The sequence below is a fragment of the Trichosurus vulpecula genome, chromosome 6, assembly GCF_011100635.1.
Source record: "Trichosurus vulpecula isolate mTriVul1 chromosome 6, mTriVul1.pri, whole genome shotgun sequence".
Taxonomy (NCBI): Eukaryota; Metazoa; Chordata; class Mammalia; order Diprotodontia; family Phalangeridae; genus Trichosurus; species Trichosurus vulpecula.
In genome coordinates this window covers 184648057-184936414 of record NC_050578.1, presented here as the reverse complement: position 1 = coordinate 184936414, position 288358 = coordinate 184648057, and the positions used below count along the sequence as shown (strand labels likewise).

The 288358-nt window shown below is 40.3% G+C and overlaps 2 protein-coding genes across 3 annotated transcripts; one reads left to right on the top strand and one right to left on the bottom strand.

Annotated features, from left to right (window-relative positions):
- Positions 1–90052: 90052 nt before the first annotated feature.
- On the top strand, positions 90053–92536 carry SOD3 (superoxide dismutase 3). Its single transcript, XM_036763529.1, has 2 exons — positions 90053–90157; positions 91582–92536. The coding sequence occupies exon 2, from the start codon at positions 91598–91600 to the stop codon at positions 92336–92338; it is 741 nt and encodes a 246-aa protein (XP_036619424.1). The 5' UTR covers positions 90053–90157; positions 91582–91597; the 3' UTR covers positions 92339–92536.
- Positions 92537–95706: 3170 nt separating this feature from the next.
- On the bottom strand, positions 95707–239524 carry CCDC149 (coiled-coil domain containing 149). Of its 2 annotated transcripts, XM_036764635.1 has the most exons (13): positions 239455–239524; positions 182903–183064; positions 181880–181918; positions 164080–164187; positions 151152–151268; positions 150119–150291; positions 147727–147799; positions 144279–144378; positions 138263–138407; positions 125885–125961; positions 124467–124499; positions 108888–109004; positions 95707–100545 (listed from the first exon to the last, which is right to left on the bottom strand). In XM_036764635.1, exons 1-13 carry the CDS (start codon positions 239512–239514, stop codon positions 100097–100099), a joined length of 1653 nt encoding a protein of 550 aa, XP_036620530.1. In that variant the 5' UTR covers positions 239515–239524; the 3' UTR covers positions 95707–100096. The 2 variants fall into 2 exon arrangements, with proteins under 2 accessions (XP_036620530.1, XP_036620531.1); XM_036764636.1 differs by lacking the exon at positions 124467–124499.
- Between the last annotated feature and the right edge of the window lie 48834 nt (positions 239525–288358).

Below are 288358 nucleotides of genomic sequence, written 5' to 3'. Positions count from 1 at the left end.
AGGATGGGGTATCTTGTTTGAGGAACAGCAAGGAGGCTGGATCAATGAGTACATGGGGGCAAGGGTGATGGGGAGTGTAAAGTGAAAGAAGGAAGGAAGTATAGGGAAGGGGTCGCTAGGTTATAAAGGACTTTTTAAGAAGGAGGATTTTATATTTGGTTCTGGATGTGATAGGGATCTGTAAGAGTAGAGGACTGAGATGCCCAGACCTGAACTTTGGAAAAATCACTTTGGTGGCTGAGTGAAAAATGGATTGGAGTGAGGATAGACATGTAGAAGGCAGACAAATTAGCAGGCTGTTATTGCAATGGTGCAGGCATAAGGAGATAAGAGTCTGCACCAGGGTGGTGGCCATGTCAGAGGAGAGAAGAGGGTATTTTCAAGAGATTTTACAAAGATGACATCAATAGGACTTGGCAACAAATTGGATATAGGTCATGAGAGACAGTAAGAAATCAAGGATGACACTTAGGTTGTGAGCCTAGGGGATAAGGGAGATGGTGTTTTCCCTCTCCTACCTGTGGACCAAAAGGGTATATTCCTGTATTTATAGGGGTTGTAGGTAGAAGATTTTTTGGCCATTTATTTTGTTTCATTGTTTAATGAAATGTTCCTTATTTTGAACTAGTGTGTGCTTTGGTTAATATGGTTAAAGAAACATAGGTAAAGACTCAAACGCTTTGAACTAGGGGTATCTTTTGAGGGTCCATTATTGAGTTGGGGCCAAGGCTAATATTCCTCATAAGTGTTTTCTCCTTTAGGCTAAAGATCCCTAGTTCTTTCAACTAATCATTACATGGCATGGTCTTGAGACCATTCACCGGACTGGTTACCTTTTTCTGGTTGCTCTCCAGATTATCAATGTTAATTTAAAAATATCATAATAGTAATAATGAAACAGCAATGATTAACATGTGATAACAATGCTTTTCTTCAGCCTTTTGAATAGAAAAGTGCTACAAAATAGTTAATTTGTCAATGTGACACACATATTATTTTTTTTAGATCCTATAACCAACAAAATGGCAGAATCATTGCTTTCTACAAGCCTCCAAAAACCTCAAAAGAAAGGAATTATGCTCCATATATAAAGTAATTACAGATGATTTCGCAAGACAAGAAGAAGGAGCCCTTGTCAAGGTAAAATCCCTCTGATTAATTTCAGAGCCCTTTAATACTTACTCAGCATTGTTAACCTCAACAAGGGTAGCGAGGTGGTACAGAGGATAGTGTGCCAGGCCTGAAGTCAGGAAGACTCATCTTCCTGAATTCAGATCTGGCTTCAGATACTTCTTAGCTGTGTGACCGTGGGCAAGTCATTTAACCCTGTTTGCCTCAGTTCCTCATCTGTAAAATGAGTTAGAGAAGAAAATGGCAGACCACTCCAGGATCTTTGCCAAGAAAAACCCAAATGAGATCACAACGAATCAGACATGGCTGAAATGACTGAACAACAACCTCAACCGAGTTCATGTTACTTCAAGTATAAAGCACGAGCAAACTGGCAGGTATAGGACTCAAGGTCCAGCTGTAGGGATTCCCCATGAGAGTGACTGAGGCAACAGACCCTTCTTCTACTCAGCTACATGAAGGAAAAGGAGTAGGATTGGGCTTAAAATAGAGAGCCATAGGGTTAGGGGTAGGGCTTAAAACATACCATAAGCCATAGGCTAGGGGGAAAGAAGGTCCTGAGCTTCACAGACAGGGAATTGTAAATCTAGATGGAGCCAGTCATCTCCCCTTAGAGGTTCTTCAGGGCAGGGATCTGGACCAGCTGATCCTTTTATCCTCAAATTTGAGGAAGTCATCCATCAGCTCAGCCTCAGGAGACTCTAGACAGCCCCAGTAGATGATGGGTATACAAAGAAAAAAATAGTCTCGTCCCCCAAGGAGCTTACATTATATTATATGTAAGCAGATTTTTAAAAATACAAGATAATTTGTGAATGGAGAACACCAGCAAATGGGGGGGGCAGGGAAAGGAAAGGCTTTAGGTAGGATATATCAGCTGAAATAATTCTTGAGAAAGATAAGGTTTCTAAGAAGCAATTGGGAAAATGGATCACATTTCAGGAATGAGGGATGAGCTGTGCAAAGGTTTGGAGGTGGGAGATACACTTCTGTTTGAGAAGCAGTGAGTAGGCTAGTTAAGCTAGAGTGTAGGGTTCATGAAGGGAAGTAATATGAAATAAGCCTAGAGAGGTAGGCTTGAGTAAGGGTTTTAACTACAAGCGCTGTAAAGGGTCTTAAATACAGCTTGCAGGGTATGTATCTTATCCTCGAGGTAACCGGGAGCCACTTAAGATTCTTTCAAAATAAAGTGACATAGTTAGATCTGTGCTTTAGAAAGAGGATTTTGGGACCTGAGTGGAAGATGGATTAGATGGATGAGAGACTAGAAGCTGGGAACTATTCCAAGGAGGTAAAAGTCTAGTCAATTAGCGCCTGACCCTATGGTGGCAGCTGTATGAATAGAAGGAAGGAGATGAATGTGAGGAATATCGCGGAAGTAAAACGATCAACACTTGGCAAATGGAGATGAAGAAGGGGAGCATGGCTGAAATTACCTTATGACTGATGACAGTAGCCACCTAACAGGTCTCCCTGCTTTGAGTCTGTCCCTCATTTCAATATATCCTACACCTTGCTGCCAGCCTAGTCCCACTTTGAACATGCCCCTCTCCTACTCAGAAACTCTTATTCACTAGAGTATCAAATTCCAAAATTCCAATTCAGCTTGGAACTCAAGACCCTCTATGACATGGCCCCTTCCTATATCTTCAAAATTATTTTCCCCCATTCACCTACAGAAATCTTTTCAACCAATCAAGTAGTTTCCCCCACCCCCCTTTCTTTTTGCTGGAAAGGAAATGCCCTTCCTTCTTCCTTCCTACTTATCTAAACCTTGTTCTCATACTCAACCTCCCCAAATAGCTCAAAAACTCCCCAAAGCGGGTTTCAAGTCTTCATAAAATCAAAGACTCTCAGGATTGGAAGAGTCATCCAGTTCCACCCAAACCCACTAATAATCCCCTTCACAACATCCTTTTGTTTAAAGACCTTAACTGGGGGGAGGCACTTCCTCCAGGAGCAGCCCCTTCCATTTGAGCACAGTTCTGATCGTTATGATAATTTCCCTCACACAGAACTGAAATCTGTCTCTATAAATAACAATAATAATAACTCTCATGTATAAAGGCTTTAACGTCTGCTCATCACTTGGAGTCTGGTCCCCTGAGACCGAGCAACAGAATTCTAATCTGTCTTTCACATGACAGCCCTCCAAATATTTTAAGACAGGCAAAAGCCAAGCAGCAATTCTAGCACCTAATGGTGATCAGTAAATGTTTATTTAGGATAACATCAAAGGTAACTAACAGAACAACAAATGTGCATCTATGATAAGTGACAAATGATGGGGACAATCATTAGGACTGGACTTCAGACAGGGGAAAGTTTCCCCCTGGTCAGAGATGGTCAAAGAAGGCTTCGAAGAGGAGGTGAATGAGATCAGAATTTTAATCTATACCAGGTATAGAGCAAATACTCACAACTTGCTAGTTATCCTTCCCTGTGTGTACTAAACTTCCTTTGACTACAGAGAGGTCCTGATGACAAGGAGACACATGCAGTGAGAGCAAAGCACAGAGAAGTTCTGGATTTTGACTCAGGTAAGATGATGACAGTTAGGTTTGAGCTTTGAATTCTAATCCATCAATCAATGTCAACAAATATTAACTAAGTGCCTGTTATGTGCCTTGAATCATGCACTGGGGATACCAAGACAAAATAAGCTACACCCTGTGCTCAGGGAGCATATAGTCCAAAAGAGAACCAAATGCTTAAATGCACTATTAATGGGGGGGGGAATATCAGGAAAGGCCTCCTGTAGAATATGGTGTTTAAGCTTAGTTTTGAAGGGAACAGGTAATTCTAAGAGGTAGGAGGTAGTACATTCCACATATGAAGTAAAGAGTCTAACTTGATTGAATCATAGAATATAGAATATCACAGCTGATAAGGACCTCAGAGGGCATCTAGTCTAGCTCCTTCATTTGAAAATTGAAGAAAGTCAGTCCAGAGAAAGGAAGGCCCAAGGTTACATATGAGTTATGTTGTCTGGGTTTGTCTAGTTAGAAAACACACATGCGCTCAAAACACCCTTCCATTTAGTATTCTCCATCTGAAAATTACCTTTTGCTTCATTTACTCAATCATTTCCCCTCAAACCAATGGAATAAGCTCATTCAGTATTTTCAGAAAGACAAAACAAAGCAAAACACACTAAAACGTACTCAGGGCTCAGAGAATCAGGGCAAAAAGTGAAAGAGCAAAGATGAGACCCCAAAACTCCCACAGGGCCTATGAGAGGCCTGGAGAACTATGGCTGAATCTCTTGAGTCTTTGTCCATCTGGGCAGAACTCATAAAAAATAGAGGAGAAGGGAAGAGGGAGGGACAAGCAGTTGATTGACAGCCTAATGAGGTTTAATAACATTGCTCCACAGCACTTCCTGTCTATGATAATACAAACACATCTTGGGAATTTTGGGAAGGCCACATTCATTTCCAAATATCATCATCAAAGTGAACCAATATTTGGGAGAAGGTAAATGTGATTTTTCAGTCATTAAATGTCCTATGGGACCCAACTGAAGCATCATTTCTCTACAGCACATCTAAAGGGGCAAATGAAAACAGCAACTTGTCAATCATGGAAATCATATACTTTTTCTTTCCTTGACTTAAATGCTGAAACTGAATTTCTTAGCAAGGTATTGATAATTGAAATGAAAATAATATAGTAAAAATACTATTTTAACCGATCAATCATGGCACCATCAAGTACCATCCAGTGACAAGACTTATTTCAAAAATATGAGGTTAATACAAGTTGGAAAACAATGATTTTCCCCATTGAGGTATTATCCATTTTCCCCAAGACCACACGGGCCAGACCTAAATGAAGCGGGCCTTACTTTTCACTGTTAGAGCATTTCTTTGTCGCGGCGAATTGCATAACACGTTAGTAACAACTTATTCTTTGTGATAATAATGGAGGTCAGTCTGAGATTCCATTTTGCTGCTTAGATTCCTTGGAAGCACTCCTGTCCCAGGAACCAGGAAGGAGCTCTTAGCAAGGTTCTAAGTGCTTAAAAGTGGAATAGGTAATTCAGTAGATGGTGCTCTTCCTCTGAGCCAGGACTAAAGTACCAAGAGCAGAAACCAGCCTGTTGGAAGAGGTGACTGTCTTTTGATAAAGACCAAGAAAGTTAAATGTTTTTTGTTTTTTTTTTTAACCATATGCAAGATGTCAACAACACTGAGTTAAAACTTCTAGTAAGAAGTAAAACAATGGATTAATGCTGAGCTTTATCTGTTTCTACCAGTAATGCTTTTCAGAGTTCTCGAGGAATTTGTTCTCCTCAGGGATTGAGCTTGAATTTCCTCTTTAAGTGTTTTTTTTCTCTAACTTGGAACCTTTCTTCCTTATAGACCTGATCTTCTCACGCTACTCCAAACTCCAAGCCCCATAGAGGCATGGTGTAGAGGAAAGAGTCTTAAATATGAAGTCTAAGGATTTGGATTCAAATCCTGACTCTGATGCTTACTACCAGTATGATCTCGTAAGCAAGTCTTCCCTCTCTGGGGCTCAATTTCTTCATTTTCAAGATGAAAGATTAGAACTAGATGATCTCTAGGTTTCCTTCCAGCTTTTAATCCCACAAAGTCTATTTCTTTGGGTTAGGAAGAATCCAAAGGCTCTCTACCTTGGGATTGAGTTAAATAATTTCTTCTTCTTGAAAATGTTGATGGAAAATGTTTGTCACAGATTTAGAGCTAGAAGGGACCTTGTAAATTATGTCATCTGGTCCAAACCTCTCATTTTATAGTTGAGAGAACTAAAGCCCAGAGAACTTAAACAGTTTGTCTAAGGTTATACAAGCAATTGTTGGCAGAGCAGGGATTTGAACCCAGGGCCTTTGACTTCAAATACTTTCCAGGGTACCATACTTCCTCCTTTTAACTAAGTCTCCATGCCTGAAATGTTCTCTCTTTACACCTCAAGCTCCTTGGACCTCTAGTTTCCTTTATGACTTAGCTTGGTGCCATCTTCTGCATATGGCTTTTCCTGGTGTTAGTATCTTTCTTCTTCCTGCACCCTCACCAACATTCCCTTGTACCTGATTGTCTGTATTCCACATATATGTGATATATGTGCATGTTATCTCCCCTGTTAGAATGGAAGCTCCTCGAGGGCAGGGGATGTTTTCTCTTTGTGTTTGTATTCCCAACATTTAGTGCAGTGCCTGACACATAGGTGCTTAAAAAATGCTTGATCGGTTAATCAATTGGAAAAGCATATGAGCTGGTCAGGTAGTAAGAATGAGAAAAAGGAGATAGCCAATGCAAATGGCACATTGTTGGCTTTGAGACAGTAAGAGCAAAAGAGGAAGACCAACAGAGCTTTGGGTAGACCCTCCATGGAGGAATCATGAGAAAACAAGCACAAGAATTATGTAGGAGAGAAAGAAGGTATGGGGTAGCTGAGGGAACTCCCATTGCAGTGAAATCTTAGATATTTCAAAGTATCAAGGAAATCTTTTCCTTTGTTCAACATTTAATAGCTATTAAGCACTTATATGAGGTCCAGTGTGTTAGGGACCATAGAGGAATATGAAGAAATTATAGCCCCTGGTTTCAAGGAGCTAACAAGATGATGCCATCCAAAGGCTAGAACTTAGTCCAGGGGTACTATGACTTCGGATATCTGAATGAAGGTTCCTGACTAGAGAGTCTGTATTTTGAGGGCTAGTAAGGTTGGATCTGTCTGAGGACTTGCCAACCTGATCAAAAAATCTTTACACTGAAAATTGAGGGGAAAGTTTTCAGATAAATTTGAAAATAGGAATGACCGAAAGAAGGCCACTAGTGAAGTAGGTGTCTGTTGATTCACAGGAGAAAATACTTGCAAAGAGGTAGGGCAAAATAGTCTCAAATAGCTATAGTCTCAAATATTACAGTGAATGGAAGATCAACAGTAAATAGAATCAAATTAAACAATATTTGTAAGGTGCCTTGCAAACTTTGAAGTTTTATACAAATGCTAACTCTTTTCCTCCTCCTCTTCTGCTTCCTCTTCTTCCTCCTCCTTCTTCTCCTAGGTCAGATGTTTCCTACACTAGATCCCTATAAACATGATAATTGTTGTCAGGAACTTAGGAGATACAGCTTCTTAGTTGTGTGGAAGCTCTGATGTTTAGAGTCAGAAGGAAAAATTCATTTTATCAAGATAGAGGGAAAAGGTAATGTGACATTTATGTCATGCTTTCATTCTTTTTTTTCTCTTTTTTAATTTTTTTTTTGTTTAGTATATTTAGTTTTCAGCATTGATTTTCACAAGAGTTTGAATTACAAATTTTCTCCCCATTTCTACCCTCCCCCCCACTCCAAGATGGCGTATATTCTGGTTGCCCTGTTCCCCAGTCAGCCCTCCCTTCTGTCACCCCACTCCCCTCCCATCCCCTTTTCCCTTCCTTTCTTGTAAGGCAAGATAAATTTCTACGCCCCATTGCCTGTGTATCTTATTTTCTAGTTGCATGCAAAAACTTTTTTTTTTGTTTTTGAACATCTGTTTTTAAAACTTTAAGTTCCAAATTCTCTCCCCTCTTCCCTTCCCACCCACCCTCCCTAAGAAGTCAAGCAATTCAACATAGGCCACATGCGTATCATTATGTATAACCCTTCCACAACACTCATGTTGTGAAAGACTAACTATATTTTGCTCCTTCCCAACCCATCCCCTTTTATTGAATTTTCTCCCTTGGCCCTGTCCCCTTTCGAAAGTGTTTGTTTTTGATTACCTCCACCCCCATCTGCCCTCCCTTCTATCATCCCTGCCCTTTTTACCTTCTTCCTCCTTTTTTCCTGTGGGGTAAGATACCCAATTGAATATGTATGGTATTCCCTCCTCAGGTCAAATCCAATGAGAGCAAGATTCACTTATTCCCCCTTACCTGACTTCTCTTCTCTACCTACAGAAGTGCTTTTTCTTGCCACTTTTATGCGAGATAATTTACCCCATTCTATCTCTCCCTATCTCCCTCTCTCAATATATTCCTCTCTCATCCCTTAATTTGATTATATTTCTTTTAGATATCTTCCCTTCATCTTCAACTCACCCTGTGCCTGCTCTCTCTCTCTCTCTCTCTCTCTCTCTCTATATATATATATATATACACATACATACATATATATATACATATATATACACATACATACATACATACATATATATACACATACATACATACATATATATACACATACATACATACATATATATACACATACATACATACATATATACACATACATATATATACACATACATACATACATACATACATACATACATACATACATATATATATATATACACATACATATATACATACCTACCGTGCTTTCATTCTTACAGAACAGCTTGGGTCTCCATTTTCTTCTTCTGTCAAAAATGTCCAGTGGGTAACTTCTGGGGACTCATCTCACCTGCGCTGATTCTGTTCATAAAAAAATATGAGCCGTTGGTGTTCTCTGCGTGTCCCAATTACATTTCCTTGCTCTGTTCGGGAACTGCTCAGCGAGTCGACAAGCGCTCATTTTGCTGGTTAATTAAAAGAGTGTAAATGTCACTTTTCCAAGCTTTGGCATTTGACTTGGGCCCTGACTGTGTGCTATAAATTGTAAAGTCATCTTGTCATACACAGATGTGTCACTTCATCAGATGACAGTATGGTGTAGTGATAAGTGGCTTGGCAGTCAGAAAACTGGATTCTGCCAGTTACTGGCTACATGACTTTGGCCAAGTCACATAACCTCTCCCAGCTACGGAGTGTCTTCATCATAATTGATGTTCCTAAGGCACAAATCAGTGTCACCCTCTTATTCAATAAACTCCAGTCGTTGTCTGTTGTCTCTAGGATCAAATATAAAATACTTTTTTTGGCAGTCAAAGCCCTTCATAACTTGATCTTCAATTACCTTACAGCCTTCTTATGCCTTGTTCCTCCTCACATGGTCTATTGACCCAGTGACACTGGCTTCCTTGCCACTCTTCCCACAAGACACTCTATATCCCAACTCTGTGTATGTTCACTGGCTGTGCCTCATCCCTGGAATTCTTTCCCTCCTCATCTCTGCCTACTGGCTTCCCTGGCTTCCTTGAAGTCTCAACTACAATCCCACCTTCTCCAAGTAATCTTTCCCACCCCCCCTTAATGCCAGTTCCTTCTTTGTTGCTTAATCCCAATTTGGTCTGCGTATAGTTTATTTGTACATAGTTGTCTTCTCTGTTAGATTGGGAGCTCCTTGAGGACAGAGATTGTCTTTTGCCTCTCTCTCTATCCTCTGCCCTTAGCGCAGTGCCTATTCACTACCCCATGCTGCTTTTGGTTCTTGCCCAAAGCAGGGGCTTAATTTTGCTGAGCTGAATTGATTGGGACTGGCTATCAACAAATGCAGAATGGGTTATTCACCTACCCAGCTGTGTTTCTTTCAGCTGCTATGATGATGTTCTAGATGTAGCTCTCTCTGACACAGTTCTTATTCACAGACCTCATTACAGATCTGGCCCTGGCTTCTTGTAACAATGCTAGCACAACACAATACTATGCAAAGGTCAGCAAAGACTTTCCTATCACATGCTGTATATTCTTTTCTTCTCCTTCCCTATATACAGTAGGCTCAGAGCCACATGGTTCTACTGTATTAAGGAAACCCGTACCTCAGTACCTTTTTTTTTTGCTGTATTCATTTATTTCAGATATTATATCAATGCCATTTGAGCCACTATGGTTAGATGGCGTCAGCATTTCCCATTTAGGCTCCTACTTTCAGGGGATCATAATTTGATCACAACATTTGTTCCGGGGCGCAACTTGCCAAACAAAGGTCTCAGCTCAAAAGCATCTTCCACCCACTTAAAAACAGCAGCCACAACAATGCGCTCCTTATGTGACCAATTTAAAATGATGTAAGTCTACAGAATTCTGAGACTCTTGGATTCCTGGAGGCTGGCAGTAGAGTGTTTTCTGCAAAGGGAGCAGGATTCATTTCTTCAGGTCAGAGAGAGTTCATCCTCCTCGATTACAGCCTGATGAGAACAGCTACACCAATTCACAACCTGGCAGTTATTCCTCCCTGTGTGTACTAAGCTTCCCTTGATTACAGAAGGATCCTGATGACAAGGACCCCCGCCTGTAATTCCAGCTGTTCAGCTCCACCTCTGGTCAGAAGAAGGATGCCTCTCTTTGCTCCCAATCAGAGGATAAAGGAAGGAGAAGGAGAAAAGGTGTCAAATCTGGCTTCCGCTGCATTCCAAGAACCAGAACCACTAGGTTTGGGACGGAGTGGGGAGTTATGAATGGGAAGTTAGACCTGGGTAGATGTTTCCTTTGGATGTAGAGAGTAGCTGTGTCCTCCCCTTAAAGCCAGATTTCCTCTTTCAGAACCACAGGTCCAACCCCCAACTGAAAAAGTATCTCCTCTGTAACGGACCCCACAAGAGGTCATCTAGCTTTTTCTGGACAGCCTCTGGTGGGGGACAATCAGCTCCACTCTGGTATAGTTCTAATTATTGGGAAGCTTTTCCTTACTCTAAATGCACTTCCTAAGATTTTTCACCCAAGGTTCCTAGTTTTGCCCTCTGGCTATAAGCAAAACAGCCTAATCTTTTTTTCCTGGGACAATCCTTCAAATATTGGAAGGACAGCTAACAACTTAGCCCATCGGGTGTCTCTTTTGAGTTTTTTCTTTTATTTTTAATTTATGAAATAACGTAAGCATTTCCTTAACACAGTAGAATAAAAAAAAGATTATTACACTTTTGACTGGTTGCAGTGGGGGGAATGAGTTGGGTTCTTCCATGCACAGAACTCCTTGCTATGTATGACAGTTAGCTAAAAGTCTTTAGGTTTTGCTCCCAATAGACATCATCAAGTGAACGGGGACATGCAAAACCAACACACTTGGGATCGCTATCCCAAGCACATGGACTATATTCCTTTTTTCCCTTTACCTCTGGAAGAATTCTGTTCATGAAGTTTATTTCTAAGGGTTCTTTCTGAGAAATTTGAGCTACTCAGCTTTCAACTTGTTCCCTGTTAGTATCATTGTTGAATCAAGACATCCCCAGATATTCTAATGGCAAGGCTCTGACTTCCATATCCTATGCCAGATGCCCAAACCATGCACCCCTGAGTCCCCATGATGGGCTGTGGCCAAATCATTGTTAATTATAGAGTCATTACTTTTAGGATAAAATATAAAACCCTCAACCCGGCATTTTGAAAACCCTCTACAACTGGTTTGCAACTCTTTTCCCAGTCTTATTTCACATTAAATCAATGAAGGAAAATTCATTAAGCACCTACTATGTGCCAGGTACTGTGCTAAGTGCTGGAGAATTAAAGACAAAAATTAAATACCCCCTATGTTCTTGTCCTGAACTATTCATTTGAGTCAAACTGGACTGTTAACTGTTCTCCACATATGATACTTAATCTCCTATGCCTTTGTATAGATCACTCCTTGCGGCTGGAATTCCTTAGCCTCTTTACCTGTAATTATCACTCTAGGTGACTCCCAGTAAGGAAACTCCCTCAATCAACGCAGATGGGCACCTACACTGCAACCCAAGTCTTAAAGAGTTGCCTAGAGCTCTGAAAAGTTTAGTGACTTCTGAGGGTTACATGACCAGTATGTGTCAGAGGTGGGACCTGAACCCATGACTTCTTGACTCTGAGGCCAACCTTTTTCCCACTATGGTACATTGCCTATATGTGGATGTATCATTTCTCTGCTTCTGAATTCAGTAGGAATCATCCTCTAAAAAATAGGTCAAATCTCCCAGCAGGGAATTATGTAACTATTCTTTCCCTCTGGGAGGGTGAGTGGAAGCATGAAGAATTGGTATCATAAAAGCTAAAATGGACCTCAAGGGGGTCATCCAGCTTAGTCCTTTGCCCTCAGATAGATGAACGCCTGAGTTAACCAAAACAGGGATTTATCAATCTTATTTTAAAGATTTCTGGGGATAAAGATGTCAAAAACTCCTTTGTACCACATTCAAGCATTAGTCTAAGTGCCATAATAGAAGGAACCTTAGATCTGATGTCATAAAACCTGAGTTTGAATCCTGGCTCTGCTTTTTTACTGCTCTGGGGGTTCCCTATTGCCTGCCCAAAGAGAACAAAATGTTTTCTTTGGCATTCAAAGCCCTGTATAACCTACCCCTCTCTCACCTTTCCATTCTTCTTATGCCTTACTCTCTAATATGTACTGTTCCATCCAGTGACACTGGTCCCCAGCTATTCCACAAACAAGAAATTCTATCTCTCAGCTCTGGGCATTTTCTCTGGCTGTCCCTCATGTCCCTTATCCCTCCTCTGCTATGCTTACTGACTTCCTGGGCTTCCTTTAAGTCCTGACTAAATTCCCATCTTTTATTGGAAGCCTTCTCCAACCCCCCCTTAATTCTAGTGCCTTCTCTGTTCATTATTTTCTATTTATCTTGCATATAACTTGCTTTGTATATATTTCTTATCATGTTGTCTCCACCATTAGATTGAAAGTTCTTGAGAAAAGAGACTGTGCTTTGTTTCATTTTGGATCCCCAGAACTTAGCACATAGTAGGTGATTAATAAATGTTTACTGATTGAGTGACTTGTCTGATCTGGGGCAAGTCATTTGAAGTCACTGGGTCTCAAGCCTTTCCTCTATAAAATGAGGGAGCTAGATCAAATGACCTCAAAGGTCTATTTCTATGACTACAATCACCCCCAAGCTAAAGTTCTTCCTTATCTCTAAGCAAACTCTCTTTTGTTATTATCTAAGGTATGATATAATAAATATTTATTAAGTACCTACTATGTGTCAGGCATGTGAGCTAACTACTGGGGATACAAATAAGTATTTATTTGGGTAAATAAAATTTGGGCCAAGGGAATAAGTAAAATTTTGGATTACTTTGCTACCAACTTGTTCCCTGTTTGCGGTGGTCCCTGCCCTCAAGGAGTTTACAATCTAATGGGGGATGATAATACACAATCATATCACAATATTATTTGCTCAAGGTCACACATCTAGAAGCAGCTGAACCCTGACCTCCTGATGCCAAACTTTGCTATTATATTAGGAAGCCTCTATTACATTGAGACCTAGGGATGGGCTCAGCCAGAAGTTTTAAAAACACAACCAAGTTGTTCTCTCTGGCCAATACCCAAAAGGAAGAATCTGGAGTAAATCTAAGATGAAAACCATCCTTTCCTGGACAAATTCAAAGAAACATGGGAGGACTTTTATGAATTGATGCAGAGTAGAGAGAGCAAAACCAGAAGAACAATCTATATCACAACAACAGTATTGTTTTTTTCAATGACATTGAAAGATTTAATAACACTGACCATTTCCATGACCACCCACAGCTCCAGAGACTGATGATGAAGCATATTACCATTGAGAAAGCATTGACGGACTCAAAGTGCAGAATAAGACATACATTAATGTACATGGCAAATGTGTGCACTTTTAGCTTGACCATGTTTATTTGTTATAATGATTATGCTTTTTTGTTTGTTTGTTTAGGGAGATTAGGTGAGCTAGCAATAGTGTTTCTCCTTCCTCCAAAACAAGAGAAGAAAGAAAAGGTCACTGAAGCAGTTTTTAAAATATACAGAACAGAAGGAAGTTCAGAAAGAAATATGATCAGGACAACGTTGAAAGTAACATGTTGAGTTTTTCAAACCAAGCTGTGCATAATAGAGATTAATGATTGCACATATAATTCTCTTTTTCAGTTCTACTTTGTAGATGGAAATGTTCAGTGGAGGGGGCAATATTTGTTAGTTTACAGGCTTTTTTTTTAAAGGAAAGCATTCTTTTCTTTCTTGTGATGTTCTGTCCATAAACAACCAGCTAAGTGAATATTAGTCCAGTTACTGACTTTCTCTACAAAAATGGTCAAGATTCAACTCCAAAAGACTCACGATGGAAAATGCTATCCACATCCAGAAAAAGAACTATGAAGTCTGAATGCAGATGGAAGCATACTATTTGCTCTCTTTTTTTGTTTGTTTGTTTCTTCTTTCTCGTGGTTCCTGCCATTCGTTCTAATTCTTCTTTAGAACATGACTAATGTGAAAATATGTTTAGTATAAATGTATCTGTAGAGCCCATATCAGATTACATGCCATCTTGCAGTGGGGGGGCTGTGGTGGAGAAAATTTGGAACTCAAAATCTTATGGAAGTGAATGTGGAAAACTAAAAACAAATAAAATTTTAAAAAATGGTCAAGATGACCTGTAAGAAATGTACTTACAAATCTGAAAACAATACAAGGATCTTAAAATATGGACCAAATTGAGCTATCCTCTGGTCTCTTTCCTGAGCTTTCCTATTTCTATACTTTTATTCATGGCTGAATTGGCTTCTTCCTTGTCGTCTCCTTGATGTTCCTCCCTCATTTCCCTTGTGTCACCTCCTCTGTGAAGCTTTCCTTGATTCCTCACCTCCCTCTCAATTTTTTCATAGCACTTCATCTAAGTTCCTCTTATGTATTTATCTTCTCTCTCTTGAATTACAGTTGTTAGATGGTAAGCTCCTGAAATCTGGTTTATAACCTCAACTTCTGGGTTTATTCAAGTTAGGTTCAATGTTATGTTATGAACCTCTCCCAAATCATCCTTTGACTCATTTTAGACTTAGGATTTAAACTGGGAACATCAGAATTTAGCTTGTGTTTAAGCCTACGCAGATATAGGTAAAAGGACCTCAGCTCTGAGGCAAACTCTCATGCCAACTATATATACAGGATAGAGGCCAAACTTTTCTTCTCTTTATAGAAGATGCAAAACATGAAGAACTCATTCCTGAGCCCATAGTCAACATAATTCTCATTCCACTGGGCAAGGTCTGCTATATTTCTCTTTGTGTCTCCAGTATATAGCACAATGCCTTGCATATAACAGGCGTATAATATTGTAACTGAATGAAAGAATGACATGTCTTTTCAAGCACAAGCATTGTGTGTATGTATGTATGTATGTGTGCATGTGTGTGTGTGTGTCTGTGTGTGTGTGTGTCTGTGTGTGTGTGTGTCTGTGTGTGTGTGTGTTTAGGGAGGCCATATCTCTCAGTAGAGAGACTTACGGTGGTTTTCTAAGTGAGTTAGCATCAGCTCCTTCCTTTGAATTGCTGGGTCAGGATACTTGTCATTTTGCAGCTATGGAAAATGCACACAGGGATTGAAATGCCCAGTTCATGCAACATTGCTCAAAGGATTTGAGGATTCCATTTTGGCACAAATCCTTTAATTAAAGTGAATTCCTTCAGGCCCGTTTCACCCAGACCCAATCTGCAATGTCCCCATTGACCTGGGGAATGCTGACTAATTGACAAGTTGGCAGTGCAACCACTTCTTCAAAGACGCTAAGATATCTTTGGTAAGACAAACATGCCCCAGAATACCATATGGCCTTATTTTTGTGGTAACTTTTCAAATTTATCTGCAAATATCTCCTGAAGCTACTGAAGGCTGGCTGCCTTCAGTTCAGTAGTTGCTGCCACTGGTCACCATTCATCTCCAAGGCAAGAAACCCTTCAGCAAGGAGGTATTTGGGAAAGCTCAAGAGGGTTTCTGGGTAATTTGGCAAGAGAAGTGGCAGTCTCCATCAAGCCCCAAGGCAGCCCAAAGAACTGGATATCAGAGAGCCCAGGCTTTCAAAAAATGTTTCCTGGTTGACTTCATGGGAATTCAGCAATAGGCAATTCTATCTGGGAAGCACACAGGTCTAGGTTCCTCTTATCAGAAGAAGAAGCTCAAGCGGTGACTAACGTCAGAATACTCAGGCAGGCTGAAGTCGAGAGAGTTATTACTCTCTACATCACTTAATAGTGATTCTTAGTAGGACTCCTTTGTAACTCTTCAGTTAGATACAAAGGGCCAACATTCCAGAGAAGGATAATGCCTAGCAATAGGAGGCCAAAGTATCAGTTCCCTTTATCTTTTTAGGGGGTAGGCATTGAAGATGGGGAGTGGTATTGACCTGAGATTTCATCATCATAGGGAACTCCTGATGTGGAAACTCCTTCCAGTCATTCAGATTAGCAACTCTTCTCTAACTTAGAACCCTACAGATCAGCCTGGGAACCTGAAAGAATAAGGGACTCCCCCATGGTTCCATAGCCAGTGCATCAGAGACAGGACTTCCCAACTCCAAAGGAGGTCCATTTCTTTATGCCATACTGCCTCCCTCCCTTTATCAGAAGCCTGAAAAAAACCCCAGTGAAATGGCTTCCAAAACTTTAGTAGGAATAGCTCTGAATGTGGGGTCAGAAGACCTGGGTTCTTCTGCGAGTCTTTGGCCAGGTCAACACTTTGGTGCCTGTTTCTTCATCTATAATATAAGAAGGCAAGACTAGATGATCTCTAAGGTTTCTTCTAGCTGTAAATCCTCATATCTCACAGAAATGCAATATTTCATTCATGTCCGGTGTAAATTGTATGGGGATGGTAGGAAGGGAAATGATCCTAGCAGAAACATAGACAACAGAGACCGCCTCCTGAAGGGACAGCTTCTGATAGAGCCTTCAGAGAAGGCAGAAAATTTCCCCTCCATACGGAAAACTGAGTGATGTGCAAGCTTCCGGGATAATTGTCCCAATCTGGTGACCCAGCACTCCATTAAAACACTGGGGTCAGCTCCCAGCAGCACTAATGAGTAACACTGACAGCAGAGAAATCCAACAAGGAGGAGAGGCACACTCTGGGGTAAAGAGCATAGACCTGGGATCAGGTTACTCAGGCTCTAGCTGCAGCCAGATTACCAGCTAGTTGTAGCTTTAGGAAAGTCACTGTCTTTGAGCTTCATTTTCCTCATCTGTAAAATGGGAATAATCCCTACCTATCTAGTTCACAGGGTTGTTGGGAGGATCAAGTGTGATGGTCCTTAATGTCCTTTCTAGCCCAGAGATTCTGGGATAATGGACATGTTAAAACAATGTACAAGTCGTTTTCATCTTTTGCTGCTTATATAAAACCTATTTTTATGTTAATGACCTGTTCTCCTGAGTGATTGAAGGAAAGCTGAGGGCCCTTTTTGGAAAGTAAAATGAGCCAAATACTGATGTTCCCAGGGTTTCTCTGGTTCAGGGCACAAACCAGAGAAATTTATATGAATGAACCCCAAAAATTGCACCCCAGGTTTTATGCTGGACTTATTCTAATGTTTTAAAGATCTGTGTAGGAACTCTCTCCCCCAGCATAGATCACAACCTCCTATGACTAGTAGATGGGCTTAGTGATTTGCTATGGCTAAAAAAAATTATTATCCTGCAGCCAGCCTGGTGATGAGCCTTTCCAAAGTCAGCTTAGCTGGACCTGGGAACAACAGGCAGCCTGTACTTTCTAGATGTGTGACCTAACTTCTTGATGCCTTAGTCTGAGACTTCATCTTTAAAATAATAATAATACTTAATTTTTTTTAAAAGGAACTCATGATAAAAGTGAGCTGAATTCAAAGCCTTTTCTAACATGCCTCAAACCTGTCAGAGGTTACACTCAGCTGCCCTACTGTTGATCCTCTCCATACCCTCTGAGGAGGACTTTGGGGAAGGAGACACAGAACCATTGAATAGAAAAGTTTAAAGCACTATGAAAATTTTAAGAAAAGAAAGGAAAAGAATGAGAAGAGCAGAGGTAAAGAAATTTGTTCAAGGCAACAGAGATAGGAAGGAGTAGAGGGTGGGATTAGAACATGGCGTCTCTGACTCCAGATCTGGTGCTTTCGTCACTTTGCAATGTCTTTGGATACTGTCCTTTCTCTTCCTGTGAGAGGGGTTGATGATCACTGACAAGTACCTACCACTTTCCCCACTTGAAGTTGATAACACCGTATTATCATAAGCGCCATTTTATAAAGGAAGAAACAGTAAGGGGAGGTGACTTGTTCATAGTCACACAACCAAGAAACACGGAGCCAAGATTTGAAGGCAGTCCCTTTGGAAGTCTTCCTCAACCTCTCTTCATTCTCATGCCTTCCTTCTGTTCATTTTTTCCTATTTATCTTGCATATAGCTTACTGTGTATGTATTTGTTTGCATAATGTCTCCCCTATTAGATTATAAGCTCTTTGAGGGTGAGGACTGTCTTTTGCCTCTTTTTATATCCCCAGTGCTTAGTACAGTGCCTGGCAAATAGTAGGCTGTTAATGAATATTGATTGATTTTGCTCTAAAGCCAGGGCTCTTTGCACTACATAGGCAAGTTGATGTCCTTGTAATTATTTTTACGACTTTCCAAGGAGATGTGAAGTACTCAGAGAGACAAGTGAAGCATCACTTTCCTGTGCAGTGAACACTGAGAAAGAGGGATTGAGTGGAGGGTTTTTTTTTTTTCTTTCCCCAGGTGACACTGCTTTGGTTAGATGCTGAGCAGGTGCACCTGCAGCTTTCAAAATAAACAAGGAGGTAAGAAAATGCAGAAGGATGTGGAGTCGGGCCAGACTTTTAGAAGTGCTTTTCAAAGACAGAAACACTCCTGCTAATGATAGCTATGAGTGATGACACTCATAGCAACTGTTCATTGAACCCAGGGTTCTAGAGCTAGAAGGGAACTTAAAGGTAGTTTAGTGTCAAATTCAAATAGAAATGCATCCCTGCAGGCCTCATGTTGACTTAGAAAACCACAAACTAACAATATCTATGTTGCATTGTATTTTTACTTATTTGGTTCAACATTTCCCAATTACATTTTAATCTGTCTCCTTAGCAGTCTTTGGATTTGCCACCTCTCCTTCCCAAAGAGGGGCGGGAGGTCTAGAGGGTAGAAGTGACTTGTCTATATCAGACTGATTGAAAAGCTCCAGTCTAGGATTCAAACTGAGGACTCTATCCTCTCTATAACACAGAGATGCTGCTCAGAGCCCAGCTCTAAATTCAGTGGGATGATTTAGAATATGTCTGCTTGCTATACAAAAATCTGACTGAGAAAGAAGAGGCAATAGTTTAAAATGACCAGGATAGCATTTTTCCTTTTCTTGTTTTGGGATCCTGTCACCAAACCAAACAGTAAAAGTCCTTCTCAGTTCTCAGAAGGCAACCCCAATTGTTAATTAAAAGGCTAATTGATCTTTATTATTGCTAGCATGATAGCTTTAGGTAAAGTTTACAGTTAAGTTGTATTTTTCATATGTCCTTTGTACACTACATAGGATATTGGGGCTCCTTTCATGATCAATGCCTGCAGTAGCCTATTTTAGAAAACTTGAAACATAATCTTACCATTTTAAAATGACTATAAGCTGGAAAGAAAGCAGGTCTCCATGTAATGAGAAGTGACTGAACAAACTGTAATGTAGTAACATAATGGAACACAACTGGGCCACAAGAAGCAAAGAATATCAAAAATTCAGAGAAAAAACAGGAAAACTTATATGAACTCAACCATTCAACAAACATTTATTATTATGTCTTAATTATCAAGTGTCTACTATGCCAGGCACTGTGCCAAGCACTGGAGGATACAAAGAAAAGCAAAAGACATGCCCTGTTTTCAGGGGAGACAATATAAAAACAACAATACACAAACAAGCTATATATGGGATAAACTGGAAATAATAAACAGAGAAAAGGAACTAGAACTAAAGTGCATCAGGAAAGGTTTCCTATAAAGATGGAGTTTTAGTTGGTACCAGGGAAGCCAAGAGTCACAGATAAGAAAAGAGAGCATTCCAGGAACAGGTTATATAGTCAATGAAAATGCTCAGTTAGGAGATAGCAGTGTCTTTTCTTTCTTTCTCTTTTTTCTTTGTAGGGGGAAGGCAGGGCAATTGGGGTTAAGTGACTTGCCCAAGGTCACACAGCTAGTAAGTGTGTCAAGTGTCTGAGGCCAGATTTGAACTCAGGTCCTCCTGACTCCAGGGCCAGTGGTCTACTCACTGCACCACCTAGCTGTCCCATAGAGGTGTCTTTTTTAAGGACTAGAGAGGAGGCCAGTGTCACTGGATCTCAGATGATGTGGATGGGAGTTAGGTATAAGAAGACGAGAAGGAAAGGAAACATGAAACACCTACTATGAGCCAGGCACTGTGCTAAGCACTTTACCAATATTATCTCATTGGATCCTTACAACAAACCTTGAAAGTAGGTGCTTATGTTATCCCATTTTACAGTTGAGGAAACTGAGGCAAACAGAAGTTGTGACCTGACCAGCATCATGCAGCTAGTGAGTGTCTGAGAGTGGGTTTCTGGTCAGGTCTTCCGGACTCCAGGCCCAGTGCTCTACCCACTTAGCTTGCTCCTGACTGGAAAAGTAAGAAGGGACCAGGTTAGGAAGGACTTTTGAATGATAACCAGGAACTGATACAGAGTCAAGTGGGGCTGAGCCAGGAGAACAATGTGTATAATGAACAAAAGCCTCAGTTAGAACGAAGATGAATTCTGAATGTATCTGATTGTCGATCTTAGCCCCAAACAAAAGATGACACAGTATGCCTTTTGGTAGAGAGACAGGGCACTTCAGCTAAAGAACGTTGCTGTGTACTATTGGGCGTGGTCATCAGATAGATAGATGGAGCATTTATTAAGAGCTTACTCTGTGTCAGGCACTATGCTGAGCACTGGGGTTATAAATGCAAGCTAGACAATCCCTGCCTTCAGAGGATGAGCTCACATTATACTGGGAGAAAGCAATGCAAGGGAAGCTGGGCTGGAACATGGTGTGGAAGATAGCCAGGTACCTGATAAAATAAGGTGAAAACTCAGTTATCAGAGCAGGAGGGGGTGGAGGTAGAAAAAAGGGTGTGGAGATGTCTGGGAAGTCATTGGGTCGACTGTTTTTGCTTATATATTTTTCTTTCTAACAAAAGAGGGCTTATTGTATAGTGGGGAGGCATATCTGGAAACAACTGGAATATAAAAAGAAAAAACTATAGACAGTTCTTGTTAAATATTTGCATTTATGACAGTGTTGGTCTTTTTTGTGATTTATTTGATGTCAACTGTTTGGTCAGGAGAACAACCAATTATAACACTTTTCTTATGGGAAAATGTGATTCATTTTTCAATGATCAACACCATTTCTAGGGACACAGAAATGGCCAAGAGCCTTGGGCAATATTTTTGTAGAACTAATATTTTGTTCCTTTATGAACCCCCGTTTTCTAATCCAGGTATGTTAGGGAACGAGAGCCCATTTGTTTAATGTATTGTTATTTGGGTGGACATAGGATGTTGTTCTGGATGAGAGGAAAGAAATTCAGCCTCACTTTCAGAATCATTCTTCAAAAGTACAAAAATCATTGTCAGGCAGAAGTTCACAGCCAAGTTCAATTTGTAGGACAGAGAGACAAAAGCGTGTCCTTTCTGTTTGGGTTCAGGTTTGGAGATATTTGGGAAGTGAAGTGGTACATGGGAGAGAGAAATGATAAATGATCTTGAAGTCTGTGCCTTTCTTCTGCATGCTAGACAGCCCCCAGGAACATAAGTAAATGTTCAGGAAGATAAAAAGAGAGAAAGTTTGGGAGCTGGTGCCACCTGTCTCTATGCTGTCTCTGGGTATCCATCTATTTCACCTGTCATATTTACCCAAATATGTAAAACCAAAGAGAAATTAGCTCTCCATCTTCCTCTGATATCAGTTTGGAGAAACCATTAGAGCTTATGTGTTTAGTTTCTCTCTTCTTTTGAAAATGGCCAGCACCAGTTCAAAAGCCTTTCTGAAAACCACAACTCCAAACCAAGTGCGGTCTGGTAGACTTCTCAAGCTGCCTGAGGCTTGTGGGAAGCAGGTGAGATACAAGATACAGCAATCACTTTGCAGCCACCTTTTACAGAACTGCTGGCAGATTTCTTCAGCTGGCTTAATCCTTTCCTCCCTTTAGCACACATTTTCTGTGAAAGCGAATGACATAATTAAGCTTCCTCCATCCTCTAATCCCTGCTTGCACAGTGTCCAGACAGATGTTTCCTTATGTCCTGTAGCTGCCCACTTCTTTCTGTCTGGCTCCTGAGAGTGAGGTAAGTTGTGGGTAGCAGATTTCTAAATGGAGCCTTTAAGCCGTAAGGCGTCCATTGAAAATCCGTTCTATGTGAGACTGCACCTGGCACTCCTGCTGAGACCTGTGCTGAGCCCCAGAAGGCACAGGACATTCTGGGAGGGGGCCACTCTGACTCAAGAAACACCCCTGCAGAGAAATATACTCCTTCACTGCTGCCTTGACCAAGAATAGAATTTGTGCCTGAGAGATTTCCCAGAGTAATGCTCTCTCCTTCAAGAGAGAGCACACAGCCAAATTGCCATCATATTCCACCAGTTAATCATCTGATAACAAAGGCAGGAGATCTGAACCAATCCCTCTTGCTTGAACGGAGAGGTCAAAAACATAATGGAGACCCATTTGTTTGAATCCAGTGAGCTGCCACTAATTAGCCATGGGTTAATCTGGCTAAATGCAGCATCTGGAAGATAGGAACCGCGGATTTTCAAAATCTAAGGGGAAAAAAAAAGACCTGTGGGTTGGTGCAACAGATACAAATAGAGGTCTAAAATTTTTCTAGACGTGCAAAATATTCTTCAGCCCCTTCCATACCTTCCAGTGATAGAGTCAGAATTAATCATAGAATATTATATCTGCAAAGGACTTTCAAGGTCATCTAGTCCTGCCCCTTAACCTTACAAATGGAGAAGCTAAGGCCCATCCATATACTGATAGCCAGGACCAGTAAATGAAAGACATCAAGAATTATTAGTTCGTCCTTTCCTTCTTTTCCCCCCTCTCTCTTTCTCCCCCACTTTAGTCTCTGAGGTCTGGTCCAACTTTCTTAAGTTCCCTGGGTCTGTGCCTACTTGAACCATTGTAGTAATTTTGTAGTGAAGGTAAGGAACTCAAGCAGATTCCACAGGATGGGCTATTTCTCCTGGACCTCAGTCTCCCCACCAGTAAAACAAGTGAGTTGTATTAGATGATCTCTGAGGTCCTTTCCATCTCCAAAACTCTATGGCTCCTTGTGACTGGCCTTGCATCAACCAAGAAAAGCTGGACCATTAGGAAGCTGCAGCATTCTTAAGTGCATGAGATCAGAAAAATGAATGAACTCTAAAAGATGCAAAGAAAACAGTTATTTTGGAAAAGGGATGGCTAAAAATGAGAGATCAAAGAAAGTTGCAAGAGGATAAGCCTATAAAAGCCCAATATACCATCAGGGATAGGGATGGGATTTATGAATTAAAAACAACAATGTTGAATTTGGGTCACCGATGCTTAGAGCTAGAAGGGACTTTGGACACTATCTTACCCAAGTCCTTCCTTTTCGATGACATAACCAAGGTCTGGAGAGGTTAAGCCACTTCCCTATATTCATGCAGCAAGTTCATAGCAGAATCTGCTATAGACCTAGTCCAGGATTTTCCCCACTATGGCATAGCTCTGTGGCAAGCTATACACAGTGGGAGAAAGGAGGGAATAAGCATTTATATAGTTCCTGCTATGTGCTAGGTCCTGTGCTAAGCACTTTACAAATATTAACTCATATGATTCTTACAATAACCTTATGAGGTGGGTGATGGTTTTGTTGTTGTTAAGCCGTTTCCATCATGTCTGGCTCTTTGTGACCCTATTTGCGGTTTTCTTGGTAAAAATACTAGAATGGTTTTGCTATTTCCTTGTCCAGCTCATTTTACAGATGAGGAAACTAAGGTAAACAGGGTTAAGTGACTTGCCCAGGGTCACACAGATAGGGTCTGAGGTCAGATTTGAATTCAGGTCCTCTTGACTTCAGGGCTGGTGCTTTATTCACTGGGCTACTTAGTTATTCATCAGTATCCATAGGTCAAATATTCACCATCCAAATTTTCTTTCTCTTCTCTTCTACTCCAAATACTACCTCTGCTACTACTCTAGCTTCATCTCTCATTAACTGTGAAGACCCCCAGGGTTCTGGAGTGTGGGCTGGAGCCAGGCACAACACTCAAAGTCATAAGTACCCCTGGCTCCTCTTTCATACTAATCTACACCAGTAATCCCTCTCATTCCCATAGCTTTAATGACCACTTCCATATTGATGACCCCTAAACCTATACCACCAGCTCTAACCACTCACACTAGCTCTTAGTCAAATGGAAGTTCCTGGAGGGCAAGTACTGTTTCATTTTTGTCTTTGTATGTATGAAGTAGACACGATAAATATTTGTTGAATTAAGCTGAGTTCCAAACCTATATTTCACACTGCCTCTAACTGGACGTCTCATGAGCGACTCAAGCTCACTGTATCTAAAACTTATATTTCCACCTAAACTCGATACTCCTGACTTCATTATTTCTATCCAGGACCACTAGTCCCCCTACTTTTTCCTCTCTTCATATTATATCAGTTACAAAGACCTTGTTTGCCACCTCTGTGGTATCTCTCACATACATTCCCCCTATTTTTACACTCATTCCACAACAGCCCTTCATTACCACCCACTTGGATTATTGCACTAGCTTCTTATAGTCGTTCTCTGACCCTTCTCCAATCATTATACTAGCAGAATAATGTTTTTTAATGCATCAAGCTAGCCATGTTACTCTTCTGTGACTGCATAATATAAATTCCTCATCTCTGCCTCCTAGCTTCCAACTAAAATCCCACCTTCTATTCAAAGTCTTTCCCAACTTCATTTAATTCTAGTGCCTTCCCACTGTTAATTGTTTATGGTATATAGCCTGTTTGTTCATGGTTGTTTTCAATGGGGCAATTAGGTGATGCAGTGGATAGAGTGCCAGGCCTGGAATCATGAAGACCTGAGTTCAAATCTGACTTCAGACACTTATTAGCTGTGTGACCCTAGTCAACTCTTTTAACCTTGTCTGCCTCATTTCCTCATCTATAAAAAGAACTGCAGAAGGAAATGGCAAACCACTCCAGTATCTTTGCCAAGAAAATCCCAAATGGGGTCACAAAGAGCCAGACACAATTGAAAAGACTGGACAACCAGAAAATATCTATCAATATTTACCATATTAAAAATTAAAATTATGAAATTATAAATTACAAGTAAATTATATTTCATTACAAAATCTGTATTATAAAATAAATTATAAAATATGTATTAAGCTATTATAAAATTCTAAATTATTGTAAATTATGAATATGGTAAATTATAAAATATGTATTAATTTATTAAAATAATGACGAACCTATTTACATATTTAGATGACATTTTAAATTTAAAAAAACCTATATTTTCCAAGACACAAAAACTTAATGAGAAGAGTGCCACTGTTTTACATATCTTTGCAAATCTCTTTATGTCTGGCTAAATAGACACCTAGATTCTCATATCTGCTTCTGCATTCAATCTGTCACAATCTGTTGTTTTGATTGAAGTATACGAAGGAGATCTGGACTACACAGATATGTAGTTGGAAAATGGAAGAGTATTCTAGTATACAAATAATGTCTTAATATTATTGTGGAAATAGATTTGACCTTGGGGACCCCTTGCAAGCTTCTCAGGACACCCAGGGGTTTGAGGGCCAAACTTTGAAAACCACTCATATCTAGTCCATTTTTCTTATTTTACAGTTGAAGAGAATGAAGGCCAGAAGCATGAACCCTAAGTTACTCTACTTAGAGGAAGACAAAACCCCCAGATCTTTGACTTTCAGTTATATTTTAAATTGTATCTGGGGTAGAGTAATTTGATCTGGTAAAAGAGGCAGATGTTTTTGTTTCTGGTTCATTTGTATAAATATAATGGGTTGTCACCTTTTCTTTGCCTCAAAAATAAAATGCAAACTTGCTTAGCCTGGCATTTAAAGCTCTCATCAATCTGGCCCCTCCTATCTTTCCAGTCTTATTTTAGACTACCTGCATTCCTGAACTCTGCATTCTAGCCAACCTTACCTATCATGCTGTTCATCAAATCTGACATTCTGTATCTTCTCTCTGTGTCTTTGTGTAGTTTGTCCAGCCTGGATGTTCCTTTTTACTTTTGCATCTTTGAATCAATGTCTAGTTTTCCTTTAGGTTTAGCTCAGGTGACAGCATCAACATGATACTTTCCTGATTCCCTGAGTCATCAGTGCTCTCTTCCTCCTCAAGTTATCTCGTGTTTACTTCTCTATGCCCATATTGCATCATTCCAGCAGAAAATAAGCCTCTTGAAGACAGGTCGTATTTCGTTTTCAAATGGCAGCTCTCCTAGTACAGTGCTGTGCACATAGTAGGGGCTTCATAAAGGTTTATTCAATTGCTTTCCATTCACAAATCTATACCCATTTTTATACTTTTCCCTATGAAGACTCACTGATGTTTGAGTATTTTCCGTAACACGAAGGAAAACTTTGAGTAAAGCCAAATGAAATCAATTTAATTGCCCTAGGTTAATGAGAATTAGGTTTTTAGTGCTCTCTCTTACTCTGTGTAGCCTTGTCTTTGCCTGTCATAAACCCCAGGGAAGGGGCCTGAGAAGGTTTACCTGGCATAGTGTACTAGGGGACATATAATCATGATCTCTGTTTCACCCCCTTCTTTCCCTGAATCCAAATAGAATAGTTTGTGCCTAGAGTTTTCCCTCTTACTTTCCATGGATGTGGCATTCTATGAAAGCCAGGCATACTGGGCTTAAAGTTAAAAGATCTGGGGTCAGGTATTATCTTTATCTCTTACTAGTCATGTGGCCATGGACATTTTACTCCATTTCCTTATCTGTAACATGAAATGCATACTTCACCCAGAGGTAGTTATAAGAAAACAACAACAAAACTGTGCAGCAGTAATAGCTGATATTCACATAGCATTTTAAAATTTAAAATTGCTTTATTTATGTATATAAAAATATATGTATTGTTCTTGCTGTTCAGTTGTTTATCAGTAGTGTCCAACCCTTTGTGACTCCCATTTGGGGTTTTCTTGGCAGAGATAGTAGAGTGGTTTGCAATTTCCTTCTCCAGCTCATTTTACAGATGGAGCTGAGGCAAGTAGGGTGAAGTGACTTGTCCAGTGTTACATAGTTTGCAAGTGTCTGAGGTCACATTTGAACTCATGAAGATGACTTCCTGACTCCAGGCCCAGCATTTTATCCACTATGGCGCCACCTACTGGCTGCTAAAATGTACGTGTACGTACATATATTTATAAGTATATATGTATATATTTACACATGTGTATGTATACACATGTGTATATAATCTCATTTAGGCTTCCCAACAGTCCTCCAAATTAGGCATCACTGGTATTATCCTTATTCTATAGATGGGGAGCCTGAGGCCTAACAAGTTAAATAACATGCTTGTCCTTGTATAACTAGTAAATATCAGAGATGAAATTTGAACCCAAATCTACCTGACTTCAAGTCACTTTAGCTACTCCATTTGCAACTCAATTTGTAAACCATTTAGGACTGTGAATTCTTATGAAGGAGAGCTTTGTGTAGCTTTAGGCATACTTCTCAGGGCACAGTAATGACCCTTCCATCACATTATTTTAACTGAGCATTTGGATGGAAATTTAGGGTCATAGGATCATGAATCTAGAAGTGGAAGGGACCACAAGAGCCATCAGGACCAAAATGAGGAGCCTGGAGTTCTGGGAAACTGACTTGCCAAAGGTCATGCAAATCTTAAGATTCAGAAGTGGGATTTGAACCCATATCTTCTGACTCCAGTGGTGCTCAAGGTTGTGCCTACTTCATTCTTCAGTTTAGTAACATCTGTTCATATCACTTATGGCTTCTTATTTTAGTCACTTGGTCAACTATATTTAGTGCCTACTATGTGCCAGGCACAGCTCTGGGGATACAAAGAAAGGCAAAAACAAAAATATCCAAATAAACAAAAACAAAACCAGGCTCTGCTCTCAAAGAGCTCATAGCATAATGTGTGCAAATCAATCAAGGAACAATCACTACAAGAGGAAACAAATCTCAAAGAAATTGCAGGAGGAAAACCCCACAAGCATCTCTCCACCCCAACAAAGATGATATTAAGTTGATCTTGGACACAGCTAATGGCTACTTTGCCAGAATTGAAAAAGTCCGAAAGATTGACATGACTTATAGGCAGTAATACTTCATTTAAAGAAGCTCTGTAGACATGTTTATGTTTTATCCTGTATCATCCTCAAAGGACTCCTGGGTCAATTGTCTATAGCTGGAACATTGTGTATACTTGATTTGCACAGAAACAAGGACCTCTTCCAAGAAGCTATTATGTTTTTCCAATCAATAAGACTTGATTTTATGGGTGTTTAAAATCACACTAGCAAGACTCATGAGTACAATGGGTAGGTGTTGTACAAAGTCCAGCACAGAGTTCTGCCAATTTCCATCATCCTTGTAAACTGAAACACCCTAAAATATTGCCCTTGAGGTCTTTCTGGGCCTTTGCCAACCTTGTCCATTGGAAACCTGAAATAAAAAGAAGTCTCTTCCAAGGAGTTTAGGGCATTTTTTAAAATAAGAGCTCTGCTTGCCTGGAAACTTCCTAGAATATCCCCCCTGATCTCCCCAAAATACATCTAATGGTTCATCTGTGCAGTCGTCCTGTATTTGTGCACCTAAGGATCATAGGATTTTCAGTGGAAAGGAACCTTAATGATCATCTGGTCCAACTCTATCATCATTTTACAAGTGAAGAAACAGGTCTAGAGATAAGTGAATTCTTTAAAATCACATAGTAGTTGAGCTAGGCTTTGACCTCAGGTCTTTTGACTTCATATCCAGTGATGACCTTCTTCCAAGCTAGATGTTGATAACTTCCTTTTTCAGGCTCCCAATGTTGTCCCTCTTCTATCATTCAACAACTGCTAAAATCACGTCTTTCCTGAAACTTTCCTGTTCAAGAGATTCCTACTTTTCCTCCATGAGTGCATCTTGAATCTGAGGCAGGATGTATGGTGGGAAGAGTGCTAGAAGTGGAGTCAGAAATGAATGAATTCATGAAAAAGCATTGGTTAAGTGCTTACTGTATTCCAGGCAATAGGCTGACTTCTAGGGATATGAAAACAAGCTAGCAACATTCTCTGTCTCCCCTCTCAAGGAACTTAAATTCTAATAGAGAAAGACAATACAAAAAGGACAATTAGAGGAGAAAATTGGGACAGGAGGGTACCATATTAGCAAAGCAATTTGGGTTAGGGGTGGATGAGAAGGGCCAGGGACCTTGAGTTCCAGTTGGAAGAAAGGCTAGAGTGCAGGTGACATGGATTAGAGATAGGAAATAATATAATGGGAGGGATCAGCTACTACAGATGGTGAAGGTTCACCATTCAGAGCTGCGAGACCCACACATGGCAGTTTAAGTTCTGGTGGGAAGAAGAGGAGGCCAGAGTCCAGAAGGCATGGCTTGGAGATGACCTAGGTTCAAATCCTACCCACATCACTTTTAGATGTGTGACCATGGGCAAATGACTTAACCTCTCTGAGTTAGGTTTCTATAAAATGGAGGCAATAACATCTCTAGGACCTCCTTCACAGGGTTGTGGTGAGGTTCAAACGAGACAAAGTATTTCTGATGCTTTGCAAACCGTAATATACTATATACTTGTTAGCTACTATTGTTATTTATTATATACACATTGAAAATCAAGATCAAGGTTGGGCTGAAGACTTGGTAAGGATCCTGACTGAATTATTGTAAAGTCAGATTGTAGAATATTCTTTAAGAGAAATGGCTTTTTATTAGACTTCAGTGTCCTAAGAATCTGTCAATTTGACAGTGAGGGTCCTATCTCTTTCAGTGCAGATAAGATACCACTCCACTGTTACTCCAATCCTACCGAGCTGGATTAGCCAACTCTGTAGCCAAACAAGGCAACCTCGTGATGAGTCTCTCTGAATTTAGGTGGGCTGGCCTTCACAAAACAGACCTACAGACTATTCCGAGCCAATATCAGAAGCCTTTCTAACTTGGTAAGACCTGTTTGTACTCCACAAGCGTAGTATTTGGTAACCCAAGGCCACCTCTTTACCACAACAGAGTATACAATTGTGTTGTTATATTTCAGTTGTTTTTCAATTGCATCCAACTCTTTGTGACCCCATTTGGGGTTTTCTTGACAAAGATATTAGAATGGTTTGCCATTTCCTTCTCCAGCTCATTTTACAGATGAGGAAACTAAGGCAAACAGAGTTAAGTGACTTGCCCAGGGTCACCCAGCTAGTAAGTGCATGAGGGCCAGGCCCTGTGTTCTATCCACTGCATCACCTAGTTGCCCCAGCATATTTTTATTTATAGTTATATATCATATTTTATTTATATTTTTAGTAGCACCAAGTATGTAAATTGGGCGATGCTGAAAGTGCCACTTAACAGTGAGAAAAAGGTTTTTTATTTCTTAAGTACGCTAAACATTTTCCTAACGTAATTTTTTTAAAAAAATGACTAATAACTTGTTCAGCTAGTGCTTCTTTCTTCCCAGATAATATGAAGGGAAATTTCAGTTCAGCCTACGTCTGAATGATCCCCAATCCAGAATTAATGGGATCTGAATTAGATTTTACTGCGTACATTTAAGACTATGTTTTCATTGAAGATTTTTATATTTTCTGTCTTTCTATATTGTTTATGATAGATTTTTTCCCTCAGATTATAAACCAAGAAGAGATATGGGACCATAATATAGAATTTTTTGATATGTCACCCAGCCCAAGGCCACCTGTAATCAGACACTTAAATCTTTTAGCAAAGAAATGATTGAATGAAAAAAATTCTTATTAAGTGCTTACTATGGACCAAGTACTATGCCAAACACTGGATAATGAAGACAGGTAACACTGTAGCTAACTGGCCAATGTATTCATGTAGACATAAATATAGCAAGTGGCTGGCTCATATAATTATGGTATTATTAGTAATATAGTTATTAGCGTAAGCACTGAAGATACCTCACATTCATATAGTACTTTATGATTTTACACTCAAGGCTGAGAGATTGAACAACTCATTCAAGGTGAGAGATAGAGATTATAGAAGATTCCAGGCCTTCTGATTGTACTGTATCATCTTTCTCTTTTCCTATAATACTTAATCATATTCTATGGATAGAGTGATATACCTGGAGTCGGGAAGACCAGAGGGAAAATCTGGCCTAAAGTACCCGCTATGTGACCTCAGGCAAATCTTTTAACCTCTGTTTGCCTTTGTTGTGAGGACCCAATGAAATAATAGTTGTAAAGCACTTAGAGCAGTGCCTGTAGGTGCTGTAAATCTTTAAGGTAGGTGCTATGTAAATGTTTATTCCCTTCCCTTACCACTTCCACCCATTCTCCGCTCTGTAAAATAAAGAGATTGAATTGTGAGATGTCTAAGGTTTCTTACAGCTCTGAAAGTCTGTGTCTGAAGGATTGTAACTGACAAAATGGGAGCTTTCTGGACTTTTGAGGGGAGAAGGAAAAATGGCCCAGTTCGCTGTCCATCTCCTCAGTGGCCATCAAGGGATTTGCCTAGTTTTCTTTGGGGAAGCCACCTGGTCCTAAACATGAGGACAAAGTATCATCTATTCTGGCTTCTTGAAGGAGAATGCGTAATGTGTCTCCTAGGTATTTCACAGTAATATCATCTTCACATTACAGCAAAAGGAACTGAGTCACAAAGTTGAGATATGCAAAAGTCAATGAACATTTTATTAAGTTCCTACTATGTGCCAGGGGCAAAAGAAACACATATAAAAATGAAATTGTCCCTGCCTTTCAGAAGCTCATCTTCTGTGGGACAGAGACCACATACACATTTAAGTACATAAAAATAATACAAGGTTCTGGGTTTTTTGGGGGGGGAAGGAAGGGAGACACTAATCTCTGGGGGAGATCAGAAAAGATCTCATGTTGGAGGTAGTCTTTGAACTGAGCTTTGAAGGAAATTAGGGATTCTAAGGTGGTGGAGGTGAGATAACAGAGCCTTCCAGGCATGAGACAGTCTCTGCGAAGGCACTGAGAAAAAGAGATAAAGATCATCCATGAGGAATCGTAAAAAGGCCAGTTTGATTGAACCATAGAGTCTCTGAACGGGGGAATGAGACATAATAAGGCTCAAGAGGTAGGTCGTAGCCAGGTTGTGAAGGGCTTTAAATGCCAAAATTAGGGATTTGCATTTGATCTCAAAAGTAATAAGGAACTATTAGAGGTTTTTGAACCAGAGATTGACATAGATCCTATGTTTTAAGACTATCCCTTTGGCAGGGGTATGGAGGAGGGACTGGAATGGGGTGATATTTGAGGGAGGAAAGGAAAGGGAAGAGATAATTTAGATAAATTAAGGGAATTAGATAAAATAAGGGAAGATTGGAAGGACTGGGAAGGGAATATATGCACATATGCATATGTGTATATATGTGTATATATGTGATGTGTACACACACACACACACACACACACACACATAGCACCTACTAAGTCCTGGGCATTGTACTAAATGCTTTTTATAAATATTATTAATTTGATCATCACAACAACTCTGTGAGGTAGGTGCTATTATTATCTTCATTTTACAGTTACATTTTACAGAAACCGAGGCAAACAGAGATTAAGTGCTTTGCCCAGGGTTACACAGCTAGTGTTTGAGGCTGGATTTGAACTCAGGTCTTCCTCATCTCCAGAGAGATCAAATCACAGGCTATTGTAATAGCCCAAGTGAATAGAGAGGAGACAGATGCCAGAGATTTGGAGGCAGAATTGAGAAGACACGGCAACTGATTGAATATGAAAGGTGAGGGGTATGAGGAGTAAAGGATGACTCTAAAGTTATAAATCCACCCAACTGGAAGGATAGTGGTGGCCTCAACGTAAAAGGGAAATTCAGAAGAATGATATAAAGGAAGATAATGAATTTTATTTTGGATGTGTTGAATTCAAGATGCCTACCAAACTTTCAGTTACAAATATCTAATCAGCAACTGTTGATTCAGGACTAGAGTTAAGATGAGAGATCAGGGATGGATATCTAGACCTCAGAGTTATCTGGGAAGATATAATACTATGTTTGTTTGATAATTGAACCCATGGGAGCTGTTGAGGTCACCACATGAGAAAGAAGAGAAGAGATCCAAGGATAGCGCACTGGGATATACCTATAGTTAGGGAATGGGACACAGATGGTAAGCCATCAAAGGCATTAAGGAGTGGTTAGACTAGTAAAATTACTCAAAGGAGGAAAGAGGAAGAAAGGCCTTCTGTCAGTTTGCCATACATTAAGCTCACTAAACAATATACCCTCATATAAAATGCCTTTAAACAAGCAACATGCTATCATATTCTCTCCTTCCCTCCTTCTCTCTCTCTCTCTCTCTCTCTCTCTCTCTCTCTCTCTCTCTCTCTCTCTCTCTCTCTCTCTCCCTCCCTCCCTCCTTTTCCCTCCCTCCCTCTGTATCTATCTTACTCAGGGTGCTTAGATCTCGTGGAAAGTATATATTATTTCTTTTTGGACAGGTCTTATGATTTCACAGTGTGAGGAACTCCTGGTGCAAAAATCCTTTTCACTAGTGCACATTGGCAGTTCTGCAATTTAGTATCTAAAAGAGTTTCCTGGCACACAGAGTTTCATCAAATTGCTCATGGTCACAAAGCTAGAAAGTATCAAAATCAAGACTTGAACCTAGGATCTTCCTGTCTCTAAGACTAGCCCTTTCTTAGGGTTGTTAAATACACACACAAACATATATACATGCACACATACATATATTGACACATTTTGTTGTTATTCAGTCGTTTCAGTTGTGTCTGACTCTTCATGACTCCACTTGGGGTTTTCTTAGCAAAGATGATAGAGTGGTTTGTCATTTCCTTCTCCAGCTCATTTTATAGATGAGGAAACTGAGGCAAACTGGATTAAGTAACTTGCCCAGGCAAGCTAGGAAGTGTCTGAGATTGGATTTGAACTCAGGTCTTCCTGGCTGTATCCTCTATTCCACCTAGCTGCCCTTGACACATATATCCTTTGTGCATGCGCACGTGCGCATGCGTGTATGTGTGTGTGTATCACCTTCACCCTATGGTATTTATAGATTATAGGATCTAGTGTCTGGAACTGATATTGCCAATGTGACATATAGGAATAATCACTTTGAAGAGAATGATCAGCTGTCCTGTCCCCATTTAGAACAGGAAGAGGAAACCAATCTAAACTGCAGCTTGAGGTAAGATTCGGAATAAATGATCATAATCATAGCTCACATCTATACAAGGGCCTGGTACATAGTAAAGTCTTAACAAATGCTTGTTGCCTGACTTGCCTTGCAGTGACCTCATGAGGTAGGTAATACAAATTAGGCAGGGGGTGAAGCAATGGAGTTAGGCAAAGTTGAGCTCCAATCCTGCCTCAGATGCTTCTTAGCCATGTGGGCAAATCATCCAATCTCTGTGAACCTAAGGTTTTGTCATCTATGAAATGGGGATATTGATAATATCTACTTTACAGAGGTATTGAGAGAACCAAATGAAATAACATATGTAAAGCATTTCATAAACTTTAAATGGTATATAAATGTTAATTATTATCACTACTGTTATTATCCCCATAGTATAGATTAATACATTAAGACTCAGAGATGTTTGCTTCTGAGTCACATAGCTCTTTTCACTAAACCATATAGCCTTTCATGCTACTGAGGACATATGTGGTCTCCGGGTGGTGAATGACTGATGGAACTACAATTAGGATAGCACAAGATTTAGTACCTATCATTTTAAAGGACTGGAGTCTAGAACCAAGAAGAATTCATCCAGAAAAAAAAATTGGATAATCCCACAACAAAAAAAATGGATCTTCAATGAAATAGAGCATTTTCAAATATTTCAAATTTAAAAAAACAAAATAAAGATGAAAAAGAACTGTGGAATACAAATGCAGAAGTTGAGAGAAAAATAAAAAGTAAATACTAGTTTAAGCAATAAGAAGAGATTTTATAAGGATGAGCCATTGGAATCTAATGGAGGGGGAGGTGTTAAAAGAGTTCTTTCAGAATTCTAAAATCAGAGGGGGTCATACAGGTAGTCAATTGGGAAAGAAGACCTATAAATCATTTTGTTATGTTTTGAAGATGCTGCCAAAAAAGAAAGAAAGAAAAGGGTGGTTTGGAAGGCTATGTTAGGGGAAAATGGGACAAAACATGGGGGAACTTGTTGATACATCATCTGGATGTCTAAGTAGAACTAATACATTGTATCAGGAGGGCCGAGTTTATAATCTCAAAGAGGATCATAAACATGTCTGAAAGGTTCGGAACCGCCGGATATAAGAAACTCTCAAAGTAGAAGGCAGAAGAATCAAAACATTTATTTAGGCTCCACAGTAACCAACCCATGAACCAGAAGCCCCATTTTGATATGTTGATCAAAATCTTCCAGGCCCAATAAGTACGCCCTGCAAGAGTAACCAGGAGGCTACAGAGAAGCATGATTGCGTAAAGCAAAATCATGCTTCCCCCTCGATGGTAATAAGATTACCCACTGGCCTGAAGTCTTTGTTCAGCTTCCTCCCGTAGATCAGCTCTGCTACTGGCAGCTCCTGCCTCAGCTGTGTCTGTGTCTGTAACTGAAGCTGCAACTGTAACTGACGATGTAACTGTCGCTGTAACTGACGATGTAACTGTCGCTGGCTCCAACCGAAAAAGGAAAGAAGAAGAATCTTCAAGCTGTCCTCTCCCCTCTTATAGGGTTTTTTGACATCATCAAGCTCCGCCCTAATGACCAGGGCCGATTGGTTCCTGAGTTGGCCCCTCCCCCTAGCATAGCCGCCAACACCTCCCCTCAGCCAGCCCCATGACTCCTCACACAGGAAGCTGTCTGCTTCCCGGCATGCTCCCCGGGCCTCCTGCCCCGGAAGAGCAAGCCACAGTGTCCAGAGGCTCAATGAGGTAAGCTGAGTCATTCAAAGAAAACAAAGGCCATTCTGGTTACACTCCACCCCTTGTTATAGGATACATAATCTAATCAGCCATGTATCCTAGAACATACATTGTGATCCAATTACAAAGGAAACTAAAACATATCATTCATTATAAAGCAAAACATATCATTCAGTGACATTCCCAAACATTGGTTAACGATTCAAATGTGATCCACCCCTAGGTCCCAGCAAGATAATCTCTTCAATCAATCATCCCCAAAATAATTATTAATAATTCAAATGTCCACCCCTAAATCCTTGTATCCATTACATAGGATCAATAATATCATAACAATAAAACAACACAGCAAGGATAACACAAAATAAGTAAACAGAACACTATCATCATTTCCACCCCCCTTGAACGATTGGGGCTCAAAATCTTGGGGTGAGGGGTGAAGGTCTCATTTTCCATAGCTTCTTCATGCTGAAATTGGATGTAGAGATGGCCCTGCCCCCAAAAAGTCCCATTCCAGAAGTCATTTCTTTAACAAGCTGGCAGGAATTCCAAGAATGCTACATGCTTAGGCAGTCACCGGAAAGTGCAGGGTGCTTAAGCCTGAAGGAAACAAAACTAGCAACAAGGTTAGCCAAAACAAAGGACAAAAAGAATAGTCTGTGAATCTATTATTATAACCTATTCACGGTAAAATATATGGTTCAGGGGTACGATTTGGTAATTATTTTCCCCTGAATAAACAACTGTTACAGTGTTGTCCTTCCCATGGGCTATAACTTCTGCAGCCTTTGGAATATCATCTGGCTTCCGTTTTACCCATACCTTAGCTCCTGACTTTATTCTATCAATGGAGCAAGACCCTTTTGCCCCTCTAGTAGTTATTTTGGGAGGAGGGTTAGTTTTCACAAAGGGTATTTTTTCACAGGGGATAATAATGACTTGAACCATCCTATCATTTCTACAAAATTGTACAGGTTTTTTACCCATATTCTGGAGTGTCACAACAATTTCTTTTTGATAATTAGAATCTATCACTCCAGCCAATACATGTATTCCTTGAGCCGCTAATCCTGGTTTAGGTAATATCCGTCCAAGATGATTCTTGGGGATTCTCATACATACTCCGGTAGGGGTTTTTCTTATCTCTTTCCTATTTAACCTAAAATTCTCTATACAATGTAAATCATATCCTGCTGAACCAGGTGTTCCTGGACTTGGTAGTGGGACATCTTCCCTCACAGTCCAAAATTCAATGTTTTGGATCTCACATGTTTGCTGTTCTCTGATCTGCAGATTTGGGGTCATCATTCTGGCTAGAGGTGTACTCCCCCCTAAGGGTCTATTATTCAAATTACGTAAGGCAATAGACAAATTATCCTTCCAATGTCGATATGAATTATTTGAGCTTAATTTTCTCAGCTGTTCTTTCAACAATCCATTCATTCTTTCAATTAGCCCAGATGCTTGTGGGTAATATGGAATATGATATATCCATTCTATATTATTCAACACACAATATCTTTTCACTTCTTTGCCCTTGAAATGTGACCCATTGTCACTTTGAATCTGCATTGGGGTTCCATAATATAAACTTACAATATCTAAAGTTTTACAGGTGTTTTTCTGAGTTGCGTCTTTATAAGGACAAGCCACTAGTACACCTGAATAGGTGTCAACACATGTACATACATATTTACATCCTTTATCCTGGGGTAGTGGGCCAATATAATCTATCTGCCAAATTTGGGCTGGAACTTTTCCCCTTGCTATTTCTCCAGTAACTATCCTAGGAAGAGTTTGTTCTTTTTCTAATTGGCATATACAACACTCCTCTGTTATTTGTTTTAACAACGCATGAGAAATACTGATACCTCGATCCTGTGCCCATCGATGGGTGGCCTGGACCCGTAAATGGCCAGCAGTCTGGTGGACCCATCTTGCTAAGGCTGGGTCATCAGTTGGAGTCGGAGTAGGGACAATACATTCAGTAGCAATCTTTGCTAGTCGATCCGCATGTGCATTGTACTCACGTTCTGGTGTGGTCAGGGTTGCATGAGCATCAACATGAAAAACTGACAGATCTGTAACCAAAGACATGTCCCATATATTTTCCCATAACTCTTTACCCCAAACTTGTTTGCCATGAATCTCCCAATTCTGATTCCTCCATATAGGCATCCACGTAGCTAATCCATTAGCTACCGCCCACGAGTCAGTAAATATATGACACTGTCCTCCTTTCTCTGCTCTGATGGCCTGATGCACTGCCATCAGTTCAGCATATTGGCTACTTCCACCTATCCCAGAACTTCCAGAGTTCTCCTTGTACAGGGGTTATAGGCTACTGCTTTCCAATGTCTCTTCTGTCCTAAATATTTTGCTGTCCCATCAGTAAACCAAGCATGTTTCTTCTGTTCTTCATTTAGTCCGTCATATCCATTATTCCATTTCACTAAGGATGGTACCATCTGTTGCTTAGATTCAAGGGGCTTTTCATTGCTCTCAGTATCAATGTTCGCCACAGATTCATGTAGAGCAGAAACTCCATTTTTGCCTGCTCTGGACCTATTCTGAATATACCACTTCCATTTGATTATGCTTGCCTCTTGTGCATGTCCAATTCTGTGAGAAGCTGGGGTACTCATTACCCAAGTCATAATTGGAATTCCAGGCCTTAATACCACTTCATGACCCAGAGTTAGTTGCTCAGTTTCTACTAAAGCCCAATATGCAGCTAACAGCTGCTTCTCAAAAGGTGTATATTGCACTCCAGATGAGGGCAGTTTCCTTGACCAAAAGCCTAAAGGTACACTTCGGCTTTGTTGTTTTTGCCACAGACTCCAATTTGCATAGTCATCTTGTACAGTCACTTGTAACTCCACTGGCCCATTTTGCATAGGCCATAAGTCTAGAGCTAATTGAATAGCAGCCTTTGCTTCCTCAAAAGCTCTACTTTGTTCAAGTCCCCAGTCAAATTCATATTTCTTTCTGGTGACTTTATACAAGGGTTTTAAAATCTGTCCCAAATGTGGGATGTGGTGTCTCCAATAACCAAACAGCCCTATGAACTTTTGGGCCTCTTTCTTATTGGTAGGGGTGGGAAAATCCTGGATTTTTTGTCGAGCTTGTGGGAGAATTTCTCGCAGTCCTCTATTCCACTGTATCCCCAAGAATTTTACAGTTTGAGCTGGCCCTTGAACCTTTGCGGGGTTGATTTCCCATCCTTTGCTTTTCATATGGTCAATTAATAATGCTAAACTCTCCTCCACCTCCTTTATATTCTTTCCCTGTATCATGATGTCATCTATGTAATGTGTAAGCTGTACACCAGGTAACTTTAATTCATCCAAATGTTCAGCTACAATCCTGTGGCAAATAGTTGGGCTATGAATATATCCTTGCGGCAGGCGTGTAAATGTATACTGTCGGCCTTGCCAAGTAAAAGCAAACTGATTCCATTGCTTGGGGTCTATTGGGATTGTAAAGAAGGCATTGGCCAAATCAATAACTGCATACCAAGTCCCTTCATGTTTTTGTATTCTCTCTATTAAAGTAACCGTGTCTGGGACAGCAGCATACAAGGGAGGAGTCACTTTGTTCAGCTGTCTATAATCTACTGTCATCCTCCATGTTCCATCTGACTTTCGGACTGGCCAGACAGGGTTGTTCCATTGAGTAGTTGTAGGGACTAACACTCCTGCCTCAACACATTCTCTTATAGTGTTGGCAATTTCATCTTGCCCACCTGGCACACGATATTGCCTCAAAGTAATTACTTCAGAAGGTTCGGGCAAAGTGATTGGATCCATCTTGATTTTCCCCACTAAGACTGCATTAATGCCTATTTTCCTCACAGCAAATTGGTATTTCCCTTCAGATAAATTTAAGGTCATACCCTTCAAAATGTCTATTCCAATGATGTATTCAGGAATAGGCACAATAACCACACTATATTCTTTCTTGGGCAACTGTCCAATTTTCATCATCAATTTAACTTGTCTGGCTGATATTTCAGTCCCTCCTAGTCCTGTAATGGTAATAGGAGTTCCATGGCTGAACTTGTCTGGATTTCCATAAATAAGGGTGGCCTCGGCCCCAGTATCTATTAATGCCTCAGTTACCGTACTTGACCCATTTTTCCAATATATGGTCAAGTTAATGTGAGGTCTACAATCCAGCCTGTGTATTTCCTTAATTTGGGCTGGGGCCTGGCCTGTTCCCTAGTATTCCCTTTCATGTGATTCACTTGGGTATGAAGGTTCAACATCTGTAGCATTTGCAGGAGCAGTTCTGATTTCCCTATCTCTCCTGTTATCAAGGCCTTTATCTCTGTACATTCTATATAATTCATTGGTTGGAATTCCATCTATCATTTCAAAACCTACTCCTGCTCTCAATAAAGCAGTAAACATTTCTTTCCTTGTTACTCTCCTTTGGCGCCAAGTTTGCTGGTTATTCACCCTTCTCTCTTGAGGAGATCTATCCCTTCCCCAGTCACCTAAGTCATATAACTGTAAAATCTTATTTATCACTGTTGTAAGACGGCTCCCTACTTCTCCAAGTAATAAATTCAAAATTAGTTGTTTATAAGCAGGGGGAGCTGTCCTAATTATTAAATTCCTATGAGGCAGTTCCATTGAATCATTGTAATATTTGTCTGCAGTTCCTGTCATAATGGCAGTCTTCATTACCTCCTCCTTTAGTCTCATGATACAATCTCTAAGTGAATACCAGGGTCTGTGCTCAGTGGGCCACATAGAATCAGTAGCATATCTCTTATTGTATCCCACAGCGGCTAATGCCAACAGAGTAGTCCTGCTATCACCATCTCCTTGCTGATGATGTTCCCTAAAAGCTTGTTGAACTAGAGGATCATGGCTGATACCTATGAATCTCATGCAGTCTGTCCCATCTACTGATATTCCACCGGCCCCTTGATCACTGAGTCTTACCATCCAAGATATCAATGGTTCTCCTATTCTTTGGCTGAATCTACTCAAAATATCTGTGACCTCTTGCGGTGAGAAATCTTCCTGAATTTCCCTTGTAACTGAATCTTCACCTCGGGTTTCTGTCTTCCTCCTTTGTATGGGTCGAGCCCTTGTCTGATCATTTAACCATCTCCTGTTCTCTGTGTGAGGCACATCCTGAACCCCAGTAGTGTTTTGTGCCTCAGCCCCTAACATTGTCTCATTCTCTCCCCACTCACTTCCTCTGCCACCATGGCTAGGACGAAGCAGGCAGTCAGGCTCTTTCTGGGCTGGGTTGAAATGCACTCTGGGCTTTTTTGGTCTCCTGTTGCTCTTAGCCACATTAATAGAAAAGTTCTCATTTGAGTCAGTTTGGTCTTCTGCTATCTGAGATTCCCCTTCTTCCTGTGGGGTAGGAGTGCCCCCATGTCTTTCACTTAATCTCAATCTTTCGTATACTAGCCGGTAGGCTGATAACACTATCCAGCTTTGCCTAGATAGTGATGCCCCTGACTGAATCCCAACTTCTCGTAAACACTTTTCCAAATCCCTAGGATCTCCTCTCCGTAGCCTTGGTTCCCAGTTTTCACAGGGTCCAGCTTTTTTAGCCAATTCTTTTGCTAGGGAGGAATAAAATGGATCCTCCCATCCTGGGATATTCATCTCTTCCTCTGAAATTGTTCTGCTTCTAAATAGAGATCTTATACCTAGCGATCCTGTTCGTGACGCCAAATGTATCAGGAGGGCCGAGTTTATAATCTCAAAGAGGATCATAAACATGTCTGAAAGGTTCGGAACCGCCGGATATAAGAAACTCTCAAAGTAGAAGGCAGAAGAATCAAAACATTTATTTAGGCTCCACAGTAACCAACCCATGAACCAGAAGCCCCATTTTGATATGTTGATCAAAATCTTCCAGGCCCAATAAGTACGCCCTGCAAGAGTAACCAGGAGGCTACAGAGAAGCATGATTGCGTAAAGCAAAATCATGCTTCCCCCTCGATGGTAATAAGATTACCCACTGGCCTGAAGTCTTTGTTCAGCTTCCTCCCGTAGATCAGCTCTGCTACTGGCAGCTCCTGCCTCAGCTGTGTCTGTGTCTGTAACTGAAGCTGCAACTGTAACTGACGATGTAACTGTCGCTGTAACTGACGATGTAACTGTCGCTGGCTCCAACCGAAAAAGGAAAGAAGAAGAATCTTCAAGCTGTCCTCTCCCCTCTTATAGGGTTTTTTGACATCATCAAGCTCCGCCCTAATGACCAGGGCCGATTGGTTCCTGAGTTGGCCCCTCCCCCTAGCATAGCCGCCAACACCTCCCCTCAGCCAGCCCCATGACTCCTCACACAGGAAGCTGTCTGCTTCCCGGCATGCTCCCCGGGCCTCCTGCCCCGGAAGAGCAAGCCACAGTGTCCAGAGGCTCAATGAGGTAAGCTGAGTCATTCAAAGAAAACAAAGGCCATTCTGGTTACATACATAAAAACACGGAAGGAGTAGGGAGAGAGGGTGTCACTTGGACTTTGCTTTCACCTAAACTGGTCTAATGTGGACAGAACACACACACACACACACACACACACACACACACACACACACAGAATTTGGCTTAGGAATACATTCTACTCAACAGGTCTACAAATAGGAACAAAGAAGAGGGAAAAGTAGAGTACAAGAGGGAGGGTAGATTTAAGGAAGGAGTAATCATAAGCAAAACAAACTCTCAGCTTGGATAGGAGATAATGAAGAGAAAGTTAGGAGGAAAAAATAAAAGTTAATAATTTGAAATAAACAGAAAGAGAGGAATATAGAGAAGAAAAAGTTTAATAGGATAGGATAAAGAGAAATAAACAGCTATTACAACTATTAACAGTTATACAGATGATATACCCACCCATAAAAATGGAAGAAGTTAGCAAAATGGATTAAGCAAAATCCAACAATATGTTGTTTATAAGAAACACACTTGAAACATAAGACTCACAGAGTCAAGAATGGGGAAGGGGCAAAATTAATTATACCTTAACACAAAAAACAGGGATAGCAATTAGAGAAGGCAGTAGCAAAAATAGACTTAATTAAAAGAAAAAAGAGGGTAATTCTTTTTTGGGAAATCTAACAGGTAATGAACTGATTTGAACACTTGACATATGTGTAGCAAATGGCATAGCTTCTAAATACTTGAAGGAAAAACTAAATGAATTATAAGGAGAAATAGACACTAAAACAATAATACTGGTGAAACTCAATTTATTCCGAGCAATCCTAGATAAATCTAACCAAAAAGAAAAAAGTTAAGGACATGAATTTTCTTCTAGAAAAATTAGATATGATAGACTTCTAGCAATTATTGAGTGGAAAAAAAATTATATATATATATATTTCTGAGATGTGTATGAAATCTTTACAAAAGCTTATCATGTCTTAGGACATTAAAACCTCACAAACCAATGAGGAAAAGAAGAAATATTATTCATATCTTTACTGACCACAATGTAATAAAAAAAATATAGGCCTGCTGGCAAAGAATACTATTAAAAATTAAATGGAGACTAACGAACTGGAAGAATAGGTGGATCAAAGAACAAATCACAGAAGTGATAATTTCATTGAAGACAATGATAACCATGAGACAACATACTAAAACATTGAGATGTAGCCAGTCACCTCTTAAGGAAAAATTTAGGTCTCTAAACAATATCTTTTAAATTTTGTTTAGAGATGTAAATTTTTACTAACAACAACAACAAAAAGAACAGATTAATTACTTGGGAATACAAGAGAAAATACTAGAAAACCAAGAAAATTTTAAAACCCAATTAAATACCAAACTAGGAATCTTAAAAATCAAAGGAGAGATGAACAAAATTGAAAACAAACAAACAAAAAACATTGACTCAATAAATAAAAACAGGACCAAGTATTGGGGGTGGGGGAAGCAATGAAGTAGGGAAATCATTAGCAATTTTTAAAAAATAAAACACCAGCAAAAAGACAACAGCCAAAAAAAAAAAAAAGCAACATGTCACAAAGATTATATACCATGATCAGATTGGAGTACTATCAGTATTGAAGGGTTGGCTTAATCTTAGGAAAGCTTAGGAAAACCAAATTTAGTTATCATCTTAATAACACAATCAACAAAAATCATATGATTATCTCAATAGATACAAAGCTTTTAATAAAATTGAACACCCATCTTAGTGCTAAAAATACTAAAGACAGCAATTAATGGACCTTTCCTTAAGATGATATATGTATGTATATATATGTGTGTGTATATATGTATGCTGATACATATATATGTGTATATATGTATATATGTGTGTGTATGTATATATATATATATACATACATATGTACCTATAACCAAGGGCTATCATTGTATATAATGGAGATAAACTAGAATCCTTTCCAATAGAATCTGGATGAAACAAGGACATCCATCATCACCACTGCTATTTGACACTATACTAGAAATTCTAGCAACAGCAATAAGATAAGAAAAAGAAATTTAGAAAATAAGCATAAGAAGAAACAAATTTATCACTTTTTGCAGATGATATGATGGTGTACCTAAGGAACCTGAAAGAGTTAACAAAATTAATTGAAACAATCCCTTCAGCAAACTTGCAACAGTTAAAATAAATCCACAAAAGTCATCAGCATTTCTACATGCTACCAGTAAAACCAACAAGGAAAAGGAAAAAAGAGAAATTCCATTTATAACTGCTATATGATGTAAAAAATAGTTGGGAGTCCACCTACAAATATATACACAAGAACTATATAAATAAAACTACAAACCACGGTTTATAAAAGTGTAGACTTCAATTATTGGAAAAATATTAATTGTTCATGAATAGGATGTCAATATAAAAATGACAGTGCTAGCTAAATTAATTTGCTTATTCAACACTATAGTAATCACTACACCAAAGGATTATTTGTAGAATTAGAAAAAACTATAACAAAATTCATATGCTGATTAAAAAAAAGGTCAAGAATCTCAAGGAAATAAGGAAAAGAAGTGAGGACAAAGGGGTCTAGCAGGGTCCAGATCTTAAACTATACAAAACAGTAATTCTCAAAACACTTTGGTACTGGTTAAGAAAACAGAGAAATCAGTCAGTAGAATTCAGTCCACAATATAAAGAAACAAACTTGACTAGTACTCTAGTATTTGATAAACACAAAGATCCAATATCTTACACCTTATAACACTAACAAATGGCCTCTGTTTCTTCATTTGTGAAAGAAGGCAGAAGAAAATTTGCCCTTCTTGCAGTACCTTACTGGGTTTTTTTTAAGGGTCAGATGAAACAATGCATGTGAAAATGTTTTGCAAACTGCTATACAAAGATATTCCCCCAAAAAACACAATACAGGATTTACTATCAGGACAGAGTTCATGGCTTCTTAACCCGGGGTCCATGGACCCTTAGAGGACCCAAAGAGTCTATGGATAGATTTCTGTGAACTGTAACTATAATTTCTATAAACTGTGAATTTCAGTGGGAAAATTAAATTTTTTATTTCAACAGAATTGGTTCCCTTTGTCTTATGTATTTTATTTTATGCATTTAAAAATATGATTCTGAGAAGGGGTCCATTGGTCTCACCAGACTGCTAAAAGGGTCCCTGGGACAAAAAAAGTTAAGAACCCTTGGTTTACAACCTATGCAACCATAGAAAAATCATTTCACTTCTCCAAGCCTTTTTTATTGTCTATAAAATGGGAATAACAGTACTTGAATTGAGGGTTTTCAGTTCTTAAAGAACTCAAAATTAGTACCCATGGGAGGAAGAACAGCAGAAAGAGGTGTGTGTGTGTATGTGTGTGTGTGCGTGTTAAGACATAAATAGGAAATTACAGAGAAGTAGAGTGAATAATGTCATCCAAGAAATGTATGAGAGAAAAGGAAGATGAGCTGGTCACATGTTGAGAAGTGCTGCTATCTTCACATTTCCAAGCAAGGAAGGTGCCCCAACACACTTGGAGGACTTCCTTGTAGAAAATCATGAATAAACCCTGCTCAGGATAAGAAGACATAGATGGATTGCAATCTGCATTAATGGAAGCAATGCTCACATCAATGAGATGATAGATCTAGTTAAGCACCTCAGGAAAGGGTGAGGAAAACATTTTGTTGACCTTAAAGAGTTATTGAAATGTGTGTTATTAGTAAGTAGGCTAGGTGGCTTAGGTGCTTAGGGTGTAGGAGTTGAAACCAGGGAGACCTGAGTTCAAATTCTGCCTTACACAACTATGAGCTGTGTGACCTTGGGCAAGCCTCTTAACCTCTCTTTGCCTCAGTTTCCTCCTCTACAAAAAGGGGATTATAAAGCTGCCTACCTTTCAGGGTTGTTGTGAGCATAAAATGAGATACATATTTGTAAAGAGACAAACCTTAAAGTCTTCTATAAATGCTAGCTATTAGGCTACCTTTCACTCATCATTGTCTGGGCTAGTTCAGATCTGGGTCTGCCTGAGTCCGACTGTGATAGAGATGACCTCTCAAGGTCCTGCGCTGTCCAAAGATTCCATAAGATCATAGGATGAGGGGGAAGCCTTAACTCTGGCTCCCCTGCCTGAGGCTGAGTTTTTATCATTGCCAGAGAACTGTTTAAGCACAGGCATCTACTTTTCTCACAAAGACAGGCTGGAGATTAAGGGGGGGATAGTGGCAATGATTTCATCTTAGTCTTTTCAGTTAAAATTACTTTTCACAAAATATCAAATCTTCTGTGAAGGTTATAATAGAGGACTTAGGTAAAGCTTAGTCCATTTATTAAGACATAGGATACCCAGCTCAGAGGGGAGGAACAGCCTGTGGTTTACTCAGATTTATGCCCAAGTTTGTCTAATCAATCAATCTGTAAACATTATGTAAATGTGTGTAAACCCAAACTTAGCTCAGCCTTTACATATGTATTGTTATGTAAATTTGTAAATTATCAATCTCGTTAATGCAAATATTAATATAAACTTGACATTAAACACAAGTTTACTCAGACTTGCTTGTTGAGGCCCAGGTGATTTACATTACTATCTAAACAACAGTGGTGTCCTTATGTTGTGCTTTGGAAAACGCCATGGATCCAAAATGGAAGTCAGCTAGTGAATAATATCCTGTCGTCTTTAAGTCTTTCATGGTGACCAGGTACATTGGTTTATAAGACTCATGAGACCACAGAACTACAAAAAAACCTTAAAAACCACCTAGTCTCCCCTCCTCTCTCATTTTACAGAAGAGGAAACAAAGGACTAGATAAGGGAAGTTACTTTTTCAAGGTTGCAAGGCTGATGATACAAAATCAGGTCTAGAACCCAATTCTCTTAATTTATAGACTAGTGGTTTTCCCAAATAACCAGATTACCATTTATTTTTCTCCTCCACAAAAGGCAAAATCTAAAGGGAAAAAAATTTACTCATACATTAAAACTATAGTCTAAGAACAAGGGTTGTACTCTTTTCATCTCTGTCTTGGTGTCTAATGCAATAATTTACCCATAGTCCTTTGGGACATCCATGATTATATTAGGATGGATGGGTAATCCACCTAATGGTGGAGATCACAGTCCCACCATGCCCTCTAAGCCTGTGCAATTCTTGTCCATGTTTTTTATAAATGCTCTGCAGAATACCTACTGGATATCCAGAGGTTTTTTCTCTTATTCTTTTAATATTTCATGATTACTTAGATGCAACTCAAACTGACCATCTCTTTTCTTTTATTCTTTTTACATGACTGGCTGACCTCTTTTTCTACTCATACATATTTTTGTACGTTTCATACCACTTTAGGCATGCGAACCATCTTTTGTAATGTGCTTCAGTCCACTTGTGCATAGTATACACCTTTCAGCTGTACTGTGGATTATTTGGAATTTTAATTCTTCTGAGACTATGGTGTTTGACCATTCTCAGACATATAGCACTAATGAGTGAATATTGGTGATAAAGGCTGAGATAACCTCTGTGTCAGAGACTCACCTAAATCAGAGTCTGGGGTCTCTTAATAGAACTCACTCCTCATATCAGTGCCCCAAAATGAATGATCTGAGAACTTGATTGTGTGACTCCCACAACAAGTCACTAACATGCCTTACGTGGGCTCATAAAGCTCAGAACAATTTTATTGAGAAGGCAGTGAAAACAGTACTCAAGATTTTGGCCACTTCCCCAACTTATACTTGTGCTCATTGGTTGGTTATTTAGATGGCTGACTACTCTTGGGGTACAAGGGTACAGCCATGTGGCACTAGTCTTCTCAAGGACCTCCACCAGTTTGTTTCCCATTAACAATCTAGCCAGTGGACTCAATTAGCCCTTAGATAAGGTATTTTCTCAAATGGCATAACAAGAATAGTTATAAAACATCCCTCCATGAACCTGGGTTGACTGAGATCTCCCACAAATATACCCAAGTTCTTTGGGGAAAGTGGATGCAAAGTTGAAGTACAGTGGCTGGCATCTTTATGGGGAATAGATATGGATAAAGCAACTCACAGCCAAAAAATTGCAGGCCCTTAGTATCTTTTCTCTCTTTGTAATCATCATGATCTTCACCATTGAGTATGGTTGTTTGGCTGGGCTTGCCAAGCCTGGTACTAATGCAGCTAGGTGGCACCATAGTGCACAGAATGCCGGGCCTAGGGAAAGGAAGACTTGAGTTCAAACGTTGCCCCAGATATTTACTAGCTGGGTGACCTTAGGCAAGTCACTTAACCCTTGTTTGCCTCAGTTTCCTCAACTATAAAATGGGGATAATAACGGCAGCCACCTCCCAGGATAGTTTTAAGGAACAAAAGACATAATTTTTGTAAAGATTTAGCACAGTGCCTGGAACATAAATGCTAGATATGATAATGATGATTTTCATACATGCGATGTCACTTTTGGACCTGTTGATACACCTCCTGGGCTGGTTCCAGGATGGTTCACTTGCAAACCTCAGCTTTGGCATTTCTCTGCTTTCGGAAGGAGCAGAAACCCTTCTCTTAGACTGTTCATCTCTTTAGTTCTGCTTTCTCAGGTCCTAACCAGACAATGGCCATTTGCCCAATAGTTAACAAAAAGCTCAGGGGTGCAGGTTTGTAAAGTATTAAGATTCTCCATTTGGTCTATAAGAGTAACAATAGCTAGCATTTATGTATTGCTTATCCTGACAATAATTCTGGAAGGTAGGTGCTATTATTATCATCCTTAGTTTACAAGTGAGGAGATTAAGTCAGGTAGAGCTTTAGTGCCTTATCCAGGGTCACGCAGTAGTTATGTGACCAAAGCCATATTTGAGCTAAGGTCTTTCTGACTCCAAGTCTAGCTATTTAGGTCTATGCAAATGAAAAACTAGGGAAAAGGCATAGAGACGAAGTATGACACAGGTGCAAATTTATTGTCTTTGGTGTCTTTTTCCGAAGCAAATGATCTACCTAAAGCTTCATACCCACGAATAGATCCAGAATGATACATTCACATCTGAAAGTGGCTCACCTACACAGGATACAAATTCATTCTGAGGGAAATATATGTCCTTACATCTCATTATCTTTGTAACTTGTTCCTTTTAGCCTGCAAATTTGCTGGTCAGAAAGAGGAACCCCGTGGTATCATATCCACCAACCAGCAAACCTCCCCCAGATACATGGATGTTTTCAGTGATTTACAGTATATAAACGTAGGTTTGGTTCATATGGACTATTTGTGCCTAACTTGTGGTAGAACCTTCTGAGCTCATATTGGTCTGATCAGCCACAGTCGGACACACTGTACATTGACCCCAACGTAGTGACGTCAGTTTGAATGAAAGACAACAACCAACCAGGTTTTGATTCCAGCAGAGAGGTCACGGCTTGCTCTGGGTGGGTGGGTGGGGGTGGTGCATCCCTCCATGATACCCCATCATTGCTTGTTTCTGACAGTTCTTACTTATAGCTAATTGGTTATTGGTCCGCTGTTGTCATCCATAGTTCTGCTTTCCACATCTCTCCTCAGGTGCTGCTGGGCCTGCTTGTTGTCTTTCAAAGTTCTCATCCTCTGGCATATGGCATTCATTCTCTTTATCAAGGGACCACCTCTCTAGCAACTGGCCTATAAGAAGGAGAACAAAGATATGTTTTAGCCATACATATACCTCTGGACCAGACTGGCTTCTATTATTCCTAAAACTCTTTTTGCACATTGGTCCCTGTAGTTCCAAGTCTCACACACATAAAAGATTCCTAGCTGTATGTCAGTTCACGTAGGTTTAAGACTTCCCTTTCTCCTCCAATACCTGTGTGATATGTCTCCTGCTTGTGCTAGAGTCTCCTAGATTGGATTCAGGGACTCAGGGAGAGTGCCTCATTCTCTACCCAGCTGTCTCTTTGCCTCCTTCCCCTGGGCCATTCAAATTATGTTAGTCAAACTACCTTCATGAAACATATAGAATATTGAAGGAAGGAGGAATCAGCTCCTCCTGGCTCTGCCTGCATGCTGGGGGGAAAAGATATTTGTAATTTCTACAATAAAGAAATGGGATTCTGCAGTAGCCATTTAGAGTCACTGAAATCACTGATCGTTTTTCCAAATGCAATCCAGTCCTATTTCCTTCTCCTGCATAATTCTGGGCCCAGCTCATTGTCCATCTGTATATATCGATATACATATTGATGGACTAATTTGATAAGCTGCCCATTTAGCTCCTGTCATGGTCTGGGCTGTATGTGGTTTTCATTGATTTTGTTTTCCCAGTATGGATGGTTAGACCAGTTTGTTATATGCCGCTATGGTTTTCATTTAAAAGCCTTTATAGCATTCCTGAACTTGATGCAGTTACTAATAATGCAAATAACTGACATTTATAAAGCATCTTACATTTATAAAGCACCTTTCAGAATCACAGAATCTTGGAAGGTACTGTCTAGTCCAACCCACACCTGAATTTGTCCTGTAAAATTCCTAGCAATAAGTACCTAGCCTTTTCTCAGATTCTATACAATTCAATTCAACAAGCAATTATTAAGTACCGACTATTTACCAGGCACTATGCTAGTGGTGGAGGATACGAAGACAAAAATTGAAAGACCTTTGGTGGGGAACAGCCCACTCCCTCCAGAGTTAGCTCTTTTCCCTTTTGGATAGCTCTGATGATTGTAATAGGGCAGCTAGGCAGCACAATGGATAGAGTGCTGGGCCTACAGAAAGGGAGACTCATCTTCCTGAGTTTAAATCTGGCCTCAGACACTTATGACCCACAGGGTGTTCCCAAAGTCTGGACACAGGCAAAATGCATATTTTCAAGAAATGAATGAAATTTTCAACCACATTTTATTTAATTGGAATATTAACAAATAACATCTTCAATACGATATCCATCATTTGTAATGCAAAGGTTGATGTGCTTTGCAAGATTCATGGGAACTCGATGCAGTAACTTCACATTTCCTATGTGTCCAGACTTTAGGAACACCCTGTTTGTGACCCTGGGTAAGTCACTTAACCCAGTTTGCCTCAGTTTCCTCATCTGTCGAATGAGCTAGAGAAGGAAATGGCAAACCACTCCAGTTTCTCTGCCAAGAAAACCCCAAATGGGATCACAAAGAATGAGACATAATTGAATAGCAACAATAAAAGTAGTTATAATGTTCTTCCTTACACCAAACCTAAAATCTTTGTTAAATCTGACTCTCTGACTTTTATTTTGTTCCATTATCAAAAAGGAACCAGCAGGAAAGTGGCCTGAGTCAGGCCTAGCCAAAAACAAAGCTGGAGGATACATGACTTGACTATAGTTCATTTGAAAAAAAGATCTGGGATTCTTAGCAACCTGCAAGCTCAGCATGAGCCAATAGTTCATTTTGGCAACCAGAAAAGCTAATGAAGTCTTAGGCTGCATTATGAGACCCATAGTGGCCACCCATTACTTCTGGTTCAATTTTCTGGGTCACTAGGAAGAAGAAGTAAGTTGTTTTTTTTTTTCCACATGACAGACCTTCAAATCCTTGAAGTCAGCTGTCATGCCATCCTTCTCTCCTTACTGATCAAGCATCCTCAGTCTCTTCAAATAGATTCTCATAGGTCATCATCTCAAGTCCCCTCATTCGCATGGTCACCCTCCTCTGGATGTGTTCTGTGTCCTCCCTAAAATGCAGTAGTCAGAACTGAACAAAGTACACTAGATGTGGCTTTACCAGGGCAGATCCTTGACACTAGGTTTCTCATACTGTAGCCTTTGACTTCATTACCTTTTCTGGTTGCCATGTTGAACTTGACATATATTGAAATTGACATATATTGAACTTGCAGGTGGTTAAAGACCTCTCCTCCCTCCCCACCTCATCCCCGCCCCCATCTTGTCTGGCCATGTGTTCATCAGCCTTGCTCTTAGTTGGTTCTGACTCAAGCCAGTCCCCTGACAGCTCAGGTTTGATTTTGAAACAAAATGAGACATATAGAAGTCATTCAACAGTTAACAAAGAGATTTACTTAGCCAAAGCAGGAGATTATTTAACAAGGAAAGACACTGAGCATACCTCAAGTTGATTCAGCTAAAAGAATCTCCACTGTTTGAGTGGCCCATTGTGATCCACCAGCCGAGCATCAGAGTATCCCTAAAACTTTTTGCGGCTGTTTTATACTCAGGAGTGATATCAACGGCCTGAGTCTTTTGTCCCCAGAGCCAATCAGGTCTCAAGGATGATTTCAATACCTTTTAAGGAAAAATTAGCCTAACCTGCATGCAGGGAGGGTTTAGGATATTACTCCTACCAGAAGCCTGTACTTATGAAGTCGATTGGGGGATATGTAAATATAAAACTTAACATTTATCCCTAACAAATCTCATCTTATTAGACAAGGTCCATCCTTCTAACTAGTCAAGATGTTTTTAGATTCCTCTTATGACATTCACTGTTAGCTCTCCCTCCTTCTTTTGAGTCATCCATAAATCTGAGAAGCATGCCAACCATGGCTTTATCCTAGTCATTTAAAAAATGTTAAACCGCTTTTACAATCCCCTACCCCTCCACCCCCCCCCCCCCACCCCACCATGAGGTTTATGGGGCAAGTGTTGTACAAATAAAGAAACAGACTGAGAGTGACTTCTCATGGTCATACACCTAATAAGTTCCAGATTAGGGGATCCAATCAATACTCACTGATTTAATGTCCAAGTCTCTTTACTCTAAATCACATTATCTCTCTTCTACAAATAGGAATATTTGAAGAAGCTTGACATGAATAAAGAAATCTGTTGTTTGGGCTTTATTTAGGGCATAGGTTCTTAACTCTTTTTGTCTTGACCCTTCTTAGCAGACTAGTAAAGGTTATTGACCCCTTCTCAGGATAATGTTTTTAAATACATAAAATCAAATATATAGGATTAAAAAGGAAATTCATTATATATGTATATGTATGTGTGTATATATACACATATATGTACACATGCATGTACACACACATATATAATGTATACATAGCCAACTATACATACACATGCACACATATACACAAGTACATACATAAATACACACACACACACACACACAAGTTCACTGGCCTTAAGAACCCCTGATTTAAGGAACCTTTCTTGTCGCTGTCCAACACTTTTAGCAGTCTCTCTTCCTCTTTAATTGAGGATGGTTCAGAAGTATTAATTAGCCAGCAGAAGAACCAGGATTATTCCTCCTTGGCTTTTGAATGGGAGGACCCAGCCTCCTTACTTCATGTTAGTACTTGGCAGATTTTTTAATAAATTCATTTCAACAGTCTCAGTTGCCACACCCTTGGGATTTTACTGTACAAGTGGGAGTTGCCTTTTCTGATGAGAGCCTTTGGGACTAAATTTTGTTTTACTCAAATACTTCTTTAAAAAAAAACTCAACAATAAAAAAATAGAAACATTCAAATCTTCTATTCTCTGTACCTCTCAGGCGTGTGGTAGCAAAGAGTCGTCTGAGTAGGACTTTCATGGACATCGAATGGTGAGCTGAGTAGATATGTAATAAACATTTGATGAGTTGGATGGAATTAATTCAGACTCTCTTAATTTGGAATTTAAGCTAAATTGGATGGAGACTAGGAAGAAATGAGCAAACCCTTTCCTCAGAAGTAATGCAAATTGTATAGACAAGATTATTGGAATAACCTTTAAAATACTTGAGAACAGTCTTTTCAGGCAAGCACTTTAGAAGTAACCACTTGCACATAAACAGCACAGAAAAAGGGATAATGCTCAACTGTGGTGGAGGTGAAAACTACAACAGACTTGGGGACAGTGGTTGTGTTTGTGTTGTCTCAACGTCATTGTCCTTGACTTCCCCGCCCTGTCTTCCCCATAATTCCCAAGACCACGTCCCAGAAGATGGACTGTAGGCTATGGGGAGAGAGCTCTGTGTTAATTATGACCCTGTTAATTACAAGTATTACAAATAATTATGACAATTCATTAAAGTAAGTCTCATAACAACTTTTACTAGGCAGCACTTTCAAGGTCATAAGCCAATGGGGATAATTCAGAAGTGCTAATTAACTTGCAAAAAGGTCAAGATAAATGGGGCAGCCACCTAGCTGGGCTAGCACTGGGCTTGAAATCAGGAAGACTCATCTCCCTGGGCTCAAATCTGGCCTCAGATACTTACTAGCTATGTGACCTTGGACAAGTCACTTAACCCTGTTTGCCTCAGTTTTCTCATCTGTAAAATGAGCTGGAGAAGGAAATGGCAAACCAGAATCTAGTATCTTTGCTGAGAAAACCCCAAATGGGGTCATGAAGGGTCAGACACAAGAGAACAAAAACAATATAAATCAGTAGGTTTTGGGGTCAGAGGATTTGAGTTCAAATCCTATCTATGTATCTTACCACCTATGTGATCTTGGGTAAGTTATTACCTCTCTGGTCTTCTCTTTCCCTATCTGAATGTAATTGGGGTGGATTGGTAAATGGCAGCTCCAAATTATCTTCAGGATCAAAAAGAAAATCCTGTTTGGCACTCAAAGCCTTTTATAACATGCCTCCAACCTTCACTTTGCTGATCTTCTTACATGTCACTTCCTCATTCCAACCCCCTCCAAGTACTCAGTGATCAATTAACACTTTCATGCTAGTTATTCCTCCAACAAGGACCTCTTACCTCCCAACTCCAGACTTTTAATGGCTATGACCTTGTCCCTCCTCATCTCTGCCTCCTGGCTTTCCTGGCTTCCTTCAAGTCTCAGCCAAAATCCTACCTTTTCCAGGAAGCCTTTTCCAACCCCTCTTAATTCGCATGCCTTCTTTCTGTTGATTAACTCCAATTTATTCCATGTGTAGCTTGTTTGTTTGTAGTTGTTTGCAAGTTGTCTCCCCCATTGGACTGTGAGCTCTTTGAAAGCAGGGACTGTCTTTTGCCTGTTTTTTTTTCATCCCCAGTGCTTAGCACAGTGCCAAGCACATAGTTCTTGTTTAATAAATATTTAAGTCAGTCTGACTACATATAATCCCCAAATAGAATCCGGATTACTTAAGGTCAGGAATTGTTTCCTTTTTTATTTGTATCCTCAGCACCAGAAAAGAACAGTGCTTAGTACACAGTAGGCACTTAATAAATGCTTATGATTGGTGTTGATTCCTTTAATCCTGCCCCCCTTAAACAGGTCCTTCTTATAAAAATTGGCAATCACTGACTTAGACTAGTGGTTCTGAGAAGCCACACAAAGGATAAGAAGGTTCTGAAAAGACATAAGATAATGTGGTAACCTAATTAAGGAAGAAAAGAAACAAGCATTTATTAAGTGTCTACTGTGTGCCAAGAACTGCGCTAACTTTATAAATATTATCTCATTGGATCCTCACAACAACCCTGGGAAATAGGCAGGTATGACCTCCCTTTTACAGTTGAAGAAACTAAGGCAGATTGAGGTTAAATAATTTGGTCAGAGTCACACAGCTAGAAGGGGCTAACTGAACACAGATCTCCCCGATTTAAGGCCAAGCTCTGAATCCCTTAACTATCTAGCTGTAATAATTCACTTTATATAACATTTTAAAGTTTGCAAAGTACTTTTCTCAACAACCCCCCTGTAAGGTAAGTGGTACCAGTATTATTACCCCTGTTTTACAGATGAGGAAATAACTTTGAGAGAATAATTAATTTGCCTATGATATTATCATTTAGCTAGAGCTTGAGGTAGAATTCAAACCCAGGTCTTGAGTCTAAATCCAGTATTTTACTCATCATGCAACTCTCATGCCTGCTCTCACAATACTCTGCCCACAGTAATGTGATATCTAACTAACCAAGCTTCCTAATTCTACTCTTCCCCCCTCTCTAGTCAATTCTTCATTCATCTGCAAGATCAGTCTCTATCTCGCACAATCTGGTCATGCCATTCTTTTACTTAAAATTTGTCAGTGGCTCCCTGCTGCCTACTTGATAAAGTCTAACATCCTTTAGCCTGGCACTCATTGACCTTCACAATATGTCACCATCCTATGCTTCCAGGCTTACTTCACACTACTCCCATCAACATGCTGTAGTGAAATGGACTTGCCCTGTCCTGTGCATGAGGGGCGTACAGGAAAGACTGCTGGACTTGGATTCAAGAGAACCAGGTTAGAATACTGTGTGATAATGGTCAAATTTCTTCACCTTTCAGAGCCTCACTTTCCTTATACATAAAATGGGGATGATAATACTTGTGCTTCCTACTTCACAGGGTATTGAAAAGCAAGTACTTTGTAACACTTCAAGCATTATAAAAATAACATTATACCCCTTAGTCTTTCACCTCTGAGAGGTGAGCCTTTGCCCATGCTGTTTCCAGTGCACAAAATACCCTACCCTATTCCTACCTTTTGAAATATTTTCCAGTCCTTTAAGACTCTTCTTGATCCACACAGGTCACATACTGTTGCAACAATTTGGCTAGCAGCTGCTGTGAGGGTGAAAAACCAACACAAGCCCAACAACGAGAATGCTGCAAGCCCAGATTCTTTTGATCTGCTTTACTAAGGAAAGCAACATCAAGGGGTTAACAATCTTACTTCAATCTAGCATACAAATATCATTCACTCAGCTCAGAGGGAAAAGCCAGTACCCTGAGCTTCAGAGCAAATACAAACAGAGCAAATAAACACAAATCAACAGACAGATTTCTGTCTGACAAAATCACAATATACAATTACCAGAGAAGCATCAACATCAAAGCCGGGGAGCTCATAATGAGGGCTGACCTAGAGTCACGCACTGGTCCTACTGAGGCTCAGACCTCCAAAAGAGAAAGCCAACCTCTGTGTTTATAGATCTTGTTCAGGGTCAAAGGTGAGTCATCGCCCACGTGACCTAAAATCGTCACAAAAATGAGACTTAAAACCCATATAGTCTAAAAGCCTTTGTTGTCACAAACATGTCACTCAAACCCATATTAAATTAGACTTTCCCTTGAGGCAAGGAGGTCACCAAGGACTCCTAATTTAATCAAGGAAACAAAAGCCAAATTCTTCAAGTGCACTTGGTTGAATATGTGCTAAGAGCCCATCTTGATTCCCGATACACATACTGACTTCGAAAATGACATATTAACATTATCTATGTTCTATTGTATTTTTGTTTATTTTATTAAATATTTTCCAATCATAAAAAAGACTTCTCAAATGAGCCTATGAAATTTTTCTTTCTTTCCTTCCCATCTCACCCTAGTCAGTAATTCTCTTCCTCCCCTTTCAACCTCTAACAGCACTTTGTTTATGCTTCTCAATGTAATTATTGTGTATTATTTTGTATTTATAGTCATTTGTGTATTTATCAGAGCTAAGTTGGCATGCTATCTTTCCTGTACCTTCCTTAGTGCCTGGCACAGTTGCTTAATTAATTTTTTTAAAGCTGAAACTAAGGAGAGAATGAAGAGCTGGATACCTGGATATCATATAACCTAGGGCTCTGAATTGGGGTCCCCCTGTTCCCTATAAGGTATCTCCCCCACAAAGAACACTCTGCCCCAAGGTCAATGGATTCTGCTTACATACTCAAAGTAGATGCCAGATGGAATGGCCTGGGCTTCAGGACCATCTGGCTCTGCTGATGCCCAGTCCTCCCCTAAGGAAGATAGTCAGGGAACTGTATTTCACTCAGGAACCCTTAAGGCATAGGGCTCTTTTCCATTCTTTTTCTATTTTGCAAAGGCAGATTCCAACAGGACTGGCCTTGTGTGTAGAAGGCCATCAAGTGGTGATTTTAAGAGCCTTAGGAAGAACCACTGACTCTGAAACACCTCCCCTTACTGTCCACAGAAACTTGAAATGCCCTAATGGGGGACAAGGCTATTTATTCTGCAAGGAGATAGCAAACTGTAAGTGTAGTTTTTAAATGAGTAGACAAGAGGGGGAAGAGAAAAGGAGAGATCGGGCACATGAAATAATTGGGGAGAGGGTGTTCATGACAGAGGAGGGAGGGAAAAGAAAAAGAAAGGAGAGGCTGAGGGTGATGAAGGTAAACATAACCTACTTCACAATTTTGCTGGGGGTATCCCTTCTTACTCGGTTCATAGAGTTACAGGGTGAAGGAAGCAGGCAATAGGACACCTTAGAAGGGAAGATGCCTTAGGCTGATCAGTAGAGGGAAAGGGAAGAGCTATCTCAGTTAGGGGTTCATAATTTGGGGGTCTATGGATAGTTTTCAGGGTGTCCATGAACTTGAATAGGAAAAAATTCATCTTTATTTTTACTAACATTTAACTGGAATCTGGCATTTCCTTAAATTATTTAAAAATATTATTTTGAGAAGGGGGCCATAGGTTTCACCAGATTGCAAAAGTGGGCCATGACACACACACAAAAATTAAAAGCCCTTTTCTCGAGGAAGAGAAAAAAATAGTTCACAGATGAGTCCATTAGAACAACAATCTCTCACATTTATATAGCGCTTTCGTGTTTACAAAACAACTTCTTTTGTAGTAATTATGTGAGGTAGGCAATGCAAATATCTTTTTTGCCATTTTATAGGTAAGACTGTGGAGGCTCAGAGAGGGGCAGTCAAGTCACAGTTATTAAGTGTCAGAAGGAGGACTAAATCCTGGGTCTTCTGACTACAAGACCAGTTTTCCCACCACATCAGGCTGCCTAATAACACCTAGATAATTGCTGATATTTCCTGTCAGCAGCATCTCAAAATGCTTAGGAAATCAAGGTTTGGGAGCCCCCAGCACCCCATTCTCCCACTCATCTCTTCACAAAAATGCTGCGGAACCTTCCACCTTGACAGTCACCAGAGACAAACAGAAAGGACCTCGGCTTAATGTCTCATTGGAAGGATATTATGCTGTGTTGGCCTCATCATTCAAAGCAGGAAAGGCCTTTGTCATGGTCAAATGGCTTTAATGTGTTTTGAATGCTACATAAATTCAAACTTGATGGCTCATTTATTTGTTGGATTGAAGTTTTATACAATAAACTAAGCCTTGGTATTTACTAATAACTTGTGCGTTGCCCTTTGTTTGTTTAAAAGGGCCAGCAGGCAGGAAAGTTGAGTGGGTCCCTGGGAGGCCAATGTGGTGTTTAGATTCTGGTGATTTCAGGGACATCTTCTGAATGGGTCAGATGGGTAATAAGTATATTTAGAGGAGGGGGCATGTGTGTGGTGCGGGGGTGGGGGGAGGAGGAGGGAGGTTTTCAGAAAGTTTGCTTTGTTCTAAACCTCATTTCGCATATTAACACCATAACCACTTAGAGATGCTGCATAGCTCAGTGAACTAGGAATCTGGAATTTTGAATGATATTGCTGGCTTGGCTAACGACTTGTATGATAACCTTGGACAAATTGTTTGTCCTACTTGTGTCTTACTGTCTTTGTCTCTAAAGAGAACGTAGACCAAACTTCTACCTGTCCTTCAAGGCTCAGCTCGAATCCCACTGCCTTCTGGAAGCCCTCCCTTACCACCTGGTCCACAGTGGTCTCCGCCCCCCAGTAGTGTTTAATATCTATACCATGTTTTGGGGGAGGCATTTCTTATTGCTTGGCATTTTCAATTATCTCCCCACCCAAACCGTCAGCTCTCCCAGGGAAGGAAGGCAAGTCACTTAAACTCTCTTAGCCTCAGTTCCCTATCTGTGTAAAAGAGGGAAGTAGATGCTATTATTACCCCCACCCCCCTTTACAGTCATGACAACGGAGACACAGAAAGGTCATTCGACATACCCAGCATCACCTAGCTAGCTAAACTCAGGTCTTCCTAACGCTAGGACCAGCACTTTATCCAGTGCTGCTTGGACCACAGACAAACCCTTTGTGTGTCCTTGCCTTGTAGACTTCCTGTATTCTGTAATCTGACTACCACAGCCCCTCCACCTGGTTAAAAATCTGGTTGGTTCTTTCAGCCCCAGCATCCTGCCTTGACTACATTTTTTGCTCTCTCCTGGTTACAGAGATGCTTTCAGATTTTCTAATATGACAATCATAGGGCTAACTAGGAGAAGTCTTAACCACAATCACTCTGGTTGGACAAGGAAGTAATATTTACTTAACGTATGCTACTACCATACTAGCATAATATTATGCTAGATTGATGGTTGTGTATAGACAAGATTCCCGTATCAAACTAAGTCTCATTCAGTGATTAAGTAAGAACCGGGGAAAAAATTTATGATAGAAGACCAACATCTGCTTCTATCATATCATTATTCATACACAAACGTATATGTGTGTGTGTGTGTATACAAACATACATATATGTGTGTGTGTATTTCCTATAGAAGACCCGAGTTCAAATCTGCCCTTTGACTCTTGTGACCTTGGACAAGTTACTTAACCTCTGTCTGTCTCGGTTTCCTCAACCATAAAATGGAGGTAGTAACAGCACCTACCTTGCAGAGTTGTTCTGTGAGAATCAAAAGGGGTAATACTTGTAAAAAGCACTTAACACAGTGCCTGGCCATTGTAGGTGCTGTAGAAATGCCTATTTCTTCCCTCCCCCTTCCCTCCTAGGAAGCAGCAAAGCTTGAGGTGTCTGAGATATCTAATGGTACTAGAGGGTCAGTAACTATACTTGTCACTAACTACAAAGGGGATCCAAATTTAATCCACTGCATCTGGAGGATTGTCTGAGTTAGGACTAAGAATAAGAATAGCTATTGTTATAAAGCATTTGTTAAGTACCTACTATGTGCCAGGCACTGTGTTAAGGGTTAGTCATTCAAAGGAAGTCCCTGTCCCTGTCCACATTCTCATGGGAGAGACAACATGCAAATAACTATACAGAGTAGATGGGAGGTAATCTCAGAGGTGGGGAGGCAGTGTGTGTGTGTGTGTGTGTGTGTGTGTGTGTGTGTGTGTGTGTGTGTGTGGTTGCTGGAGAAAAACAGGGAGGGGGAGCAGGTGACCAGGAAAGGCCATTTTAAGAAGGTAGGATTTGAGCTGAATCTTGAGGGAATCCAGGGAAACTGAGGCATGATTAGGAGGGAGAGTATTCTAGGTATTCTAGTGCTGGAAGAACAGCCAGTAAATAGTTGCAAAGATATGGAGTGTTATGTGTGAGGAACAGCAAGTAGGCCTGAACCCAAATCGTAGGAAATTTTGTCTAAAAAAATGGAATTTCCCCCAAACTCCTAATGAATAAGCATCCACAAAATCAGAAAGGTCAACTCATCTTACTGCTATCTTCTTCTCCTTTTTGTCCCTTAAAGTAGGCAGGCCTTAGAGGACCCTTCATCCTATTTTAAAATTCCAGCTTAGCTTTTCTTCATTATGATTTGTCAGCTAGGACAGAAGAGAGACTTTTTTCAATGCATTTGTTTCTAATAAAATTACAAAACAAAAAAATGGAGACAGATATGAAATATGAAGGATGATGAGAAAACCTGCCATCACACACAGGAAAAAAAAAAGACTTAATTTCTTTCCACTTTTTTTCCCCCAGGGAACATTTTTCTGAAAAGCAGGAAATTTTGTATCATGAAACATGCTTTTAGAATGATGAATAAAGTGTTCAAGATTAAGTGTTCAAATAATGCTGCCCGGCCTTTCCTTCCCCAAAATGATTTCTAAAAATGATGCACTGGGAAGATACTTTTATGTAAAATTGCCTATAGGATTCACTGCTTTCCCAGGAATCAGAAAGTGCACATTTGTCGTATTCCTTACCAAATGGCCCTGATAAAAACCAATTGATTCTGAGACTTTAAGTACAGAAAAAAGGAGCATGAAAGACTTCACTAGGAAATAGGAAGAATTTCGTTGTTATCCAAGTTCCATTACAGTATATCTGTTGAAGCCAAGACAAATATGTCATGATAACATGGCTACTGGATTTGATTGTGTTACAAAGCTAGCAGCAAATTTGAAAAGATACTTTCAAACTTTGCAGAATCCAGAACATAGATGTTTGGTTCAGGAATAGTCTAGAATTCTGTCAAGCATATAGGGCAATGGAGAGAGTTTGGGGTTTCTAGTATGAAGACCTTGTTTTGACTTCTGACCCTGCTTGGTACTTTACTACCTGCATGAACTTGTTTGGGCAAATCACTTCTTGTCTCTGGATCTCAGTTTCCTCATCTGATATTAAAGTCCCTCCTTCTTCTAAATCCTAAGACCTATAATCATATAATCTAGATCAATTCTGCAAAAAGGTGGCAAGGACTTTTTCAAATTATTTTTTTCAATTAACAAGCATTTATTTTCTTGCCTTCACTCTTCTTCTCTATATCTCTCCCTCCACTCTGCACCCCCTCATATTGAGAAAGAAAACATGTCAAAATCCTGTGGTGAGGCCTTCATATAACCAGGCTCCCCTAACTTCTGGCCCTACTCTATCTTTTCCAGTATGTGAAATAAATTTGCATTTGGACATTTAATCATTCAAGAAATCAGCTAAGATGTGAAAAGGGTAGCCACCCAAGTTCTAGTCCAATGTCTCATCCTCTGTGGCATGGAGGTGATGTGGCGCTCTCAGAGGTTATGCCAATGGGCGCACGCACTCTAAAAAGCCCTACCAAGCTGGGAAGCCTTCAAATGTCTGATTGAAGACAAGCCACACTAAAGCTAGAGTGACCTATCTCAGGAGAACTGGCAGCCAGGGAATGACTTTTTCTTGTTGTGTTGTTCATGACTCACAAGGACTGTGTACATAGTGAACTGGGCACTAGACTAGGTGTCAGGAAAACCCAAGTTAGAGTCCTGCTGTCCCAGACCCAACACTATACAAGTCATCTCTCAGAGGTTGTCTCTGGGGCCCAGGTTCTTCATCTATAAAATCAGGATAATAATATCTATGGGATCTATCTCATAGGGATCTATATCAAAGGGATGTTCTGATGAAGCCCAAATAAGAATATATGTTAAGGAGCTGATCAACATGCATAGTGCAGGATTTGGTGACTGTATATAAAAGTATTTTACAAACTTGAACATGTATAAATGTCAGCTATCCATCTATCAATCATCAGAGCCAAGTAGCTAGTGTACAGAGTATAGGGCATGAAATCAGGAAGTTCTGGGTTCAAATCCCACTTCTGGCTAGAGTTAAAAGACCCTAGGCAAGCCATTTAATCTTAGTGTACCTCTGGCAATTCTTTCTAGAACTTCTCTTCATCTATGACTAGGGATGAGTTGGCAGAGTGGCTCCCTTCCCTCTGCTTTCATTGCCCTGATAACTTGTAACTTACTTGATAACTTACTGCAAGGTAAACTTGAGACTGTTTCGAGTGGTGAACATGTTATATGCTCCAGTAGAATGTGAGTTCCTTGAGTTTAAGGACTAACACACTTTTTAATTTTTTTTCCCTAGAGCCTAGCACAGTATCTGGCATATAGAGGGTTTTTAATCGATATTGATTGACAGTAGCTGGAGATGGAAAGGAATGGTGGTTTGGAACAGAGGGGAGTTGGCTGATAGGTGGAAGTATGGGCAGCACATAGAGGGTGTTTAATAAACATTGATTGATTAAATGATGGTAGCTAGGGATTGGAAAGAGTAGTGGTTTGCAATAGAGGGGTGTTGGCTTCTAGTTAGAAAGAAGAGAAGCACAGGCAGGCAATGGTGGCAATGGGTTGGAGATACAGCAATTGGTTGCTAGGCAATACCAGAAGCATTTGTTGATTCAGGACAAGGGAAGGGAATAGAGAAGGTTCATGGGACATTTCCTTAGTTGTACAACCAGGATGACCAAGAGTTCAAGGCACCTGGCCATTGCTACCACATTAGCATTATGGAGCAATCTGAGGTATATGTGTGTGGGAACAGGACAGACTACTCAAGTAAAAGATGGTGCAATACTATGAAAACACAGTTTTCCTATCCAATTTATGAAACCGAGATCCCTGGTTGAATAAAGTATTGTATATCTAAGAAGGCCACAAAGACGAGGAATGAGGGTCACGAGGCGTTAATGAAACTGATGCTATTCTGCATGAAAAAATAACTTAATTGAAGTCCAAAGATATGAAGAGAAATCTTAAGAAAAATGATGTGCTTTGTGCAACCTCTGCTGAGCAGAGAACAAGGGGACTGAAACACAATGGATGGTTATGCCACTGGAAGGGGCCAGGTTATGGTATTTCTTTTTCTGGAGGACTTAGGAAACAGGACACATTCTCATTTGGCTAGAGCTTTTGGGAACAGTCCTTCCAGAAAGCATCAAAGTGGACTAGGGAAAGGAATGGCCCCATTTATAGGATTTAACTACTTGCCAAATATAAATGTAAGTCATAGAAATTAAGAGCTAGAAGAGAATTTTGAGATCAACTAACCCTATAATTGGGCAGCTAGGTGGCCCAGTGGATAGAGCGCTGGGCTTGAGGTCAGTAAGACTCATCTTTGTGAATTCAAGTCCAGCCTCAGACACTAGCTGTGTGACCTTGGGCAAGTCACTTAACCCTGTTTGCCTCAGTCTCCTCATCTGTCAAATGAGCTGGAGAAGGAAATGGCAAACCACTCCAGTGTCTTTGCCAAGAAAACCCCAAATGGGGTCACAAAGAGTCAGATGCGACTGAAATGACCGAACAACAAAAAATCCCATAATTTCATTTTATAGGTGATGTGTACAAATATACGCAGAAATCTACATACAAACACTTGGAATTTGGGTTGAAATTCTGGGCTAGACTTTTGACCTCCCCGGGCCTCAGATTCTTCATCTTGCCAAATGAGGGGGTCAGACTAGAAGGCCTCCGAGGTCCCTTCTAGCTCTATGAGTCAACGTAATCTTTCAGTTCTGATTTTATATCCCCAGAATCTGGCATAGTGCTTGGCACGTAGCATGTACTTAATAAATGCTTGCTTGACCCGAATGTTACTATGCATACATACACCGCTCCCCCCCATACACACATACATATACAAATAGTATCTCCTTGCATCAATGCCATTTGGTATACTGATTTTTGTTTTATTGTTGGAGGGAGGAAAGGTCTTATGTGGGAGCTGGTCTTCTAGATGAGCCTTGAATGGAGCTAGATTCCAAGAAAGCCAAGGTGAAGAGGGAGGGAGCATAGACGTCAAGGGGAACAGCTTGGACAAATGCATAGTGGGCAAGATGGAGAAGGAAGATGGATGAGGGTCAGGGAGTAGAACAGTTTGTGTGGAACGCAGCATGAGTCATTGGTCTTGGAAGATCATTGGGAACCTGATTGTAAAGGGTTTTAAACGCCAATGAGAAGAGTTTGCGTTTTTCCTAGAGGTGCCACAAGAGATTCTTGAGCAGGGGAGTGACAGGGTCACACCTGCTCTTTAGTAATATCATACTATTAGCTTTTTGAAAGATGGGTTAGAAATAGGAGAGACTGTATGTAGGAACACCAATCAGTACACTTTTTCAGTAGCTCTGGAGGAGATGATACAGGTGTAAAATAGAACAGGGGAGCAAAGAAGATGGATGCAAAAGATTGAAGAAAATAAATGGCTAAGCAACAAATTCAGTTCCTTTAGATACTTGGCAAAGGCAACAAGGACTGAGTTGGGTGCTCCTTGAGTTTCCCACCTGCCCCTTGAGTGCCCATCCTAGGTTAGATTTGAGTTACCCTTCCTTTGCCTGCCTCTCTATGGCCCAGCCGAGTAGATGTGCTCAGCTTTCTCTTTGAGTCAAAGAGCTTTTCAGATCCTTTTATTGGTGTTCTTCCAGAAGAACTTTTAAGACCCTGACTCGGTTCTCACCCTAAGGTTGGGACTCAGTGGCCTAGGGAAAAGATTGCTCTTATTTTTGCTGTTTTGTTTTTCCTTGAAAGCTAAAAAAAATCCACATGGCCTCCAGCTTGTGGGTTGACTCCTAGAGCTAAAAGACAGTTTTCAAGCCTTGGAATATGATTTATCCAGATCTTTACCTGCACATTGCGAAGGTACGTATATGTGCAGATGAAGGCTGATAAATGGCCTTCTGCACCCATCCCATCCCTTGCAGAGAATTTTTGCAAGTAAAGGCATACTCAGCTTGGTGTCATGAATTGGTTTGACAAAAAACAAAACAAAACAGTCAAAAACATACGCAATAGGCAAGATAATTTTACAGGGAGCAATTAGTTAGCTTCATAAAGCACTGTTGGTAAATTTGTATCACAAGCCATAGGATAACGGTTAGGAGACTGATGCTCAAGGGGGTTAAAGCCAATGGCATTAGGCCATCAAGGGCAAACTGATTGTTGCAGACCAACTAATTTATGGCTTAAGTGATTGACTATGACAACAGAGCAGACCAAGGATATTAAGGACCAGGAGCTAAGAGATCCAGAGTCTGGTCCTAATTCTAGTGTTTACTGACTAGTGGGAGCCAGGGGCAATAGAAAGAGTCACATATCAAGACTCAAAGGATCCAGATTTGAATCCCCACTCTGTCCCTTACTTTTGTGGTCTTGACAAACCACATAACCTCAATGGAATTCAGGTTTTTTTTTATCTGTAAAATGAAGGTTTGGTTATATTGTAGTCAAGACATTGCAAGATGACATTGGTCAAGGTAATGTTTTGTGGGGTATGCCTGGTCTTGGGAAGAGGTAGTCAATGCTAGAATCTTAGAACTGAAAGAAATCACCTAATGCAAAAGCTTTTTTTTTTAAACACATGATAGATTTAGAGCTAGAAGAGACATAGTCCAACACTTCTATATTACAGATAGGGAAAAGGAGGCCCAGAATGGTGAAGTCAAGTCAACAAGCTTTTATTAAGTGCTCACTATGTTGCCAGGCATGATGCTAACCACTGGGGTTACAAAAAAGGGCAAAAAAAAAAATCCACGCTCTCAAGGAGCTAGACCTTCTCTGCAGAATTGTATCCAGTTCTGGGCACTATGGCTTAAAAAGGTCATTGATAAGCCAGACAATGTTCAGAGAAAGGCAGCTAGGAGGAAGGGCTTTGAGTCTCTGTCATATAAGTATTGGTTAAAGGGACAGTTTAGCTTGGAGAAATAATAAGACTCAATGGCGACAGGGTAGCTGTCCTCTAGGCTCTGAGGTCTGTCAAGTGGCAGAGTATTTAGACTTATGCGGCTTGACCCCAGATGGCAGAGTCAGGAGCTTTGGGTGGAAGTTGGAAAGAGGCAAATTTAGGTTTGATATTAGGAAAACTACCGGACAGAGCTTTCTAAAAATAGAATGAGCTGCTTTAGAGGCAGTAGGCTCCTCCCTCCTTGGACGTCTTCAAAGAGAGAATAGACAATCCCTTGCTAGGTACTATAGTGGGGATTCTGTTTGGGTATGGATGGCCACCACGGTCCTTTCCAACTCCCAAATATCATACATATAGTACAATACCATATACAGAGTATGTGGCAGAGTCAGCATTCGAATCCAGGTCTTCAAAGCCTGGATCCCCTCAACATGCTCCCTTCAAGTGGTAATTAGGAAAGAACCTGAATCTCTTGATCTTGTACGTAGTGCTTGAGTCCAAGGCCCTCCAAATAGTCCACGGTTAGAATTCAAGTGATATTGAGCTTGGATGGGGGAAAAATGCATCTTTATTTCCATTAACCTCTAACTGCTAATGGAAATTAACATTTCCTTCAATGATTTAAAAACATTATTCTGAGATGGAGTTCATAGATTTTACCAGATTGCCTAAGGGGACCAGGAGGATAAAAATTGTGTACGAACCCCTGCCCCGTACCATGCTCAGCTCTTTTCTTTCCATTCATTCTGGCATAGTAGCAGCTGCAAAACTGTCAGGGAGGACCTACCTGGGGAACAAGATGGCCTGTTGGGGGAAGATGTCCAGAACAGGGAGTGGAGTGAGGGCTGCTACTCACTCTTTTCTTTTTCTTATTAGAGGAGGGAGGCAAGGCAATCCGGGTTAAGTGACTTGCCCAAGATCACACAGTGTCTGAGGCTGGATTTGAACTCAGGTCCTCCTGACTCCAGGGCGGGTGCCCTATTCACCATCTAGTTGCCTCTAAACTAGTCACTCTTCCTGTGGATAGATCCACAGGCAGTAGCAATATCTCCCATCGCACTTTGTACAAGGTGAATTCTACAGAGTTTCTAGATAAAATGTTAATTTATTTTTATCTCTCTGTCTTATAGTTATGATTATGCTTCTGAATGTGACTGTACACTATTTTATTCACAGGTGGGAAAATAGAACTATTCAACTATGACAAAAATGTTCAACCCCCAACCCCAACCAACACACCCTCCCCCGTTCCAATTCAGCAGGGCTGATTCAAGTTCTGGCTGTTTCATGGCCATTCCTACCTTAGCAGCCAGCTGTTTCCAGCAGGTTAAAAGCAGTGCCAGCACCATCCCAGCAAATCAAAGCATCACGTATGACAACAGTAAGAAAAATAGAATTAACTCCTCACATCCCCCACATTGGGCCTCTTAGATGCCAGGACTCCTCACTGGGCAGAATAGATCTGGCTTGCCTGGGACCTAGGAGATGGAAGGCAGGATACTGTGATTTCTAATCCTCTGTCATTGGCTCACTGTGTAAAGGCTTTTAAGCTCCATTCAAGGCCTCAGTGACCTTATGTGTTACCTGAGATCAAACACCTGATGAAAATTACACCTCTGAAGCACTCAGAGCCTAATTGGCCAGTCCCCCAGAAAAATCTGGTTCTCACAGTTACCTTTCAAGTAACTGATGGAAGATACTGAATTCTATTGCTGGTGGAAAGGAAAAGCTCAGAAGTAATTCTACAAAGAGACTGGCTCCCCAAATGAACAAGGCATGAGTTAATATCACCAGTAATTCTCTCCATCACTCTGCAGAAGGCTGGATAGAGACCCTCTCTTTCCAGGAGACATGGGGCATTCTTTCAAGAGGCCAGAAGAAAAATTGGATTTCTTAGAGTGTGTTCATGGCCACTTTTAGATCAGAATTTTTCAGATCTTCTCTAGCAAATCTCCTAGCAGAATTATTAATATTCCCTCCTGCTGACAGAAATTTGATAATCCTTGAATAAAAACACCCAAACCATAGAAGACTGCACAAAAAACACTATATGGCCTCATAATCCTCAGTCTTAATAAAATCTGCTGCCTTTCAGAATAAAACCTGCAAGTGAAAAATAGATCAGGGAAAGCATTAAGGAGCTGCAGATAGAATTTGTCTGCAACCAAACAAGGGCAGTTGAAATTCAAATAAGCCACAGAATTCATCTCCTCATTCCCTCATGGTGAGGTTTTCAAATCGCGAAGTAGGGAAGGTTTCCTCTCTTCTGCCCCACATGACTGTTAAATGTTTTCCCCTTCCTGCTCTGTGACTGATTTCTCTTCCTATTCTCTCACACAAGTACTTCCTCCTTGGTCAATATAATAATAATACGTATTTACATAAATAGCTCAGGATTATAAAGCACTTTAACCATATGTTACCTAGAAGAGATGGTTGAAGAAGCAGTTGGGTGGCCTAGTAGATATAGTGCTGGTCTGGGCATCAGGAAGACCTGAATTTGAGTTCTACCTCAGATGCTTACTAGGTGTGTAACCTTGGACAAATCTCTTAACCTCTTTAAGCCTCAATTTCCTCGTCTGTAAGATGGGGACAATCATAGCACCTGAGTTCAAATTTTGCTTCAGGCACCTGTTAGCAGCTAGGACAGGGATGGGGAACCTCCCACATGGGACCACAAGGTGGAAGGTTCCTCACCTTTGAGCTAGGAGCTGCAGGGTCAGGCTGGAGTCAGGAAGACTCATTTTCCTGAGTTCAAATCTGGCCTCAGACACTTCCTAGCTGTGTGGCCCTGAGCAAATCACTTATCCCTGTTTGACTCAGTTTCCTCATTTGTAAAATGAGCTGGAGAAGGAAATGGCAAACTACTATCTAGTATCTTTGCCAAGAAAATCCCAAATGGGGTCACAAAAAGGCAGACATGACTAAAAACATATTAGCTGTATGACCTTGGCAAGTCACTTAACCTCTCTGTGCCTCAGTTTCCTCATCTGTAAAATAATGACTGTAAAAGCACCTACCACACAGGGTTGTTGTGAGGATATTTTGTATTCCTTTTGTGTGTGTTCTGAATACACTTATATGTGTCTGTGTTGTCTTCCCCATTCGAATGTAAGATCCTTGAGGGCAGTGACTATTTCATTTTTGTCTTTGTATCCTCAGCGTCAACACAGTGCTTGGAACTTAGCAATCTATTAATAAATGCTTGTTGATTGATTGAAAACTGTCTCTTAAAAACCCAGTTGTTGTTAACTGGGACCAGAACTCCTCAGCTATCCCATTTCTACATGATATGGTAAAACGAGCCCTGGATTTGAAGTCAAAGGAGTTGGTTTACCATCTTGGCCTTGCATCTTGTAAAAAAAAATTACTTAAAGTTAAAATTTATTTTTTTCAATTAACAAAAATCTGCCTTCTCTCCCTTCCACCTCTTTCCAGCCCACCCTCACAAATAGATCATGGGGAAGCATCAAGCAGCTGTAGATAGATCCTCATTCCTTTGGTATGAGAGGCCCATTCTCACCCCACCGAGAAAGAAAAAACTCCTGTTACTATTGCATTCATCTTGTAGTCAGGCAAACAAATTCTCACATTGGTCATGTCCCCAAAAACACGTCTCAGTTTGTGTTCTCATCCCAACCCCCCACTGTCAGCAAGCAGGTATATGCCACTTTCTAACTGGGTGACCTCAAGAAATTCAATTTATTTCTGTGGCCCTCAGTTTCTTCATCTGTGAAACAGGGAATTAGAATAGATGAGCTCAGAGGTTCCTTCTACCTCTAAATCCTATGACCTTCCTAACCCACGGAGGCGAGCCCTCTGACTAGGATTGTGTCTCAGTGAAATCCCAAAAACAGATTCACAATTTCCCACAAAGTGATTCTAATTTTGTTTCTGAAGAGCTAACTGTGCTAGTTACTTGGGACATTAATTGTCCACATTAAACTTCAAGTTGACAAATATGTATTGAGAATCACTACTGTACAAGAAACAGAGAAAAATGAGATAATATTCCTGCCCTCTGTTTCAACAATCCAGCTAGCAGCTACTGTGGCTGTGTAAAACCAACAACAACCAGCACGCAGAATGCTGCAAGCCCAGGTTCTTTTGATCTGCTTTACTAAGGAAAGCAATGCTAAGGGGTTAACAATCTTACTTTAATCTAGCACACAAATACCATTCACTTAGTTCAGGGGAAAAAGCCAGCACCCTGAACTTCAGAGCAAATACAAACAAATTACAAACATACATTTATGAACAGACCAAATATAATTCATAGTTACCAAGGAACCATCAACATCTGAGTTCAGTCAGGAGCTCAACAAGGTTGGCTCAGAGTGACGTGCCACTCCTGGTGCGGCTCAGAGCGCCGAAAAAAAGAAAGCCAACCCCTGGTTTTATATATCTTGTTTAGGGTCAAAAGTGAGTCACACATGCAACTCACCCATGTTACCTAAAATCGTCACAAAAATGAGACTTAAATCCACATGGTCTAAAAAGCCTCTGATGTCACAAACATGTCACTCAAACCCATGTAAATTAGGCTTTCCCTTGAGGCAAGGAGGTCATCAAAGCCTCCTAATTTGCTCAAGGAAACAAAGGCCAAACTCTTCAAGGGGACTTGGTTGAATAAGTGCTAAGAGCCCATCTTGATTCCCAATACACCCTCATGGAGTTTACAATGTTGCAAAAGAACCCTGCAGTAGATTATTCAATACCTTTCTCAAAGGATCATGACATACTTTACAATCTTATTTTTAAATTTCTTAATATTATTTTGAAGTAGGTAGGAACATCATATTATTATTATTTCTATTTCATAAATGGGCAAGTCAGAACACAGAAGTTAAGTGACTCATGTAAAGTCATAGAGTAATTCCGCAATGAACCACAAATAGCTTCCAAGTCAGGGTTCTAGCCCAGTATTTCCAAATTATGGAAGTAAGTTAAAAACCTCCTATTTTGTAAAAGTAAAACTAGACCTATTAAGGAGTATTTCTCTGGTCTAAAAAGCCCTTTCCAGACTTCTGGGGAAAGTCCCTTGGAAAAGTGGGTGACAGGTTGAGAATAAAAAGGCCTTTCTTTGAGAAAGGAATATTTAATCCTTTCTCCAGGAAAAGCTCTATTTATTTCCTTTAGAAGTAAGGGAGGTAATCCAGGAGGGAATGGGATTGTTACTTAACTGTTCTCAAATTTTGCATATTCTAGACTTTTGCATATTGTGATTTTTCTTTTTGGGGATTCCTATAAATATTACCTAACATTATCTTAAGGTAGAAAGTAATTTTGGAGACCATGAGAAACTACTCTAATTTGGCCCTCTTTAAACTAGAAATATTTAGCTAATAGGTTAACAATGAATTAAATATTGTTTCTAGAAAACGAGCTAATATACAGAGTACAGTATTTCTCCCCTCCCCTCCAGTAATGTGGACTGCAACAGAAAAGCATAATCACTTACAGAAATACAAATAGAAAACCCAGACAATCCCTGCTGTCATGGAGCTCACTGTCTAACTGGGAGAGATGATATATAAAGGAAGACTTCTGTTCATGCTTAGTTTCTATCATGGCAGATAGAAAGGCTAGGTAATATTTAGGTTTCTGACAAGGAAAGTAAAGGGCCCGAACCCCTTGGAGAGTAATGGTAGAGCAGATGATCCCTGACAAGAAATAAGTTGGTTTAAGAGTCAAAGTGGAGGGGGACTTGGATACTTCCAGCAGAGGTGTGCATATGGAAATCAGGATCCTGCTCTCTAAGCATCCTTCACTTGATGGAAACTGGCAATGGGGCCATGGGAGTTGAGCTGGGGAAGGGAAAGGTCTAAACTCTATGACCTTCTTAATCCATGGAGGTGAGCCCTCTACCTAGGATCATATCTCTGTGAAATCCCAAAAGCAGATTCACCTATCTCCTCTTTGTCATAAGCTATCACCCAAGACTTGACTATTCTGGAGATTAATTTGACATATTCTCAGTGGCCTGTAGAATAATCTGCTCTTTTGTATGCTCCAGGCAGTGAGAAGGTTTCCCACCCCACGGTCTTCTGCCTAGTTATCGGCTTCTTATGTGGAGGTTGTCCAGCCCTGACACCCCTGGCTTAGATTATTTTCTCCATCTTTAATGCATACTGTTAGTGCAAGATGTTGCAACACAGAGTGAAAAGAAGAGAAACAAGCAGTGAAAACTACAAAAGAAAAGAAAGAATTGACTAAGTGGAATCTTCTAAACAACAAAATTTTAACCTGAAGATTGCTCCAGCTGAATAACAGCTCTACAAAGCACATACAAATCCCACACAAATAATGTATGATTTGGAGCCAACATGTTATCATGGGAAGGGCACTGGACTTGGAATATTAGCTACATGACTTTAGGCGACTTATTTAACCTCTCTGAACCTCAGTCTCCTCATCGGTAAAATTGACATAATCATAACTGTGAAACAGTAGTATATGATCGCTAGAAGGATGACCTTAAAGTCAGGAAGGCCTGGGTTAAAGCCTTGCCTCTAGGGACAGCTAGGTGGCACCAGTGGATAGAGCACCAGCCCTGAAATCAGGAGGACTTGAGTTCAAATACAACTTAGACACTTAGTAGTATGACCCTGGGCAAGTCACTTACCCCCAATTGCCTCAAAAAAAGGCCTTATCTCTGACACATTTTAGCTGTGTGACCCTGGATAAATCATTTAACCTCTCAGTGTCTCCAGACAACTAAATTACTGATCTGCATTGGTGGAGGGAGTTTAAGGTCTGGACCAATACTTGAAATCTTTACTACCTGCCTCCCAGGGTTTTCGTGAGTAAGCATCGAATGAGACAATATGTGAGAAGTACTTTGTGGGGATGATGAGGGATTGCATTAATGTAAGGAAGTACCTGCCATGTGTATAATAGGATCAAGGATCATGGACCCATTTGGATCCATCTTCCTTCTAGTATTATATCTTGTTTCCCTTACTATACTCAAAGGCTCATGGGAACAACGGTGCCTCTTGTGTCTCTTACCATTGCCCCTCTTGTTTCTAGGATTTCGAGCTGGGAAGAAACTTAGGGATCACATGCTATGTCCACTTATTACTGGTAAGAACACAGAGGCCCGTAATAGCTAAGGGCTTTGCCTGTTGTCACCCAAGTGGTAGGTGATAAGTAGCAGAGCAAAGATTTGAAAACAGGTCGCTTAGCTTCAAATCTAGTTGCCTTTCTGCTATTCCTTATTAATAGGCCAATTACCTGCCCATTCTGAGTCTTAGATTCCTTAACCATTAAAATGAAGGGTTTAGAGTACATGATATATCAGGCCCCTTCCTTCCAGCTCTGAGTTCCAGGATCCCATGAACCAGTGCCTGACAAACTTTCTTTCTCCAGACTGTGTTTTGAGTTTGAGACTGTTGATTACCTCTTCCTGGGAAAAGTTTATTTTGGGGTAGAATGCATTGCCGCTTAGGACAGAGGCATAACATATGCAGAAGTTTAAAATAACCAGAGTAATGTGCATGCAACACAATTCCTTTGTTAATTAAAATGCTTGTAAAAAGCAATAAAAGCTCCCCCCACCCCCCACCCTTCTACCACCAGATTTTCAGCTTTCTTTGGCAAAGTCGCAGCTTTCTGATGATGGGGGATGAGCTGCCTTGGACAATGACAAATTAGCAGGGGCTGGTAATGGGCTCTGAGGATATGAAACCGCCTCTTCTATCAAAGCTACCAACTAAATCAGGAATATTAAAAATTAGACAAGAATTAAAACGGAACTAACCAAAGTCTCCCAAGTGTGGAAGTCATTCTCATCTGATTCTCCACGGGGGGAAACAAATGAGATTACGTGATTGTTGGAACTGCAGGGAACTAAAAGATGCTAAGGTCAGGGGAGGAATGTGGAACCTCTGGAATTTCAGGTGGCAAATAGGATTTAGAACCTTAGGTTTAATGAAGACAACAACCAAAAGGGAAAAAAAATCACATAATTAACACACACTGTTAACACTTCATTAGTCTCCTGGGGCGAAAGTTATGCTAAAAATAATCAAAACATTTGGATTAAATACCGTTAAAAGGCACTTACAGGTGGCCAAGGAAACTTCTTTGTCCATGGCAAAATTAGGCACTCTCTCTAGTTTTCCTTCATTATCCTTAGCACACTTTGCAAGACAGAATGGGTTGGTTCCCTGGGAGGGAGTCATTAAGGGCACACTTCAAATTATAGAATGGGAAAGGAGGTGTTACTCAGAGGTTCTCTCAGCCTAACTTTGCCTTCGAAGTCTCAAACAACACCTCTGTTTCCAAATCCAGACCTTCATTGGTTTTGAGAAAGAAGTAGCCAGCACATCACACTTATGAGATAGCACCAAGTTCCAGGCCCAAGTAAAATTATAAAATGATGTTCCCTCCATGGGGTCCAGCCCCAGGCAACCCATTTGAGTCTATCCTCCTGCTATCATTGCTTCACACCGTTACCTTTGTTGTTTTCAGAGGTTGACCAAAACAATGGTGTCTATCTCACGATTGCCTCTCTTGTTCTAGAATTTAGAGCTGAGAAGGAACTCAGAAATCATTTACCCTACAGTCTTATTTCTACTGGTAAAGCCACTGAGGCCCAGAGAGGTTAAAGGATTTGTCCAATATCACAAAGATGGTAATAAATAGCAGAGCTGGGATTTGAACCAAGGTCCTCTGATTCCTCCTAATCTAGTGTTCTTTCCATTAGATTATGCTAATGAGATACTAGGACAGAGTTCAAAGGCTTCCCCTGCTCTCATTGTGGAGCTCATATGCTCAGCTTCATTGTCTAATCAATCATTTATGGGCCACTTTTCTTATATGTAAAGATGGACATATTAATACTTGCCTTATCTACATCACAATGTTTTTCTAAAACTTAAATAATTACAATATCTCATTTATATAGGTATTCAAGGTTTACAAAGGCTTTCCTCACAACAACCTTGCATTATCTCACTTGACAAAGAAGCAAATTGAAGGCTTCTCACTAGCCTTAGATAGGCTGACTCCAGAAGGTCACCCAGCTAGTAAGGGCTTCAGCTGGGACTGGAATTCAAGACTTTTGACTACAAAGCCCAGCATTCTTTCACTTGCCACAGGTTACTTCTCTAACCAACCAACTAATAAGTATGTAATCATTTTCCAAAAATTTAAAAGTACTATGCAAATTTTAGATATTATTACTATTATTAATGTAGTACTCTCTCTAAGCCCACTCCCCCAGCTCACAACTCTCAAAGGGGCTACTGCTTCCTCCACTTCTAGGGAACTTTATGACTGTTCCCAAAACTATAGCTCATGAGCCCCAACTGATGTTCTTCATGTTAACAATCAGTCAGTAGACTCAGATCTTAGTGAAGGCATTTACTCAAATGGCACAGCAAAAACAGTAGTTACAAAGTATTTCCCCAAAGTAACTAGTGCTAACTCTCCAACAAAGACTCACATAGTCCACAGGAAAGAGTTGGCACATACTCAAAGTGCAATAATCGTAAGGCACATATGTAGGGAACATACATAGCTAAGATAACGCATAACTCGGAAACAAGAGGACTTTAATGTCCTTTTTCTAAAAGTCCTTATGAAGTTCACTGCAAAGTGGGCTTATGGATGAGTCACTGCTAGGCTGGTTTGGCTCCTTAAGGGGAATGGTATCTTGGTTGGAAGGGTCCATTCATTGTTGAACTGGGATAAATATCACTCAGTTGCTGAGCTGGCTCTTCAGCTGTTGTTGGACTGGTCTACACAGGTCACTCTACCATTCCACTGCTAGGTTGGTCTGGGCAGCCACTGGCTGTTCACAGGGTGCAGCGTCTCTACTAGATGGGTCAATCCATTGGACTTCCTGGGCTTACTCTTTGACAGGCAGCTGCAGTCTTTCTTACCTCTAGTCTCTGGTTTGGCTGAGTGTTATTGTGCTCTTTCTCACTGGAATAAAATAGTGCTCTTTTCAGCAAGGGCAGAAATCCTTAGCCTAGGATCATCAGAAGCCCCCTCTCTTTGACTCTTTCAGGATTGAGGGTCTGAGAATTATCATCTCCAGGTAGGAGGTGGGGAGTTGTCTAGTATCTACTGTTTTACAATTCTTGAAGCTTCAGAGAAGGGGTTCCCTCAGTAAGGGACCTCATCCTTAGTTATGGTGATCGATCAGTTGTATTTCCCAGATTTTTATTGAGGTTTTAAGCAGATTGCTGGCTGGGGACAAAGTAGTCTGTGACCTTAGTCAATTTTACTCATTGTATTTGCTGGCCGTTTTATATACAGTTGAGCTATTCAAGACCCCTGCCAAGGTATGCGATATTTCCTTTCCATCTGAAAGGGCTTCCCTTTTACATTTTAATGTTTCTGGGTTTTGCCCTTAGTTAGTTTTTGCGGAAGTCCAAATGGGGCATAACTTTACACTAAAAAAGTATTATGCTCAATGTGTCCCTGGAGATAGCACACTAGAATTGGAGGGGGAAGACTAGTTTTCAAATCCTGCCTTAGACAATTATAAGCTGTTTGACTGTGGGTAAGATAACTTCTCTGAACCTAATTTTTATCATCTGCAAAATGGGAATAATGATATTTGTACTGCTTACCTTACAAGGTTGTGGTGAGGAAAATGCTTTATAAACCTTAAACCACTATCTGAATATGAGTTATTATTACCACTGTTACTCTAGAAGTGAGAGTAGGATGCCAGGACAGCATGATATAGGACAGAGGTATCAAACTTGTTGCATGTACCCACAAGTACAGCCTGAACTAGATTAAAATGTAATCGGGAAATGCCTAACAAAATAAATAAAAATACAATATAACATAGATAATGCCAATTTGTGGTTTTCTATGACAATATGTGGCCAGCAGGGATTTGCTTCTATGAGTTTGATACTACTAGTGTAGCAGATTGAGTGCTGGACTTAGAGGGAAAGAAACCCAACATGGGTTCAAATTCCACCTCAGATACTTATTGTGTGATTCTGGGCAAGACTTTAAACTTTTCTGTACCACAGTTTCCTACTTGGTAAAAGAAGGGGTGAGGGAGCTGGACTAAATGGTCCTTCTAGCTCTGAATCTATGATCTTATGAATAACTAGGTGGTGTAGTAGATAGAGATCTGGACCTGGAGTCAGGAAGACCTGAGTTCAAATACAGCCTCAGATACTTATTAGCTATACCACCCTGGGCAATTCATTTAACCCACTTTTTTTGCCTCCACTTCTTCATTTGTAAAATGATCTGGAGAAGGAATTGGCAAACCATTCTAGTATCTTTGCCAAGAAAATGAGGTCATGCAGAGTCGGAAGTGACTGAAATGACTGAACAACAGCAAAACATGAACTCTATCCAAGATGCCATTAGAAAATACAAAGGTTTGGGTCCTTGTCTCACATTTCTAGCCTGCATTCTCTGCAAGTAAAGACACATGCTGATTGGTTCTTCTGTTCTGACTTATATCCTAACAGCAAACAATAAGAGATTCCACAGTTTTCCAAATGTTCTGATCTCTAGGACATACTTCACTAATCAAGCAAACAACTCTTTCCTTTCTCCTCCCATCCTCCCACTCTCCTCAGCAGAATTGCCTCCAACATACAAAATGCAGTCTCCAAAGCAAACCCCAAATTGGTTTAAATGCAAGGAAAAAGCCAGGATTTCCAGAATCCTTTTCAGGGCCCAGCTCGTTTTTCTGAGGTTGGCTTCCCTCGGCTAGAATGTTGAGGCATTTGAAGAATTTGAGGAAAATGCAGCCAGACTTAGAATAACACTGCAATCTGAAATCTCAGCTCGAGTGTCATGGGACACATATCTAGCTCAATGAAAATTAACTTCTCCCTAGAATAATGATTAGATAATGCTAAATGCGTTGTGGTGCTCAGTGGGCAGCATAGGCGGGCAACTGACAACTTGTTTGTAAGGTTTAAAAAAAATTCACATTATTTGTGTTAGATCTAATCTCAGTAGAAATTTGTTTTTTAAGAACCAATGAATATTGTATATTCACGGGATCATAGATTTAGTCGTGGAAGAGATATTATTCATTTTCCTGGCTTACTTCCTCCCGGCATATGACAGCCCTTCTCCCACCACTATGCTTTTGCCAGGGTTGTTTTCCCTTCACTCACCATGGCCCCCAAGGCTCTCTCTCCTCACCCCTCCCTCTTGAAATCCCTATAAAACCCACCTCTTGCACAAGGTCCTTCTGTGCGTAGTTAGAACTTCCTTCCGGTGGTATTTTGTATTTATTTAGCTGGTTGTTTCCTCACAAAAGAATTTGAATTCATTGACTGCAAGGGCCATTTCCTTTTCTTCTTGGTCAGCCTAGCGCTGAATAAGTGCTTAATGAACTTAATTGAATTATAAATGAGGAAACTCAGGCCCAGAGTAGTTGGTGACTTGCCCAAGGTCACAGAGGTCATGAATAGCAGAGCTAGGATTTTGAAAAGGTATTCTAACTCCAGATTCAGCATCCTTTCCACCATATCATACTGCCTTTCATAACAATTCCTCGTGTCTCTTTGGAAAAAAAGAAAGGAGACACGCATTTATTAATTACCCACTCTGTACTGGGACTAAGGGGTGGGGGACTTGTGGCCTCGAGGTCACATGTGGAATTCTAGATCCTTGGGTATGGCCTTTAGACTGAGTCTAAGTTTTACAGAAATTTTTATTTATTATTTTTTTATTTATCCCCTTTTATTAAGGGGATTTGTTCTGTGAAGTTTGGATTCAAAGGGCCGCACTTGATGGCCTAGAGGGCCACATGTGGCCTTGAGGCTGCAGGTTTCCCGCCCCTGTACTATGCTCAGTGCTTTATAAATATTATCACATTTGATCTTCACAACAGTCCTAGGAGGTAGAAGGTATTGTCCCCATTTTGCAATTTAGGAAACCAAGGCAGAGATTAAGTGACTAACCCAGGATCACACAGCTATTACGTGTCTGAGGCGGGCTTTGAACTCAGGGTTTTCCAAATTCCAAGCCCAGCACTTTATCCACTGCACCACGTAGTTGCCTTTTTGGATAACTCTGAGTGAGATGGTTGATCTGAATTTGGACTCAGAGTCATACAAAAACATGGAGCAGCAACCATTCTCTAATGTACTCTTTTCTTTCCTATAACATTACAAAGCTCTTATTGTGTTTAGGGCACTGAGCTGGGCTGTGGGGAAGATACAACATTTCGATTAGGCATGCTCATGGCTCACGAAATTTACAGCGGAGTAGCAAGGTTTCTCATCCAATGGATAGAGATACTAACTACAAAGCAAAATAATGCATTTGTGTGTTGAAGGCCATTCTGTTGAGAAGAGAGAGGAAAGAGCTGTCTGATTAGTAAAGAGTGCCCTAGAGATAAGAACTCTCGGACCACCATGGATCTCTTATGGTTTGCTGTTATGACCTAATGGAGGAACAGAGGGACCAAGAAACAATGTAGCCCAAGTGCTCGGCAGTTTGGAAACCACCCTGGCTTTAGTCGGAACTGGTTACTACCCTTGGGACCTTAGGGAAGAAGGCCTCAATTTCATGGGAAAGGAAGCATTTGAATAAAATGACTTTTAGGGTCTCTTCCATCTGTAAATCCCACTTGTTTCTACGAATAAAAGACAAAATACACAATGACCACAACTACTTAATACAACCAACTAAAAGCAACCCAACTTGCTAAGTCTTGACTGATGCTTAGGGAAGTTGAAAAAAATAAATGTTACTGTCTTTTTTCCCTTCTTGGTCTATTCCTGTGATATTAGTCATAATTTAGAGAAGTGAGGTCACACTCAAATAGAAATGGGGTAGCGGGGCACTAACCTTCTTCTAAAGGTTCCATTCAAAATCTCAGGAATAACAAGGTAGCGCTGGGGCCACCGATTTGTTGTCTGATTCTGGCTACATGACGCGCCCAATTTTTTTTTTAGTTATACGTACAAAGAAACATGATGTTTCTTTCACTCAAGTCACTGTTGCTAGTATGTTGCAACCAACTTAAATGCCGCGCCCCCCCCCCCCCCAATTACTTTATTGCTTTTTGAATTACTGATTTTGGCAGCAATAAATAATTTGATATCATTGAAAAAATTGCCAAGTATCTTAATTTATGTATTTAATAACTTTGTCATTTGTATTGTTCATATACTTAGCACACCTATTTTTAGAGTTTGTGCGTGTATATTCTTACCACCCTTTTGTTGTTGTTCAGTCATCTCAGTCATGTCACACTCTTCGTGACCCCGTTTGGGGTTTTCTTATCAAAGATCCTAGAGTGGTTTGCTATTTCCTTCTCCAGCTCATTTTACAGATGAGGAACTGAGGCAAACAGGGTTAAGTGGCTTGCTTAGGGTCACACAGCTCAGAAGCTAGTAAGCCAGATCTGAAGTCACAAAGATGAATATTCCTGACTCCAGGTGTGGCACTCTATCTATTGCACCACCTACTTGCCCTCTTACTACCCCAACTGGACTCTAAGCTCTACATGCAGTTAGAGTTGCAAATGCATTTTTTTTGCCTAGTGCAATGATTGCACACAGTAGGACCTCAGTATGACTTGTTGAATGAACGTATAGTGATGCCTCACATGTGCAAGCCTTAGTTATACAATAAGAGTCAAGCTCATTGAAGGAAGGGATAAATCAATCAATAAGCATTTATTCAATGCTTCCAGTGTGCCAGACTTCATACTATACACTGATGACACAAAGCAAAAGCAAGGCTAGTCCCTGCCCTCAAGGAGATTACATCCTACTGATGTCATATACTTCTTGTATCTTCTACAATGCCTAGTAGAGTGTTGCATACATACACAGTGTTTGATAAATCCTTGCTGCTTGTCTTATTTCTAGATAGTAAAGAAATGAATATTGAACTCTTGTCTGGGGGCATATCACCCTGAACAATTCATAAGACAGCTTGGCAAGAGAGTGAACTCTGCTGTCTCTCTGTACCCTCCAGTTCACCATTCCTTGCATATAATGGGTGCTTGATAAACATTTGTTGAGAGAATGCAGGGGAATATACTTTTAGATTACAAAAAAAGACTTTCTGAAAACACAGCACTAAAAGAAAAATTCCAAGTCCTGGAAGGACACAACTGTTGCCTCAGTTCAGTTACTGAGCTTACCTCTGTAAGGCTTTTGGGGGTAGTTGAGTTGAGGCCAGAGGACAGCCAACTAACAATTCTCCCAGTTAGAAGGGGAATCGGCCCCCTATTTGTGTGATAGCTAAAGTGTCTAAGGGGCCAGCTGTTCCAGGAACCACTGAGGAAGAGCTCCTTTCCTATGGGTTCCTGGAAAAATTGCTCTCTTAGGAGTTTTATCTCAAATTCTGCAGAGTTAGAACTCCATGGAGCAGCAGCAAATGACACAACATTCCATTCAGATTAGCCTGCTGGGAAGGGGGTTGAACTTTGGGCCTTTATTGAGCCTTCCAGGTCAGAACTGTGGCTGCAAACTTTCTTACTGTCTTAATATTTATATTCCAACCCAAAGAGTAGAAGCCATTCTCTTTCAAAGATGATATAACATGTTAGGTTCCAGAAAGTTTGCTTTATTATCTCCAGAACCCTATTTACATGCTTTCTGTATTATCTGTTTTCTCTAGCTGTGGTCAGGGATGCAGTTTCTTTTCCTTCCTTCCTTCCTTCCTTTCTCTCTCTCTCTCTCTCTCTCTCTCTCTCTCTCTCTCTCTCTCTCTCTCTCTCTCTCTCTCTCTCTCTTTCTCCCTCTCTCTCTCAACGTAAAAAGTAATGGCCCTTTTACTTTAAAAAAAGTCATTTTTCAATATATTCTTTTCCTTCTGCTATTGAACCCTCCTTTGTAACAAAGAAAAAGTTACATGTAATCAGCTAAAAAAAGCAACCAAGCCTGACAACATGTCAATGTGTGCAGCATTTCACATCCATAGACTCCCACCTCCCTATCTACAGGAAAGATGGGTGTCACAACTTCTACTTTCTGGATCCAAAATTGTTCATTATAATTAATCAGAGTTCAGCTGCCTCCTGTATTGTTTTGGTTCGCTTTATTGTAATCTATAGACATCACACACACACACACACACACACACACACACACACACACACACACATGTCCAGCCCATCAAGATTCTAGGCAGTAGAGAAGGGGCATCCCTTCTCTACGGCCATCAGCTTGAGCCCCCAACAGCTGTATTGAGGGACCTGTGATTAGCACTCCAGTTCCATTTAACTACATAACAACTAGTTGCTGTGACTGAAGGATATTTACATCAAAGATATAGCAAGAACAAACATAGGAATATGTTGCATTTATAACTTAAGGTCATACTCTCCTGTATACCACCTCAGGCTTGAGGTGGGGCAGGGTAGGTTCATCACATAATTCAGTCCATCAAATTCATGTCCATATTTGGCATACCTGTTGGACGAGTCCTTGTTCCTTCTCCAGCTAGGCTGGGGTCCTAAAGGTTATCACCATAGATCACTCCTTGTTCATTGAGGCGCCAATGTAACACTGACTCTAAAACCCAGTTTCTGGAATGCCACGACACATTTTAGGCCTTTCAAAATTCACAAAACTGGAACTTTAGCTCCTTTCACCTAGAACGGAAAAGAACAAGTGCAGAGGCCAAGGACCAAGGCCCATTCACCTGGCCTGACCCGAGAGGGGAAAAAGCCCCCAAGGCCTTTCCCATGATCTCCCACCAGATACTTTGAGCAAGAGTGACCAAGTTCCCCTAAGAGTGAATGAGACAAAAGAGACTGTGGCAGCTGCTTACTGGCCTGTTTGAATGGCTCCACAGACAAAGAGCATCTTCCTCAAAGTGCAGTTAACATATAGAGAACGTCTACATAAGTTCCATGGTTTCAATAATGACATTAATAACAATAAAATTAATAATAATAACATCTAGCATTTATAACGTGCTCTAAGGTTTGTGAATATTTTACAGATATGATCTCATCCTCACAACAACTCTGAAAGGTAGGAACTTTTATCGTTCCCACTTTACAAAAGAATACTGAACTTGAGAAAGTAGACCTGGGTTCTAGTTCTTCTGACTCTGCTTCGGCCATTTACTTGGTATGTGACAATGATCCCTGGCCTTTCTTGAGTCTCTTTCCTCACCTCTCAGAGGGTCTTCAGAAATATTTATAGAGAGGATTCTGGGAAGATGGCAGAGTAGGTCAGAAAATTCCAAGCTCTCAAGATTTTCCCCCACCGAAGAGATAAAATAGCACTTTGGGGTGAACAAAGTGGGAGGTAAAAATAAATAAGAACAGGGGCACAACAAGGGTCTTCCTGGGATAATTTGAGAAGATCAGAAGAAGAAATCCTAGGATGAGGTTTCGTCCCTATGAAGAGTAAACACCTCCAGGCTAGGGTCCGCTTTAACAACAAGTATCAAGCCTTGAGGTTAGTTGGTTTGAGAGGCTGCCTCCACCCCAGCCACAGGAACTTTTACCCCCAGGGATATTGAGCAGAGTTGGGCATCTGAGCCCTGGAAGATCAGGGGAACATCTGCTGACCAGGAATGCCAGACCCAGGTGTGCTGTGAAGAGCGTCGGGGGTGAGAAGGAACCAGCACATGCACAGTGAGTGCAGAAGCAGTGGAGCAGAAAGCCCCTGGCTGTAGGCACTTACAGGATATTGGAGGTTTGGCTTTGGTTCCAGGCTGGAGGGGAGAACTGAGACCTTGGGCAAGAAGCACCATTCCCCATACCCCAGGACTAGAGGTGATTACAAAAATTAAGCTATTACCACCAAAAATGCACAGGCAAAGGAAAAAGAATCCAACCATAGAAAGCTATCATGGGAATGGAGAAGACCAGGGTTCATCTTCAAAGGAGGATACTGAAGTAAAAAAAATTCCCAAAGAGTAATGAATGTCAAATGGTCACCTGCCCAAAAAGAATTCATAAAAGATCTTTAAAAAGACTTTAAATATCAAATGACAGAGATGGAGGAAAAACTAAATAAAAATAGTCCAAGAAAAACAAGAAGATTATGAAAGTCAATCAATTAGAAAAGGAAATATAGAATCTTAAGGAAGAAAATGACACCTTGAAAATTACAATTGGGCAAAGTGAAACCAGTGAAATTATAAGAGACCAAGAAATAATTAAACAAATACGAATAATGAAAAAATAGAAGAGAAAGTAAAACATCTTATAAGAAAAACAAGAGATTTGGAGAATAGATCAAGAAGAGAAAACAAAAGAATCAGACTAATTGAAAGTCATGATCAAAAAAAGAATCTTGATACAATAATAGAATAATTAAAGAAAATTGTTCTGAAGCATTAGAACAAAGTGGGGAAATAGAAATAGAAAAAAAATCTATTGATCACCACTTAAAAGAGATCTTAGGAGGAAAACTCATAGGAATATCATAGTCAAATTCCAAAATCTCCAGCTCAAGGATAAAATATTAAAAGCAACAAAAATAAAACAATTTAAATATGATGGGGCCACAATTAGAATCACTCAAGACCTAGCAGCAGAAACATTAAAGGACTGTAGGTCTTGGAACACTATATATGGAAGAGCAAAAGAACTGGGGCTCCGGCCAAAAATATCATACCCAGCAAAGTTAAGCATAATCATGAATGAAAAAAGCACATTTGATCAACTGTCAGACTTTCAAGACTTTGTTTAAAAAAAACTGAACTTAATAGAAGATTTGACATACAAAAGCCAAGAGAAATATAAGGCATATACCAAAAATTGATTATAAAGGATTCAATAAGGATGACCTTTTACTTTTTATATGTGTAAAATGTAAAATGTATGTCTAAGATTCTTAATAATTGCATAGCTCTTAAGAAAGATTGTGGTAAACTTGAGTATCATATGAATTTGAAAAGTAAAATTATTTAGGAACAGCTAAAAAGAGTAATTATTTTATACAAATGAGGTGCAAGAGGCAGAATCGATACAGAGGAATTAGATGGGGGAGGAGGGCTGGTAGTTCTGGTAACCTGCTTTCATCAGGAATGGATTTAAGAGGGAACAATACATATATATTTAGAAGAGTATAAAAGTCTTCTAAATTCAGAAGAAATAAAACAGTAGGGGCATAGGGAGGGGGGAGAGAACAAGGGAGGAATCTTTAGAGGGAAGGGTGAGGGAATAGGTAAAAGGGGGGTATAGAAGGGTGTTTAGATTTATGAGAATGGGAGAATAAAGGAGGGATCCTTGAAGGGGGGTAGATAAGTAATAGGAGGACAAGATAGGGGGTAGAAGTAAAGTAGAGGAGGCAGGAGGGATAGGAAATAAGAGATATACACAAACATAAAAACAAAGATCAGGAGTAAAATTTGTTTGGGAAAGTGTATGTCTATAGAGGTATGTATATATGTATATGTGTATGTATATATCTATAGATATAGAGAAACATATCCAAAGTTAATTGTAGCCTTCTGGGGTGTGGGGAAGGGAAAAAAGAACAAAGTAAGAAAGTGCACATCAGGGAACAAAAGAAAACTTAAAAGGAAGCAAAGAAAAGATGGACAATTCTCAACATAAAGTGTATTATTTATCATATGGGCTTTCTTGAAATGAAAATTTATTGTTATATATTTTGAATCTTCTCTTATGTTCTGCTATGCACATGACTTGCTTTTTTTCCTTTTTTACTTTGTATTTAAGTTCCAATATTTAAGTTTATGATATGTTTTTGTTTCTTTTCTCTATTCTGGATTTGAGTTTAAAATAAAATTTAAAAAAGAAATATTTATACTTTCTAATCCAAAAAGTTGTGATGAAGAACAAATATAACAATATATAGAAAATATTTTGTAAGTTACAAAGTGATAGAGCCATGTAAACTATTATTGTCCCAATATTATTATTATCATTATATTTTCATCATTATTATTATCCCTACTTTATAGAAAAGGGCTAAGAAACTAGGTAACTTTTCCAGCGCTAGTAAGTGCATGCAGCTTTCTGGGACTGCCTCCAGTCACATAGAATCTATCTGGGGCCATCCACATGGACATTGGCAAGGAAGAGAAGGGTTTGAACCACAGAGCTAGTCAAGTGGTTGTTGTATCTATTCTGTTCTCCTCTTTGGCCCACTTCCACGTTGCTAAGTAGCAATGCTGACCATGCCTCTTTGATGCTCCTCCTATTTGAACTCCACCTGAATCAAAGGTCAGGAGCAGGAAATGCAAGCAAGTATCCCCCTCCATCCCAGAGTCTGCTTACCATATCCTACTCTCCTTCCTCTTGCACATGTACGCTGGAGGTATTTTTTTGGGCCAGACTTTCTGATCATTTTAGGTAAGCAGAGGAATGGCTCTGATCCCTTCTAGTGTTTGGATTTAGAGGTGGTATTTTCTCTATACCATGAAATATCTGAGAGTCAGGCAAAGGGTTTTCAGACAGAAGATATGACCATGGTCACTGGCATTTATTTCTATAATACTAGAAGTTTAAAGCTCATCTACATTAACGCCAAGACCCAGAGAAGTGAACAGATTTGCTTGTAGTTACATGGCTAGTGAATATCAAGGTCAGAATTAGAACCCAGATCTGACTAGCATTTTTTGGGGAGAATATCTCTAGAAAGAAGAACTAGATCAGATCCCAAATTCAGGTGGACCTACCAGTCTCTTCTTACTACTCTGTAATACTGGGAGCAGGAAGGTTTCTACCATTTTGGCATGAGATAGAATCAGTGTGAAAAACAGGAATCAGGGAAGAATCCAACTTCAGCTTGTTTCTGAAGGATATTTTGGGCCCACCTGGTATGTGACTGTCTTCCTTGAGTTCACCACACACCAATTGCTTTTGCATCCTGCTTTCATCTATTATCCTCCCATGATTAACCAAGTGCAGCTGACCTGTGATGCTCCTGACATCATCTGTTATTTGATTATCATCTATAATCTTTTTATCTTTCCAATGGAAACTACCATGTATGTAGGCTCTGCCCAAATCTGTCCTCAGCGGTTACAACATACATAGAGAGAAGTTAGGTATGAGATCTGAAGCTATACAGAGTGTCTCAAATGTTTTAGAGCAGTTTAAATCTATTAAAATCACACTAAGACTTTGGGACACACTATTTCTATATCTGGTTTCCCTAAGGTAATATGTGTTTTCCTTGGTTTGCTTAGGAAATCCCTAGGATTTGCCAGGTAAGTATGTAATTTCCTCCTGCTCTCGTTCCCACCCTAATATGTCTCATTGCTATTAGACATTGGTTAGCCAGTAGAATGTTTTTTGTGCAATTTCAGATAGCCAAAGGGTTCTTTGAATCACGGAGCGAGAAAGTCCCTTAAGAGCCATTTCATTAACTTACTGGCAGAACTTGTCTTGGTGTTTTACAGTAAAGATGATGCTTCAGTCTTATAAAGGACAATTGTTCCATCAGGGATACTGATATGAAACCCATCTCCTGGGTTGAGAATGAGTGCCTTGAAAGACAAAGGTTCCACAAATTGTGGGCAGCACAAGGTGGTGGTAGAAAGGATACTGTATCCGGAGTCATGAGAGCACAGGATCATAGACAGAGACCTCAGGGCTAGTCCATTCCAACTCTTATATTTTATAAGTGAGAAACAGATGTCTAGGGAAGTAAGTGATCTGACCATGGTCACAAATAGTATGCAGGGCCTAAACCATTCAGTAAAGCTATACAGTTAATAATAGGTCATAATTTCACTGATCTGTAATATGAAAGAATTGGACTAAATCATTTCCCTAAGGTTCTTCTGGCTCCAAAATTTAATGACTGGTTTTCTGAACTATACGAAGAATGTGATATTGGGCATCATGTTTTTGTTCTGTGTTCTCACTTTTCTCATCTGTAAAATGGAGGAATAATATTTCATCTACATCAAAATGTTACAAAAGTGTTAGTAAGTGTAATTCCTTCATGTAACTGTCCTTCTTTTTCATTTTCACATTACCATGGGAATATCCAGCAGGAATGGTGAAAGGGTGCTATAGTCCCTACAAAATCATCTGAGGTATCCCTGAAATCAGCAAATATATATCACAAGCATCAAAAGAAACATGATTGGTTAAAATAATATGGGTGACTATCCAAACAGAGATGGTCCTCAAACCAAACACTCCAGAACAGAAAAGGAAGTCATTTATGTGGGGAATTGTGTAGTAGAAAGAACATGAGGTTTGGAGTCAGTGAACCTGGGCTCAAATCCAAGTATTGCTACCTATTATCTGTGTGACCTTGTACAATTCATTTCAACTCCTCATGTCTCTGTTTTCTCATCTATAAAACAGAAGGTTTGTACTACAGGTTATTTTCGGCTCAAAATCCCATAATCCCATGATGAAAAAGGGATTGGAGCAGGTTAGAAGAGAGGGGTTGAGGGTGCCTCCTCAATGGGAAAACAAGGTCCATTGTACTCCTGCCCTGTATCTTCCTTTTTAAAGCACCGCTAAAGCTTTTTTTTATTATCTCTCTAAAGTGATATGACCATTGCACCTGAAAAAATGTTACCTGCAGACCCTGAGATCCCTATTTCCACATTAGGAAGCAACATCTAGCAAAAAGAACTCAGCTACTAAAGGATCTAGAGGAAAGGAAAGGGCTTCTCAATGGAGTCTATTGTCTGCTTCTCAGAGCAGGATACTTCACTTCTGTATTTTTTTTTCCACTTTGCACTGAAGGTCAGGCTCCCCGGTGGCAGATATCCCAACCTGGGGCCGTGAGAAGGAAGATTTTTGGTAAACAGGCACTTAGCAAAGGGCTGGGGATAGGGGGTGGGGTTGCAGTTAGGGAGGGAGCCAAGGGGACCAATAAATGGAAACCAGCCAGGGGCAGATTTGAATTGCCTGCCCTTCATTAAACCAACCCAAACATACTTTTCCCAGCTCTGCCTCCTGACCACTCCCCTGGGCTGGTCATTCCTGAACTTTTATAAACAGCTTGTCTGTCCCCTGTGAGACTCAGTCTAGATCCCAGACACAAAGTTGTGAATCACCCTTCATTATTTTGGTACATAAGAGGAGAGAAAGGAACCCAAAAGAGCTGGAAAGAGAGTAAGTTATAGATAATTTGTGTTTCCTTAGACAGGACTTTATGAGAGAGATCTGTGCGGGGTGTGTGTGTGTGTGTGTGTGTGTGTGTGTGTGTGTAATGGAGAGGAATGTGGGAAGGAGGCATCTTTTTGATAAACAAGGTTGACTTAAGATAATTGCAGTCTAATTTCTGAAGTCATTGGGAAAGGGAGAAGGGAGGCAGCATGGTTCAATGGAAGTCAGAGAAATCAGGCTAAAATCCAAGCTCTGTCCCTTCTACCTGTGTGACCATTTAACCTTTTCTGGGACTCAGCTTTCCCATCTGTAAAATGAGAAGGTTGGACTATATATCTTCTAAGGTCTCTTATAGCTCTCGATCTATTAAGAGAAATAAAGAGATGAAAGAGAAGTGGTTTTGGACTTTGAATTGCAAGCTTCAGAGAATATTTAATTTCTCTTTAAAAGGGACTATTAATAATGTCCTACTTGAGAGTTCATAGCATAGGTTTAACGGACTATTAGAAATTGGGCTTTCACACTGTGAGAGTGTAGGAGATTGAGAAAGGGGAGGAGTTGGACTGTTTCTATTCTTTCTCCTCATTGTCAACAATAAACATCTCTTGAACCCCAGCCGCGGGGAAGACACCATGCAAGACTCTGTGAGATTCAATGTCGAAGTTTTTGTTCCAGCCCTTGAGGCACTTAGAGTCTAGTAAAGGGGTGAGCATTCGTCCTGATGTATACACAGAAGGGGAAAATCACGACACAAGGTGGTGTGTGGTCCTCAGCTCAGAACCCCCATCTGACTTAATGGGAGTCAACCAATTCAATGCAGAGATAACGTATTAAAGATTTCCTCTGAGCCAGGTACTGTGCTGGGAGCTGGGTGCTGGGGTTACAAGAGAGTCAAAACAGTTTCTGCCTTCAAGGAACTTAAATTTTATTTGGGGGGTAGGGGTAAAATGGAGGCACCAATGGAGAAGGGAGGGACAACATTAATAAAGATAAGAACAAAATATATCAGAAATAAACACAAACTCATAATGAGGCAAAGCACTAAAAACTGGGGAATCAGCAGACCCAAGAGACTCTAAGAGGTGGAGATGAGGAGTGAGAGCCTTTTAATTAGTTGGAACAGCCTGTGCAAAAACCCTGAGGTGTGAGAGATGGCATGTCATGTATGAACATCAAGGAGACCAGTTTGGCTGAAACCTAGGGGGTGTGTGTAGGGGAGGAATAATGTGTCACTCTGGACAGATAGGTTGGAGGAGGGCTATGAATATCTTTTAGTGACAAACGAAGGAGTTTGTATTTTACAGATTAGACTAGTTAAAGTCTAAGGTCCCTTCCGGTCTGATTTTCTATGGTTCTATGTAGCCATCTCCTCCCTCTCCATATGACTAGACCTCTCCCTTACCATTCTGTACTGGGGGATCTGCTTGCAGGTTCCCGGCCGTCCTCATGATGCTTTCAGCCCTGAGTGCCACCATCATCCTGGCCGCTTGTGTGTCCTGTGCTGCAGTGGAGCTAGATGGGGAGGAGTCCAACTTGACAAGGGCAGAGCAGATCAATGACATCCAGAAAAAAGTCAGCGACCTCTGGCACAAGCTCGTCTATGTGAAACCGGTCACCTCAGGCAATGATGAACGCACTATCTATGCCACCTGCCAGGTAAAGCCTTCTTCTACTTTGGAGGCCAATAAATCCCAAGTGACAGGGCAAGTCCTGTTTAAACAGCTCTATCCAGATGGGAAGATGAATATCTTCTTTGATCTGGCTGGGTTTCCAGTAGATACCAGGAATGCCTCTGCCAGGGCTATTCACATCCACAAGTTTGGGGATCTCAGCAATGGCTGTGATGGAACCTCCAGCCACTATAACCCCCATTCGGTAGACCACCCCCACCACCCAGGGGACTTTGGGAACTTCCCTGTAAAGGACGGCAAGATCAGAAAGTTCCGATCCAATTTTTCAGCTTCTCTCTTTGGGCCCTACTCTGTCCTGGGCAGGGCCATTGTAGTTCATGAGCAAGAGGATGACCTTGGCAAAGGTAACAACAAGGGTAGCCTGGAGCATGGCAATGCTGGGAAGCGCCTGGCCTGCTGTGTCATTGGCATCTGTGGGCCAGAGCTCTGGAACAAGGTCTTGGACAATGTCGAACAGAGAAAGAGGAGGAGAGAAAGTGAAGGCAAGACTGCCTGAAGCAAAGATTTCTGCAGGCCCTTGGTCCACATCCTGGTCAAGTTAATCATCTCTGGCAAACACCCCCAGGTGGTTAGAATGCTGGCATGAGGCTTGGTCTTTAGCTGTACTTGTAAGAAGTGCTCCCATGGAGCTGCTTCGCTTTGGGAGAAATTCTACTTTCTGTGTGTCATGCAATAAAGAAGCTTCAATACAATATTGCAACAGAGTTTGAGGGTTTTTTTAAAGTTGCGCCTAATCACCACTTTCATTGGGAAATGTTTTTTCTGATTTGTAAAATACAAACTACTTTGTATTTTACAGATTTAGACTAGATAACCTCTAGTTAAATAAATTTATTATCATAAATTAATTATGATAATTTCTAAGGTCCCTTCTAGTCTGATGACTTCCAAGGTCTCTTCCAGTTCTAAATCCTATTTCCTGGGGCAGTGAGGTAGCGCAGCAGATAGAACACCAGGCCTGGAGTCAGGAAGACTCATCTTCCTGAGTTCAAATCTGGCCTCAGACACTTACTAGCTGTGTGATCTTGGGCAAGTCACTTAACCCCATTGCCTCAAAAACAAATAAGCAAACAAATAAATCATATTTCCTGGGCCACAGAGCTTCCTCCAGTTGATTGGTTGTCCCCTCTGGCCTCTGTGTGGCAGAGCTGTGTTATCAGGCCCATTTCACAGATGGGTAAGCAAGAGGCACAGGGAGGTGAGCCAGCTACATTAGTTTAGAGTCACATGGGAAGCTACCAGCTAGGTGGGACAAGAAGGCTCTACGCAATGCCCAAGAAATAAAGAAAGGGGAATCAGAGACAAGAGATGATGTAGGTTATTATTCACAAGACAATGTTGCCTCTTACATCATGCAGAAATAAGCACAAATGTAAGAAACCTGAGACTTAAGTGTGTACTGATTTGAACTCGGGTTCTTTGCAGGGTTGCTTCCCTGTTGCAAGTTAGATTATATATGTAGAAGAGCTGTCATCTTGCCAGTGTCCTTTGTCTTTAATAAACAGAAATACCAATAATGACTATTATTGGGCAGGGACCATTTCTTGGGCAGGGACCATTCCTCCACTGCTTGGTTCCAGAGTGCTCCAGTTCCTACAGACTTGGGAACTGTGCGTCAAACTGAACTCCAGCCAGCACCCAGTCCTCAGTGGTTATTTTTACCTCTGACTTGAACTTAACTTGTTATTTTAAAACAGTTCATCAAACTCAAATGGCAGTGGGAGAGGAAGGATCTTTGCCATGAAATTAATTTCCTTCCATCAGACAGCTCCCACTGGCTTCAACTGGAACTAGACCTGACTCTCTTCGGTCCATGCATGCTATGGACCAAGTTGGCACTCAGAGAAAAACTAGATGCTTTTCAGTCTGGAGATATCAAGGATGGTATGACTAGTCCCCACCTTCACAATGGTGATAGGAAGCACCCCCATCATTCCTTCCCTTTTCCTGAATTATCAATTCAGCTTTATGTTTTCAAGAAGATTTTTAGTCTCAGAAATGATGACGATGATGATGGTGATGATGATGATGAAGGCTAGTGTTCCTAGAGAACTTTAAGGTTTACAAAATATTATCTCATTTTATCCTGACACCACCCTGGAAGGTTGGTGTTATCATTACTCCTCTTTTACAGGCAAGGAAACTGAGGCCAAGAGGAGCTGTGACTCGCCGAGGTTCACACAGCTAGTGACCCAGGCTGTATTGGAACTTGGATCTTCCTGCCCCCAGGCCCAGTGCTCTATCCAATGCAACATTTTGTATCTCTGTGGGGTCTAGTAATCCTGACTTCCAGGGCAACTTGGAGGCATTTATGCAGCAGGGGGGAAGGGGAAGAGATAAGCATTTATATAGTGCCTACTGTGTGCCAGGCACCAGTGCTAAGTGCTTATTACAAATATTATCTCATTTGATCCTCACAAAGCAACCCTGCAAGGTAGGATTATTATCCCCATTTTGTATTTGAGGAAATTGAGGGAAATGGAGGTTTTGTGACTTGCCCAGGGTTATACAGCTAGCGTCTGAGATTGGATTTGAACTTGGGTCTTCCTGTCACAGGCCCAGCATTCTTCCTGCTTAAAGTGAGACAGTCTGCCCCAGTTGGGTATAACTGTGTCAGGTTGGGGCACAGCCTCTCTCTCTGAGATTATGGTCCCAGCTCCTGTGGAGCTACTGAAGGATCCTGACCTCCTATCTCCCAAGGAAGGGGCAGGGATAAAATGTAGGGGGGCAGAGCAGTGGGGAAAAGCAGACCAGGGGAGCAGGAGGTGACATGATACCACACAGGGCCAGTGGAAGACAAAACACGGGGAAATTGGGGAACTTGTGTACCTTGCAAGTTTGGATGTGTTTGACCCCAAATCCTGCTTCCCTATTCTAGTTAGGGCTTTGTTTAATTCACAGACTTTTTCTGGAGATAGGAAGGGGAAGGACTGGGGAAAAGACTGTTTTATCTCCCCTTTTCATTGTTCCCAACTCTTTTTTTAACTCCCTGGGACCCCTAGATAAAGAATAGACACCGTAAGTACATACTCATTTCAGCTTTCTCCTTGGACCTAGGAAATGTTAGATAGCTGCTCCCTTTCCAATAGGAATAGTGGTGGTGGGATGTATATATGTGTGTGGGGGTGGGGGGATATGGGCAGGCAGCTGGGCTACGCTACTGAAAATGTCTGTGCACCACTAAGCCCGCCCATTAGATCCCATTTGGCCTTGGGAAGCTGTTTTTTTCTTCCTCTTTTCTCTCGGATGCATTTTGTTCATCTAAGGATGTTAGCCGTTTTGGCTTTGCAGCCAGCTTGCTAATCAGTTTGCCTATTTGACTCATAGGGTTTGCATTTTTCACTGGGACTTAAACACACTCTTGTTTTGATTTCTTTTTTGTAAAATTAGAAGCATTTGATGTAATGACTCTACCTAGACACAGCTGGTAAAGTGAGAATAATGTTCAAGTTTGCACAGTTTAAACACAATGTAGACAATAATTAGAAAAGCTATCTTTAGATGCTTAGAATAAGCTTTTCTCCGAATTGCAGTGAATTTTTCCTAGTGTGGCTTTTCAGTGCATATATACAGAAGTGCCTATATGCAGAAGAAAATAGGGAAAATCAGCTAGTGTTTTGGTCAACTTGAAAGGGGGAAAAAGACTTCAGGAAATAAACCATCTGATTTTAGATCTGAAGCATTTCGACTGAATGCATAAAATCTTTACATTCTCCATATTTTTCATGCCTACCATATGATCAAATAATTTTAGGTGACAGATTGCAACTGATAAATTGCTACAATATGCTGGAAGTAATGCTCAGTCTGTGGTGAGGGAGGAGAGGGAGAATGACGCACATAATAAAGACAATTAATCATCTATACCAGGAAAATTACCCCATTTTTATTCCAGGTAACAAAAAATATAGTTATGATGCATGGTGATTAGAGAATCCAATAAAGCAAAGTCTGCAAATAAATAGAACTTCTTTTCTTTAAATAAAACAAAACAGCAGCCGATAAAAAAAAGCCAATTGTTTTAAATTTAATAGGTTATCATTGGTCTCTGCTAAGATCCCAAAATATATCCTTGCATTCATACAGACTAGGGAAAGTCGAACTTTTCAGTATTCTGCAAACTGCCCTGTGCATCAAAAAACCCTCATTTAGGAAAGAAGTGATAAGAAAAATAAGGCAGCACATCTAAATCTATCATTTTAAATTGCTTTCATGCTGTACTAAGATTTTTTTCTTTTTTCTATTTTTTTTTTGGATCAGCTGTAACATTCCGAGAGGAGACCTCATTTTTTTCCTTCTCTCTCATTTCTAATTAGATTTACCACTGGACTCCCAAACCTCTCTCTCTGATCTTTGGAACTGTCTTTGTCCAGCAATTCTTTGCTTTATAACTTGGTAACAGGAATGAAAAGCACCTGGAAATCTGCATGTACCTAAAAGTGTTGTAAGTTTGAGGATTCTCAAGATGTTGCCTCTGCCTTTCGGGTGGATGTTGAGCTTTTTAAATGGAACTGTCTCATGTTCAAGGATGGAAAAGAGGGTAGGAAAAGCTGACTAGGCAGGGCTCAGACGCAAAGCAGAAATACATCTTGCTCAAACAGCTCTTTCTCTGGAGGGGAGGTCTGGTCCCCATCCTCACAACTGTAATACAAAGTTTAGCAATAAAATGCCAAATGTAGCCAGTCATTCCTTCCCTTTTCCTGACTTATCAATTCAGCATTATGTCTTCAAGATTTTTAGTCCCAGAGGTGACAGCGATGATGATGATGATGGTGATGATGGCTAGCATTCATAGAACACTTTAAGGTTCACAAAATATCATAAGAGATATCAGAGAAAGAGACATCGTTAAAATCGCAGCAAGGAAAAGAATAACACTTGCTGGAGAGACCATTCACTTATGAGAGCTAACTAGCTGGCTTTCGATTGGTATGGGAAAGAAAATGACTATCTCCCCAAAATGCACATACACAGCCATCATCTCTACTTCCTTAATGATAGTTGAAATTCTTTCAATAAAGGACAAAAGTTTTCCCCTCCACTTTTAGGGAACATTGTGCATTATATTCATACTAAAGTGTAAATGATTGCTATCCGATTCCCCCTCCTCCAGGACTTTGGAAAGTGGGGTGTTCATTGGACACCTGAAGAGCAGGAGAGAATGGAAAAATAAACGTCACTCCTTCACAATCTTGCCTAAGGCTAGCTCTGGGAAAAGGCACCTAATACTACTTGCCTGGGACTGAGCTGAATGCCACTGGGTGCCTCCTGGCTAGAGAAAGCCTCAGGGAATACTTGCTAGAGGCAGGAAAGAATTTGGTGGGGAAGGAAGGATGGCATGAGAATGGGTCTCAGGGGGTGAGAAAAGCACCCCCCCACACACACCTTTTAAAGGAAAGGATCTATTTTCTCAGGCCTTAATTAAAGAACCACAAACTCTCATATATACTTGCATGTAGAAATCAGTGCCTAAAGGCTGCCAGATGCTGGGCCGGTGCAGCAAAGGAGCAGTTTTTATTTTGAGAAACATCGGTTTCAGTTGCATCTCTCCATGCATGCCCTGTTCTGCAGTCTTCCTGGACAGTACTGGCAAGACAGGAAGAAATCCACACATGGCTGGGGCACTCTGACAGAAGAGGCATGTCAGAATGCAGCTGCATGGTAAGACCAACACAGTGACATTTTTCTTAAAAAAAAATCAATCAGTAGCCAGGAAACTTGCTATAATTTGACTTTTCAGTCAAAAGTAACACATAGGGCTGATCCAACAAAACAGTGTGGCATGGTTTTGGGACAAGGGTTAAAAGAGAAAAAAAAAAGCCCAAGTGTTGGCAAGTTTGAACCTTTCTCTTTACTGTCTAGGAACAAGAAAACCAAGTTGGGGATAGGTAAGGGAGATGGATACATAATATTGCCACGTCGATGCACCCAACGGCAGCATGGCCCCAGTGTAACACACAGCATCCTTCTTTAGCTTGTTCACCATGGGGGGCTTCTCAGACTTGGGATTCCTCTCGGCTTCCCTGACCGTGGCGCAGTGTGCTGTAGTAGATTATAAACTCTGCTTTCCAGGAGTTTATAAATGGATTGTAAAGATGTGCACCTGGCAGATTGTGTGTCAAAACTGGTGCTTGGGCTAAGAGAGATTTTTCTTTTTATTATTATTTTATTAAATTTGGCCCTGCTTTCCTTCAGTGCCTTTAAAGTGCTACTTGGGAGAGCTAAACATTTGCAGGCAGTTAAGGCCGGGTCCAGCAGGAAAATTACCTCTGTGGCTGTTGGCCCATGCAGGCTTTGCAGCTGCAGAGGCAAATTCCCTCCCCAGGAAGTTGTGTGGATGGGGGCCCAGTGGGGGAGGCAGAGGGGGTGCGTGTGTGCGTGTGTGTGTGCGTATGTGCGTGCGTGTGTGTGTGTGTGTGTGTGTGTGTGTACGGGGTAGCTCTCCTCTCCAGCATTACCTGATCGCTGGCTCTACAGGGGCTGGCAGGAACGAAGTCTGGGAGTCACTGAGCACACTCTTGTTGCATCTCTTTCCACTCTAACACCCTCACTGGGCTAGTGTCTTCTTAGTGACCAATTAGTATTTCTCCCAAAAAACCCCAACCAACCTAATCTCTCACGGGGTAGAGAAAAATGCCTGGGGCTTAACCCTATCTCTAGTGTCACTGGCCATAAATGTAGGGAGGGGAAGAATAAATAATAAAAGACCATCTCTGTAGTGCTTTAAGATTGGTATGGCACATATCTTATCCCAATAATTCTGTGAATTAGGCTGCATAAGCATTACCATGACTTGCGCATGTCACATATCTAAGGAAGTGGACCTGGGACCTGAAGTCAATCCTCTTTATCGCTCTGCAGAGGCAGAGACAGGAAGACAAGCTGAACACCACATCCACATATCCATGGATTTCACTGCTGACATCATAAACTTAATCTGCACATTCTCTTTTTAGGATGGTTAGGAGGAAGATTTAAAAAAAAAAGCACTTAGGGAGCCCTTTTGTTCATCCAAGCCTCTGAAGAGGTTTCTCAGGGGACTGACTCTGGCTTTCAGATGAGCTTTCAGCTTCCTGGGGGGAATGAACTGACCCCGGGACATGAGGAATTCCACTGTTTAAATATGTGGCCTGCTTCCCATACACTACAGCATAAGCAGATGCTATCTCTTTTCACCCAGGGGCTTCCTAGAGGGAATAAACTTTATCTGGGAGACGCCTCTTCTCTTCCCAAGGTTCAAGTTTCACAGCTGCATCAGCAGCTAACTGGATCCTAAGCCGAATCCTAGGATCATAGCTTTAGAGCTGGAAGGAACTTCAGAAGACGCTGCACTTGTCTGCCCCGCCATTTTATAGATAAGGAAAAGTTAAGTGATTTGTCCCAAGATCACACAGCTTTGCTCTTGTCTTTCCTCAACAAAGCAGATGAGCCAAAGAGGATAAGAATATACCACAGAAGCAGAATTTTGAAAGGTAAGAATCATTTTTCCTTCTGACACAACCTTTGACCTTACTTCCTTCTACTGTTTATTTCATGCTTCCCTCCTGGGCCTATAAATGCACTAACCAATGCCTAAGTTGGCATGCTTATTATTTACACAACATAAGCACCCAAAAAGAGTGGTATGAATTCAGAACAGGAAAACAAGCCCTCTAAGCCTCTGGAGGCCCCTCTCCACCCACCATTCCCATCTGTGACACATTGCTACAGGCGCCGTGCCAAGAGCATCCTTGTGGAGGAGACCCAACAAGGCCTTGACATGACAAAGTGTCACGGTGGGCCCTTTGGACCCATTATGCTCAATTATGTCTCTCTTCCCAACAGCCTTAATCATTACAAATACCGGGGACCTGATTAAAAAGCCCATTGGTTTCAAGCTCTTCCCATAATTTTGATCGACACCATTAAACGTTAATAGAAAAACATCTTATCTCTAATAAAACAAATGCCGACACAAAGATGGATGGGAAAAACCAGCCATATGGTGCACACTATTTTCAGTGCCTGCCCGTGTTCACAGCAGTACATCTTCAGTAGTAAGAGATGACGGTGAGAAGATTGAGGACCTGCATTTATTAAATCAAGCTGTACTGTCATCAAAATACCTACAGTTTGCAACAGGATCAGAGGATTTTCTGAGTCCCAGACTTGGGAGCATTTGAGGAGAGAGTTAATTCTAATGTGTTGTTCTGTGGCTTAATTCTTGTCGTCCCTAGCGCCTTCCATGTGTTACAATTTCCAATCCCTTTATCCGTCATGTCTTCACAATGCCTGAGCAGCTCCCCTCTGGGACACCTTTCTCCTCTTCCAGGTCACAGCCTTCCGTGGCTTGTTCCTTCCCCAAGCCCAAGGACTCACTGGAACCAAAGGGATCAGGGCTAGACAAAGGAGACTCTACCTTGGATGTCCCTCTGATCTGGGATGGGCCTGTCCCTTTCCTTGGGCCCTCCTGGGAACTCCCTTTTCTGGTCCCTTCCAGTTCCTCAGCTGCCTGTTCCTCTGTCAGTTTAATTATTTCACTTCCAAGCCTGTTTATTTCTTCTTCCTCAGAAGGTAACTGGGGTAATGAGGGATGAAAGTGCTTGCGTTGGTTCCCGTACTTGGGCTTGGCTGGGGAATTGTCAGAGAGCTGGGCTGCAGCCTCCTCAGGAGCTGTCAATGCCACAGTAACAGAAGAACTTTCATCTCTTTGCTTCTGCTCCCCTGAAAACAGAAGTAGGACAGCATCAAACTTTTGGAAGAAAATAAATTTTTATTTCCCCACACACAGGCTTTTAGATTTGTCTCTACTGTGTGATTTTTAAAAAATCTAGTATCTCCTGTCACAGGACCTTTGAAAAGGGAAAACAAGGATGTAAGGGCATGGAAGGTAGGAAATAAATGCCAAGGGGAACACTGGCATTCAAGGGGAAAAATGCTCCAGTGATTAAAGATCCTGAGTTATTAATAGAGGAAAGGAAGCATTTATGTATCTACCCATAATCTTCTTCAGTGTCTTAAGTTATCTCCAGGCTTGCCACTCATTGCCACTAAACTTCTAAATTGAGGACAAAGATTTTGTGGAATTTTGCCCCTAAACTAATGCCAGGGATGATTTCACCCCAATCTCAAACAGCTAAATTTAGCTGCCACCAACAAGAGCAATGGAGTTATGGAAAGAATCCTAGAAGGAACGATGGTCAAGGAGACCTGGGATCTCCTTCAAGCTTGGCCACTAACCAGGGGTAAGGGAGATGATGGGCAAACCTCTCTGGTTTCTGGTCTGAAAAATGAGAGTTCAACTACATCTCTAGGGTCATAGGATCCTGAATTTGTCACTACCTGGACAACTTTGGGCAGTTTCTTTTACTGCTCTGTGTTTTGGTTTTTTTCCTCTGCAAAATGAGGCAGTCCAGCTTATAATTGATTGTCCTATTTTGAGCTGGAAGGAGATCATCTAATCCACTACCCTTGTTTTACAGATGAGGACCAGAGAAGCAATGTGTATTCCCCAAGTTATTTATATATTAAATAGCTGAATCAAGATTTGAACCCAGATCTTGTTTATTCTGGTTATAAGTGCACATTAATTTTGTGTAGTAGTGTAGTATGGGGGCAAGAGAAATGGAGGATTTAGGGCCAAAAAGCCTGGCTTGTAGTGCCCAGTCTGATAGTGATGTACATAGTGAGATAGAGAGACACTGGTCCTGGAAGCAGAAGACCTGAGTTTGAATCCCACCTCCCATGTATACTATCTGTGTGACCTTGGGTAAGTCACTTAACCACTGTCAGCCTGTTTTCTCATTCATAAAATGTAGGAATGGGAATCAATGGCCTCTGATGTTCATTATGGCTCTAGATCTATGGTCCTATGATTTGTTTTCTGAGGTATGGTGGTTAGCATCCCTGGATCTCAATTTCCCCTTCTGTAAAATCGGTTAGATGGCCTCTTGTATCCCTTTTGACTTTAAATCTATGCTGCCTAAGAACTCTTCCCGTGACATCGAGCTATCTTTCCTATCTCTAAAATTCCATGATTTCTCAGTCCATTGGGACAGTTTCTTCTTGAATCTCTCATGCCATTATGTCTGGTCACTCCTATATCTTTAATAATTTTCTACTACAGCTACCCCTATACATGTCTAATATTCTTTCCTACTTACCCCAGAAGCTTTCTCCTCAAATCCCACACCCCACCACACCCCACTGAAAAAAGGCTTCCCTCTAGACATAAAGCTCGTCAAGGTCAGGAGCCATGTTATTTTTTCTTCTTGGTATACCTTGATGTAATAAATATTTCTTTAAATGGACCAACACACACACAAACTGGAAATGCAACATATGAATCTAATAGACTATCACTGCTCCATAAGAAATGATGAGGATATGGTTCAAGACAGGCATGGTGATTTCATTGATACACATAGTTCCCAGGAAAGGAAATTCCTCCTACCCATGGAGGCTACCAGAGGCAGGACATGAATTCAATATGTGTTCAGTATGTGTCAGAAGCAGCACTCAAACGGAGCTTTTCCTGACTCTGAGGCAGGTTCCGTAGCCACTATGCCATGGCTGATAATGAACATGACAAAATCAGAGAAACATAGAGTTGTACGAACTGATACAGAGGAAAGAAAGTAGAGCAAGGAGAATGATATGCAATAACATAAGTGAAACTGACACCAAAAACATGAAAATTATGATTAAACACGACGGCCAATCTTGGTTCAAGAAGACCAGTGATGAAAAAACATGTCTCCTTCCTGCATGTAAACAAGTGGTGGGTTACAGACGTGAAACATTGCCCAAGCAGTCAGATGTCATTGCCATGTTCGTCGATTATACTTAATTGTTTTCCTTTATTTTAACACGAGGTCATTGGGAAGTGACTGTGCTGCAAAACAAACAACAAACCCAGAAGACGCTAATGAAACATTTAGACAACAATAAAAAAAATTGCATCACACTGAAATCACTCTCCTTAGCTGGGCCTGGCATTTAACAGGAGACCCTCAGTTTTCTTCAGAGCCGATTTTTGTTTTCAATCCTAGGGCCAAACAGTGATAAGTCATTAGAATAAATGAAGGAGGACCTGTAGGTGCATTGTGACTGACCGAATAGTGTTCATATGAGCTAAAATGGTGTCCTCCAATGGTGTGAACTTCCATTCAAACTCTAATCCCACATCTTTGCAAACTGAGTAACTTTGGGCAAGTCTCTTTCCCTGTCTCTGAGACTCATCGCTTTTATCTATAAAATGAGGGGGAAGGACTAGATAACCTCTAATATCCCTTCCAGCTCTAAATATATAATTGAATGGCTAGATAACCTCTAAGAAGGTTAATTCTCAGGAGTGAACAGCATAAAGGACTTAAGAGTCAGGAAGACTTGGGCTCAAATTCTGCCTCGAACTTGCTTTGTGATCATGGAAAATCACTTAACTTCCCTGGGCCTCAGTTTTCTTGTCTATACAATGGGGATAATTGCAGTATAATCACAGGGTTGTTGTGAGAGTTCCTTGCAAGGAGAGATTACTGCCTTCTTTGCGCTTTCATCCCAAGTATCTGGCACATAGTAGGCACTTCACAAATATCTACTGATTGAAGATGAATGTAAAGTCCTTGACAAACCTTAGTAACACTACATTATCAGCAACAAGGTGGTGCAGTGAGTAGAACACTGGTCCTGGAGTCAGGAGGACCTGAGTTCAAATCCAACCTCGGACACCTGACACACTTACTAGCTGTGTGACCTTGGGCAAGTCACTTAACCCCACTTGCCCTGCTTTTCTCCCTTGCCAAAAAAAATTAAAAAAAATAAAAGCACATTAATATTAGCTTCTATTGGTACATGATCCTACAATTCTAAGTGGTCTTCTAGATTAACAATCACCATGAACTCGTGTTATTATTACATAGACGGAGAAATATTATGCTCAAGTTGATTCCTACCCTCCACAAAAGAAAACCAGAGTAAATGGTAAAATACTGATACGATATGGTTAGATATTATCACTTAAGAGGGGATTTTGTTTTTATCTCTGCTAGTGCTAAAAAGAGATTCAAGATAGCATGATATAGTGAAAAGGGTTTGGAGTCAAAGAACCTGGGTTCAGACTGGACAATGACATTTACTCCCTGTGTGAGGGATGCTGGGCAAGTCGCTTGATTTCCTGAGCCCTGTGTTGGCTACTCCATAAAATGAACGAAATGGAGTAGCAGGAGGTGAGTTTTCTTAGAGCACTTTGCCTGGCCCTCTCTCTTGCCCTATCACATTCAATCTTGTATCGTGTTTGTATCTGGGTGATAACCCACCCCCTCCCACCTTCCTGTGAAAGCAAGGACTGTCACTTTTTCATTTTTGTATCCCAAACAACTTGCACTTTGTACGTACTTCACAGATATTTGTTGAACTGAGTTGAAAGGACAGGGTTCGATCTGTGAGTGCATTTAAACTTACTTATGGACAGAAGGCTTTTTATGCATAAATGGAAGCTTTTTGTGAAGGATGGGGCCATGAATTCTCCTCTTACAGTAAAGATTATTCCTTATACTCTTCCTCTTTTGTAATTCAGGGCTTCATATTGACTTAAGGCCATCTGCCCAAGGAAAATCCCAGGGAGCTACTGTGGAATTTCTGGCAGTGATGCTGCTGGATAAAGAGTTGAGCCCTAACTTGTACGAAAATTAACCTATGGTGGAAGGGTGGGCTCATGTGCCCAAAAGGCTTGATTATAAGCTCATCCTTAAAATAAGATCTCCTTGAAAGGAAGACGTATGTGTGTGCATGTGCATGTGAGGATATGTATGTGTGTGTGTGTCTGCAGTAAAAGGACACTGATTATAAGCCATGTTAAGATTTTATATGTGTCAGGTTTGGGGGGAAATGGGGACCTCTATTCAGTTGCTATTTTTCACACCTAAACAAGAAAATCTCTCAACAACACTGCAGAGAACCAAAGAAAATAGTGACTTTGGGGAAAAGTGAGAGAGTTTGGGTACCATTTGGGCAGCCTCATTTGCAGGGAGTAAATTATGGTACTTTGTGAGGTTAAACTTTTCACTAACGTGAGGTGAATAAACTCCTCCTGGAAATTACTTTTCTGAAATTACTTCTTCTAGGACACTTAATAGTATATCCCAGTGCCCTGGAAAAATTAATTAACCTTACAAGTTAAAGCCTAACCCCTAAACCGTTTACAATGTGTTTTTACTGTGTGTCAGATTAATCTTCTCTTCTTAATTTACATCTGAGTGAGGGTGGTCTAAATTACACTTAGGCCCTTTGGTCCCTGCTGTTCTCCTGGTGCCATCTTTCCAGACTTGCTTTCCTCTGTATCGAGTTGGATGAATCTCCTTAAAATGGCAAGCCCTTGAGATTGCCATGTGGAGCAATTTTTCTTTCTGGGAAGTGCCGCAGTCCTGAGAGGAGGTCAAAGGAAAGTCATTCTTGGGGAATGAGCACCCAGCCCAACCTCATCTTTGGGTCCTAGTGAAGATTTAACCTACTGTGGTCAAAGGCCAGCCTTCCACATTACCCCTCATGGCCCAACTAGAGGATTCTTAAAACCTCATGATTCCAGTGATATTCTCAGAACAAGGGATAAGTCCTGGACAGAAATGACACATAAACAGCAGGGAGGTTTGCATAAAGACAATTTGAGACCCTTTCTTTTGTCATCTCAGAGCTCCCCAATATGTATTTTCATGTCCTTATCTGGGGTAAGACAAAAAGAAAGGCACTAGAAATTTCACAGTGACTGAGATACAGTAAAGCAGCTCGGCTTATTTGCAGAGAGCAGTAAAACTGTCTAGTAATTCAGTAACTTTGGAAGCTTGGGCCTTCTTGAGCTTTGGTATTTTTTTCCTTTCTTTTTGGTTTAAAAAAAGCACAAATCATTGCTGCTTCCATGGAAGAGAATTTCTAAGCTGGCCAACAATGGAAAAACACATTATCATTAATAACAGTAATTATGCTGTGCATTATTAGTAATAATGCAGGGAATTACGATCATTAATAATTATTAATAATAATACACATAATACTAATACAGCTAATGATGATACAATCAAGTGCTATCAAAAAACTAGACCACAGAAAGGGAAGAGCAAAAAGGGGACTCACGCTCTGACAATCCCAGAGGCAGAGGCACTCAGCATGCTAGGATCCGGATTGCCCATTCTTTCCAGTGACCAGAAAGGGACAGTTAGCCTCTTTTGTTTACTGGTCTTTGTTGGACTTTGTCCCACAAAATGGGCGAGATTTGCTTTAGGTTTCATTTAATCACACACACAAGTGCCGCTGAAGCTGACAGAACAGTGTGCTTGTTACCATGACCAGCCACAATGGATGGGTTCTGGAACAATGAGGGCTAATGACGGAGCTTTAGAAGCTCTCATTTGGAATCAGATGATTACTTAAGCCTCCCTTGTGAAAATAATGCCAGGCACTCAGCTTTTACATTTCTGCTTCCGAGGCCCCATCTCAGAGCCTCCGACTGGGGAAGAGTACAAAAAGGGGGAAGGCGGCTTTTGACACGAATGACGGATGCTGCTTTACAAGGACATCCATCCATCCATCAAGAAGCACTCATTAAACACCTACTAAGCACCAGGCACTATAGTCTAGCATTGTGGACAAGGCAAATGAATGATAAAAGACAATAAGATGAAGTAACCCCTGCTCTGAAGGAGCTCAGAGTGTATTGGGAGTGACAACACGTACTCATTTAAAGTATTTACGGGATAAACATATACATAAAATGTGAAACAAATAGAAGGTTAGTCAGGAAGGGAAAGGCATGAGCAGTTGATGCTTGATTTGTGTCTTGAAAAAAAATGGGGAAATCTATGAGACAAATGCACAGGGGGCAGTGCATTCTAGACACAGGGACAGCCCATACAAAAGCACGGAGGTGGAACGTTGGGGAGCTGTGTGAGGAACACAGAAGTCCAGTTTAGCTTTTGCTTTTCCAAGTGTCCTGGGACTCTCCTCTCATGACTACCCCAGAGGTGGGGAACATGCGGCCTCGAGGCCACATGTGGCCTTCTAGGTCCTAGGGTGTGGCCTTTTGACTGAGTCCAAGTTTTACAGAACAAATCCTTTTATTAAGGGGATTTGTTCTGTGAAGTTTGGATTCAGTTGAAGGGCCGTACTTGAGGGCCTAGGGGGCCACATGTGCCTCAAGGCTGCAGGTTCCCTACCACTAGCCTGGATCACATAGTTGGTCAGGCTAATCTTTCAAATCATAGTTCACAAGGGGGACAGAGAAGTGGCCGGGGGCGGGGGGAAGACAATGAGAGCCCAGGTGAAGACCACCTCTGAAATTCCCTGGTCTATACTTAGGTAACCTTTCTCTTAGATCTTCAGCCACACAGAGGTTCATAGACTTAGAGCTAAAAGAGACCCTCAAGACCATCTGGTCCAATGCCCTCATTACAGATAAGAAAACTAAGGACCATAGCTGTTCAATGACTTGTCCAACATCCTGCTTTCCATGCTCTTCCTCCTGATGTGCACGTCACACATACACACGTACACACACACACACACACGCGCGCGCACACGCGGCACACACACACACACACACACACACACACAATCTTACAAAGCCACATTGAATAATTTTTTTTTAAACTATGTGCAAGGGGATGGACTAACTCATTCCTGTAATAACCAAGTAAAACAAACTTTCATGTCTCAATCTTGTGCCTCACAATCTTAATGCTTTTGGAACAATTCACCAGGTCTAAAATTATGAGGCTAAGTGAGAATCCAGACCACTTTCCCCTCTATCCAAGATACTTGATTCAATTCAATGAATATTTATTGAGGGCCTACTCTGTGTCTACTAGGTCTACTGTGCTGGGTATTCTGGGAGATACAGAAGGGTAAGATCCAGTCCCTATCCTTGGAGATCTTCCAGTTCATTCATTCATCCATCCATCCATCCATCCATCCATCTATCCATCCAACCAACCAACCACTCATCTATTCAATATTTATTGCATGCATGTTACATACAAAGTACCCTGTGATGACAGTATGGTGTGGTAGTGAGAGAACTGGGCGTAGAATCAGGCCAACAAGGTTTGAGTCTTGGCTCTCACACTAGTTGTGGGACTATGGAAAAATCATTTGACCTCTCTGAGACACAGTTTCCTCATCTGTAAAATGGGGATATAGCAATATTTGTCCTTTGAGCCTCACCCAGTTGTTGTGAGGAATGCTCTTTGTAAACTTGAAAACATTACGTGTGTTATCATCATTACTGTTGTTGCCACTGCAAACAAACAGCTACACTATAAGGCCGCAGAAGATCAAAGCCATATAATGAAAACACTACATGAATTCAAGAGGTTAATCATTTCTAATGAGGGTAAACAAGGAAGACTTTGTGGAGGAGGTAATATTTGGACTGAAGGCATTCAGGGAAGGGAAGATTTCATCGAGAGGAAATGAGAAGGGCATTTCTGCTGAAGGAAATTATGTCATTAATTTAAACAGGAAGGTGGGAAGTTATAAGATGTGGTCCATTAGATTAGGGCTTTGTAAAAGAGAAGTGACCTTGGTCTGATGGAATATTTGGATTTGAGGGACAGATATGGAAACAGAAATTTAAGAGGCTAAGTCTGATGAGCCAAGTGGGATACCCTGATAGAGATGTCCAAAAGACAAGAAATGAAGGGCTACAAGTTGGGAAAGAGATCTGAGACAGAAATTCAGACTCAGAAGTATCCATATAAAGGGGGAAAAAAGTTGTGGGAGCAAATGAGATCTCTGAAACAGAAAACTAAGCAGAGAACTGAGGAGAGAACTTTGGGGAAACATTTAAGGGGGAAAGGACCCAGCAGAAGAGACAGAAGGATCAGTCAAAGATGTAAGACAAGAACCAGACCATGAAAGGGCTGTCTACCTCTCACCCTGGCTATAAACCTCTTAGTTCCTAATAACTTACATATGTGAAGCCTTTAGGTGTTATAAGACAATATATGAACCAAGATGAGTGTTAGAGCCCATAAGTTACAAGGGTTGCTCAGAGAAGGTAGGGTTCAGCATGTACTCACCATCCTTAGTGTAGGTTTTGTTTTCTTCTCGCTGATCTATGAATTTCAGCAATGGGGATCTTGACCTCTGTATGACTGGAAGAGTGGAATCGTTGAAAGTTATGGTGTCCTTGCCTCCTATTATGAAAAAGGAGAGAAACAAATAATGGACATTGACAAAGCTGAGTTGGTACTTAAAACTGTATGATCAACTGGCTATTTGGACTGAACAATTGATGGAAACATAGTATAGTGACCTGACCCTGAAGTCCAAGAGAAGAACAACAAGAACAGAAGCCTGCCAGCCATAAATGTCTGTCTCATCATGGAGTTCTATGAAAAGGCAGTGTGGAATCATGGAAAGAGCAGTGGGCTTTATTTAAGGCAGAAGAGTCTGAAGACTGAATCACTGACTAGATGGGATGATCTGGGAAAGTCATTTAATCCCTCTGACCTTCCCTTTGAAATGAAGATGCTCATACTTGCCTTAGCTAAATCCCAGGGTTCCTGGGAAGATTAATGAGACAGGTATGAAAGCTTGTAAAAAGGTAAAGGGAAAGAGTACTACTGGATTTAGAGCCAGCAGACCTAGACTCAAATCCAGGCTTTGTCACTTATTCACCTGGAGTAGGTCACTTAATTTCCTTGGCCTCAGTTTCCTCATGCATAACATGAATGATAACAACACAAAAATAACCGCTATTTACATAGAGCTTCAAGACTTGCAAAATGCTTTATAATATACTGTTTCATTTGAGCCTCAGAGCAACCCAACAACCTCACAACATCTCTTGGAAATTGTGAACTCTACTATTCATCAGCCACTGACTATTATTATTGTTCTTTTCTTTTTGAGGGGCAAGGGCCAGGTAATTGGGGTTAAGAGACTTGCTCAAGGTCACAAGCTAGTATGTGTCAAGTGTTTGAGGCCGGATTTGAACTCAAGTCCTCCTGACTCCAGGACCGGTGCTCTATTCACTGCGCCACCGAGCTGCTCCCAGTCACTAACTATTACTGTTACGGCCAACAATCTTCCACCTCTTATTTCTTTACCTATTCCTGTATTAATCAACTGCAGTCCTTGTGAATCAAACTACTATCTATCTTTATCTCCCATTTTTTCATTCCCATCCTTCTCAACCCTCTCTCATTTCTCTCCCACCTTTTCCACTGTGCCCTCTGGAACTCCTCTTCCATAGTGAATAAACTTCCATTCATCTTAGAGCTCTTTCCCACACACTCCTTCCATCCAGTAGCCCTCACTGAGACCTGGGTGCATAAAAAAAACCCAGCTACATACAGGCGGCACCGCTTGGATTTCTTGGGTGCCTGAGATTACGCATGTCACTGTACTCTGATGACTTACTGACCAAATGAATTTCAAGATGGAGATGAGGGGGCTGTTTCTAGAGAACCTCAGTGATACTGTGTCCCTGCTGCATAGTCTTGTTGTATTAGGGCAAAGTAAACTTCCTCCTTTGTTCAATGTTCAGTGACTGAAGTGTTTCATCTAACACTGAACCTGAACCAAGAGGGTGCTGTCATTAGCGTCATGCTTATATAACACTCAGCCTCTTAAATCCCGTGACCTAGTCCTTCATTCCACCTCAGCCACACACGGGGATGGTCACACTCTGGAGCTTACCATTATCCACATGTATTCCACTTCCTCAATTAGAAACTATGACATTCTTCTCTTAGAGGTTACCATCCCTTCTTAAAATTCCATCTCTCAGCCCTCCCAAATCCTTCTCCTTCATCGAGACTGCCAATCCCTCCACCCCTCAGTGCTTTCTCAGGCCATTACTCCTGCTCCAACTTTACTTTCCTCCTCTCAATCTCAATACTATAGCTAGCAATATCAACTTTACACTATTCTCTGTCATTGAATTCCCCACTCCCTTGTCCGACTGCTGTTCATCTCTTGCCAGACTCCAGCCCAGAATTACTCCGTTCACCCCTGAGGCTCCAATTTGTGTGTTGTTAAAGCTGGAGAAAGCCACACAATCGTGCTGACTAGGTATATTATAAATCCATCCTATCCAGCTTCACCTGGGTCCTCACTATAGCACAGTAGTCCTTTTATTCCTACCTAATTTATTCTCATTCCCCACAGAAGTTATTCTCAAGCTTCTCTTTCCTTGTTAAGAATCTCATGCTTCTCCCTTCCCTTTCCCTCTCAATTGAAGATCTTGCTTCTTACTTTAGAAAATTAAGCCCATTCAACTTAAGTTCCCTCTGCTCCCATTCTCATTATCCCATAACCCTTTGGATATCATCCCTGCCTCCTGCCTCCTTTTCCCTAGTCTCTGACAATGAGGTGGCCCTTCTCTTTGCTAAGACCAACTCAACTTATGCCCTTGATCCCATCTTCTTCAGTAGTCAGCAACCTCAATCGTCCATCCTCTCCTTATCTTCAACTATCCCTATCTATTGGCTCTTCCTATTGCTGAGATGGAATGAAGGACTAGGTTATGGGATTTAAGAGGCTGAGCATTATATAGCCTATAGCTATACACACACACACACACACACACACACACACACACATACTTAAAATATGATCAGGTGTCCTCCATTCTTAAAAATCCTTCAGTAGATAAGCTGCTGTTCTATATCTGCCATCCACCTTTTTGCAAAAATCCTCGAAAAAGGTGTTTACACTCACTGCCTTCACTTCGTCTCCTCTCACTCACTCCTCAACCCTTTACTATCTAACTTCTGACTTCATCACTTAACTGAAACTGCTCTCTCCAAAACTACCAATAATTTCTTAATTGCTCAATCCAATGACCTTTCCTAAGTCATTATCCTTCTCAGCCTATCTCCTGCATTTGATCTTGTTGACCACTTTCTCCTCCTAGATACTTTTTCTGGCTAAGGTTTTTTTACTCTTTCTTCTCTGTACTGGTTCTCCTCTTTTGTCCCAGACTGCTTCTCCATCTCTTTTCTTGCTTCATCATACACATCACTTCTAACTGTGGCTATCCTCCAAGGTTCTCTCTTCTTATCTCTCTACGTACATTCTCTCTCAGTAACCTCATTAGCTCCCAGGGGTTTAGTTATCACCTCTATGGAGAATGAATAAAGCATTTATGAGGCACTTACTATGTGCAAAGCACAGTACTAAGCCTTGGGGGTACAAATAGGGAAGTAAGTCTCAAGGAACTCACATTTTAATGGGAAAGGCAACACATATGCAAGATTCAAGCTGCAAAGTTATATGGAAAAGTCTCATAGTTTTAGTGTGTAATGGTAAAGTGGATATTAATGCCTCTTCTTTCCACTGATAAAATCATATTGATATCTGATGTTGAACAATTTGGTCAGTGTCAAAGACTTTGGTGACAAGACTCTGGGTCTTTACTGGTTGTCACCATAGCACCTATAGGAGCTGTTGCCAGGTTTCATCTTCACAGATCCGCAAAAGTCCCACAGATTTAAATATTTAGCCCTAGTCTCTTCCCTGAGCTTCAGCCCCAAATGAGCAACTACCTGGTACTAGTACACTGGTACATGTCAAACTAGAGATAGCTAGGTGGCGTAGTGGATAGAGCACTTGGTTTGGAGTCAGGAAGATCTGAGTTCAAATCCAGCCTTGGACACTTGCTAGCTGTATGTCCCTGGGCAAGTAACTGAGCCCCTATTTGTTTTAGTTCCTCATCTATAAAATGAGGACACATTGGAGAAGGAAATGGCAAACCATTCAGTATCTTTGCCAAGAAAACCCCATGGACCAGGTCCAACAAACAAAACAAACAAACAAACAACAACAACAACAACAAAAAACATGTCAGACTGGATGCATCAGATACAACTCAAATTCAACATGTTCCAATTATTTTCCTCCTTCCTCCAACCTTATCTTTCCCTCAAATATCCCAATTTCTGTTAAGGGCACCATCCTCCTTCAGGCCTCTCAGGTTTGTAGCTTCAACATAATCCTCAATTCCTCATTGTCTCTTACCCCACACACCCAATTAGTTGCTAAATTCTTCCATTTCTACCTCCCCAATACCTCTCAGATCTGATCCCTTCTCTCTACATCAATGGCTACCACTCTCATCACTTCTCCCACAGATTATCGCAACAACCTCCAAACTGGCCTCCCTGTTTCATGCCTCTTCACATTCCAGTTCTTCCTTCCCATTGCTTCTAAAGGGATTTCCCTTAAACACAGAGCTGACCTTGTCACTCATCTATTTAACCAACTCCAGTGGCTCCCTATGGCCTCTGGAATAAAACAGAAACTCCTCCACTTAGTTTTTTAAACCCTTTACAATCTAGCCCCAATCTTATCTTTCCAACCACCTTGGACATTCCTTCTCCCTCCTTCATGCCAATCCATACAACCTGGCTTTCTCTCTGTTCCTCTCACATGACATTCCATGACATCTCCTGTCTCTATGCTTTGCACTACCCTTTCCCTTTGACATTCAATTCTTCATCACTGTTACCTCCCTTCAATCACTTCTCTTTGTTCCTTAAAGAAGCAGCTCAAACACAATCCTCTACATGAAGCCTTTCCTTGTCATCTCAACTACTAATATCATCCCTCCCAAACTACCTTGTATTTAACTACTTTGAATTTATTATGTACATATTTACATGTAAATGGGTTATGTCCCCCATTAGAATGCAAATTCCTTGTGAGTTGAAATTGTTTCTTTTTTGGTATTTGTATCCCCAGGGCCTAGCACAGTCCTGGCACATAGCAGATGCTTAATAAATGATTGCTGTTTGATTGGTTGCAAGTATTCCAATGATGATATCATCAAGATGAGTATTCTTTTTCAGTGGTGGAGTTGCAACCCAACCATGCCTGCTGGCCTGCTTGTGTGTTTCTTGTCCATGTGCTCCAATAGCTTCATCAACCAGTGTGTTAGGGGATTGCCTTGAATTCTCTTAACACTGAATGAATACCAAAGGAACATGTAGGTAGTCCATTGGTTGTTCCTCATTCTTGCTATGTGATTGGCCCATCTTTTTTAGACTTGAAGGGACTACTAATCTGATTATCTTTATTATACATATTATATCATGATACATATTAATATTAATTAACTAATTAATATTAATATAATATTATACATATTAATCAGATTTCCCTTGTACTTTTAACAGATCCCTAAGGAGAACACCCATAGTCAGGAGGTAAATGGAAAGTGTCATCTATATAATAATATAATAATTCTGCCTAGTGGCTGGGTAGCTTGTTTGGCTTGGTAGTACGATCAAAAGGAGTCCTATAAGTGGAGCAGTAGACCACCCAGTTCTTGTGATCTGGGTGAAATCAGATAATATCAAGACAAAGCTTGAAGGGCTTCTTTTGATCTCACTACCCAGTCAAACACATCATGGTCACAATAAACCCAATCAGGTTTCCCTTGCACTTTTAATAGATCCCTAAGGAGAAACCCTATAGCCAGGGGGCAAATGGAAGATGTCAAAGAATTACAAAAGCTTTGTCTAGAGTGACTATTTAGGGAATCACACTATGCTCAAGTAGAGGGTGCAGCACGAATCCACAATCCAGCAATATGAATATAGAACATACACACATATGTATGTGATACATATGCACATATGGATTCCTAAAGCAGGTGATTGAAGGAAGTCTAGTATTGAGGGAGAGAGAACACAACTTAGTGAAAAGAATATTAGGTTTAGAACCAGGAAGCTATAGATGTTTGCTAGTTAGGTAACTGTAATGGCAAGCAAAGTGGGACTTTTTGCTGTTTTTTCTTTTGAAGTGCTCCTCAGCACTAAGGCAATCAAGTACCTTTGGTTGAGTCTTGCCTTTGTTTGAATCAAGAGTCTTTGATTGAATCAAGAGTCTTTGATGACCTGCTTAAGTCACAAGAAAGCCTAAGTCACATGAGTCTGAGTCACATGTTGTGATGCCCTCTGACCCTAAAGAAATGTTAGCATTTTGTGAGGTTAGCATTTTGCTTGGGGGCTCACTCATTGGAAGAATGTTCATGTGATCTGGCCAGATGAGACTCTGGGCAGCTGTTAAGGAGCCCCTCGGCTTTGAAAACTCACATGTTAGTGCTTCTCTCTCTGGTAACTATGTAAGTATTGCTGTGGTCAGACAGTCAGAAGCCAGTCTGTTGATTTGTGTTATTTTCTCTGTTTGTAATTTCTGTTTGTATTTGCTCTGAAGTTCAGGGTACTGACTTTTTCCCCTGAACTAAGTGAATGATACATGTATGTTTAATTAAAGTAAGATTGTTAACCCCTTAAAGTTGCTTTCCTTTAGAAAAGCAGATCAAAGAACCTGTGCTAGCAGCCCTCCTGTGTGCTGGTGTAATTGGCCTTACACTTCCACAGTAGCTGAAAGTAACATTGTTGTTACAGTAACCTAGAGGAAGTCACTTCATGTCTATGGGCCTCAATTTCCTCATCTGTAAAATGAGGATAATAATTACTTGCCTTAACTACTTCATAAAGTTCTTATGAGGAAAGTATTTTGCCAATCTTAAATCTCTATAGGAATGTAAATTATTATGAGCAAGACTGACTCCTTTGTCAGTCTGAATGCTTGTTTTTGCTTTGGGTGGGTGAGGGGAATGGTCACAGTATATTGGTTGCCTCTTTTCTCCTGCATCCTCAGAGGGCCACCTCTACTGCCACAGCCCCTCCTGATTACCCAGCTCTGCATACAGCCATCCTAAAGACACCCAGTACAGCCATTCCTTAGATTTTATGAGATGTTGTCTGAAGAGGAAGGGCTCCAGAGAAGTCCCTGATGGCAATTCTTTACCTCCAAGACTTTATTTTTACATGTCTAAAATACAGCTAATAACACTGCATGGTCTACCTCAAGGGGTTCATTTTGGGGAAAACTCTGTAAAATGCAAAGCACCAATATCAGTTGTGGTTACTGATTGATGCCAGAAGCTTCCAGAATATGCTATGATGAGGTTTCCCTAAGGGGATTCCTCTTCCATGTTTCTGTATTCTAACCAGCTCTAGGCCATTTTGCCTTTCCAAGCTTCCATTTTCTTATTTACCTACCTCACAGGGTTGCCACAAGGAAAGTGTTTTTTGAACTTTAAGGGGCTCTATAAATGAGTTGTCACTGTAAATAATTGACCAAATTGCCAATATAATCAATTGTCTCTACTTAAAAGCACTGTGCCTGGGAGCACCCCAACCAGTTAAAAAGAAGACATGCATTGTTAAGTGAGATTGGACTACGAACTCTTCAAGGCCAATTTCTTTCGTCTCTCTCCACAAGGGCTGAAACTAGGTGTTCTTGAGCCTGCCAAGAGATTGAATCTTTATCCCTCAAACAATGCTAGCAAAACCTAGTCATATGTAAGTAAGTATAGGTACTCACCCTTAGCAGGGTTAGGCTATAGCAAAACCCACACTTGCCACACCCTCTACCTGCCCTTATCCCTTATAATATTGACTGTGACTTCCTGTGTATAGGGAACACTCAGTAACCCAGCTCTGTTCTTTACTATTTGTCCAATATTGGGCCCCAGGTTCCTCATCTATAAAATGAGTGTGTTGGGCACCTTATTCTCCAACAAGTGGCACTGGTTTCTTGTCTGTTCCACGAATAAGATGCTCCATTTCTTGATTCTGAGCATTTTCTCTGCTGTTCCCCCATGCCTGGAAAGCACTATCTCCTTTGCTCTAACTACTGACCTTCCTGGTGTCCTTTAAGTTGCAATGAAAATCCTACCTTCTCCAGAAAGCCTCCCCCAAAACCTATTAACTCCAGTGCCTTTTCTCTTTTAATTATTTCCTAGTAATCCTGTGTATGGCTTTGCTTTGTATATATTTGTTTACATGTTGTCTTTCCCCATTAGATCGCAAGCTCCTTGAGAGCTGGAACTGTCTTGTGTCTTTTTGCATCCCCAGTGCTTAGCATAGTGCATGGTACATAGCAAGTGCTTAATACATGTTTATTAATTGATTGAGTAGATGACCTCTGAAGTTCTTCCTGCTCCAAAGCCTATGAATTCACATAACCAAAACCTCTTCTTGGTTTTCTACTAACTTGGTCAATCATTCTTAATCCCCAGGTCGTTTGAATATTTTCTTGCCTAAACACTTTCTGGAAGCTACAAGGCCCCTATATATCACATTGAGATTAGTTTTCCTAACGCATACCACAAACCTTCAGCAACTCCCCAAATCCTATCACATAAAGTTTAAGCTTTAAAGTCGTTGGCCTATCATTCAAGATCCTCTAGGATCCAGTTCCAACCCACCTTCCCAGACTCATCTCACGCCACCCCTGCTCATGTACTTTTCACTCCACCTAAACTGTACCATTCACCATTTACTAAACATGTGCTTGCTCCTTCAGGTTCTAACCATAATCCTGCACTCTCCCCAGTTAGCACCTTTGCCCAGGTCTTCGTTGAAATCCTGTTTGAATGCCTAGTTCAAATGTTATCTGTTCTATGATATATTCACTGCTAAAAGTGATTTCTGGTGCCACTATAGCATAGTGCCTGACATAGCGTAACCACTTGTTAATTGATTTTCTCTCATCTGATTTCATAACATACTACTCTCAGATGTGATTTTCATATATACATATATTTATTTGTGTATAATTTCTTATTTTTTCCTATTCAATTTTAAGTTCTTTGAAGGCAAAGACTTTGTCTTACACACCTTTACATCTCCTCTTTCCATAACAATCTCACACTGGTGTCTCATTTTGGTATTAAGGTAATCCAAGCTAGGCCTGCAGAAAAGTGCTATTGCAGGTTCTGTTAAACTGGAAAAAAAATTCTACATGGTCTCAGGAACAGAATGTGTCTGCTATCCAAGGACCAATCTAGCTAAATTTGGAGAAGTTCATTAGCAGAAGATTAGCCTTTAGGGGATGAATTCTTTGATTTTGGTGTTCCAACGAAACAGAAAAAAAATTTTCAAATGCCTCCTAGTACCTAACATGGACTTTTATTAAATGCACATAGTAAATACTTAAATGTTTGTTAAATGAATGTATAAATGAAAGAGTGAATGAATAAATGAATGACTTTGCTAATTAATGCTAAAAGAAGTATGTAGTATATCACTGGGATACTCTATTGGCTCCTTCTCATTGCTGAAAGGGTCTCTAGCCAAGAGGGACTAGAATCATGACAAATTCTTTTGTTAAACCTATCAATACAGCCAACACCTATTTTCTCCTGAATTTGAATATGAAAAAAAATCTAGTAATGTAAGAGGGAAAAACCATATACCTTTATAAAATTTCTAGTTCTAGCAAATCATTACATTAAGAGTTTGGTCATAATTAAAATGGCCAAGATCAATTTTTCCTCTGCAAGATGTCAGGAACACTTAAATCCTCCCATGAAAATGCCTCCAGTGCAAGTCTGTGATAACCAAACATAGACAGAATCAGATGGCTGTTCCCAGGTTTGATCCAGTTCCTAGTGGAACAGGAGTCAAAAAGCTCCCATCTCAAATAGAAAGGAGTAAGTAGAATGACAATGTTTTTGCATGAATAAATTTGATTCATATGCATATTTATAAAGTCTACAGGTAAATTCAAGTGTGTATGGTATCAGGTTTCCCCTCATTGTGAATACACCTATGTGTTACACCATAAACACAGATGAATAGATGAATGCTTGATTTCTAGATACACCAACCAAAAATAAAAAATCATGACAAGGCAGCTGAAACAGACCTTGAAAAACATCTATAGTAGTTCAGGCTCCTCTTTCATAGGTGGGGAAATCAAATCTCACAGAGTGGAAGTCCTTTGCCCAATATCATCTAGTGCCATCAAAGTCTCCAGATTGTTGTTGTCTATGACATCAGATACAAGGCTTTGTAAAAGCCTCGGGAAAGACAGAAAACCTAGTTCTCATATCTTGTAGCTTCCAATAAAAGACAAATTCTCCAACTCTCCAGGATTAAATTCTGAAGATGGAGACAACAAAGAAGGGAAAGGCAGAGCTATCTAAAGAGTGTGGATCCACAGAGAACTCAGCAAACAGCTTAGATTTTTAGAAGACACATGTAAAAGATAGAAACAAAAGTAGGTAATGGAGGATGACTCCAAAAAAATACAAGAATAGCGTCAGGACCACTGAAGCCCGGAAGAAACTGAGATTGGCAATCAATGCAAAGGACAACCAAAAAGGGCTTTTAAAAATGATTCTGGAAGCAGGAACAAGACCAAAGAACAGAGTGATCCACTGCTTGATGTGCATGGACTGGTAATAATGAATGAAAGAAAAGAGATAGAACTATTCAACTCTTATTTTGTTTTCTGTATTCTCTACCAAGGCTCTTCAGATTAAAGTGTTAGCAAAAATGGTTACAGGGAACTAAAATCCAAGATAAGTAGAGAAAATATGGTAAGAGGACACCTAGCTGTCTTCAATGAGTTCAAGTTACCAGTTCCAATGAATAACATCCCAGGTTACTGAAAGAAATGGCAGATGTGACTGCTGAGCCTTTGTCAGTGACCTTTAAAAACTGGAGAATGAGTGAGATGCCATAGGGCCTGGAGAAGGGAAAATGTTAACCTGTTTTTCAAAAAGTGAAAAGGTTAGAATCTTCAGACTATAGGCCAGTATGCTTGGCTTTGATTCCTGGGAAGATTCCAGAATGTATTATTAAAGGAATGGTTTGTAAGATTCAGAAAGCTAGTACGTAGTAATTGCTAAAAGCCAGAAAAGGTTTATTAAGAGCATCCCGGTGGCATAGAGAAGGAAAAGAACCCTGGCTTTGGAGTCAGAGAACCTAGGTTACTACCTGGTGTGACTTTGGTGGAGCTACTTAATCTTTCTAGGCCTTGGTGTCTCCACCTGTAAAATTAATGAGTTGTACTCAAGGACCGCTAAGGTCCCTTTCAACCCTCAATCTATGATCTTATGAACCTCATTTCCTTTTTTGACAGGGTTACTAGTGTGGTAAATCAGGAGGAAGCTGTGGATAAATTTGCCTCTATTTCAGCAAGACATCTGACAGACGCCAACTCTAATGCTCTCCTTGTGGATGACTCATAATGGAGAGATATGAGCTAAATACCAGTAGAGTCAGGAATGTCCACAATTAGTTGAATGAACAGCTCTAAAAATAGCAGCTAATGGATCAATAACATATTGGAAAGGTTTTAATAGAGTGCCCTGTGGATCTGTCTTTTGCCCTGTACCATTTAATAATTATTGCGCTACATAAAACGACTTTTATCAATGACTCGAAAACACAGGTGGTACACTTACCAAATTTGCAGATGATACAAAATTAGGAGGGACAGTTTATAGCCTGGACAACAGGGTTAAGAGTCTAATAAAGGTTTCAGGCTAGAAAGATGGTCAGAATCAAATGAGATGTAGCATCAGGACTTAGCATCAGGAGAGATGTAGGATTCAATCTTAAATCTGAGATTTTATAGCTGTATGACCATGAGATATGAGGTGGCTAGGTGACTCAGTGGACAAAGAGCTGGGCCTGGAGTCAGGATGACCTGAATTCAAATTTGGCCTCAGATACTTAGGAGCTGCGTGACCCAGGGCAAGTCACCTAGCTTCTGTTTATCTTAATCTACTGGAGAAGGAAATGGTAAGCCACTCCAGTATCTTTGCCAAGATAATTAAGTCATGAAGAGTGGAACACAACTGAATTAACTGAACAACAACAAAGACCATGAGTTGGTTTCTCTGCACCTTGGCTCCACAGTCTATAAAATGAGGTTATTAATATATAGCATTGTTGTGAGGATTCAATAAGATAATATTTGTAAAGTGCTTTGCAATCTTTAAAGTGCTACATAAAAAACTATTCTTTTCAGTAGTAGTAGTAGTAGTAGTAGTAGCAGTGGTTAGTAATAGTAATTCAAAGTAGAAAGTCCTACCCTTGTTTTTAAAAAATAGTTGTTTAATGATAGTGAAACTAACCTTACTATAATAGGAAAAGAGATGATGCTTGCATGTGAAAATAATATAAGTACAGTGCTCAGAACAAGGGATATAATAAGTCTGTTTTATTCTTCCCCATTCCGAATACCTCTAACAAATTATTTTCAGTCCTGAATGTCATAATGACAAATGGTAACAGGCAAAAAGAGGAAAGCCAGATAAGGAGAGGATTGGATACTAGACCATAAGAGAACTGTTGAAAGAACTTGGAATGCTTTAGTTTGGGGAAGAGAATGCTTAAAAGGCAAAAAGGTGCTTGTTTTTGATTATTTGAAGAGCTATAATGTGGAAGGGGATAGGGTTCTTTGGTTTGTTTTTTTTTGGGGGGGACATTGATCCTTGAGTGAAGAACTAGGAGGAATAGTCATGCATTACTTTTGCTACTGTGTAAAGAAAACTTTCTAACATTCAGGGTTGGCCCAGACTTGTATGGGAAGCATCCAGTAGTGGCATGTCTTTAGCAAGAGCTGCTAAAATAGTTTAATAGGACACTGGATAACCACTTGTCAGAGAGGTCCTAGAAGGGATTTGTGGATAGGCATGGGTTGGACAAAATGTCCTCTAAGATTCCCTTTTTCTCAAATCATGAATTCTCAAGCTCTTTATAGTAGGTTTTATATTTTCTTTGGAGGGATAATCACCAGGTCAGGTCACTTTGAAATTCCATTGCTAGTAGCCTTTTTTCAGGACTGTTAACAAATATTTAGGGAACATTCACTTAAGCGTGGAACCATGCTAAGTCCCTAAGAGGGATACAACAGGGAACCAAACTGTTCTTTTTTCCCAGGGAGAAAATTTACCTTCTAATGGGAGAGTAGGAGGGGCAGGGATGGAGGAGATACACTTTCTACACAACTAAAATACTGGTAAAATGTTCAACCAGAAAACTGTACTTGCTGTAGGCATTCAAAGGAGGGAGCTGTCAGTTCCTGGGGGGAATGGGAGTGTCAGGAGATGGTCAACAAAAGCTGAACATCATCATTTGAACTGGATCTAGAAAGATGAGCAGGAATCACATTTTTTTTCTAGCTCAGGCCCACATTCTGCATTGATGTTTTCTGCATATGGACTACCACCCAATACATATGAATGGGCATTCTCATAGTTTATCCACTTTAAAAGGAGAAAGAGGTTTTAAAAGTGGGAATTTAAATTCACTACCTTAATTATTAGTTGAATATTCAAATTTTTATTAAGAAACAAATCTGTCCAACCCGTGCCTGGTGAATCATCTTTTCTGCTTTGCTTCTCCATGTCTTTGCACATGTTGGCATTGAGTTCAGAGGGTGGAGGCTTGATAAAGTGGTCCCATGGCTGCTGCACTGTGGCATGAGTTTCCCTGTGCTCTTCTGTTCAGATTATTTAGGAATTACAAAAACAAAAGTGAAAATGACAAAAAAAAACCCAGCTCCAATATTCCTTGTCCCCAGGTCGATGCTTCCAATGAAGCAACGAGGTGACAAAACTAGCCTTACAAGAAGCCCTCTAATGGGCTCTGCTATCACCAGAATACTTTATCTTTGTGTCCAGTGGATTTTTATCCCAAGAACATACTCAGTAAATTTTATACTGCAGATCCTAAAGTGCTGCCCACCTGTGACATAGGACTGAAAAAGGATTAAGGGAAGAAATCAAGGGAATTCTCAATCTTTCATAGGTTACACCTAGTGGAGAAGCACAGTCTTTCTTTCAGGCCTATTGTTTCTTCAGAAAATTACCAAACTTTCTCTTGATGGGGATGAGAGGGAAAGGATGGGCTTTCCAAAGACAAGGATATGGCCGGGACCTGGGATTTTACTTGCATAAGAAACTACAAATGAGGAAAGTCCCTCTACCAGTGCGGGTTGGTATGTCTTCTACCATTTAGACTCTTAAGAGCTACCTAAGGCACTGAGAGGTGAGGGGTCTTGCCCAGGGTTACATAGCAAGTATATATCAGAGACGGAATTTGAATCCAGGTCTCCTTGGCCCCAAAGCCAGCTCTTTATCTACCAACCCATTCTACTTTTATTATTCCATGCTACCTCTTGTCTAAAGAGAAAAAAAAAAACCGATTCAGAATATCTAGATTTTTTTTCTACATGGGGTCTGCCATTTTGTCAAACTTGTTTAAAATAGGTCTTTTTTGTATCCAAGATGGAAAAAAATCAACTCCATTTTATTTTGGGCAGAAAAGAGCAAGAGCCAAACTATTTGCTGAGGGAGGTGTGGGAGAAGGAACTATTTCTTCCCAAAGATTTGCTGTCCAAATTCTATGATCAAATTTAACCTTACAATGAGGGAGGATGGAAACAGTGGAGGAAAGGATATTTAATAATTCTTATTCATAGTCTCAGAAGAGATTCGTAGTTTTAGAGCTTGTAGAGACTTGAGACATCATGTATTTCCCCATTCATCCTACCCCCTGATTTGAAATCAAAGAGATGAAGTGAAATGTCCTGGCTAGGTAGTGGTCAACAGGGCCTAGAAACATGGGATGCTAGGATAATGGACTTAAATCTACTAGAAGGTTCCTTAGAATTCATCTAGTTCAACTCCCCCATTTTATAGATGAGAAAACTGAGGCTTGTTGATGTCAAGGGACTTGCCCAAGATTACTCAGCTAGTCAGTGACCAAATATGGATTCTAATATGGATTAGAATTCATATCTCCCAACTCTCCTAGCCTAGAGCTCTTTCCATGGTACCATATTGCCTCAATGTAATGATTAGATTGTTTTAGCTTAATTCAAGTCCCTATTTCCACCATGACACTTTCCCAACTGTTCCAGTTTACATCAACATTTCCCTTCTCTGAATTCCTAACTACTATACAATTTAGCACTTAATTTATGATTTCTATTATTCTCTCAATGTTTCATATGTGTCAATAGCTTTTCTTAAATATGGTGTCCACAACTGAACGAATATTGTCTATCCAGAGCAGGGTCTAGCCTACGACACTATGCTTCTATTGACATGGTCTGATCAAATTAATTTTTTTAGCTACTGCGTCACATGATGTCTACAAGGCAGATATGTGGTAGATACTACTGTATGATTGGTTTGTAGCAGGCACTGATTTCAGCATCAGAAGCAACATACAAGTCTGAAAACCCCTGGGAGGGGAGAGATAAGTGGCTGGAATCTTCTAACTTGCCTCTTACTTGAAAAACCAAGAATCCCTGCATTCAATTCAGGCGGTTAAAATGGAAACAAACGGAAATACCATTCAACCGAACAGACTGACCTACATGAGGAAGGGAGGAACATTTCTTCCTCCTTTCCTAGTGGTTGGAGAACTATTATACCTTGACATTTCTCTTTTTATCATTGCATAAGCGAAAGCAATGCCACTGTCAGCACATAATTTTGAAAATTTGAAGAGATTTCCCCCCCGCCCCCCCCCCCCACCGTTCCCCTTCCTCTCTCCCACTGCTTTCATTAAGGCTAGTGTTAAGGACAAACATGGCCACAGGGTAAATTCATTTGGCCAAGTGCCTCATGTCCAGTTTTACTACTGAATATTTGCTCTGTAAAGAGAGACAAAGAGAGACCAGTTCCCTTGAGACCCTTCAATTCAACTGAATATCTTAATCTGATGGACACAAGACTATCCAGATAACACATTTCTATTGATTTACATGCAATGATATTACTTATTGCTAAAAATTAGCTATAAAAAGACATTTCAAATAGAACCTACTCCTGAATCCCACTGAAACATTGTAGCTCAGGCCTTCAGGCAGCAGAAAGAAGGAAAGAGACAATTGTTATTTTATAAATATTAATTTGTTTTCTTATTCAAACAGAAAAGTGCTGGAAAAGGAAAAAAAACCTCAGCATTCATTTCTTCAACTTCAATCTTTTTATATATGTTGCAAAACACTGAGAATTTTTGTTGAAAAAAATATCACAACACCAGAACATAAACAGTGAGGAGCACTTAACTTTTTCTCTGGATGAATGATAAGCTTGCATGGCTGGATTAAAACAATGGAATTTTTTTAAAAATCACAACAGATGATACTGCTTTCATTTCTGCAAAAGGTTCTTCATAGTGGACTATTTACCTCGCAAGGGAGCCCTCACTTTGAATGAGCTATGCTATATATTTTGACACAAAGCTTGGGAAGTTTTTATTGGAAATTTCCAATTATGTATCACTGCTCCCCCTCCCTATCCCCAGGCAATCTGATGAAACTATCTGGAGCCAGAGTAAGAGAACTTATGATTATTATCTGTTACTTACTGGTTAAGGAAATTGATCCTTTTTTCAGTTACTTTGATGGATCTAAGGTCTCATCAGTGTGGGCACTCTCACCAACAAGGTAGATAGCCTATCCATGCCCATCCTATGTGACTCTCAGGAGGACATGGATGGAGTTATCAAGCATCAGAGGAAAACAACAGATATGATTAAGGGGTAGGAGAGATTGGTTGGTATAGAAAGGTTAAGTAACTAAAAATATGCATGACTTTGATAGCAGGGAAAAGAAGAGGCGGAATGATAAATATAAGTTGTTTAAGAGGCTAAATGTGAAGGGAACTAGTTGGCGGTGGTCTCATGAAGGGGGTACTTTTCTCAGATGAACGGAATAAATATAGCTAATTAAACTGAACAGGACACGGAGTTTCCTCCGAGTATTCAACCGAGAAAAACCTCCACAGGAAACCCAAGCTTTGTACCTCTGAAGAATGGAAAAGAAACAGGTTGGAGTTTTTGTCAAGGGGATGGGGGTGTCAATTGGTGGGCTCCTCCAGTACTTTTTAGGATGAATGGTTGAATTGAACACATGTAAGCAACACAATCCATAGTATTTACCAGATGTAGAAATAGAGCCAGGCCCTCTGAGCGATACAGTTGAAGTTCATAATATTGCAAGTAGCCATTAACTATTCTGTATTTCCTCTGGCAACACTGTGAGTGTTCCTTGTGTTTACCGCATGACATTTTCCTGTCCTAGACCTGTGATTTACACATCCAAGTGCTTTTGTATGTCTCAGCAATGATATTCTTCTAATAAAAGAATACTAAAAAGGTTAAGACTTCTTATGCAAATGGCATGATGGTCACCTAAGAAAACCACTGCAGTCAATAATTTTCATGAAGTTTTTACTCACCTGGGAGACTCCACAAACCCGAGACTTCCAAAGTTCTCAATTTTTTCTCCAGCTCTGCCACTCGGTTACCTAGGATTCTAAAAAAGGGAGAACAGTTTTAGCAAATGGACTAATGATAGATGACTCAGAGGGTGTTTAACTTCTAAGATTGTCAGAAGAAATGTACTTGTCTCCCCCTCAAAAACTGACTAAGGACCCTATGCTAAACATTTTCAGTCTTGTTGATTTGAGTATTTCCTCATTAGTCATACCATTATATAAATAAGTGTCTCAATCTATGATTTTGTCATAGATGTGGATACTCCTTCCACCAGCATCGAGGGCTATCTATATAAAACTTTAAAAAATAGGTCTACTATAAAACTCAGAGAGTTTTAAGTTCCTGGCTTACAGTTATACAGCCAATACGTGTCAGAGGTAGGATTTGAACCTAGTTCTTCCTAATTCCAAGTCCAGCACTCTCTCTACTATACCATGCTTCTTCTCAACTACAAAGTAATGGAATTAATTTATTACTCAGAATTTAATCAGGTCAGAACTTATAAGTCTAAACTGGCCCCATCCCCTTGACAAACCATGTGTCATTCACTCCAATGATACCACCTTTGCTGCAAACAGTCTGGGTTCTCCTCCTTTGGATCTGCCCTCAGAGTCGACCTGGGCACATTGTTTTGAACATCTTCAGTGGTAGCAAACTGTAGACTCTAGAGCTGGAAGGGAGCTTTAATATCATCTCATCCAGGGATATTTAAGTTGGGGTTCATAGACCCCTTAGGGGTCCAAGGATAGCTATCAGGGGATCTGCAAACTCGTATGGGGAAAAAACACTTTTATTTTCACTAACCTCTAACTGAAATTTGGCATTTGCATCAATTATGAATGCAGGCAACACACATTATTTTGAGAAGGGATCCATAGGTCAATAGACTGCCAAAGAGTTCCATGACATAAAAAAGGTCCAACCCTTTTATTGTATGATGAATATTATAAAGAATCTTCTTTATGAGAAAAAAAGAGGTCTAGTGGGAGATGTGAAGGAACTTGCCCAAGGTCACACAGATAGTTAGCAGCCAAACCAGGATTTGAACCCAACTTCTTTGACTCCAAATCCAGTGCTCTTCCCACTGTCTTATAGTTTCTTTTTTACCTTTTGTGGGTGAATTTGACTTTTGCAAACAGGAAAAAGTTATTCAGAGCCAGATCTTTAAAAGAACAAATTGATGATAAAGTTGTTATAATACTGTTTTTGCCCCCAGACCAGACATATTTACAAATTATTGAGAATGATTTTCTTGTGTATAAGAATTCTAACAATGTTCTGAACAACTGACCCTCCTGATGTAATTTTGCTGTCACCCAAGTGATTGCATTCAAGAACAAATCATTTGGATATATGATTTCTAATGATTTTTACTACTGATTGCATTACTTGATGGTCATGTTACATATATGTGTGTGTATATATGTGTATATATATATGCATAATATATATATACACGCCCATACCATACATATATATACTTACACACATACTTACATACTCATCTGGAACTTAACATCTTAGAGGGTTGCCTGGGGTACTAAGAGGTTAATTGGCCTGTCCACAGTGATCATGTCAATATATGTTAGAAGCAGGTCTTGAACCCAAGTTTTTCTGCCTCCAAGCTGGCCCTTGGTCCATGACCCCTCATATACCCACACTGATTTCTTCTCTCTCTTTCTACAAAAATGGATGGTGATTCAGAAATGCTTTAATAATCATCTAATTTTCTTTGTTGTGAAAAATAAAAACAAAAACCCAACAACTTGTTTTTGTTTTATTTGGAAGATTTTCCCGAAGCAACTTTAAAAGGAAGTATTTCAACTGCTGTCACAAGAGATTTCAGAAGTACCAAAATTATGCCCCTCCAAATATCTTCACACTCCAAAGCAAAACAATAAATAAATAAACAAACTAGAGAGATGGTTTTGGACTTTTATCTTATTTAGCTAAGTGGATTCGTTGGCTCTTAATTAATATTCCCTTTAGGTGCCTTCAAAAACTCTCTGACTTTGCATCTATGTTTTCCTTCATCTTGATACTTAGAGCTATTTTCTCCCTTTCCTGAAGTCTTAAATTCTGCATAGTCTTTATCAATTACTTTCAATTTTCACTCCATTTCTTGGGTCTATTCGACTTTCATGTTCCTGACCCTTAAACAAATACCATTCTTAGTAATCTCACTTTCAATATTTTACTTAGACCTTGAGATCCAAGTTCCCTTTTCACCAACTGATAGGTTTGAGATGCAATCACAAAAATGTTCAATTTGATGCCTGTTTCTTAAGGAGATCAGATAATCTGTAGGTGCTGCCTCTGGGAAACAAAAGATAAGGTTTAACTCTTTTGGCTCCATGGAAGGATACAGTCAAGTTTCACTTTATTTTACCTCATGGCCCATTACTGGTCATTTCTTTCAGCATTGGAAGGAGCTGGATCCACCACTCTCCCCAACAATTTTTTAAAGTGATAAATTTTATAGATGCCTTTTGTTTTTTATATCACAAGCATTTCCTGATATACCCACTCCATAAGCTCCCTCACAGCAAAGAAAAAAGAGTTAATCAAAAACAAGCAACAGAGACCATGGGACAGTACATGTGATGATCTGCACCCATCAACCCCCTGAAAGAAGGGAGGGCATTCAGATATTTTTAAGAACACTAAATCTCCATGCTACGACTTTTCTTATCAGATCCTATCTCAAACCACTGGTGGGAGGCTGCTGCGTAATAAGAACAGAACCCGGGGGCTTTTCAGTTTGTGGCTATAGCTACAGAAAACTGTTAAAATGTACATATTGAAATAATGGTGCTGATGCCCAATTGAGTTTGGAGACATAACTAAGATACTTCAATTTGTAAAGAAGATTTCTGATCTGCTTAACAATGAAAAACAACAAAAGTTATAACAAAAAGTTATACATAACTAAAATGGGGGGTGAGAAGGGAGCCCATTTAATTCTAAAGACTCATAGGTTTTAGAGGCAGAAAAGAACTTTGAGAGATCACTTAGTCCAATGCACTCATTATAAAGGTTAGAAACTGAGGCCCAGGGAGGGAGAAGAGACTTCACTAAAGTCACCCCAATACCGAAGTAGCAAAGGTCTGATTCAAACTCAGGTCCTCTGATTTTAAACCTAGTGGCTCAGTCATACTAATGGAGACATAAGAGAGGATCAGGAATAAAGTATTTTTTTCTTGGCAGGCTAGCCAGGTGCAATGGAAAGAACGTGGGATTTAGAGTCAGAGGAACTGGGTTTGAATCCTGTTCTTCATCATCGCTGCTAGCATTTATATAGTACTTTAAGGTTTGTAAAATGCTTTATTTATTTCATTTGATCCTCACAGCCATCTATGAGGTAGGTAATATTATTATCAACTCGATTTTACAGATGAGGCCAGATTTGAACTTGGGTCTTTTTTGTCTCCGAGTGCAGTTCTCTATTCACTGAAGCAGCTAGATGAGTAGGTTCTGCCACTAACTACCTATATTACCATGGGCAAGTCACTTTACCACTCCAGGCTTAGTTTCCCTTATTTATAAAATGAGGGGTTAAATAGAAGATCTTTAACTTTCCTTCCAGCTCTAAATTTGTGATCCTATGATACTAACAGATGGGGTTACCAGTGGTGGGGTCTCTCAGCGTTGGTGAAATCAACAGTTGAGGTGTTGAACTCTACCTTGGCCAATTTCAATAGAAAATCAGACCAAGATAGAGCTCAGCACTGACCCTTGGGGCTCTAAAAAAATAAAGAATGCACAGAATACTCCAACTACTACATGAAGAATACCTTTGATATAACCCAGCCCAGAAGAGAAGGTAAAAACTTCCTCCCTGCTGGTTTTGATATCAGGGTTTCAATGTTGTGCTCTGCAACATGTATACAGCTGGGGAACTATAAGCTGAGCAGGAACCCCAAATGTCCCGACCTGTCACCTTATAATATTACAAGCATTTCACTTTTATACAGTCATCACCCTAAAGACCATCGGACCTTTTTGTCCACCCTGCAGCTGGACCATACCATATGTGTTGTCTCTCCAAATTAAAATTTGACCTCTTTGAAATCAGAAACAGTATTATTTTGTGTCTGTATATCCATAGTTTGGCACATAGTAAGTACTTAATAAAGATTTTTCATTCATCCATCTGTCCATCCATCCACATCCATCTATCCATCTATCCACCCATCCACCCGTCCATCCGTCCTTCCACCTATCCATCCACCTATCCATCCATCCACCCATCCATCTAGTATATTAAAGTATGCCAAGTACTTTAAATACAATGCTTAACAGACAAGTGACATACAACTGGCCCTATTGATAGGGAGATGGCAGTGATGCAAATGTTATCGAAAAGCTGAACTGTCTCAAAACATCTTTCCCATTGACTTTTTGAGGGCCCCCCAAATTCCCATTGTTAGCTTCAGGTCCCTGTAAAAAAATGCTGATAGTATCTGACCTTAAAGGGGTAGCATATCAATGATCATGGTTGGTTTATATGGTTTCTGACAGATAGTAGGACCCAGGAGGAAGGGAGAATGTGCAATATTTGTTTAGACGAGGGAGAGAGGAAAGCACCACCCCCTGCCCCAACCCACCCTTTGAAGGGCACAAAGAGCATGCTGGTAGGGAACGAGTGATAGAGGCCCTGGGAGGAAATGAACCCTGTACTGGAGGAGAAAGGTAGGTGTCTTTGGAAAGATAGGACACTTTTGAAGATAAACTTCCCCGACTTGACAGTCTTCCCTGCGGTTGGTCCTGGATCTTGGACATTTATTTTCTATTACAGATGAATATTGAAATTTTCTGAGTACCAAAATTTTTTAGGGGCTAGGTAACTTATTATTGTTTGATTTCATAACTACATTTAATATATGACATATATGAATTTTTAAAATTAAAGTCAATTACAATTATAGCTTAAATAAAAAGAAAGCCTGAGAGAGTGGAAAGAGCCTTGGATTGGGGGTTCAGAAGACAGATTTGAGTTCTAGCTCTGAACTCACTTCAGAGTGAGTAGGTTTCTGTGTAAACTATATTCCTCTAGGCCTCTGCAAAACGACAGGGTTAAAACTACATGTGACAACTAATATGAAAATATGTCTAATATGAATGTATATGCAGAGCCCATATCAGACTGTCTTGAGGATGGGAGGCAGGGGAAGAAAATTTAGAACTCAAAATCTTATGGAAGTGAATGTTGAAAACTAAAAATAAATAAATTAATTAATTAAAAAAACCCTACATGTGAACTTACTAGGGTGTAAATTTCCCCAGTAGATAGTCATTTCCCTAAGGATGGGGACCATTTTGTTTTTGGTTTTGGCTTTGTATCCTCATCACCTAGCATAACACCTGGCACAAAGTAAGTGCTTAATAAATGCTTACTGAATTGATGGTCTCAAAGGTCCTTTCCAACACTAAAATTTTATGATTCTATGAAAATTAAATTTGTCTTCAAAATTTTATAACACTCCTTGAGAAAACTAGGCACTATGGTGTAGGAATCATGGCTTTACACCAATGCACTTTGAGAAACATTAAATGGGCCATTCCCATTCTCGCTCTCTTGTCTTTTACGGAATCACAGAAGTGGAGAACTCAAAGGGCCATTGATGACCATCTAGTTCAGCCCACATGAAAGGAATCCCCGCTGTAACATACCAGACAAGTGCTCATCCAGCCTGTGTTTGAAGACACTTAAGAAGGAACCCACAGACTCTCTAGGCAGCCCACCACACTTCTCATTAGCTGTTTTTTCATTATATCAAGTCTAAATTGGCCTCCTTGGAGATTCTACCCATTACTCCTAGTTCAGTCCCTGGTTCAGCTAAACAGTGCAAATCTAATCTTTCCTGCACATGACATGCCCCTACAGTGCCCAAGATGAAGTTAATGGAGGAAGATAAGTGAAAATCTACAAAGAGATTTCCAAGTGTCTTCAAGAAAAACATTTTGGGTAGACCATTAACATGATGGCAAAAGAGGCAGCAAGATGTACTTGGGAGGAGTGAAAGTGGGTTCGGAATAGTGGTCAGTGAAAAAATGAGTGCAATTTTTTTTAATCTATCACTGCTCTCAAACCAAAATTATTCTTTATATAAAAAGCTAATAATGCTGACTATTATTTCCTTTTTGGGCCCAGACAGTCAACTATTACTCTTCTCTTTAGAATGGAAAACAGCAAGGGTATATTAATCTAAGTTCTATCCCAAATACCAGGTCCTTTGTTTTCTTAGTAATTATCCAAGATGGCTCTTTGTTGAACCTTTATCATTTTCAAAAGCATCTATTTTGGGGTGGGAGTAGGGAAGGGGAACAGCTTATAACTAGCTGAAAACCATAAGGGGGAACATGAGCTCACAGAGAAACACTACTATTCATGAGAGTTTAGCCATTTATTCATTTTACACCTACACTTAGAACATTCTCATCAAAATGGCATGATTTTATGATTGCTGTTACGAAAGAATAAATCAATTATGGAATAATGGCAAAACAGACAAATTCACATTACATTGTTAGTTCTATCACCATTTTACCTGGTATAGTGGAAAAGCACTGCATTTGGAGTCAGAAGAACAGAGTTCAAATCTTGGCTCTACGACTTCATACCTATGTGACCCCAGGCATGTCACTTAAATTCTTTGACCTTACTTTCCCCATTTGTAACATGGGGGCATTGGATTAGATGATTTCTAAGGTCCTTTCTTCCAGTTCTAAATCATCTGATCATTCCCTCTATAAAGACAGAGAATCTGATCATTCCCTATATAGGTCCTGTCCTTTGTTGGATCATCATCCATGTCATTCCCCCTAATTGTGGTTGTTCTCCAAGACTCTGTCCTGGGCCCTTTCACATCTTCTCTTTCTTCTCACTTTCTTATTGGCTACCAGGAGTTTTATTATCAACTCTATGAATGAGACTCCCAGATCTAGTTCCCAGACCTGAAACTCTGGGTCCACATCATTATCTACTGAATGGGCATTTGCAATTGAACGTTCTGTAGGTATCTCAAGTTTAATATTCCCAAACAGAACCCATCAGCCTTCTCCCACCCTGCAAACCACCCTTCTGAACTTCTAGACAACATTATCTATTTAGTTATCCCATTTTGTAATGACAAGGTCCTCCTCACTCTCCCCCACCCCACACACTGATTAAGTTGTGAAGTCTTACTGTTTCTACTTCCTGAGCAACTTTCACATCTATCTCCTTTTCTACGCTTGATAGCAATACAGCCATGGCCACCTAATTGGCTTTCCTACATTATTTCCCTCCCCATTCAAATGCATCCAACATACAGTGGCCAAAATGATTGTCTTAAAGTGAAAGTCTCATCATGTCAATACCATACTCAATAAACTCCACTTGTTTCCCATTGCTTTGAAGATCAAATGTATACTCTATTCTCTGGCATTTAAAGCCCTTTACTCACACCTTGACTCCAATCTCACTTTCAGCCTTATTATATGTTACAATCTCTCCCACACTCTCCAGTGCAATAAGAACTGACTTTCTTGCTGTTTCTCCACAAACCATTTCCTACCTCCACGTCTTTGCATTGGCTGTATCCTAGGCCTGGAATGTTCTTTTTCCTCAACTCCGCCTTTTAGAATGCCTTGTGTTCTTCAAAACTCTGCTCCAGAGCCTGTTTCTTCTACAGGAAGCCTTCCTTGATCCTCCTCACTCTCTCTATATTACCCTGGGCTGATTTGGCTTTTATTTATATATGTACATGTTGGCTGCCCCAGGAGAATGGAAGAACCTTGAAGGCAGGCACATCTTTGTGTCCCCAGTGCCTAGCACAAATTGGCATTTTAATTCTTGTTAACTGATCATAACTACTTGGTGCCCCCAAATTAAAAGTTTGTTGAAAGTGTGAAGGTTTGGAAATCCCAAATATTTACAGTGGGAGCACTAAAACATAGAACCATAGATTTAAGGCTGGAAGGGACTTTAGAAGTCATTTTCACTTTAGAGACAAAGAAACTAAGGCTCAGAGAAATTAAGTGACTTACTCAAGGTCACACAGGTGGCAAGAAGTAGACCTGGGATTACAATCTAAGGCCTCTTGACTCAAAATCTAGCATTCTCTCTGTTGCATCATGCTGCCTTCCCAGACCATCATAAGCATGCCTGGGTTTATTCTCTTGGCTCCTGGATATCAAAACTGCCTCTTCTTATTTCAGAACAAAGAGGTAATAATAAATGATAGCATTCAGCAAATGAAAACTGATTACAATTTTTATTTTTGTTATTTTTAAATTGCTTTGATGGTTTCAAATTAAAAGCAAGAAATCACATTAAAGGTAGAAGAGATATGAAAAATGCTCTATAGTGCAAAAATAACTGAAATGAAGGATTTTTGCCAAAGAGCAGACCAAGAAATGAGATAAAAGAAGAGATTAGAAGCTCTTTGAGGGTAGAAGCTATGTCTTGTGATGGGAGACCTGGATTTAAATAGCACCTTTCACATTTACCAGTAGTGTGACACTGGGCCAATCATTACCTAACCTCTCTGAGCCTCAGTTGTTTTTTTAATCTGTAAAATAGGGATAATAATAATATAATTGAGCCACCTATCTAATAGAGGTGTGGTGAAGGCCTCAAAGAGCTATTGAGATGTCAGTATTTTCTCCTCACCTCCCTATCCTGTCACTGAGCAGTGTTTTGCATATAAGAAGTGCTTAATAAATGTTTATCAAATTTCATTAGACATGATTATTTGAAAATCAACTCATTTGTTTTAATGCACAAGTGAGTAAGTTAACTGTCTTTCTCCACCCTGCAGCATACAAGGGCAAAATTGGAATTTTTGGTAAAGAATGCAGTCTCCATTTTACACTTACCTGGCATACATGATTTGGATCCTAATACTTGCGCCGTAAATACAGATACAATGAATGAAGCAATGCCCACTCATAAAGACATTATATTCTAAACAGGAGACAACATATGGGAATGAAAGAGCACTCAGAAATCTGGGACAGGAGGAGGTCTTGACTTCCTTGCCCCTCCCCCCACTCTCCATCAGCACCCTTAGCAGCACCTTCTAAGAAGTAATAACATATACAGATGTTTTGCTCCTGGGCTTTTATGGGTCTTTTAGCCATTTTATTTTAGTTTACTCTATTTCTGAAGCATTTATGAACCATATGTTAGTAAAAGTCCCATTACAGCAAATTCCATTAAAAAAAAAGAAGTCACTACATAACCAAAAATATTTGGATATTTCACTGGCTGCCCTGTGAAAACAGTCCTCTTGATTTGGTTACAGTTGATTTGGTTACAACTAATCAAATAATCCTTTGGTCCTTATCTACGTAACAGCTACCCTTTAAAACACAAAGAACTTAGTTGAGTACCATTAAGCTAGGGCTCTTTTCTTCTTTTCTCTTCCTCTCTTCCCTCCCTTTCCTCCTCTCCCTCATTCCCTTCCATTCTTTTTCTTCTTTCTTTCCCTTTCCCTTCCTTCCTTCCTTCCTTCCTTCCTTCCTTCCTTCCTTCCTTCCTTCCTTCCTTCCTTCCTTCCTTTCTTTCTTTCTTTCTTTCTTTCTTTCTTTCTTTCTTTCTTTCTTTCTTTTCTTTCTTCCCTCCCTCCCTCCCCTCCTCATTCCTTCTTTCCTTCCTGCCTTCTCTTTCTCTCTTTCTTGTTATGTCTTCAGGGAGCAATTGCTCTTTTCTTTATCCTTTCCCTACCACAAATATTACAACTAGCCCTGAAAAGGAGCTTGGGATGCTCCCTCAGAGTTCCCTCCTTTCTGAGTCCTCCTTACTCCCCACTACCCTTTGTGCTTTCTCACTAACATAATTCATTGTACTCCTCTCATTCACTGCTTCCAAAGTTGGTTTTTTTTCTCTTTTCTGCACCCCACTCCCCATAAAGGAGGTTAAAACAAAACAAAACAAAACAAAAGACCAAAGCAAACTGAAACAGAAATGAGCGAGAAAATGATCACCTACTACTGTATGCCAAAGTATGTCCCCGGTTTCAGTCTGTAGATGTTTTGTTTACCTTGGTTCTCTGGGGGGACATGGGGAAGTACATACTCCTAGAGGCTTAATAAATTCATATTATTATCAGTTAGCTTAGCCTTGAAACCTTCAAAAAATCCCACTTTGCCATGCTTTTTCTGATAAAATATATCAGGTCTTCTGCTATTCTACTGCACTAGTTTAAAAAAACATATCACTGGGTTCCTCTACAGCAATTGTTTACTGGTCTAGGGACTCTTGCCTAAATAGAACAATGAAAGGGGTTTTCAAAACCATTACCTATTCTGGTGAGATCCTGATTTCTTCTTCCTCCCCTGAGAAATACAGACATTTTCAGCATCTGGCTGTTTCATTCCTTGGTTAAGATTTCATTTTTAAGGAATTTTAAAACTTCTTCTGTCAATAAATTACCCTTGTCATCCCTTTGAGATTGGCCGGTCTCCCTTCACTGATCTCTGGTTTCTTTTATATATCTTAATCTCTTGTGCAATCTTCCTTTCATTCTCCATCTTTTCTTTTTTCTGTTTTGTTTTTACAATACCTTCAATCATTTTTCCAGTTGTAACCCCTGCCTTCTCCCTCCCTACCCCCCAGGGCCAAATCCCCATCCCTCTCCATAAACCCAGCTTCTCTCAAACCTCCTGGCCATAGGCATTTGCTTTCATTTTGGTTTGTGGCACAGATTTTGTAAGGTTTGCATGCCTTTGAGTTATAGCTTATTCATCGATCTCTGAACACTTTCAATTTCCCCTCTGTCCTTTCCACTCACTGATCTAACTTATTTGATTTCCCACAAAGTGTTCTACACTCTTTCAAAGAAAAATTCATCCAGTTATAATTGTCTTTATTTTCCATACTTTGGAGGGGAAGCTGGAGGAATGACTCCAGCCACCCCCTCCCCAGCCCTCCTCCACATTCAAGGCCAGGCTTTTGTGAAGTCCCTGTGATTCAGTTACCTGAAATCAAAGCTGGTTACTAAAAACACCATCAATAAAAAACCAGTCCCGTTACACCCAGATTCTTCTTATAAGGTACTGAGCCCAGTACACTGCCTGAGAGGGAAGAAGATCATTTCATGCAGGCCAGGGGTTCCTAGCTACTTTTTGTGTGCCATAGACTCCCCTTTGGAAGTCTGGTGAGGCTTACCTATGAGTCCCTTCCAGAATGAGGTCTTTAAGTGCACAAAATAAAATGCAAAGGGACCTATTCAAATTTATAAGGACAAGAACCACTCTCCAATAGATGAATGGTTAAAAGATAGGAAGTTTTAAAAGAAGAAATTCTTCGGCAAGAAGAAACCATGTGAAAAAATGCTCCAAATCACTAATAATTAGAAAAATGTAAATTAAAGCAATTCTGAGTTTCTGCCTCTCACCCATCAGATTGGCAAAGATGACAAAGAAGGAAAATGACAAATGTTGGAGGGGTTGTCAGTAAACTCTTCATACCCTTTGACCCAGTAATACTACTAACTAGGTCTATACCTCAATGCGATCAGAGAAAGGACGCAAATTTACAAAAATATCTGTAATAGTGCTTTTCATAATAGCCCCAAATTGGAAGCTAAGGAGGTACCTACCTAATGGGGAATGGCCAAATTAATTATGGTATATTAATATAATAGAATATTGTTGTGCCATAAGAAATGATGAAATGGAGAGTTTCACAAGCAACTGGAAAGACATCTATGGATTGACACAGAGTGACTTGGACAGAACTAGGAGAACAATTTCTACAACAAAAACAATATTATAAAGTAAAATAACTTGGAAAGACTTTAGAGCTCTTATCAAAGCAGTGATAAACCAGGATTACAGAGGGCTGAAGATAAAGCCTCTTACTCACCTCTTGCTAAAGAGATGATGGACTTAAAATGTCAAATGGGACTTACATTTTTGGGTATGGCCAATGTGGGAATTTGTTTTTTGGTTTGACTATGCATAGTTGTTAAGAAGGTTTTCTTTTTCTTCTTTTTTTTTGTTTAATTGTGGAGGAAGAAGTAGGAGAGATAAGAAATGTTTGCTAAAAAATAACAATTAAAATACATGGGATTAAAAAGGAAACCAATTATATGGAAATAAAGATGTAGTTTTTTCCCTACTGGCTCACAGATCCACTGAAATATGTCAATGGACTCCATGTCTTCGGGAAGGCAGAAAACCACACTGTTTGCTGGCATAAAGTGCTTTGCAAACTTCAACATGCTATATAAGTACTGGCTATTATCATTATCACAGTGCCTTGAATTTAATACATAGTAGGTACTTAATAAATACTTGTTGGTTTCATGGTTGCCCTGAACCTTAGACACTCCAGTTCAAGTACTTACTTGTTGGTCTGTCTTTGGTGCTGAATGACCATGTTTTTCTCATGGATTGTCTCTAACAGGGCTGTAGCTAGAGATTTCAGATCCGAAATGGACTGTGGTGTTGCTGGAAGACTACATCCATGATCCTCAGATAATAAATCTTGAACTAAGGAGGATAAAAAGCCAAAACTCAGTTTTTTACTTATTATGGACCATGAGTGACATTCCCTCTGATTTTAGTATCTTCCTTCCCAATCAGAGAATGGGCAAGGCTTCCTGATGGTATGATGGCTCACTTTTACTCTACACAAAGAATCAAGAATGGAAAAGCTAATGTGATGGCTAAAGGGACATACAGAAAGGATGGTTTCATGAAGCTTGATGATGATAATAATAATATAATAATAACAGCAATATAACAAAGATACATTGCATTTAGACAGTGGTTTTTGTTTTCTAAAGTGCTTTTCCCATTAATTTATGAGATCTTCGTTGACCTTCCAAGAAGCAATATGGATAGGGGGCTGGCCTTGGAGTCAGGAAGACCTGGGCTCTTAAATCCTGCCTCTAACACCATGGACAAGTCATTCAACCACTTTGACACAAGCAATTTTTCTACATTAGGGAAATCAAAGATCCAGACCTTTCCCCCAAACCTCCAAAGAGAATAATAACTCTATGAGGTAGTTAGAGTAAGCATGTTTCCTAATTCATAGGCAAGGAAATTGGGCAAAGGCTGATTAAATATGAGACCTTTGCTGAAAGTCTCACATCAACTAAGGAATAATGCTAGGACTAGAATTCAGGTCTCCTAATTCCTAGTCCAGGGCCAACCTTTCAACACAAAAGGCCAATTGTTTCTGAAGGGTCTTTGGTCAACGGACTACCAATAATAACACATTTATACAATGCCTGAAGGTTCATAAATCACTTTTCTAGAAATACCTCATCTGATTATCACAATAAATAACCCTATTAAGTAGGCAGTACAATTATCATCTCCATTTTCTAGACGAACAGACTGAGGCCTAGAAAGAATCAAAATCAAAGGATTCTGATTCTCTGATTCAAAGTTAAAAGGGATCTCTGAACTCTTCATTCAACTCATGCTGGAAAAGACAATTGAATCCTTTCTACTCCAAACATCGATAATCTAGATAAACTTGATAAAGTGATAGGGAAGTGATTGGGAAGCCCCAACTCCCTAAATCAGCCCATCCCATGTTTCGATAGCTCTAATTGTTAGGGCATTTCTCCTTTCATCCAGATGGAATCTTCCTCTTTACCACTTCTACCCACCATTTCTCATTCTGGCCTCCAGCACTAAGCAGAATAAATCTATGTCATCTACACGATAACCCAGTATGGACTTGAAGACAGCTACCACGTCTTTCCTTAAGTCTTCTCCTTTGGCCAACTTCTGCAGTCCTCTCACCACCTGAGTCACCTTCCTCAGTTTGTTAACATGCTTCCTAACTTTCCTATCCAGAAGGGAACACAACCCTCCAGGGGTGCTCTCATCAGGGTGTAGCAGAGTGGGACCATTATTACCTCTTCATTCTGAATGTTGTTATTTTTGTTCAGTCCTGTTCAATGGTTATTCATGTCCTTCTCCAGCTCATTTCACAGACAAGGAAACAGGGGCAAATAGAGTTAAGTGACTTATCCAATGTCATATAGCTAGTAAGTGTTTGAGGTCAGATTTGAACTCAGGTCTTTCTGACTCCAGGGCTAGTACTCTATTCACTGTGCCACCTAGCTGCTTTGTGCCTCTATTACTGAAACTTAAGATTTAGCTAGCTTCGGGGCCACCATTTCACACTATGGACTCATACTGAACTTGCTGCCCACTCAAATCCATGGAAAAATTCCTTTTTCAGATGGCATTTCCCTTCTATACCTTCTTCAGATGATACTTGTGGGGATGGGAGTTGATTTTATTTTTAAGCCCAATTATAGGAGAAAGTATGGTACAGTGGAAGGAGCACTGGCTCTGAAGTCCAAGGATCTGGATTCAAATTCTGCCTCTGGTGCTTACTACCTCTATTACTGTGGGAAAGTCATGTAACCATCCTGGCCATCTGTAAAATGAAGGGGGTGGCTTCCAAAGACCCTTCTGCCTCTAGATCCATGACCCCATGGCTTTAAAATTACCCTTATTAAATGTTATCTCATTCTATTTGGTCATATATCTATATCTTTATTTGGCTGTGCATGTGCATGTACGTGTGTGTGTGTGTGTGTGTGTGTGTGTGTGTGTGTGTGTGTGTGTACACATCTATGAGGACACTTGGCACAGTGGATAGAGTGCCCAGCCTGGATCAGAAAGACTTGAGTTCAAATCGGGCCTCAGACACTTACTAGCTGTGTGAGACATGGAGCAAGTCACTTAATCCTGTTTGCCTCAGTTTCCTCATCTGTAAAATGAGCTGGAGAAGGAAATGGTAACCCACTCCAGTATCTTTGTAAAGAAAACCCCAAATGGCATCATGAAGAATAGAACATGGCTTAAATGACTGAACCACAGTGTGTAAGGTCTGTGTGTACATACACCGCCTGCCCACCCCCACCCCTCACATTTACCACTCTCTTCTATTTTGCATGAGCCATAGACAGATCACAACCTGCTCATTTCTGAAATGGAAGACCAATGCATAGTACGGCAAAAAAAAAATACTAGGCTAGAAGTCAGAAGGGCATGAGTTCTAGTCCCACCCCTGGCATCAAATAGTTGTGTGACCTTGGCCAAATCACTTTATTTTTCTGGGGCCTGTTTTCTCATCTCCAAAATGATAGGGCTAAATATGACCTCTCAGTTCCTTTCCACTTCTTGGACACCCTATTGCTTTGATCTTCCCAAAGATGGTGGGAATCCTATTACTTTGTTTTAATTTGGCCAAGGGGCAACGTGGGAGATGGGAATGCATGGGATGGGGACGCTGGAGGGGCATGTTTCAATGGTACATCAGTGAACCAGTCTGGCTTCTCTACCTATAGAACCTAGAAAAGGAAATGTCACTGGGCAATGGAGGTTTGAGTGGATGGGGAAATCCCAGTCAGGGAATATGAAGAACTGTCAATTAGGTATGAATGATAGTATGACTAATGCCTTTGCTTATGGAGTTTGGAATGAAGATGGGGTATTTGGGGTACAATGAGAAAATAGGTCTGAGTGAATCAGAGAGGAATGGTGGGAAGTAAGTCTGAACAAACAAGATGAAATCAGAGAACCCCTAAGTAGGAAGCTGAGGCTTCAGACTTTTAGTCTAAGTTATAGGGAGTCTTTATCAGTGTTTTTTAAAAGACTGATACATTAAAGAGGCAGCATGATATAGCAGCAACGACATTGGACTAGGGATTGGAAGACACAGAAATGTTGGCTGCCGTTAACTAGTTGTGTGATAAGTTACCAACTCTGGGCCTCATAGGAATAGTTCAAATGTCTATAACACTTCAGGGTTTACAAAGTGCTTCCTTCACAACCCTTTGAGGTAGGCAGCACAGGTATTATTACTCCTATTTTACAGGTGAGGAAACTGAGGCTCAGTGAGTCTAAGGATTACTGGGATTTAAATTCACATTCCTCCTACCTTCAGCAGTTCTTTGACTATGCCATGCTGCCTACATCATCTGTCAAAAGCAGAAAATGGGTTAAAGGATCTCTGAGATTCCTTCCATCTCTGTGTCTATGATGGTGGTGAGGCAGTTTTTTGTGATGGACAGATCCAGCCAGGGTATCTATGACTTTAGTTAGGGAAGACACTGTGGATATGAAATCCAAGGGATTCCCAGTAGTCCTGGAAACCCCATGGGGCTCCTTGTCTGATCTATCGAAGTAAGATTAAATTCTGACTTTACTCTCCCCACGTATCTCCATCTACTCTGCTGCTACATCTCCTTTCCCTCCATGTCTCTATTGGTATCTACCCAGAATAGTGTGCCATTCTGCAAAATGTCCTCCTAGAAGGGTGTGTGATTCTGCAAAATATCCTCCTACACACACAAAAGGATGGAGGTAATAAGAATGACTGTAGGTCAAAACGTGACAAAAAGCAAGCAAAACATTGGAATATAAAAATACAAATATGGCATGCAGGAACAAAAATGTAGTTTCCCCCTTGCTTTAGACTCTCTCCAAACCGTATTGGCTTTGTCTACTCTGTGTGTGTGTGTGTGTGTGTGTATTTTATGTATGTATATGTATATATGTGTGTGTGTGTGTGTGTGTATGGATGTACAGGTATATGTATATATGTATACATATACATATACATACACATATATTTTTATATACACTCTATGTTTAGTTAGGCTCACTGTTACTGGAACTCTCAGCAGCTACTGGCCTCATTCCTCCCTCTCTCCTTGGCACTGGCCCCAGACAAACTCCATATACCCTAGAACATGTGCTGATCTCCTCCTACCCACTTTGTTACTCACAGAGTCCTACAGGAAGAACTGATTATCTGTCATTTTAACTTTTACTGAGCTCAGTCCCTCAGATCAGAGCTTAACATCAGTGGAAGAGGTCATGCTTTCTAGCATGCTACTTTTCTTAAAGAAAAACAAAATGGCATACTTTCTTCAAGGTGGGTAGGAGCAGAGGTTTTGAAACATACTTTGGTTTTTAGGTAGTAAGAAAGACCTAGGAGCTTTGTTCTTTTAGACATGAAAATCCTACCTAAGACTTCCTTTCCAATCAGTGGGTTTCAGAGTTAATATCTGGAAGTGTGGCCATCTGATTATAGTCACCTTGGGAGCCAGGTTTAGGAACTCAGCTCTTGAATATACACTATCACGGATAAGCTATCTGCTATCTATTCCATTCTCCTGCTACAAGAAGGTCATTATTTTTCAACTGAATAAAGCATGAAAACAAACGAACTTGTAGTCAATAAGCGCTACTCTTTAAGACAGCTAATCCCCCAAGGTAAGTTGGATTCAGCAGGAATGTGGCTAGAGTTTTTATTCTTTGTTTGCTTGCTTATGATCTTGTGAGACAGGACAAGGGTGAAACTCTTTCTTTTCACAGTGGAATTAGAGTCAGAAGTCTTAGATTCCAGGCTCGATTCTGCCACTGACTAGTTATGTGGCACATCTAACCAGTGACCTTGGGAGAGTCGTTTCATTTCTCCTCTTCCATTGTCTAATTCACAAGGCTGTGTCAAATGAGATAATGGATAGAAAGGATGATGTGATTTTTAATAACTATGTCGGCTGTGATCGTTATTCTTATGGCATAAAAGACATAACAAAGCATAAAACAAATACAAGAAGAAAGGGAAGTAGGCAGCCATGTTGCAAGAAGGAAGAAGGACAGTAAGTCAGATCAGAAGTTTTGCACTGGTATCTAGGAAGTATTGGAATATCCAAAGGAAGGCTTTTGATTTATTGAATAAATCCTTTGTGGAAGATATCCATAAAAGGGATAGCCAATAATTAATTGTATAGGATGAGAAAGTGTAGACGGGGTTGTGATTTGTACCTAATAGGCAGCATTCACACTAACAAGATCACTGATCTTCTGAAACAAGAAGTAACTCTATCTAGATATATACACATATATATATGTATACATATATATGTATACATATATATATACACACACATATATGTATATATCATATACATATCAGAAGATAGATTTTAAAAGTCCATGCATACTAAGGCAAAACATCCCAGTGCACCAAACCAGAATAAAATAAAGTTGGGAAATATTTAACAAAATAAATAAAATATAATACAACATAGATAGTGTTAATTTGTGGTTTTCTAAGTCAATATGCTGCCTACAGGAAACTGTTTCTATATGAGTTTAACATGAGTGACCCAGTAACAGAGAGATACTTGACTGGGGTGCCACAGTCAGAATGCATCAGAAGCTGGACTTGAACTCAGGTCTTCCTGATTACAAGGCACTGCGTCACTCAGCCCCTTGTTATCATTGTCATCACTATTAGTATTACTGTGATGCCGAAGAGATGATGCTGAAGGCCACTGAAGGAAAAGGGTGGGTTTCAGGCCCGCAGACCCATACCTTGCTTTGCAGACAGGACTCCAGTCAGGGCACTGCTGCTGCTGCTGCTGTTGCTGGACCTTCCCTGGCCTTTGGAGTTTTTCCGTCTCTCGAGGGCATTCTAGGGAAACATTGGAAAAGAACGTTCATTCATCAGAAAAGTCAGTTCTGGACTAAGCACGGGCTACAATGGAAGTACCATGTCATCTAAGCTGACAGAGGACTTGTTCCATGGGCTGGCCCCAGAACTACATTATTGACTTTATGCTCACAACAGGTCTGAAAGCAGCTCCCAAACTGTCAGAGCCCACAGCTGTGCAGCCTTCAGCTGGTTTGGGGAGAGGAGGGGGGAGTGGGAGGGAGATTGGCCCGGATGTTACTCACTATAAAATGACATTGCTTAATTTTTTCCATCTGTCATGTCCCATTAGCTTCCAAAGGAAATGAGAGCATGTGGAGGGTAAGGGGAGCAGGAAGGTGTGTGTATGTGCCAGAGATTAGCCGAATAATATGGATATGTTTTAGGTGAAATCTAATTCACAGCATGTAAGGCCCCCATGGTCTGAGTCCAATGAGGCAGCACGGCATGATAGAAAATGTACTAGATTTAATAATCGGAAGAGTTGGGTGTGAATACTGTCTCGGACACTTATTACAGTAGCTGTGTGACCATGAGCTACACATTCTCCAACCCTGGACTACACTTCTCAATTTTCTTATCTGTAAAATGGGAATAATGAAGTAATACCTATTTCACAGGGTTGCAGTAAAGTACTTCTGAAGAAAAATCCTTCTGAAACCTTAATACCACTATATACTAAAATATATAATATTTAAAATGATTAAACTTAGTTATTTTTATCAGAGTAAACATCATTATTAAAAGCTTAGCAATTAAAGCTTAAAGTTGCACAAAGACTTTTGGGACACCCTGTGTAAATGACAGTCAATATTATTTTATTACAAAGCTAGAGTCATGGGATCAACAAGTCAAAATATTAAGTATGATTCAAGTTCAAAGCCAAGAGTTCAATAAGCAAAAAGGTACCAGTTCTAGGGATCAGGCAGGAAAACTAGACCTGCCAATCAAGTAAGCATGTATTAAGCATCTAATATGTGCCAGGTACTCTGGTAGGTTTGGTGGATAGATCTGTTGTTCAGTCATGTGTGTCTATTCATGACCCCATTTGTGGTTTTCTTGGCAGAGATACTGGAGTAGTTTGTCATTTCCTCCTCCAGCTCATTTTACAGATGAGGAAACTGAGAAAAACAAGGTTAAGTGACTTAGCCAGGGTCGCACAGCTAGTAAGTGTCTGAGGTCAAATTTGAACTCAGGTCTTCCTGACTCTAGGCCCAGTGCTCCATAGCTGCTTGGGGTAGTTAGCCCCTGAACTCAATGATATGAGTTTGAGGCCTATCGGTTCCCCTCGGCTTGGTTTAGCCCATCCGCTGAGATAGTTGACCAGGGTGTGGCTTTGCTCATACTACAGTTTCTTGGAGCCACAGGCGAGAATTGAGCGCCAGGTGGGCACCAGAGGTGAAAGAGCAGTCCTGGCAGCCCCCACTTCAGGGGGCTAGTCCTCCTTGAGTCTGGAGATAGATACAAAGACAAAACAAACAAACAAAAAACCAGTCCCTGCCTTCAAGGAGTTTACATTCTAATCTGAAAGGACAGATGAGATCTTCCTGGGAAAGAATATAGAGAGAGGAGAAAAGAAGATAGAAAAAAAGGGCACATTTTGAAAGAGCAGGCAAAAGAGAGAAAAGTCAGGGAGGTGGGCAACAAAGCGGGGAGAAGGCAGAGTCATGGAAAGAAAGGGGATGGGTGAAATTCAGTATTTCTGGTGATTAAGAAGAAGATATCTTTCAGAGCAGAAATGGGTATATGTGTATGGATGTATATGTATTTCCTTAAGTATAAATTATACATGTTTAAAAGAAATCTACATCTCTGCCTAGAAACACGAGGTACAGGCTTGGTGTATGTAGAAACTTTGCCCTGACAAAGCCTCAAGCCATATAGCAGGGGTTGGCGGAGATGTCTGAGAGGAAAGTTAATGTCGAGAGCTGGGAAAATGGGGCGGTTCTCTCCCGAGTATAGCATTGGAGCAGAGGATCTCCCTCGGGGACAGAAATCAATCCATTTTCAATGTGAAGAAACCCAGGAGGGCTTTCTAATTATAAAACTTACAACTAACATCTGCAGAATAAGATATTATCAAACTAGATGGTTCTGGAATTAGGAGGTATGAAAGCAAGGAGAATCCTGACATTCTGCCCTATTAGTCAAGGTCTGGCTTCAGGTCACAGTGTTTCAGGCTCAGCTTTTCCCACAACGTAGGAACCTGCCGTCTCATGGGAGTTTGGGGGACAAATATCGGCAGAGAATTCAACACCCCGGGGAGCCTTTGGGCTCCCTGAGTGCTAATAGGACACTGCCATATTCTAGCTGTCTCCAAAAATGTTATCCCTAATGAGGAGCTACACAAAGACCTACAGAAGAAAAGATATTTGGAATTCGTTTTATATGAGATGTTAATTTTTTTAAAGGAAGAATGGTACGCTGGCTAAAAGGGTCAGTCTTACAGCCCAGAAGACCTGGTTTCTCAAGGGTACTCCTGGTGATTGCGGGCCAGTTAACAACCTCTCAGTGACCAGGCAATTCTAAAATTCGAACTTACAGAGGAGCCGCTGACCTTTATCATGGTGGGAGGTTCCACACTGAGGGTTCCCTAGTCTAAGGAAATCACAGATCCAGGACCATCTCCCCCACTGCCACCTCCACTCCAAATATAGTTGCCTTGCCTTGAGAAAGCCTCTTATCTGAGGCACTGGACTTAAGAGTCAGGAAGAACTGAGTTCAAAACCAGCCTCAGACATTTGCTAACTGTGTGACCCTGGACGAGTCACTTAACCTATCTACCTCAGTTTTCCTCATCTGTAAAATTAGTAATAGTACCCATTTCCTAGAGTTGCTTTGAGGATTAAATGAGATCACAATGGTAAAAGACTTTGCAAGCCTTAAAATGTCCTATAAGTGCTGCTGCTGCTACTATCTTGATTCTGCAGCAAGAGCAGGAAACCCAGCTAATACTACTGAAGGAAGTGAAAGGGAGGTGGGGAAGCAGGGCTTAAACCCATTTTACGGATGTGGAAAATTGGAGCAGCAGAGACAAAAGAGTGCGCAGTGCTCTACAGGATCACAGAGAACCCAAAGCGGTAGCTCTAAGCTACAAGTAGAATCCTCTGCAGTGGAGGGAGTTTCCAAAGAAGGCCTTGGGGTTTCTGTACCAGTTAAATCACATGTCCAAAAAATGAGATTAAAAAAAGTTATCACAATTAAGGCTTTTATTGGAATTTATGCATGGAAATTATAATGGAACACTTCTCCTGGGGACAGGATGACTTCAAACTGAAATGAATTGAGTGACATAGTAATTTGTCATGACCATCATTACTATTCCTTTACCTTATATTTGGCAATATTAGATTTAAGTAGGCTGACCTCTTCATGAAGCTGCTTTAATCTCTCTTGGAGGTATCTAAGAGAAAAAAACACATGGAACAAGGACATAGGTATATGTGAAACAAAAAGCTCCATTCTTCATAATTATCTTATCTGATCTTGAAATACCCACTAGTCCACTTAGGGATTCTAATTTATATATTCCCCTATGTAACCATCTCATCTTTCAACTCAATTGCAAATTCCTTGATAGTAGGGACTGTGGTTTATCGAACCAGCACTCGAAACAACACTTTGCACAGGATAGGAGCATAAAAAATGTTCATGGAATGAATGAATGACTGATTGATTGAATGAGTGAGTGACTGAGAACAGAGAGACAAAAAACAACATAGGATCATAGATTGACGGCTCGAAGTTACTTCTGAAACCATTTAGTCTAGTCTCCTCATTTTACAGATGGAGAAAATGAAAAGTAGGGAAATTAAGTCAGGTCAACAAGCATTGATTAAGCACCTACTCTGTACCAGGTACTACGTACAGTAAGTGCTGGGGATACAAAGAAAGGCCAAAATGGTCCCTGATCTCAAGGAGTTGGCAGCCCAATTGGGGAGACAACATGCAACAGAGAAGATAAAAGCAGAAATAACCTCAGAGGGAAGGTACTAGAATAAGGGCAATCAGGAAAGGCTTCTTACAGGAATTTTAGCTGAGACCTGAAGGAAACCAGGGGAATCAGGAGAGAGAGATGAGGAGGGAGAGAATTCCAGGTATGGCAGACACAGCAAGTCAGGAGATAGAAGTCTTATGTAAGGAACAGCAAGAAGACCAAGGTCACTGGATGAGAAAGTATGTGGAACAGAGTAAGGTATAAGAAGACTGGGAAGGTAGGAAGGAATAAGGCCATGGGAGCTCTTAAAAACCAATCAGAAGATTTATATTTAATCTTGGAAGTAGTATGGAGTCAGTAGAGTTTATTGAGGGGCAGCTAGGTGGTTCAGTGAATAGAATAAGTGGGCCTGGAGTCTGGAAGACTCAGCTTCCTCGGTTCAAATCTGGCCTCAGACACTTACTAGCTGTGTGACCTTGGACAAGTCACTTAACCCTGCTTGCCTCAGTTTCCTCATCTATAAAATGAGCTGGAGAAGGAAATGGCAAACCACTCTAGTATCTTTGCTAAGAAAACCCCAAATGAGGTCAGAGAAAGTCAGACATGACTGAAACAACTGAAGAAGGGGTTTACTGGGGGTGGGGGCTGGGGGGGGCGGTGAGGGTTACATGGTCTGACCTACACTTCAGGAAGATCAGTAGACAGCTGAGTGGAAGATGGATTGGAGTAGGAAGAGACTAAAGGGAGAGCAACCAGCCAGAAGGCTATCGAAGTAGTCTGGGTCTGAGATGATAAGGGTGGTGGCTGTCAGAGGAGAGAAGGGGGCATATATGAGAGGTGTTAGGAGGGAAGAATCAGCAGGTTAAGTGACTTGTTGGTGGGACTTGAACCCAGGTCTCCTCTGACTCCAGTGCCAAGGGACCTTTCTAACATACTACGCTTTTTCTCTGTTCACTGACACCCTGTTCTCATTTTAAGATGGCTTCCTTATTGCTAACACAAAAATAAAGGGAGAGGAAATTCATCCTAGTGACCTTTTTGAAAGTGGTTGTCATTGAGGTCAAGTGTGCCCCAAATGCACAGAGCACTTTAAAACAGGCCTTACCTGGAGCTCACCTAAGGGAGATCAACACCTTTTTTTTTCATAGTTCTCATTAAGATGATTCCACTGGGGAGTAAAAGAAGGAAGAAAAGCCACCAATCTGAGCACTCAGTCATCCACATACTCACACTGAGATTTGCCTCAGGGAAAGTAAATGGCTCAGGGAATTTCCCAATTTACTTTTCTTATTCCTTCCTGGTTGTAATAACAAGTAGCTTTCACTTTCAACCTCCCCACACAGATGGTTATGGGTTTTTATTTTTCCCTTTCCTTTCTATTTTCTCTACCTCCCCCAATGCTCTAATGATAACATAATTAGGTCTGCAAACACATTTCAAACCTCAGGCCAACAGTCAGGGGTAGCTAGGTAATACAATGGATAGAGCCCTGGGCCTGGAGTCAGGAAGACCTGAGTTCAAATCCAGCCTTAGATACTTAACTAGCTGGGGGACCCTGGGCAAGTCACTTAACTATTGTTTGTCTCACTTTCCTTATCTGTAAAATGGGGATCATAAATGGGGAGCACCTACCTCCCAAGGTTGTTGTGAGGGCCAAATGAGATAATAATTGTAAAGCGCTTAGTATAGTGCTTGGAACATAGCAAGTGCTACGTAAATGTTAGCTCCTATTATTAGATATGATTATCATCCAGCCAAAGCATCCAAGGGTCCCCAGGTACTTGCCGGTTCTCCATGCAGAGGGCATCCACATCAATGATGCGGTTTTCATGGCCGCCCAGGATATGATTGAGCTCTTGGTTTAGCCTGTCCACTTTATCCTGATAGGAAGAGCGCTCCTCTTTGATGTCCTGTAGCTCATCCACAGAGGCCTGTAGGTCATGTTCCAGGGATTCAATCTGAAAGCAAAAGCAAATGTCTTAACATGGAAAGGCCTTCTCAGGTTGACTTTCTCGCCACCAACACAAGAGTGCCCTTGGATGACTGGCATTTAGGGAATTCATGAAGTGTGTAACGAGACAAAGGCTTACACCAACATGGACCTACTGCTCTGGTCTCGCCTTGTTATCCACAAGACAGGGGAGGGAGCCAGGCCAGGAAGAAGGAAAGGAAGACAACCTTGCCAACTAACATTAGCAAAATGGAGAGGGAAGGAAATACAAGAGTCCCAGCCATTTTAGCATCAGCCGCAGCTTTGCAAACAAGACTACTCCCTCTTTTTTTTTTTCAGCTGCTCCAGATCCAGCAATCTTGTTCTTCTCTTCAAAACCAATTAGTCAGGAAGGAAAATGAAGTCTAGGGTCCCATGGCAGTTCCATAACTAGGGCCCTCCGCCCGCTGAGACTTGGTAGAAGGTGCATCGCTCAGCATTTTAGCCCAAACTTGCAAATTTAAGCTGGTTTGTCACATTTTATTTCCTCCCTGAGCAGTCCCGGGAGGGAAAGTTGCCAGTTGTGTTTATAACAATAGTACACGAAGTCTACTGCAAGTAATTAGTGATTGGTAATTCCTGTATTAGACAACAGACCTGCTGGAAACTGGAAATGAAAGCCTCTATTGGCAAGGCAGGAGGAGAGCATATAGTGGCAAGTGTAAAAGGGTCCAACCAGAACATATAATTTATATTGCCCCCCACCCCCATCATTTACAACTTAGGAAACATAACATGTTCTGAGGGACAATGGAGCATTACGCTTTTCTTTCTGTCTCTGCCAAGAGTGGACACATCCCCCACCAGCCAGTGTCTACACATGATTACTTGTTCCCGAGCTCTCTCCAGCTGCTGAACGAGGTCTTCCCGTTCATGGGCTGCAAAATGGCGGACCCCAATTTCTTCATCACCTAGTCTCTGTTTTGCTATCGTCATCCTTAGGAGCTGTGGTTTGCATTGGGGGAAAAAGAGAGAGAAAGAAAATTAAACATATTCAAATTAGAAGATCATCAACCATACAATGAAATATACCTCCTTTGTCTTGCAGAGAGGTGAAGAGACTACTAGGGCAGAGTGCTGTGTATGTTTGTCACTGCATCAGGTATTTCTGTTCAACTATTTTTCTTTGTTACAGGGAAAGGTTTGATGGGGAGGGTTGGGGGAGTGAAGAGTTAATAAATTACTATGATGTAAAACAAAAGAAATCAGCAAAACATTTCTTTAAATGAACTTCAGAACATGCCAGGAAGTTTGATCAGGATAGAGAAATGCAACAAAAGAAACCTCCCATCATCTAGAAAGGAAAGTCAGTGATCGGGATAAGGAGAAAACCAAGTCTTATTCATTGAATTGTAGTGGGGTAGGAAGACCTGAGTTAAAATCCAGCCTCAAACACTTACTAGCTGTGTGACCCTGCGCAAGACATTTAACCCTGTTTGCCTCAGTTTCCTCATCCGTAAAATGAACTGAAGAAGGAAATGGCAAAACACTTAGCATCTTTTCCAAGAAAACCCCAAATGGGGTCACAAAGAGTTGGACATAATTAAACAACAAGAAAGGGCACTAACTTTAGATTAAGAATATGTGGCTAGAAATCTGAACTAACTCTGCTACTTTGTACCTGTGACCCTGAAAAAGTATCAGTCTTTCTGAGCCTCAGTTTCCTCATCTGTCATATTTCCGGGACTATCAAATGTCAAAGAGAGTGGGCAAGGCTTTTTTCCCCCAAAACACAAATCTCTAATAGTGTCTGACTCTTAAGGTAACATGATTTCTCTGCTTAATCGGTAGGGGCTATTTCTAGAGTAGAGGACTCGGGATGTGATGGAGATGGTCAGAAAAACAGAAATGTCAAATAACAGCTATTAAGTATCCTCACTTCGACAAAGGTGAGATTAACGCAGCTTCAATGAACTCTAAATAACTGCTGATTGGGGAAAGAGTTCTCTTCATTTTTATGATATTTATATTTCCTTTTTATTATTGTAATCTTACATATACACTCAACAAATAAGCAAACAAATACGGAATAAAATCCCAAAATAAAACATGAAGATCTGAAATATTTGCATTTTGATTACAAAAGAATAACAATAATAACATAAAATTTTCACCAACTAACAATGCCTCTTCATTTTCATGGAGGCATTTTATTTGCCTCTCTCCATTAGCTGTGTTTTACTATTTAGTACTGCTGGACTGTGACACCGATGCACAAACAAGTTTGATCCAAACATAGTAAAAGGCAGTGGAGTTTGGGAAACCCAAAACATTGCAATTTGTTTGCTAGAGGTCAAGGCTCCAAGCTAAAGCCCAGAGGAAGCTGAGAGCTGCTGCCTATTCCTTGAAGTTGGAGCGAATATACTCTGTGAATTTGAAAAATTCTTTATGCAGTCACTGCGCTGTGTTTTATTATAAGCTTACATGTTTGGGGTTTTGAAACATGCCTTTTCCATCTTTTCAAGCCCAACTTCCTGTGTTTGTTTATCATTTGGCATTTCCCCACTTCCTTGAGTTCCCTTTAATTTGCCAGGATATGTTATATATATTTTGTGTGTGTGATAGAAGCTTATTGGTTTACTTTAGCAGAAAAAGAAAACTCTGGCTTCTTCTAAAGACAGCTTTTTTTTTCTTCTCAAAGGGACCTCATTTTGGGGGCTGCAAGCAGCTTTACTTATAAAGAATCTAGTCAGTTATATACAGTCAATTTTGAACATGAGAATAAGCCTCCCACCAGTCTGAATAGTTAGATAATGTCCAAGCTACTGACTAGATTGTATCCAGTTGAGGTATGAGCACACTTCTGATTTAGTAGCTTCATCTTTCTTTCTTTTTTTTTTGTTGCACAGAGCATTTATTGAATATTTATTAGGTGCCAGGCACTATGCTAAACACTGAGGATTCAAATACAATTAAGGAAGACAGTTCCTACCCTCAAGGAGCTTTTTTTTTTTTTTGCTATGCATTTGTTTTAAACATGTCCCGCTCTTCATGGGGTTTTCTCGGCAAAGATACTGGAGTTCTTTGCCATTTTCTTCTCCAGCACATTTTACAGATGAAAAAAAAATTGAGGCAAAGAGGGTTAAGTGACTTGCCCAGGGTCACACAGTTAGTTAAGTGTCTGAGGCCAGATTTGAACTCGGGAAATTGAGTCTTCCTGACTCCAGGCCTGCTACTCTATCCATAGCTTACATTCTAATTAAAGAGGACAATAACTTCGAGGGGAGGTAGAAAGATAGAGAGGAGGTGGAAATGGCCAGGAAATGGCATGGAGGCCTGGTTCTGGGCAGATCCTAGGTTTGGGGCCCAAGTTTTTAGTAGGGGGAGTGTTGGTTAGAAAGCAGGCAGGTTGGAGTGGAGATGGCCAGGAAGTGGCAGGGAGGTCTGGTTCCCAGCAAAGTAGTACAAAAGTTCAGCCTTCAGGAGGCTTCATCTTTCGGACTGACTTGGCAACTTAATGTTGTTCCTATTGTTGATTTCTGTCCTTCATGCTCAAAGAGGACCATGATATCAGGAAGGCGATGCCATGATCTGCAAGTCAATTGGATTTAAGTGAGGGAGGGCTATGCAAAGTCACCAGCCTTGCTCTCTCCTCCACAGCCTTCTGTGTCCAGTGACAAGACAGAGATCAGATGGCCCCCTAACAATTTAATATGTTCAGCCTGAAGGATGATTTTTCTAATGTTTGGGTTAGTACTAAATATAGAGTATTAGGCACCTCATCTAATGTTTGCCACTAGCCTGCTATAGAACATTACCTATAGCAAAAGTGTGTTCATTGCACACTTACTTTGAAGACTCCTGGTTTTGATGATATGGGTACTCCACACCCTTGTAGGTAACAGTCTTCTTGATATGAGTAGCTTTGAACTTAGCCAACCTCATTTTCAAATGAGAGCTACAAAGTCTGTTGCTGAGCCCATGCTCAAAACCTGTTCAATTTGGTAGACTCTCCAAAGCTTGTCCTCCATTGAAATAACCTTCAAAAACCCTGAGTCTCCTAGATCTCAAAATGAGGGATGAGAGTAAGAAAGTGGAGTAAGAAAGAGAATGGAGAAACACAGACTCTCCGCAAAAGGAGGATCTCACAGACCATCTAGGACAAGGGTGGGGGATCTGCAGCCTTGAGGCCATATGTGGCCCTCTAGGTCCTCAAGTGCAGTCCTTTGACTTAATCCAAACTTCTTTAAAGGAACAAATCCCCTTAATAAAAGGATTTGTTCTGTAAAACTTGGACTCAACCAAAAGGCTACACCCAAAGAAGGCCTCAAGAAGGCCTCAAGGCCATGGATTCCCCAACCCTGATCTAGGATAACCCATATTTGACCAACAACATTTATGACAAGTGAGCAGCTGACATTTGCTTAATGATCACAAGTGATAGGGAAGCCATGCCTGCTGATGTGATCCTTCCTGCTTTTGGAAAACTTTAATTGTTGGGGAGTTTATCCTTATGGTAAGCCTTTCTTTATATCTTTTCAGATTTCAGGCCTAGTTCTGCCCTCTGGGTCCAAATAGAAGAAATCTAACCCCTCGGACAAAGAAGCCCTTCAAGTACCTGAAGACAGCTAGTATGTCTCCTGTGAGTTTTTTCTTCTCCATGATTAAACACCACAGTTCCTTCCAACAAACCTCATAGAAGCAGCTTGGTGGAGGAGATAGAATAGCTGGGCTTCAGTCAGAAAAATCTGAGTTCAAATCCCAGCTTTACCACTTGCTGCTTTATGATCTTGGACAATGCTCTGGGCCACAATTTCCTCACTTAAATATGAAGGCGTTGGAACAAATGACATCTAAGATCTCTTCCAGCTCTAAATAGAAGATGCTATTCATCTGTGACCTTGAGATCCTCCTTTGGACACTCTCCAGTTTATCCTTACACCTAGAACTGAACAGAGTACTCTAGGCAACGTCTAACCAGAGCAGAGTATAGCAGAGTGCTCCCAAGTTCTGGATACTCGGATTCTTTTAATTCAGCCTAAGACTGCTTTAGCTGCTTTTGGTTTTGAGATAACATCATCTACTCACAGTGAACTTGTAACCCATTATAAAACAAAAGATAAAATTTTGGTGAGTAAACAATGTCCAGTCATGTTCACTTATTGCATGCTTGAGAAGTTTCTTTCCATTTATCTCTATTACATGTTGGCCCATTGTTCTAGTTATTGCAGTCTTGTGGGACCCTGATTCTGTCATCCAACATAGTAGCTCTCTCTTCTAGTTTCATATCATGGGCAGAGCCATCTCTACCTTTATCTAAGTCACTGATAAAAATATTGAACAGCCTAGAGCCCAGGACAGAGCCCTTGGCAGTCCACTAAAGACTTCCTTCCAAGTTGACTTCTTTAGGAGTCTGGTCACTGAACCAATCTAACATGAGTGTCATTGTACACACATATGGATATACACACGTATACATGTTACCAAATATACACACAGAGATATACACACATGCTCTATGTCTCTTTGATAGCCTGGTACATTGTACAACAAAATATGCTGTATTCACGTGATAGTACCATTGAACCAGCAATACCTTTGGAAAAACACAGTACTTCCTCCGATTATGTGAAAAGCTAAACTGATGGTCTGGACTTTAAATAATAACATGTCACTGTAGTTTCAACTGTGTTTGAAATATGCTTCATTGAACACTTAATTTAGATTCTGACACTTATGTTTGCTTAATGCCAATTAATTATTAAACATGTTTATTGAAGTCTGACAGCCATGTAAGGGAGCCATCTTTCATATACTTGTATGGCTGTTAAGCCTCAATAAATATGCTAACAATCATTTGATGTTTAATGTGCACACTATATTGGCTATTAAAACTCAAGTACTGACTACTTAAAATAGTTATATTAAAAGAGAGGCCAAGTTAGTCACAGCCACATTATTAGTTGGGTCTGAAACATGAGTGATACAGCTGTTAAGGACTAGATGGCCTCCACAAAACAGGTGAGGCAAAAATCCCATACTGCCAGGGCAGGGGTACTTTCCAGGTTCACATTCTTGGCAGCCCACAACTCAATTTTTCTTGGAGAACAAATGAAAAAAGTGCTTGTTGTATCTATAGTTTACTTGAGCAAATTGCCAGCTTCCCTGGTGTGTGTGTGTGTGTGTGTGTGTGTGTGAGTGAGAGAGAGTTCCAACCCTTCCTTTAGCAACTCAAGTAGAGAAAGTAGCAATCGAATGCCAACCTTTCTCATAATGTCAACCAGTAAGTAAAGTAGCAATGCCTACTTTAAAATGCCTACCAAAAAAGACAACTTTCTACCCTAGAATCTAAAATTTAATTCAACAAACTTTTAATAAGTATCTCCTATATGCAAGCCACTTTTATTAAGTATCTCCTACATGTAAGCTACTGTGTTACATGATGAGAAAACAAAGATTAAGTAACACAATGCTTTTAAGTAGTTTATAATATAGTAGCAGCTAGGCAGTGCAAGACATACATACATAGCCCCTTACTCTGAGACTTCCAGTTAGCTATCCCAAGTTACAGATATTTTATTGGTCAGAATCCTCTCTAAAACAATGATTTAGCCAGTGCAAAGGAGAGGTCAGAGTAGGTGAGAGACCCAAAGAGGGAGGGGTAATGTCTACCTATGATGACCAAAGCAGCTTTCATGAAAAAAGGTGGCACTGATGCTGGACCTCAAAGAAGGAGACAAATTTCAATAGATGGAGAAAAGTGGGGAACATGTTGGAGATATGAGGGAGAATATTTGCCGATACAGAGGCAAGAAGAGAACAGGATACGTCCGGGGAAATGGCTAGTAGTCCAGTGAGGTTGGAATAGAGTATCTAAAAGGGAAGAATGTGTAAAAAAAAGATGGAAAGGTAGACTGGAGTCAGTTTGTGGAGGGCTTTGAACATTCCAACTAGAAACCAGAATAGGTGTAAAACAGCTGGTAAACATGTACATGAAAACATGATTCACAAAGTCTGGTGTCATTGCTGCCGATTGGTAGAGCAAGACAGCTCCCTATTTTAGGGAGCTGCATGGTGACCCCAGGCTCCGAGAATGCTAGGGGCTCTCATTTCACAAACGTTAAAAATCAAGAACAATAAACATTTTGAATGAATTCTAGGTTATGAAGATGATGATGATGAAGATGATGATGATGATGATGACGACCACAATGACAATAACTAGCCTTTCTATGTGACTTGAAGGTTTGAATAGTGCTTTGCATACACTATCTCATTTGCTCCTCACAGCAACTTTAGGAGGTTGGTGCTATTAGTATCCCCATTTTACAGATGGGGAAAATGAGGCTAGGAGAGGCTAAGCTACCCACCCAGGGGCACACAGCTCATAATCTGAGGCAAAATTGGAATTCAGGTTTTAAGGATTCCAAGACCAGTGCCTCCAAGCTGCTTGGAGCACTTCTGCTATTGCGTAAGAGCATGGTGTGGTAACAAGGCTTTGTGATAGGGTGTTTTGGTAAGCTGTTGGATGCAGTGCAAAGTGTAGTGCCCTAGGAATGAGGATACTTGACTTCTAGTGCTGCCTCTGTCAGTGACATAGTGGGTAAGACATTTGACTTCTTTGGTTTCCACATCTGTCAACTGGCCTGGGCCCATAGAGCTGTTGTGACAAGTGAATTAAATAAAAGATGGGAAAGTGCTTTGTATAAAGTTGAAAGTGCTATACCAATCACTTTTATTGAGGTCTTATTACTATTAACATAACTATTATTAGATCTACCTTACCTATTTCCCAGGGTAGCTGTGAGGATTTAATGAGATAATGTGTATGAAAGTACTTGGAGAAAGAGAAAGCACTGTACAAATGTGAGGAATTATCATTAATAACCAGAATGCAGGTATCTATCCCCTCCTCATGCTCCTGTTCCCCGTTCCCTGAAGCACCTGTCTGTGCCTGTTACAGCAGCACACCTGAAGTGTGCCCACCCTTGGAAAGCATTTTTGAAATGTCCATCTGGGTCGGATGCTAGGCTAGGCAAATTTCACAGTGCCCTACCGTCTATTTCTCTACTTTCCTTTGTTCCTCTTCTCTGGGTCCTTGCCAGTTTCCTTTTAAAAATGTGGATCCTGACACCACTGATTTAAAGAGGATCACCAATAGCCAACACCCCTGGGCAGGAGAAAATCTAAATTCCTAGACTGTCATGATATTCCAGTTGGAATTTTAAACAGAAGAATTATTCACTTAAAATAAAATCAATAGGATTTTAATTTACATCAATGCCACTCTCACCCTGTCTCCCTTAACTTCTCCCCCATGACCCCTTTTTTCCTGTCCTCCTGACCCATGTTCCAACCAAATGTACTATTTTGTTTTACTGAATTACATTCAAACAGTAAAGGCGATCCCATATGGGCTCTCATAACTGTAACTTTTCTATTTCCATACTTTTAAGTGGGCATTTAGAAGTTTGCTTTATTTTCATATTCTGCATTTTCATTTTTTTTAACTGAAAAGTCTGGACAACGTTGTTCAGGAAAAAAAAAACCATGGCTCTATTAGAGTCAACCCTCCATCAGAAAATGGGATTTTTAAAGAGGATCACAAAGGATTACAGAAAGAAGAATAAGGCTGGTGCCACAATGTTAGAGTCAATATTCACATCTTTTAGGAGGTTAACAAACTTGTATAATAATTTCTAATCTCTTCTGTTTTAAGAAAATTTTTACCTGGCTTACTAATTTTTTTCTTATACTCTTGTTCATGTATTTGAATGGCTGTACTTGTCAATGCAACATGAAACAAGATTCAGATGAAAAACATGGAATCACTAGGTCATATTGGAAAGAATATTGTCAACAGAGTAAGGAGACCTGGGAATCCCAACTGCACAGCCCATAATCTAAACAACCCTAGACAAGTCATTCAGCCTCCTTGGGCCTCATTTTTTCTCAACAATAAGCGAGAAAGTTGGGCTAAAAGGCTTCTGAGGTTGTTTCTAGTTTTAGATCTGTGATCCTATAATAAAATATTCAAGAATTGCAGTATGCTATAAGTGATGTTGGAATTGAGGGGACCTTTTATACCTTAAATATATCTACCAAGACAGAATTCAAGTTAGTCATGGTATAACAGAACACTCAAAGATATTTAACTAGTCAGGTCTGTTGGACTGGCTAAATATTTCTCAACTAATTCTGCATTGCCTGTGGTTCATAATCACATGTCCCTAGAGGAAAACAAGCTAGATAATGTAGGATGGGAAGGGGAAGGTGGTCTTTTCATTGCCTATTTCAGCACTTTGTAATTAATTTATATAGTACCCTAAAGTGACCTCTATTTTCATCAAAGTGTCTCTTTCAGACTTCATGCAGGCTAGAAAACCTTAATTTCTTTTACAACTAATAGTGGAACTATTTACAAGGTACTCTCTGAATATAACCCCAGGGCTATTACAAACATTTACAGCTGAGTACTATTTTAACAAACTATATTTTAATTAGTCATTTGTACTCCCATTGGACCCCTGTTATTGGCTCCTGGTTTTTAGTTAATTGGTTTACTTTCTAAACCAATCAGAGGGCCACACGTCAATAAAGTACCACTCTACTATCACTTTACTGCGCCAACATCCGATAAAATCATGGACACTTAAAGACTGTCAGCTGGTGCAATATAAAACTCATTATTAAATGCAAAACACTATGTTTATGCATTAGCACAACAGCTAAATTTAAATTCACAAAAGCTGGCAAAGGAAATCTTGTATGACATTGTCAGAGGTTTAATGCTTACATTTTCTGGCTTTTGCAAACTCAATATTGGATTATTGGTATTCTGCACCAAAATGCCACAATCTTTAAAAGAAAAATAAAACCAAAAAGAAAAGACAGAATAAACAACTGTGAGTTGTCTCTATCAACACATTACTTGCCTCTCCTGGTATAGCTTATTAAGTGCATATTCTGTAAAGGGGACATTAAATGCATACACAGTTTCAGCCCAAACCCAAAGCAGCCAAGCAGAGGAAAAACCATAGAGAAGACAACAATATTAAGGGTGATGAAGAAGTTGGTCTACACCTGTCAGTGCCTGGTTAGTTCCCAATTTCACTGCTTCCCTTATGCTGATAACTAAAAAGAACAACACTGTACCTTCCAATTTCACTTATACTTTGGGTCAACAAATTTAAATCAATAAAGAAAAATGAAACCTTCCAGATCCTTGGTGGATGACTTGCATAGGATCACTCCTGTTCCAAGATGGATGTCTATACTTCAGTGTTCTACTACAGAGCAAAAAAAATGCATAGACTCATTCATTAGAAAAGCCCAGAGATACAGTGTTCCTGCCCAGTGGTTCTCAAATGAATGCCTGTGACCCTCTACACCTATAACTCCCCTTGTGCTTCCATTCTCCCAAGTCTGCTTCCTTCTATTTGCCATCCCACTTTTCACTCTATTGACCAGGAGAATAGGAAGTACCAAACTAGCCCTTCTCAGCATATGGGCATTCTCCCAAATCTTGTCTCCTTCTATACCCCACACCATTATTCATAATGAAACCTGGTGGATTATGAAGTACTAGGCAAGTAACTACATAGGGTGACCACCATATACAGGGCTATAATATACTTATTATGTATCTATGGACTCCTCTTCGGTTTCTTCTGGAAGTCAGGGCTTTTAGCCTTTCACATAATAGCTCTTTCTATCTGAACAATGCCCTCGGCAATTCACAGAAAGGTTTTCCTGTGGTGATTTGTGGAGGTTACAATCCACATTTGGCGGAGGAGTCAGCCTCGTGTTTCCTCATTAACCTTTGAAGAGCATAACTTTCAAGGAAGAGGATGGTGCCCAGCTAGGTTTCTGTTTAAATACCTCACAGCATGCAATAGGGACGAGAGGGGACCCCTGCACTAGTGCTGAACCCCAAATTCTTCTTGGAAGTTGGCCTGAGTTGATGGCAAATGGTGTTCAGTCATGGGCAACTCACTAAGTTCCAAACCCCTATTCTCATGAGAACTGCTTGTAAGTGAACGAGGGGGACAACAAATCTTTCAAGAGGCTGTTTGGAGATGTTTTATGGCTTGTAGGGTTACAAGGCTCTAGCTGAACAAATGGAAAAATTAGTCTACCCTAAAATATCCAAGGCAAGTAATTTTCCATCACCTTATTTTTTAAATGTACTTAACATCTAGAATCTGTGCTTCCCAAAATATAGATAAGGGTCGTCAGTTAAAATGGCAATGCTGAGATAAAAATCTGCTGTTTTAACAATCACCCATAAAATAATGCATGAGGTCCTTTGGGTTCCAATCGGAGTGGAGAACTATTTCCAACAACATTTTACTTTAGTATCTTTGAGTTTAACTAGCTTGAACCATTCCATGAGCAGGCTCTTTTACCCTTTGATCTCTCTGATTCATCATAAGTAAGTCTGTTCAGTCCTGAGAAACTTCTCAAGGTCCCCAGACTAGCTTCATCATCTAGCTGGGCTGGCCAATCTTTTGGAATTATGGAATTACACATGTCCTCACACTATAATGAACTGCCTGATTTCATCTTGTCCCCACAAAAGACTTTTCTACTGCTACTCACCTTAAGGGAGAATAGGCAAGTTAAGTGAAGCCAACAAGTACTGTTTAAACACCCACCCAGTAGTGGCTGATGCCCTGGCTCGGCTCATCACCTCAAGAGTTATTCAGCCCTTTATTGCTGCTCTCGCTGGACCACCTATCAATCCCGGGCTTCTAAATTCTGAGGCAATGCTGCTGCCCATTACCAAGTGACTAATTTGGCTTTATATGTGGTTTAAAACTGGGGACTCAAGGGAAGCCTGTGACTCTCACATCACATGGAACTTAAAATAAAAACCAGACCTATCATTTTAGATGCAAATGAGAATCAAAAGAATCCTAGGGTCTAATTGTGTTTAGTTTGGGGGAAGAGGACACGAAATTGGTACATGGGGTCTGCTAAAGATTATAACATTCTCACTGTACCTTTTGGCAGGTTAATTGCTTCTCAACCCATGAATATGAGTCATGAAATTCCTACCCCGAGGTAAAAAATTTGATAAATGTAGCCAGCGAGTGAAAGGAGGATCCGAAGGGCAAGCAATGTGAAAGAAGGTCCTATCTTTTATTATATACACCTCCCCACACCTCCCAAAACAAACCCAACATCATCCCCAAATTCCTTAAATATGCCCACATAAGGGAGCCCATACCCATACAGAACAGGAGTAGCAAGAAATAAAAAAGGGGGAGGGGGAGAAAGAGGGAAGGTGAGGCAGAAAATGGTACACATCAAAAATTAATTGAGAAAGCTAAAAAAAAAGGAAATAAAATGTAAAAGAAATGCTGGCAAATGATAGCAAAGGAGAAGAACCATGACATTAAAATATATTCAGTTAATATTTTGTTGGGTACTGTCCTTTATACATTTTTCAAATCTCTGGAAAGCTCTGCTTTGTTATTAAGAATGCCTTTCTCTTACGATCAAGCAAATATCTACATTATCACAGAAGTAAATGATTTTTTAAAATGCATCCATCTAACATTCCAGGAACAGTATGCCCAGCTTTTTATCCCTTATCATATGTGTATGTATTTTAATTACAAAGGGGGTTTGTTTTTGGTTTTGTTTTACTTAAATATAAATGCCGATATTTCTCTGTGTGTGTAATTTTTTTTCTCTCCTCTCTCTTCCCTGAGTTATAGCATAATCTTGGATTCTCATTTTATAGCTAAGCCACAAAATCATGTTTGATAGTAGGGCTGGGGCAAAGACATGGTACAAAAATTGAAAGGGTTAATATGAAAAAAGACTTCCCAACAAAATGTCCTTTCCCAGACCTAGCCTCTTAAGTTAGGAATCCTGACCCTTTAAAAAATGCCAATCTATAGCCTGGGCCACATTCTCCTCAGGTTATATATGCATACAACTTCCTCCAAATTAGGCCTCTAAGCATTATCTGTTGAAGAATTTGATGTGTATAGGTGAGATCTCACAAAAAACCTATCTGAAGATAGATATATAAAACGAAACCAAGACTTTAAACCTGATGCAAAGGTTGCCTTTGGCACAGGCTAGAAATTGAAGCCATCCTGGCAAAGAGGGCTATTATTTGGAGGCCAGTTAGACTTCAATAGCTTACACACATGCACGCACACACGCACACACACACACACACACACACACAAAACCTTTCTCAATTGTACTTTTGTGCACAGCTTTAGCTAGAACTATGAGTGCACAATTTAGTTTGGAGTTTATGAGTTCATATTTTATAATTAACGTTGCCAACAGGGGAGTTTGATTAATGCCGAGCAGTGGATTTTGAGCAACGCTCCATACAAATTGCCAAATTTAGCAATAAAATAAATTGGTTATGTGAACATAATTAGTAGGATGACTGCTTAAAATTCTAAGCTGAATGTGAATAATTCCGAATCATCTGAGCCACAAATCCATTATTTGTAAAAGTGGGAGGAGGACAAAGAGGGAGAGACCCACCAAGTACCCAAGTATGGCATTTGTATTTTATTTCACCCTCGCCCGATGTTCTTTCACCACCAAGCTGAATATAATGAAACTTCTGAACTGGGCTACAACAATATTTTCGAGTAACATAGAAGGCACACAGGAAAAGAAAGGGCAATGTAATAAAGATAAGAAATGCTAAACTGTGAATTTTCATTGCAAATGTAAAATCTATAAACAAATTCCCAACAAACACAGCGTTACATTTTTCAGATGTGCTGAACATAAAACTCCAGCCCACAATCACATGGGGATGCTCTTACGGTACCTTATTGTCCCCCTGTATTTCTCCAAGTCTCTGCTGAAGTTCTTTAATTTCTTCTCCCAGATGTTTATTTCGGTCCCGAGAATCACTCAATAGTTGTGCAAGATTAGCCTGGAAGTATCAGGGCATTATGAAACACAATTGGAAATAAAGGAGCGAATAAGCTCAAGAATTTATTATTTTTATGGAGGTGGGCATCGAAAAACAGCAGAACCATACAAACACCATTAAAATAAATGCGTGCAGGAGGACCCTGAGATACAGCAGCCAGGCAAAAAAATGCTACTAACGCTGCAGACAGGAAAGCAACATGGAGCTGTGGAGCCTTTTTTTTTAATCAATGAATAACATGGAATAAATGGGAAAATTATATTCATTTAATAAAAGGATTCAATATTATAGGGTTTTAGAAATTGAGTGAGAGTGAGTAAATTTAGTATCCATATTTGGGCCAAGGTGTTTGGAAGCCTCCCCCAATTTAATATTATTTTAGGTATTATTTATTACTATTGAAAATAAGAGGTACTTCTAGTATTATTTCAACATGCATCTTGACACAGATCTAATTTTTTAGTACTGTAGCTCCTGAAATTTTCAGCACAATTCTAGTGGCTAGCGTTGGAATTACAAGCATGACAGGATGAAGGGTCCTTCCAGACAGGGGCACGTATGCCAGGGCTCTTATCGGCTCATTCTGTGGTTGTTCTCCTTGCCTCCTGTTTTCCTTATTTTCACTCCCTCTTTACCCTGTTGGTAGAATAATCTTTCTCAAACACTGGCTTCATTATACCACTCCTGCCTCAAGATCCTACAATGGCTCCCTATTGTTAGCAGATCAAATCTAAATGGTTCAGGCTAGCATTCAAGGCCCCAGGAATCTGTGCTTGTCACCGTGTTGCTGAATGTTTTTAGCAATGATTTGGATAATGGCTATTTTTACCAATATAACTGGATCATTACTCCTACTCTTTCTCAAGGCTAGATGCTCTTTTCATAACACTGCCACACACTTATAGCTTGATAGTCCCCCTAGGATTACAAGATAATAGATTTAGAGCTAGCAGGGTCCTTATACGTCCAGGAGTTCTTCACTTAGGGGTCCACAGACCCATGAGGTCTGTGAATAGATATCAGGGGGGGTCCATGAAATTGGATGGCAAATAAATACACCTTTATCTTCACTAATCTCTAACTGAAATTTAGCATTTCCTTCAATTATTTGAAAGCATTATTCAGAAAAGGGGTCCATTACACATACACACACACACACTAGTGAGAGGCTGAGCCAGAATGTAAATCTAGGTTTTCCCATTTTAATCCAGTGCCCTTTCCATTATATCCCTTTTATTGTGTTTGCTCATTCTGCCAGCCCTGATTAGAATTTCTACCTCCTCTCCACCAACCAATACTCAATACTCCTTTCAACCCCCGGCTCAAGGTCCTTTTCTGAGAAACCTTCTCTTACTGCTTTATGCACTATACAATTTTGCGTTATAATAATTGTAACTTGTCAGTATTCTTTAATTGTGTCTGTCTGCTCTCCCTAAGAAGACTATCAGTTCCTTGAGAATAAAAACCATAGCATTCTTCCTCAGCACCCCTTCACAGCATCTAGTCCTGCGCTGTGCACACAGCGAGCACATCAGAAGATGAGTGAATGAATAGATGATTAGGTAGGCCAAAGTACCTAAAACGGAACCAGTCGGCCCGGGTTCCACTCTTAAGAAGCTCCATTTCAAAAGCTTTCCCCTGACAAATACTCATGCCAGACACTAAGAATACCACCCTTCTGAGGAGAGAACAAAGACAAGAGACCAAGATTGAAACTAATGGTCACAGGTCTCAGGAGGGACCTGGAATAGTAAGTGCCGACATTTAAAGTCTGAATACAGAGGGATAATAATGCCTGTGTCCTGCCTATTTGTGAAGATTACTTGCTCAATGAACAGAGCACTATTGAGTTCTTTGGAATACAAAGTATTTTTAAAGGGCAGACAGAAATTGCCATCCACTTTTTATGTATAATATTTTCAATTAACTATTATTAAATAGGATCTCATTTTTCAGTCCCATTTTAGCAGAGGGTTATGATACTAATAACCAGACTCAAGCCATTTTGGTGAGTCTCATGAGGTAAAGAAAAAAATGGTGGGGGCACGAGGAGGATTAACCCTTATTTTGCGGGTAGAAAAATAAGGAACAGAAGAGACGGGGTGACCAATTAACTGTTTCAAAAGTTGCTTCAGGTGCTACGCACTTTGCCTGAAAGACAAGTGAGCTAATTATTCTGACCATGAAGTTGACAGTGACTATTAAATTTGGTACTTTGAAGACTCCTATGGTCCCTGTAGTATAAGGCTGAATGGCTTTGAGGCCTGGCCATCTTCTCTTTCCATGCTTCCCTCTCTTTTCTGTTGATCAAACTTTAAAGGAGAAAAAACAAAGATCACAATAACAGCCTGCAATCCTATATGCTACCTCTTCCTCCAAGGCCTACCTGGACTCCCAATTGACTCAGCATCAGCGGTACTCATTACCTCTCTCCTAGACTATTATAATAGGTTCCTAATTGATGCTCCTGTCTCTAATTTCTCCATACTCCAACCCATACTTTATATAGCTGCCAAAATCATCTTTCTAAAGCAGTTTTGAACATATCACTCCTCTACTCAAAAATCTCAGGTGGCTGAACATTATTTATAGGATAAAATACAAACTGTTCCACCTGGAATTTAAGATCTTCCACCACCAGGCTTCCAACTTCCCTTTCCAGTCTTATCTAATATTATTCCCACTTCTGGACCATATGTTCTGGGTAATCCAGTCTGCTCACTGCTTATTTGCATAGGCCACTTTTATGCCTGGTATGCCTTTTCTCCTCATCTGTACCCGTTGCCATCCTTCTCTTCCTTTAAGACCCAGCTCAGGTACCACCTCCTCCATGAAGCCTCCTTCTACCCCACAATCTAAAAGTAATTTCTCCCTTCTAGAGTACTTCATCTGGGCCCCTCTTTTTTGACTGACTCATTCTCAATCTTGTCTTATACTGATTTATTTACATGTCAAAATCCCCTCCCTCTCCCCATTAGAATGTAAGCTCCTTGAGGACAGGTCTTAGTTATATATCTAGTTTCTAGCACCAACTATGTTTCCCATACAGAAATTTTGTTGAAGTGATGTCTGTTGCAGAATCAATGGTAGATGGCTATGCACTGATTGGACATTTGTATGACTACCTGGGGAAATAAACATTTAATTCTGTAACATATCATTCATCATAAAAGGTTGGATCATCCGCATTCCTTCACTCTGGACTATTCTACGACTTATTAGCAGCATCTTGTCACCCCCTTGTCACCCACCCAAAACTGCATGGAAGTTCTCTTAAAAGAGTCAGAAAATAGAGGAGGTGACTGAAATGAGGTTAGGAAATGACTTATCTAGGGTTTTACTTTAGCCTCATTCCTCCTCTCCCTCCCAGCCCTCAGCCCCTTTGGGTTTAATTATCAAGAGTCCAGTGTATATGCCTTTCCCCCTAAAGAACTCCCAAACATTTTCTTGACATTATCTCACTGATCCTCTTACTATCCCTGTGAGGCAAAGAAGCAGCAAGCATAATCCCTCCTTAGCAGATGGAGAAACAGGCAAAGAGATGAAGTGATTTACCCAGAGGTGAGAGCAAGAACAGAGGCCCAATCTGTGATGGCTGGGCTCACGCCTGGGCTAGGAACATGCTGCAGCAGCCCCTGAGCAAAAGGGATTTGCCACTGCAGCAAAGCCTAGAGAATCTCATCATCACCATCTTGAGGAGATCCTGCAAAATTCACCTTCTTTGCCAGAGCCTTCCCCTAAATCCTAGAAGGAAAGGCATGGAAGGCTGCTTTCATGTTAGACCTTCCCAGCCTTGGATGGCCAAAGCATTGAGGAGATGGAGCAGTATCTCTCATTTTCCCTTACCAAGGTAATTGGAAATAACTTAATCAGACCGTCTGGGTATTTAGATACAACAGTGATAAAGGCACCATGTAAATGCATCAAGAGATGAGTCTGGTGATATAGGAAACACAAGTCAAAGTTGGTCGAGAGGTAGAGACCTGGTAATGTAATTGTTGACTATTATCTGCTCTGAGGGCTTGCTGAAAACAAATCCATTAAAATAAAGTCTGGTAACTTCACAGAAACTGCAAAACAATGGTCAATTAAAATCATGCGGCAATCTGGCCAAGAAGTGCATGAATAAGTCTATCTCAGCTCTAAAACTACCCCATGGAAGGGGCAGGGGTCAGAGGGAGAACTTTTAAGCAGATAAATTTATGATTTTCTAGCAATGTGAAGCAGTGAGTGGAAAGAGTACAGGATTTGGAGTTAGGGAATGTGAGTTTAAATCCAACTCTGCCACGTCCTCCTTCCTTCCTGGGCAAGTCTCTCTCTGAACCTCAGTCTTTTCATCCATAAAATGAGGCGATTGTCTTAGATGACCTTTAAGGTCCTTCCATATCTAAGTATGATCCTGCGAGCCTACTAATAACAATCAGCAAGGTCAGTTGTTTGTCAAAATAAAGTTCCTTCCTTTCCACTCCTTCCATCTCCTTGACTCCAAAGCAACAACTGGAAACTGGAAAATAAGTATTCTGATGTGGTGCTTAATTCCTTGACATACACCTCAGGGGGAAAAAAAGTAGCACATTTCAAAGTGCTCAAAATAGAGGAGAAAAGTTCACACAATTCTTTTGACCAAAAATAACAACCATGACTCACGCACATCCACTATTATAATCTATCACGCTCACACGCAGTGCCTGCTTATAATTTATCAGCTATGCAGAGCACTTTGTCTCCGTGTTATTGAGAAGGTCTCTGTGACCATCAGTCCAAAATAGCAGCATTCTGTAAAAGAAATGTCAGGAAATAACGGGCAGACTGGCTACCGCTGGGAAGGATTTCATGGGGAAAGGAGACAAAACCAAGAGATTAATTCCTCTAAATCTCTGGGGGAGTGGGTAGCACAAACATCATATCAGGAAAAGGTAGGAGTTTTTTAAAAGCCTATTTAAAATATTCAGATCCAAGATCGACATTAAGATTTGACATTTTAGCCCCAATAGTAGTAGAATACTGACAGACAAAAAAAGAAACTCTCAAAGTAAGTTTTTTTTCTTTTATAACTAGAGTCAGACAGGAGATGGGGAAATGAATAATAATAACAGCTAACATTTACAAAGCGCTTACTATGTGCTAATTGCTTTACAATTATTATTTTGTTTGATGGTCCAAATGACTCAAGGAGGTAGGTGCTATTACTAGCTGCATTTTATAGATGAGGAAACTGAGACAAACAGGGTTAAGTGACTTGCCCAAGGTCACAAAGTTAGTATGTGTCTGAGGCCAAATTTGAACTCAGGTGTTCCTGACTCCAGGACTACTGCTGTGCCAAGAGGAAAACCTTGGTGAAAATATGGCCTGGGGATCCTCACAGTAGAGGGGGAAAACATCTTATGATATGGTAGAAAGAATCCTGGAACTGCACCAGAAAAAGACCTCAGGTTCTGACACTCCTAGCTGTGTGCTCACAGATAAATCACACAACCTCTTTTAACCTCTGTTTGCTTATCAGTAAAATGGGCAAAAAACCTTATAGTCCTTGCTTCTTAGGGCTGTTGATGAAGATCAAATGAGATTTTATCCATAATCATATATACATATATATATATATCTGTAGAAATCTTATATCTATATAACATATACATCTGCAAAAATCTTAAAATCTGTATAACGTATATCTACGAAAATCTAAAAATCTATAATATATATGTGTAAAATCTTAAAATGCTACATAAATATTATCTATTATTCTGATCTTCCCCCACAAGGAGGGGACTCATCAGACACCTGCCACTTTTTGTCACTAGGCTGTAATTACAAGATCTCCCTCTCCCAAACCAGTCCACAGATTGGAAACTGTTTTGCTCCTGGGAATTTTCTTCAAAGACTGGGTCTGTGAGTTTTGGCAACGGTTGTGAAGGTATCACCATGACATGGAAAGAACAGTTCAGATTACTCCACCAAGTTCTCCCAGAAGCTGTCAATAAAGAGGCTAATGAACATCAGTCACAATGGGTGGCAGGTGTCCTCCTACCTCGGTGCTAACAACTTTCAAAATTCCACTGGATCTATGCTCCAGAACTCTGTTTCCTAATATCCTGTTAAAATATCCTATGAAAATAATTTTAAAACAATTTTCATGAAAGGTGATCTCAAAACAACAACAAAGCGAACCCTCAAACAAATGAAACTTACTCACTGAACATTTCCTAAACACTTACAGGAATTTTACAAATTATACATTATGAAGGATAATAACAACCATCATGCTGTGCTACTGCTTTATGTTATTCAGATATCAATATCACTTCAGTATAGATTTCTGGATGCCTGTCTATCATGAGAACAGTCACTGCCCCCCCCCAGTTTCAAGTTGGAAAAAAATACACTACAAAATAACACTTCTCTCCCTGACATAAAAAATGAAAATGTATTATGTGTATGTTTATATGGGGCTAAAGGAGGGGAGATTGGTGAGAAGGGGCATGAAAAGATGAGAACAGCCAGAACTAGGGTAAGGTAGCCAGAGTTTTGTCTTAGGGTGCTGAAATTTAGAGGGGGCCAGCAACACTCTCACTACTTTAGCAGGTATAAACAACAGATGTTAGCAGCTAGTTGGCATGCATAATAAACTAAGATAACAAGCTCTTCCTCCTCTATACTCCCCAACCCTCAAAGACCTGTTCTGCTCTGGAAGTAAGAATGATAAAAGGAAATTTCACAATAATTTAGTGGAACTCACATAGGCAACTTAGACCAAGAATAAAAGGACTAACTGTTCTCATCTCAGTCATTAAACCACTGTCAGTTGATAATGATTTCCAGTCTCCATTGACCTAAGCAGAGTTCAAACCAATGACTAGGAGGTGAAAGGCTCAGCATTTCAGGAACAATCCCTCAAGTCTTCCAGAATCTTTATGCTTTATTATTTTTTACATTATTTCAGAAATCTAGCCATGGAAAAAAGTGATTCTGCTTTTCATGGCTGTTAAAAAAAGATGGCTACCAACACAGCCCATGTAGCCAACCCCTCAATTTGAGCGCAGATAAATCAGGACAGGACTCATGGGGAAAAGAGACAAACTCTCAAGCAAGCTAGATCACTCCTGAAGAAGAGGTAATCAAGGAGAAAGCCCATTGACAATTATAAAACCCAAATGTGGAAAATAGTGCTGAACCGCATGTTTATTAAAAAAAAGTTGTTCTGGGCTCTTTAAATCCACACTTTCAATCAAGAAAAGAGCTAGATTAAGCTAGAATGGCGTGGGGGGAGGGAATGTTTGATGAAACATCAAGTACATTTGATGGAGAGGTGTGATTGATAGCAAATTTAATTGCAATTTCTCCTCCACTGCTTTTTTGTATGGAAGTGGCAGTGCCTGTGCTAATAGTAATATAGAAAAACTTGCTTTGCTTAGCAAAGACCCCCTATTCCCAGGAACTGCCAACAAATGACCTCTGCTACTAGGGCAAGCTCATTTCTTTATTTTTAACATTGAAGCTTATTTATTTATTGTTGCATGTGCACTAGAAGCTTACCCAACCATGCCCATAGATACAGGTGTTCAAATTAATGGGTGGGGCATCTGCTCTATTTAAATGGTATCTTAATAAGAAGCTAATTGAAGAACCTCTTCTTCATAGGTAACACTGCTACAACAACTTTGTTGTTGTTTGTCCTTCATGCTCAAGGAAGATCATGACTTCAGGAAGGTGATGCCATCACTTGCAGGTGAAGTAGATTTAAGTGAAGGAGAGCTGTACAAAGTCATCAACCTCACTTTCTCCTCTGGAGCCATCTGGGTCCAGTAGCAAGATATAGATCAAGGTGACTGAAGATGGACGCAATGGGAGATCTTGGTCTTTTTAAGCTAAGGTCTTTAATAGGTCTCAGTATTTCTGAGGCAACACCCACTCAGAGATTACATCTAGGTAAGAAATAAGGCAAAGAATGGCCTCTTTTACTTAGTTAAAAAAATCAACCTGTGAGGGTTTCTGGTCAAAACAGAAACATTCGTTATTTACATTCACTCAAGACTCAAACAATGACCCATGGGCTTGGGCTGGCACATATTGTTGGCCATTCAATGAGACTGGATTTAAGGCATGGTCCTTAAGAAAGGAAATCTAGCCTGTAAAGCCCAAAATATCTTGCAATTCTGGGAGGAAGGAGGCAAACAGAGGGAGAAGTCTCAGGGGTTGAGGGTACTTTCAATGTGAGAAGTCATTCCAGGCTGGAGTGAGCTGGCATGAGGTTTATGGCATTGTAGAGAAAGTCCTTAGGAGATAAGTCAGGAGTTTGTCCTGGAGAGGAATGAAGGCACATTTGAACTGATCAACTGAAAATGGGAGTTCTGAGAGGAACCAGCTGATCAGAGGGAGAAGCTGCTGCAGTGGACTGAACTTTTGTTACTACAGAAAGGAAACACAAATTGTAGTAGGGTGGGAAGAAATGTGGATTTGGCGCCCAAGGACTTGGGTTCGGATCCTGAGTCTGACACTTATAACTTGTATAACAGTGAGCAAGTCACCTTATCTCTCTGGGACTCAGTTCCCTCATCTATAAAATAAAAGGGATAGGCTACATAATTTCTTGATTTCATTGTGGTGTAGTGGATAGAATGCAGGATTTGGAGTCAGGAAAGTTTAGTTCTAAATGCCATCTCTGACACTTACCAGCTAAGCGACCATGGATGAGTCACTTCTGAGCCTTTGTTCATAGGACCACAGGTTTTTTTCTCTCTGAGACACAGTTTCCTCACCTGCAGAATGGGGATAAACATCCCTGCAGTACTTGCTTTATAAGGCTGCTGTGAGGATCAAGGGCATCACTGCACATGAAGTACCTTTCAAATTTTAAAATGGTGTGGCAAGGCTGTTGTTGATGTTGTCATTATTAATGATAGTATTGTCATCATTCTGAGGCTCTTTTCAGCTCTAAATCTATGATAGGGCATGGATATGGTACCTATTCTAGGCCTTGGAATTGAACAATTCCTTCAAGGCTGGCCATGAGCGAAATTGTGACATAGGACTGAAGCTTATTTTCCCAGGTTTACCAACTCCAGCCCATCCCACCCCACCCTTCACCCCTGCCCCCACCAATCCCCCAATTCTAGTCATTCCCCTTCAGAAGCATACACCCAGGGAATATGATAGTCCCCAGATTACAATACCTGATAAGGCTTAATGAAGTGTCACTCCTCTTAGGGGTAGTTATATTTTATAGGGAACCAAGAAGTCAAAGTCTTCTAGACCCGAAATGATGAACCTCTCATTGTAGAATTTCAATCAAAGACAGCCGATATCATTCACATCATTTATGTAATACTTCATGGTTTGCAAAATATTCTTTTTCCTCATGACATTCTTGTGAAGAAGGTAGTATAAGTATGAATACCTCCAATTCATAGATGTGGAAACTGAGGCTCATACAGATGAAGTGACTCAATTAGGATCACACAGCTACAAAATGTTGGAGCCAAGTTTCAGTCTTCCAAGGCCACTGCTTTTAATGTAGCACAAAGCTGTCTATTCCATTAAAGGAGATATGTTAAAACCACATCTTTTTTTTAACTTTGACCCTGAGCATACTGCTTAGTGCTTAATGTAAATGTCTGTCCCTTACTGTTGTCTAGCTGTCTCATGTAAATTAATTCATCATCTCCCCTGCAATAGACCATAAGTTATATCAGGGCAGAAACAGTGTCTTGTGTTTTTAGGGATATTAAAGGCTATCTCATCCAGCCTAAACTAAACAAGGAATTTTCTCCATGACATCCCAGACAACCAGTCACCCAGTTTCCACTTGAAGATTCCAAATAATGGAAACTCACTACTTTCTTAGGCAATACAAAACAAAGGGGAGGAAAGAAAAGGAAGGAAGGAGAGGGAAGGGGGAGGGAAGGGGGAGGGCAGAGGGAGGTGGAGGAGAAGGGGAGGGGGAAGGGAAGAAGGAAAAGGGAAGGGAAGGGAAGAAGGAACAGGGATAGGAAAAAGGGAAGGGAAGGGAAGAGAGAAAAGGGAAGCAAAGGGAAAAGGGAAAGGAAGGGAAGAAGGAAAAGGGAAATGAAGGGAAGGGAAGGGAAGAGGGAAAAGGGAAATGAAGGGAAGGGAAGGGAAAGAATATCACAAAGAAGGGCAAGAGGAAACTATCTAGGGTTTGACCAAACTAATCGTAAATGCTCCAGCTGGCAGGACCCTGGGATTCCCCGCCCCACCCCCCCAACATTTCCCTGAGGTTAAGTTCAACTCCAGCATGATTCTAATTATTTACATTTTTAAATACCCCTTTCCTGGGGCCTCATCAGGACAAAATGCTCCCATGTGGTCTTGGTTCAAAATACTAGGAACTACGAAGAGGAACATCTCAAAGCAATGAGCTGCTGGGAAGTCATTTTTGGTTTTGAGCATCAAATTAGCACTCATAAACAAAGCCACTATTATTCTGAACCAGACACAGAAGTGAAACCATAAATGACATCTTTTCATGGTGTAGGGGAAAAATCACTAGCCTTGGAATCAAGTCCTAGTTTTGATGCTTGCTAACTATGTGATCACGAACAAGCCCCCTAACTTCCCTGAAAAGTAGTTTCCACATATGTAAAGCAGAAATAAAATTATTGTGCTACTTGCCTCATGGGGTTGTTTTGAGGAAAACTGTAAATGTCAAAGACCCATTGAAATGGGAGTTGGCATTATTCCTGAGGGAAAAGGTCTTCCTCCCCCACCAAAACACACAGATACCACAAATCAAAAAGGATTTAATCAGTTTTTTGATTTCTCTGTAGTTATTCTGATAGAACTTCTCTGCCGGGCATTCAAGGACTTCCACAAACTGGTATCTTACCTTTCCATTTTTTCTTGTGTTCTTTTAAACTCTAACTTAAAGTTACATGGGAACATATCATAGAATTGGAAACATGCCCTATATTTCCCTCTCTCTGACCCTCCCTATTCCTAGAATGCCCTCCTTTCCTATCTTTGCCTGTTAAACACCTACTGTGAGAGAAGCAAAATACTAAGGCCCTGACCTTCCAAAACTAAGCTAGTTTTTCCTTAAAAGGTATTGAAACTGTCCTTGAGACTTAACTGGCTCTGGATCCAAAGGCCTGGACTGTTAACAGAGTTTCCTGTTGTCCTAGGTACCAAAAAACCCCACAAAAGCCCAGAGCACGAGGTGCCATCTGTTTCTTCCCTCAGGCTTCTGGCCCACTGACCATCATAGGCAGCATAGTCAGGAGGGCTGCACCCAGATGAATCAATACTATATTCTTGCTGAATATCATTTTTTTTGTTTCTAAATATCTTTTCCCTGCTATGGCTAAATAAATCTCCTTTTGTCAATTGTCAGATGTTCTAAGAGCATCTTGTACCTACTTGCCTTGAACATAAATTATCTCACCTAGCTTTATTTTTTAAATCAGATTTTTTCCATGAATAAAACTGTATTGTCTCTCCTTTCTACTCTAATTCCGGTCACTGAACAAACAAAAACAAAATCATTGTAACAAATATCAATAATCAAGCAAAACAAATTCTAGCATTGGTCATGTCCAAAATACACATATATAACTCACTCTGCACCCGCAATCCACTGCCTCTCTATCATCACTGGTCCTCCAGAATCACTGTTCATCATTGTGTTAATCATAGTTCCTAAGTGTTTCAAAGTTGTTGTATAAATAATATGGTCGTTATCATATAAATTGTTCTCCTGGTTCTAGTCACTTCTCTCTGCATTAGTTCATACAAATCTCCCCAGGGTTCACTGAAACCATTCCTTTTATCATTTCTTATGGCACAATAGTATTCTATCGCATTCATATACCATAGTTTGTTCAGCTATTCCCTAATTGATGGCACTCCTCCTTAGTTTCCAGTTCTTTATCACCACAAAGAGCTGCTATAAATATTTTTGTACATGGAGGACTTGGTCCTCTTTTTTTTCTCTCTCTCTTTAGAGTATTAGCCTAACAGAATTATCACTGGACCAAAATGTAGGCACAGTTTAATGACTTTTTGACCTATCTATCCTTTAAAGCCCAGTTCATATTACCTCCTCCAGAAAGTCTTCCTTGATACCCTGAGCTTGATACCCTTCAGACCTTTAATAGTAGTTTGTTCCAAAACTCTTGAATGCACTTTTTATGTAGTCTGTACTGTTGCTTGTCCTTCATTCTCAAAGAGGACCATGACATCAGGAAGATGATGCCATGATTTATTTGCAAGTGAACTGGATTTAAATGAGGCGGGGTTATGCAAAGTTACCAGCCTCACTTTCTCCTCTGGAGTCATCTAGGTCCAGTGGCAAGATCGGCCCCAATGCAGTGGGAAACCTTGGCGTTTTCAAGTTAAGGTCTTTCCGAGGACTCAGTTTGACTGAGGCAACACCCATTCAGAGACTGAGGCCAGGTAAGGAGTGAGGCAAATAATGGCCTCCCATTACTTCTGGGGTTAGTATCTTATTCTCATAATAGAGTATAAGTTCTTTGTGGGCAGGAATCATGTTTTATCTAAATTTTGTATGTTCCCTAGTCCTAACTTAGCTCAATACTTTGCACGTGTTTGGCACTTAACAAATGAATGCTGCTATGTTTGAAGCATCTGAAGAAGGCTGGTTAGAGCAGGTCCTTTCATCTAGAAGATAAAAGAAGATACTCAGAATCAGCTAGAATTAGTGAAGAATATCTCTGAGTGCAGTCTCTGATTCCAAAGGAATTATATCAAGCCCTATGTTTAGTTGTATCAGACCTACTCAAAATTGACATATTCAAAGTTACTCGAGACTTACTGAACGTTGGGAATTTTACTAGATTGATTCAGATGTGGGCCTCTCAGAACTAGTCTATTACCTGGAGAAGGCCAGGTGCTCATGCTGAACTTCTTCAAACCAGGCTAAAGTAGGGACCCATGAGAGTAATGTGATAGGGCACATGTCTTATGTTCTTTGTGTATGAATGAGCACTCAAACTGATGTCTGATATCACTGATATAGATATTTCCTCTAACAATATATAATATATAATAGTCCGTCAATGAAAGCTCATCTATTACAATTCTTGTCCATGTCTTCCCATCAGTTTGCCAATCCAATCCAATCAATATGCCAGGGGCCTTCTTTATTTTCTTCTGAAATTAGCCATTGGTCAGCTGTCCTTTGCGCTTACCACATGTCCAATTGGTTTGCATATTACCAATAATCTTTATAGTTCTATCAACTCAGAGTGAAGTGTTGTATCTGTTCCTTGAAATCCTGAACCTGACTAGAACAGCATCTCAGCTAAGAAACTAAAAGGAATATTTTCCCGTGGCTTGGCTGTGTGATCTAAAATGGAGTTGGGGAGGGGGAGGGAGAGGGGAGATCTTAAAGGACTGTTCGGCTTCTTCATGCCAAAGGGCCTCATTCTGATCTCACAAGAACATTAATGGAAGATGATTTAAATTCCCTTTTGTCTCATTTAGGGAAACTGCTTTTTCAGAAGAAAGAACTTTGTTCCTTCTAAGGGTCTTTTTTGAGATCATCTGGTGGCATTTCACTACAAGTCCAAAAGAGTTCCGTAGCTAATCTCTGCAAATAGTTCCATCTGGAGTATGTATCAAGGGTAAATTTTTGTGTCAATATCCCTTGAGAAACTATTAGGAAAATTACTGTTGTCCTGATTTCTTCATAGGTCCTGTAATGAATGACTAACCACTGAAAATTGAACTGTTTTAAAAGCATTCTAACTTACCCCATCCCCCAAAACCTAGTCAACACTAATACTGGAACTAAAAAGAGGAAAAAAAAAACCTTTGATGTGTTATCAGAGGAGGTTGGGAAAAACAACACATAAGCATTTGATACTTTGAATTTGTGTATGTGTGTGTGTGTGTGTGTGTGTGTGTGTGTGTACATACGCATGCATATTGTGTTGTAGTTATTCATCTATGTCCATGTTATTTTCTCCCAGTACAGCACAAGCTCCCCACCCAGGAGCTATTTTCTTCTTTATCTTTACATTCCAGTTCCTAGAACAATGTCTAGCACACAGTAGGCATTTAATAAACACTTGGTGAATGGAACTGAATTACATGCAATGCAATACACTGTAGTAGGAAGACTAGCAAAGTAGTAATCAGGAAATCTGGGTTCTAGTCTAAGCTGTGCTATTAACTTGCTGAGTGATCACAGGGTTAAGTCTCTTAACTTCTCTGGGCCTGAATAGTAGAATCTGTCAAATGGGGATAACAATACTTTCCCTGATTTCTTTGCAAGGTTGTTTTTGTATAATATATATGGAGGCTCTTTTAGAAGTATGAAGCTCAGATGTAAGGGAGGAATTTTATCACTATGCTTAAGAAGATCCTCTGTAATACGAAACTGAATTGAAATAACCCACAGAAGCCAGGAAGGACTTCTCTTATGACATGAATTACACAGGATCATTTTATTCTGAAACACACAGAAGACACTAATTTGAAGACAAAAAGGTCAATGTGATTCTCCATTTGGCATCTTCCCCTTTCCTAGCACCGATATCTTGGGATTTTACATGAACATAACTATTAGCTATGCAGGTGAGGGCCTCAAGTTGCCTAGCTGAGTTCCTATTCTCATCTGTACAGTGTGTACATATGTGTTCTGCAGCTGGAGGGATAAATGCTCCATTTGCTGTTTTGCCTTTGGGATAAACATGTAATACAATCCATGAGACTTGAGGTCAAGGGGCATGTTTCTACTCTTGTCTGGTTGATGAAAAAGTTGAGTGAATAATTTTGTCTCTTCCTTTTCACCTCCAGTCCCCTATTGTACCTCCTATTCAAAACAGAAATAAATAAAAATAGAGCCTGCTTTGAGAAAAATGAAGAGTTTCATTATAGCAGGCAACTAGAAATTTAGTTCTGTATCAGTATATTTCCCCATACTATTTCACATATTATTGTAGCTCAGGTTAAAAGATCTTTGGTATAACAACAGGAAAAAAATCACCTAACCTTCTAAAAAGGAATGAGAATGTAAGTTATCTTTCTTATTCTCCTCTTCCCCAAACACTGTGGTCACTTTTCCAAATACTTGTCAAGCAGAGGCCTTCCAGAGACCATGTGTAGTACAGCACTATCGACTGGATAATTGTTTGTGGAGCATCAGGGTCAATAGTAACCACCACCGCCAAAAAAAACCCAAACATTACAAGTAGGGGAACTGAATACCAACTTCACAGCCATACAGGCAGTATCTCACACAGCCCTTCCATGCTTCTAAGGTCATAAAGATGCATCGGAAAAATCTGAGTGAAATTCACCAGATTCTCTTCGGTTAATGCAAATTTTTTATTATAAAGTCATGGAATGCAAACCCGCCAAAAACTGTAAAACTGCTTCATGAATACTAACGAATTGTAAATATACTAAATCAGAGGAAAGACTACTATTGAGAGTCACAGAAAACAACCCTAGCAATTCGAGATTAAGGATTCTAATGTTAAACAATTCATTCCCATCCACCCAGATAATTTTGCAGGGAAGTTCTAGCTAATGCCGTGGCAAATCCTCTTGCACGTCAGACCAAATTATGAATGACATAAAATAATCACAAAATAAAATTGCTTTTCGGGGGTGGGGGGTGGAGATAGCATATATGAGAGGGAACCATGGGGCCTGATCTGCAGTTCAGGGGAATAAAAATACCTTTTTACTTGGCCCTCCTGTCTATGGTGTGTATTCTACCTAAGATTGTAAGTCTCTAAAGGGCAGATCATATCTTTTAGTTTGCACAAAGTGCTGAAGATAGCAATTAACAAAAGATTAATTAATATGTTTTTTGTTGGGGAGTTTTTCAGTCATGTCTTCATGACCCCATCTGGGGTTTTCTTGGCAAAGAAACTGGAGTGGTTTACCGTTTCCTTTTCCAATTCATTTTACAGATGAGGAAAATGAGGCATACAGGGTTGAGTGACTTGCCCAGGGTCACAGCTTAACTACTAAGTGTCTGGGGCCAGATTTGAATTCAGAAAGAGAAGTCTTCCTCAGTCTAGGTCTGGCACTCTATCCACTGAGCCACCTGGCTGCCCTAATTAATGTATATACAGACAATTTTACAATTTTGGGTCAGATGGAAAGAATTTTAGAATTAAATCATGACCCAATCTAGTCACAAAAGCTGTGAAAAACATCAGAAAATAAAACCATTTCTATCCATTTATTCAACAACACCCTCATCTAGCTCCCACCCCCAACCCACACCAGGCACAGAGTTTTCCTCTCTCAATTGGAATACTAGACTACAAAATACAGCATCATTCAGCTCAACAGAACAGAAACAAGTGAGGAAAGTGAAAATCCACATACATTTAAGTCTACCTCAAGTAAGCAGTTTAAAGAGGTACCAAGAAATAAGCCACTAGAAACTACACTGGCCTTCTAACCAGCTTGAATGGGGGGTAGGGAGGAAGAATCCTGAATTTGGAGTAAGAGGAATGGACTGGAATTCTGACTGTACCACTTACTGCCTGTAAGCCATTGAACCTATTTGGGCCTGTTTCCTCATCTGTAAAATGAGGAGCCTGAATCAGATCATTTCTAAGGTCTCCTGCAAGACAAGGTCTTTTATAAACCTGAGTCTGCATGCTGGCCTCCTCATGAGCAGAGCCAGGAAAACGACTCTAAAGGAGTGGTCTCTAAACAATACATGGTGGTTTTACTAACGGCCTTGAAAACCTCACCCAACCAGATCTTCAACTTAGCTGCTATGATCACTGCTAGGAAGTTTTATAATCATTCCCCTCACAGAAAGAAATCTAGGCAGAGGCAGCAGCGGCAGCCACATTTAGCATCCCCTCAACTATGACCCCACATACACACTTGCACAGGGACTTTAGTGTCAGCAGGTTTTCTACCTCAAAGACTTCCCATCCCAACCCTCCCATGCCTGACAGCCTCCCTGCCCCTCCTTGCTTTATCCTAACCCCTACCAAAGCTTTGGGAAAATGAAAAATAACTTCCCCTCTACAAAAGAGCATAAAGGTAAATGCCACACCCTCCCACTCCCAGTCTGAAGAGTTGGTGTTCTACTAAAAGGAAAACCAGGAAAAACTAACTTTAGTCCTGGAGATCAGGTCAGACCTTCAGAGCCATAAGCGGCTGCACCTTCAGCAAATACCATAAACCACATGTTGGGCCAGGGACTTGAAGCACACCCTCAGCTGGGAGTGGGGAGTGGGTAGAAAAAGAGATCCTAGGACCCAAGTGTGAAGCCTTCTGGGGAGGCCAAGCTAAGGAAAGACCTCAGGCCAGCCAAATACCTGATAGCTCCTGATTTTGTCTAATTACTGTCACTAACTAGCTCTGTACTAAGCTCTGTAGCTTCTACACTACAGGAGGATAACCTTCTAAATTCAGCATCCTGGGGAAAAGTCTTTGGCACCCAACCACAGTTAGACGTTCTCATAGGCAGACTGGCAGGAGGACATTGCATACACTGTCTGATTTCATCACATTTCAGTTGTTTGTGTTCAACTACTTTGTTTGCTACCACGGAAGAGTCAATTCTTGGAGGGATTTGAGAGAAGGGTGGAAAAGTGCGGTATATCTGGAAATGACTGTAATATAAAAACAAGAGCTAGCAATAAAACTTAATTTCAAAATAAAAAAGAATTAGTGTTCTTAGGAACTGACACGTTGAGATGAGACTCGCCAAAGAAACAGAAAAAAAAAATCCTACCTGTTTCCTCCTTTCAGGTGGAATTGATGGGTCTCCATCCTACAAAGAAACGAAGTACATTTCACTTTTTTAAAATGCATTAAAAAGCTAACATATATGTCAGCCAAGCTGGGAACAAAAGACCAGAAAAAAGCCTTCATTTGCTGAACTTCAAACCCAACCCTACCGTTCTTTCCCCACATCCCCCAACTGAACTATGTGAATTGAAATGAAGGTGCCTTTAAAATACCCAGAACTCCAGGGAACTGGTTCCAATTGGAACAAAACCTATAGAGCTTTAAAAACTAATGAATAAGAACTAAGCAAGAGAGTCAAAATATTCTCCGACTAAACTGATAGTCCCATTCATAGGGTCACAAGAATTTAGAATTTAAAATGATTTTAAAGACCAACATCCTCCTCATACTATAGACGAGGTGACTGAGGTCCCAGGAGGTAATGAGAAAATCGTAATGGGAATGGTATTCAGATAATAAAGAGCAGAGATGGAATTTGAACCTAGGGCTGCTCACTCCAGATGTGTTTCTGACTGCAACACGCTGTCTCACTCAGGTTGAGCCCCGATTTTAAATGAACAAAATTAAAAGAAAAGCTTACCAGAAATTGGAAGGGGAAGGAGTGCTATTTTTGGTTTGTTTTAAGAACTAAAGTGGATGGAGAAGTCAGTACCATTCAAATGATTGTTTTAAAAGAAAGGACTCCTTTCATCTTATGGGTGGCTGTGCCCCCTGATCTGGCCCCCCCACCATTAAAAGGTGCTGAAGTCCAGATTTCAAGCGGACACATTTTCCAGGGGAAATCTTTGCAAACAAGCTGCCTCCCTCCCTAAGACAATCCAACGAGTGCGGCACAGCCGGCAATTAATAGCGATGCTGTTAGCAATATGTTTAAAAAAAAGATAGACTGCAACCATCACACAAACAGAAGCAATCCAGCTCCTCTGGCAAGGACCGCATCTTCACTTCACAGTCTGGTTTGATTTCTCACCCAGGTGAGTGGGCAATTTGCAAAGTAACTACGTACAATCAGCTCTCGGTATTTCTTTTTCAGAGATTGGTGCCGCTCCCGAAGCTGATTGGCCATGAGTTTGTATTGGTCTCTCTCCTGTTGACACGTATCCAACTCCTTGGAAAGGATCAGTAAAGCCTCCTTTTTACTTTCTAGTTTCCTTTTGCACACCAGGTACTGTAAAAGCAAACAAAACCAAATGACTCACTGGGGACCTTATAGCAACACCAAAAAACCTTTTAGCATTCTGGCAGAGCCATAACTAAGGCGGGGTAAGTGGAGCAGTGGCCCAAGGAGTCAGAAATCAGAAAGGTCCCAATTCACACTTTTAGTTCTTTGGCACTTACAAACAACCAAGTGTAGCACCAAGTTAGCAATAATAATGAGAAGCTCCCACATGGCTGTTTATTCCCTGGGGGCCACACCTCAAGCAAGCCTCTCCCCATCCCAGCCCTGCCCTCTTCTATGTCTCCCTAGCAATAGCCTGGTGATATTCTAGGGTCCTTCCTGAACCTTGCCCACTCCCCAAATGATCTGAAAGCTCAATTTTCATGCTGCTCACCCAAGGTGCAAAAATTGCTGGTTGCAGCTCTACATTCTGGGATCAATATTTTGACAGTCAAAAAAAAAAAAGAAAATTCAGTCTTAAAATGTATTACAGAAGCATGTTTTCCAAAACTGGGGAGGATGGTAGGTAGTATTGTTGTACTCTGCCCTGGCTAGACAACATGGAGAACTGTGCAAATGCAATAGTTTGGGGTTTTTTTTTGGTTTTTTGGAGGGGGAAGGCAGGGCAATTGGGGTTAAGTGACTTGCCCAAGGTCACACAGCTAGTAAGTGTCTCAGGCCACATTTGAACTCGGGTCCTCCTGACTCCAGGGCTGGTGCTCTACTCTCTGCACCACCTAGCTGCCCCTGTGAATGCAATTTTTTAAAAGTAAGATGTTAACAAGTTAGGGAGCACATGAGGATGACTAAGCTGGTGATGGGACTGGAAACCAAATACCAACTGGAAGAACTGGGAAAACTCCAGCCTAGATAAAAAGGAGGGACAGGGAAGTCACATTAGAACTACCCTTTAGTATTTGAATGGTTGTCATGTGGGACTAGGATTAGAGGAAATCTATTTGGATTTGCCAGAAGACAGAAGTAGAAGCTGCCAAAAGGTAGATTTTCAATGAGAGTTGTCCCAATGGAATGAGCAGCCTTGAGATCAAAGAGATTCTCCTTAATTGGGGGTCTTTAAATGGACCTGGATGGTCACTGGGGGTGGGTGGTTGTGAAGGAGTCTCCTATTCTAATTTGGGTTGGGCTATAGCACCTCTGAGGTCCCTTCCACATCTAAGGTTCTGGGCAGTGGTGGGATTCAAATAAATTAACAACCTGTTCAAGCTGAGGCACCTCCGCCACTGCTGATGTGGTGGGCACAGGCCCCGCCCTTGCCAACAACTGGTTCCCAGAACTCAACCTAAAATTAGGTACCAGTTCTCCTGAACCTGTGTGAACCGGCTGACTCCCATCACTGGTTCTGGGACATTGACTTTATCACTTTGAGGCTCTGTGATTTCATCAATGTGACCACTCTCTCAGCTCACACTGATTGTACCTTCTCCATACCTTCATCAATGGTCTCTGTGAGTTACTGTGGCCAAAAGATTTATCACCACATAGCCAGCTTGGTGATGAATCTCCTCCTACTGAGCTACACTGGGTGTGATTGTACACTCCTTGCTACCAGGGAGGAGGAGGCTATGGATCACCTGAGCTAAGGAGTTATGAGCTACAGCAAGCTAAAACTGAAGGAGTGTATGCACTAAACCAGGAGCTAATGTGGTGAGCCTTTGGGAGCAGAGGGCCACCAGGCTGACTATCAAGGGACCATTTGGCCTAGGTCAGAAAAATGAAGTAGGTCAAAGCTTCTGTGCTAATAATAGTAATAATAATAACAAATAAATAAATAAATAAATAACTCACATTTCTATGGTACTTTCTAGGTGCCAGGCATTGTGTTTAGCGCTTTACAAATATTATCTCATTTGATTCATACCACAGCCCACCGGAGTGAGTGCTATCATTGTCTCTATTTTATGGATGAGAAAACTGAGACTGAAAAAGATTAGGTGACTTGACTAGGATCACACAGCTAATGAGTATAGAAATGGGATGGAAAAGTGCTTAGGATTTAGCGCATACTATGAGCCAAGCACTGTTAGAGGACAACTAAGAAACAAAAAAGCTAAATGAGATCACAAATGAATAATAATGATAATGATAACTTTTATTTAGGGTTTAACTATCTCATATTAATTTGGCATGAATAAGGTTATAGTTTATATGTGCAGCAGATATCTTTAAAGATTATACAGTCCAAGTCTCTTATTAAATGGAAGAGGTTAGTGAGTTCCAAAGAGATAGATTACTTGCCTAATGACAAACAAGTCAAAAAAACTCAATCAACATTTGTTTTGTTGTTGTTGTCCTGTCATTTCAGTCAGGTCCGACTCTTAGTGACCCCATATAGGGTTTTCATGGCAAAGATACTGGAGTGGTTTTGCCATTTCCTTCTCCAGCATTTTACAGATGAGGAAATGGAGGTAAACAGGATCAAGTGACTTGCCCAGGGTCATACAGCTGCCCCATTAGGAGTGGTTTGAAAGAGATTATTGCATAGGGAAAATGTCACTGGACTTGAATTTAAAAGAGCTGGATTCAAGTCCCACTTCAGCTATTTACTAGATGAGTGAGACATTAAACCTGAGCCTCAACTTTTGCTTCTGTAAAATGGGAATCATATTTTCCATTCACTGGGTTCTGATGACAGTCAGATGAAGTAGTACAGTAATGGGAAGAGCCTTGGATTGGGGGTTAAGAGTACCTAGGTGTGAATACCATATTATTTATTACCTTCCCTCTGTTAATTATTTTCTATTTATCCTGTATATAGCTTGCTTTTGAATGTATTTGCTTGCATGTTGTCTCTCACACCATTAGATGGTAAATTCCTTGAGGTCAGGGACTGTCTCTTGCTTCCTTTTGTATCCCAGCACTTGGCACAATGCCTGGCATATAGCAGGCACTTAATAAGTGTTGGGGCAGGTAGGTGGCAAAGTAGATAGAGCACTGGCCTTGGAGTCAGGAAGACCTGAGTTCAAATGTGGCCTCAGACACTTACTAGCTATGTGAACTTGGGCACGTCACTTAACTCTGATTGCCTCAAAGGAAAAATACAAGAACAAAAACCACTACTAAGATACTAAACCGGATTATACCATACCATACCACCCAGGAGAAGCACCTTCAAGTAGGCCAAGGAGAATAGCGCATTATTCCACAGGCGTAGCTTTTTCTCCTCTGCTTTTAACCGCCCAGCAACGACATTTGCAACTTCTTCCATAATTCATACACACACACCCCCATAATACACAGATTCATTTTCATAAATCGGTTCTTTCAATTATACTCCGAATTTTCCACAAATATTCTGGTACCCTTGACTAGATTTCTCACTTCATGAAGCTAGGCAGATACCTCCTTGCCCCATCCCTTGTCCTCCCCAGCTCCCTCCCACACATGTCCACCCCTGCTCCCACCCCACCTGACAGTTATCAGCTTCGGCACCTGAAAGCGTGAGCCCACATCATTCTTTAAGTTTATTGAATATATTGCGTAGTTTGATGTTATTCACATATATGAAATGTGGCACTAAATACCTTTTGGATTTGCCCTGTAAAAGACCAAATTCCGAGCATTCATGAAAACAATTTATAGTTTCATTATACACTTTGACATGAATACTTTGTCATTACGGCCTCTCATACAAAGCCAGAGAGCACATCAGCACTTCCTGACCGTCCTGAGTCAATGCTGTTTTTATGGACAAAAAGCATTACTCAGAGAGAGCACTTGCTTGGAATTGACTTTGTTAAGTTCAATTTCAAATAAATGAAAGAGGAAAAAGGAGAGTTTTGTACATTAGCACAAGCTTCTTTTTCTAAAATAAAAAAAAGTAATTGCTTTGCTTGAAAAACAAAGGGGCAGGAGAAACAATTGTGAGATGGATTTGAGCTCTACAAGAGGACACTTCCACCTTGGAGAAATTTTATCCCTGGCAGTAATGAGGTTGGAATCCTGCCTTAAAATGTCCTGGATTCTGCGTCTTTGGCATCGTCTTTCTGCAGGCAAAATGGTCCTGTTTTTCTACTCGAGAAAAATCCCCATCAGGTAAATATCACAAGAAAAGTGTTCAAAATGTAAACTTACATGTTATAAAAGAACCACTGGGATTTTAAGAAGAAAAATATATACATACATCATGTGCAGAAAATTTGCAGATCTGCCTTACTGCCTGTGTTTCTTTTAAAATTTATTATTATTATTATTTAAAATAAAGGCTGCCACAAAACCAAAACCTTTGTTCCTTAGAGTTTATCCATTCTTCACCCAAAGTCACAAAACCACACTGAGAAGCCTTATGACCCTCAATGGGGTCTGATCGAGGGTGACCGAGGCAGTTAAATTTCAGAGGCTATGTTTAGAGGCATGCCGCTGTCCTGTCAGATAAGAATAAAGGCTGTAGCTTCCCTTATTTACAATGCCTGGCACAATGTAGGCTTTTAATAAATACTTGCTGATTGATTGATCATGATTTATGAGGAACTGAGAAAATTCAGATCAAACTGTCCTGTCATTAAGTACAGATGTAAGTCTATTATGACGCCAAGGAAGGGGCTAACAAAAATGTCCTTTTGCTACAACCTCGAGAGATAGGGGCGTTATTAAAGAATAATCTTTAGCACTTTCCCATCTTATTAAAAAAGCTGGCAGTACCTGGCCAAGGCTTTCAGGTAAACAACATTGTTGATACAGGAATATCTCTGAGGTTCATTTCCCTTGGAGAATAGAAGCAGCATGCCTTAATAGAAACAACCATAGACTTAAGGTCAGGAGACCTGGGTTTGAATCCTAAGTTGGATACTTCCTAACTGTGTGAACTTGGGAATTTGGAAATGTGAGTTAGTTTTAATAAGTTAATGAATTGTCATAGTAGTTCTATTAATATATCCCATCATAATGTGGAAGGGCTCATGGATTCTTGAAAGTTAGAAACACAGGTCTTGACAGATCCTTAAAATCTGAAAAAGTTTTGTGAAATATTACAGTATTCCCCTCCCCCATCCAAGTAAAGTATATCTTTATTGGGTGCAAGGGGCCATTTGTTTAGGTATCCCCATCACCTAGGCATGTCCCATTTCCTTTCCCACTAATAAGAAGAAATAAAGAGGATGGAAGTAGCCACAAAAATCTGGCTTAGCAACAAATAATTTGCATACAGTAGGTATTTAATAAATGCTTATTGAATTGTCAAGTTGGCTGGAGTGCAGGTCTAGCAATGCACATCTGTTGCCTGAAGAACACCCTAGCTAATTGTGGAGAAGTTTATTACCAGGTTGTTCAAAGGCTGAAGACTTTTTGGCCACAGTAACTCACCAAGACCATCTGCAAAAGCAGATAGAGGGTGTGTGATCTACAATGGGGGAGGTGGCACCCAGACAAACAAAATTGTGGACCTTTGAAGTGTTGAAATAAGAACAACAGCACAAACGACTCATGCTGGTGCACCTAAGTCAGAATGTCCTCTAAAGCCAGGAGCAGTTGGAAAGATCTACATGAGCAGAGCCCAAATCAGGAGCTGTCACAGATCTCACAGATTCTTAGAGCTGGCAGGGACTGTAGCAATAACCTAGCATCTACCCACTCATTTTATACATGTAGAATCTGAGACCCAGGGAAAGAAAGGGATTTCCTCAAGCTGGTTGGTAGCCCAACAGACAAAGACGAAGCAGGGGGAAAGCTATGTTAAAAAAAAACCAACTCTCCACACCTCCAATTGTGAGTTGCCAGGGTTTCACACCACAGAAAGGTGTTTTAAAAATAACAAACTATGATTATATTCACTTTTTGCATTGAATTTTACCAAGCAATCATGTACTTTTCAAAACCTAGTAAAATAACGAGCAAGAAACTGGGGGGGGGGGGGGTGAAAGCCAGAGGAGAGAAATTCTTTGTCTGAAACAATAGTAGACTTAATTTAAGTGAAAACATCACATTTCCCTTCCTGTCAACAGCACATAATTCCTTTCCTGTCAACAACAGGGTGTAAAGGGAAGTAAAACTGCCACAGAGATCCTGGTTAGCAACAACAGCTCTGAGAAACCCAGCCCTGATGCTTAACTCCAACAACAGCACCTTCCATGCTTTGGGAAATCCCTCCACGGTCTATGAGGATCATCTTATCACTAAAGGAACCAACCCGGAGTCTAATGAGAGTTTAATATCAGGTCAACCATTCACTTCTTTAGAGTCCTTTGGCCAGGTGCTCAGCTGACCCCTAAAACCAGAAGGAGGCAAAGCAAGGACGACCACTCTTGTTGAGGAGAATTCACATTTTTCCAGAACACCACAAGCTTTACAAAGAATATTCCTCACAACAACCCTAGGAGTAGTGCAAAGGTTGATCATTCACATTTTACAGATAGGAAAACAGATCAGAAAGACCAACTGACATGGTCATTGAGTCTCTTGGTCTCTAGAAAGTAAGAGTCAGGGCAGGAATTTTTTTCAATGAATAGTATTTTATTTTTTTCTCTGGTTGTATGTCGAGAATATTTTTAGCACCCATTTTTACAAGATTTTGAGTTCCAGTTTTTTCCCTCCTTCTTTCTCCTCCCCTCTTCTGAAAATGGTAGGGAGTTTTTTATATATTTTATACATGTGCTATCATTTAAAGATATTTCCATATTAGTCACAGTTGTGGGAGATAAAACAGATCGAAAGGGAAAAAAATACGAGAAAGAATAAAACGAAAAAATATGCTTCGATCTGCATTCAGAGTCCATCAGTTCTTTATCTGGATATGGATAGCATTTTCCTTCATGAGTCCTTTGTCTTAGGATCATTGTGTTGCTGAGAAGAAACTGGGTCATTCCTACTTGTTCATCTCACAATGTTGCTAATACTGTATACAATGTTTTCCTGGTTCTTCTCATTTCACTTTGCATCAGTTTGTACAAAATCTTTTTAACTTATCATAATCAAAATTATCTATTTTACATTTTGTAATGCTTTCTCTCTCTTGTTTGGTCATGAATTCTCCCCTTCCCCATAGATCTGACAGGTAGATTAATCTTTGCTCTTCTAATTTGCTTATAGCGTCACCCTTTTGTCCAAGTCATGCCAAAGGTCTGTCATATCTAACTTTTCCAGTATTCTGTTTACCTCCTTAGTTTCTTTCTTATTAAGAGCAGGAATTTCAGCCCAGCTCTCCTGAGTCCCGAAGGCTAGCTCTTTCTACTATCCAACCTCTCAACTAATATAGGAGTGAAGTATATTGGAAAAGAAAATGGATTCACATCCAGGAGACATGGATTCTAGTCCAGTCCTGCTTTCCAAAAATTTCATCCATCCAATGGAAAGAATGCCCAATCTGAAGTCAGATTTCAAAACACAGTTCTTCCATTTACCAACCTGTGTGACACTGGGCTAAAGTTAACCTTTCCAGACATCAATTTCCTATCCATAACATGAGAAGTTTAGACTAGACAGCTTTTCAGGTCCCTTCCTGTTCTAAATCTCCTATGACACTATGATTACCTCATAGAGACAGTCACCGCAATTATGGGTTGTCCCATAAGTCTCAGTGCAGTTGTGAAACTATTAAAGGTTTAATAGCTACATTTCATAGCTTGCATTTATAAGCTATTTAAAAGTTAAGTGATATAAGCCTTAATAAACTTAAAACTCCACTAAGTTTTTTTGGATACCCTGTATGATGTCATGCCTATTTTACAGATGAGCTAATGAGACTTTATTAGATATGTAAGCAGTATGGCATATGAAGTAGAGTGCCGGGCTTGGAGTCAAGACTATCTGGATTCAAATCTTGAATATGATACTTGCTAGCTCTGCTACTATGGGAAAGTCACAACATTTCTGAACCTCAGGAAGCTAAGACGAAGTTATTAATAGGCTACCATCTACATTGGTCTGCCTTGGTGAAGGACGTTCTCATACAAACAAAATCACAGGTTTTTATGTTTTACATATCATTACTATTATTGTCCTTATCACTGTTATTTATAATAATAAACATGTTTATGAAGCACGATATGACTTATGAAGGACTTTTGCACAAAATCCCCATGAGATAGGTAGTATGAATGTTATTATCCCTGTTTCACAGATGAGGAAACTGAGGCTGTTCCTGGTCACGTAGCCTAGTAAATATGGCGCCTGGGACTTGAACGTAGGTCTTCTAACTCCAAGTCTAGTGTTCTTTCTACAACAGATAGATATTACCAGTATGTGGCTAAACCTTTATGTGCCTCTGTGCTCACTCAGGCATAAGCATCTGGTTGTTCCTGTCCTCAGTCACAAATGAAATTAAAATTGGGTTTTGCAGAAGGTAAAGAGAAGGGTTGGAACTGGAGGGCATGCTCCATTGACAGAGAGAGGCTGCTATAAAGAAGCTGTCAGAGATGGTCTTGATACCTCCAAACATCTCTGTTTTATGTAATCTCAGTCTTCCCTCCAGCACCTCCTCTTCAGCTTATGTTAAAGTCAGAAGTAAATGTTCACAGGATGCTTAAAAAGTCCCCCTAGCCAGAAAACCATTGATCAAATGAGTTTAGATGCAAGGAACAGGTCTTCTGACAGTATAGTAGGTAGTGTTCAAAATCCCAATCTGCCACAAGCAGAGTCATAACTAAGATGGGGCACCTAGGGCTTTGTCCCAGGCACAGAAACGGGGTGTGGGGGGAGGGGGGGTGTACCTGGAGATCCCTGTACCTCAGAGTACTCTCAAGGAAAATTAGTAGGGTCTTGGGCCAGAAGAGGTCACTGAAGAGGACAGTATTTCCCTTCCCCCACCCACCCACACCACTGCACCTTTATTCAGAATTTCTCACCTGGATCGCACCTGTTCTACCGTACCCACAACCCATAAATCCATATCTGCCCCAGGTGCTGGGGTTTCCAGTCACAACACTACAACCATTCTTTTCCCCTTCTCCGTGCAAAACCAAAAAACACCCAGTTACATAGCTTCAAAGAGTGGAAAACATACTCAACTATGCCTCAGGAGAGCTGGGTTCTACTCCTGGCTGGGTCACTGGCTAGCCCTATGACCTCAAGCAAATCCCTCCTTTCTCTGGGCTTCAATTTCCTCCTCTGTAAGATGAGAAACCTGGCTAGTGCCTCCCAGCTCTGAAATCTTATGAGTTCTACGCTGAGACATTCACCGTGTGTCGCCTATGCCTGGGGAGCTGTGTATAATTTATAACTCTATCTTTGGGCCTCAGGAATCATCAGCAGCTTCAGTCAAACTGAGGCATCCCACCTCAAACATCAAGCTGTCAGCATGTTCGGGAAACAGATCCTGCAGGTGTTTTCCCAGCACTGTTCCCTGGCTCCTGGCTATGATTTAACACATCCCTGAAAGACTTCATCTGTCCACCCAGTAAGTCACGGCCCCTCTTCAGAAAAAAAAAAAAGGCTCAAGCATCTTGTCCTCCATACATTTGGTGTGGGTTGTCCAGTGGTGCTAACTGGGACACGTTTGAAGAAACACCATATTCCCAGCATCCTCTCCTCTTTGTTAAGAAGCTGTCATGTGATATGGTGTTGCATATGTTTGTATTAGAAACACTAGAATTTGCCTAAAAATTGGCTGGGAGGAAGAGCTTACATTTACATGACCCTATAAAGTTTGATGAGGGAAGCAACACAGCAGAGATGAGTCTTGGGATCAGTGTGTCCTGGGTTCAAGACCTACCTTACTACAGTGTGGAGTTACTGACTAGGACTGCTCAATTCCTTTCTACTTCCGGAGATGTGATTTTTTTAATGAGGTGGAGTTTCTGGGTATGAACTGGGTGACCGTAGCCTATGGTGGGTGAGGGAAGAGGGTGTCAGGACCAGCTTGGTTGTCTCAGGCAGCACAGAATGGTGGACAAAGTAAGGTGTCTCACCATCCCCACCCCTCCAATTAGGCCAGGAATTCTCTCCTGAGATGAGTAATAAGGAGCCCAAGAATGGGAAAGCAGGAGTCCAAATGGCCAATAGCACACATTAGCTTTGTTATGCGTAAGTCACTAGAGAGGCAGTATAGAGCAAGCCGGATCCTGGAGGATGAAGATCTGGGTTTAAATCCTGGCTCTTCCACTTATGACCTGTACAAACCACCTCATCTCTTTAGTCCTCAGTTTCCTCTGCTATAAAATAAAGACATTAGACTTGGTAACTTCTAAGGTCCTTTTTAGCTATAAATCTACGATCCTATAACCTTCTCAGTGCCCCACTATAGGCTACAGATAAATTGACAAACGGAGGGAGTTTTCATACAAGAAGCTCCTTACTCCACTGAAGTCACAGACCTGAACTACCCCCACCCGCCTCCTAAAAATGAGTTTGACAAAGTGCACAATGGCTATTTTCTTATTTGGTCCTAAAATGACCTTGTGATATAAGTATTCCAAGCTAAAGTATTATCACCAATTTATTGATGAAGAAACAAAACTCAAGCAACCCACCCAAAGTTACACAGTAAGAAACAGACCTAGAATTCGAACCCATCTCTTCTAAGTCCAATGCTCCCACTTTGCTAGTGCCTTCCTTCTGAGATTACCTTCCATCTACACGTGTATCTTGAACATCCAATGTTTTTTTTTTGTTTTTTTTTTTTTGCATTTTGTCTCCCTCATCAAAATGGGAGTTCGTTGAGGGTAGAGACTGAATTGTTTTGTTTTGTTGTTGGGTTGTTTTTTTGCCTTCCTCTGCGTCCCCAATGATTTAGGAGCACCGTGCTTTGGTAGCTAAGTGTTATATGTGGATCAAGCTTTGGACTTGGAGGAAGAAAGACCAGAATTTAAATCCTGCCTCAGACACTTACCAGGTGTATGACCCTGGGCAAGTCACTTAACCTGTTTCATTCTGTTTCCTCAACTGTAAAATAGGGATAATAATAGCTTCCCAGGGTTGTTATGAGGATCACATGAGACAATAATTGTGAAGTTCTTAGCACATAGTAAGCTCTTTATAAATGTTAGCTATCATCATCATTATAATTACTAGAAGTAGTAGTAGCTCTATAACTGTGGGCAAGCCTTCTTCTCAATCTAACTTCTAACTTCTCTCCAACCTCTCTTTAGGCTGCAAACCTTTAAGCATTATGTATTACATAGTAAGCATTCTCATAGTAACCAGCTCTGAATCGCAGCAGGTTTGGGAATCACTGTCCTCCTGACTGCCCATTTGGGTGCGGGGCTTGATCTCACCTACTGGCCAACAATGACTGCCCTGGCCTCTCTCCCGCTGTCTAATGGCACTGCTGCCAAGGCAACCAGCCTCACCTACAGCTCTTCAATTGGTAGAAGCATCAGAGTAGAAGGCATGTGGGTCACGTGACTCCCCAGACATACAGAAAACAGGCTGGACCAGGTAGCGCCAACTTTTGCCCAACATAATCTCAGGAGAAAGCTACTTTCCCTAATTAGTGGGAGGCAGAGACTGGTGACTCATCACCTGCAGTCAGTGGCACTCCCAGGTTGCCTGCTGAAGGTATTATTATGGTGCCGAGTCACTCACTCACCAGGGCCGCTCAAAACTTCAGGAATGTGATGTTTTTCTTAAGAGGTGGACCACCTGGGTATGAACCAGGTGACTGTGGCCTATGGGGGTGGGGGTGGGGGCAGGACTGACTGAGCTATCTCAGGGAGCACGAAATGGTGGACCAAATATGGTGTCTCACCACCCCTCAAATCATGCCAAGAATTCTGTCCCTACAGGAGTAATGGAAAAACAGGAGCCGAAATGGCCAACGAAAGAGGAGGGAGGGAGCAAACATTTATTAAGAACCTGCTATGCCAGGCAGTGTCGAGTACTTCTACAAATATCTCATTTAGCTACCTTTGTAGGATGGCTAATCTCGACATCCAGGGCAAGCCAGAGGTGGTCGTGAAGAGGAAGGAAGGGAATAAACATTTAGATAGTGTTTCCTTTGTGCCGGCCATTGTGCTACAATTCTTTTAACAAATATTATCTCATTCGATCCTCACAACAACTGGGCAAGGTAGGTACTATTTTTATTATTCCCATATTACGGATGGAGAAACTGAGGCAACCAGTTGCGTGGTTTGCCCAGGGTCATCCCACTAGAAAGCGTCTGGTTCCAGACTTGGAAACTCGGGTTTTCCTGACTCCAGGCCCATATACGCTCTATATACTGGGCCACCTCACTGTAGAACCATCAAACACTGCAGAGTCTCTCAGCAGGCTCTCAGGATACAACCGCTCCTGCGGCATTGCTCTGCCTCCCAATGTTCGTGGCTGGAACTTCTCCCATGAGAGTTCTGCCCACCCACTATTCCCACCACTGTCGCCCCTGCCTCTGGGCTCCCAGGCACAACCCAGACAGAGGCCCTCTGCCCTCCACTGCTCACATGGAAAACTAGAGCGGACCACAAATGCCTTGAACTTTCCAAAGTGCCTGACATAGTGCACCTGAGGCTCCCAATGACCACATGAGGTTGGTGCTATGGGTGCCATTACCTTCACTGGACAGATGAGGAAACTGAGGCTCACAACTGGTCAAGTGACTGGCCTACAGTGACCCGGCTAGCTGGTCCGAGGAAGGATGTGAACTGCAGTTTTATGGACTCTTAAATCTAGAGCTTCAGCCATTCCCACAGGTATCAAACTTGCAACCAGATGGCAGAAAGTAGCCTCCAAAACTCCAAATGCTACCAGAACCAGATTAAAATGTCATTGGGAATTATTTAACATGAATAAAAATACAAAACAACCTGAATAATGTTCATTTGGGGTTTTCTCAATCATCTGCAGCCCTCAGGGACCCAGCTGTGTTTGAGTTAGATACCACTCTATCAGACTATGCTGTTTTTAGACATTATTAAAGTTAATCTTTACTATTAGGGCAGCTAGTGGCAGCTAGGTGGCTCTGTGAGCTAGGGCCCTGGAGTCAGAGGACTTGAGTTCAAATTTGGGCTCAGATACTTGCTAGCTGTGTGACCCTGGGCAAGTCACTTAATCCGGTTTGCCTCAGTTTCCTCATCTGTCAAATGAGCTGGAGAAGGCAATTTCAAACCATTATCCAGTGACTTTGCCAAGAAAACCCCAAATGGGGTCATGAAGAATCAGACACAACAGAAAAATTTGAATAACAATAAAAATTAATCTCTTTTTTTTTTTCTTAATCTAGACCTATGGTTTTCTAGGGAGCTAACTCCCTTTGCTAACTCAAAGCCACAATGGCTATACAACTCGAGTCTTCGAAAATTTGCCTGAAACACCGAGAGGTTTAGGTGGCTCACCTAACCTAGGATTGCATTGCCAGGATGGGCCAGTGGTGGGATTCATTCCCAGGTCTTCTAGCCTTCTATCTTTCTCTTAGCTAATGGAAACAGCCTTTTAGTCCTGATTCCAACATCCAAATAGCTGTGTCAATGGGTTGATTCACATAAGTCTTCTGAGCCTCAATTTCCCATCTGTAAAAGAATGCTGCTTGCACTACCTACTTCACTGGGTCATTGAGAATGAATCATTATTAGGTAGCTAGGTTCCGCAGCAGATAAAATGCTGGGCCTGGAGTCAGGAAGACCCCAGTTCAAATCTGGCCTCAGACACTAGCTGTGTGACCCTGGGCAAGTCCCTTAATCTCTGTCTGCCTCTGTTAAAATGAGGATAATAAGTGTACTTACCTCACAGGGTTGTTGTGAGATATAAATGGGATAATATTTGTGAAGCACTTGGCATGTGGTAGGCAATTAATAAATGTTTAATCCCTTCCCGTAATTATTATTATTGGAATGAATCCCTGAGCTGCTATTAATTATTTTTATAAAACCTACCCACATTGAACAGAAATAAATACACTGCATGACAGTGGTTATTACAGAGGCCCTTAACTTGGAGTCCAGCCATCCATGGATAGATTCAGAAGGTCTGTGAACTTGGATGGGAAAAAGAAATTACATCTATATTTTCACTAACCTCCAACTGAAATTTAGTTTCCTTCAATTGTGAACATAGGCAACAAGCCACAATAGCATCAGTGGTGGTTATGAATGGGTCAGTTACAGAAATCAGATATTTTCATATCATATCACAGTGGAAAATCAACTGGATGTCCATCGTAATATGTACATGCCCTAGTCAAAGACCACCCCGCTGCTTAATATTCTTATTCAAGGTAAGAGATAGCCTTCATACTGACATGTCTTTAAACATGAAACTGTAATTTTAACTTGCCTTTATTTAGGAACTGTCTTTTGCCCTTCTTTGTATCCCCAGTGCCTAGCATAGTGCCTGGCACAGAGCAAGTGCATCACAAATGTTTAGTGACTGGCTTGGTACTTAATATATTAGTGAAGAAGCACATCTGTTACTATATCACAAATCTTGGTTTTATATATTTAAATATTTTGATAATTACATTTCAATACAACTGGCATCTTTTGCGACGCTATGGATTTTATCTTATACATTTAAAAATGTCATTGTGAGAAGGGATCCACAGGCCTAACCACACTGCAACGAGCCTATGACAAAAATGATTAAGAACCCAGGGCTGTAGGAATATCTTATACCAGTTTTCTAATTAAGCATACTTGAAGGATCTGGTTTCATCTTTGTAGGGTTTCCCTCCTCCAAACAAATTATAATTCTGCTATAATTTAGTAGGGGGCCGACTAGAGTTGCAATAGCTAAAGATTCATCACCTGCAGCCAACTCGGTGATGTGAGCCTCCAGACTTCTCTAGGCTGGTCCTCAGACAAAAGACATAGCATCTGCTGCCAGACCTCTACTTGAGGACTTGCCAACTTGGTAGAAACTGAAAGATGTCGTATTCTGCTTTAACAGAGTCTTCTAGAACCCAGGGTCACCTCCCCACCATTGAATAGACAGAAGGAGCATCCCTGGTTACGCATCCCTAGTTATGGATATGCCTGTGGATATGAAGGAAGAAAAACTATCCACCAAGAGTACCACTGGATAATCATTGAGACGTGAATGAAATGAACTCAGTAAAATATGTCCAGTTTTTGGCATTTATATTAGATGTCATGAAAAACTTTTATTATCCTCTCAAAAATGGATTTCTTTGGGATTGCATTTCAGTTCTATTTTTTAAAGCACATCATATAACTCATTTTTCCCCAATGCTAATTTGAACATACAGATGCATCACAAATGTACTCATAATTTTAAGAACTCAAACTGCTAGCATTGGGCAGCTTTTATATATCCAGTAACTGTTAAAAACAATAAAGCAAACCACTAATTGTTAAAAGGAAGATCATGATCATTAAATGAATATTTGGTTCACAATATCATTGTTCAGACTACTCCATAACTAGATAACTCCTCAGCAGGGATAAACATGTCCTTGATACGCCAAAGGGACTCTGTGTCAAACACTTACCCTTGGCCCTCAGCTAATTTTCCTAATACAGAAGGTTAGATCTCATTAAGACACCATCCATAGCCTTGATAATTCAAGAAAGGGATATGAGTTTATAATCAACACACATAACCTGAAGATTTCATATCAGAATAATATAGAAACTAGTAGACTGTAAACTCCCTGAGGGCAGGTAGCAAGTTCAAATGATCTTTATACATCCTTCCGAAGCTGAGTGTTTTTCATATTTTCTTCTTCTTGTTTAAGACAATTTCCTTGGGGTAGGAAACTAGTAGGCAGTGAACTAGTTCTAGAGATCCAGTTTATGTAGAGTTCATCTAGAGATGATCTAGAAGCTAGAGAAACAGATAAGCAACGATTCTACAACTTAGGACCTTAGAGTGTTGCCTGATGTACTGAAAGTATAAGTGACTTGAGAGGTTACACAGACAATATACTGTTTTTCACTGCATAAACATTGCAGATTTTATGCCAAATTTTTTTTTTGCAAAAAAGTGGGGTGTGACGATTATGTGAAGCTTTTTAAAAAAAACTGTGCCACTATTACTTAAAAATCATTTATTACTAAACTGTCTTTGGTGCAAGATTAGGATGCAAGGAATATTTGTGAATATATATTGAAATTGGAAAGATGCAAGTCTTACCATATCACATGACTTATTCAAGGCCTACCCACCCACTCCCTGTGCACCTACAGCTCATCATTGGGTTGAGTGACAATCCCATTAATACTGCAGCATGCTCTAAACAAACCACGCAAGTTGGCTTTCGGAAACATACTGGCAATGAGTGTGTGCTGAGAATTCTAGGTTTGTGGCTAGAAATTTGTGAGAGGTAAATGTGTGTCCACTTGCCACTGGTGAATACATTGCTGCTCTGTTTACCTTTTTTTTTTTTTTTTTTTTTGGTTTTTGGCAGGGCAGTTGGGGTTAAGTGACTTGCCCAAGGTCACACAGCTAGTACATGTGTCAAGTGTCTGAGGCTGGATTTGAACTCAGGTCCTCCTGACTCCAGGGCCGGTGCTCTACTGACTGCGCCACCTAGCTGCCCCAACTCTGTTTACAGCTCTGTTTACCTTTTAAGCGGCATGATAAACAGAATTATACCATGTGACGATTACATGACAAAAGGCTATAAACCAATTTTTGGACTGAAAAAACAGGATGTGATGATTATGCGGTGGCGACGATTATGCAGTGAAATATTGTAAACCAAAGTAGGATTTGAACCTAGGTCTTTATAATTCCAAAGCTGGCTCTCTATTCGCCATATAATGCTGCCTCTCCATTTGGCACATAGTAGGCACTTAAAAATTGCTGTTTATTGAATGAATGAATGAAACTTGTCTTAACAGTACAGGTGCAAATCGTCTGTTTCAGACGCAGTACTTCAGAGGGTTGTTGTCAGGGAAATGCTTTGTAAACATCAAAGCACCCCATATATGTGAGTCAAAGGAATTGGAGTAGTATTGTGTACTGTTTGCTGTGAATACTTATTAGATCATACTCATACCCCAGAACACCTTACAAAATAACCTGTACAGATAAAAACAGTAATCCGATTGTTTCCTGGCTCAATGGAGCACTAAAGACCACCAAGGTACTCTGCCTGAATCTAACAGGAACAAGGAAGATCATGTTCAGTTCTGAAGTAAAACAGAGCTCTTTAACTGCCTTCCAGGTTTTGAATCCATACTACATCTCCCACCCCACCCCCAAGACCATCCATTGTTCATCAACACACATTAGCTGAGCACCTGCTATGCACAAAGCGGTATGCCAGGTATGGAGGGCAGGATACAGTGGGAAGGAGCAAGGACCTTACCATTTCATGATGTGAGCCACCTCACATTAAGCGCCTACACTCTGTATGGCACCCAGCTAAGCCCTGAGTTTACAAAGAAGAGAAATGACACAGTAGATGAATCATGACTCCCACCTCTTGGCAGAGAGCTGATGGACTAGAGGTAGAGAATGACTTTTTTTTTTCAGAGAGCCAATGTGTGAATGTGTTTTGTTTGACTATACTTAACAGTTATTCAAGTTGTTGGTGGTGGTGGTGGTGGGAGGAGAGAGTTATGGGGGAGGAACTAGAAGGAATAGTGATAGTGATTCCTTCAAAAAAAAAAGAGGAAGAAAGAAAACAGTGTCAATGAACCATTTTAAAAATACCCAGAATACAGGGGGGGGGGGAAAGTTCAGAAGGTACCACAGAGAAGCAGGGCAGTATTGGTGCTCTGATAGTAAATGTAATATATACTTTTAAAAATAAGCTTTACATAATAGAGAGTACTCCTTTCTGTCTTTGTATGTGGAAATTTTCAAATTTGTTGATGTTGTTGTTGGAACACTGTTATCGTTGTTCAGTTGTATCCAACACTGCATTTGGGGTTCCCTTGGCAAAGATACTGGAGTGGTTTGTCATTTCCTTTTCTAGCTCAATTTACAGATGATGAAACTGAGGCAAACAGGGTTAAACAACTTGTCCAGGGTCACACAGCTAGTAAATGTCTGGGTCCAGATTTGAATTCAGGTCTTCCCGACTCTAGGCCTGGCGGTCTATTCACTGCATTACCTAGCTACCTGGTATACAGTGGCCTCTTAACGAATGTTTATTGACTGATAATGGAAAGGCAGCATGGTACTGGTGGAAGAGAAGTTGCTTTAGAGTCTGAGAACCCAAGTTGGATTTATCCAACATCTGTCATTTACCATCCATATAACCTTGGGCAAGTCACTTACCTCCTCTGGAACTCAGTTTCCTCATTTGTAAAATGGGAGAATTGGACTAGCTAGCTTCTAAGTTCCTTCCAGCTCTAAATCAATGATCCTTAGAACATCTTTGTGAGGTAAGAACTACAGTTATTATCCTCATTTTAAAGATGAAGAAACCAAAGCTGACAGGTTGACTTTCCCAAGGTCATTCAATTTGTGAGTACCTGAAGCAGGACTGTGAACTGAGGTCTTCATGACACGAAGTCTAGGGCTCTATCCACAAAGCCTTGCTCTCCTCTTCCACCTGCTGGCCTAGTTCTCTCCCCAGAGCTATGTGCCTACAGACATGTATATTTAACCTCTCTAGGCTTCACTGTTCTTGTGTAAATCAGGGGGTTAGATTAAATGATGTCTAAGCCTCCAGCTCTAAGCTATATGACTAATATTGAAATCAGTGAAATGATGATATTCATTTAACTACAGTCCCCTAGCCTGTAGCTTTTCATAACTAAGAAAAGTTAACTTGGTGAATTCATTTTGTGATGGTCCTTACTGGAATAAGGGCCCCTGTATCTCTACTTTGCCCCAAATCCATTCTTATATTATCCAGTCTGGTACATGTTTTTCAGTGTCCTTTTCCAAATCTGTTTTCACTTCTGTAATTTTTAGATAACACTTCAGCAATTTTGAGTTTGTAACTTAATGATTCTAATACCTTTCTCTGAGACACTTTTTCCCTGATCCATCTCCTTCTCAGTCTTAATGTTCCCCCCTCCTTCCCAGTATTACTTTAGACACTCAAACTTTGATTATCTGAATGCCCTAGGGGATATGCTGAAATTTAAGTTAAGTGAGATTTCAGGTAATTGGAAGAGTTTATAATGTGAACTACAGTAGCTAGGGGATATGTGAAATTCACTGACAGTCTTGGTTAACTTAAGTTTTGAATAACTAAGGTTTGGCTAAATATATATTTCAGCTCCTTCACTTCTGCTACCTTTTCTCTCATCTCTCATCATCTTCTCAATCCCTGAACTTTCAAAGAAGGATTCTTTCTCCTTCTTTTGCTCCCTCCTATTAAGATGGGAAGATTGTCAAAGGAAAATGAGGCCCTTTAATTTAGTAGAGGTGGTTTGGGGGAAGCCCCTATCACCTACTGAAAATCAAGTTAAAAAGAATCATGGATTGCCTGCAGTGGTCTTGTCTCCCACCATTCTGCCTCCCTTTGACATGGATTGTGGTGCAGATGGGAGGTTTGCTAATTCTGTCATGTGTTCAAGATGGGGTGCTAAAATTCTCCACTTGGAATTATGCATTAGAAGTCACTAAGCCTTCCATACCCTTTGACCTGGTGATCTTGTTGCTGGGCATTGAGTCCTCCCCCACCCCAGCCCCCAAGGAGGTCAGTAACAGAAAAATCCCCATACATACACTAATAATAGTAATAGCATGATGTTGGAGATACAGCTAGACTGAAAATCAGGAAGACATATTCAAGTCTCACTTCTGACACATCCTAGTGGTGTTATCCTGGGAAAAATCTCTTAACTTTTCAGGGCTCTAGGCAACTCTAATACTGTCAGTTGCAAAGAAAGTGTTAACCTGCATACATAGAGGGAACATCCTCACCTGGGAGTTCCCTACACCAGTACTTTTTAAACTGTGGGTCACAACCCCCAGGGGTCACAAAAAATTTGGCAACGGTAAAAGGTGTCTGAATGCACAATGACCAAAAATTAATTCAAAATCAAATGCATATTGAATCCAAGGTGTTTCTGGCAGGGCTTGCCTGTCGTGCATCATGCAACTTCATTGCAGCCTTGGTTCTAAACACAAAGTACGCGCATTATGCACTGCACATCCCCTCAGGTCAGGCAACAGCAACATATGCTGCCCAAATGCAGGGGTCAGTAGTGGAAAAAGCTTAGGAAGCTCTGCCCTATACCAATTAAATCACAGGTCCAGTCCCTATCCCTAATAATGAAAGTTAAAATTTATATAGTGCTTTAAAGGTTTGCAAGAAGCATATATTATCTCATGTGATCCTAGGAGGTAAGTGCTTTTATTATGCCCATTTTAAGGCTAAGAAAGGCTAAATGACTTGCTCAGGGTCCTACTCTCCAGATCTCAGTTTCCTCATCTGTAAAATGGAAGAGTTGGAATAAATAGCTTCTAAGTCTCTTCCAAGCTATTAAGTGTCAGAGGTGGAAAAGAACTCAAATCATCCCGACGGCAAAGTCAGGCCCATTCACAATGCAAAGCCGCCTCCAAAAGACTGGAAACAAAGTGAGTGCCTATCAGTTGCAGAATGGCTGAATAGGCTGTGTTATATGAATGTAATAGAGTGGTATTGTATTAAGAAAGGCCTTATTACTATCATAAGACCTGTAAGAAATGACCTTGAGGAATTCAGAAAAATCGAGAACGACTGTATAAAAATGACAGAGCAAAGAAAGCAGAAACAGGAGAACAGTATAGATGATGACTATAATAATATAAAGGAAAATAACACAAAAAGACATGATTAAACATCTAATCTTGGTTCTAGGAAACTCATGACGAAACATTCTTCCCTCTTCCTGACAGACAGATTAGGAACTACAGGTACAGATTGTTGCATATGCTATCAGTTGCAGTCACTGTCCATTTGTTTTCTTTACTGCTTTTCTTTGGTATGAGAAAGTGTTCTACTGGGGATGAGGTGATTAGTTGGGAAGTGATTGTAATATAAAAGGTATACAGAGAAAGGAAGGGAGGGAGAGAGGAGGAGAAAGGAAAGGAAGAAAGGAAGGAGTGAAGAAGGTTGGAAGAAGGGAGGGAAAGAAGGAAGGAAGGAAGGAAGGAAGAAAGGAAGGAAGGAAGGAAGGAAGGAAGGAAGGAGGGAGGGAGGGAGGGAGGAAAGAAGGGAGGGAGGGAGGAAGGAGGGAAGGAAGGAAGGAAGGAAGGAAGAAAAGAAGGGAGGAAGGGAGGGAATTACCAATGATTCTACTTTTGTCCTCTTCCACAAAGCAACTCAGAGAAGCTTACTCTATACGTATATGAGTTTTCATGTCACCAGCTCCCATAGGTACATACTAATTATTATATACTACGACCCAATTGCCTCTTAGAGAGGTAACTCTCCTAGAGCATAAGTTACAAAGAAAATGCCCGTCTGCATTAGCAGAGGAAGTTCTTTTTTTTACAATAGAATATAGACAATGTTAATACATAGTTTTCTAAGTCAATATATAGCCTAAAGGAATCCTTATCTAAGGAATGAACTGCAATTTAGTAGCCCCGCCTTGTTTCTTTCTTTCTTTTTTTTTAGCATAGGAAGTTCTTTGCTGGGACTTCCTATATCAGTGGAATCACAAGTGTGATTTTTACAATGATGCTTATATGATATAACACTAATAACATGCACTAACCAGATAGATGGTGATAATATAAAAGGTATAGTGAAGAACAAAGGGAGGGAGGGGAAGAAAGGAAAGGAAGAAGGGAAGGAGTGAAGAAGGGAGGAAGGGAAGAAGGAAGGGAGGAAGGGAGGAAGGGAGGGAGGAAGCATCTATGATTCCACTTTGTCCTTTTCTACATAGCAAGTCAGAGAAACTTACTCTATACATATGAGTTTTCATGTCACCAGCTCCCATAGGTACGTGCTAATTATCATATGTGGCAAAATATATATTACATAACAATAACATGACAATACCACACATATAAGGTATTGCCCCTTTCAAATATGGACATTTGATTGCTGAAAGGTCAAGAAAATAACATTTCTGTAAGGGACCCTGATAAAATCAGTTTGAGAAGGAACACAAGCTCTTGGATAAAATGATGTGGACAGACACACCAACTGTGGCAAGGACACCAGAGAAAACTGCCCTTCAGATAAATGTATTAAGAGGAATTGTTTGAAGGTAGAGCACTGATTGTGTTAGAGATGACTGCAGGGCATGGTGGCAACCAGCTCATTTACATATTACTGTTATGGGGTTTTGAAGGTTATAACTGAGAAATTGTAAATCAAGGAACTGTTAAAGTGCTATGGGAAGATTATATGGGGATTGTTGGGATCATACCTGACAGAAAGATGGAATTTTAAGTTTCATATGATGAATTAGTGATAGCTCTGGTTATGAGGAGGGCCTGACAAATCAGATGCCACAAGAGAAGAGATGTAACAGGGGCATGCTGGAGCTGGCTCATATAGGTTCACAAGAACTAATTATTAAATTTTCAGGTTAAGTATTTACATGTTAGAAATTGGGCAAACATTATGAATCAGGGCTTGAGTCACAGTTTGTTAAGTGTCTAGATTTAATAAAGTGATAGGTAAAATGTTAATAATGGAAACTGAACTTTAAACTATATCATACATACATTTTTTTTTCCCTGAAGAGCTAGTGGTTAAACATTTACCAGTAGACTCCTAGCTATAGGCAATGATCATATGAAGATAGAAGCAGGAGAGGAAGCTGAGCGCTGGAGTTAGGAGGAGAAAGAAGCAATGAAAGTTGCTGCTTAAGGAACACAGAATATTGGAGTTGACAGGACCTGATTAAAGGTGATAGGGAAGATCTGCAGCTATTTTGATGGGGGCAGTGCTGAGAAGAGAACTGCTTTGCTGAGAGCTGATTGGCTGAAGAAAGGCATTATTGTTCTCTAGTGTCATCTACAATCTGAGAGAGAGGTCCATGTTTGTGTTACCCTTTACTTTATTCTCTAGTTTACGAGGGGGAGAGAGAGAAATACAGATTTTGTATATGCTTTGCTGTGAGAAGAGGCATAGCTTTGTTGAGAGCTGATTAGATAAAAGAGATTCTCCTGCTATTTGAAGAGTTGGCTAGGGAAAGACTGCATTGTCCTATTGCTATATACAGTTTGACAGAGAGAAATGCCCACAGTCTCAGAGTAGACCTTAGGACACGGGCTATCCTCTAGCTTAAGGAAATTGCTTGGCATTAAAAGAGTGTAACAGTTTCTCAGCACCCAAACAAGGGTGGCTGTGTGTTAAAAGACTAACAGAAAAGAAACTCTGCCCAGCAAGTGATGCCTCTTACAGACTGTTTTTAAAGAGACCAAGGACACTAAAGCCTGTCTTCCTGAAGGCATAAGGCTTTCCCTACTCATGTGCCTCTGGGCTAGGTTTGTGTAAGTATATGCCCATTGTCCCATGTATACTGTGTGCTTTGGTGGAAGTGAGACCCACATTTGTGGTCGACTGTTATATTTTGATTATTCCTATTATTGCTTCCTATTAAGTGTCATGATGATCCATGCTTTTGCCCTATTTAAAACATATTGCATGCTTAAAAGTAATGTTACTGTGAGACAGTAAATAGTAAGTGCCTACTATGTGACAGGGTACTGAATGACTAAGTACTGGAAATGACTGATTGATTTATGTAAATGGAAAGCATACCAATTAAGGAGGTAAATGGCAATCTTTGAAGTCTATTTCTCTCTGACACCAACATTATCCTTAAGATCCTGAAACAAATTATGAATAATAGCTATGTGGTCATGGCTAGCCCCCTACTCTGGGAAAAAATTCCCAGACCTACTCGTATAAAGGTAGGTGGGGGTGAGTGAGCCATGCCAGAGAGAAAGAAAGATGGCACAAAAGCCATGGCAGGGGTTACATCTAGGCTACATAATACAATCATAATACTATAATACCACACACTTGCCTACCAAAAGCATTTGCATATCTTTTATTTCATTTCATCCTCACATAAATTCTGGGCAATGGGCATTAGCTGGTGTTGCCCCATCTTATATATGAGGCTATACAGCTTCAGATGTTGGAAAACAATTTCTGAAGAATCAAAATTATGGTCTACCTCAATGAAGAGCCTCAAATTGGGTAAAAATTGGATGCAGTATATTAACCACAACGAATTGCTCACAACAAAGCTACATAAAGTATGTCTTCAAAGAGATGGAGGACCAGAAAGAGAACTGAGCTGGTCATCTGGTACCAGAGAACTTATGTTGAAATCATACAATTTACAATCTGTGTGACCTTGGAGAAGTTACTTTACCTCTCTTGATCTCAGTTTCCTTTCCTGAAAAATTAATTGTATGGACTAAATGACTGCCAAGTTCCCTTTAACTTCTAAAGCTATGGTCCTACATAACTACAGCCAGGACAGATGGACAACTCAGATGCTACACTGTTCCCCAGTTGCTATCACGAGACTTAGAGGAAGGTTCCAACATCATGAACAAACCATGTTGTCCATAAAAACATGGACAAAAACTTCATAGAATGAGAAAGGTATAGGTGGATTGTGATCTGCTTCTTGGAAGAGAATGCCTTCATCAGTGAGATCACAGATCTTTTGAAGTTCTGAAGTCCAGATGAAGAAGAAAAAAAGTTGAGATACTTGACAGAAATCATTTTGTTACTTAGTAGCGGAGCCAAGACTGTAACTCAAGTCTTATTCTCAAATGAGAGGCATGGTATAATTAATGAATAGGGCACTTGACTTGGAGTTAGGAAGATAGGTTCAGATCTCACCTTAAACACTTTCTAAATTGTGTGACTTTAGGCAAGTTATTTAATCTCTGCCTCAGCTTCCTTACCCATAAAATGAGAGAGTTAGACTCAGTGGTCTCTCATGTCTCTTCCCATTCTAAATCCATGAGCCTAAGATTCTAAGCCCTGTGTTCTTGCCACTAGATGACATTCACTTCCATGAAAGCAGGGCTCTCAGAATTGAGAGTAGAGACAAAGAATCAAACAGAGGAGAATCAAGTCTGTACCTGTGTTGGCAATCAAAATGGGCTCTTAGCACTGAGTTCAACCAAGTGCCTTTGTTTCCTTGATTAGATTGGGAGTCCTTGGTGACCTCTGTGCCTCAGGGGAGGGCCTAGTTTACATGGGTTTGAGTGGCATGTTTGGGACATCAGAGGCTTTTAGACCATGTGGGTTTAAGTCACCTCTTTGTGACGATTTTAGGTCACATGGGTGAGTTGCATGTGTGACTCACCCTTGACCCTGAAAAAGATATAAAACCAGGGGTTGGCTTTCTCTCTCTCGGAGCTCTTACCCAGTGGTGGCGAGCGTGACTCTGGGCCAGCCCTTGTTATGAGCTCCTGGGCTGAACTTAGATGTTGGTAACTATGAATTGTATTTGCTCTGTCTGTCAATGTTTGTAATTTGTATTTGCTCTGAAGTTCAGAGTGCTGGTGTTTTCTCCTGAACTAAGTGAATGGTATTTGTATGCTGGATTAAACTGAGATTGTCAACCCCTTAACATTGCTTTCCTTAGTAAAGCAGATCAAAAGAACCTGGGTTTTTGCAGTGTTCTGTGAGCTGGTTATTGTTGATTTTACACCCCCCACAGCAGCTGCTAGCCAGATTGTTGAAACAGCACCACTGAAAGAAAGAAAATCCCTGACATCTTGTAGGTACACTTAGCCCAGACTCACCTAAAAATAATACTGGCTACCAAGTGGGACAGACTTTTAAAAACGTCAAAGTGTTTTAAATGGAGCTTCTACCCCAAATGAAAGAGTTTCAATTTAAGTTCAATAGAGCCTGTCAGATGCTCGAGCCAAGTGAAACTACTTTACGCAAGTAGATATTTAATTTTCCCTGAAAGGACGTTACATGCAGAACAGAGATGTTGAAGCCAGTTGTCCAGGTCTCCTATTACTTCAATTGCCAAAATAATAAAGCTCTAACATCTGTCAATATCCCAGCTATTTATCATTGATAAGAATACCATGACATTGTTCTTTGGATGGGAGCAATTGTGTGGCACTGTGCAAGGATACTCTAGTCACAAAATTCAGCCCATAGTACCTAGGTTCCCTGTGTTGAATTAACTAGCTACAATATTGTTTTCATCTCTTAATGTCCTAATTTCCTTTATTTCTGTGCTCCCTAATTCTAATTCAATTCAATCTAGTTCAACATTTATTGAATTGCCTGAGATGCAAAGACAAAAACAAAAGAATCCTTCCACAAAGAGCTTGCCATAATTCTTTAGGGGTGAACTATCCAAGCACAAGAAAATACAAAGGCTATAGAAAATGATACACAGTAATTTTAAGAGGGAGAAAGCAACTGGGGACAAGGTATCAGGAAAGGTCTCCTACGAGAGGTGGCAACTGAGCTATGTTTTGGAGGTTGCTGGGGATTCGATTACTTAGAGTTGAAAATGTAATCCATTCCAGAAATGAAAGGCACCTGATATGGGCTAGGGCAGTGGTAGAATCGGAATGCTTTGTGTTAACCCTTAACCCTCACAATACCAGCAATACCAACCAGGCCTGTTCATGGGCCAAAATGCAATGGAGCAGCCCTAAGGCAGTCGCTCTGATCTGGGACCCAGCTGTGGGATCTTCAGAAAAGGAAGGATGCAGGCACAGCTCTGGGACATTAGGAAGGACCTCCAACGAACCCAAGGAACTTCTGGACTATCTGCTTTTATTTCCTTGCTCGTGGCTTTTATACGCTTTTCTCTCCCTTGGGTCTGCTTTTACCATTTCATGGATTGCTTTTAACTGAGAGTTACTGAATATGTTTTTATAAAAAAGAAATTGCATATCTTCACCCTCAGGCTCTGGTGGTCCATTGTACCACACACAGGGCACCAGGACACCACTTGTGCCAAAGCATGGTGATAGAGGAGGCAGAAGCAAGGTGTACTGGAAAGGTTATTGGCTCTAGAGTCAGGAAACTGGGTTCAAATCCTGCCTTTGTCAATTAACTAGTTTTTGTAACCATGGACAAGGCACTTAAGTTTCCTCATCAGTAAGATGAGGGAATTAAACTAGGAGGTCTCTAGTGACCCCTCCAGCTCTAGATCCTATGTTGTGCTGGGAGAACAGCAAGCAGGCCAGTTTGAGTGGTACAGAGAGCATATGAAGGAAAGTACTAAGACTGGGAAAATGAGCAAAGGTCTTTAAATGCCAGACTGAGATTTTTTAAAATTATCTTTTCATTAAAACTATAGGAGTTTCTAGAGTTTTCGCTCTGACAGGTAGTCATCCTCAAAATTTGGCCCAGCAAAAATTATATTGAAATTTAATCCATGGAACAGTTAAAGTGGTAGGCTGATTGTTTCTGGGAATTTAAGTTACTGAAATTCTCACAGTAAAAATTAAATTGTAGTAGTCCCTTTAAAAGGGCCGCTAGGTGATGAAGTGGATAGTTCTGGGTTCAGAGCTGAACTCAAACAGGTATCAACCAAGTCACTTAACCCTGTTTGCCTCAGTTTCTTCATCTGTAAAATGAGCTGGAGAAAAATGGCAAACTACTCTAGCAACTTTGCCAAGAAAACCCCAAATAGGGTCACAAGAAGTCAAACAGTACTGAAAAATGACTTAAGAGTCCCTTTAAGGCCAAGACCATTCCCCAGTGAATGTCTCTGAACTATCAATAGAGAGAACGTGGTAGCCTCATTAGCAAAAAGCTCCTTTAGATGATCAGCCAATAAAGAAGCATCTATAAAGCACCTCTCTGTTCCTGGCACTGGACACACAAATGCAAAGAAGGAAACAATCTCTACTCCCAAGGAGCAATGATTTAAGTTAATTATGGTTTTCAGTAAAAATGGAAACATCTGAGCGACCTGACAAACTGTGCTTCCTTCTCGGGCCAATGCTGCACGTGGTTTTACTTCCCATCATTTCTCTTTGCCTTGGTTCCCCACCCCACCCCCTCATCACACACACACTTTTGTTGTTATTGTTGTTAAGAAGAATTTAAATGGTACAAGGCAATATGGGTCAGTCTACTTCACTCTGAAAGGTGTTGCATTGGTGCCTGGCATCCAAAAAAATGTTCCCTGAGAGGTTCACCCAGGCCTCCCTGCTACAGTATATTAGCATTTTTTTGACACTTTCTCTCTCAGTAAGGAAAATGCAGCAGCAGTCAGAATTGGTGCAGACGGTCATGCCAAAATGATTTACTAAACATAGACAACCAAGATGAATCTGACTCTCCCGAAAGGAGCTAAGGTGTCATGAGTAGGCACAGTCAAAGAGGGCAGCCTGCAGTGAGAGGAGAGAGTGACAGCAAAAGTGGGCCAGGAGCATGAGATTCTCTCTTTGTGAAGGGTTGGAATGGAAGCATCAGCCAAAATTGGGGCCGAGCTCAGCTACCTCGGGAACAATAACTGTTCAGCTCCATATTTTTTTCTCCTCTTAAAGCAAGTCCTGGTTCTAGCTGCTACAAAATCTACACACTTAGAGGTAAATCCAGTTCTTAATCTTTAAGAGATGACTATCCATGGGCAGTATGCTTAAACCTCAAAATTCCCATTTCAATGGACATGCCAAATTTTAGGGGTTTTAAAATGTGCCATGGACCAGCTGCAATACATCGGGTCTGCAAATCTTCCTTTAATGACCTCTGTCCCAAAATCCAGGACTGCTATAGAACAAAACTATGCCAACATCCACATGCAATGATAGAAGAGGAATTTGATATTGTCTATTCTAGGAGTTGAACCTGAGATCTGAAAAGAACCCAGAACTCCCCCAGGGGTTTTATCTTAAACATCTAAGACACAAAATTTTAAATTCTCATGTCAGGATATTATATAGTTCAGATTTTTAAAGAATAAGGATGCCCCTTCTAGGGTCAAAGTTTGAAATGTCATAGGTCTGTTTCCCAAAATGAATAAATACTATTATTCCTATTTGTTCCTTTAATCTGTACCTTAAAATAATGAAGCCTCATATCTTTATAGCATTTTAAAGTTTATAAAGGATTTCATTCCTCCTGTGAGAAATGATTAAATCTTTTGTTTCCACAGAAATTATATAATACACGACTTATGAAATCTGGGGATCCATACATATCAGAAAGTCTATTGACTTGCGGCAAATGCAGGAAAATAAATTGATTGTAGAAGATACTATCAACATAGATTAGTACTAGATTATCTTTCAGCAGAAGAAGAGGAAAATTGAGAGATATAACAGAAAAAAATTTGTTTCCATAACTTCAAAATAACAATCAGCAGAATGGGAGACATAAAGAATGAGTTATGTCTCATATAGAAGATAAAAGGCAAAGCAAGAATCCAACTGGTTTTCTCTTGTTTTAGGTTAGAAGTCAGCTAAGTAAAGTAAAAGTTAAGTCTTGCTTGGAATGCTCATGCATAATAAGCCTATGAATATTAACTTCTCCTCCTCTGGGAGGACTAAAAGTTCATTTTAATGGTCATACAATGCATGTAGTGGGAGGGGGGAATATATCAAGGGGAACTATGTAGTAGGCCTATCAGAAAGTTGTACACCCTGTATTACCCAGCCAATGGGGAGACAGGGGAGGGACTTTGCAGTCAGGCATAGGTATTTAGGTTTGCTTTTGTTTCTATGGAGGTGTGTTTCCCCAATGAGACGCCCACCACTGCAGTCTCGTAATAAACTTATTTTTTTTTTATTTTCACCCCTCCTGAGCCTGAATGAGTTATTTCTCATACTCCCCTAACAAATATTCAAGGTAGATACTGAAAGCATTGTTACCTCCATTTAACAGATGAGGAAATGAGGCAGAAGGGGGAAACAACTTGGCTAGCTTGCTTCAAATGTAGGACTTGAATCCAGGTCTTCAAGACTGCAAAGAACAGTGTTCCACAACATATTGCTGGCCAAATGCTTAGATTTTGGTTCAGAATTGTGACTTTATAGATGTAGGGAGCTCCTAGGGTGGAAACTCTCTCCACCAATGCAAATCAGCGACTCATCTTTAACTTCTAGCCAGTCTATGTCAGAAGTGACACTTGAACTCTGGTCTTCCTGACCCTGAGATTTACCCTCTACCTACCACTCTATGCTGCCAAGTCCCATGTAATCAGAAAAATGGTCGAGATGCAAAGAGCATTATGGAGAAAGGACCAGAAACCTCCAAAATATGAACAGTCAATCCCTGCATCATCATCAAGAGTTAACTAAGTGTGCAGGAGAATCTTTCTGGGAGCATGGCAGTTTTCTTCAGTTCACCAGTATGCTCCTGAATGATTTCTGTAATCAAAACAGCTATTTTCCCTCCTCACCTCTGTCATCTTAAAAGAAGCTCTCTCTAAACAACAGGTGTTTAAATTCTCCACTGAATTTCTTTCCTTGAAAAAAAAAATGTACACGGAGGCAGATCTGTGCAGAAATTTACTCTCACATAAACATCCATTCAGTAGTGGGGGAGAATGTGGGCAGCCCCACACAGGTGTGCTCACTGGGATGAGCCAAAGGAATGATCACATATTTAAATTAATTAAGGAAGCTACAGGATTGTCTACACTAAGAAATACGCTGCCTCTTGAAGAAGTCACACGAAGGCACTGACCCTCAGGGGCTTACTCCAGGGACATCAAAGGTTGTGTCTCCCTGGGGCTTTCAGATCTCTAGGATGAAAGATGTGAGCTGGAAAGGGCCCCCAACATCAAATCCAGACCCTTCATTTTGTGGATAAAAAATATGGAGGCCCAGAGAAAAGTAAAGGAATTTGCCCAGGGTCACAGAGAGAGTAAGAAATGAAGCTGGGATTTGAACATCTTTCTTCTGATTCCAAATATAACACTTTCCTTCCTAATTTACATTGTTTAAAATTAGTGCAATTTATTTCCAGGACACAGATTAGTAGTGAGAAGTACACAGGATATCAGATAATATAGAAGTACAGGATTTTAATATTAGAAGGAACCTTAGGAATAATTTGTTTCAACCTTCTTATATAGATATGAAGAAACTAATCCTAGGAGAAGTTAATTGCCTTGCTCAGAATCATACCGGTGATAATTGACAGAAAACCAGGATTTGAACTGGAGGCTTTTGATTACAAATCCAGGGTTCTTTCCCCTGCACCACACTCCCAGATTAGGTCATGAATTATTGTCACCATCTTCACATCACAAAAGGGTTTTCAGATGTTTGCTTTCCCATGTAAATATTTCTGGCGACTTTATCACGCTCACTTATTTTGGCAATAGGGATAGAACTCTTTAGTTGCTGATGAAATCTCTACAGAATAAATCATCTTGGCCTAAATGGCATGGTTGCTTGGTTTTATTGGGGGGGGGAGGTGTCAGTTTCTCAATGCAGGAATTGCTATGGGGTTTCTTGCTTATGCCCTGTGGCAGCATCAATGATCCTGTCCCAGTTACACTTTCAAAATTCAGTTTCATTTTTAGGTCTCTGACTACCCCCTTCCTCTTCTTACCTGGATGCTGTGGGGCTGGATCAGGAGGAAACACCAAAGACTGCACAGGATGCTGGGGAGCAATGCTAGTGTCCTCTCCGGTAAAGCTGAACCTTTGAGGGGATAGGTTAAGCCACACAACTCTCAACTCTCTGGCCTTCCTGTCTCTTGCCTGCTCATCTAGCACTGACTTCCCAGTCAAAAGCTTAACATTTTATACTGGATACTACTATAGGAAAGAAATCCCACAGCAAATTCCCACTTCTCTCAACTTCCTCTATTCAAACGAACCCTGGTACTGGTCCAGCCTAGCCCTTCCATTTATGACAGCTCAGCTCCTAACTCAGACCTAGCCCCTTTCCTAAGGAAGGCACTGCCCTTCCCCACTCCATCCTTGCCTATGCATAGATACTTCCTCCAGCTGAATATCATAGTTTGCTCTCTAAGAAAGGGAGAATTTGCTCCCTTCTTTTAGCTCTAAGTTTTTGGGTAGAAATCTAGGCACACCTGAGGCAACACCTGAGGAGTGTGACAGGACTTTTTGCATATAGTAGAATTGACACCTTTTGTTCATGTTTCTTCCTCCCTACCTGAATAGTGTCTGTAGAGTCCTGAATGCATACCTAATGATATGGGGCAGAATTTCCTAGAGAAATATTCCAGGAAGTTCCATGGTTCTCTATCCTAAAGAAGTCAAATCTATACTTGTAATAATCTTAGGGTATGCTTAAATTTGAGCTAAAAAAATGTGGTGAAGCTTTACAAGTGATCAGCACCTACCAACAATTACAATATAAATCAATTAAAATTTTCCAGATATTTTTGTACAAAAAACAAACAAGCACCAGATAACAGTTCATTTATTTTGACCAATACCTCCTATAGTAAAATTTCAGTGCAGCGAAAGAAATTGGAAAGTTCCTTACAGTTTGTTGTAAAGGAATTAGGTTGGATAGGGGATCCACTAAGAGAATTGGATTTTCTGAGTGTTAAAACCTCCGAGTGTGGAATAAAAATGAACATGAGATAACTGTGGCAGTGAACTAGAGGATGTTAAGGGGGAAAATTACTTCTTTCAGTTCAACAAAATTTAATTGAGCACCTATTAAGTTTGTCATCTTATTTTAGCTTGGAAATCATACGTATGTTAGATGCTAAAGTTTCGGAGGGGGGTGGTTTCCTGCATGTTATAACCAGAATAAAGCTGATTATGGTCAGGTGCTCAGTAAATGCACCAGTAAAAAATCATTTTAAGAGGGAAGGGAGGAAGGGAGACAGGGGAGGGAAAGAGGGAAGAAGGAAAGAAGAGGGGGAGAGAGAGAGAGAGAGGGAGGGAGACAGGGAGAGAGAGATTAGTATCTTTTGGAAAGGGAATTATCCTTGAAGTAACTCCCCATCCCCTGATGCCACAGTTTTTACATTTCTATTTAGATACTGATGTGTGGGAATGAGAAGATTGGGTCCTAGAACTCCATCTTCCTGATTCATCACAGTCTATGATATTCGTCTCCTCTTTGCGCCCACTTCCAGTTTATGCCCTCTGCCCTCAATTCCCTCCATCCCTCCCTTTCATATCCCTTTTGTACCTATCTCCTCCATTCTGTTATCCCTTATTTATGTCTCCCATGGCAGAAGGGAATGCCTGACTTGGAGTTGGGGAAAACTATTCAAGTCTCTCATCTAATATTTATGAGTTGTGTGACATCAGGCAAGTCACTTTAATCTCTCTGACCCTTGGTTTCCTCATCTGTAAAATGGGGATGATAATAGCACTTAACTCACAGTTTTGTAAGAATCAAATCACTATGAATACAAATCACTTTGAAAATTACAAAGCACACCACAGATGTGAACTGCGTGCACATGTGCGCACACACACTCAGGTGTGTGTGTGTATGTGTGTGTGTGTATAGATGACTTACAGCTAAAACTTTCATATGTGTTTTCTCTTCCCTTAGAATGTGATTTCCTTGAGAGCAGGGTCTGTTTTACTTTTCTATTTGTATCCTCAGCATGTAGCACAATGTTTTGTATATAATAAGTACTGTATTCATTCATTAAAGAAAGGAAACAGGTATTTGAAGCTGGACAGCCAGAATGAATGGAGGACAGGAAACTGATTGGCTTGTGCAACAGGATGGGAATACAAAGCTGTGAGGTTGATACATGGTGTAGAAGATGATTAGCTTATGATGGAAGAGTCGAAGAAGGTCTAAGTTTCTCTGAGATTCTATTAGAGAAATTGACGGGGTACTGAGAGGGGAGGGGAGTATGAGGCTAAGATGGTGGAATAGAGGCAAGAACTCAGCTGAACTCTCCCAACATTCCCTTCCAAACAATTTTAAAATGATGCCTCAACTAGAATTCTGTAGTGACACAGGCAACAAAAGGTCTAAATGAGACATTTTTTGAGCCCAAGACAATTTAGGAGACTGGCAGGAGAGGTCTGTCACATGAGGGTGGGGACTACTCTGGAGCACAGCGCATGGAGTGACAAAATCTGCAGCTTGGAAGCAGCTGCAACACTGGCAGTAGCAGTTTGGGGAACTCTCAGCCCAGAGAGACTAAGCAGTTTGGACAACTGGTCAGAAAGAGATTACAGGGAACCTTTTCTGGTATAGGGTGAAGGACCCTATGGCATCATCCATGTGCAACTCCAGATCTCAATTCCTGGGCAAAGAAGAGCTCTAGCACTTATGACTAAAGAGGTGTAGGGGCTCTCACAGCTCCAGGGTAGAGAACAAGCCATCAATCAGTTCCCTACACAAAAATCTTCAGGACTAGATGGATTCACAAGTGAATTCTACCAAAGACTTAAAGAACAATTAATTCTAATATTATATAAGCTATCTGAAAAAAGAAAGAAGAATTTCTACCAAATTCCTTTTATACAGTACTGATATTTAAATCAGGTAAAGCAAAAACAGAAAAAGAAAACTATAGACCAATTTCCCTAAGGAAGATTGAAGTAAAAATTTTAAATAAAATACTAGCAAGGGGATTACAGCAATATATTTCAAAAATCATATACTACGACTAGGTAGGATTTATAGCATGAATGCAAGGCTTGTTCAATATTAAGACAACTATCAGCATAATTGACCATATCAATAACAAAACCAACAGAAATCATATGATTATCTTAAAAGATGCTGAAAATGCTTTCGACAAAATACAAGACTCATTCCTATTAAAAACACTAGGGAGCATAGGAATAAATGGAGTTTTCCTTAAAATGATAAGTAGCACCTATCTAAAACCATCAGCAAGAAATTAATTGAAATGGGGATAAGCTAGAAGTCTTCCCAATAAGATCAGGAATGAAGAAAGGATGTCCATCAATACCACTATTATTTGATATTATACTAGAAAGGAGAGTTATAGCAATAAGACAAGAAAAAGAAATGAAATTAAAATAGGCAATGAGGAAATAAAATGATTACTCTTAGCAGATGATGTGATGGTATACTTAGAGAATCCTAGGGAATTAACCAAAAACTACTTGAAATTATTAATAACTTGTAGTATTAATGTGATCAAAGATCTTCCCCACCCATTCAATAGGCCTCAGGTAGGCTGGGAAAGCCTGATTATATATTTGTTTATAAGTAGGCCTAAAGTCCCTACCTAGTAGGGTGCTAAGCCAATGTGGGCATGAAGCCCTCAGGGCCCTGAAGGGAGTTGCTAAGACCAGAGCCAATGGTATGTGCACTGAATTCTAGTCAATCATGAATTCAGCCAGAGACCTGAGTTCTAGCCAATCAGATGCCAGCTAGGACTGTATAAAAAGAGAGCCCAACTGGGAGCAGTGGAACTAAGAGCAGCAGGATTCAGAAGCAGACACTGAAGGGCCATTGAGGGAGAGCCAATATCAAGAGAGACTGCAGTAGAGAGTGCAGAACAAGAGAGAATTGTAGAGATCAAGGAACTCGAAGTCAGCAGAGCTGCAGGAGACAGTGCTGAGCCGAGAGTTAGGATTCGTGAGTGTTGTCTACAGGAAGGCTCTAGCAGGCAGGGAGGTTACAGTATGGCTTGGCTCCTTGCTATAATACTTAGTCATAATTTCCTTGTTGGTACATTGAGTTGGGCTTACTGGTTTTGGAATATAATTTCTACTATATGGAATTGGAATTATTGGTCCTGGGATTGTATTCTCTCATGTCTAAATAAATGTTATAATTCCTCTGCCTTCTATCTAGAGAATTTCTTATATTTCATGATTCCGAACTATTCAGGCATATTCATGGTCATCTTCGAGGTCGTGAATCTTGCCTTCCTGCTATATAACTTCAGCAAAGTTACAGGATATAAAATAAACCCACATAAATCATCAACATTTTTATATATTACCAACAAATTTCAGCAGGAAGAGATAGAGAAGTTCCATTTAAAATAACTGCAGACATTATAAAATACTTGGAAGTCTACTTGCCAAAACAAACCCAGGAACTATATAAACACAATTACAAAACACTTCATTCAAATAAAGTTAGATCTAAAGAACTGGAAAAATATCAATTTCTCATGGGTAGGCTGAACCAATATAATAAAAGTGACAATTCCTTCTCAACGAATTTACTTATTCAGTGCCATACAATCAAAATACCAAAGGATCATTTTATAGAGCTAGAAAAAAATTGTCCGGAAGAACAAAAGATCAAGAATATCAAGGGAATTGATGAAAAGAAATGTGAAGAAAGGCAGCTTAGTCATACTAGATCTCAAACTGCATTACAAAGTGGTAATCATGAAAACAATCCAGTATGAGCTACAAAATAGAATAGTGAATCAATGGAATAGATTAGGAATACACAATAGTAAATGACCCTAGTAATCTAGTGCTTGATGAATCCAAAGATTCAAGCTTTTGGGACAAGAATTCACAATGTGACAAAAATTGCTAGGAAAACTAGAAAGCAGTTTGGCAGAAACTAGATATGGACTAACATCTCACACCGTATAACAAGATAAGATCAAAATGTGCTGGACTTGGAGTCAAGGGGCCTGGGTTAAAATCTCAGCTCTGCCACTTACTACTTACGTGACCTTTAACAATTCTAGGCTTCAGTTCCCTTAGCTGTAAAATGAGTGGGTTAGAGTAGATGTCATCTGAGGTCCCTTCTCACTCTAGATCTGTGATTCCGGTGATCTTTAAAGTATCTTTTAGGTCTAACAGAATCTTTTTTTTTCTTTTTTAAAATAGATTTATTTCCTTATTTTAACATTCATTTAAATTTTTTCCAAATTCCCTCCCTCCCTTCTGCCCCTCCCCACCCACTGAAAAGACAAGGAATGTGACTTCAACTATACATATGAAATCATATTTCATATTTCCATATTAGCCATCTTATAAAGAAAAAAAGCAAGAAAAATAAAGTGAAAAAAGTATACTTCAATCTGCACTCAGACTCCACCAGTTCTCCCTCTGCAGGTAGATATCATTTTTCATCATAAGTTCTTTGGAATTGTCTCAGATCATTGTATTGATCAGAATAGCCAAGTCATTCACAGTTGATCATCATGCAAAATGTACACAATGTTCTCCAGGTTCTGTTCACCTCACTCTGCATCAGATCATATGTCTTCCCAGGTTTTCTAGAACCATCCTGCTCATCCTTTCTTATAGCACAATAATATTCCATTACAATCATATATCACAACTTGTTCAGCCATTCCCCAATTGATGGGCATCACCTCAATTTCCAATTCTTTGCCACCACAAAAAGAGCTGCTATAAATTTTTTTTTACACATAGGTTCTTTTCTTTTTTCTTTGATGTGCATTGTGCTTGCTCTTTTACAAAGAAGAGTCCAAAGATTTATGTAGGGATGACCACTTGTGAGGCATGTCATAGTGGAAATTCCATTCACATATGGTTGACCACTGAAATCCATTTAACTCTCTAATTCTGTGTTCTGATTCCAGAATTGGTACCATACCATGATTTTCCTTGGTAGGGAAAACAGAAGTAAAATGAAAGAGAGGGTTGAAGAGCTCTTCTTCCTTCTCTCTAACAACAATCAATCCATCCTTAACAATGGTCCTAACCCTTCCCTGATTTCCTTTTTGCTCCCAACTTGGCTTTTTTAAGTCCTTTTTTGTTCCTCAAATAAAGGGCAATGGAAGCATTGTCAGTTGAGTCATGGGCTATATCTCACCAAGTCTCAGCAGCATCTATGAAGTTGTACTGACCTCCTTGCAATAAGATCTCTAATTCACTGTGGGCCATGAGTACTATCACTGGTCTTCTTCTTGGATCTTTGCTTTTAGAAACCATTAGCACTCTCTACTGAAATACTCATTATGTCATACCTGCTGGCAAACAGTTTTCTTCCTCTCTTTCTATTTTTAACTTAAAGTCTTCTTGATGAAACACTGCAAGTTTCATCAAATAAGTCTATGAAGCAACAAATTCTCCTTGGATCTCACTAGATACACTCTATCTCTCAACCTACAGACCAACCAATAAACACTAAGTAAGCCTAATTATGTGCTAAGCAGAGAGTATACAAATATAAAACTGGACTAGACTCTATCCTCAAGAAGCTTACAATCTACATGGGTCTAGGGGAAATACATGTTCATTGTAAATACAGGACATATACAAAATATATACAAAGTGATTAGGGGCAGTAAAGAACTGAAGAAGTCAGAAAAGAGCTCTTAAAGGGAATGGCACTTAACCTGAGCGTTGAAGGGAGCTCAGGAGGGCATTCTACGAACAGGGGAGAGCTTGGACAGGCATGGAGATAGAGAGTGGAATATCACATAGAGGGAATGAATAGTCCAGTTTGACAAGAGTGTAGCGCACAGGAGGGGGAGTGATGGGTTTTGAGATAAGCCAGTACTCCCCATCAGATGGAAAAGATATGCTGGAGAAGAGTTTTAAATGCCAAACAGAGAAGTTTGCATTTTTTCCTTACAGGCAACCAGGAGCCACTGGAGATTCTTGAGAAGGTGAGTAATAGATTCATGCTTTAGAAATGTTAATTTGTCAATTCTGGGGAGGATGGATCTAAGAGGAAGGAAGCTAAATACAGGGAGGCCAATTAATAGGCTACTGCAGTCATTCAAGTAAGAGGTGATGAAGGACTGAACTTTAGGGTGGCTATGATACGAGCAGAGAGGAGGGGAGGGATGCAAAAGGCAGTAAGGAAGATAGGAGACCCTTATTCTTATATTTCATGCCCTGGCTCAGAAATCCAAATGCTGTCTCCAACAGCAAGTTATTCACTTCTAAGATTTTCTTTTCTAAATTCCCTACCTTTAATTATAAGCAGTGATAAAAGCATCATTTGTGCCCCCCAAAATCCTCAGAATCCTGCCCATGTCCCTTTCCTATGCTTAAAAATATTTGGTGGTGGCACAGTGAGTAGAGCACCAGCCCTGGCGTCAGGAGGACTTGAGTCCAAATCTGGCTTCAGACACTTGACACACTTACTAGCTGTGTGACCTTGGGCAAGTCACTTAACCCCAATTGCCCTGCCTTCCCCCCTCCAAAAACCAAAAAAAAATATTTGGTGGTTCCTTTTGGCCTAGTGAGCAAAGTTAAAACATTTTACCCTCCTTATTAAAGTCTTTCAAAATCTGGTATCACTTTATTTTCCCAGCGTTAGCTTCCTTTGCTCTCTTCCATATCCTCTATGCTCAGGTCAAACTGGATTACTTTCTATCCCCCTGCAATCTCCCACCTTCATGCGTTTTATCAGTTTGTTTTCTTTCTGCCCCACTGTTAAATCATTGAATTCCTTCTCATTCTTTTAAACCAAACTCAAATGACACTTTTCCTGACTTCTCCAGTTGGTAAGGACATTTACCCTCTCAAACCTGATAGAATATATTGTTTGTACTTCCCTTATGCACTTATATATTATTTCATATTATCATCGTGTGTCAGCCAGGAGACGCTTGATCTCTTTGCCAAGCGAAGCAACCTGACAGCCAAGGGCAACATCAGTATAGAATATAAACTCATTTGCAAAACATTACAGGGGAAGATGGGGAAAGATTATGAGCAGTTAGCATGATTTCACAAAACAGCGAACAGCAGCCCAGGGGAAAAGTGTGAGGAAAACTTGGTTTGAGATCTAGCTAAGCCAGACCTGTAAGCATTTTGTAACTATTTTTATCACCAATGACAGTAAAACCACAACCTTTAGGCCCTAAAACCTCAGTCGCTGATAAGCTACGAGAGGGTAGAAGTGGCACCAAAGAAAATGAAGTCAGAGAGTGTGGTTCAGCTGGACCAAATACACATAAAAGAAAACCATGCTAAAAGCAATACACTGAAAACTAAAATAGGAGAAGATACCAAGTGACTGAGGGGAAAACCTCAGTCTTACCACCTACAAAAAAGGGTGCTGGAAAGGGCTTCAGTAACTATGGACCCATATGCCTACTCTCTTTTCTTTATAAAATTACTATAAAACTGACCTACACAGTTATCAAAGATAGCATTGATAAAAATATAAGAGAACATACAAGCTTTCACAAACAATTACCTACAGCAGACAACTGACCAAGAATGCAAGAACCTCCTGTGTTTCTTCTCTATTAATTATATTTTTAAAGAGTTTGACTAGATAGAGTAAGATATAGAGGTCTTCTCCAACAAAGTTTCTCTTATACCTATATCAAGACCAGGCAAAATTTCTCAACAGATACCGATACAGAAACAACTTGTTCAACAGCTCTCCAATTAGCCATAGCAGATGAGGTACAGAACAGGCAGTTATGTTTACCAAAGGTATTTAGCATTGTCATGGAGGATGACTTTTTCAGGGTTCAAGTAGAACAGAGATTCTTTGAATCAGGGTTCTTAACCTGGGGTCTGTGGATTTGTTTTCGTGTATATGTTATGTGTGTGTATATGTGTGCATGTATAGAGAGAGATGTTTATATCTCTAGAAATAGAGATAACTAGATAGATATATCTAAACAAATATCTGTATCTCTAGAGACAGATAACTAGATAGATATCTATAGAGATATCAAGATAGATATCTAGATATGTCTCTATCTCCAGAGATAGAAATAACTAGACATAGCTAAATAGAGACAAGCAGATATACTAATTCATTGCATGTCATAATCTGGGCAATAAGCATTCTTGATTGTTCAGGTGTAGCTTGTTAGGCTGATCTCTTTCGAGGGGCAATTGATCTCACTGATCTCATCTTCCTTAGCATTCTGTGGTTGGATATAATCAGCACAATATCATCCGCAAATTCAATCAACAAAACGACCTCATCATCTATAGCATATAGATATCTATTGAGGTATATCTATAGATACCTACCTAGTTATTTCTATCTAGAGATATAAACATATCTCTTTCTATATATTTATAGATATCTATAGTCCATATCTAGAGATATAGACATATCTTACCTATGATACAGACAGTTTTTCACCATTGATGAGACTGGCTTGTTTCACAAGGACATTGGCAAATGAACCTATGTAACTGCAATGGCCTGTAAAGACCCTGGCTTTAAATAATTCAAAGACCATGTAACCTTGCTATTTTTAGCCAACACCAAGAATGTCTTTAAGTGCAAACCCCCAATGTTACATATTAATCAGCTGATGAAAATATGGCTAGAGACTTAAAGAAACCTAACTCTGTATTTCCCCTGGTTCAGTATTCACTAATTCACGTTCACAGCAACTAAATAGAACATAACTACTGCAAATGATGAGAATCATCTGTACTTCATTTAGCAGGCTCAGTATTTGTCAAATGTGCACATGATACAAAACTAGAAGGGATGGCTAACATATTGGCTGATAGAATCAGGATCCAAAAAAATCTCAACAGGCTGGTATGTTGGGCTTAATGTGCAATGTTGAAATTTAATAGGAACAAATTAAGAGACTTAAACTTGGGTTACAACAGTTAACTTCCCAAGTTCAAGATGAGGTAAGTGTGGCAAACAGGTCATCTTAAATTATAATAATAATTACAATGGCAATAATAATAAGAGCTAATATTTTATAGCACTTTCTATGTGCCCATTGTTGTGCACTTTGCAAATAATCAACTCATTTGATTGTCACAGCAACCCTGGGTGATAGGTACTATTATTATTCCTATTTTTCTGCAGTTGAAGAAAGTGAAGCAAACAAAAATTAAAGTGACTTGTCCAATGTCACACAGCTAGGAAGTGTCTGAGGTTGGATTTGAACTCAGATCTTCCCAACTCTAGGTCTTGCAGTGTATTCACTGCACCACCTAGGTGCCCCTAATAAATAGGTCTGGGGATTTTAGGGAACAGGCAAATATATACAGTCAGTCAATACACATTTATTAAGCACCTACTATGTTTCAGGTACTGTTCTAAGTATCAGAGATACAAATACAAACAGATAATTCTTGCCTTCAAGAAGCTCATAATCTAATGATGGAAGACAACACACAAAAAGAAACAGAAAACAGGAAGGGTGTTGTGGTGTAGGAGATGCTGGAGTATGGTGGAAAAATCAGAGAAGTCTCAAAGTAGTAGATGTTCTGAACTGAGCTCCCTTCTACAATGGAGATTTTGGAGTTCATGGCTCCACAACAGAGGGACAGATGAGGTACAGTACAGGACAATTTGAGAAAGGAAAGAGCACTGAAAACTATGGGAATCACAAAAAGTTCTTCTTAGGAGGCAGCCCAAGAGCTAAGCTTTGCCAGACATGGTAAGGCTGTAGATGCATCAGATTTGTTCTGCCCATCCTTAGCGCACAGAACTAGAAGCAACGGGTTGAGATTGTAAAGAAGAAGATCTAGGCTTGACATAAAGAAAAATTTCCTGGAAATTAGAGCCCCCAAATGTAGACTGGGAGGTTTCCCCTCATTTGAGCTCTTCTAGAAAGGGCTGAACATTCTCTTGTTGGATATGGTGTGGAAGGGACTCTCTTTTAGCTACAGGTTGGAGTCGATGGTCTCTTCCAGTGCTGAGATTCTTTGAATACTGGTGTCAAAAAGATGAGTTTTGGTTCAAGGTGCAGCTTAGGATGAATGAAAGTGTCACACAATTTCTCAAATGTAAACATGTCTGCTCTCTTCCTTGTATTCAATTCTGTCCATCTGCAGTGACTAATTATCCACATAATCCTTTTCCTGTATGACAATTAGCAGGTATTTGAAAAATTCTTCTGTAGCCTCCTCACCTGCAGAGCCTACCTCACCTGCAAGTTTAACATTTTTCACCCAGTATTGCCTTTTGAAATCTGAGAGTCAACCAGGACTAGCCAAAAAGGGTTTAACATTTTCCTGACCCTGAGTAATGTAATTGTAAATTTCCTTGGCTATAGGCATCACAATGATGCTGTTCACTAAACTTTTTTTTCAGTAGTCATCTAATGAATCCACAAGCTTGGCTACTTTTCCATCTTTTCCATTGCTTCATCACACCCTACAGATGCTACTTTAAAACTTTCCAGAGCAATCTCACATACATATTAGCAAATTCCTCTTCCTTTTTCTGGATATACCATAGTGTTGATTTATTAACATTGAACTCGTGGCCAACAGCATTATAACTCATGCCCGAATGAAGCTTATCTAACACATGTATTTTCTCTATTTTCTCAGTAAGGCACATCACAGCTTTCTTGTGCTTAGGAGCGCTAGGCAACACTTCAGCACTATACTTGGGAGCCATTTTAAACAGCAAAATCAACAAAAAGCACAAAAATGTGAAAAATGTGGCACTAAATGGATCACAAAAAGGACATTTGTTTACAGTACGAGAGCTGAAAAGGAAGGCAGAGTGTTTGCTAGTTTGATCTCAGCTAAGAATGTGTCAGGTCACTCAAGTTTTTCACTATTCTGCACGTTAAGGAATGACCACAAAAGCAATAGGAATATTGATGTGGGAATTACAAATAAATTTGGGGGAATAAGGGAATTCACAAATACAAAATCTGAAAATAATGATCAACTGTATTGTGTATAAAGCACTTTGCAAATATGAAAGTGCTCTATAAATATCAACCATTATTATTGTTATTATTTATTATCTATGTTTTTATCCAAGTCATTGCTGTGGACAACAAAGGGTGAAGGAGATATCCCTAAAGCACTCCACCAGAAATGTCTTTCCAAACTGTTAATGAGTCTTTATAACTACTCTTTGGGACTGGCCATTCTACCAGCTCTGATTTATCTTAATTCAACTATTGTCCATCCTATAGCTCTCAATATGGCTCACAAAAATATTATGAATTTCTTTGTCAAATGCTTCTTTAAACTGTAAATCGACTAAATGAATGACATTCCCCTGATCAACCAGTCTAGTAATCCTGTCAAAAAACTTAATTAGGGGAATTTCTGGGAGCCAAAATGGTAGAGTAAGCAGTAAATCACCATAACTCTCCCATACCCACCTCCAAACAACCATAAAATAGCATGCCAAAACAAATCCATGCCAAAGAGTAGTACCAGCAAGAAGATGGGGTGAGACAACCTTTGAGCCCAAGAAACTTGGAAGATCAACAGGGAAGATCAAGACACAAACTCAGAAGAGGATGACAATGTCAAAACACTCATGGGCAAACCCCTAAACAAAAATGAGAAGTGGTCTCAAGCCTAGAAAGAACTCAAGGAAGAGCTTTAAAAAAAGGGAGCTTAAAATCATACAAGACAGTTAGGAAAAAATGGGAAAAGAAATGAGTGTGATGCAAGACAGATATGAAAAAAGAGTTAACAACTTGGAAAAAGAAAACAACTGCTTAAAAAGTAGAATTGACCAAATGGAAAAGAAAGTACAAAAGCTAGTTGAGGAAAGCAACACCTTAAAAGTCAGAATTGGGCCAGCGGAAGGTAATGACTTTGTGAGACATCAAGAATCAATCAAACAAATTCAAAAGAATGAAAGAATAGAAGAAAATGTAAAATATCTCATGAGAAAAACAAGTGACCTAGAAAGTCGATCCAGAAGAGACAAATATCAGAATTATTGAACTACTAGAAAGCCATAATCAAAAGGAGGGTCTGGACAGCATATTTTAAGAAATTATCAAGGAAAACTGCCCTGATGTCCTGAAACCAGAGGGCAAGATAGGCCCTCTTGAAAGATTTTAAGCTTTCATAAGGAGAAAATCAGAATTAAATCAAAAATTTGATCTCCAGAATCAAGACCCAAGAGAAGCATAAACAGGTAAAAAAAAACCAGGAAAGAAAACATAAGGCATTCAATAGAGCTAAACTGTTTACATCTCTACATAGGAAGATGATACTGATAATTCTTAAAAATTCTGTCACTAATAGTACAGCTAGAAGGAATATACATAAACAGAGGGTATGGGTATAAGGTGAATTTGAGAGAATGACATAAAAAATTAAGGGATGAGAAAGAGGAGTACATTAGGTTCAGAAGGAAGGGAGATGTAGAATGGGGTAAAATATTTCATATGAAAAGCTGCCAGAGATCTATTACAGTGTAGCGGAAGATGGGAAGGTAGGTGACAGGCATCACTTGAACCTAACTCTCATTAGTATTGGCTCAAAGAGGAAAAATATACACAATCAGTCGAATATAGAAATCTATCTTACCTGACAGGGAAGTAGGAGTGGAGGAGATCAAGTAAAGAGGGGAGGGGAGACTGACAAAAGGGAGGGCAGATCAGGGGACGTGGCACACAAAAGCGAAACACTGGTGAGCAGGTAAAGGGTAAAAGGAGAAAGAGGACAAATAGGAGGAAGAATAGGATGGAGGGAAATACACGGGTAGTAATCTTAATGGTGAATGTGAATGGAATGAACTCTCCCATAAAATCGAAGCAGATAGCAGAGTGGATCAAAAGCCAGAATCCTACATGTTGTTTACAAGAAATACACTTGAAGCAGAGAGACACACAGAATAAGGTAAGGGGCTGGAAAAGAATCTATTATGCTTCAGCTGAAATTAAAAAAAAAAAGCAGGGGTAGTAGCAATCCTGATCTCAGACAAAATATGACCAACAAAGCCCAACATCAAGAGATAGAGATATTCCATTTAAACTAACTGTTAAAAATATAAAATATTTGGGAGTCTATCTGCCAAGACAAAACCAGAAACTATATGAACACAATTAAAAAACACTTTTCATACAAATAAAGTCAGATCTAAACAACTGGAAAAAATATCAGCTGTTCATGCCTAAATTAATCTACTTATTCAGTGCCATGCCAAACTACCAAAAAAGTATTTGATAGCTAGAAAAAATAACAAAATTCATCTGGAAGAACAAAAAGTCAAGAATATCAAGGAAATTAATTTTAAAAAAACACAAAGGAAGGCGGCCTAGCAATACCAGATTTCAAACTATATTATAAAGCAATAATCACCAAAATTATCTGGTCCTGGCTAAGAAATAGAGTGGTGGATTAGTGGAACAGATTAGGTGCATGAGACACAGTGGTCAATGACCATAGTAACTGAGTGTTTGATAAACCCAAAGATTCCAGCTTTGGGGATAAAAATTCACTATTTCACAAAAACTGCTGGGAAAACTGGAAAACAATAGGACACAAACTAGGTAGAGACCAACAGGGCTATGGGCTAGGGCTTCCAGTGTATTGTGGTGGCGGTCATAAGGGATGTTATAACACTCAGGGACAATAAGGGTCCTGAGACTGAACAGGGACAAAGGAAGCAGTGAGGCAGAAAGACATCACAGGCAATCTCTGAACCAGCAGTGGAATCAGGAACAGGTGCTAGCTGGTAGCTCTGTCACCCATTACCCAGTTCTGGGTCACAGAGCTATAGGGGAGCAGTGGAGGAGTGAGTGGGTTCCAAACTGTGTATGAAGCAAGAAACAAGTTCCAAAAGCCTAGTTCTGTGGCTCTGAGTCCAAGAGCAGAGAAAGGACTCAGTTTGAACCTTTAACCCTACACATAAACTGCAGTAGAACAATCATGCCAGGAGCCCAAGACCAAAGGGGAGACAGCAGTTCAGTCTTTGTTTGATGTTGCTTTGTTTGAGAGCATGATTGCTACATCTCACCTTTTTTATGTTAGCAGAAGCATAATAGATTTTGCTTCAGCCTCTTATTTTAACTTTCTGTGGCTTTTCTGTTTCAAGTATGAACCTGCAGAACCTCCCAGCAGGCTAAAAGTGAATGAGTCCAGCATCAGTCTACTGAAACTCAACCACACATAATCCAACAGACCCAAACCTGGGTCAGGAACTTGCAAAGCTCTGACCAAGTGGCTAGTAAACAGGTTTCTTCTCAGATCATGCCACTTTGGAAGCACCAAAAATTTACAGGCTCTCAGACTGAGCTGTGAACAAAGCAGAAGGACAAAAAAAGAGAGAAGCTCAGGCTTGACTTCTCCCCCAGAACTGAGAAGAGCCCAATACAAACAAATGCAGAAAAGCAGAACTATTAAATGCATCTTTTTCTGACCAAAATAAAATCAAAAATTACATTAGATAAAGGACTTTTGAAGCATATGTTTAAAATTAATTGGAAACTAAATAACCCAATATTAAAGGTGGGTCAAAGAACAAATCACAGAAACATTGAATTATTTTGTTAAAGACAATGACAACAATGAGACAATATACTGAATTCATGGAATGCCGTCAAAGCAATGCATAGGGAAAAATATTTTTTTTCTAAAAGCTTACATCAGTAAAAGGGAGAAAGAATATATCAATGAATGGACATGCAACTAAAAAAAACAAACAAGAAAAACAACAAATTAACAACCCCCCCAATCAAACACCAAAATAGAAATCCTGAAAATCAACAGAGAAATTAACAAAATTTAAAGAAAAAAATTGAATAAAACTAGAAGCTGTTTTTTAAGAAAAAAAAAACAAAAAATTGATAAGCCATTGGCTAATTTGATTTTATAAAGAAAAAAGAAAACCAAATTACCAGTATCAAAAATGGAAAAGGTAAATTCACAACCAATGAAGACGAAATGAAAACAGCTATTAGGAACTATTTCACCCAACTATCTGCTAATAAAACTGACAGTATAAATGAAATGGATGGACATTTACAAAAATATAAATTGCCCAAATTAACAAAAGAGGAAATAGAATACTTAAATAATTCTGTGTTAGAAATTCAACAAGCCATAAATTAGCTCCCTAAGGAAAAAAATCACAGGGCCAGATGGAATAATAAGTGACTTCTACCAAGCATTTAAAGAATAACTAATTCCAATACTATATAAACTTTGAAAAAATAGGTAAATGAGTCCTACTGAATTTCTTCTATGGCACAAATATAGTCTTTATCCCTAAACAAACCAGAATCAAAACAGAAAAAGAAAAGTATAGCCTAATTTCCCTAATGAATATTGATAAAAATTTTTAATAAAATACTAATAAGGAAATTATAGCAACATATCACAAGGATCATATACTATAACCAGGCTAGACCTAAACCAGAAATTTAAGGCTGGTCCAATATTAGGAAAACTATAAGTATAATTGACTATGTCAATAACTAAAAGAACAAAAATCATGATTATTTCAATAGATACAAAAAAGCCAAAAAAACCTTTTAACAAAATACAACACCATTTATGTTAAAAAAAATGTTAGAAAGCACAGGAATAAATAGAGCTTTCCTTAAAATGTTAAGTAATAAAAACTACTTAAGTAAAGTAAAACTAAGAGCAAGTACTTCTATAAAGGACATATGGTAGAAACTTCTCCATAAGATCATGGGTAAAGCAAGGATGTCCTTTATCACCATTACCATCCAATATTATACTAGAAATGCTAACCGTAGCAATAACACAAGAAAAATAAGCATAGTGAATGCATGAGGAATCAAAATTATTACTTTCTGCAAATAATATAATGGTTTACTTGAGAATCTTAGGGAATCAACTAAAAAAACTAATCAAACAATTAACAATGGCAGCAAAATTGCAGGATGTAAAATAAACCACACAAGTCATCAGCATTTCTGTAAATTACCTATAAAACTGAGCAGGAAGAGATAAAAAGAAAAATTCCATTTAAAATAAATACAGACTGTATAAAATACCTAAGACACACACAGTAACTATATGAATACAATTACAAAATGCTTCAAATGAAAAAAGACAGATGTAAATAAATGGACAAATAGTAATTGCTCATGGGTAGGCCAAGCCACTGTAATAAAAATGACAATGCTACCTAAATTAACTTACTTATTCAAAGTCATATCAATCAAACTACCAAAAATTACTTTATAGACCTGGAAAAAATAACAAAATTCATCTGAAGCAATAGAAGGTCAAGAATATTAAGGGAATCAGTGGGAAAAAAATGGAAGGATAGGCATCTAGTAGTATTAGATCTCAACCTATACTATAAAGCTGTAATTTTTGAGCAGAGTGGGGTGACACATGAAAGGTGATATTTTGGGAAGATGAATGTGATGGTGCATAGAATAAACTGGAGGGGTCAGAGAATGGCAGAGACACAAGACAGAAGATTATTGTCATTATGTAATATGGTCATGATGTAATAAAGACATGAATAAGGGTGGTGGAAGTAGAAGAAAGGATGAAGTCAAGAGACTGGAAAAGAAGAAGTAACCACGAATTTGAACACTGAGGCAATGAGGCATGGCAGAAAAACTGCTAGATTTGGAATCAGAGAAAGCTCAGCTCTGCCACTCACTACTCGAGACCTTGAGTGAATCACTTCATATTTTTGGGTCTCAGTTTCTGCATCTAGAAAATGAGGGGTTGGACTACATAACTTCTCACGTTCCTTCCACTTTAAAATCTATGATCCTACCTGCTACCAGCCCTGCTGGGGATAGTCTAACAATATAGCAATGGGGGCCTCAGACCAGTCTGGGTTCCTCTGATGCCCTGCTACAGGGTACCTAAAGCTCCATTATGATCCTCATAGATGTCTGAAAGACACTGGGGAGGGGCAAACAGCCTGGTAGTTGCCATTCAGATACTGACCAAATTCACTAGCCTATTTTTGCCCTATTTCTTCTTTTCCCAATCTTTATCCAATGTACTTATTCAATATGAAAGTCACTAAATTAATTTTTTACATGAGTAGAAATTGTCAATTTTAGAAGCACATATGCGAATCTCCCTGTACAGGAGGGAACATGAATCCGATTAGTTAAAAATAGCATTTGTACTCATTCCCCCCACACGCTAATTTTAATAAACTTACTCTGGAATTAGCCTGCCACTATGAAGATAGCTGAACATCAAAAATATTCCTAATAAGCAGTGAACATGCCTAATAAGAGTTTCAAAGGCATTCAGGGAACTTTTTTCACTCCTTAAAAAATAACAAAATATTTTGTCTAAAACATTTATCATCATCCTTTTCCCCATTTACCCCACTCTCCAAATCAATCCCATATCTCAGTTTCTCCTCTTTCCGTCAATGACACCTCCATCCTCCACCCTGGAACCTTGGAATCATCTCTGACTCATCCCTTCCCATTTTCCATTTTCCATATCCAGTTATTCTCTAAAGTTGATAGATTTTTCTCTTCTCTCTCTTTCCAGGCTGACGCCTCCCTAATGTAGGTCCTCGTTGTCTCATCCCTGGATAACTATGACAGCCTCCTGGCTGCTCTCTCTGACTCCTCCTCTTTACCCCCTAAATCATCCAGCCAAACTAACCTTTCTAAAACTGCTTTCATCCTTTTGTGCAAAAACCTTCAATGGTTCCCAATTTCATAGAATTGTAGATTTAGAGCTGGGTGATCTAGACTTTAGCAGAGATCTAATCTAACACTCTCTTTTTACAATTCAAGAAACTGAGGATCCGTGCTGTGCATTGTCCCCTTTCCTATTTTACTACCAGCCAAATACCAGGCATTCTTTGACCATTTCTTCCATGAAGTTTTCCCTGACTACTTTCTACTCTCTGATCTCCAGCAGTACTGTCTGTACCACACAGTTTAGCCCTTAATTATATACCATCTTGTTTGTTTGATGCTGTTACACGCATGTTTATCTGGTTTCCTCAGCTACAATGCAGCACCTTAAAAAGGCAGGGACAAAGTTTTATCAATTTTCAAAAAGGGAAGAGAGTAGAATTTTCACACTACAAGCAATGGACCTGGACATTAATTCCTGACAAAATTCTCAGAGGCAGCCAGATGGTGTAGTGAATAGAGCACTGGTAGCAAATTCTGAAAAATTTGAGTTTGGAATCTGCCTCAGATATTTACTAGCTATGTGACCCCGTATAAATCACTTAACCTCTCTCAGCCTCAGTTTCCTCACCTGTAAAATGAGAGATAATAAAGCAACTGTCCCCACAGAGTTTTTTGAAGTACTGAATAAGATACCACATATAAAAGCTCTTTATGAACTTTAAAAGTGTTATCCAAAATGTTCCCTTTAGAAAGGGAAATTGCAATCACCAAGAGCCAGTGTGACATCATTATTATTATTAATTGTACTGTAGAAAACTATACTCATGTAGTACCTAATATCTGCCAGGCAGTGTGTTAAGAGCTTTACAAATACCATCTCATTTGAGCCTTACTGGACCACCCTGGAACATGGGGACTATTATTCCCATTTTACAGATGAGAATACTGAGGTAAACAGAGGTTATATGACAGGCTCAAGCTCACACAGCTAGTAAATGCCTGAGGTCGGGTTTAAACTCATTTTTTTTCCTAACACCAAGCCCAGTTATTACCCACTGCACCACTTAGCTGCCTAAAAACCAGACTATCCACCGAGTTAACTAGCTGGGCACATAAGAGGAATACTACAGATATTATACACCTAGATTTCAGCAGAGCATCTGAAAGAGTCTGTCATGTTGTCCTTGTGAATGAGATGGCAAAATATGGGACAAATGATAATGCAGATAATACAAATGATACTAAATGGATTTGGTGAATGACCTGACCCGAAAGCTGACTGATGAGTCATTCATGAGTTGTTGTTAGCTTTGGAAGGAAGTCTCTAGTGGAGAGAGTGCCCTAGAGATCCTTCCTTGGCCCTGTGCTATCCACCATTTTTGTCAATCATGAGAATGAAGGCATAAAAAGCACGATTGTCAAGTGTCAGAATCACAGAATCTGAGAGTTAGATGGGTCCTCAGCAGCTTCATCCAGCCCATACACGAAAGGCACCCCATTTACAGATGACATGAAGCAGGGCAAACGTGCTGGATAATCATGAGGATCCAAAAACAACAGGCTGAACTAATGGGCCAAATCTGAAAAGATGAAATTTAATAAGAATAAAGTGTGAATCCCTAGACTTGCCCAGAGGTAGTAAGTAGCAGAACCAGGATGAGAAATACCATTAAAAAAAAACCCTGTGTCAATACAGCATGGGAGAAAGAAGAATGGATGGACAGCCCCTCCTATGAAAATGATATTAGAATCTGAATGAATTATAGATTCAGGATAAGTTGACAGTGTGACATGGCAGCAAAACAGTAATAACAAAATAGCCTGGGCCACACTGAGACATAGTATACACAAAGAAAGAGGTCAAAGTCCAGCTGCCTCTATCCTCATCAAACCATACTTGGAGTATTGTCTTTGGTTCTGACACCACATTTTAGGAAAACCCTCAGCATATTCAGAAGTGTATTCAGAAGAGGGAGACCAGAAAAAAATCATAGAAAAGAAAAGCCTGGTGCATGAAGAGCAATTAGTTGTTGGCTATGTTTATCCCAGAGAAAAGACGACTTAGATGGGATACTATGGCTGTCTTGAAACATTTGGATTGTTATCATATGGAAGAGAGTTGAGGCTAATTCTATTGGGTTCCACACAGCAGACCTAAACAGGGAGGGGAAAATGGCTAAGAGGGAGCTTTAAACTCAGTGCTGTGAGATCTGAAGCACAAGGACTGTTTTGGGGTTTGGGCTTTTGCTCTTGTTGTAGTGGTTGGCATTTTTGATATTTCTTTGTATCCCCAGCACTTAGTACAGAGTCTGGCAGATAGCAGGCACTTAGATGTTTGGATGCCTCACTGACTCAGTATAAGGGAAAATGTCTTTGGCCGTCAGAGCTGCCCCCCAAGTGCTCTGAAAATGAATGAGCCCTCTTGTCACTGAAAGTCATAAGCCAGATGAGCATTTGTCAGAGATGCTGCAGGGGAGTTCCTGTTCAGATATCTGTTAGACTAGAGGACACCTGACATCTCTCCCAGATCTGAAATTCTGTGATTCTATACATGTCTCTTTATATCACCTAATGAAGTGGGCACAGTGCTGGGCACACAGATCCTCAGCAAATACCTAAGGGAACTGTGCTTACGGAATCACAATTTAATTTGCCAAAATGCCATAAAATACTTTAGCACAAAGAATCATTTGGACTAGTTTATATTCCTATAACATAGGAAAAATACAATATAGGAAGGGATTAAGCAGAATGCAGTTTTAAAATATAGTGCCTTATATTTCATATTTTGCATGTATATCATAAGTTTATTGATTTGGTGAATCATTTTAAGATTTACTCAAGATTTTGGAAGTTCAACTTCTGCAGCAATGAAAAAAAACAGTTTTCCTGGTATTGGACATTTAATTTCCAAGACAGAAGACTGGACATGCCTCTTTCATGGAGGTAGCTCTGTTTAGCTGGGGGCCTAAAAAAGATTGGTAATTTCAGCTTGTTACACTAAAAATATGAAAACAAAAATGATCTCCAAAGGGTCATCTTAAATGAGAATAACTACCTGTGGGTAAACAGGAAAACAAACTGATTAAAAGGCTGTAGGCAGGGAAGTAGATGGAGTAGGGGTCCCAGGTAGCGTTATTCTCTTTCTTCTTGAATTTAATGCTTAGAGACCTCTATAGGAATAGATATTTTATAGGAGCATAAATATACAAGGGTAAGGGAATCAAGTCTCTAGCCTGGAGGGAGACCCTCCTAGTCCCCCATCAAAGTTTCAATGAGCACTGGAAAACCCCATCTTCACTTCTGGGTCAGTAATACATTTAATTATATTCAATTTAACACTTCAATATATACTGCCTTATGTTGTTTTCTGATAGCTTCTTGTGTAAAGTCAGTGTCCCCAGCTTGACTGTAAGATCCCTGAGGGCAGGAACTAAGTCAATATACACATTCGTGTCTCTCACTTATATTAATCCTGGTCCAGAAAAAGGAACCTGGGGATGATGAATCGAATCACATTAGCTTCACAAACTTCTCCAAGCCAAGGAATAGGGGAAATATAGAAATACAAAGCCCTAACTCTGCAGACTAGTACTGAAAACATAAAATTGCTGTTTCAGAAACGAACACTGTGCTCTAGGACACCTCAGCCTTCTTGAGTGTGGATTATTGTGTCAAAATTCTCTCCCCACCAACCCCTTCCCCCAAAGGAGGGACAAAGAGAGGGAGGAAGAAAAGGAGGGAGGAATAGAGAGAGGGAGAGAACAGGCAGGGAAGGAGAGGGAAGAGAGAAAGAGGGAGGGGGAGAGAGAGGGAGGAGGGGAGAGAGAGGGAGAGAGAGAGAGAGGAATCCACAAAACAGAGGCTATGACTTCTAATTCTATGGTATCTTTGTCTTTCAGGCGCATGACTTTAAAACTCTGGGTGATAAATAAGGATTGCTTGAACAGGTGGCCCAGAAAAGGATCAAAGAAGAATCACAACCAGTGTCACAGAAAGGGACCAATAAGGGAACCTAAATGTGATTCCCAATAACAGAGAAAAAGGAGTGGGGATCTAAGGTGAAAATGATGGAAGCACTGAGAGGACTTTAACCACTCCCTCTTAGAGTTAGTGACAGAGAAGAAAGCCAGGCATAGGCTGGCATGCACCCTAGATGTGGAGAAAGCAGATTTCAAAAGATTAATAGGAAGGCTAGATGGGGCTAAAATTCTACAAGGAAGTCAGCCCAGGAGGGATGAAAAGCTCTCAAGAACGAAATGCTAAAGACACAAATGGAAACAATTCCCATGACCAGAGAAGACGGGAATTGTCTGACAAGACCAGTTCCCTGCATAGACGAACTCACAGGTTCTGAATCAAGCTTAGTATGAATCAGCAAAATGATGTGGCAGCCAAAAATCTTTGATCTTCCTCACCTTGGGCTACATTTAAAAAGATGTCACAGATAATCCCTTGATACTGTGTCCTGGCCAGATTATAGCTGGAGGACTTTTTCCTGTTCTGGGTGTCAGCGCAAGAGCATTGGTGAGCTAGAAAAGGAAGGCCACCAGGAAGGATGCCGAAAAGTCTTTAATACACAGCACCCATAAGGAACTGCTGAAAAAACTTTAACCTGGAGAAGAGAGGATTTAGAGTGAGGGGGAGGATGTGATACTTGTCCTCAAGGATCTGAAGGGCTACCATATAGAAGTGGGATTCTATTTGATCCTGATGGGCAAAACCAGGAGCAGAGGGTGTAAGTGGCAATGAGGAAAATTTAAACTTCACGTTAGGAAAAAAAACACTTCCTAACAATTAGAGCTGTTGCAAGGTGGAACGGACCACCCCAGCACGGGGTCAGTTGCCCCTCTCAGGTATTCCTCAATAGAGTCTGGACCAGCACTTGCTGGATTCCATTCTCCTTGAGGTCCTTTCCAGTTCTATGAGAGTATGAGTCTGTGATCTGTCCTCTTCTCACTACTCAAACAGCCCCCACTTAGTTCAGGCCTTAATTGCCTATCACCTGGGCTACTGAAATGGCTTCCTAATTGGTCTCCCTCCATCATTTCTCCCCACTCCAATCCTTCCTCCAAATAGCTGCCAAAGTAACTTTCTTTAAGCACAGGGATCACACATCCTTTCCCCTACTCAACAAATCCCAGTGGCTTCCTATTGTCCATCAGATAAGATAGAAGCAACTCTCTTTGGTCATTAAAGTTCTTCACAACTTGTTCCCAACCCACTTTTCCAGCTTCATTATAGTTTACTCCCAAGCAAATTGGGCTTTTTGCTTTCTCACGCATAACACTTCCTCTCTCATTTCTACATGTTTGCACTTGGTCATCCTCTGTGACTGGAATACACTAGCTCTTCACCTCCTCATGGAGAATCCCTTACTTCCTTCAAGCCCCATCTTCTACACATGATGCCTTTCCTGATTCCCCTAACGGTAGCGTCCTCTCTAAACTAACTGTATTTATTTTGTATATACTTAAATATGTACATCTCCCCCAGTAGAACGTAAATTATTCAAGAACATGGGGGACCTAGCACTGTCTCACAAGTACCAGATGCTTGATACATGTTCACTGACTGATGGAAAAGGCTGAAAGTGCTAACCATCACTTGAATGGCAAGCTAATTCTCACAATGGTTATGCAGGACAATGGAAGGCAGCAAAGTGTTAGCTGCTTGAGGGCAGGGTTATGTTTTGGTTCTGTAGTGTCTCCTACATAGTAGACCCTTAATCAATGATTGCTGAGCTGAGTTGTCGAAGGGAAACTTTCAGGAAGGACGTTCTTGATGTTCAATTGTTTTTTTTCAGTCATGTCTGACTCTTTGTAATCCCAGCACTATCAGACCACCTCCACAATCCACGGATGTCATGAAGGAAATGGGTGACTGTTCCTTTCAAATATACCTTGATACCTGACTGTTTTATTCCTTCAACGGATATTTATTGAGTCTCTACTATGTGAGCCGCTCTATTCCACAAAAATGTCTCAGGCTCTACTGCTCAGTGTTATCACAAGTACTACTAGAAGGCCCAGGTGGAAGGAGGAGGAACAAGGTAACAGTTCTTCCCAAAGGAAATGCCTTTATGTTTCAGCAACCTGCCTCTGGGCTCTAGGCTTCTCAACAGCTGGAAGGAGAGAAGCCCTTTAAACTCCCTTTCACTCTTTCTCTGCTCGGTCCCAAAGCCAGGGCCAGATTCTCCCTGGAGAAAATTCTACCATTCCCTAAAGCTGGGCTCCCCACTACCTCCTGCCCCCCATGCCCCTAATGATACCAGATGGCCAGAGAAAAGTGACGCCCAGTGAGAATAGAAAGTGCTGAGAGAAAAGAGAGTTGCCCCATGGGGAAGAGAAAGGATGGGGTGGGAAAGAAAGGGAGGTCAGGGAAACACCTGGCTGGCTCCAGCGTCCACAAGGAGCAGTCCTCCCGCCAGCTGAGCGCCTCGGGGTGAGGGAAGGGGCGGGGGGCGGGGGAGCCAACCACAGCTGGCGCGTTCCTTGTTGCAGCTCCCCCCGCCCCGCTCCCGCCCCGCAGAACTAGAGCCGGCCTGGGCCCAGGCCCCTTCCCCAGTTCCGGCTCCACATACAGCCAGCCTGGACCCGGGGCCCGGGCGCAGCGCCTAGCACGTCCTCGGCTGCCTCACCTCGCTCACCAGCCCCTGCCAGTCGCTCTCGGTCCGATTGAAATTCATGGCCTCATCCATGCGTGAAGCAGCTTCATCAATAACCTCCTCCCCCGCCCTGGCTCCCTTCCTCCCACCCCCAGCCCCAAGCGGCCTCGGTGGGCACTGGAGAGGGGCGCGGGAGGGGCGGGCGCCCGCAGACCCTTGCCAGGACTGGCCCCACGCCCCGCGCCGCTGCCGCCTCCAGCTGCCACTGCCCGCACTGTTTACCCAACGTCAGCCTTAGCGTGAGGAACGGGAGGAGGAGCTCGAACCGGAGCCGGAGCCGGAGCCGGAGCCCAGCCGGAGCTGCCTCTCCCCTCCGGGCACAGGCACCTGCCTCCCTCCTGCCTGACCCGCCGGGGCACCCGCAATTAAAGACCCCGCGCCTTCGAGACCCTGCAGAGTCTCTGCAGAGGTGGCTGCTATCCACACTGAGTCTGGGGAGGGAGGCCCCCCCCCCCCCCCCCCCCCCCGCTGCATCCCCCAAGTTCCTGCGTGCAGCCACCTCTGGAGTGGGCAGCAGATGGCTGGCCCTAGCCAGGGGCAGAAGCGAGGGCCTTCAGGTCCTGCCGAAATGGCAAAGCCAGTGCGTTCTTATTTGGGGTTTTAATTGTTAACAACCACGACAATAACATAACGTGTATATGGACCCACATGGATTCACCTTTTAGATAATTAATAATGCTCAGTCATCTTGGTTAATATTTAGACTATCCTCCCCGGAGATGCCCCTTATCTTCATTCTACTCTGGGAGTGGATTAAAGGATCCAGAAAGGAGGTGGGGAAGTCCAGCTTAAATCCACTTTACAGATGGAAGAATGGAGCCACAGTTAAGGAAAGCTGATCCTGATTGCCAACCCTACTTTCCAGCTGAAAAGAAAGACTGAGATGGGGCATGCAAAATCCTAGGAACTCTGAAGAAAGTGGTAATCCCTCAAAGAAACTGGCTTCATTCATAGGCCCTTGTGCCAAATCCCCTGGCAGAGCCCAGAATCAATCAGGGACCTTGATTAAGCACTCATTTAGATAACATTTTAAGGTTTACAAAGTGCTGTCCTCACAACAACCGGGAGAGGCAAATAAGGCAAGTATTTTTGTAGGGTTCAGACTGAGAAATTCCCAGTGTTTGAAAAATCTTACACCTAGGCCAGTGCAGTTTATCCCTGGTTTATAGTCTTAGAGAGTTGCCTGGGGGCCCGGAAAAGTTAATCAATTTATCAAGTACCTATTATGAACTGCCAGACTTTGGGAAGACAAAGACAAAAATGAAACAATCTCTGCCCTCAACAAGCTTATATTCTGTTGGAGGAAACTACAGGAACCCATAAGTACATACAAAATAATCAAACAGTATATTAAGAAAGGGAAAACCTGTAATCCCTCACCTCCAGGAAATGGCATTCTAATGGAGGAGATGCAAATAAATGCAAATAAAATGCAAATAAAGTCTTGGTGCAATTTTAAGCTTTTAAGCTATTATAGCTATAACACATTATATATGATTATATATAATATATAACATGACATTATATTTTATGTTATATGAAATACATTATTATCTATTATATAATATATAGTATAGCTATAATAGCTTAAAACGGCACCGAGATTTTGGGGACATCACATATAGTACAAAAGGGAGATAAATACAAGATAATTTAGGGGACGAAGCACAAGCAACTGTGGGGATCAGGAAGGGCCTTATTTAGGATGTGGTACTGCAGTGCCTATTTAGAGAAAGCTATTTTAAGCAATTTACCCATGGCCTCACCCTAGTATAAATATTACCTACATTTTATAGATACTTTCATATCTATTGTTTCATTTGTTCCTAATGACAACTTTGAAAAATAGGCAGAGCAGGGAACATTATCTCATTTACATATGGCTGTTTCCTCCAAATGTATCCAATCTATCCTGGGATAGATGGATAGATGGATGGATGGATAGATAGATGGAAGCATTTATGAAGCACTCACTGTGTGTAAGCCACTGTACTAAGCACCTGTCCATATCCTTCCAAAATATTGGCTGGGAGTTGGTGCAAGGTGCCCTCCTCTACATCTCTAGGCATTGGGTGAGTCAAAATAGAACACACAGGTTGACCACTGGTTATCTGTCTCATCACTGAACTGACTAGCTTCCTTTTCTGTTCATCTTTTTTATGACTTCCTTCTTGCCCCTTCTGCATCATTCTGCCCTCATAATATGTTGCAGCCTACTCATATCTAATACAGGCTTCTCCATTGCCCTTGGGGTGACTTCCTAATTATTCAAAGACTGGTATTCTATGACCCACAGACATACAACATCACTAAAAGAAGTATGGAGTATTCAAAGTCAATAGAATGTGAGATCCTTGAGAGCAGGCATCATCTTTTGCCTTTGCATGTCCAAGGCTTAGTACAGTACCCGGCACACTGTAAGTACCTAATAATAAATGCTTGTTGATTGACTCATTAAAAGAAATGCTCAATTTTTTCAAGGCAATCCAGCCTGTTCAATTCTGGCCCAGTTCAGCCATTCTACCTACAGTGTCTGTCCAAGGTCTATCTATATAATGATGAGTCAATTTTATGGCCTGTCCATCCAACTTCAATATCATTGTCTGAGCAAAAGCCATTCTTCATCCATTTGGGTTTTACAGTGTAAATTGTTAGGCTTTTGTGATTATGGGTCTCATTTTGTTACTGCATCTTTAAAAGAATCTTGTAAGATTTTGATATATTTGTGGAAGATGTTTTTTTGGGAGGACAGCCTGTAAAGTAGCTTTCGCCTCTTTGGAAGGAAATGTTTTGGGTTTTTTTTAATAGTCAATAAAGAAGCATTGCGTGGGATCTCATATTCTTTGCACCTTTCAGTCACCCATGTGACTATACAGAGGGGATCTACCATAGAATATTATTCGAGAAAGCCTGCCTTTGTGGTTTGGTGGCAAGAGCATGGGCCTTAGTATAGATAGACCTGCAGAAAAATCCTGTTTCTAATACTTGGTATCTGTGTTAACCTTAGGCTAGTGTTTTAACCTTGGGTCTCAATTGTAAAATTGGGTCTCATCTGTAAAATGAGAGCACTGGACTAGATAGCTTTTAAGGTCCTTCTAGATCTACATCAATGATCTTTCTCATACTTTCATCAAAGTTGTCCTTGATGCATGTATAGATTGCTCTCATGAAGATTTTTACAGAGATGGTAAGGTAGAAAAATAGATTAGCAGAATTAATATTTTCTTATTTGCCGGGTTTTTTGTAATAATCAGGCAGATCAAGTTCACAGAAGTTAATCTGATTATTCAGGGGCCCACAACTGATAAGTGACAATGCAGACACTAGAAGCCAGGTTTTTTGGCTCCCAAGATAGTGTTCTTTCCATTATACCACCCTGCTTCCTGAGACCATCAAAGGAATTTTACAGGTTAACCGGGATCCTAAGAGTTAACACGGGCAGTGTTGAGGGAGGAAAAAAGGAAGAGGAAGAAACACTTGGGCTAACAGTCTGACATTTCATACTTAAAAAGCAAATTACATTCTTCCTCTGAATCACTCTCTAATAATCCATCAGGTTTCATTTTGACCTGTGGTCCTGAACTTTTAGACTGAATAAATGTAAACTTGTCCATCTGTCACTTACCAGCTGTGTGACCCTAGAAAAGTACCTTAACCTCTCTGCATCTTAATTGTTGTTTTTTCAATCTTAAATAGGAATAATGATGCTTAGAGAATCATAGCACTTAAGTGCTAGAAGGTTTCTTAAAGATGATTTAGTCTAAGCCCCTTTTTTTACAGAAGAGCAAGGTGTGACTCAGGGAGGTTATGAGACTTACCGGAAGTTTGTTAGTAGCAGAACCAGGATTAGATCTCAAGTGTCCTGACCCCTCATCCTCATTCATAGTCTAGTCCTTTTTTCATTGTACTTTTGCTAAAAATTAGAACTGAAAGGGACCCTCTTATTTTACCAATCGAGAAATTCAGACCCAGAAAAGAGGAATTAATACACTATCTACCTGCAAAAGGGTTAATAAGTGAAAGTGCTTTGTAACCATAAAGTGCTATATGGAAGTGAATTATAATAATTATTATTCTGCAACAACTTCCTCACTCCCATGAAGAAGGGGGACGTCCTAGCCTTTTCCCTATTTGTCTCTTCTCTCTCTCCTGTCCCTTAAGGAAACATATCCTTTGTCCCATCAAGGGCTTTACTCTCTAGGCTATGTATCAAATTGGAAAGTAATCTCCCCCAGAATGTCAGTTACTGAGGGTCTCAAGGTGTTGCCATTCATGAACCTTTAAGACCCAAAAGAATGTCTAGAAGTTTTGATGGATGATTTGGGGATGAGAAGCCTTCCAATAATACCACATGAATAACCACATGCTTCTTCTCTCTGTAAGAAAGCCAACTTTTTTAACCTTTATTTTCAGAGACTCCTTTGAAACTTTTATTTTCATCCTTTCTTTGATGCAAGTCAGTTAATCATATGTGTATGTGTGTGTATTAATTGGAGAAAGTTTCAAGAATTGAAAGCCTATACTCCAAAGTGTGAGGAAATTTGCAACTCAGTTGCCTAGTTTTCTAGATCATTGGTTTTTGAGCTGGAAAGGGGATTCTAATCCTTTTGTTTTTACAGATCAGGAAAACGGGGTTCAGAAAAGTTAAACAACTCCCTTAGGGTCATAAAAGCGGTAATATTTAAAATTTTGATTTGAGTCCAGGTTCTCTGATATTGAACCCAGATTTCCCCTTAATTCAAGTGCCTACCCTCTCTTGATTATCTCCGTTCTACATGTTGTTTGTTCCCCTATTAGATTGTGAGCTCCTTAAAAGCAAATACTGCCTTTTGCCTTTCTTTGTATCCCTGTGGCTTGACACAGTGCCTGGCTCATTGTTGTTCAGTGCTGTCCAACTCTTTGTGATGATGTGGACCATACTGTCCGCGGGGTTTTCTTGGCAAATATGCTAGAGTGATTTGCCATGTCCTTTGCCTGTGGATTAAGGCACAGAGGGTTGCGTGACTTACCCAGGATAACATAGCTAGTAAGTGTCTAAGGCCAGATTTGAACTCAGGTCTTCCTGACTTCAGGTCCAACACTCTATCTGCTGCACCACCTAGCTGTCTCTGCCTTGCTCATAGTAGGCCCTTAATAAATGTTTGACTGATTGACTAAATCCAGTGCTTACTGTACTCCATTATATGTTTCCCCTTAGAGCATTTATATTACTAGCCTCATTGCAAACCTGCTTAGCTTGTGAAATGTGATGAAATAATAGACCAAGGCAATGTAGCTTCAAGCTATCTTTTTTATCTCATGTTATTAATGCAGCCTGATATTGACTAATAATAATAATTATGCGGTTTAGGCACCTATACCAGAAAGCCCCTAGATGCCTCATCAACAGCAACCCCAAATGACTAAAAACAAAGCTTACCATGTTATAACTTTCTCAAAGGGGGAAAAATACCTCACCAACCTCCTTTAATTTTTAATTAAAATAATAGTCAAAGTTAGATAGGTCAGTCATTCCTATGGGTCCCACTTAGAGCCTGCAGAGGTAGTGTTGGCATGGAGGATAGAGGGCCAGCCTTGGATCCACAAGACCTAGGTTCAAGATCTGCCTTCTGGCATACATAGCTATGTAACCGTGGGCAAGTCATGAAACCTCGGTCTCCTTCCACCTCTCCCTCCTCCAACCAACTCTCTAAGATTTTTCATTTTTATTTTTTTAAATTAAGATTTTTTTATTTTTAGTTTACAACGCTCAGTCCTGCATGTTTTTGAGTTCCAGATTTTCTTCCCCTCCCTCCCCCACCCAAGACGGCATGGAATCTGATATATCTTCTACATACACCTTCACATTAAACTTATTTGCACAATAGTCACATTGTAAAGAAGAATTATGACCAATGGAATGAATCGTGAGAAAGAAGAAACAAAACCAAAAAAAAAGAGAGGAAAAAAAAAAGAGAGCAAACAGTGTGCCTCAATCTGCATTCAGACTCCATAGTTCTTTCTCTGGATGTAGATAGCTCTCTCCATCATGAGTCCTTCGGAGTTGTCTTTGAACCTTGTATTGCTGGGAGAGCCAAATCTATTGAAGTTGGTTATCATAGAATCAATATATCTGTGGTCATGTACAATGCTCTCCTGGTTCTGTCAAAGATTTTTAATGAGAGAAGAGTTACTGTCTTGAATTGGTGAAAGAAGTTTTCATACCAGAAGTTCCCTGTGGTCCATGAAATGATAGGTATGGATGAAAAAAGGGAACCATCAAAAACGCTTTGTTTTATATTGGTCACCATGAAGTTAAATAATGGAGAAACTTCTATTTTCATTTCCCCTTACTTTTCCAGGAGGTGAGATATCCTTGTTGTTGCTGTTTTCTGTCATTCAGTTGTGTCTGAGTATACAGGAGCCCATGGACATTGTGTCCCCATTTGGGGTTTTCTTGGTAGTGATACTGGAATGTTTTGCCATTTCCTTCTCCAGTGTGTCCCCATTTTACAGATGTGGAACTGATGCGAATAAGTTAAGTGACTTACCTAGGGACACAAAGCTAGTGTCTGAGGCTGGATTTGAACTCCTGACTCCAGTCCCTCTCTCTATCCACCGTACCACCTAGCATCAATTTTCCCATATGTAGTCATAGCCCAAGGACTGATTTTTGCTGTTGTTTTTGTCGTGGCTCTTGTTTTGTCGTTTCAGTCATGACCCCACTTGGAGTTTGCATGGTAAAGACCCTGGAGTGGTTTGTCATTTCCTTCTCCAGCGAATTAAGGCAAACAAGAGATCAAGTGACTTACCCAGGGTCACACAACTAGGAAGTATCTAAGGCTAGATTTGAACTTAGGTCTTCCTGACTCCAGGTCTAATGCTCTACTGAGCTACCAGCTGCCTCATTTTTGTTTATCTGTTTGTTTCCTTATATAAACAAACATACACAGTTTTAGGAAAAGGTGTTCAGATGATTTTGAGTGATGTGCTTCACTTTTAAAAGTTTAAGGAGGTTTTAGGAATTAACAATCATTAGCCCTTTAAGGTTTTCAAAGCACACAATATCTCATTTTGTCCTCACAGCAACCCTGGGAGGCAGGTGCCATCATTAGCCCCATTTTCAAGACGAGGAACCTGATGATGAAAGAGGGTAAGTGATTTTGCCAGGGTCACACAACTGCTAAGGGTCAGGGTGAGATTCAGGGTCAGATCTAATGCTTACTCCAATCCCCATGCTGTATCTGCTACACAAGGTTGAGGTCAAATCACCCAAACTCGAGGAATGAAAACTGAGTATGTCCTGAGAGGAAAAAAAGAGCTATCTCTTGGAGGACTGGGAAGAAAAGACCCTAGAACCTGGATTGAGAAAGCCAGGATTCTGTTCCTGGCTCCTGTCTTGACTCACAGGCCACAAGGAGCGAGGTCTGTTTCATTTTTGTCTTTGGATGCCCTGTCCCTTAGCACAGGGCCTAGTATACAGTGCACCCTTACTAAATGCTTGTGGATTGCTTGATTGGGTGATGGTAATAATACATCTATGGAAGTCTATGCTACCACTGCAGCCACCTTCTCCAGGCAAGTGAAGCAAGTTTAAATTGTGGTGTCCTGAGCCAGAATTTCAGAAAGAGCCCCCTTCCTTTTGGTTATTTGAAAGCTAAGCCACCCCGCAATGGAGAAGGACTTTTCTTTTTGTTCTCCATCAGCCTGGTTTGGGTGAGATTTATCCCTTTATACCTAAGCATTTTTTTTTCCTGCTCAAACTAGGTCAGAGAGTCTAAAAGAACCAGGTAGAAAAATGCTTCTTTACAACCACACTTTGCACAAATGTATTTAAAACTCAGAAGTGCTCTATGGTACCCAAATCCATACTGGGGTGAAAGGAAACCATTTTAGTGGTGTCTGGCCGGGAACTCAATTTGACCAAATAGATAGTGGAACATAATTCAACCTCTTTACGAACCTTTCATCTTTCTTGGTTGGTGGGGGGAGAGACTACAGTTCCCAGCATGCATTGCTGCCAGGCATCTCACTGCAAATGGGCAGTTTCCGCAGGCTGAACCTCGCTTTCCTTCCAAAAAAGAACAATTGTTCTTTTCCTCCTCCAAGTTCAGCCTAAGCTTTCTGCAAACACGGCTTGAATGGACCATCTATCTCTCCATGACCTGACCCTGGGTTCTCCATCTAATGGCCCCGGAATCCCTGGCAGAAAACAAGAGGGAAGGACTAGAAGCCGTGCTAAGCGTGTTCCTCTAGTGGAGCACGTCTTTCCTGCTCCCAGCCCTCCACTTTCTTCTTCCTCTTCCCATCCCTCCCCCCCACACCAGCGGCAGCGGCTGTTCTGTAATCCCTCCCCGCCCAGCAGCAAACAATCAGCAACCAGCGGCTTCACTCCTGCCCCCGCTGGCTGCCAATCAGCGGTTCAGCGGGGAGTGGAAGGAAGTTCCACTCCCCGCTGAACAGACGAGGTGCTCAAAATGACTGAGTAGGCCTGATAACTGGCTGGCAGGCTGGGGACCCGCAATTGCAATCCTAAGGGGGAGCAGGCAGCTCCCGGCTGCAGCCAGTGATTGGCTTGGGCACCGGGGGAGGAAAGGGAGACGGGGGTGGGGAGGGCTGGGGGAGGTGAGGAGGTGCGACTCTCTCTGCCGACGGTGATGGCCGGGAAAATGGAAATGGAGGTGTCAGGGAGAGGGAAGGGAGTGAGTTGTGAAGAAGGGGGTGGGGGTGGGAGGTTAGAGAATGGAAGATGGAGAGAGAAGCCGAGCCCCGGGGCGCTTGATGAGATGTCAGACAATGAAAGAAGCCTGCACACAGAGAAAACCTCTGCAAGGGAGAAAGAGAACAGACCAGAGGGGAGTGAGAATGTGAGCCAGTGGAAGGGGTTAAGTGGAAAACAGGAAGGAAGGAGTACCCCAGCCCTGGGATTATTCAAATGCATTGTACTTATTGATAATGTATTTCATTTATTCAGCTGGGGGGGTACGTGTGTGTGGAGATGTGATTCAGCACAAAATTCATGTAAATTTATGTAAATATATATGCAGACTAGCTGCAGCCCTGGGGCTCATGACAAGTTGCCAGTGTGGTCCTCCCTGTTGCAAAGGTTATGGGTGATTGGACTTCGGGAGCTGAAAATAGAAAAAGCCCTGGCTTCTGTGTCCCTTCTACTGCAAGCCAGGAAAGAGAGAAGACCCTGTCAGTCTGGGAAGTTCAACATCTTAAAAATATTGGCCAAAGCTACAAACCGGAATCACCTACAGTGTCCCCTTGTCACTTTCTTCATGCGTTGGGATGCTGGATGTTTTTTTTTTCCTCCCCTCCCCCTTTTCTGTATAGATGGGGGTTATTTTTCATGGAAGTGATAGGAACGTCGTTTCCACCTCCCTTCCTGAGAAAGAGCAATGAGGTTGAAAAAAATAAAGAAGGCAATTTGAATTATGGGGTGAAGAGGTGGCATCCTAAATAAATGGCCAAGACTGATAAAATATTTACTGTCCATTAGGCTGTCCTTCAGAGCAGTTTTCTTTGAAAGTTTTTTTTTTTTAAATTCGGCAAAAAAATGGGTGTCGTGGCATTTATCTAATGACATGATTCTCCAAGTTGTTAAGCAGCATCACTCCAGCTTGGCCCAGCACCATCACAATGCAGCAGTGCCCATCCATTCAAAGGGCATCATACTGCAGAATTATGAAATGATGCTCTAATAATGTAATCATCAAAGATGGTCAAATAAAAAAGCGCACTAGACCCAATGTCCCAAGACCTGGTGTTTTAACCTACAATAGGACTCCCAGGCCTGCTCTTTACTACTAGTGTGACCTTGGGCTGGTTGAGTTAATTCAGTTCAACAAATATTTATCCAGTACCTACTATGTGCAAGGTATGGGGCTAGGCACTGGGGATAAAACAGCAAAAAGGAAACAGTTCCTGTCCTCAAGGAGCTTATGTTCCATTGAATATGTGAGGAAATATGAAGTATACATAAATTAATAAAAAGACACTGAGAGAGAGAATGCATTGATAACTAGAATGAGGAGCAAGAAAAGCCTCACTGTTTCAAAGGCAACTAGGCAATCTAGCAGAGAGGAAGGAATACATTCAGAATAGGGAGGAAACAGCCTGTTCAAAGGCATACCTTTCTAAGTCTTAATTTCTTGATTTGTAAAATGAGGGAGTTAGACTAGATGATTTCTAAGGTTCTTTTCAGCTCTGATTCTATGATCCTAAGTTATTTAATAGCTCTGAGCCTCAGTTTCCTCATCTGTAAAATGGGAATTGTAAGAAAAGATAGTATGGCATCTGGTTTTGCTCACACAGAAGCTATCCATATAGCTGAGTTAAAGTTTACCTACCAAGACAATGGCCAGCCGGGGATCAGGGAAGCTAGAGAAGCTAAACCGGTTGAATCAGTCCACGCTTATCATGTCAGTTCAAGGGTTAGGTCCTGGTCAAGTGTCCAGGTCTACTAATCTGCATAATTTACATATGTTAAAGAGGGAAGGTAGGGTGGTAAAGAATGTAGACTACTCCTAACTCAGTCAAGGAAGATAGAACTAACTTCACTTTTGCTTCCGTATCCTTATTATCCTACCTATATAAACTGCATAGTTTAAGAAAACTGTAAAAAGTAAAGAATATAAACTAACCATAACTCAAACAGGAGTGGAGGAGCTGGTTACCCTCACTCCTACTGCTGAATTGGTGTGAGTGTTCCTAGCGAGCACTGCACCTGCTCTATCGAGGAGTGTGATAAATCCCTTCCTCTCCCCACTCTGGACCTGAGTTCTTTGGATGAGAATGCTCAAATCACATAGATCTTCCTAAGGTTATGCTACCAGGAAAGCAATGAGCTGCACACCCGGGCTAACTTCCTGACCTTGCCTTGGGGAGTCCTGTGATCCCCACTGTGGTGTTAAGGGGACTACCACTTGGGATTTCCCTGGGGAACCCTGTGGTTTTCACAGCCTTCTTAAGGGGCCATCGCTTGGGTCTTCTGGCCCTGTCATGGGAGGTTTGTGATCTTACCACTGTTCTAAGGGCCCATCACTTGGGTCTTCCTTAGGGTCTAACCCCTAGGAAGCCCTGTGATCCCCACAGGTAAAGGGCTACCACTTGGCCTTCCTCTGGGAGTCCTGTGGTCTGCACAGTCTTCCTTAGGGGTTATCACTCGGGTCTTTCTCAGGGTCCAATCCTAGGAAGTCCTGTGATCCCCATAACTGTTCTAAGGGGCCATCACTTGGGTCTTCCTCAGGGTCTAACCCCTAGGAAGCCCTGTGATCCCCACAGTTGGAAGGGGGGCTACCACTTAGTCTCCCTCTGGGAGTCTTGTGTTCTGCACAGCCTTCCTTAGGGGTTGTCACGTGGTTCTTCCTCAGGGCCTGACCCTGCCTAGGGAGTTCCCGTGATCTCCATAGACTAAGGGACCATCACTTGGTTCTTCCTCAGTCCCGAAAACTGCATTTCTCACAGATGACAATACCTCGACGGTTTATTGTGAAGATTAAGTGAAATAATAAATTCAAAAGTGATATCTAGCACTTATTAATAGCTGGCCTTGATCTACAAGAGTGACTAATCACTGTCAAATGTGGGAGAGTCTAGAAAGATGAAGGATGAAGCTGAGAAGGAAGATTAAAGTCTATAAAATTATGAAGGTGTTCCATAGTCATGAATTGCTGTGGTCCATAATGGAGCTCTCCAGTATGGCTTCAAGTACCAGGGACAAGGAAACTGCTGTTTATTGGACTAAGTTCCAGGTTAGCAGTATCATAGGAGATTTGTGATAGGAGAGATGGAAGGGGAGGCGTGTAGGGAAGTACAACCAAAAGAACCCAGGAAGCCCTTGAAAATCCTGACAGTCCCAGAACCCAATCTGTCCCAAGAAACTTCTACATGAGACAGATACGACTGAATTTTAAGATCCTATTATTGGGCCATGAGTTCAGAGGCAGTTATGTCCTTTCTCTGATATACTGAGGGGATAAGTGGGGATAAGATTATATCTAATCTGAAGCCCATGAAGAGGTTGCACCCCATCGTGTGTGGCAACAGAGAATAATGATTCTATTACTTGACTCCTTTTTGTTACTTATTGTGCTTTTCATTCTTAATTAAATTCGTTTTCTGCTGGATATATGTCTTTCGTGGTCTGCAAATAGTATTGCATTGATGGGGGCTCAGTATGTGATTTCCAAAATAGATTAGTCAGAATAGCCCATGAGGAAGCTAGAAAAAGGAGCAAGGGGCTCTGGAACCAGAGGTCAGAGCTGTCAAGGGGCTCCTCTGTTACAAATAATTATCCTGAGAATAACTTGCAAAGGAGCTGCTACAATCTTGGGCTTCCAGAAAAAGTTACAAAGAAGGATAAGATAAATGTATTCATTGTATCCCAGAACATTTAAAAGTAGGAGTATCACTTAGGGTTGTAGGAGATAGATCTCTCTCTCTCTCTCTCTCTCTCTCTCTCTCTCTCTCTCTCTCTCTCTCTATCTCTCTCTCTCTCTTTCTCTCTGTCACACACACACACACACACACACACACACACCCATCACTCTCTCTCCTTCTACCCCAATTAGGAGTGTCAGAGTAGAGAAGATGGTTATAAGAGAGATAGTACAAAAGTAGAGACAACAGGCCTTCGTAACAGATTGGATATTGGGGTGAGAATGAAGAGTTGAAGATGACACCTAGGTTGTGAGCCTGGGAGATTGGAAGGATGATGGTATATGCTTAATCCTCAGAGCCATTATAGAGATTAATCACCTATGATCTCTCAAAAGCCATGTGGTGATCTCCTTGTTGTAGGCAAAAGATTGTGTTTCAGTTCAGTCCTTTTTCAGTCAAGTTCAACTCTTTGTGACCCCATTTGGGGTTTTCTTGGCAAAGATACTGGACTGGTTTGCTATTTCCTTCTCCGGTTAATTTTACAAATGAGGAAACTGAGGCAAACGGTGTTAAGTGACTTGCCCAGGTACACAGTGTCTGAGGCCAGATTTAAACTCACAAAGACAAATCTTTCTGACTCTAGGACCAGAACTCTCCACTGTGCTCCCTACCTGCCCAAAATATTTTGTACAATAGGCCTAACTCATTGTACCATTTTTATTGTTCTTTTTATGGGCACCAAAGCCCACAAATTCCATGTGGTTAGAAGCCTTTTAAAGCTCTTCCTAAGGACCACAGTCATGTCTTACAAGAAGAGCTCCTAAAAAAGATGCTCCTTCTATAAAGGAAGATTTTACTAAGTTGATGCAGAACAGAACATGAGTTCTTTTTAAATATTTTTTACTTTTTCGAGACAATTGGGGTTGACTTGCCCTTGGACACACAGCTAGTAAGTGTCAAGTGTCTGCAGCCAGATTTGAACTCAAGTCCTCCCGACTCTAGGGGCAGTGCTCTATTCAAAACATAAGTTCTTTATGGAAGTCAGTCTCATTGGAAATAAGACTGTACCAATCTCATTGTCTTTTCAGTGTGAACCAATCTCATTGTCTTTTCACTGTGAAGCACCTTGATTAATAATGGGCATTTGTATAGAGCTTTAAAGTTTGTGAAGTACCACAAATAATTTCATTTGAGACTAAAAAACCTTGTGAATTATGTACTATAGGTATCATTATTCCCATTTTACAGGTGAGGAAATCAATGCCTAAAGAGATGTCTTCCTCATAGTCTTACAACTAGTAAGAGTCAGAGGCAAGTTACAAACCCAGAGACTTCCTGCCTCAAAATCCAAAACTCTCTGTACTTGCCACTCCAGGGAAACCAGAGGTCCAATTACCATTCCACCTCAATGAGACTTTATCCTTCCTGTGAGTTACCAAGTTCTTTTAACAGAATCAAAGAATTTCAGCATTGTAAAAGTCCTCAGAGGTCATCTAGTGCAGAGGTATCAAACACAAATAGAAAATAATGGCTCGTGTTAACTTAGAAAACCAAAATTAAATCATCTATATTTTATCATCTTTTTATATATATTTTATGTATTTCCCAACTACATTTTAATCTGGTTCAGATGCATTAGAGAGTTGTGCAGTCAAGGGTACTGAATTTGACACCTCTGGCTAGAATAACCTATACTTAGGGCACAGGTCTTGATATAACTTCTCCCAGTGATGGTTGGTCATTGAGCCCCTGCTGCAAGATCTCTAGTGACCCTCATTTAACTCTTAAATAGCTTTAATTGGATAGGAACTGGAGCTGTGCTTTCACTGATTTCAGGAAGACAAGGAAGCTCTCTCTACTGATCCAGGTTTGCATCTCTTCTGCAACGCATAGTTACCCATGGCACTGAGAAGTGAGGTGACCTGCTCAAGGTCATAGAGTCAATAGGTGTCAGAGACAGGACTTGAAACCGAGTCTTCTTGACTCTGAGGCTAAATCTCTATCCCTTACACTCCAGCTGAAACCTGTCTCACTGTAACGACCATCTGTTTCTTCTCACCTGGGTTCAAAACCTATGTGTCATCCTAATTGTCGCACTATCACTCACCCCACATAGCCAATTTGTTGCCAAATCTCATTTCTACCTTTACAACATCTCTCCTATAGGTCCCCTTATCTGAAGTTGAACAGCCAATATCTTAGGTCAAACCGTTATCACTTGGAGACTCCCAATTAATTACTCTCCCTACCTCAAGCTGCTTCCTCTCTCTAATCTCCACTCAGCTGCCAAAGTGACTTTCCTAAGGTGTGGATCTGATCATGTCACCTTGCCTCCACTCAATAAACTCCATTGGTTTTGTATTGCCTCCAGGATCAAGTGCAAAGTCCTCTGGCATTTAAAACTCTTGGTAAGATGGGCTCTTTCTGCTTTTCTAGTCTTAAACTTTTCTCCCTTCCACCTACTCTGCGATCCAGCAACAGTGCCCCAATATTCTGCATAAAGGACAATGCCTTTGCATTGACTCTCTCCCATTCCTGAAATATTCTACCTCATTACTTCCACCTTTTAGTTTCCCTGGCTTCCTTTAAAACTCAGCTAAAGTCCTACCTTCTACAGACCTGTCTCATTCCCTCAAATTGCTAGCGACTTTTTCCCTCGAGATTACCTCCCATCTGCTCCGTCTAGATTTAATATAGAGTTATTTATTTGTATGCTGTTTCTCCCATTAAAATGTGAGCTTCCTGATGGCAGGGACTGTTTATGCATCTCTTTGTATCCCCAGTGCTTAGCATAATGCCTGGCACATAGAAGCACTTAATAAATGTTTGTTGTTTTAGAATTATGCTCTCAGGTAGTAAATTTACATAGGTGCTATGTAATTCAGTTTATAGGCCTGCTGATAAATACTTAAAAATCCTCAAGCTTCCCTCACTTTGTTTGGGTAGAAGTCCTCTGCTTTCCTGTGCTATATAGCATTTGGCCTTCCTCTAGACCAAATCTCTTTCTACTGTACCTATCAGTTTTGTTATCTGATCTAAGGCTGTGCTTTGGGGTTTGTGGGGTCCATCCCAGCTTCTTTTATTTCTCGCAGTTTAATCAGGTTCAGTGCTGGGTTCACAATGCACTATCAACATGTGAGGTCGGCTCCTGCCCTTCAGTAGAACCATGTGATTTGCAGCTCTATAAGTCTTTAGAATTGCTCTTCAAATACGTTGGAGCCTTTTTAGTGTGCTGTAGAGACTACACAGGACTTTCAGACAGACTTAGGAAGCTAAGTCCTCCTAACTTTTCTCTTATTGGAGGTTTTCTGATTGTGTGGGTTGGAGGGTTTATGTTCATGTTCGTGAGCATTCCTTATAAACAGGCAGTAACCTTGATCTTGGATGCAGTGTCCTCAGTTGTGGGAACTCATTGGACCAAAAATGTCTATGACTTTTTTTTATCTCCCTTAGATTTTCTTTTTTATTGATTTTCCATTTTTAGCACAAGATTGATCACCAGCAAAATACCAATTTACATACAGATTCTGCTTAACTCAGCACCCACATACTTTGGACTTCATCTATAAAACGATGATTTTTTTTTTAAATGAGAGATTCTATTATCTGGTGATTCCCTGATGAAACTTGAGAGTGGGTCTATAGGGAACAACTTCAGGAGGACCATAAGCCTTGTCCAATTACAATTAGATAGTTCTCTCACCATGACAATCAAGCTGTTCTCATGGGTTTCATCCCTGCATTATTTTTAGTTCTCTTCCATGGCTACAGACCCTATTGCCAACCCCCCTTGGCCATCTTCCCAGTGCAAATCCTTATTTACGAGGGGGAACAAGCAAAAGAGCATGGATGGATCCTAGGATCCCAGACAGAACTAGAAGAAACCTTAGAGAGTTTCTAATCCAAACCCTTCATTTTACAAATGAGGAAACTGAGTTTCAGAGAGGTTAAGTGTCTTACCCAAGGTTACACAGATAGTAGCAGAGATGAGACTGAACTCAGGTCCCATAACTGCAAATTCAGCACCCTTTTCATGACACCACACTGCCTCCTGATCAAATCTGATCGCCATCATTCAACAACATTCATCAAACATTTATAAAGTACCTTGGTGGGCAGAGATTGCTGTGATAGGTACTGAAGGAGATTAAAAATTCAGATGAGACACAGTCCCTGCCCTCAAGTAGCTGATGGTTAGTAGCTTATGTCACTGGAAGATAACTCAAGGTTGATTCACACCTGAGAGAACTGTAGAATTTTTGAGTCAAAATAGATTTTAGAAGTCATACAATCCAAACCCTCTCAGTGGGAGTCAAGTGACTTTCCTAAGGTCCTTAGAACCCAGGTTATTTTATCCACAGGCTAATACTCTTTCCATAACAACACATTACTGGACTGCATTATTGTCCCATGTTAAGGACAGCATGATTTTTCAAAATTTTATTGTTTTATTTTTTAATAAATTTATTTTTTATTTTTAGTTTACAACATTCAGTTCCACAAGTTTTGGGGTTCCAGATTTTCCCTCCCTCCCTCCCCAAGACAGCATGTAATCTAATGTAGGTTCTACATATACCTTCACATTGAACTTATTTATATAATAGTCCAGTTGTAAAGAGGAATTATAACCAATGGAATGAATCATGTGAAAGGAGAAATGAAACCAAAAAAAAAGAAGGAAAAAAAGAGAGCAAATAATTTACTTCAATCTGCATTCAGACTCCATACTTCCTTCTCTGGGTGTGCATTACTTTTTCCATCATGAGTCTTTTGGAGCTGAAGGACAGCATGATTTGAAGAGAAAAGATAGATAGGTAGACATTGACAAGAGTACAAGTATAGATCCCAATCTTTAGAAAAATTCCCTGATGGGTAGAGGTGTCACAAACCAGTGTGGACCACCTCAGGAAGTAGGTTCACAGCTGGTGTTCTCTGGAGGCCATCAAGAAAAGAAAATCCCCTTGTTCGGAATACTGGAGAGGGGATCCTTGTCAAGTCGTGTTGGAGGTAGAAGGTATTCAGAGGCTATCAACTCTGTTATTCTGTGAGGAAAGGGCCTTATTCTTCATTGAACTCACTCTATATTCTAAATTCAACTTAAATGTGTTTTTCTAAGACTTTAACAAGCCCAAATAGATGCATTTGAGTTCAGAAATGGGAACACTCTAAATTATAACTGAAAGGAGAGAGGTATCAAGAACCCCAGGAAAATACTCAAACCCCTTTAAGAGTAAATCCTCCTAAATACAGTCAGAAGGTGATTAAAGCAGAGGGTTGAATAGCTCCCCAAGCCAACATGTTCCCTTTCAAAGCAGCCCTATATGATGGGGCTATTTTATAAAAAAATGGTTTTTCAAGTGGGCTACGCTATAGAATTCCTGCAAACCACCGAACTTAGCTGTGCCTTCCCCTCTGGCCTTAGCAGAGTTCCCTCAGTGCCTTGGGGTCTCTCCTGGGGAAGGAGTGTATTCTGCCCCAAAGCTTTGCTTGATGAGGAAAGGCCCATCACCCCCATACCTGCACAGCCTTGACATCTATTTTAATATAAGTCAATTCCTTCCTTTTGCCCCATGAATAAAACTTCATTTGAGAAGTAGAATAAGGCCTAAAGAACCTTTATAAAACATTTCACCATTTTCCCCCATCTATAATATTCTATCTCTAGCCAGGGAATCTGAAACTGTCAGGCGCATTGTTCCTCAAGATTTACTGTTAGCAGGAGAGCTCTTTGAAAGGATTCTATTACATCTTTATGTCTTTGTACATAAACTAGGTCCTCTCTAAAATCCGTTGCACAAACTTAAAGCAGAAATTTTTCCTGCAAGTCAAATTTCATTGGAGCCTTTTAAAAATCTTTAAATAAATTAAATGTATTATTTTCCTTATTAAAAGGATTGTCCCATCAGTCTATCTCTAACATGGAGCAACTGGCAGCTAGGTGACACAGTGAATACAGTGATGGACCTAGAGTCAGGAAGGCCTGAGGTCAAATTCGACCTCAGACATTTACTAGTTGTATGACCCTGGGCAAGTCACTTACTCTAGTAACGTAGTAAGTATGAGACTGATGGGTGAATTTGACGTGGCAGGTGTGACAGAGGACAGAGGTCCAGGTCTGATATAGCTCACATAATGACAAGTAATGTTTTCCATACAACACCCTCTTACCCAGCTAGAGGACCCTAATTATAAACAGGGGGAATCAAGAGTTGCTTATTTTTAGGGGATAGCTAGGTGGCACAGTGGATAGAGCTCTGGACCTGGAGTGAAGAGAACCTGAGTTCAATTCTGGCCTCAAACACTTAACCAGTTATGTGATCCTGGACAAGTCACTTAACCTTGATTTGCCTCAGTTTCCTCATCTATAAAATGGAGATTAATAATAGCATGTACCCTGCAGGATTATTGTGAGAATCAAATGAGATGATAATTGTAAAGCACTTAGGACAGTATCTGGTACATAGCACTTACATAAATGTTGTTGTTTGTTATTATTATTATTTCTGGGACTGACAGAAGCTTTTAGCCATGTTCTGTTTCTTCTTCATCTGACCTCAGGTTTATAGGCTCATAGGATTTACAGTAAAAACAGTCCTTAGAAGTTATCTAGTCCAATCTCCTTATTTTATAGATGAAGAAGTTGAGAACTAGAGAGTTTAAGGGATTTACTTAAGGTCACACAGGAAGTTGTTCTAGTTAATGGCATTTTAAAATGTGGGTGGGTGTGGTCCTTAATCTATGGGCAAATTGCTCCATAACCAACCAGGTGGTGTTTCCACACAGTCTGCCAATACTGGGGCATTTTTTGGTTCGCTCCCATGCCACAGTATGGTCCACAAAGGTTTGATTATGGGTGTAAATTAAGACCTAGGATTAGCACACAGAGGTTCAAAGAGATAGAGAAGAAAATAATGGTGTCAGGACCAGAACATAGTTATATCTGTCCCGCTGCTCTTTGTTGGCGTCTGACTTGTTACTGGCAGGAAACCCCCTTTACAACAAGAGCCTTTAGGGTATTTAGGCAGTATCCCCTTTCAGCACTAGAGTTTCAAGGATAGATTGGTGCATTAACCAGACTAATGCACAGCCAAGTCTCCAGGACCCTAGAGTCATAGGAACCTGGAGCCAGTGATCCTATTATCCTGCTTGCCCATGCAGTTGCAATTAGGACAATCACCAAATGCCCTCGCCATATGTCCTGGTTCCTGGGTGACCTATTGTGAGTGAGGCCTTCCTGTGCCCCATTCCCACTGGATTAGAAAGACAGAAGATTTATGATAACATGTTGGACTCTCAGGTTGACTCTCCCACCGTGGGAAAGACTGAGGAGAATCAAAATTGTCTCCCAACTCGAAAAGGGTGTTTTGCCTTGGCAACTGAGAAGTGATTAATATGTTGTGCTCTGTGATACATATGACCAGTGCTTCTTGATTTTGCCTTGCTTTTCCTAATTTAATTAAGCTGTATATTAAGCTATGAAGTTGAGGTCTAAGTGTATGTTAATGGCCAGGAGATTGGGGGATGGTGACAGTGATTAACAGATAACTCCTAGAATAAGGTTAGGAATAATAGGAATGAATAGAGTGCTGGGTGATGGACAGTCAACCTGCATGATACATACCTTTCAACTGTCACAAATCCTGCCTGCAAGCAGGTACAGCTGTTATATTTAGGGTGATTTATATGAGTATAGTCTTTATAAGCTCTTGGGGGCGGGGAAGTCCTTATCCCAATTCCAACTCCCACTGGCAAGTTGAGTTTCCAGAGAAAGGCTACATCTTTTGTTCAGGATTCTAGGGATACCACTGAGAGATTAAGGTATCTGTCTAATGCTATTGGCTCAAGTCCCCATTCTAGTACGTTCTCCTCAACATTAATCGCCATTTACCGTTAGAAATTTTTTTCCATCATTGGTTGACTCAATAATTGGTGCCGCAGTATCATTTAACCAATTGCCATCAATTAGCTTTTATAAAGGGATATTAAGCAATCATATCAAACAATACTCAGTGGTGCAGGAAACAGAAAGAATCTCAATATAATTCTTAGGGAACCAATGAAAAATCATGGATTGGTCAATGAGAAACCAGCCCTTATGAGCATGCACAATGTACTCACCTTGACACAACCTCCCACATGGATTTTGGAGCATGCAAGGGTGTTCTGTGACCTTTTCCCATCTGTTTACCACATGGTGATGAAAGGTTACAAGAACAGGAATATGAACCATTCCTTTGAATCGGGAGTGTCCTCTCCTCTTTACCACCTCAATCTCTGGGGCAAATGGCTTCAGCTTAGATTGCTGTTACAAAGCACATCAACCAAACCAAGTTCACTTCCAAATTCAGCAATGTTAATGAAATAGGTATTTTCACGTCCTTTCACTGCAGGACTCTCCCAACCTTTCCAAGTTCACAAGGTTGCAACCTAGTTGGTTCCTTCTCCAACACTCCTTCACCTAAGCCACAAAAGAATGAACTCACAAGGGATGTACTAATGCCTTGACATTGACCTGGTTGGGGAGAGTGGGTTATTGGCACTCTTCCCACTAAGAGGCTTATAGTAGTTATAGTTTTCTATATAGTTATGTATTCAACATGTATAAATGGCCCCATGGATAAATGCTCAATTCTGACTCAGAAGCCAATAAAAAAACCTTTCATCACCATGTGGTAAACAGACAGCAAGTGGTCACAGAATACCCATGCATACTCCAAAATCCATGTGGGAGGTTGTGTCAAGATGTGCACATTGGCCAATCTAATGACATGGCTTTTCATTGGTTTCCTAAGAATTATATTGAGATTCTTTCTGTTTCCTATACCACTGAATATTATCTAATATGAATGATTAAGCTGAATCAGTGGATGTGACCTTGCTGATGAAATCCTTCTTGTTGTTCCTGCCCAGCCTTCCTAGCCTAGGATTTTGTCTGGAAAATGAAGGCCTTCTCTTAGCATAATAATAATTATTATTCTATCTAATATTTATTTAATGCTTACTATGTGCCAGGCACTGTGCTAAGTACTTCACAACTACTATCTCATTTGGTCCTAATAACAACCCTAGGAGGCAAGCGATATTATTATTCCCATTTTACAGATGAGAAATTGAGGCAAACTGGGGTTAAGTGACTTGCCCAGGTTCACACAAATAGTAAATGTCTGAAGCCAGATTTGAACTTAGGTCTTCTTGACTCCAAGCCTGGGGCTCTCTCTACTGTTAGACTTAGCATCCCACTCAACCTCTTTCACATATCACACAGCTTACTTATAGGATGTGACCCTGAATTAGATTACAAGTCTCTTGTAGGCAAGGACTTTATTAGGATGCTCTTGTGCCCCTGTAGCACTCAGCACAGTACTATGCCATCATTAAATATTTGGCACATATTTATTGATTAGGCTTCAAGAAATCATTATTTTTTTCCTACCCAAGTTAGAGGGCTTCTAATTTACTATATGATATCTGGTTTTGCATTCTAGTGTTATCCATTCTTGTAACGTGTCTAGTCCAGCCCAGTACAATGAGGTGGCCAAAAGAAGGATTTCTAAAGCTACCTCTCTGTCATAACACAATTCACACTGGAGACAGTCTGTCCAGAAGGTGAGCATGTCCTAAAACAGCAGGTTCAACTCTCACTCCATGCGTATGATATCACCCACCCTTGCTCTTAGCTGAAAGGGTAATAGGGGCTTCACCGATACTAGACGATATCTGCCAGTCTTCTACAATGTACTACGAATAGTAGGGGCTTACTACATCATGCTTGATGAAATTAATAGTCGTTAATTTTGTCAACATAATTTTTGAACTCCCTGTTCGTTGTTTGAGCATATATGCTGTTTGAGCAGAAGGGAAAATACCCAATACCGGTGGCTCTCACTTCTATGCTCCGATGAAGATTTTTGTCCTTATTCAAAGCTGGCCTAGAACTAGCTGATACATGACTTCTGTCTTCTCCAAACTGATTGTCAAGCTGTCATGCTCTGCTGATTCTGAAAAATGTTCCATAATCTGTTGCATTTCTTTCTTGTATGAATGCTCCCAAGGCACTGTCATCAGCATACTGCAGCTTATGAAAGACTATGTCTAGAATTTTTACAGATCCTTAAAGCCTATTGAAAAAGAAAGACTTCTGGGTAGATAAGTAACTTGCTTAAGAGACACTCCCTTCAAAACAGCATCACCATTGTCCTCATCATCATCTTTGTCAATCGATATTTATGGATCAGTGCCAAGAAATATTTAAAAAAATAATGTTCTGAGAAGTGACTTCATGGCCTCTTTCCAACAGGGGCATCATGTATGATCAGGAATTTGGGTTGGAGTCTATGGAGTCTGGTTTTCAGGTAGCTATTAATCTAAATCAGAAGCATGTAGGAGTGTCTTGTTTCTTACTGGTATCAGATTGTATTTGTTTTTATATTGTACTATCCAACAAAGAAAACACACTTTGCTTCTTAAATGGAGTTGCTCCCTATGCTCATCTGTTTGAGTAATCATGATTTCTGCAAGCATTACACAAAGAAAGCCAAGATTTTTGGTCTCTTAGAGTACTATTTTTCATTTTGGGCAAAGAAGGGTCCACCAACATGCCTTTTTTCATTTATTTGTCCGTCCATGCATTCAACAAATATTTATAAAATACCTACTACATTCAAGGCATTGTACTAAGCACCAGGAAAATACAAAGACAAACGGGATCCAGATCTCTACCTTCAAGGCACTTATGAGATAGTAGAGAAGGTGACACAGACACAAGTAAACATAAAATAAATTAGGATATAAGGTTTATATGAGGCATATAGAATGTTAGGCAGTCAAGTGAGAGCAAGCTAAATCCCAGGTGCAGGAAATCAAGCAAGGCATCATGAAACAGGTGGCATTTAAACTGAGATTTGGAGGATGGATGCAGATAGGACAAGAGGGCATTCCAGACATAAGGAATGGTATAAACAGAGCCAAGAAGGTGGGAGTGAGCATGATGAATTTAGTGGGATGGCAAGTTGTCCATGGCTAGACTAGAGAATGAATGAGAGGGCAGAGCTTAAAGTTTGAGTTTTCTTCTAGAATGTATTAAAGAAACAATGTCCACCTTGGAACTGTGCCCATTAATAACATATCTCCCTAATTGCAATGAAAGGAAGCAAGGAAAAATGTGGGTAGCCTTGACCTTTGTAAGACCAGCCCATATAGGATGCCTCTCACAGCCGTTCTCTGCTGGTGTGTGGACAGCATGCTGAGATGTTTTTCAGCTTGAGTGGTTTTTCCTCCTGCTTCTCTTAGAGCACAGGGTCTCTTGAGATTGGCTTTGAATCATGATAGGGAGGTTTAGTCTTAGGGACCATGAAATCCAGCTGTGCTCTGAATTAGTTTTCAAAGCAAATTCTCACACTGCTAGGGAGCATCACTAGGACCCAAGAGGGTCCCAAACAGAATCACTATACTTTACATTTCTATAGATGCTTATGCTTTTTAGAAGATTTTCCCTGACATTATCTCATTGATAACAATAGCTCTGGGAAGCAAGAAGGGTACTTGGTTTTGTACCCATTTTACACAAATGAATAAAGACCATAGAATCTAGTGCTGAAAGGGACATTAGAAAGCATCATCTGGCTCTACCTCCTAGTTTTATTTTTAGTTTAAAATTTTTTGTATTGATGTATTTTGTTTGGATACATTAATTGTCCCAATAAGCAGCATGTCCCACCCTCCCCCCATCCAGGGTTAAGCAGATAGGTACAGTATATAGAGTGTACAGTATATAGAGTGGTACAGTATATAGAGTGCTGGGCTTTTGAGTCAGGAAGAACCAAGTTTTTATCTTGCCTCAGATACTGCTAGCTGTGTGACCCTGGGAAAGTCACTCAATCTGTTTGCCTCAGTTTCTCTACATGTAAAACAGGGATAATAATAGCACCTATCTCTCAGGGTTATGATGAAGATCAAATGGCACCGTATATATGTGTATATATATATATATATGTATATATACATATATATGGTAAGGGAGAGACATGCACATGCACACACACATACATATATACACACACAATTTGCAAACCTTAAAGTACTTTATTGATGTTAGCTATTATGAGTAAATAAAAGACATCTACCAAAATTGCGACTGACCAAACCTGTAACTTTCCATTCTGATAGTCTAACTCTTTTGATAGAAAGGAAGAAGGTGTGTTTTAACATCAATCATCTGCGACTAGCACTAGTCATTATATTTGATCTGAATTCTACTGTTTTATTATTCTTTATATTTTTAGTTATTGATTATATTATTCTATTGATTCTCTCTCCTGCCCCAACACACACACACACACACACACACACACACACACACACACACACACACACGTTCATAGGATTATAGATTTCGAAGTGGAAGAGACCTTCATGTTACATATGGAGAAACTGAAACCTCAGATATCTTCTCAGACTTCTTCACATTCCTTGTTCCTTATCATAATACAGTAACATTCCATAGTATTCTACCCCCCAATTTGTATCACCATTTCCTGATCATTGCACATGTGATATGCTTCTAGCTTTTTTGCTCCCCAAAAGCGTGCTAGTGTGAATATCTTGGTAGATATGGGAGCATTCTGTCACAGATCCCTTTGGGACATAAACAGAGTCCAGCCCTCTTATTTTTACAAGTAAGAAACTTGAGACTCAAAGAAATTAAGCAGCTTGCCCAAGAGGTTAAATGTTGAGGCAAAGGAGGAAGAACTCTTGTTTCCTGGAGCCTAAGCCAATACTCTTTCTACCACTCAGTGAAGCTTAGGCTAGCCAGTGAGATCAGACCAGAATAAAAACACAAGGGTTACAATTTGCCCAAAGTGTTCTAGCATATGCTTCAGTGCATGCTTCATGGGAGATTTCCAACAAAGCTGCCCCAGAGCCTATTGTCATTCTGGTCTTTGCATTTCTACTTCGTGCTTGGGCTGTGGGGAAACCATTGAAGGGTTGATGTCATTTACTCTTAAGCAACTTCTTTTCTTGAGAGAAGAGAGAAATAGGTCTTTAGGGGACCCTTAGGGGACAGCAAGGCAGAGGGGGCAGAAGTCAGGCTAAAGAACAAGGGAAAGACTGGAGTCACTTTATTTATATAGCATTTGATTTTCTGGGTAAGAGACTGTTAAATTGAAATAGGGACTTATGGCTGGTGACTCAATTGTGTCTTATTTTGAGTCCTGAAACTCCGTAAATAAATACAGATCCCCAGAGAGGATTTTCCTTTGCTCAAATGTGTATTCCTGGTGAGCAGCAGTAATCCCCCTGTACTGGCCCTGGGCCTTCTACAGACTAAATTTAGAAAAATTAAATTACAACCCAGCACCGTAGCTCTTGAAATGAAACATATATAGCAGAGCAGCTGGAGACACTAGGGAAAATGCCAAGAAAACACAAGTGCCAAGACCAGGTGATCAATCTCACGCTTTTGAAATAAAAAAAGACAAGGGTCCTGTTCACTGGGGAAGAAATGGGGATTGGATGAACAAATTTAGATGGGTCAGAACAATGCTATGGGGGAAAGAACAGCCCTCTAATTATGGCTCTGAGCTCCAACCAGGCATGAAAGAAATAAAAGCAAACCTAATTTCAGAGAAAGTCATTCCCAAACGTGGTCATGTCTAATGTCTTGTGCATAGTGAAGACGAGTGAGTCAGCAAGTAAAGAGATAGGGGGAAAAACACCCAAAAACTTCTGTTGCTAATGGGGTGTTGTAGAAGGAATGCTGGATTTGGAATCCTAACTGCTACTTATAAGACCTTGGGCAAATCACTCACTTGCTCTGTCCTCAGTTTCCCCATTTCTGAAGTCCCTTTCAGCTTTCACTCCTATGCCCCTATGCATCAAGGTGCTACTCCTGTATTGTCTGTGTGTTCAATCATTCCAGTTGTGTCTTACTCTTCATGTCCCCATTTGGGTTTTCTGGGCAAAAATACTGGAGTAGTTTACCATTACCTTCTCCAGTTCACTTTACAGATGGGGAAACTGAGGCAAACAGGTTAAGTGACCTGCTCAGAGTCACACAGCTAGTAAGTGTCTGAAGCCAGATTTGAACTCAGGAAGATGAGTCTTCCTGACTCCAGGACTGGCACTCTGTGCACTGTGGCACCACCTTAGCTGCCCTTCATGTATTATACTTAAGACAAAAAATTGGTGGAGTCTCAGGAACAATCATTATGGTCATAGAAATAGAGCTGGAAAGGACCAACTTCAGCGGTTTTCTAATTCAACCCCTGCTCAGATAACACATGACTGTCTTACCCTAAAACTAAAGACTTATCCTAATATATCTAAATGAAACATACCAAGAAACCATCCCAAGAACCCAGTTATTAAGTGATATTTTGTCACTTATCTACCAGAAGGTTTATTCTGTGACGGATTATCTTAAATAACAATTGGCATTTATGAAGTGCTTTAAAATTTGCAAATAGATTTAGATAACATTATATCATTTGAGTCTTGCAACCACTCTTGTGAGAAAGGTACTAAAGGAGGTATTATCATCATTTTACAGATGAGAAAAATGAGGTTCAAATATATTAAGTGATTTGCCCAGGATCGCACAGCTGTTAAGTGTCTGAGGCTGGATTTGAACACAGGTCTTCCTGACTCTCTAAGCACAGCACTCCCTCCATTGCCTCAGTCTGCCTCTGATATTGTCTATACTGCTCAACATTTCCATACGACAAAAAGCGATAATACCTATTTAGTTTTTCCATTTTTGGGTAAGGTTTCATACCTTTTGTTCCAAGCTATTAATTCTGTCTCTAAATCTTTCTTCTACACTACTCACGTCTTTTCCCACTTTTTCCTTTAGTGCTCTCATTTGGTTTTAAATATAAATTTTAGCTCCTTTTTTCACTCTTGCTTCATCTCTTACAGGAATTCTTGGACTTGTTTGTCCCCAAGCTGTGTTTTTCTTTGAGGTTTTGCTTAGAGATTTTTTGAAGTCATTCTCTTTTTCCTGGTTTGTATATTGGGCATCCCTATCACCATAATTGCTCTTTATGGTAGGATTCTTTTTTGTTGTTGTTGTTGACTTCCGGTCTAGTTCAGGACTTCAGAATTTATATAAGGGCTGGCCTCTGTGCACTTCTGCAGAGAATTCTGAACTAGGTTTTAGTCCTCTTAGGGCCTTCTGTTGCTTTCTTGGAGTATTGAATATTACGCTAGTCCAGGGTCTCAGGGACAGTTCAGGCTGGGAATCCACACATTTTCAGTGATCTGATCCAAGGTGAAGGTCTGATCATTGCCCTCTTTGTCTGAGCTCTGCCAATGGGCCTATGAAAAACTCCAATGGACTTGCTCCTGGTTGGAAATTCCAGTAGACTGTAGCTGGATTCAGCTGCTATCATATAGTTAGAAAGCTCTGCAGTTTTCAAATGAGAGAACTGTAGGGTCCTCTTTGGTCTGGGATTTCTGCCCTGGTTATTTGCCCACAGGCTTCAAACTGGACCAGAGGCTAGAGCTAAGACCCTGCTTGGCTTCTGAGGTCAAAGCCAAGCAACTACTTTTGACTTCTGTACTTATTCCTAGCTCAGTACACAGCCTAGGGTCTGTGATCATTCTTTACCTTGGGTTCTCCTCAATCTACCCTGGATGTGTGACCTGGGTAGTGAACAACAAAGCTACTAGTTGCCACTGTGCTCTCATCCTCCAAAAGGCTGAGGTACTCTTGTGTGAGTCTTTTCTTTTTCCTGAGCGCAACCTTGATCCTCTTTCTTCTGCCCACTGGAATGCTCTGCACCTGCCCACCTCATCCCCGGGGTCCACAGACCTCTCTGCCTATCTCTATGTTGACCTGAGCTGGAAATAGGATTCTCTGGGATATTTTTCTTAGATTTCTTGATCAGACTGGTATGTTTTCTAGAATTTTGTGGAGTTGTATCAGGGAGCTAAACTATATTTCTTTCAACTACTCAGCCACCTTGGCTCTTCCTCCTCTAATTATTTTTAAATACATTGTAGATCATGGGCTGGAGGTTTTTAAGACAATTTGAAAATCATTTAAAGGTTTGCTTAGTACTTAGTATACTTCTCTTGAGAAACTCATAAGCATAATGGCAAAGTTTTGTGGAAAACACAGAATGATTTTGAGTTTCTTGAGTCTAGATTCAGAAAATGGCACCATGCTTATAATTCTTCTGTGTTCTCTTCAGTGTCTACCATAATCCTGAGGTAAAGTGGTTCAGTAGAAAGTAGGCTCAATTTGGAGGCAGAGGGACCTAAGTTCGAATACTCATTCTGCATCCTTGAATAAATGACAATTTCTCTGGGCCTCAGTTTCTTCATCTGCAAAATGACAGGATTAGACTAAATTATCCTTGAGGTTCCTTTCTGTGTTAAGCCTATGATCCAATGAATGAATGAACAAAAAAGTATTAAGTGCTTACTACATGACAAACATGGGGGATACGAATACAAAAGCAAAGACAACCCCTGCCCTCAGGAGCTTATATTCTAATGGGGGAATGATATACATATGTAATGGGGGACTTATATACATGTGAGTGGTGGCCACAGTGCGATATTAATATTTATAGTTAAAATCAGAGGGATCATTTGTTCTTGAAACTTACAGGGATGGTAAGTAGAGCCATAAAGGAATAGATTGGTGCATCCCATCCAAGCACAATGGTAGAGTTGTTTTGGCTGTTATTCATGGTCCCAGAACTGGTGGAGGTGAGGAATGGTTGGAGGGAGGTGAACAAAGGTATGCCCATGATTGGAACTTTCATGAAATGATGTTTCTGGAGAGGCAGTCACCAATAAGAAGAGTGAGGCCCCAGAACAGAAGTTTCTCCAGGACATGGTCTCTAGTGGATGAATGATTGATAGGCTGCTTAAAGGTTGCTTCCTCAGTCACTTAGTAAATAACTTAAAAAGCTTTAGTTAACCTCTAATGACCAGTGAAGTTCAATTAAGTGATGCCGGAAGAACCAGCCTGCCCCATGAATCATTTATGGATCCTAAAGGCAGGATGGAAGAAAGCTGGAAAAGACTATGAATCAAGAAATCTAGGAATTTAGCAATCATGAAGAAGAATTCTATTTCCTTTTTTTTTTTTTGCTACTCAGCATGTACTCAGTTGCATTAAAGCAAAGAAATACATTATTAAATTGGTAGTTTTTAAAAAATCAAAACTTTGCTAAAGTACAAGCAAGTATCATCTTTTAGCTCAGGTTTGTAATCACTATTCATTTTACCTGTTGGCTTTTGATCAGTATCACATTACTAAGTAAATTAGTATCGTGTTACTAATTAGATGACTAGGTGGCACCAAGTGCTGGACTTGAAGGTAGGAAGGACTGAGTTCAAGTCCTGTCTCGTACTTGATATATCTATGACTCTGGGCAAATCCCTTAATCCCTCCCTGTCTCAGCTTCTTCATCTCTAAAATGTAGATAATAATAGCACCTACCTCACAGTACTCTTGGGAAGATCAAATGACATAATATATGTAAAGCACTTTGCAAAACTTGAAGTATTATATATAAATTTTGGCTAATAGAATTAGCAATGGTGAGTAATATTTCTGAACATTAATAATAATAAGTATTTACAATTTGCATTTACAATCTCTTCCCAGCTTGAATTTTAAAAATGAGACTCTTCCAGGATCAAAGTTATTTTTCCATCTAGTTATAGTTAAAATCGGAGGGATCATTTATTCTTGAAAGTTATAGGGATGGTTAAGTAGAGTGATAGAGGAATAGAATGGTACATCCTATCCAAGCACAGTGGTAGAGTGGTTGGTTCATCTAGATCAAGCACCTACTATCAGAGCTTCTGATACCATCTTTTGGTGGAGGAAGGAAGATTCTATGTGTTGCCTCTGAGTACTGGGCGATCAGGTTGGGAAATATATATTGCCTTTGGAAGAAGAGGGAAAACAGTAAAATACTTTTCTTTAGAGAAGAGTAAATGGTCAACTTTTCAATATTTCTCCTTGTAACTTTACCTGTTTTTCTAATAAACACTTACTAGCTGTGTGACCCTGAGCTAGTCGCTTAAACTCTGCCTCAATTTCCTCAAACATAAAATTGGGTTATAATTGCATCTACCTCACAGGATTGTTTTGAGGATCAAATGAGAGAATATTTGTAAAGGACTTAGTACTATGCCGGATACATAGTAGGCACTTTACAAACGTTTGTTCCCTTCCCTTCTTCTAATGCCCAATTCAGTCTCAGGTTTTCTTCTTCTAGATTCAGCCGTCTTCTCTCTAAACGAGGCTCATTCTTATCCTTCATTTTATCTTTTTTACAGTATTTATAATCTGCTTGCAGTGATTAGCCTTCAAAGAGAAGCAAATATTAATCTTTTTGCCCATATACTGTAATTAAAGGGTAAAAACAGTGCTTCTGCTGACCAGCACTTTTCATCAGGGTCTATAAGGCTTATACCAAGGGATAAAGAATGCCTCTTGCCAAGACTAGGAGGTGTAGCTAGTTGGCTAATACATTGAGTTAGTCCACCAGTATGTAGGGATGGAATAGTCACTGTAGATGGGCAGTGAGATGGGCCCAGAAATGAACAGAAAGAAGAGCCTACTGGATGGCATTTGTCCCATTAAAAAGCACTTTCAACAATCCCAAGCTGCTCTTAGCTTCATGACTTTAATATTCTCCCAAGGATGCTTTATGATGACAAAAACCTGGGACGCCAAGTTCTTTGAAGAATAAAAATTGTGGTTTACTCAGAGGATGATGGAGATTCACATACTGGGCATAAATGGGCTATAGCATATCACCAATGATGACATACATGCTAGAAGGGGTATAGAAGATAATCCTGGGGGAAAATAAAGAATGTAAGAGGAGAGGGTTGCCAGTCATATAGCCAGAGTTATAGACAGCAGATGGAGAGCCCTAGAACTACACTAGTACCCACAAAATGTTAAAAGACATCGAAGAAGGCTCCCTGAGCACTAAATATTCCACGTCAATACTCCATTTAGAGGAGGAAATGGACAAGAATTATATCACATGGGGAGGTATTGGAAAGAGTACACATGTTGACAAGATCATGACTCCCCTGAGGTACAGGGTACCTCAAAATCTCTGGGCAACTTTAAACTACTAAAGCGTAAGACTTTGGGGACATCCTGCATTCAGAGTTTATGAATCCCTTCCCTTACAACCCTCTGAAGTCGGCAGTGCTAATATTGCTGTTCCCGTTTTGCAGGTGAGGAAGCTGAGGCTCAGAGAGTGTTTAAATGAATTTTTTTCAAAATACACTCTCCTTATTGGGCTGAACATGTTGTCTCTGTTTTTCCTAGTGGCAACTTTGATGGATGGAGTTCTCCCTACCTTCCTTTCGGGTAGGTAGGTAAATTAAAATAGGATCACAATTGCTATTCTTCTATTTTGCCTTAAGACCCCTATTTATGCTTACGCCAGATGAGCCATTGAAGAGTTGGATTTTTAACACTAGACTCTTTGTGGCATTCAGGTATTTCATATGCACTCATATCTTTCCCTCTCTGAACTCTGAATTGTTTCATCTTTCTGACACCATCTGTTTCCTCTGCCTAAGCCAATTTGTAATGCATTTCCAAAGTTGTCTTCTATAGTCTGCTTCCTGACCTTGTAAATCAGTCTCCCATACAGCACAATAACAACTGCTTTCTCAAAGTCTGAATAAATTATGTCAACTATTTCCCCTTTATCAATTCAGTAAAGAACTGAAATAATCCCAACCCACTTTCCATACCTGATTTTCTTTTACTGAATCCCTCCCTTCTAAATCATCAATCTCAAACTGAGACTGCTATCTTGAGTGCTTCCATTGCCCATCTTCCCTTCCATTAAAACCTGGTCAGTAGTCGCCTGTTTCTCCCTAGCAACCCTTCCTAAAATATTGGGAATACTAAAAATTCTCCACCACCAATCTTATGGGTTTCATATAAAAATGCAAAATGCTACCCTTAAAAATTAAAAAGCCAGGGAAGTGCCTTCCTGAGGTTCAATCAGAGTTTAGAAAATTCATTACAATGAAAAGGGAAGAAAGAATTTTTTTTAATTTTTTATTGCTGGTAGTTAGTGGCATTGATGGATCGTGGCATAGCCATCCGCAATATGGCCAAATAATTTCACTGTATAGGATTTTATATAGCTACAGCTAAAATTCAATGAACTGATTCAGAAGACTCAGTATAAAATATAACAATGACTTAGAGTGCCAAATCAATTTGGGGGTTTGAAGGGATAGGGAGACTGGTTCATTCCCTCCTCCTTCAGGGACATGACTTTAACCAGGATTGTAAATCCAAAGACGTCAGAGTGGTGGGGCAGGGGTTAGAGCAGGTGATTTAAGAGACCGATCCTGAAAACCAGCAAGTGGTTTGCAGACACCAATATTAGAAACAGAATGTGGAGAGTAATGTCCATCAGGAAAAGTTAGAAGGATATTCTTGAAAGTGAACACTGCATTTGGAGTCAGAAAACTTGGTTCTAGTCCTGTCTTGCCGACTAATAAGCTGTGTGATCTCGAGTAAGGCCCATCATCTCTCTGATTCAGTTGCCTCATCTGCAAACTGAGAAGTTTAGATTATATAATCTCTAAAGTCTCTTACAGACTGGACATTCTAGGTAGTTATCTTTTGACATTTTCTGAGACTACTGTTTCATGCTTCATACAGATATGCTGAAGAGGTAAAGCTTTTTGTGTGAAGAAGAAAAAGGTAAGGACCTAAAGAGAAAAGCTACCCTGTGTTTGTATAATAATTATAGCTAGCATTTATATAGAACTTTAAGGTTTGCAAAATGCTTTACAAACATTATCTCATTTTTATTTTCACAACAACACTGGGATGTAGGTACTATTATCATCCCTCTTTATAGATGATGAAACTGACTGAAGTATACAGAGATTAAGTGACTTGTCCAAGGTCGCACAGCTAATAAGGCTGCATTTGAACATAAGTCTTCTTGACTCCAGATCCAGCGCTCTATCCACTGAACCATATAGCTGCCCACTCAGAATTATTAACATTACAGAATATGTAGCTATTGGGAAAGGAAATAGGAAAGAGAGATCTTTGAAAAGAATACACCTGAAGGGGAGAGAAGGAGATGAATGGAGATGAGAAGCCTTAATAGCACCAAAATTTTATTGCCATGGAAGGTCCCAAATTAAGATGTTGTCCATCGCCCAAATTCAAAGCAAGCTATATGCAGTACTCCATATGAAAATGGAGGAAGGAAGACCCATACCAATGAATATAAAGAAGAAAGGAAAAATGTATTAAAGACATTTAAAACAGTAGGATAGTGAGGTCCTGTGGATGCTCACATCTTCAAATGGCATTGTGCTGATTGCATCAAGCCCTGGAGCATTTTACATTGAAGAGTCTCCTAAATGAGATCCACAATCATTCAAAAGAGTTTGCCCTAACCATCCACACAGGAAAAACTAAGTGGATAGAGAATGATAATTGCGCAGTCTATGATATGCAATTGGATGGACAGCCCATGGATTTAGTTCATCAGCATACACATACATACATATATATATGTGTATATATATATATACACACATATGCATGTGTGTGTATATGTATATACGTACACATACATATATCTTTTATATACATATATCCTATTGTTTTAAATTTCTTTAATACATTTTTCCTTTCTCCTTTATACTCCTTAGCCTGTGTCTTCCTTCCTCCCTTTTCGTATGGAGGACTGTATGTAGCTTGCTTTGAATTTGGGCGATGGACAACATCTAATTGGAGACCTTCTGTGACAACAAAATTTTGGAGCTATTAAGGCTCCTCATCTCCACTCATCTCCTTCTCTCTCCTTCAGATGTATTCTTTTCAAAGATCTCTCCTTCCCACTTCCTTTCCCAATAGCTATATATACAGTCATTTCAGATGGACAATAAATTTCAAATGTTCAGAACTGAATAAGAGGAAAGAGTGGGTTAGATGTCCTTCAGGAAATTGTGCAGGGCTTTTAACAATATCATGTACCCACTTGACAGAAGCCCTATATTTTTTTTAAAATAGTATCTTCCAGTGATCCTCTCTAGTAGCAAATCATGGCATATCGTGGCATATAGTGGCATATCACACCCCTGAAGAGTCAAAATTGTAAGTCACACAATGTCAATGGAGAGATGTTTGTGTAAACAAATTGTACCATATTATCAATAAAGGAATCTATACAAGAAGCAGTTTAAAGAATATCATAAAAGAGATGCTTGTGGGCAAGTAATACATTAAGAGTGAGAGATAATTGATGTATGATTTCTGTGCGCTTCTTTGATAGCAGTGCAATGTCCCAAGGCCTAGAAGAGGGGCCCCCACCCGTAAAGGAATTTATGGAAAGGGATAAAAGAAGAGTTGCACAGGGTGAGAGAGTATGAATGGGTTGGGATTTGTACCATCAGAAGGAGCACTCACATTGATGAGGGCACAGGTGCATTCAAGAATAGGAATGTATACACAGGCACACTTACTTTGAAAGTCTTGATAGTCCATCTTGAAGACATAACCATCCTACCCACCTTTCAAGGCTTAGTTTAAGTTTTCTTTGTAAATTTTAAAAATGTATTTTAAACAAATACAAAATGAGGAAAAATATTGTCATGTACATAGCAGATGATAAGAGAGGATTCAATATAAACAATAAATTTCTAGTTCAAGAAAACCTATATAATAAATATGACAAATTGTTTCCAAAGCTTCCCAGCTTTTCTTTGCTTCCTTGTAGGTTTTCTTTTGTTCTCTGCTGTGCACTTTTTACTTTTTTCCCCCTCCCCCTCCAAGAAGGCTACAATTAAGCATGGTAATATCTATATCGATATATCTATATACACACATACGTACACACACATAGATATCTATAAACATAGACACATATAGTCATGCACATATATGTAAGGTTGTACTATGCTTATGTCCACTTTCTCTTATGCTTATGTCCACTATATCTCTTTCTCTGAAGGTGGATGGCATCTTCCTTCATAAATCCAAGTCTTTCCACGTTTTCTAAATCAGCCAGCTCATCATTTCCTACACCACAGCAATATTCCAACCCAGTCATGACCTATCTGAGAGACTGTCTATGAAAGTTTTTCCCCCAATTTTTCTGCATCTCTTCTATTCTTGACTACATGGGTTTTATCTATACAAAAAGATTTAATTCAAAATAATCTAACATTATCCATTTTACCTTCAACAATGTTCTCACCTTATAATATAGTATAAAGTTTGATACTGCTGCACCTACTTCCTTTATATCTTTTTTCCCTAGTTTCTTTAAAGTTCCTGACCTTTTGTTCTTCCAAATGAACTTTGTTATTATTTTTTCTAACTCAGTAAGATTTTTTTAGTAATTGAATTGGGATGACTTTGAATAAATAGATTAATTAGGTAAATTATCTTTTTTAACTTATATTGGTTTTACCTACCAACAAACAATAAATATTACTTCAGTTATTTAGATCTGACTTTATTTGTATAAAAATGTTTTTCTATTTATTTTCACATAGTTTCTGTGTCTGTTTTGGCAGGTATGCATTCAGGTATTTTATATTGCCTAGTTATTTTAAATGGTCTAAAACAATATTGAATCATATTGCTGATATAAAGTGTAGTTTCTCAATTTTTTCTTTTGATTAGATCTATTTTAACTTTAACTTTGTCTAAGATCATTACTTTTGCTTTTTTAGCATAATAAATTCTACTCCTGCCCTTTATTTTATCTTTGTGTATATCTCTCATTTTTACAATGTTTCCTGGCAGCAACATATTGCTGAATTCAAATTTTTAACCTGCTATCCATTTCTGTTTTATGGATAAATTCATCCCATTCACATTCTAAGCTACAATTACTTGTTGTGTATTTTTCTCCTTCCCATTTTTCCTCACTATCCTTCTCGCTCTATTTACCTCATCCCTCCTCCCTCTTCTGCTTTACTTCTACCCACTACCTTGCCTTCCTATTCTTCTACCTGCCCAGCTCTCCTAGAGTCCCTCCCTTATCCTCTCTGCTCACCCTATCTCCTTGCCCTCTAATTTCTTTCTGAATCTAGAAGACTTTTATGCCTTTCTAGATATATATGTTGTTCCCTCTTTAACCTGTTCCCAATGAGAGTAAGGTTCCAGCACTACTTGCCCTCCCCCACTAGATTCTTCTGTATCAATTTTTCCTTTCATGCTTCAGTGGTATGAGATAATTACTCTTTTTTACCTCTCACTACACAGTTTTATTTTTTTTAGAATCACCCTATCATACTCAGCTCAGCCCAAGCCTTTCATTCAACTACCCGGATAATGATGACAGTCATAACAGGATTGCTAATATTGTCACATCTAAGAAGTAAACAATTTGACCTCATTGAGTATTGGTCTTTAATGATTACCTTATATTTCTCCTACATTTATATATCAAATTTTCCCTTAAGTTCTGGGGGTTTTGTCACAAAACCTGGAAGTCTTTCAGTTCATTAAACATCTACTTTTCTTCATTCAGTTTTATACTCAACTTTGCTAGGTAAGTTAGCCTTGGTTGTAACCCCAGCTCTTTTGCTTTACAGAATATAGTATTCCAAGACCTACATTCCTTCAGAATAGTAGCTACTAGGTCTTGTGTAATTCCTGTTGTAGCTCCATGATATTTAAATTGTTTTTTTCTTGTTGCTTCCAATATTTTCTCCTTAACCTTGGAGCTTTGAAACTTGGCTATGATATTTCTGTAAATTTTCCTCCTGGAATCTCTTTCAGGTGGTGATAGGTGGATTTTTTCTATTTCTGCTTTGCCTTCCTGTTCTAGAACTTCAGAGCAATTTTCCTTGATAAGTTGTAATATTGTATCAAGATTCTTTTTTTAACCTAATTTTCAGGTAGTCCTACTATTCTTACATTATTTCTCCTCAAACTGTTCTCCAGATCAGTTGTTTTTCTGATGAGATGTTTCACTTTTCTTCTAGTTTTTCATTCTTTCAATTTTGTTTTATTATTTCTTGGTGTCTTAGAACATCATTAACTTTCCCTTGCCCAATTCTAGTTTTCAAGGAATTATTTTCTTCCTTGAGTTTTTGATTCTCTATTTCAAGTTGGCTGACTTTCTTTTTGTGAATTTCTTGATTTTCTTGGATTTACTCTTATTTTTTTCCTAATTATTCCTTGATCTTTCTTATTTTATTTTTAAAGTCCTTTTTAAGTTCTTCCAATAATTTTTTTTTAATGTTTGGGACCATTTGACATTTCTCATTGAAAAAGGAGTGGTGACTTCTAGTGCCAAGATGGTGGAGTGAGGAAAGAACCCTCTGAAGCACTCCCAAATTCCCCTCCAAACAACTAGAAAACCACCTCAGAATTGGTCTAGGAGCAGGGAAGCAGCTTACCAGCAGGGCAGGAAAGGTCTGTCTCATTGGAGTGGGAGGGGAGCAAGATCCAACAGCAGCAGCACCAGCCAGCCTCACAACAGGGTGCCTGCAGCCTGGCTCAAAGCCTGGGGCAATCCACCAGTGAGGCCCCACCCTCCTGCAAACCACCAGACCCCTAAGCAACTGGGCAGTCTGTGCAGTGCAGCAAGGTTCCACCCTACCCCACCCCCCAGCACAAGCCACCAGCTAGGCCTTGACTCCATTGCTGACCAGGTAGGACCTACTAGGAAAGAGATCCTATTTCTATAGCAACCCAGCAGCAGGGCCCCACTCCTGGGGCAGACCAGCAGCTAAACTCCACACTCAGGGAAGGTCAACAGGGAGGCCCTAATCTTCAGTATAAGCCAGAAGGGAGGCCTACCCCCTGGAGAAGGTGAGCAGCTAAGCCTTGAAGCCCAGTGAAAGACCCAGAGGCCCAGCACAAAAAGCTTGGGACAATGCAGGACCAGAGCCTAACACTCACATAAAAACACTAAGTTACAAAAAAGGTGGAAAAAATGGGCAAAAGAAGAACTAGACTATAGAAAATTACTATGATGATAGGGAGGATCAAGGCATAAATTTAGAAGAGGACAATAGTGTCAAAATAGCTACATGTGAAGGCTAAAAGAAAAATGTATTTTGGTATCAGGCCCAAAAAGAATTACTGAAAGAGAATTTAAAGAATTTAAAAAGCAAATTAGAGAAGTAGAAGAAAAATTTGGAAAAGTAATGCATGAGAATCGTGAAAAAAGAGTCAATAGCATGAGGAAAGATACACAAACTTATCAAGGAAAATAGCTCCCTAAAAAATAGAATTGGTCAAATGGAAAAGGAAGTACAAAAGTTCACTGAAGAAAATAATTCCTTAAAAATTATAATTGAACAAATAGAAATTAATGACTCTGTGAGACATCAAGATACAATAAAACAAAAAAAAGTTGAAAAAAGTAGAAGAAAATGTGAAATTTCTCATTGGGAAAAACAATTTACCTAGAAAATAGATCTAGGAGAGATAATATAAGAATTACTGGACTACCTGAAAGCCATGATTAAAAAAAGATTTGGACATCTTTCAAGAAATTTTCAAACTGCTCTGATATATTAGAACCAGAGGGCAAAATAGACATTGAAAGAATCCACTGATTACCATCTGAAAGAGATCCCAAAATGAAAACTCTCAGGAATATCATAGACAAATTTCAGAGCTCACAGGTCAATAAGAAAGTATTGCAAGAAGCCAAAAAGAAATAATTCAAATATTATGGAGCTACAGTCAGGATTTGGTGGCTTCCACATTGAAGAAATTGAGGGCTTGGAATATGATAAGCAAAGCATTTAGAATTACAACCAAGAATCACCTAACCAGCAAAACTGAATATAATCTTTCAGGGGTAAAAACAGATATTTAATGAAATAGAGGACTTTCAAGTATTTCTAATTAAAAGACCAGAGCTGAATAAAAAATTTGACCTCCAAATACAAGACTCAAGAGAAACATAAAAAGGTAAAAAAGAAACAAGAAAGAGAAAATATAAGAAATTAGTAAGGTTAAACTGTTTGTATTTGTATATGGCAAGATAATATTAGTAACTCTTAACAACTTTACTACTATAAGGGCAATTAGAAGGAGTATATATAGACAGAGGGTGTAGATATAAAGTGACTTTTATGGAATGATACCCCCCAAAACAAAATAAAAGGGTGAGAAAGAAAATGGCATTAGAAGAAGGAGCAGGGGGAGATTGAATGGGGTAAATTATCCCACATAAAAGAGGCATTAAAAAGCTATTATAATGGAGGGGAGGATGGGGTGGGGGGCAAACCTTAAACCTTACTCTCATCAAAATTGGTTCAGAAAGGGAATAACATACATACTCAGTTGGATATAGAAATCTATCTTCTATAAAGAAGTATATAAATCATATATGTATATATATAAATCTATAAAGAAATAAAAAGGAATAGGGATAATACAAGGGGGAGGGGGAACTGATAAAAAGGAGGGTATATTGGGGAAGGCAGTGATGAAAAGTAAAACACTTCTCAGGAGGATTACACTAATAGCTGCTAACAAAACAAATTAAAACAAAAAAAAATAAAGAAACAAAAATGAGTAAGCAAAAGAGAAAGAACCCAATGATAGATAGCTACTATGGGGATAAAGAAGATCTGGGTTCATATTCAGAGGAAGACAACGGAGCTAACAAAGCCACTCCTTTAAAAAAAATTAATATTTTTATTTAAAGTTTTGAGTTCCAAATTCTATCCCTCCCTCCTGCCCCACCTTCCTCCCTAAGATGGTAAGTGATCAAATATAGGTTCTACATGTGCAGTTATATAAAACAGATGAATCAATCTTCCCTTCCTCTGATTGCACAGCATTTTGTACTCATCTTCTGTTCTGATCATTTTAAAATTTGTATTCTTTTTTATCAGTACATGTGGTTTGTCACCTCTATAAGATTATAAATACTTTGAGGACAGGGACCAAGGGGACATGGTGTCTTGAGCCTGATAAGTTACTAATAAATGTTCATTGGATGAACTGACCAGAAGCAAAACTTGAATTAGAGACCTAGAGGTACCTAAGAGAGAATGCACATGAAATAAAGGGAGAACAGGTATGAATAGGGCTATACGAAGTTATCTGGAGAGTGGATCTCATTTTTTGAATGCCCAACTCAAGGGAGTATCATACTATGCTTCTCATTCATGACTTGCTACTTGCTCCTCACAAAGCTAGGTGGCACAGTAGATAGGGTACTAGGCCCGAAGTCAGGAAGACTCATCTTCCTGAGTTGAAAGCTGGTCTCAGACACTTACTAGCTGTGTGGTCCTGGACAAGTCACTTGGCCCTGTTTGCCTCAGTTTCCTCATCTATAGAGTGAGCTGGAGAAGGAAATGGCAAACAACTTCAGGGTCTTCGCCAAGAGATGACTGAAAAATGACTGAACAGCAACGATAGTTTTCTCCCCAACCATAGAAAGAGACTCTCCTCTAAAAGAGACATAAAAGCAACATTAAAAAAAAAGTTCATGGAGGTGGCCATGTTGTGAGTGCCTCTTGATGAAAGATACAAGCAAATACAAAATTTTATTGCTGAGTACCCACGGCAGGTGTCATTTTTAAAACACCAGGAAACCGCATTAAGAATGTGGATTTTTTTTTTGTTCTCCCAAGATCTTTTATAATATACAGGTGTAACAGTAAGGCAATGATAACCACGTAGATGATAATTGTCAAAATGCCTATGTAGTTCTGTATTGCAAAGTATAGGAGACTCTCCACATAGATGGGAGAAGAAGTAAACCCTTTATTCAGACACCAGAGAACTGTATCCCACAATCTATCACAGCAGTAAAACACTCCACACACAGTATCACAACCTGGAGCCTCACCATCCCAAAATCTCTCTGACCCCCTGCTGGGGTCTTCCCCAAAACACATTCACAATACAGCTAAGTCAGCCTGTTCAGTTCTAACCATCACGAGGGCGGCCATTAGCAGCCATAACTGCTCACTCGCCAGTGTGCTTTCACGCTCTCTCTCTCTCTTTCTTTCTCTGCATTTCCTGTGACATAACTTCTTTTTCCTATCAGGAAGCTCCTCCCACCACATGTGACTTAGGCTTCCTATGATGTAAGCAGGTCACATGGCCCATTAATGGGTGGGAAAGATCTTCAAATCTAAATTGCTACTACAACAGGTACTCAGATAACAGCATTGTCCATTATCCAGAATGGTGGAGCTTTCAGAAGAGTAACCAAGGGTTTGAATCGTGGAATTTTAGAATTGAAAGGAACCTTAGGAATGACCTAGAGAAGGGGCCTCTTAATCTTTTTTGTGAAATAGACTCCTTTGGCTCTCTAGTAAAGCATATGGACCACTTCTTAAGAAAAAAAAATGTTATTAAAGGCATAAAATAAAAGATAGAGGATTATAAAGGAAATCAATTATGTTGAGATTATTATTTCAACTTTTTTTAAAGTTCACAGACCCACAGTTAAGAACCCTTGATGTAGTCCATTTAACAGTTGGAAAAACCAAGTCCCCAAAAGATGAATTGACTTGCCTAGTGACATGAGGGAGAAACCCTGAACTCCTGCTTCCCTCAGCCCAAGTGTTACTTCCTTGCCCCCAGATAGACAACTTAGAAGATCAAGCCCAGAGGTGGTCACATCAGAAGGGTCACAGACATCCCAATCTAGGAAGTTATATGGAAAGGAATGCCAATGAATAAGCAAGTAAGGATTTTAAACTCCTAATGCTCCCTTTACCCACACTGCAATTGTATGTAATGTATATATAGGAATCAAGGCTCCTGCTTGGGCTGAAAGAAGCTTCTCTGATGGGGAATGTAGCCATGAACAAGCTATTGTGTGTGTGTGTGTGTGTGTGTGTGTGCGCGCGCGCGCACAAGCGCATGCACGCACAATAAATTGCTGTCTTGGGTTGGTGGTTCCCCACCATTAGTACCATTGCTTCTGATGGCTATTACTAGGGCTGCAGGCAGCAAGTGTCATCTTAGCCACACACCTCTGAATTTAAATGCTCCCCCATAGCCCAGATTCCCCTATTCCAAGGGATGTTTCAGGCCAGGCTGCCCCAAATGTTTTCATTCAGAATGATGCATTCCGGCTCATTTTGGAAGCTTTTAAACTTCAGGGTGGACAGCATGGCCCTTGGGAATGTGCTTTCATGCACCAGGAGTTGATTTCAAACAGCAAAATATGCCGCAGTCAGTCATAGAAGGAAATAATAATATGACTTCAAAAGAACAGAGCCCAAAAGAAAGGGTGTTATTAATGGGAAAAAATTTTAAAGTCATATTAAAGAGCCTCAAGTCTAGTGGAAAAAGCCAGGAAATGGGAACAAAATTAGCATTATTATAGCTTTTCATGGTAACTTACTCTGGGTTTTTTATGGTGGCTTAAAAAAAGAGAGAGAGAAAAAAAAAGAAAAAAAGGGGAGAGCCAAGCTGATAACAATTTATCCTACCAAATACATTACGCATCCAGAATGCACCTGAGATAGCAACTGTATTTAAAATGTTTTCTTTTTATATCTGCTTTATGGATGTTTATACCTCACAGGGGTTATTGGGAGGGAGAAAGCAGCATTTTGTGAGGAATAGTAAATAGTGAGGCTCGTCTAAGTCTTTCAGGGAAAGGTGCCCTTTAAATACACAGTATTATGATTATTAATTTGCAGTTTAATATTCCAAACAGGTCCAGGTCTTAACAAAATCCCACGGTGCTGAGGTGGGGCATAGTTGCCCCGTGAGGAGGGTGAGTCACATATCTGGCAAGCGCGGGTGGGAGAGTTCAAAAGCAGGTGAGCCCTTCATTGTCTACTTGTCATGTCTTCGCACGCAGGTTTTCATGACTGCCTGTTATTGTTTTCAGTAATATGTCCTGAACTTTTTTCTCCCAGGTCCTCTGTTTTTGTTCTGAAACCCCCCTCTGCCTCCCACACCTAAATCCTTCCTCTTCTCCAGCATCCAGGGCAAATTCAGTTGTGGGATGGAGGGTGAAGGTGGGGTTTAAGATCTGACTACTCAGGTATGCTGAAGGTAGCCAAGAGGCAGAGCTTATGAGAGGAAATTGGGGAACTGGCAAACCAGAGTGTTCAAAAGGGTGAAGATGTAGGGAGGGAGGCCATAAGTCGATACTGAACTTACTGGAGAGGAGGAAGAATGACCCAGAGGTCCACATCAACAAGGAGCTGGGTGGGATGAACTTATTTTTTTCCCTCCCAATTAGCAAGCATTTCTTTTCTCTCCCTCCCACGTTCCGCCCGCCCCCACCCCCCCCCCATCTTGAACTATGACAAAGAAAGAAAAAGAATAACAAAAATCTCACAACAAATAAGCATAGTCAAGCAAAGTAAATTCCCACATCAGCCATGTTCAAAAATAGATGTCTCATTTTGCATCTTGGGTCCATCACCGGTCTCTGATGGGTAGCCTGCTTCATCTTTAGCACAATGGACTTCAAAGGGGGAGAGGTAGTTGCTGAGTAATGATGACAAATCTGGGAATGGGGAAGAAGAAATAGGCCATCTCCCACTGAATCGGGGGCAAAGGAGAAAGAGCAGCCTGCCTTGAAGAGGATGTCAGGAGATGTGGTGACTTTGAGACAGTGTCAGAGTTCAGGAAGCACCAGACAATGAGAGGAGTATGAGCAGATCTATAGAATGAATGGAAACTGGTTAACAGTCAAAGAGTATTCCAGAGGGCACAGAGGGAAGGGAAGATAGAGGAGGATATGGACCAGGACCTGTGAGAGCTTAACTGTCCAGGGATGACTGTCTGGGAAGAGACAGCAGGGAAGGGAGGAGTGCCTAAGCCAGTGGTTCTTAACCTTTTTTGTGTCACGGACCCCTTTAAATAGTCTGGTGAAGCCCACGGACCCCTTATCAGAATGTTTTTAAAGGCATGAACACATTGCATTACAAAGGAAACCAATTATATTGAAATACAATATAATCTTACAGTCCCCTGGGCCAATTAAGTCTGGAGAATAGTTTAATATCTTTTAAGGAAAAATTTGCCTAACTTGCATGGAGGCTTGGGGATAGAGCATTGCTCTCACCACAGATTCCCCATGGAAGAGAGGTTAAGGTCCTCAACATTATACTATGTGAGGACCAATTGAAGGAACTGAGGATGTTTAGCCAAGGGAAGAAAAGTCTTAGAGAAGACATGCTAGCCAGGGGCAGGGAATCTGTGGCCTCAAGGCCATATGTGGCCCTCTAGATCCTCAAGTGCAGCTTTTCGACTGAATCCAAACTTCACAGAACAAATGCCCTTAACAAAAGAATTTGTTCTGCAAAACTTGGACTCAGTCAAAAAGCCACACCCAAGGAACTAGAAGGCTACATGTGGCCTTGAGGCTGCAGGTTCCCCACTCCTGTCTAGACCTTCATATACTTACATTATACTTCATATACCCATCATATGGGAGAGTTCTTGTCTCCAAAGGTCAAAATGAGGAGCATTGGGTAGAAGTTACCAACATAGAGATTTCAGCTCCATATAAGAAAGAATCTCATAATAACTCTATCTAACTCAAAGCTGGATGGGCGGTCTTGAGACATGGTTGTTCTCTCTTCACTAGAGGTCTTTACATACCAAAGTCTGGATAACCACTTGTGGAGTATTCTGCAGAGGAGATTTTTGTTCAGGTTCACACTAGACTCAAAGGACCTTGAGGTCCCTACTAATTCAGATTCTATGATTTATGAATGAATGAAAAGACACAGACACAAATAAGAAGATACGAACGGAATATGGTCTGTGTTGGGGGAGGGAGTATTGTTCCCAAAAGAAATCAAAATCCCCTGAAATATACACATGCACATGGAGAAATACATTATGACAAAATGGGATTGTAATGAAGCTTACCCATCTTTTTACTACAAGCATAATGTACCACTTCCATCATCCCAAGGGTCCAATATTTCTCGGCATAAAGAGTTGGAAAAAGAAGATATATATATATATATATACCTTCATTCAACAAATATTTGAGTGCCTCCTATATGATGCGCAGCTGTGGAAGGTACAAAAAATGAGTAGCACATAGTCTCTGCCCTCAAAGGGCTTACATTCTAGTTCTTAGGTTTTAGAGCTGAAAGGAACCTTGAAGATGATATAAAACAACATTCTCATTTCATAGATGAAGAACCTGAGACTCAAAGAAATGAAGTGGCTTAATCAAGGTCATAGCACTAATGAACACAGAGTTTGAATTCCAGCACAAGTCCTTTGACTCCAAATCTGGTAGTCATTCCACTGTGTCAGAGGGGAGAGTTGTGACAAGCACATAGGAAAAGATAATTAGTAATATGTGCTGTCTATATCTCGTTGGAAGATGAAACAGTTATGTATGAAAAGATAGCGATTGATATATGCTATCTCCATTCTCCATTTCTGAACCATCACTTCTACCCCTCTCCCCTTCTTCTACCAAGCTATTTCTCACAGCTTTTCTATCAATTAATCTAGACTTCTAGCAGTTTCTCGATTTTGTTTTGTTTTATTTGCTTTAACATTCTATGCTTCTATGAAGTAAGGCTTTTTTCTGTGTTCTAGTTCAATCCATTAGTGCTAGATCCAAGCTGTCCACAGTGAGCAACTCTCCTTGATTCTGTCCACCAATTTTTCCTGACTTAGACCTTCCTTTTCTTGGACCATAATTCAGTACAAACAGCTAACAGAGGCTTCTTTGCTTCCATTTGATCTTCCTCTTTTTCTTTTCTGAGCCCAATTTCTTTAGAAGCCTCCAACTCCATCAGATTTCCATTTTCTCCACATGTCACCAACCCACTGGAGTGGTACAACGTTCCCGTTGCCTTTTCCAAATCTCCCCATGGGCAAGTTACTTCTCTGGGTCCAAGTAAAGGAAACATTATTCCCCCTTGTGCTCTCTGCAATCCAGTCAAATGAGGAGATAAAACTAAACAATCTCTTAATATACTTTTTTGCCTCTAATATTATACGTCTCTATGTTTACAAATGTTAATATGACCAAACCTCCATTGTACTTGGATTGTTTCAGCCCAGGCAGACTCAAGTTCCTCTTAATACACCAGTCTGAAAGAAGGGTTTGTTCTATCGTGAGGGCAGTTGTGCTTTTGCCACAGGTAGATATATACAGGCAGGAATGTTATACTTTGAAGTGGGAGATTTCTAGCTTGCCGTTCTCTGTACAATCAGTAAGTCCAGGGGGTTTCTGGGAAGAGTGATACCACTGGGCTTGTTCACTGGGTTATTACATGGAGAGTCATGGTCAGTTGCGTATCTGCTTCTGGGGAGTATTTTTAGTGGCAAAATGGAAGAGTTTGCAAAGAAACAAACATTTGGAACCAATCCTGAAGAGGAGAGCTCCAGTGTGAGACCCACTGTCAAACTAGGTCAGCCTCGGGCACAACTACTTTTGACAATTTGCTCCCGAAGGTGACCTGCATGTGTGCGTTACTTTGCCCACAAATAAGCCATCTGTGATTTTAGAATCACAGGGCTCAAAGTGACCTTGAGAGGTCATCTAGTCCATCCCCCTGCCTGCAGGTAGGACCATATCCAAATGAACCCAGAGGAATGAAAATCTTTCCTCTTTTGTAAAAATCTCCTGTAAAAGAGATTCAGTAATGTTTCTCGCCATCCATTTCAGTGTGGGGTGAATTCATTTTGAAGTAATAAGTTGGCTACATTCAAGGTGGTTATGTGGAGGAAAAATAAACCCAAGTGCCCCTGTTTTCACCCAGACTCTCAAATGCGGGTTGTGATTCCCTTCGCTTTAGGGCTTGGGGTATCTCTGATTGTTTAGGACCTTGGCTCATTACCAGTGACCTTGCCCTTGCCACCTATGCCAAAGACTATGCCCACAGACTGTTCTACCTCTCCTCTGCCCCCACCCTCTGTTCTGTCCCTCACTACCATTTATTCCCATTGATATATGAAGAAGTTAGCTGCTGCTAATCTTTGTTGTGTGGTCAGTGTTGCCTATAGGACAAGAGATTCCATAGAGAAAATGGGTTGAAGAACTGTTTCTCAAACTTATTGGTCTCAGGACCCCTTTACACTCTTAAAAATTATAGACGACTCCAAAGAGCTTTCATTTCTGTGGGTTCTATCTATCAATAGTTACCATATTAGAAATTAAAAGTCTTAGTAGTACTATGAAAATAGCTTTCACCTCACAGACCAGATCCCCTGCAAGGGTCTCAGGGACCACACTTTGAGAATTGCTGGGTTAGAGCATACAGTAAATGGGATAGAGAGGAAGTCTTAAGAAAATCAGAGGAAACATCCAACCCCTGATGTGAGGGGAAATCATAAATCTAGGGGTCCCACTGAGCCAACTCAAGGTGATAAGTAGAAGTAATAACCAGAGAAAGACTTGTAACCTAAAGCAGAATTTTTAAAAATCCCCCAGACTAGTCAAGAAGACAAACCCCTTGGAACAGATGTAGGCCAGCCCAGGATAAAGGGGGCACTGTGTGAATTTCATTTTGGATTCTTTTGCCAACGTATATGTTTTTGCTTTCCCATATCTTCCTCCCGTTTTAGCAGCTTTCCAATTCCTGAGAATATTTGCTGAGTGAAAAACTCCTCTCAATCTTTTCATTCATTACCCACTACCCTTAACCTTCATCTATTAAATTTTAGGGACTCCACGAATTTTCATTTAGCTATTTAAAAGTCTGTTCTGACATTAGGAGAATACTCATGTGAAAAGAATTCACATTCCCCCTTTAGGGGGATAACCCCTTAGGCTTTCAGTCTCTGAGGAATTCAGAGAAGGGAGTGACTAAAAGAAAACTCCCTGGACTGTTGGTTTTTGTTTTGTTTTAACTTCCCTAAGCACAAAATACTTTACAAAATTGACCCCCCCCCCTTTTCTTCCTCCCTGAGCTAAATTTAAGTGGACTATGCCTTCTTATTTAATCCTCAGTAGGAGGCAAAGATGGGGTTAGATGTGGAGGAGTGATGAAACACTGAATATTTCCCCACAAATACAGTATTCGCTTTTCCTATAGTTCACTTGTCTCCATACTTTGGCACAGAATCATACACCTGACAAGCAATTCAGTGGGCAAATCTGTAGGTTTAGTTTTTTCTTTCTGGAGTTCCTACGCAATTTGAACCTGTGCCACACAGCACCATGCTGTGGATTCTAGCAATCTTGGTGTGGATGCAGACTTCAAGATTCCCCATATTGTCTGGTCTCCCCCACCCATAATCAGAACCTTTAAAATCTCCGCTCTAAATCATATGATCTCTTAGGATCACTGACTATGGCTTTCAGCCTCGGACATAACGGCTGCCTCACTGGTTCATCATCTTTCTTTAAAATTAAGGAGCAAAGGTGAAACAGGGTGGATCTACTTTGTGCAGAAGATTTTTAAAAATTAAATTAATTACAGTCTGATTTGTGCAACGCTAACTCCTGATACATGGGCCTTCTAAGCTAAATGCAGACCTGACATTGTTTAGAACGTGCTCAAACCTCCCCAGGAAAACAAAATAAAACAAATCTCTGTTTTGAACTTAACTACTTACGGTTATTGCCTTATTGCTTATTTGTCC

Coding starts and splice junctions, on each gene's coding strand:
- SOD3 (XM_036763529.1), top strand. CDS start 91,598: ATGATGCTTTCAGCCCTGAGTGCCACCATCATCCTGGCCGCTTGTGTG.
- CCDC149 (XM_036764635.1), bottom strand. CDS start 239,514: ATGGATGAGGCCATGAATTTCAATCGGACCGAGAGCGACTGGCAGGGG. Junction 150,292..151,151: donor TGGAGAGAGCTCGGGAACAA/GTAATCATGTGT, acceptor TTTTGCTTTCAG/ATTGAATCCCTGGAACATGA. Junction 144,379..147,726: donor CTAATATTGCCAAATATAAG/GTAAAGGAATAG, acceptor ATGTTTCCCTAG/AATGCCCTCGAGAGACGGAA.